This window comes from Anabrus simplex, chromosome 1 (genome assembly GCF_040414725.1).
Source record: "Anabrus simplex isolate iqAnaSimp1 chromosome 1, ASM4041472v1, whole genome shotgun sequence".
In the NCBI taxonomy this organism is placed as follows: Eukaryota; Metazoa; Arthropoda; class Insecta; order Orthoptera; family Tettigoniidae; genus Anabrus; species Anabrus simplex.
Genome location: NC_090265.1, coordinates 1,419,361,666 through 1,419,650,023, shown reverse-complemented (window position 1 = coordinate 1,419,650,023; position 288,358 = coordinate 1,419,361,666). Strand labels below are relative to the sequence as shown.

At 40.0% G+C, this 288,358-nt stretch overlaps 1 protein-coding gene and 1 long non-coding RNA gene across 2 annotated transcripts; both read left to right on the top strand.

The window, feature by feature from the left end:
- Window positions 1-86,205: 86,205 nt before the first annotated feature.
- LOC136879100 (uncharacterized) lies at window positions 86,206-142,239 on the top strand. The gene is made up of 3 exons (XR_010860894.2): window positions 86,206-86,250; window positions 102,653-102,812; window positions 142,112-142,239. It is a non-coding gene; the product is annotated as an uncharacterized lncRNA (long non-coding RNA).
- A 15,363-nt stretch (window positions 142,240-157,602) lies between these two features.
- Window positions 157,603-250,823, top strand: LOC136860000 (peroxidase-like). Its single transcript, XM_068225846.1, has 15 exons — window positions 157,603-157,663; window positions 186,627-186,806; window positions 197,751-197,967; window positions 199,454-199,653; window positions 205,383-205,559; window positions 207,112-207,308; window positions 210,114-210,312; window positions 212,151-212,348; window positions 215,904-216,051; window positions 222,076-222,232; window positions 225,776-225,931; window positions 230,870-230,897; window positions 232,631-232,816; window positions 245,681-245,786; window positions 250,734-250,823. The coding sequence occupies exons 1-15, from the start codon at window positions 157,603-157,605 to the stop codon at window positions 250,801-250,803; spliced, it is 2,280 nt and encodes a 759-aa protein (XP_068081947.1). The 3' UTR covers window positions 250,804-250,823.
- The last annotated feature ends 37,535 nt before the right edge of the window (window positions 250,824-288,358 follow it).

Here is a 288,358-nt window from a genome sequence, read left to right as displayed (position 1 = left end):
GTCGGGCTCACCTAACCCTAACACTAAACTCTATGTACACATACACCTTCCTAACCCTATCGTTGAGCGTGAACTAGGACGTCTCATCATCAGTATACTTCTAGGATAACATGTGACGTCCTAAATCTATTGTCGAGCGGAAATTGGGTTGTATACGCTTCCTCTAGCATATCAGGCGAAATCGTAACTTCAAACACACTCTTAGATATTTTAGCTGTAAATCTGGTCTAAACTAATATCACATAACGAAACAAATCATGCTACAGCATGATCGCAAGTCGGGAATTGCAACTAAGTCCCTATCTTGGGTTACGTGAACGCTGGTGATCCACGAAATATCACTGTAATATTTGTCACAAATGGAAGGTAATCATTGATTTACTGAAATAAAGTCTCAAATCCCAGGTAGATTAAGAAATACCGTGGTTACTAGCAAGAAATATGAGTATGTTACATACGAGCTGTAAACAGGAGTCCATTATGTTGCATTCCGCTGCTTGCGCCGTTTTTTGTTTCTTTCTTGAGGTCCAGGGCTGACACCGATGATTGGGAGTGCTATGTCTGTGATCTTTGTTATCTTTGTCCATATGTCTTGCATTCCGCTGCTCGCGCCGTCATTTGTTTTTTCTTAAGGTCCAGGGCTGGCACCAACGAGCTCTAGCTCTCTTTCTAGCTCGTTGCGTTGGCTGGCACCGATGAATGGGAGTGCGGGTATTTTGTTGAACCAAAAATAGCATGATCCCTGGACCAATAGATATTTATATTAAAAGGAAAATAGCATGATCCCTGGACCAATAAATCGTTTAATGAATCAGTTATAGTGCTCTTGAAGTGACAGCCCATCAAATTACATCGAATGAGAAAAATCAATAAAACGACACCAAAGAACTTCAGTGAGCAAAGACATCACAGACGACAGTGTTGGACAAACAAAACATGGAAGCGCTGCGACGTAGCAAAAATAGTTGTAAGGCAGTAAAGTATGTATTCTCTAAAATAAAATATTTCGTATTATTTCTTAATCAACCTGGGATTTGAGACTTTATTTGAGTAAAAACAAGTACTCTCTTCAATTTGTGACAAATATTACAGTGATATTTCGCGGATCACCAGCGTTCACGTAACCCCTATCTTGTTACTAAAACGTGAAATTGGAAATAAATAACGCGTGGCGAGCAATCAGCAACTCAAACACGATCTCAGCATGCACAATAAAGTTTGGGAAAAATAATAATGACTTCCAACACACGTCTAACACTACTTGACTATCGCCAAACAATAATCATCACCACCGCAAAAATCCACTCTGTAATTTTAGGGTGAAGCCCTCAAATCGCCTACCGTCATTTTTCCAAACATTCATAACCATGACTATCCAGTGAAACGAAATTCAATGAATCTACACAGCCAAACATATCGCTTTAATAACGTCAAATATCTCATCCCACAATGTTTCCGATTTAATGATAAATTACCGTCTCGAAATTTATGAAATTTACTGATTGGAAACTTTTTTTGTTAAAAATGAAGCCATGTTTTCCAGTGTTGACTTAGTTAAATGTAACAATGGCTTTTCAGTCTGTCAAACACACAGCAAATACAATGTAAATTAAAACACTATAAACATATCTGTATGTTAGTATGTTAGTGTGTGTTTTACAGATATGTTTATAGTGTTTTAATTTACATTGCATTTGCTGTGTGTTTGACAGACTGAAAAGACATTGTTACATTTGATTGGAAACTTGTCATTACAGTTAAATAACACCAACCGTGTATTCAGAATGCTCTTCTATCCTTGAGGTCATATTACTATAATATTCATTATACTGACATTACGTAACTAGTCATTTGATTTTTACTATCAAGAGTTACAATCTTCACCAGAAATCGTTTTTCACTTGGGATCTTAACTTGAAATTTTAATGTGCCTCTCACAATAATCATCTCGAACCAACCTTCTCCTGGTCTAAGTTTTCGGATTGTTAGCGGAATATACTACAGCCTGCCACATAAATATCACATTTAATATACAGCCTGCGCCTGATTAACTGGATATCATTCTGCTGTTGGTCTGACTCCGTAATACATTTCTTCAAAATTCTGTGTAACTTCTGGTACTGGGCGACATGGTCCATTCCATGAATCTATACAAGAAATTTCCGGCTCTCTTTGCTTAAGCCTACGAAAAGATTGACCGTGAGCGTACTCTTCCGGACTTCTAGTAGTTCTCTCATCTTCTTCTTCTTGCTCCGGTATCTCATCTTGTACGTCTTCTTCTTATTCTTCCTTAGTCTCGTCTTGCTCTTCTGAATCATGTGTGCGTTTGACACGTTTTTCTTCGGTGCGTCATGAGTCATGCGTACAAAGTTATAGATTGGCATCGAACTAACGTTCTGCGGAGTCGAACTGCATTCTGGCGGAAGGAGAGTTGGAGTTGCTTCATTTATGTGTGACGAATCTCCCATTACTTCTGGCTCGATGGTATTCCCTTGGATTTCCTGTTCATTTTTCTCTTGTTTGTTCAGGATAGACTTCAATACATCTCTTCGGGACTCTTGTATATTACGGTCCTCAACCTCCTCTTGAAGTTCCATAATTAGCTTTTCACGCGAATCGATCTTAATGCACGCTTTGTGAGCCTTAAACTCGAACTTGTCAACCTTTCCCTTAGGATCTTGTATATTGCTTTGGGTTTCCCGTTGTCTTCCCTCGGCTACCGCACTTAATTCATTCTTTACTTTCTCTATCCGCTAGTCGAGATAATCCTTACATTTTATTTTAGTGCTTTCTGCAACCTGCGTCAATTCTCCCTCAATGTCTTGGATTTTCAACGACAGCTCCTCAAATTGAGTCCGTAAATTTACAACATCCTCCGCTTCGGTATTCACTTTCGCTTCCAAGCCCTTAGTTTTACGTTATTGGGTGATCATCTTCGTATTCACTTCCCTTATACGTTCATCTAAACGAATGTTCGTTGGCTCTAATTTGTCCGTCACGGAGTCTATGTGATTTGTTACGCCATTCATACGTGAAGAAAATGATCCTCTAAATTCTGCGGCCTGGGCCTTCTATGACGTTTCATACCTCTCTAAACGCCCGTATCCCTGGGCGGGGGTTTAATGCATTTTATTGGCATTTCCTCCACTAGGTATCCACAATCCTTCCTTCCTTCCTTATTCACTTACTTGTGCCAGGCTCCTCACTTTCATCTATCCTATCCGACCTGCCCTGGTCAATTCTTGTTCTTTTCCCAGGCCTCTTCTTGTTCTTTCTTCTTTTCTAGCTTAATTCAAGCCACTGCTGGATATAGGCCTCTTCCATATGCTTCCATCGTCTTCGGTCTTGAGCCACGTGGAACGAGCTCGTTCCAGCCGACAGCTTTATGTCATTAAGCCATCCCTTCTGGGGTCTTTAAATGCCTCTCTTGTGTTCGCATGGTCTCCAGTGAACAATTCTAGAGGTCCACCTGTTGTACTCTTGTCGAGCTACGTGTCATACCCATTGCCATTGTAGTCTTGCTACTCTCTCTAGGATGTCTGTTACATTTATTATTCTCCTGATGTCCTCTGAATGGATCTTATCCTAAGGCTGATCCCTAGCATCTGTCGTTCCATAGCTCGTTGTGTTCTCTGAAGCTTGCGAGCACTTTCCTTCGTCACAGTCATCGTTTCCAGACCGTAAGTAGTAACTGGCAGCACGCACGTACTGTATTATAGACCTTGGTCTTCAGGTTAATTGGAACATCCTTGTTGGTCAGGATGCATCTTAGTTTTTTGGAATGCTGTACAACTCATACCTATTCTGCGAGGAATTTCTGCACGTTGGTTGTCTTTTCCAAGTTTTGTCTTGTGTCCAAGATAGATGTACTCATCGACAGCTTTTATATATTGGTTTCCCATTTTAAGTGGTTGACTGTCTGGGCTTAGTATTTTCGTTTTACTTATGTTCATTTCCAAACCAATCTTAGCAGAGGCAGTTTTTAATTCTTGGATCATGCTTTCTAGCTCGTCTAGATTTTCACTTAATAGCACAATGTTATCGGCAAAACGCAGGGGGTTCAAATATAACCCGCTGAATTTTATTCCTTAATTATCCCAATGAAGGGGTTTGAATACATCTTCCAAGGCAAGGGTAAATAGCTTTGGCGAGATCGTGTCACTTTGTCGAACTCCTTGGTCAACTGAGATTTTATTGTTGATGAGGTCTTCGTCCACTCTGACTACCAATGTTGCTTGATCATAAACGTTTTCCAGGAGCTTTATATACTTTGAGTTTATCATGGCATTTTGAAGTGCCTTCACGATTGCCCAATTCTCCACTGAGTCAAAATATTTTTTATAATCAATGAAGGCCAGATGAATCTTGATGTACTCAGTGGTTTTTTCAAGAAGACGAATAGTCTGGATGTGTTGAACAGTTGAGAAACCTTTACGAAATTCCGCTTGCTCAGCGGGTTGATAAAAATCCAGTTCTCTTGTGAGGCGGTTGGTTACAATTTTAGTCAGGAGCTTGTAAATGTGTGATAACAAACAGGACGATAGTTCTCTAAATTTTCCTTATCACCTTTCTTGAATAGTAGTGTCACTTTTGCATTTTTCCAATTTTCTGGTATTCTTCCAGAGTTAATAGACTTGTTGAGGAGTATTCTCACGGCTTCTAGCAGATTTCTTCCTCCTAATTTCAGCATTTCATTCGTTATTTTATCCTCCCCAGGGGATTTTTTATTCCTTACTTGTTTAAGTGCATTTACAATCTCAGCAGTGGTTACTTCCGGTTTACTTCATGTGTATAATTCAGGGCTAGTTGTTCATCACTGGGTGGTTAATAATGGTTGATGTATACACCTTGTAGTAGAAATCTCTAATGACTTCAGTAATGTTTTGTCTATCTGTGACTATTTCTTCACTTTGGTTCTTAACTTTTGTAATTTTTGGTCTTCCTGTAGACATGTTCTTTAAAATCTACATGTTTTTATTTTCTTCGCTTGTATGCATGATCATGTTATTATTAAATTTCCTTAGATCTTTTCTTATTTCCTTGCGAATAGTCTTGTTAAGATTTGTATATTCTGCTGTATCCCTGTCCATTGTCTTCCTGTGCTTAATGAGTTGTATGGTATTAAGTGAAAGTTTGCTCCTCTTATTAGTTTTCTTTAATGGGATCTTCCTGCTGCATTTTGAATACTGACTGTAATTTTCTCATTGAGTTCGTTCACGTTCAAGTATTCCAAATCTTCTATTGGGTTAAATTTTTTGGTAAGAGCTTGTTGAAATGATGATTGATGTTTTCTAAGTCCTCTACTCTTTGGAAAAGTGTGCTCCCTTGTCATTTTGGACCGCTCAAGTTTGACGTCAAATTTGAAGGTTGCTCGAACTTGCCTATGGTCACTTCCTATATCAAATCTGTTGAGAACAGTAACATCGGTACAATATTTCTTCTTGTTGGACAGGATAAATCTATCTCATTTTTGGTTTGTCCATCAGGGCTCTTCCATATCCATTTACGTTGGATGTTTTTTTGAAGAAAGTATTCATTCAATAGAGATTTTCGGCTGTGAGATATTCTAGCAATCTTTCATCTCTTTCGTTTCGGTTGCCTAGTCCATATGTACCAATGTTCTCTGGGTCTCCGATTTCCTTCTGACCCACTTTTGCATTGAAGTCTCCAATGATGATACAGAGTTGTGTCTTTTCTGAATTTTTCGTTTTGGTGATATATTCATACAGCTGTTCCTCTTCTTCTTCGTCAGAAGTACTGGTTGGAGCATAAAAGTGCATGTCCTGTGTGGAGAATTTACTATTCAGTTTGAGGACTATGTATATTACTCTGAGAGAGACACAAATCATCTTGTGTATGCATTCTTTGATATTTTTATTGACAAGAATAGCAACCCCATGTGTAGATGCATCCCCGTTATTACGTAAGATGACATGACCTGATGGAAGGGTCTCAGCTTTTTCTCCTTGAAGACGAGTCTAACGAATACCCAGAATATCCCATTTTATGTCATGCAGTTCTTGTTCTAGTCATTCCAGGTCTTCAGCTAGTCTCATAGTTCTTATGTTGTATGTGGCTATTCCTACTTTTTTAGTCGTTCTTTTCGAATTTTTGCCTCCCCCAGAATGCTTGAGGCAGACTGACGTATTGTCAGTGTGAGATTTGGAGTCTTTCACTGTATTCACCAGGGGTAGTTTCGTTTGAAATTTCGAAGTCATAGGAATTTATCGAAGGTGTTCGGCAATAAAACACCACGCTTGCCAGATGTGTTGGTGAGTTGTGACTCAGCCGCCCCTAACATAGGAAACAGACGCTGTCGGGATACCTCCACTAACATGTGGAGCCGTCGTGACCTTTGTGTGTTGTACTCGTATTAATCCCCAAGTAGAGGGCTGCCTCTTCCGTCGTCTCCGCCATACGGAATGTCACCCTCTCCGCCGCTGATGTCGTTGAGGTCTTCACTCGTAACCCTGAGCTGAGACCCTTACCAGATACCACACACCGGGTCATTGTGCTCTGGGACTCACATAGGCAAGGGCGGCACTCCCTGGATAGAGCTGCCTCCAAAGAGAGTCATTTTCATGCCCTTCGTGGCCCTTGTCTTTCTTTGGGCGATAGCTTCAATTTTGAATAGGCGGGCCCCTTCCATTTTAATAGAGGATGGTTGCCCAGCTGTACTTCGTCCCAAAACAATAACCATCACCACTACCATCCTAGAGAAGCTTTTAGTTTTCTTCAATGGGGTCTTCTTGCTGTATTTTGAATACTGACTGTAATTTTCTATTGAGTTCGTTCACGTCCAAGTAGCTGAATGAACAGTCTATTCCATTACCGCAGCAGAATTATTCCTGACCAAACGTACGAAGTTGACATTTCTCATGATGGCAGTAGATGCTCTGGTTTCTGGGCCCAAGTTGTCGACTTCAATTCTGACCTAGTTCGGTGGTATCTGAAATTGTACAAACACGCCCGTCTCGTTTCGGTACATTAAAGAACACGCAAAATTACTTAACCGGGACAACATTCCGGTACCTCGGCTTCTCCGAAAACCATAAAAATAGTTAGTGGGACTTGCAACCAAAATATTATTATTATTATTCTCATGACGGTGAGCTGAAAAAGAATGAGAAATTGTATCCCTTAGGGTATTAAATAGGTTTACAGTTTGACAATCATAATTACTCGCTCCACTGAAACCATTTGACACACAGAGTGAACATTTCACATCATAGTTCCTTTCCTTTACTGATGATTTAATACAATGATTTAAAAATTCCAAATATTAAAGTTAATAACAGTCAAATTGAATTAAATTTTGAAACTACAGTCTAATGCACTGATAAATTAGAAAGACTGTTTACATCGGATTTCTAATAAATGAGTTAATTATGAAATTATTCAAGTTAAGACCCTACTAAAGAATCTAAGCCATCCAAAACTTCTGTGTTTCTAGACGATTACGATGGACAACCCACGCAATTTCCGCGCAGCTGACTTCGACAGATACTCCCAGAGGTCCAGGATTTCGAGCCGAATGAGCATGCTTAGCAAGGGAAGCCGCAGAAGTCGTCTGAGCATGAACAGCAAATCTAGCCGGATGAGTAGACTAACTTTTAGCTCAGGTAAGGCGCTGCAATATTTCCGTCCTACAATCAGTAATGTCCAGTCTGTTTCCATACCCGTATAAACCGATACGATCGCCATACGCGGAGCAGCGATGCGGATCGTATAGCTTTTAGTGCCGGGAGTGTCCGAGGATGTGCTCGGCTCGTCTGGTGCAGGTCTTACTTTTTGACGCCCATGGACGACCTGTTCGTATGGATGTGAAATGATGGTGAAAATGATATTGAAACCCGGCGCCATCAATTCCGATCTTCCCATCCCCCCACAAGGCCCTTGTTCAGCATAGCAGGTGAGGCAGCTTGGTCGAGGTACTGATCCTCCTCCCCACTTGTATCACCGACCAAAAAGTCTCACGTTCCAGGATACTGCCCTTGGGGTGGTAGAGGTGGGATCCATCTCTGAGTCCGAGGCAAAAACCAACTCTGGAAGGTAAACGGATAAATAAATAAATAAATAAATAAATAAATAAATAAATAAATAAATAAATAAATAAATAAATAAATAAATAAATAAATAAATAAATAAATAAATAAATAAATAAATAAATAAATATATAAAATTCCCTTCTGGAGTGAAAGACTACAAGCTGTGCGCCCAGACGCGCAGGTGACTCATGGGAGTCAAATGAAAAGACCGGAACCAGGTGAATTGAAAATTTCCTGGCTCTGTTTTACGGCCGGATACCATCCTGACGCCAACCTTATGTGGAGGGATGTAACCACTATTGCATGTTTCTGTGGTAGTTGGCACTGTGGAGTGTTCTCAGAATATGAAGAGAAGTGTTGGGACAAAAGAAACCAGCCAGTCCCCAAGCTAGAAGAATTAATCAGATGCGATTAAAATCCCAACCCGGCCAGGAACCGAACCCAGGACCCTCTGACCCGAAGGCCTCGACGCTGCTCATTTAGGCGAGGAGTCGGATAAATAAATAAATAGAAAATAAATAAATAAATAAATAAATAAATAAATAAATAAATAAATAAATAAATAAATAAATAAATAAATAAATAAATAAATAAATAAATAAATAAATAAATAAATAAATAATAACCATTTACAGTGCTAATTTCTGTGTTACTTGTATGATCATTGAATCTGCTTAGTAATTAAAATATTGGTACTCATCAGAAAAATAAATAGTATCTGCTTTAGTTGATATCAGTGTGCAAACAAATAACTTGTAAAGAGAAAATGCCGCGCTGAGTGGCTCAGACGGTTAAGGCGCTGGCTTTCTGAGCCCAAGTTGGCAGGTTCAATCCTGGTTCAGTCTGGTGGTGAATGAAGGTGCTCAAATACGTCAGATCAGCGTCTGTAGAATTGCCGGCTCATAAAAGAACTAGAGAGGGACAACATTCCGGTACCCCGGAGTGTCCGAAAACCGTAGAAGTAGTTAGAGGGATGTGAAACCAATAACGTTATTATTTTAAAGAGAAAACGTGAATAAAAGGATGGATAAGTGAACTAAAATTTGCAAAACAATAAATACAAATCTTACTTAAAGACATGTCTTGGAGTCGGAACTGTAAACAACGTGCTCATTACACAAACGCAACGAAAAAAGCACTTTACCCCTGAACTAATACAGCAACGCACTGATTGCTGTCTTCCGATCGTAGTAAGTGTACCACGCTTCCGATGCGATGTTGTTAGATGCTTCAGTTAATCAGTCAATCATGATCTGCATTTAGGGCAGTCGCCCAGGTGGCAGATTCCCTATGTGTTGTTTCCTAGCCCTTTCTTAAACGATTTCAAAGGAAATTGGAAATTTATTGAACGTCTCCCTTGGAAAATCTCTAACTCCTCTTCCTATAAATGAATATTTGCCACAAATTGCCTCTTGAATTCCAACTTTATCTTCATATTGTGATCTTTCCTACTTTTAAAGACACCACTCAAAATTATTCGTCTACTAATATCATTCCACGCCATATTTCCGCTGACAGATCAGAACATACCACTTAGTTGAGCAGCTCGTCTTATTTCTCCCAAGTCTTCCCAGCCCAAACTTTGCAACATTCTTATAACGCTACTCTGTTGTCGGAAGTCACCCAGAGCAAATCGAACTGCTTTTCTTTGGATTTTTCCAGTTCATGAATCAAGTAATTCTGGTGAGGGTCCCATACATTGGAACCATACTATACTTAGGATTTTACCAGAGACATATATGCCCTCTCCTTTACATCCTTACTACAACCCCTAAACAGCCGATTCTGATGCATCGAAACTACTTTATAAAATATTAACCGAGAAAAAGTAACTTTAAATATACTACAAAGTCACGTACTGGTCTTATACTACTGTTTCTGGAAACCTTGTTTAAATTATATGAACCACTCATTGAAGATTGCTGTTCTTTCTATTGCAGCGAAGGAGCCCGTAGACACATTTGACTCTGCGCTGGAACTAGCAGGTGAGTTAATTAATAGCTCTACTATATGTTGTCTAATGGAACATTTCTGAAAGAAGAATATTAGAATTGATGAAGGAGTAATGTTTTGTGGAGCTGATGACCTAGCCTTAATGCACCTTGATACATCACCATCATTGACTTCTGGAGAGTATGATCAAATACATTTTTCATTCACTGCCTCCCTAAGATGAACTTACCTTTAACAGTCGTGAACCTTGAAGATTTGAATTTATTTGTTTGTATTATGTAATTAATTTGAATCAGTTTGTGAATAAACAGTTTATCATTAGCTCAGATATACGTAGGGAGTTTGTCGCTCCTTCTCGGGTTTAGTTTCGTTTGTTAGACCTTATTTCTTATTGGGTAAATTAGGTGGTATTAAAATTACTCCTTGCGTAAACTTTGTGATTAGCTATTTTCAATTCGGAATAATGACGAGAATAATGGTTTGTATTGAATACGTATGTAAAATATGCACATCAGTTAAGTAGAATTCCACGGCATTATTTAAATTTGAAATTTGACGCGTGTCTTTCAAAGCGTGCCATTTCCACTTTAAGGAAGTTGTGAGGGAAAGCGCAAGAAGTGTAAAATAAAAGGCACATGGAACGTACCCATGATCTAGTTTGATACAGCATTTAAGGAATTACATCTTTCTCGTGTGAATTGCTCATGGCAATTGATAATATTCCTCTACTGTAATGCATGGTGGACGAAATACTGATTTACTTTTTGGAAGTGGAAATAGCACATTTTGAACAAATACTCCTAATTTATATTCGAGCAATACGAGCATTTTTTAAAATAAACCCATACTTTTAGCTTTTATACATAAACAGCATAAATACGCTACGCACTGTAAATCTTTAGCTAACGAAACAATCTATGTGTGAAGTTTTCTATTAATTTGGTATTTAACACATCAATATTTGTCTTACACTTACAGCCAAAATGCCGCCACCAAATTTTGGCGCCCTTGACAAATTTCCGGGTTGCCCGCCCCTAGAGCGGGCGCTGATATAAACTCTTTGACAGACATGATTCGAGAAAAACTTCTACCAGCTTTGATAGGAAAAGGAGAAGGAAACGGGAACACAGCACAGAGAATAGAAGAACAAATAAGCTTTAGAGAGGTTATCAAGTTGAAAGTCCAAGGTTCAGGTGATATGCTTCCACATTATGAGTCTATCTGGGATTTCATGTACAGAGTTTATTCCATCTCTCGAAAACACACACTATTAATAGCTTCTCCCAACTTCCGCCATGGCCCAAGATAAAGAAGTGGAAGCTCTCACCTGATAGTTACGAAGATGAAGGTAATGGAGTAGAGAAACATCTCTCTCCACAAAGGGGTCCTTAGGCTCGAGTATCCAGCTGTGGTCACATTCTAAGTTCAATTGCCCGTTGGAGGAGGTGGCGGATCTCTAGATGCCACGATAGAGAGTTCTAAAAGGTACAGGAGGCAGAAGAAGCAATTTGAAGTTGACGTCATAGTGAGCAAGCGAGAGAGAGAGAGAGAGAGAGAGAGAGTAACAGCTGTTGAATCAAAATGGTGAACAGTATACAAGGGGCGGGAGTATATGGCAGTTCAACAGCGCTGAGAAAGGCTAAATACGTAAATACGTGAACAGGGCTGTCTGAACGTGAGTCATAATATCATGCGGAAAGCATTGATTATACGTCTCAAAGTCACATCAGCTGCTGTTTCAGCTTTCAACTTTTGTATCATTCTGTAGGTATCTTTATTATAAATTTCAATACTCCGCCAGTATTAGTAACCTTCTCTACTTGGTCATTACCCTTACAACATTAGTTTCCGGACCTCACTGTCTGCTTGTAGATATCCCAATATTTGGACGATACAGAAAATGTGTTTTACGAAGATACTGTAACCTCCAACGGATCTTTCAGAGCCCAGCAATGACAGGAAAACCTTTGTTAAGTGCTTAAAGTAGGATCGATAGTGACTGCGTAACAAAAATACTTCATGCCAAACAATTTCATGAAACACACTATGAAGATTAAAATCAGATTCACTCTGGATTGAGACATCAAGATTTACCCTCGTTGCTGCTACATGCTACAAGTGATATGGCACTGCAATGTACACTGACTGACAGAGCAAATGCAACACCAAGAAGGAGTGGTTCGAAAGGGATGAAAGTTGGGGAAAAACAGAGACGGCACGGACGAATAATTGATGTTTATTTCAAACCGATATGCAGGATACACAATGCGCACGGCATCGACTCAGTAGGATGTAGGACCACCGCGAGCGGCGATGCACGCAGAAACACGTCGAGGTACAGAGTCAATAAGAGTGCGGATGGTGTCCGGAGGGATGGTTCTCCATTCTCTGTCAACCATTTGCCACAGTTGGTCGTCCGTACGAGGCTGGGGCAGAGTTTGCAAACGGCGTCCAATGAGATCCCACACGTGTTCGATTGGTGAGAGATCCGGAGAGTACGCTGGCCACGGAAGCATCTGTATACCTCGTAGAGCCTGTTGGGAGATGCGAGCAGTGTGTGGGCGGGCATTATCCTGCTGAAACAGAGCATTGGGCAGCCCCTGAAGGTACGGGAGTGCCACCGGCCGCAGCACATGCTGCATGTAGCGGTGGGCATTTAACGTGCCTTGAATACGCACTAGAGGTGACGTGGAATCATACGCAATAGCGCCCCAAACCATGATGCCGCGTTGTCTAGCGGTAGGGCGCTCCACAGTTACTGCCGGATTTGACCTTTCTCCACGCCGACGCCACACTCGTCTGCGGTGACTATCACTGACAGAACAGAAGCGTGACTCATCGGAGAACACGACGTTCCGCCATTCCCTCATCCAAGTCGCTCTAGCCCGGCACCATGCCAGGCGTGCACGTCTATGCTGTGGAGTCAATGGTAGTCTTCTGAGCGGACGCCGGGAGTGCAGGCCTCCTCCAACCAATCGACGGGAAATTGTTCTGGTCGATATTGGAACAGCCAGGGTGTCTTGCACATGCTGAAGAATGGCGGTTGACGTGGCGTGCGGGGCTGCCACCGTTTGGCGGCGGATGCGCCGATCCTCGCGTGCTGACGTCACTCGGGCTGCGCCTGGACCCCTCGCACGTGCCACATGTCCCTGCGCCAACCATCTTCGCCACAGGCGCTGCACCGTGGACACATCCCTATGGGTATCGGCTGCGATTTGACGAAGCGACCAACCTGCCCTTCTCAGCCCGATCACCATACCCCTCGTAAAGTCGTCTGTCTGCTGGAAATGCCTCCGTTGACGGCGGCCTGGCATTCTTAGCTATACACGTGTCCTGTGGCACACGACAACACGTTCTACAATGACTGTCGGCTGAGAAATCACGGTACGAAGTGGGCCATTCGCCAACGCCGTGTCCCATTTATCGTTCGCTACGTGCGCAGCACAGCGGCGCATTTCACATCATGAGCATACCTCAGTGACGTCAGTCTACCCTGCAATTGGCATAAAGTTCTGACCACTCCTTCTTGGTGTTGCATTTGCTCTGTCAGTCAGTGTATATAAAATAACATATATGACGTAGACAATTTAAATTAAAACACTGACAACAACGTCCTTATCATCAGAGTTAAACTTTCAGGCATATAAATAATAAACTTCTACTAACCCCTATCACAAACCTGTGTGAAGGAATCCATACAGATCATTCAATATCCGTCAGTCATCCTGGTTGACGTTAACAGCCGAAAAACTTCTTCGGTATATAGAAACACCAACACAGATGGCCTCCACAAGGCAGAATGTACTGATGCCAAAGAAAGAGAAAACAAGAATATAACACAGACCTCTGCTTTGTATCTAAAGATATGCAAAAGCATTTGAACTACACTAGGAGAGTATTAAGTAATATTTCTTGAAGCCAGGTAGGCCTGTGTTTATAAGAGTTGGTCTGTTTTAAAATCAATTCCACTGTCACATTGGAATTTTGGAAAAGCTAACTGTTACCACATGATGGCCACTTTAAGTTGACTGTGGAACCGTTCAAACGTGTTGTTAGAACGTAGATGCCAGCTGTTGGTACGGGATCTTAAAGTGCCAGTGAGAACTTCTAGTTTACGGAAGACATGAGATTCGAACTGCCTGCTTTGGTCGGGCGTGATACGGGCTGGTGATCTGAAGCGTGAAATCCAGCAGTCTATACTAGAGCAATGTTATGACATGTAATCTTGCGCGTTGGCAAAACTGGCAGGGTCGCACCAATGTACGATAGTCTCTGGATGAACAGTCGCACGAAGCACTATGATAGTATACTGTAGTATAGGCCTGGTAACTGGATGAATCGGATCGTGAAGTGAGGAGAAAACCTTTCAGCGGTATGGTTTGGTTATGAAAAGTCTTGGTCGGTTTGTCGAGGTATCACATCTATGTCGGTTCCTGGAATTTGAACTTTCTACCTGGTTCTACCAAACCAATTTCGTAGAACTAAACAAATGCACTTGCTTTCTTCAGAAAACTGTATGTGTTTTCTATGATGAGATGATGATGCTTGTTGTTTGAAAGGGCCTAACATCTAAGGTCATCGGCGCTGTGCTTTCTCTAACTTCACGTGTATGCAGTTTAAAAGGGTCAATTATACTGACATCTACTGTATGTCCCCAAGGAAATGCCACTGATAGAGTCCACTTAGATGCACGAAACCAATTTGGTTTATCAATCTACCTATATATACTAATAGAATAAAGATACAGTGGTAATTTTGTGAGTTTGTATGTATACAAATATATTATCACTAAACACAAAACTTCTTCATCCATTTACCCACACACATCATTATTAATTAATATAATATATCATTATGAGTTCCGCGCATTATTACCACGGGCGAAGCTATGACGGGTGTGCTAGTGAACCATAAATTGGTTCAGTTGCATAGGTGGTAGTTGTCACGACGTTGCACACATACATAGGTCAATGATTTGTGATACGTGTAGATAGTGCACTGGAGGGCCTCCAAGAAGTACCAGAAATATTGAACGGTTTCGTAAATTGCAAGCAGTTCATGATAGAATGCTGGCCATTCGGTCTTCTCCAGTGACAGATTCCTGGAAAGGAAGGCCAGGGGTTGCCACGCGTCTTGGACTATTGTTGTAGGCTGGCTTCAATAGCTTTACTCAAAACGCAATACTAATGACACATGAGGTTCATGGTGTAATAGTAGTGTGGTCTTAGCTAAGCTGGCTTCACAGGCACTAAATGCAGTTTCTGGTTCTGGTATCCAGAGTAGCCGCGTAGACTGGCTACAGCTGCATGGAAAGGGGTATAGTGGTTTGATACGGAAGGAAGAAAGCGTGAATAGAAACTATTCATTCACAAGAAGCGTATATGATCACGTGCTGTCTTCGGAAGAGGAAGAGGGAAATTCTGTAGAGTGGCGAACGGTCCGTTACTGGTCGCATGCTCTTCGCAAAATTTCATATTCCAGAAAATTGACCTTGGGGGAGCTAAAATGCCTAAAATGCCTTGCTAGCGTTCACGAAGATGCTATACTAAGATTCGTTGAAAGAGACATCGTAGATGGCGCTAATGATTGTCAGGGTTCTAGGAGGACACGAGTATAATCCACGTAAGCAAAGATAAACTCCAAACCAGCTAGAACTTCATCGATGAATCTCTGGAATGTCTGACCGGCATTCCGTTAACCGAATGTCATGAAAATATCTTATTTAAAAAAATAGTCACTGTAAATACGCGATAGGGAATCTGTCACGTGGATGAAAGCACTAAATGAAGATCAATGGAGATTATTTGAGGAATTCGAATAAGCCGAAAGAAGTAATTATTACTGTATTAGGAACACTTGAATTCACTAGAATTTGGGTGTAGGCTTTGATAACTCCAATGGTGCATCGATTTAGTTGATGATTGAATTCGTTGATATGACCGGGAGGATTTCTATCTGGAATAGTCCGTGAATTCAGGGTGCGATTACCTCCACAAGGACGACAAATTTCAACTTTCTTCGGTGCCAAAACAAAAAGTCACACCTATGGTCCTCCGGAGCGTCGTTCTGTGGCTCCTTGAAGTATTGTATCGAATTCTTTCTTAGCAGTCTGAAGGTGGTCAGGAGCTAGGCAGCATGGAGGGCAGGAGACAGGTAATTATGGAGTGGTGCGAATGAAAGGTACCTTAGAATATCGAATTTATCTCAGAGTTTCGGAGGGGTGAACAAGATCTGGGAAACCGCGTAAGATGTCATGGTATTTGGACTGGGCACTGAGAATTTTAATAGTGGGATGGGAATAGTTCACAGGCTGAGCCGGCAAGGCGAAGTCTGTAATACCATGAGTCAGATGCTTTTGACGATATTAGGGAAGCATGCTATAGTGAGCGAGAAAATCAGAACCGAGTATGGGAAGAGTGGCATCAGCTATAATGAATTGCCATGAACCTCACGACGAAGGCAAAAGTCAAGCCTTAAAATAGTTGCCATATATGTGAATGATGGAATCGTTAGCAGCGACAAGCTTGTATTCGGTTTGACGATGGTGCATATTTAGAAAGGTCCGAGGGATACAATACAACTCTGAGTCAGTATCAATCAGTTATTTATGTTGGTTGTCCTGTCGTGTCAAAGAGGCGGTTTCGACCAGATAGGTAGCCATTCGCCACTATTAGTGGTTGTTATTGTAGTTCAAACTGCCTGGTGTGTTGCATTTCTGGGATATTTCACAGAAATGGCGATGGTAACAGCGTACACCTTTGGTAGAAATTATTGGAGGAGACCTACGGCTGAGTGGGCGGCTTGACAGCCTCCGGTAAGGAGAGTGAGTGTGGAGGGAATTCTGAAGTGCTGTCATCTGTTGCGAAAGTTCGCCGTTTCGCAGCTGGTTGACTTCGCTGGCTACTGGCGTGTGGATAGCGTGGACTTTGTTGTGGAGTAGTGGAAGTAGCGGAGAAACTTCGAGAATTTTGTCTGCAAGAGTAGAAACCTGATCCACTGGAAGCTCACTTTGCGTCTTCGAAATGGACTGCACCTACGGTGACATACGTTGGATCCAGAGTACAGAGTTGCCTCAAGATGTTATCTTGCATTTGCGTAAGGCCTGCTAGAGAACGGAGGTTTCGCAAAAACTGAGGTGGTTTGCGATCACCAAACACCTCCTCTATAAGGAGACGACGGATGCACGGCTCCTCGGACAATGAAAGACGTCGTGTATATTCCGAAAGCAAATGTGTATACGCATTTTAGCTAGTGGATTAGTTATAATGACCTACCTATCAATGGAATATCAACTATCCAACTGCGAGACAAAATGCGCATACTTCGTTGGATGTAATATCAGAAATGTAGCGTTCTGTGTCTGCCTGTGCGAAGCACAATGCGGGTTTATTTGATCAGAATACAGGTAAACTTCTACTAGGATGGCCACCTTTTTAAAACATTAAAAAAGGAACATTTTTCATGGACATATTTTTGAATAACTCATGCCTTCATAATTTTTATCAAATGCCATTTTCGTCCGCCTCTGTGGTGTAGTGGTTAGTGTGATTAGCTGCCATCCCCGGAGGCCCGTGTTCGATTCCCGGCTCTGTCACGAAATTTGAAAAGTGGTACGATGGCCGGCATGGGGTCCACTCAGCCTCTGTAGGTCAACTGAGTAGAGGTTAGTTCGATTCCCACCTCAGCCATCCTGGAAGTGGTTTTCCGTGGTTTCCCGCTTCTCCTCCAGGCAAATGCCGGGATGGTACCCAACTTCAGGCCAGCGTCGGACTCAGCGAAGGATCCCTCCTCTATAGCACTTCAAGAGCAGTGTCCAGGAGCATGTGACTTTGGGTCGGGGATACAACTGGGCAGGAGGCCTTGGCCGGGCGGCCTCACCTACTATGCTGAACAGGGGTCTTACTGGGGTATGGGAATATTGGAAGGGATAGGCAAGGAAGATAGAAGGAAGTGGCCGTGGCCTTAAGTGAGGTAACATCCGGGCATTTACTCGGAGGATAAGTGGAAAAGCACGGAAAACCACTTCGAGGATGGCTGAGGTGGGAATCGACCTATACTCAGTTGACCTCCGGAGGCTGTGTATCACTTTTCAAATTTCATGGCATCTGGGTATGGCAGCTAATCACACTAACCACTACACAACAGAGGCGGACTCGACCGTACTTTCTCCATAAATTAGCAACAATTCAACGTACTCTTCATACGAATACATCATGAAGAAATTAATAAGTGTTGTCATGTGACCTGACAGGTGTGGGTTATTATTTGTGTGCGTTTGATTCAGTAGGTTGTGGTTTCGAATCCCATGCTGACCGTCCTGAAAATGGTTTTCATCTTTTTCCCTTTCTCACCACAAGGCGAATGCTGGTACCGTACCTTCATAAAAGACCAAGGTCAGTTTCCTCCCCAATCATTCCCCTACTCATCCTTAGGGGAAAGACGCCAAATCAGAGCGCATCCCTTAAAACCAGTAGCAAAAGAATATTGAGTATTATTATATCCCCACTAAAATGAAGCAATTCTGTCGTTCAAAATTTTGCCATACGGTGGGTTCGAACCACTACGCTGCCGACACTCATAGATCTTCTGCTTCATCTTTCAGCCACGAAATCAAAATAGATTACTCTTGCTAGAAGTTTGGTACTTGAGTACGCCCGTTCCGCCTCGAAAGTTAACATACGTAACAAAGTCTCCAATGAAGGTTTACAGTGTTTATTTAACTGCCTTACGTTACAGAGCACATGGCATAACCTATTCAATCGTATTAAGGGTACCTGTGTTGTTTCAAGGCGCAATAAATCACATGTTTGCAGAATGGTCCTTAGTATTTGGCGCGGAATTAGGCATAGCATTTTCTCCTTTGCTAGGTCCATGGATCAATTTACAATGATGACATACAGGTAGTCCGCCTCTGTGGTGTAGTGGTTAGCGTGATTAGCTGCCATCCCCTGAGACCCGGGCTCGATCCCCGGTTCTGTCACGAAATTTGAAAAGTACACTCAGCCTCGGGAGGTCAACTGAGTAGAGGTGGGTTCGAGTCCCACCTCACCCATCCTAGAAGTGGTTTTCCGTGGTTTCCCACTTCTCCTCCCGGCAAATGGCGGGATGGTACCTAACTTAAGGTCACGACCACTTCCTTCACTCTTCCTTCCCTGTCCCTTCCAATCTTCCCATCCCTCCACACGACCCCTGCTTCAGCATAGCAGGTGAGGCCGCCTGGCGAAGTTCTGGTCATTCACCCCAGTTGTATCCCCAGATCCAGCGTCTGAAGCTCGAGGACACTACCCTTGAGGCGGTAGAGGTGGGATCCCTCGCTGTCCGAGGGAAAAAACCCACCCTGGAGGGTGAACAGATGATTATGAAGAAGAAGAAGAAGAGGAAAAAGTCGATGGATCTGTTACCGCCGAAAGGAATAACTAAAATTCAGTTTAAATACTGGCGTATTTGTCACATTTATGCGGGGCGGCTTCGAGACGTCTGACATTTTTCTTCTTTTGGACGAAGTTTTTCAATGTTTGGAATCAGGCTCTGTGCACTGTTCCTGAGGCGACTGTCTGGCATGATAGAACAGATGTGACTTTTAACATTATTTCATTCCAGTGAACAGCTATTCACACAGGTACACAGTGCCGAACATTCAAACGATTTTGATAGCAAATTTATGTAAGCGTGAAGAGAAATTTCGAAAAGGCGATATACGATATTTTCCTTGTTTATGCCAGTCACTTTGCTGAGTTGCGGAACTTGCACTCGGTCGGCGGAGAGAGAGAGGAGCTACGACTACTGTGAAGAAGGCAATGACGTAGCCGTAGAGGCAAATATTCAGCGAGAAGGAAATGAGGGCCACGTTGATCAGTATTAGCCAGTTGTGGAAGCCTGCTATTGCGAAGACCTGTGTCCATATATTTAATGACACATAAAGGAACTGAAGAGGGAAGTTCATATCTCAGGTGTTCTTTTTAGCAAGCTTTCATTCCATATCCCTGAATGGGTACAGTGCGCCTCTTAGAGAGGAACGCCTTCTCTCAGGCTAAGGAAATTTATAGAGGTGATATTATGAAATGCGGAGAAGGAGACGGGGTAGCGGCCGTTGCTTATAAAGGCATCTGTCCCGGCATTCGCATTCTCCTTAGTACAGGAGAATGAAGACCACGGAAAACCATTCTCAGGACGGACGACGGTGGGGAGGGGGAGGGGGAAGGCAGGAGTTGGACGACGACGACGATGACACCAACTCCTCCGCCTCCCGAATGTAGACCTGTAAGGCTAGCGAATTCTAGCTGCTGCGGTGTTCCATTGATTCTGATAATGACAGTGGAAGGAAACTTGGGTTTCACATCAAGGAGCAAACTCTACATTCTTTCACTGAATTAAGATGAAATTAATTCAGTAACATTCAAATAATTATTATTTCTGAAATACAGACCATAACTGCTTGGCCAGATGATTAATGTGAATGTTTATTGCTACAGAATTCGGCCGTTTCCATCTCACTCTTCTGATGCTGTGTGGAGTGGCGTATAGTCTGATGTCACTTGTACCCTCAGCCATGCGCTATGATATGTCAGATATAGAGTGCGAATTCCAGCTCTCTATCGAGGACAAAAAGCTTGTGAATGACATAACTTATGCTGGTGAGTATAGTGTATGACTTTGTTCGTAGTAGCTAATGGGATGTTGAATTTTGTTGTGAGTAAACTGAATTGAGATGAAGAAATAAACTTACTAGGTTGTGTTGAGTACATACAATAGTACATGCCAAAGAGATGTTAAGTACGAAAAAAAATGGCCAAGCTGACCCCAGTGAGAACCGAACCTACAATTATTCTATTTCGCGTCCAGTGCTCTTTCGATTCAGCTATGACGGCGTAGACCACATTTGCTCTGTTGGAAAAGAACGGCAAGGTTCATACTGGTGTCCAGTTGGCCGTTTTTATTCTGTACTTAATATCTATGCTATTACGCGCTCAACATAGCCTAAGAAGCTGAAAGGTTACTTCAAGCAGTGGCGGCTGCAACTCCGGGTAACAGAGAATTGTGCTGGAGCTAAATACATCGAGCGGTATTTTGAGAGATGGCCTACATTTGTTCTCAGTATTGTGGAGTGGTAAACACCTTCCATGAACCCTCTGTGATCCATTTGAACCAGCCGCCTGTGATTTAATGTAAAATGCGATCGTGAAAACTAAATATTCACGTTAGTCGAAGTATTATTGAAATGTAGTTGTGTTGGTCTCTCACGGGGTTTAATTTGTCTCATTGTCTTGGTATCTATCTTAAGTAGATGTGAACTGCAGACATTGTTGAAATTTTCTATTACCATGTTCGGACAAACCATGTTAATGACGTCTTGCAACACCACCACCACCACCACCACCACCACCACCACCAACAACAACAACTACTACTACTACTACTACTACTACTACTACTGCACACACACATTTTCCATTTTTACAGGTCTATATGCTGTCCGCCTCTGTGGTGTAGTGGTTAGCGTGATTAGCTGCCACCCCCGGAGGTCCGGGTTCGATTCCCGGCTCTGCCACGAAATTTGAAAAGTGGTACGAGGGCTGGAACGGGGTCAACTCAGCCTCGGGAGGTCAACTGAGTAGAGGTGGGTTCGATTCCCACCTCAGCCATCCTGGAAGTGGTTTTCCGTGGTTTCCCACTTCTCCTCCAGGCAAATGCCGGGATGGTACCTAACTTAAGGCCACGGCCGCTTCCTTCCCTCTTCCTTGCTTGTCCCATCCAATCTTCCCATCCCTCCACAAGGCCCCTGTTCAGCATAGCAGGTGAGGCCGCCTGGGCGAGGTACTGGTCATACTCCCCAGTTGTATCCCCGACCCAAAAGTCTGAATCTCCAGGACACTGCCCTTGAGGCGGTAGAGGTGGGATCCCTCGCTGAGTCCGAGGGAAAAACCGACCCTGGAGGGTAAACAGATTGCGAACGAACTATATGCTACTAATGCCTACAGCATAACGATACGAAAGAAATATTCGGATAACTGATACGGTCGGTAGGCTGCAGTTAACAATAGGTTGCTTAAGTCTGTTGGCTGAAGTTCGATATAGTGTCTTGCGGGTGTCCCTTCCTCTTCCAAACATATTGAGCACAACCTTTCATCTACGGTAAAGCAAGACAGAACGCACAGGGAACGCGCTTGTACCAGGAAATATTTCCACTCAGACAATAACCAAACGCAAATACGTTTAGGAAGGTGGAGCGACGTTTGCGTATAACTTCGTGACTTTCTCGAACAGGTCCTGTGAGAGAGGCACCAGTTACGTCCGGTGAAACTGATGATATAGTTTTGGACACTTTCCAGGAGAATCGTCACAGGGGTACTCGGGCACTAGCACAACAGGCCAACATCAACCAGTCGTCTGTTGTAAGGATGTTGCATTCCAATTTTTTTGTCCATATCACCTGCAACTACATCAAGAACTCCAAGGACGAGATTCCGAAACTCGTGTTGATTTCTGCGGGTGGATACTGATGCAAGTCACAAATGATCCAGCGTTTGTATCTCATATTTTATTTCCGGACGAGGCACGATTTCATAACAATGGCTCTGGGAATCGTCGTATTATGCACTACTGGAGTGTTGAAAATCCCCACTGGATAAGGCAGGTTGCATTTCAGGAACGATGGGGAGTAAATGTCTGGTGTGGTATGCTGGGTTATCACCTAATTGGACCATATTTCTTAGAGGATCATTTGACAGGGGACCTGTACCTATTCTTCAAGAGCGTGTAACCATGTGGTATCAACACGATGGAGCTCCCCCTGATATGTCAGCAGATGTTCGCAACTACCTGAATGTTACACACCCCGGTCGATGGATAGAAAGGGGAGGACCTGTCACCTGGCCTGCTAGATCGCCCGATTGGACGCCGCTGGACTTCTTCTTATGGGGCTATTTGAAGGATGTAGTGTACGCTCAGCAGCCGAAAAACCCTGAAAGGCTTCGAAACCTTATGACGGAAGCCTGTGAATCCTGAACACCTACAATGCTGGAAAGAGCCCGAATGGCAGCTGAACGGCGTGCTGAAACGTGCATTACTGCAGAAGGCCATCTATTTGAACACTTACTGCGCTAACAGGCTTTTGCTCAGTCAAGTGGATTCAAACCCCCTACCATACTATCCTCGTCCAGCCAGCTTATAAAACATCCACATAAACAGCCCTAATGCCCTAGAACAGTACCAAAATAAATAAATAAATAAATAAATAAATAAATAAATAAATAAATAAATTCTTCTTTCTTAATCTGTTCACCCTCCAGGGTTGTTTTTTTCCTCGGACTCAGCGAGGGATTCCGCCTCTACCGCCTCAAGGGCAGTGTCCTGGGGCGTGAGACTTCGGTTCGGGGATACAGCTGGGGAAGAGGTCCAGTACCTCGCCCAGGCAGCCTCACCTGCTCTGCTGAACAGGGGCCTGGTGGGGGATGGGAAGATTGGAAGGGATAGACAAGGAAGAGGCCATGGCCTTAAGTACCATCCCGGCATTTGGCTGGAGGAGAAGTGGGAAACCACGGAAAACAACTTCGGGGATGTCCGAGGTGGGAATCGAACCCTCCTCTACTCAGCTGACCTCCGGAGGCTGAGTGGACCCCGTTTCAGCCCTCTTACCACTTTTTAAAATTTCGTGGCAGAGCCAGGAACCGAACTCGGGCCTCCGCGGGTGGCAGCTAATCACACTAACCACTACACCACAGAGGCGGACTGTAAAGATCTACGTAACAACATTTCTCATGTCTGTTACTGAAAATATTTAACTCGTGTAATTGTACTATCAGTTTGGCTACCAAGTACAGATTAGTCAATGCTATTATATTCCCACTGTTCATGTATGGATGTGAGAGCTGGACGCTGAAGTAGGCAGACAAGAGGAAGATCGACGCTTTTGAGCTCTGGTGTTGGCGAAGACTCTTGTGAATACCATGAACTGCAAAAATCATGAATACAGCAGTTATAGAGCGCATCAAGCCCCGTATGTCATTTGTTGGTATGATTCTGAAGCTGCGACTAGCATATTTTGGCCTCGTTATACGGTCAGATGCACTGGAAAAAGCAATCATGCTAGGAATGATCGGTGGTACTAGAAGACTGGGTCGCCAGACGACTCGTTGCTTAGACACCATTAAAACAGACACCACCCTCACCCTGGAACAACTGAAGTAGGCAGTGTGGAACAAGACAATCTGGAGAGCGCTAAATTCGTTGAATTGCCGATGGTCGGATTCAACTGAACGGATGACATCATCATCAATTTTACTAGTACCTCGTCAGAAGAACGAGGTAAAAGTGGTACTAATTTCCTGAGTTCTCTGTACATTTAGAACGAATACTGTTCATGTTTCTTTGTGAATGTGATTTGCATTTGATTTACAGAGTTCCTTACGAATAATTTTACGTGTTGTTTACTCAGGTCCACTGCAGCTATGCGTTCACAAATATTTCTAATTATTTGATTTTCGATACAATGTTCGCTTTCACTTTCATGCGTATGTTCACCTCTTGTAAACACAACTTCATGAGCATCTGAGTTAGTCTGTAATGTAGCTACACAGTTTTTTTTTGCTAGTTGCTTTACGTCGCACCGACACAGATAGGTCTTATGGCGATGATACACAGTTTTTAACAATGCACCGCCACGATATATTTCCAGTACTCATTACGCGTTGTCTACATATTTAAAAACTATCCCAGACTACGCATTGCAGGCTTTTTGGCTTCTCATCGACACGACGTCTCTCTATATTGTACCAGGAAAAGTTGTGGGCAAAGGGCATGAGTAGGACCTCAGGGAGTGGAACTTGGTTTTGGAGCTGATACAGAGTAGGATAGACTCGCAGAGCGAATAATAGATGGTTAAAAAATCTTTTTCAAACAATTTATTAATTCTTCACCCTGCGATATGATTTTTGATTCAAATCTGGCATTGAAATTAAAAGTTTGAAAGTAATCTTCCTGAATTCTGTTCATGAAAATGGCATAAATACTACTGATTTCAAAGTCTTTCATATGTGAGAATATGAGGTATTGAATTTCCACCTAACGTCTTTCTAAACCTAAGCACACTTATAATTGTAAGTTGATATGAGAAATTAAATCTTGGTTAATAGTTTTCAGTTCTCAGTTCGTCAACCTTGATATATAGCACACATGAAAAGCCTAAAGTCTTTCTACGAGATATAAAACTGAAATTTGAAATTAAATTAATCACTTCTGAGAAATTATGAGAACTCTGAAATATTTGTTCACACGCGGCACTAAAGTTTCCACTGTTCACAAATTAATGAAAAAAAAAATTAGTCAGTTTGTTACTACTCACTTATGGCAAGAAATGTTACTACAACATGTCGAAGGATGGACATCTGGAATGTTCCGTGGAGAATCACGATCGGCGATGTTCCCTTGACACACCATGTTGACGTTCCCGATGAGGTGATGACGGCTGGAACTGGATCATGTAGAATTGCAGCTCGTTAGGGTGATTTTTCGCACACGAAAAATTCACTTAGTGCGAGTAGTTAACACTGACACTGTCATTGACTGTTGAACACTATTTATGGCGTAATTGAAAGAATCACAGTCCTTCCTGTATGAATTACTATTTACAGTCGTTATTGAAACGTTCATAAATGCACAGTTCACACTTGAAAAGGCAAGTCGATAATCACAGTCTTTGAACACAGTCATTAAGAATTATTTTCTGCTTATCCTGTTATTATAATGTTATATTACCTCAGAAAAGTTCTTAATTTTCACTCAAATTACTGTAAGTCGTATACTGACGTGGCATTAGTGAAGGAATACAGTTCGATACTCGAAAAGAAATGAGTTCTGGTGATTCTACACATTAGTTTCTGCAGAAGTTCAAAATCATAAGTCTACACGTAATGACATATTCTGTGAACGTAAAATAGTTAATGTTTGCACTTCAATAAGTTCACTCGTATTACATTCTTAAATGTCTTTAGGATTAGACTGTAGTCGCGACGCGATATACTAAATATAGTGCGACGTCTTTTATAATTCTGTCGGCGATATAATTTCGCGTTCCGGAAATACGACGGAAAGTACTTTCACCGTGACTGCGCGAACATACTGTACGCGGGCCGGTCTCTCCTCTGTCTCACTCACACAGCTGTCTACTCGTCCTTGTACTGACTTGCTGGCTGGCTGGCCTTGGCATATATAGATACCAGCGCTGGGAGGGGTAGCATCTCTCTCGGCCATGTGACCGTGATTACGTAATTTCGTTGAAACTTTAAATTATTATAACTCAACAACCATGGGATGAATTAATTCGAAATTCACAGGGATTAACTTTTATGACGTCCGCTATAATTCAGCGTTTGTCCCGTTGAAATTGGTTAAGGTGTTAAAAAGCTGGTAAAAGAAAAATTCTTTCGAGAAATATCTCTAGGGGAGGTGAGCTCCAAGCGGCAGGTGACGTCACTTGACTCCGCCTAGTGCACTCGTAGGGTCTGGCACATACTGGAACATTCTTTACATAGATGTTCGTACGTCGGTCGGATCTTTTTATGCTGGAATAACGTTTCTTTCAATTAATATGGACCAGGACCTAGGCTTTCCTGGTACAATATACGTGGACTCATCGATATTTCGCTACATCTCCTATTTTTGATCGGACTGGTGACGCCTCAACTATAATTCCGCACCTCGCCGAGCGTAAAATAGCATATAGGCTGGCACCCAGTTGGAGGTCAGCCTTCCCTACCATGAACTCTTGTATCGTACCTGTTGACCATACTATCTTCTAGGAGAACATCTACGTTGACCTTTGTACGACCGGCGTCTATAGCGTCACCAGGCTCTACAACGGCCCAGTCCCAGCACCAGACGTACTGCTGTATTTCTCCTCTAAAGAAGACCTTCTCAAAATTCAACGGTGCTTTCATCAAACGCCGCCTCCACCGAGTGGAATCTACTCCGTCACACATATTAGCCCAGCTCATAGATGACGATGAACCCGTTACGACTACAACAGCCTCTCAGCCTGCTACAAGAATATCAACGTTGTATACATCACCTCCACCATCTTCGTCTTCCTGCTTCACTACCCCTGTCACCACCACCACTACCACCACCACCACCACCACCTCTGCTCACACCTCCCACCATATTCCTATTACTACCACAGTAATGTCCCATCCTTTTCCTCTAACGACGTCTCCTCACTCCCTGCCTTCCACCTCTGATTAAACTAGTCTCCAGAGCCCATGCCTTCCATTTCCTATCGAAGGAACTCCCAACGATCCACTTGCAATCATGGCACGTCCACCATTGACACCACAACCGTTTGATCACAGCAACATCTACAGCTGTGTCGTTCGTGGAGTGGATCCGAGCATAGCAGCTGAAACTATCGCACACGAACTTCGCCAGGCAGGCCTTTCTGTAAGAAGAGCTTCTCGTACCTACAACGCAGACGGACCTTCATCCTCAGTTAGACTACAGCTTTCGACGTCTGAAGACATCCAGCGCCTCCTCGCCCAAGGACTACAACTCTACGGCCGCCAACATCGTGTTGAACCTTCTCGTTCTCTTCCACTACCCTTACATCGTATGGGTATAGTAATTATGAACGATGAGTCGTTAATTGTTTGTTGAGACACTTGAAGGTGTGTGTTCACCTCATTTGTGGATTAGCCTTCGTGGGTCATTATTAGCGATATTACAAAGTAATTTTGAGACCATATAATCTCTCATTCGTTTGGGGAAGAATCCATCTTCTTATAAGTAAAATGGGAAGTGTTTTACTTCGTGAGTGTAGTGTCAACTTACAACTGACAGTATGCAGACCGAAGTTGCTTATTGCTACGAATTTAACGCTCAGACACTTGTCAGAATGTTTTTAAACAAGCGACTGTTCCGTTTCTTATTATCACGGCTCCTTAATATTTGAATACGTGTAGTCAAGTAGATCATCAGCATTAATAAATGTTATGATTTTTTTTGAGATGATGGAGGAATTAAATGCTAATCGTGATCACCCCAACTGTATTAATTTTGTGTAGATTTATTTGTAGTCGGTAATTTTTAGGTTGATGTAATAGATAAGTTCATCTAGACATGATATTTGTCGCTCTTCCAGAATTGTTTATGCAGTGATGATATTTGCATTTGATGATTTTATTTGTGCTAATTGAAAATTCTCCGTGTAGTCAACGTTGTTTGATGAGGTTGCAGCGTAGTTGTTTGATTTTTGGGAGTGAGGGACTATTATTAATATTCAGGAAATTGATTTATTATTCAATTATGCTATGTTAATGTTATTTTATTACTTCGGTCAGCTTATCTCGTAAAGATAAATATAAATGTAATTTCAAAGAGAATTTAGTAAGGAAGCATTTTCTTTGTAATTTCAAGAGCGAAAGTCATGGGACTTAATAAGTGATTTGAAGACGTGTAACATTCATTTAATGTTTATTGGAGATTTATTGATTGATTTTCTTTTAATTTTGAATTTATTGTTTCAGATCCTCAAGGCAAACATTTCAATAAATTATGTAGATTAATTTAACGTCTGTAATGAAATAATGATGATGCTTGTTGTTTTAAGGGCCTAACATCGAAGGTCAACGGCCCTGTAATGAAATAATATTTCATGTACTGGAAGAGGAGGGTTTATAAATCACCCCACTTTATTTGACTGTTCGGAACTATTGTGAATGTATTTCCTAAATTAGCGGTCGTTCTCCATAAACTCATATAGTAGGGATGGCCCAATTTTTCAGTAAATTTATAATAGTAACATATTATTGTTTTATTATTTATTCGTCCTAGTATTGCTTATCTCCTAGATCATTAATAAGCACTAAAATTTAATCGAACCGTTCACACTTAAGAACTCATCGCTCGCCGGCTCTATCTCTGCCACAAAAGGGCATAGTATATACAATACTATAGTTTATCGTCGTTGTGCCTCGAAATTCTGTAATGTGACAATGTTGAGGGGAGAAATACTGACCCGCAGAACATGTATCACTTAGAACGAACATTTGTTGATGTGGTTCATGCAATACTGATCCTTAGATGACAAAACATTTCTGCTCAGAGTTCTAAGCGGGTTTTATAGGCACAATATATATATATATATATATTCTCAATGATGTCCCACAGGTACGGTATCCATTGTGTGGATCTGTGAATGCCACTTGGTTTTGTTCATTGCACCCTTGAGGTCGCAGTGTAATTCTCTCTTATCTGCATTGATGATGTCTTGCTGTCGTAGTTTCAATCTAGTTTTGGCAAAAGATCTCCCTTATATTTTACAGAGTCGAAGTTTGTGCAAGTATCTGAGTATTCGGTTTTCTGAAGATTAAAATAAAGTTCAAAGTGCCCTAGGCGATTATGTCATGCTTCAATTTGACTTTGCAAATCTTCGCTGGTGGTAATAATAACGTCGTCGGCAAGAAGAAGTGTCCACGAAACGCAGATCGCGATTTATGGTATCCATGACCAAGATGAAAAGAAGTGGATAGAGTGCTGATCCCTGGCTGGTGTACCCCAACTATCACAGGAAACTATATACCTACAGAGCAACAAACTCGACTGGTCGTCATACAGGATGTTGACGCAAATTAATGAGACTTTCAGGAATTTTATGGTCACGGACTACACACTAGTTGATGCAGTACACGTTGAAATACGTTTTCAAAGTAAAGGAAGTCCAGGGAAAACCGTTTTTCCTTCTCCCTACGCTTCTCCATTAATTGGCGAGCTGCAAATATGGCATCTGTAGTCAACATCCCTTGACAGATCTACGTTGGTTTGTGGTAAGGTTCACGATATTACGTAAAATCGTCGCCGTTGCAACTTTTAAGTTTCTATGGAGCGCAAGTTCAGTATAAAATTAAGGTCATCAGTTCGATCAAAATTTTTCAGGATACGTGTAAAGAGCTGGTTTGGTCGATAACCAGATCAGTATAACGCTTTGCTCCACGACGTTCGTGAAACGGTAATCTATTGGGTAAAAATTCTGTACGTAAATATTTTATAAAGAGATATATTTTGAAAACTATGTAACATATATACAGGTGTATATACATTTTGCTTAGAAATGTAAATGTGATCAATAAAATATAATCTTAAGTGGTTTCGGAAATACGTGCGTGGGGCTCACCCTTTCACTAGACCTTCCATATATCTTTTGTCAGTATTGTGAAGGGTAAGTAGCCTAATATTGACACTATGACATGTTTATCACTTATAAAGCACTGTATTAAAGCCGAGTGAACATGAGCAGTTAACAAGTTAAATACGTCAAGAGTGAAATATTTAACAATGTTATTTATACGTCTTGTAAGCCAGTTCGGCTTAAGCCTCGAAGGAGAGCGGACGCATTGAGTGGAGGAGCTCGGGAGTGGGAGTAAGGAGTGAGTGCTGAGTGCAGGAAGGTTGTGAGGAGTTTGACGACAATGATTGGAGTGGATCAATACAGGGCGACTATAGGAGCATGGCAGAGGAGAATGAAGAAAGAAGAAGTAAAATCAGGTGGGTGTAAAGTGGATTTGGTGATTAAAGGAGAATTAGTGTTAACAGCGGCGGCGGTTATAATGTTGCTATTGATTGGAGGGGTCGAGCCGAACCCAGGCCCGACATCTAGTGGAAATGAGGGATGGGAAGACATGGAAGAATTCAAAAGACCGGTAAAAGAGGCGGTGGAAGAAGTGTGCCCCTTTGAGCAAATTAAGAATATGATCCAAGAACAAACCAGGGAGTTTGGAAAAATGAAGGTATGGTTACGAGAAAGGACTGACGATATAACATCACAAGTGAGAAAGAACGACGAAGAAGTGGCAATATTAAGAGAAAGAATAGGACGATTGGAAGAGGAGACGTTGAAATTGAAAGCAGAAGTGAATGCCAATACGTTAAATCGCAGGAAGAAGTGCCTATTTATATATGGGGTGCCTGAGGAGTTGAGAGAAGACAAAGTACTTACAACTTATAAAGTAGTGGACTTAATACAGGGGAAATTGAAACTTAACTTTAGCGAAGTGGACATAGACGATGTGCAGAGAGTGGGAAGAACTAGGGGCAACAGGCCTATCAAAGTAGAACTGTTTTCTACGTTGATGGCTGATGCTGTGATAGGCAATGCGAGTAATGTGCAGAGAGAAAAAATATGGATCAAGAGAGACGTGGGATGGGAGGCGATTAGGAATGAGAAAATACTCAGAAAACACAAGATACGTGCGATAAATCAAGGGCTGATAGCAACTATCAAAGGACAAGAACTAGTGGTATCAGGCAGAAATTGGAAGAGAAACTGGTCTGTGAATCGATTGATGGACTTAGAAATGAAGATAAAAAAGACGAAGAAAAAGTGAGTAGTGCAACGAAAGGTGGGGAAGTGAGGCGAGATAACAGTAACAGTGTACTGTGTGAAGAGGGTCAGGGAGAGGTGCCAAGTGAAAATGTGATCATAAACAGTGAAGAAGATCAGAAAGTGGTGTCAAGTGAAAAGGTGACCATAAGCAGTGAAGAAGAAAGGCAGGGGAGTGAAAGCAGTGAAGTAAAGGAAGTGCAGGGTAAAAAGGTGACGTCAGAGGCAACCAGGGGTTGTCTCAATCTGAGCTGGGAAAGAGGCAAGGGCAGAAGCTTAACGGAGATGATGGGAGCTGAAGTTGGAGGCAAAGGAACACAACAGAGTGAAGATAGTAAAGAATTGGCGGCTAAGAGAGGTGGTAGAGAAGCAGGAAGGTATAGAAAACTGACAGACATGTGGGGTACAGGTAGAAATGAGAGGGGTGTAGTCACTAGAAGTAAAAAAAAAACAATAGTGTAGGGAGTAGTGAAGATAAAGTTTGTTAGATGTAAGAATGTAGTGTTGAGAAGTGGTGTTATTTGGTAAATTTTGGTTTTTGTAAATTTTGATTTGGTGGTGTAATGTGGAAGGTATATGAGGTGGAGCTGAAGTGGAAATTGTGGGTAAGAGGTGGTATATATTTTCGAAGATTGTTTGAGAACAGAATGTAGTGTTGAGAAGTGGTGTTATTTTTTGTAAATTTTGGTTTGGTGGCGTAATGTGGAAGATGGCTTGGTACGTAAATCTGACCATTTAATTATGAATACTGGAGATTGTATTTAGAAGGTTTATTTATTGCTGAATTAGTTTGGAGTTGGGAGGTGGTATTATTGCATTTGTGCTTGGTATGAGTAAGTTGATGTAATCTGATCATTGATTACAGAATTCTGGAGATTGAGAGGTGGTATATGAGGTGATGTGTTGGTATTAAATTGTAGTTGTAAAAGCAGTGGTGTTTGGTATGAGATAGAGAGGTGGCATATGAGGTGATGTGTTGGTATTATATTGTGGATGCAATAGTATTTGTGTGTGGTATGAAGTTTATTTATTGTTATAATATGTGAAAGGTGGTGTTGGAGAGGCGATGGTATATGAGTGTTTGGTATTTGTAGGTGAAGATGAAGTGGTATTTTGAAGGATGCGATGGTATATGAGTGTGTGGTATTTGTAGATGAAGATGGCTTGATTGGTGAATTTTGGAGATAGAGAGGTGTTATATGAGATGGGGCGGAAGTGGTATATGGGTGTATTAAGCGTGGATGGTGGATGTTTATTTATTGCTATAATATGTGAGTGCTGAGAGGGAGCAGAATTATGAAGGTGGAGGTTGAAATGTGGTGAAGAAGAAGTGATGGTACGAGAGAGTTTTGGTATTTGTAAGTGAAGATGGTTTGGTTGTTAAATGGATTATTTATTGCTGAATGTTTGGAGTCGGAGATGTGATTTTAATAGGGCTTGGTTTTTGGTGTTGAGAGAGATCTATTGAAATGTGCTGGTGAGAGGGGTTTATGTAATGGCTGAAGGAGAGGTGGCATTTAAGGTATGTGTTGAGAGAGATCAGTGTTGACATCCAAGTGTATTATTTTTCTTTTCCTTTTCTGTATAGTAGGTGGAGTTTGAAAGAGGAATGCAGGTTGGCAAACGTAGTGTTATGGCGGGTTGGTATGCAATTGTGGAATGTTGTTGCTGTACTTTGATCGGGAGTAGGTCAGGGAACAATAAAAATGCTGAGTGCATAAGGTTACGTGATGAGTGGTGGACGTAAGAGCGAAAGCAAGGATAAAGTTGCAACACCAGCGAAATAATGTAAACATAGTCACAGCGGAGGAGGGAAGGTATGCTGGGCTCAGCATAAGGAATAGAGTAAGAAATATTTATATATTAAATTATGTGCTAGGGCTAACGGTTCCTCGAGGGATTTAACCGTGGGCCAGTTGGTTGTTAGGACGTTTATTAATTTTATTATTTATTGATGTTTTTTGTTTTTTTGTTGTTTTATTATTTTGGTTTGTAAATTTCTGTTGGAGGAGTAGGGTGGCTTAAGTGTGAATTTAGAATTAGACAGGGGAGTCGCTGGACGTGGCATGAAGAGACGGGGGATGACTACCGTGGTGCCCTAACTTTTGGGGTCACGTTTCCGAAGTATCCGATGGGCTTCATGGCACGGCCAAGGAGTACATTAAGGGTATGTGCTTTTTTCTCACTATTTATGAAGAGTGAGAGCTGGTAAGGAATGATGGGAGGGGAGAGAATGACATACCCGTAAGAGGATGGAGTGGGTACGGGCCCACTCCAAATAAGCAAAAGAAGGGAGGATGTGAAAGGCGGGACGTGGGATGAGAGCGGCTCCAGTTTTCACGTGGACGGCCGCAATGGAATGGTGAGAAAAAAGCGCATTGTCATCTGATAGGGCCGGTCGTGTCGTCATCGGGAGGGTGGCCTTCTTCTCACCAGGGGTGATGACACGGCCGGACAGTAGCAGTAGTTAGTATTTATTATTATTATTATGAACATGTATTCGGGGCTGAACGCCTGTTATGTTCATTAAATAAACGATAGCACGATAGCACGTCTTCTAAGCAATGAAAATTTAAATAGAAGCTAATTGGGGATATCATTCAACCTTTTATATATCGGTTTCTTCCTTTTGGTGCGAATGTCGAACGTATTAACTAATACCTGTTGTATTCTTCCAAGAAGTAAGTCGTTAAGTGTTTTTTGAGAGATGTACGTATTTTGATGAAAAATAATGAATTCGAACGTCATAAGCTGTGAAAGAGTGAGCTTCATTCAGTTCACACCTCATTGAGGACTAATCTACTGTCTTACAATCTAGCGAGCTATAGTTTATTACATAAATAATGTGGCCCTCATAATTTTCATACAGAAACTATGCATCACCCACATTTTAATGACCTAATATGATCTGCTACAGGTATGCTATCCGGTACTGTGATGTGGGCTCTACTGGGGGACTTCTGCGGTCGCCGGGTCCCCCTAATAGGCGGACTGCTTCTCAACTCAATTGCTACCCTGGGTTTGGCCTTGAGCCGAGGACTCGTCACCTTTTCAACTTTTAAGTTCCTATGCAGCGCAAGGTCAGTATAAAATTATATGAGTACTATGAATATTACCTTTGTCCGAAGAAGACTTATTTTTTGGCTGTGCATGACAAGGAACTACTTCGATTTCACATCAAATCTTTACATATTGTGACAATGCAGGCCGAGAGTGTGCGGAGCCGGCAGATGATGATAATACTGGCGGAGCAGTGATAATGTGGGAGGGCCAACAGCGAGGATATCAACAGCGCCGGCGAAGTGTCGCTCGCGACAAGGAAGCTCCTACCAAGCTCGGTAGCTGCGTTCGCTTATGTGCGGCCAGTATTCAGTATTCGGGAGGTAATAGGTTTGAATCCCACTGCCGGCAGCCTGCTCTCGTGTGCAAAACGCGATTGAGTATGTGTGACCGCTGGGTTACAGGGTTAGGAATGTGACGGTTGGGAAAGTCCACTCCCTCCTTCCTAACAATAAGTGGCGAACCATACGTTTAGAGTAGACTTGCTGTCCCAGCGCCTCTTTCTCCAACTTTAGGAGACGTTTCACTTTCTTTTATTTTGTCTGTATCACTGTACATTAATGTTTTATTCTCAAGTTCGGAATGGTGGAAGCTAAAACAGAAATTGGAAGGCCAAGACCCATTGGTTAGACGACTTCAAAGGCGATACTGGCATGACGATCACCGAGTTAAATCAAGCTGCCTGCAATAGATCTGAATGGAGACACGATCCATTGGATGATCGAGAACCGTATTCGACTGGACAATTGAAGAGAGGGAGAAAGAGAGAATTTTATTCTACTCAGTTTCTACTGCAAAGGACGCAATCGCGTGGATTTGCACAACCTGGTCAATGCAGGCGGAGTCGCGGAGATAAAAGCTAATATTTTATATACTAATTTTGCTTACCGTATTAATTACTATGGCGAGATCATAGCTCTTTTAGTTTCCAATTTATTTTAAGGCACACCATACTTGTTTCCAGTTCGGTTTCCGTGTAGAATACGGCCAATATGTTTAGAAGATTGCAAAAAATGTAGAAGAAATCGTAAAGCAGAAAAAGTGGGTGGTAATAAGTAGCAAAGAAGATGGTATTCGGGGTGGTCTGGACTCAGGAAAAGATCGGATCGCGAGAGTGGCAACATTTAAATACCAGGTATGTCACATTAATGATGACTGGGACCTTGCTCCTGAGATCAGTTGCAAAATTGAGCAGGCCAGAATTTCTTATCAGAAACTTAGAAAACTTTAGACAAGCCGTTGACCTTTCCATTACATTACGAACATGGCTTGTAGGCGTGGACACCAACTGAGACCATGTGCAAGAGGTTGCAAGCGTTTGAAATGTGGACGTACCGCAGGATACAGAAGGTATATTGGACAGCTAATATATAGAAGTTTTGTACGGTATGGACAAAGAACCAAGAATTCTCACTACGATCAAGAGAAGGGAGCTAGAATACTTTGGTCATATGATACAGAAGAGTAAATGCCACCTTCTGAAAGTAATACTCCGAAGGAAAATTAATGGTAAACGTGATTCGGGACGAAGCAGAACATCGTGGCTCGGCAACATGAGCCAGTGGTTTGGGGTAACAAACTTACTCTATTCATAACGGTTATCAACAATTAGACTTCCATGCTACTGACCCCCAACGTTCTGCGAGGATTTGGCACATGCAGAAGAAAAAACGTATAAAATTCTTCTCTCGTCCCAGTACTGACAAGGATCATTATACTGTACAGTTTGTCACGGGAGTGCAGACAAGCACTCTGGCAGCAATTTCGAAATAGGGATAGGCCTACAACTCTTCCACTGTCCGGCTCCATGGCTAAATGGTTAGCATGCTGGCCTTTGGTCACAGGGGTCCCGGGTTCGATTTTCGGCAGGGTCGGGAATTTTAACCATAATTGGTTAATTTCGCTGGCATGGGGGCTGGGTGTATGTGTCGTCTTTATCAACATTTGATCCTCATCACGACGCGCAGTTCACCTACAGGTGTCAAATCAAAAGACCTGCACCCGGCGAGCCGAACATGTTCTCGGACACTCCCAGCAATAAAAGCCATACGCCATTTCATTTTCACCTCTGCCACTTGTTATTCGAAGGTACTAGGTTGTGTGTAATACTGTAAACAGTTATCACTGGGCATTCAATAAAATAACGCTTTTTTGTTTACTACACAGGCCCTCTTGATTATCTGTAACAGTTCTGCTGTTGACGGGTGCAGTCAAATTTTGGGCATATCAGTAGGTGGTTCTTGTCCAATGTCGAATTCCTCTGCATATTGTGCAGGAACAGCTATTAAACGTTTTGATGCGATGGAGATATGCCGCAAGATAATCATGACCAGGATTAGGAAAAGTGTATGCTACTGCTTCTTTCCTTAAATTACTTCTGGTTATTTCCCAAGCGAGTCCTATATTTTGCTATTGTTTTATGGGCAATGGTATCTTGATTAAATTCCTTTCGTGTCCTAAACATGAAAAGTCCCACGATGGTCTTAAAGCTAGGTGGTGATGGTGCAGTCCGAAGTGTCACTCCACTATTTGCCAGCAGCTTAGCTGCGTCATTTCCAATTAGTGCCATAATTGAATGGCACTCAATAGAAAACTATTATTTAGTGTTGTTCATTGAGAAGATTTATCATCTCTCTTGCTTCTCTTTCTGTCTGCGTTACAGGCTGATTGTATGATGAGATAGTTTAAATTGCAGCTTTGCAGTCCACTAGGAAGACAGCCTTGTTGAAAGTCAGTGTTCTGCAGAAAGATGTTCAATTGCCATTGCTATAGCTTTAATCCCAAGAAAAAGCTAATTTTGTTTTTCCAGCTGTAATGGTAATGAGGGAATAGTTCTGAGTGGATTCCTATTCTTACATTTCTATTTCACTGCATTACTGACCATCAGTGTATATTCATAAATATTCGTCCGGAGAGTACGTCTGTTAGCACGAAGGTGTTGTAGTACAACGGAAGGTGTATCTTGCCGTTCTTATTTCGTAAAGAGAGATTGACGTTATATGACTGACACTCAGTAGTGAACATAGTATTTTACACTTGGGTAAGAATCTTTAATCGATTCAGATAATCTTGGGCTGGGAAGACTTGGGAGAAAGGAGACGAATTCCTCGACTAAGTGGTATGTTCCGAACTGTCAGTGGAGAGATGGTGTGGAATGACATCAGTAGACGAATAAGTTTGAGTGGTGTCTTTAAAAGTAGGAGATCACAATATGAAGATGAAGTTGGAATTCAAGAGGAAAAATTGGGGCAAATATAGTAAAAGGGCAAAGTATATTCTAAAACAATTGGTGCTGACTCAGCATTTCCCCACGCTTTTTTGAGTAGTAAGGCTATGTAGGTTCCAGACCATTCACCTAATAGTAAAGCTATGTAGGTTATTACCCGGGTTCAAATGACCCCTTGGTGAGGTTGAAACGCGGAATAACGTCATAACCTTGTGAATGAGAGCAAGACTAGCCTCACAGACTCCACCGGAGGGGCCTAATTGGTCAGGGAATGGTCTGGGGTGCTTTTGACTCCTAGGTGAGGTTAAAAGTCATACCCTTAGGTACGAGGGCAATGCTAAACTCACTGGCAAACCTGGAGTGATTTGACCCCTAGGTGAGGTTATGACGTTGTACCCTTACGTACGAGGGCAATGTTAACCTCACGGGCCACATTGGAGGAGCGAATCGATCGGGCGCCCTTGAAGGAGCAAAAAAGCGATTAGGTGACCTGCAAATGAGGTTAAGACGTCATTATGACGTTTTAACCTAACCTTGCTTACGAACGTTAACCTAACCTCACACAGGCTCTTCATCGGCTCCCCTTGGAGGAGTCCAATCGGTTGGTGATTGGTAGTTGAGGTTATGACGACATGATGACGTGTTAACCTAACCTCGCTATGAGGAACACTAACGTAACCTCAGACAGGCTATTTACGGGCTCCCGTTGGAGGAGCCGATCTGGTGATCTGGCTCCAGGTGTGATTAACACGTATGTTAACGTAACCTTGGGCACGAACGGTAACCAAACCTCACACACAGGCTCATTGCCCGACTCCCCTCGGAGGAGTGACGGGGGTGTGACGTAATAAGCGCGGGCGACCTAAGCAGGCTTATTTTTACATAACCGAATGCACAGGTCTTCTCGTGACAGCTGTGACGTCATGACGTGACAAATAAAATCAGATCCCGTTAGAGACATATCACTCCGATCTCGCCACGACTTCGTGAGTTACTGTAATCAAAAGTCTATCAGATCCCGCTAAAGATATAACAGTGCACTCTTGCCGCTACTTCATGAGTTACGATTGTACTCCTCCAACGGGAGCCGATAAAGAGCCTGTGTGAGGTTAGGTTAGCTTTCGTAGGCAAAATTAGGTCTACAGGTAATAATGACGTCTTATCCTCATCTGCAGGTCACCTAACCGAGTTGTGGCTCCTCTAAGGGCCCCCGCTCTATTCGGCTCCTCCAAAGTTGTCCGTGACCTTTCGGGCTCGGCTCCTCCAAAGGGGCCTGTCCGACTCGGCTCGCTCAAAGTGGCCCGTGAGGTTAGCATTGCCCTCGTACGTAATGGCATGACGTCATACTCTCGCATAGGGCTCAAATCACTCCAGATTGGCCAGTGAGGTTAGCATTGCCTTCGTATATTTGGGTATAACGTCATAACCCCAACTAGGGGTCAAAAACACCCCAGATCATTCCATGATCATTTAGGCCTCTCCAATGGAGTCTGTGAGGTTAAGCTTGACCTCATACGCATGGTTATGACGTTATTCCGCGTTTTAACCTCACCGAGAGGTCATTGAACTCGAGTAAGAACCGACATAGCTTTACTACTAGATCAATGGTCTGGAACATACATAGGCTTACTACTCAAAACGCGTCAGAAAATGCTGAATCAGCACCCATTGTTTTAGAAGATACTTTGCATTTCTACTAAATACTATTCTGTAGGAAGGGGAGTTAGGGATTTTAATAACTTACCTAGGGAAATGTTCAATATATTTCCAATTTCTTTGCTATCATTTAAGGAAAAGCTAGGAAAACAACAGATAGGGTATCTGCTACCCGGTCGACTGCCCTAAATGCAGGTTAGTAGTAACTGATATTTGCAATACGCGATTTTTGAGATGCTACACACCCGAAGTCGTGATTGCCCAAATAGTCTGAGAAATAGCTTTAACTTTGTCAAGGAGGTTACAATTTGTCTTCTTAGATCTTGGAGATGTTTGGTAAATGTCTACGTAATTGTACACATCCACAGTGAAACAAATGATTTGTTTTTTACACAAAACCAAATCAAACCAAACCCCATGGCACTAGAGCCCTTGAAGGCCCTTGGCCTACCAAGCGACCGCTGCTCAGCCAGAAGGCCTGCAGATTACGAGGTGTCGTGTGGTCAGCACGACAAATCCTCTCGGCCGTTATTTTTTGCTTTCTAGACCGGCGCCGCTATCTCACAGTCAGATAGCTCCTCAATTCTAATCACGTAGGCTGAGTGAACCTGGAACCAGCCCTCAGGTCCAGGTGAAAATCCTTGACTTGGCCGGGAGTCGAATCGGGGCCTGCGGGTAAGAGGCAGGCACGCTACCCCTAAACCACGGTTGGTTTTTACACAACCATTTATTAATCCTTGGGCCTTAATTTGAATTAAGGCCTATTTAGGATAGTGCTGTTAACAATGAGGAATATTTCGCTTCAACTTTTAATGAATACTTTAATATATACACATACCTTATATGAAGCGCTCAAGGTACTAGTCTCGGATAATTTATTACGGACACTCAAATTTTGGCGTTGATTGCAAGTGAATCGACAGTCCTATTTCAAAATGAGTTATACGAATAATTTTCTTGTTTAATTCTTCTTTAGAACGCATAAAGAAAATCGTGCTTGAAGTTCATTATTTACTTTTTCTGTGTGGTTGGAATGATTATTGTCAGGGTTTTTTGGCCTCTTCTCTAGGAACCGCTCACTTAAAATTATATGCCCAGGAAATTGCTTGTCTGATGGTAATTTTTTTTATGTATTACAGTCACATGTATTCGTAATGTAATGATCAAGTTACAATTTTTTCAACCATCCCAAAATATGTTCTTATCATTTTTCAACATTAAGTTTTTCTCATACCAGGAACTCAGTCGTGGTTATCAGAAACTACAGCCACTGTAACCATAGTGTGTGATACTGAATTTATGAAGAGTCATATTGAGAGGAAGTTGAGTGCGCGCTGAACTTGCGAATTAACAGCAGGCGCAGTGGCAAAATCGGGTGCAGGGTTGCACTGAGGTGTTTGCTTACCTGTTGTTAAAAAGATATTTTGATATCTTAACTAAGTTTTGTCAGTTGATGTATGAAGATTGGCTTTGACGGAAGCCTGCTTGTTCCTGTAACTGCAAATTGTGGACTTCTAAGAATCAGCTGACCCCAAACAAGATCACAATAGCAGATTTTTGCTGTTGTGTTAACACTACAGGTAAATAGGAGCTTAAGGGACGTGCAGATTTTCCAGGATTCAGAAGGAGAACAATAATGGCTTTCTTCCATCATTACGGATTATCTTTTGCCTTCCAAAAGTGTTGTAGATCTGTGGCATAACCGTCAATGCTTCGGGTCAAAAGTGAATGAATTCCGAGGATATACGGTCCGGTTCGATTTATATCTATGATTTGGTGTTAAGCATTGCCTTACATCTTAGATAGAAACGGTCTTTGAACTGACTGACTTGAAATAATTATTGCACTAGTCCTATTGTAAGAATTGTTTGTTATATAAGATGTTTCGGTAAGGTGTATCAGAAAACAGAACGTTTAAGTGGGTTAGCTAAATTCTAATCATAATTTCTTTATCAGTAATTCAGAATGTTTGCGACTGTGTTTAAAGACGTTTGATGCTGATTTTACAATGTTGAGGAAATATCATGGCAAGATGAAGGTTTGTACAGCTCCACGTGTAGTGTAAGGTTATTTCTTTGTAATCACAGTGTAAAGAATTTATACACGTTGTCTGTTTGGAAATTCTTCAACAGTTTTATCAGTATATTTATAACAGTTATAGCCTCTGTTTGGGAAGAAGCATAAAAGTCGTTAACTACTACAATAGCTATGGCGATGTGAAGGATGCATAGTTGAAAAATTTTGTCACCAGGAGGATTGTACATTTTTATTTCCTTTCCAAATAATAGTTTTCACTATCTTTGGTGTGGCATTAATTCATTTATTTTATGATGAGGAGCTGTGTTTTCAAACTATTATTGACTGTTGCAAATATTCCACTCGAATTTTGTTTGGCTGTAACTAGGTTTCAATATTGTGTTATTCTTTATGTTGCAATACTGAGAATTGTCTGCTGTTATGTTAACGTAACTGTTAATGGCATATACATTGCATGATATGATCAATGTTTCGACATTGTCTCTGCATGTGTGGAGGAATAGCCGGTTAAACTGAGTCAAAAGCTCCAATGAAAAAAAAGCGTTTTGGAGCCTAGAATATGTTCTCTGCTAAAACAACTAATTAACATCATCTCCTAATAAATAATCACCGGATTCTAATTCACTCATTGATTCTTCCAGTATAGTGCGAGCAAATGGAGGCGATGTCCACAACGGGGGAATCACCTTCAACAGAGTCATATACCCTCAATCCATACGAACATTGCGTAGAGGTTTGGAATTTAGTCCAGGCTTTTGGCACCCAATCTAATGAATAGAAATTTTCTACCACTATCCTTCCCGTCAACGTTCTGAAGATAAAAAGAAACTCAACTAACGGGACTCGAACCTGCTAACCACGGAGTTAAAACCACATAGACTGATCACCTTAACGATCACAACGACCAGATGGGTTGCGGTATCTCCTGCATATCGATGGAGATAATAAGTTTTCAAACTCCAGAATGAAAAATAATATTTATTTTATTGAAAGATAGTGTATTTCACTAAACAGTTTATGTATATTGGTCATAATTTCATTGTTGTGAAACCTATATCTGGTACCAGTATAAGTCTATCGAACTTTCCCTGTTTCCTCAATGTATGTCGTGGAAGACAACAGAAGTTAGTATGTGCTTAGTTCGAACTCTTGCCGGTAGATATTGTACCTGCCCCGCACCTCGACAGAGTACTAAGTATAAAATCCTGCTTCACAAATATGTCACGGATGGAAATCTCATGGATGAAGAACTTCGGAAAATCAAACTCGGGCATCGAAGTCTCATCCTCCCTACTTTCATTCGTTGCAACGGCTACGCTCGAGAGCATACGGGTCATAGTCCTGTTCGATAAATAAAATGGGCATGTGATATAAATATCTTGAAAGTACTACTAATTAATAAGAATGGATGTTTACCAAATTCACAACACAATTTTAATCACTGAGAGATATCAAAGGTTAAAACATTTATATACACGAGAGATGACACATAATACACTTAACCTAAATGCATGGGTAATGCCATTGAATGTCTTTGTCACTTCATTACTCACTCTGGTATTTCCAAGCCAAAATAACTGCACACTGCATGTATTACAATTTTACTACAAATTAGTAGGGACCTGTCCCTTTTACCATGATACTGATATCACTTAGATATCCTCTATATTGTGACAAAACAACATACATTACACGAAGACGGTGGCATCCCTTGTGAATTATTTTTACATAGTCTAGGAATTGATGAATCTGATAAGTACGTCCCATCTACTCCAACTCATTACCTAGTCATGAATATCACGTCGTCGCCTATCACTAATAGTTCCTACATTATCACATTTAGCATTACCACACTACCGAATATACGGGTCTCTCTGGAGTGTTATTACTAATATTTACTCCTACAATGTGGACATTACAACGTTGGTTAGGCTGTAACTGCGCAAATGAATTAACATACAATTACACACAGCACAAACAATAACACTTAGTATGGTGAAACATTATCCCTCTACACAAATAATAAATACACTTTAATGCTTTCCAGAATCTGTGACCCCTTAAAAGTCTCCTGGTATCGATCCAAGGACTTCGATACCAGTCGGGTATCAAACCATGACATTTTAGCTTCGAGGTGCTATCTGAAATTCCCTACTATGACTTTATTTAAATACCATAATTGGAGGGAATACATCAACTACCGGCTCAATAAACACACAGCCTTGCGGAAACAAATTACTGAGCACTTGAGTATTTTAAATACATTGTTTGAAATGGGCGATATTATCTCTTCCAGTTGCAGGCGCACAGGCTGCGGACATAGCCCTAACGGGACAGAACAACAGAGAGTCTAGAGTTTCACTTTCTATCACCCTCTACTATGAGGCTATAAATCACGCGCCTCGAAGACATGCTCTAGCTACAACAGCTGAGCGGGTACACACAATTCCATTCGGAATAAACGATTAATTCTTAATTCATCTATCGCATGTTTTCCATGTATATTACCCTCCATGGGCACTATTCACATATCATTCACTTTATTCAACGCCTCAGTAAAATTCGTTACTGGCCTCTCTATTGTTATTATTGTTATCATCATTTCTCCCGTCCTGCTCATCCTCACATATCATTTCTATCGCCTTCAATTTCAAACACATCTACTTAATATTCGTACTATTCAAAAATCTTCTAAAATATGTAGATGACCCTTAACAATAGGGGATTGAAGTGTAACATTTTACACTCTGGCGTATCTATGCAAGTCATTTGTCGCACCTCGAGCCATTGTTCTTCTTTATTCACTTAACAGCATCCTTAAACTAAAGGGGTGTGTCTACAGTCATGCAAAATTTAAATTATGAAGCACCTGAACAAATAAATGTTTGAAAATTAAGAGCATAATACCATTTGAATTAAATTGGAAATATTATGTAAGTTAGCCGAATCATTTAAATCGACCTTATCTACGAGTGCTTCACTAAATAGACATACAACCTATAGGGCGTTATACACTAGTTCATGCGGATTCCCGGAGATAAATGTTATGATTAACCCATGATCACACAGAAGACAAGAAAAATAAAGTTATTAAAACATTCCCCCTTTGAAACTCGTATATCTTGCTATCTACACATTACATATGAAATCAAAATGCATATTACTGAATTTATCTAAAAAGTTAAATTAATATTTCACTACGACATTGACGGATTTTCATGCTAATAAATCATTGGAATATACTTTTCATTTTGTTGTGTAACCTGCTGTCATCTGGCGATACCCATGTGGATCCATGATCGCCATCTCGCTGGTAGAAGGCCATGGGTTCATCTGGCTCCGCGTTGAATCCATGATGTCCTGGAAACTGCTACCTCCAAGCCGTCGAAACTCCCACGTTGCACGATAGAGACGGCAATACCATGTTAGCGATTACTCAAAACTTCTCCCTCTCTGTATGCATAATTAGGGCTCTTGCCTCCGAACTCGCGCAGCGTCGTTCGTATTCCGGACAGGGTGTAAAATGCTGTTGCAACCAAATACTTCATAAACTGATGCGGAAAACGGCACATAATATCTTTAAGGCTTCATGACATGTCTATTAACGTGGTATTGAACGGTATGAATATACTTGCATGCCTACGTCATCATGGCGAATAATGAGACAATAACTTCACTAATAGAAACGTCATTTTCTTTTAAAAAATAAAAAATCGTGGTTATGTAAGGTTCAGTTTATGTTTCCTGTAAAGCAGACATAGCAATCTATGACTGGTTCAAATTTCGGTCGTTGAAAACTTCTCGTGATATCAATACCACTGTGAGTGACAGACAGAATTAGGGATTTTATGTATCTAGATAGATGTGTTTTAGAAATGGAAATATAGATTGTTGAAATCTATAATCACTAGCATAATGCAGAAGTGAGTTTGCCCTAGCTGAACAATCTAACGTGCTGTATTCTACGCATTGCTATATGCAGAGATTACATTTACAGTCCTCATTTCGCTCTTCTCAGTCACTTTGATTGCATATGCAGTGATGGAATCCATATACTACTAGCTTCGTACGGACGTGTCTCAGTACTTCATTTGACTTCTCCTATTCATCCGATTTCTGTGTCAGAGTTTCAAAGAAACCCGGTTCCATGCCTGCTAATTTCGAGAACTGTTCCTCATTACAATATGATTTTATTGTGAACAGTGTATATTCGAACTGAAAACATAGACTCTTGTAAACTTTCTTTTAACACAGTGATGGCTGCTGGTGTTCATCTGAGATTGTGCATAGTCAGGAGATTTGTGATAAGGTAAGTCATATTTCGCCAAAAGGCGCACAAGGCGAGTTGGCGTAAATTTTGACAGGCTTAAAGTTCTCTTTAGGGAAGTAGTTCATAAGCTCTTCAACTGTCTCAGGTTTATGACTTAATTTTTGTTTTAATTCAGTATATTCTTTAGCGCTTAAGCTACTACTGGTATTATTTTGAAGAAAGCATTCCTACTGCCTGTACAAAGCGTGCCAAACAGATTAAAAGGAGTTTTTAAAGATGTTGAGTATGAAGGTGACCACCAAGCAAGTCTGTAAAATATGTACTGGTTTCACCAAGGATGAGTTCAAAATTTTGAAACGAAATGCATATAATCTCATATAGATGTGCGTGATTTGTAGAAATTTGATCATCACTGCTGGATCTATCCAACAAGAAAGTAATGTCGAGAGAGAAATAGCCGAAAGGGACCTGCATCGTGCAAAACAACTGAAAACACCGAAGGAGACGATCTTCAACAGCTTAATAATAATAATATTGTTATTTGCTTTACGTCCCACTAACTATTTTTACGGTTTTCGGAGACGCCGAGGTGCAGGAATTTAGTCCTGCAGGACTTCATTTACGTGCCAGTAAATCTACCTACACGAGACTGACATATTTGAGCACCTTCAAATACCACCGGACTGAGCCAGGATCAAACCTGCCAAGTTGGGGTCAGAAGTCCTTAATTAAGGCCTTCAAGAGCTTCGAGAATATATTAATGTATTAGGAAAAAAGCCAAGGAGGGAGACCTGTAAAGACAGAAATTCTTAATGTTCTCAGAACTCACCAGACCTGCACTGTGAGAAGGGAAAACTTTCGGTCAATTAACATCACTGAAGGGGCACACAAAGCTTAAGGGATAGTATTGCGCGAGGAACTTTAGATTACCTTTCAGAAGTTACAATGTTCTAATTAATATTCTTTCCATTTATTCATCATTACTTTTTTTGCTACTTGTTTAACGTCGCACTAACACATCGAAAGTTATCGGCGACGGAAGGATGGGAAAGGGCTAGAACTGGAAGGTAGCGATCATCGCCTTAATTAAGACACAGCCCCCAGCACTTGACTGGTGTGAAAATGGGAAACCATTGAAAAACATCTTCAGGGCTGCCGACACTGGGATTCGAACCCACTATGTCCCAAATGCAAGCACACAACTGCACGATCCTAACCAAACGGGTAAATTGCTCGGTATATTCGTCATTATGGAATGGCTCTTGACCAAAGTGAGTTTCATCACAGCACCGATTGCGTGACTAAGTAATCGTATGTTCGAAGAAATCTCTGTTTTAGTCATTTCTATCGTGATAATAATCATTGGACAAAATTGAAGGAATTTGTATAAATGTTTGTTGCCTTTAGATTGAGTAGCAATATTTTCTCTGAGTTGTTTTACAGTAGAAGTTTACATTTCTGCTATATCAGTAAAATGTTTGGCGTTAAGTATAGAGATATAGAGGGAAAAATTGACAGTGTGAAATATTCTTCTCTTCGCAGTGTATCTGGAGTTACACTACTGGCGGTAATTTTACTCGCAGAGTATCAGTTGCCTCGGAATCGAGGTGCTGCCATCAGTTGTCTCCAGCTATTCTGGATTTTGGGAACTGTAACTCTACCAGGTAAATGTGCCATTTCTCTTACAGATGTAGACTTGGTTCATCTAGGATTGCTAGTCGATTTATATTTATGAAAATAAAACTAAAAAGTTATCCTTCTTGAATTGGAATAAAATTCGCAAGTCTCGAATATTCTTGAAGACTCCAAGTCACAAGTTTGATTTTTCTTTTTTATATTTTGTTTTATATGGTTAGTAGCGTACCGTTGCCCCCTTTATCAGTTCATTAAAGAGGCGGAACATGGCTGAAACCTGTGCCTCAAATGCATGCCATATTTCCTAATATAGGCTATATACATCTGGAACCCAAGCTCAGAGACGCATACGTATTAATTCTCAGAAATTTATTTTTATATAATTACACATACAACCTGTGTGCTTCGAAACACGTACACATTGCTATACGTTTTAAGAAATAAATTTAACGACAAACACATATTATCAGGATTCGAATAATTATGCACTTAAAAGTGACCAAATATGTATACACATATGCGTAAACATATTTAAATTTTCGTCGAAAGCAAATATAATCCTGATATCAATTAGTACTATACAGTACTTTATATTGTCATAAAATGTATACTTGATATATTGTCAAAATAACAACTGTATTACATACCGTACCACTATGAAACGCTCCGGTTTATGAATAAAATTCGCAAGTCTCGAATATTCTTGAAGACTCCAAGTCACAAGTTTGTTTTTTCTTTCCTATAATTTGTTTTGTGTGGTCAATAGTGTACCGTTGCCCCCTTGTCCAGTTCATTCAAGATGGGGAACATGCTTGAAACCCGAATCCAAAATGCATGCCATATTTCCTGTATCTGCACTCAAGATACAAAGTAATTTTCAGATGTGTCATGACAGGAGAGAAACAAAAATTGTGTACTATTAAGAGATAACTATTCCAAAGTATGCACTGAAATGGAGCCGGTTGGAAACTGCTATTAGGCTACTAAACAGGCGAATAATGTTCAGGCCTTTTTTCAAATTAAAGAACGAAAATACACTAAAACGTTACTGCACTCGCTCACGCCCTGAGTCCCAGACTAGCATTTATCTCAGGGATGATCGCTTCTTCAGTAAATGTCTAAACGAATTCATGTATTCGAATAAGGCAGTCAAGTAACTACAGGGATGAACGGGACATGCAAATTAAAATAGGTAAAAGGGATCATTCGTAGACACTCAGGTGATAGGCTCCACAATTTACTTTCCCGTTCATTTTAAAGAAGAAACTAGTTGAAACCCTCGTTCTTCCAATACTCGATTATTGTGACGTAATTTACAAAGACGAGCTTCGAGATAAACTACAACGTGCACAGAATGGCTGTGTAAGATTTATATGTAATCTGAAATTTTCAGATCATGTTACCCAGTCTAAAGTCGACCTCGGATGGCTACAACTTGAAGACAGACGCAAGCTGCATACCCTGACTTCATTGCACCGAACCCATACTTTACAATCCTCATCTTACCTGTATGAACGATTTCATAGCCTTTCTGAACACCATGATAAAAACACCAGAGCTCCGAGCTCGACGTTGCTCGCTATTCCCAAGAATAAATCCTCAATCTACAACAATTCCTTCACTGTTGTGGCCGGCCGTGAATGGAACTTCCTTCCGCAGGAGGTCAGAGGGATATCAAACCACGGAAGATTTAAAAATAGGTGCTCAAAATTTCTCTATGAAACGAGCACTTAGTGCGACAGTTTTCTTCTTCTACGTCTTCTTCTTCCCTATCTTATCCCGGTCTTTCTTCTTTTTCTTTGCATCTGGGAGATAGTGTGTTCGAATCCCACTATCGGCAGCCCTGACGATGGTTTTCCGTGGTTTCCCATTTTCACACCAGGCAAATGCTGGGGCTGTACCTTAATTAAGGCCACGGCCGCTTCCTTTCAACTCCTAGGCCTTTCCTATCCCATCCTCGCCGGTGCGACGTAAAGCCACTAGCAAATATTCTTCTTCTTTCTCATCCTGGTCTTCTTCTTCTTCTCATCTTCTTCCTTCTTCTCGTCCTGGTCTTTCTTATTCTTCTTCTTCTTCTTCTTCCTCTCAAACTAGTTTCTTATTCTTCTCATCCTAGTCTTCTTCTTCTTCTTATTATTATTATATCATTCATCAATAGTGTTAGAGAGTACTCGGCTGTAGTTCCCTGCATAGTTATCCTTATCGTAATCCCCATTTTGTAATATGTTTCGCCCACAATACAAATACGAATACTGTAACATTCGTCAATGTATATTATAATTTATATTATATATATAAATAAATGTCATTGTATGTATGTATGTATGTATGTATGTATGTATGTATGTATGTATGTATGTATGTATGTATGTATGTATGTATGTATGTATGTATGTATGTATGTATGTATGTATGTATGTATGTATGTATGTATGTATGTATGTATTACATCTCCTCGTAAACCACTGGAGCGATTTACACCAAACTTGGTACACTTACGACTTAGTATCAGGAGACAAACCGGGTGGGGGTAAGACACTCCAAGTACCCTTAGGGGGGGAGGAAAGGGGGTGACATATAAAAATGATTAGAAAATAGTGTGCAGTCCATGCTTTTCGGGGTCAAATTCCAAGATCAGCCCCCTTTGGGGTGGGGGTGGGGGCTGTGATACATCAAAATAATCGAAAATAGTGTCGAATCCATACTTTTCCGGGTCACTGAGATGAATAGTGATACTTCGAATTTTCCTGAAGTCCAAGTTGAGCCCCCTTTGCAGTGGGGGGCGAGGGTGAGGTGATATATAAAATGATATCAAACAGTGTCGAATCCTTAATTTTAGGTGTTACTGAGATGAGTAGTGACACTCCGGATTTTGTTAAATTGCACGTTCAGCCCCCTTTGGGGTGGGGGCGAGGGGGAGTGATAATGGAAAAAATCGAAAATAATGTCGAATCCATAGATTTCAGTGTCGCTAAGACGAATAGTGTCACTACGGAATTTTTTAAAGTCCAACTTCAGCCCTCTTTGGTGTGGCGGTGGGGGGGGGGCGAGGGGTGAGTGATACATAAAAATAATCGCAAATAGTGGCGAGTCCATACTTTTCGGGGTTGCTGAGATGAATACTGACACTCCGGATATTTTAAAAGTACAAGTTCGACCCCCTTTGGGGTGGGGGCATACAAATGTTACCTACTATCTGGGAAAATACTGTGGGGGCAAGACACCCCTAGAATCCCTCGGAAAGGGATGAAATATATCTACATTAATAAACTGAAGTCTGTTTGGAACGATCTATGTAAACTGTACTGTACATAAATAAATTAAGGTAAAATAATGAAAACAGACGTGAATTAATGAGGCACTTCCAGGCATCTTAGAAACTTAAAACTTGGTACCAGAGAAGCTGATGATTTCAGTATCCCTGAAAAAACATTCTCAAAAACCCTGAGGGTGCCACGCTGGGAGTCTCGAATTTGGGGCTCAGCATAAGAACGCAGCCGGATATATTTATCAAAACGATTACCTATGATATATTTTACGGGTGTTAATTGGAAAGCGTGCTTGTTACAAAACTAACAGATCGTGATTTTATTACCTCTCGTAAACATACAATAACCTACAGTCAACTGTCTCGTCATTATCTACATCAACTGTCAACATACAAAACTAAAATTCTCTAATTTGTACATGGTCACAATCTTCAACATCCTCCACACCCTGGTCGGTCGATTTCTCAGGGAACGACCAGCTGCACTGGTCTTGTGACTATGGAGCGATCCGGGAGCTGAAGAATGACTGTTCGGATTCTGTCATCTCGTCCTCGGTGCAGTTCACAAATTCGGCCTCGTTTCCACGCCAGTCTGGGTTTCAAGTCCTCTTGTAAAAGTACTATATCACCTATCCGTAGTTCGGTTTCTTTTTTGATCTGCTCCACTTCGTGGTAACTTCTTAATTGAAGGAGATATTCCCTTTTCCATCTTTGTTCAAAGTGTATAGTTAGCTTTTGTCTCTGTCTGTAACGTTAGTCAAATCTTGATTGATGGAAGTATCGGGTGTACTTGAAAAAGATATCAGCCTTTCTCTTATGAGGAAGTGTGAAGGTGTCAGGATGTCAGAGTTACTGTCATCTGAGGTAATAGGGCGCGAGTTTAGAATGGCCTCGATCCCCACAAAAATAGTATTTAGCCCTTCCTCGTCTACTTGAGCTCGTCCGAGTATCTTCTTGAGGCACATCTTAGTGGACCCTACCATCCTTTGCCAGAAGCCTCTTGGTACTATACATTTCCATGTAACTTGGTGGTGTGACAAGTGAGTTTGTACTCTTGAATCTTCTAATAATTTCTGGAGTTTGGATATTTCTCTGTTGGCGGCGTGAAACGTTCGAGCATTTGCCTGAATACATGGTGTTCGGAAATCTACGTCTTCCTACGAAGCGCTGAAAGGCAAGAAGGAATTTATCAGTTGACAAGTCAGTTGTAATCTCGAGATGAATGGCTCTCGTCGTTGCGCAGGTAAACAACACGATGTAGCATCTCTTCTCTGCAGCTCCAGCCTTCACGAACAATGGACCTGCAAAATCTACACCACAAACGGTGAATGGTTGTTGAAACTTAACACGGTCCATTGGCAAAGGAGCTTCTATCTGTTCACATCTCTTGGCGTGTTTTATCTTGCAGGGAAGGCATGAGTAAATGACCTTCTGGATTACTTGCCTAGACTTCAAAATCCAGAATTCCCGACGCAACTTTGGATCCCGAGCATCAAACAGCTGTAACTTATAAACGTTCCGAGATTGAGTGCGATTGAGTGGGATGTGTAAACAGATGTCAACAGATGTGTTTTGTGACGCTTCTGAGAGAACATATGGAGCCGCATTGTACACTATAACGGTAACAGACGATAATACATCTTCTTCAGCTGTTCGTAAGTATCGGCCGTTACTGATATTCCATCTACCAGATGTTTGTTTATCACCGATACCGCTGAGTTCTTGTCCACCGAAGCCTGAAATTTCTCCCAGAACCGCGTCCATGATTCTATGTCTCCTGAAAAAGTCTCTATTCTAATAGTAGGAAACTTAACTTCGGGAGTAGCTATGGGTGACGTAGTAGTAGCTGAGCAAGCATGTGCGTCTTGTAATTCTTTGTCTTTATAAGTTTATTAGCCTTCTGCATTGCACGTTTAGCACTGTCTATGTAATTTTCACAGCCTTGTATATCCTCGTCATAGTCGTCGTTCTCAATCAGATCGTGTATAGCATCATCTAGAACGATTAAGCATTCAAAAGTGTCTTGAAGGCGTTCCAAGCAGTGTTCTATACCGTCCAGCGCCGCAGTATCGCTGAAATAATTTATCTGTTTGGTGAAACGTGTAATGTTGGAACGCTGAGTAGTGCGCTTCTTTTCTAGCTTGTCAAGCGAGGGCTGAGACATTCTTTTTCGTTAGTCGGTTAGTGTAAAAATGTTCCGTGAATTTCCTCGTGACGTGTCTGACAGAATGTTTTCTTATGTAGTTACAGCAATGCTCAGGAGAAAGCGCTAGTTGTCACCCTGTCGTTGTTAGAGTCTCCTAGAGATTATGACCTCTTTGCAGGTTATATGGCAGCAACATGGCGGCTAAAATATATTGCAATCAAATATAGTATTTCGAGAAGATTAAAAATCAAGGGGCACTCAACATGTATAAAAGCAATTTTTAGTGCTCTAACAACATTCAAAATAGTATTAATGCTGTGTAAGTACTTATCCGTTCCTTGTCGTGGTGAAACGTAGGTTGACGAAGGGGCTGATAGGTACAGTGAACAAGTTTTTCAATCAACACCTTATTACGTATTACACGAGATTAACGATTCTTGTATGTTATTTCCTCCTGTATTCCGTGTTCCCGGGGTTTCGGCACCATGATATATTTTACGGGTGTTAATTGAAAAGCGTGCTTGTTACAAAACCAACAGATCGTGATTTTTATTACCTCTTGAAAACATGCAATAACCTACAGTCAACTGTCTCGTTATTATCTACATCAACTGTCAACATATAAAACTAAAATTCTCTAATTGGTACATGGTCACAATCTTCAACAACCTATAGGTTTCATGAGCTTAAAAGTTTCCTGAAAGTCCTAATTTGTAACCCCTCCCCCAAACCAAGATGTTGTCACAGTCTGCTAAACTAGGTAGAAAATTGAAATTAGGCAAAATTATAGCTTTTAGCCTGTAACTGATGGGAAAAATTATGCGATGTTTAGATTATTCACTTCTACCCACGAACAATATCGAAATATGGAGGCAATTTTAATGACGGTTCAGACCTTCCTTTCGAGGTATTTGGTGGCTAAACGGTAAGTTGTATCACGAAACGGATGGCACATACTCCGTTCAATTTAGAGTGATCTACAACTTTGGTCCTATGATTCTTTGTCGTATATCTCTCTCCCTTATACGTTAGATTTGGCTGTATTTCTCGATTGTACGTAAAGTTTTTCTTCTTCTCACACGTATATTTTATAGTTTGACACATTTATAGGTAAGGTAGGATCATCGAATTTGGTACACAAATTAATACGACTGATGGCCATGTGCGATCCAAATTACATGATTCTAGCTTCAACGTAAGTATGCGAAATATACTGTAATATACTATGTACCCAAATTTCACCCTATTAAAAATTTCTAACTAAGGCTAACCCATAAAAATATGGGATACGAGAAAATATTATAAAACCAAACATGTAAAACGGTGGTGAAATCCGTTTGTCGATATCATGAACCGTTTAGGAGCAGTAAATCTCGAAATTAAGGTCTGCACTTATAAACATGCCCATGCCTATCTGTCATATATCTATCTATCTATCTATCTATCTATCTATCTATCTATCTATCTATCTATCTATCTATCTATCTATCTATGAATGTCATTGTATGTATGTGTGTATTGCATCTCCTCCTAAACCACTGGAGAGATTTACACCAAACTTGGTACAGTTACGACTTAGTATCAGGAGGCAAACCGCTTGGGGTAACACACTCCAAGTACCCTTGCGGGCGGGGCGTGAGGGAGTGATATATAAAAATATTAGAAAATAGTGTCGAACCCATACTTTTCGCGGTCGCTGTGATGAATAATGACACTCCGGATTTTTTTAAAGTCCAAGTTCAACCCCCTTTCGTGTGGGGTGAAGGGGGGGGTGACATATCAAAATAATCAAAAATAGTGTCAAATCCATTCTTTTCAGTGTCGCTGAGATGTATAGTGACACTCCGGAATATTTTAAAGTCCACGTTCACCCCCATTTGGGGTGGGGAGCGAGGGGGAGTGATACATAAAAATAATCCAAAATAGCGTCGAATCCATAGATTTCGGGTTCGCTGAGATGAATAGTGACACTCCGGAATTCTTTAAAGTCCAACTTCGGCCCCCTTTGGGGTGGGGGCTGTTAGGGTCTATTTTATGTTTTTAACGTATACGTTCACGAAAATTGATAATATCTGTAGATAGATAAGATAATACAAGATGCAAAAAATCCAAGTTTTAAGTCTGTGTAGGCCCTATGTCTAGAAGCCAAAGCACTGAGCCCAAGGTCACGCGCAAATGAAAACACCAGCCAAGTCTTTCGCAGCACATACACAGTACTCGCAAGTATTGCAATCAAAATAAATTCCAAGGTGTCAGCAGAATAGCGCAGAGATTATTTTCTGACCTTTACCCAGGAGGTATACCGTGGTAAGTGCATAAAATAAAAAGGTGAGGGGAAGCAGGGATAGCAAAAACAGCCCAAACAACAAGGTTTAAATCACAAGATGTATTACAAGACCACCAGAAGGAAAGATTTTTACACTCAAAAACACCTTTGATACACTGACTGACAGAGCAAATGCAACACCAAGAAGGAGTGGTCAGAACTTTATGCCAATTGCAGGGTAGACTGACGTCACTGAGGTATGCTCATGATGTGAAATGCGCCGCTGTGCTGCGCACGTAGCGAACGATAAATGGGACACGGCGTTGGCGAGTGGCCCACTTCGTACCGTGATTTCTCAGCCGACAGTCATTGTAGAACGTGTTGTCGTGTGCCACAGGACACGTGTATAGCTAAGAATGCCAGGCCGCCGTCAACGGAGGCATTTCCAGCAGACAGACGACTTTACGAGGGGTATGGTGATCGGGCTGAGAAGGGCAGGTTGGTCGCTTCGTCAAATCGCAGCCGATACCCATAGGGATGTGTCCACGGTGCAGCGCCTGTGGCGAAGATGGTTGGCGCAGGGACATGTGGCACGTGCGAGGGGTCCAGGCGCAGCCCGAGTGACGTCAGCACGCGAGGATCGGCGCATCCGCCGGCCGCCAAGCGGTGGCAGCCCCGCACGCCACGTCAACCGCCATTCTTCAGCATGTGCAAGACACCCTGGCTGTTCCAATATCGACCAGAACAATTTCCCGTCGATTGGTTGAAGGAAGCCTGCACTCCCGGCGCCCGCTCAGAAGACTACCAGTGACTCCACAGCATAGACGTGCACGCCTGGCATGGTGCCGGGCTAGAGCGACTTGGATGAGGGAATGGCGGAACGTCGTGTTCTCCGATGAGTCACGCTTCTGTTCTGTCAGTGATAGTCACCGCAGACGAGTGTGGCGTCGGCGTGGAGAAAGGTCAAATCCGGCAGTAACTGTGGAGTGCCCTACCGCTAGACAACGCGGCATCATGGTTTGGGGCGCTATTGCGTATGATTCCACGTCACCTCTAGTGCGTATTCAAGGCACGTTAAATGCCCACCGCTACGTGCAGCATGTGCTGCGGCCGGTGGCACTCCCGTACCTTCAGGGGCTGCCCAATGCTCTGTTTCAGCAGGATAATGCCCGCCCACACACTGCTCGCATCTCCCAACAGGCTCTACGAGGTGTACAGATGCTTTCGTGGCCAGCGTACTCTCCGGATCTCTCACCAATCGAACACGTGTGGGATCTCATTGGACGCCGTTTGCAAACTCTGCCCCAGCCTCGTACGGACGACCAACTGTGGCAAATGGTTGACAGAGAATAGAGAACCATCCCTCAGGACAACATCCGCACTCTTATTGACTCTGTACCTCGACGTGTTTCTGCGTGCATCGCCGCTCGCGGTGGTCCTACATCCTACTGAGTCGATGCCGTGCGCATTGTGTAACCTGCATATCGGTTTGAAATAAACATCAATTATTCGTCCGTGCCGTCTCTGTTTTTTCCCCAACTTTCATCCCTTTCGAACCACTCCTCCTTGGTGTTGCATTGTCACTGTCAGTCAGTGTAAATATGAAACAAAAATGACAGTAATTACAACGTTTAGGTGCGTAAGCAAGAATTGGAAAGTTTATATGGAACTCCACAAGGTAAAGCAGATTTTTAGATTGTAACAAGAATTCTCTAAATTATGTTGGCAATAGAAAAATAATTTAAAAGGTGATGATCAGACTATGAGTAGACCTAATTATAACCCTATTAACAAGACATAATATGTACATCTGGGGAAACACATTACGGAATGACTGGAAATAGCATATCTTATGGACAACACCAAAGGGATCTAACAATAATATTTTTACATTAAAAGAGAAAAAGTACCATAATAATATACCATGTGAGAAAAAGTTAACAAAGAGTATATGCCACTATTACAATTAAGAACAACGTAAAATTTATGAAAATAGAAAGGAAGTCAGTGGAACAGAAAAAAAATACGCAAGGAGGGGGAAAAGAATGCAGGATTAAAGGGAATGGCGAGGGTGAGAGAGGGTAAAAACCAGGCTGCTGTGTCTATTTCCGTATTAATAAAATCACGCACACACAGGGCGTACACAAAGTTCCGTGTCGATGGTAGAGTTCGCCTAAGCACAAGTCCTTTTGCACAAGATTCTGACCAAGTCTGAAGAATTCGTTTAACAAGCGACATGAAGTGCCCAGAATAGGACAAAGTTAAAAAAAAATTGTATGCTAAGGCCTGAAGGGCTAAGGAGTGAATAAAATCGAAAGTATTAAGATATAAATTACAAGTCTGCTCACCCTGCACAAAGATGATGTGATGTGACGTAGAATAGAATATTTAAAATCGCCATGGGCCAGCCGTGCGAATGAGTTCCTGCTCCCACTGCTTTACAGTACATGCGCAATGAATACCTGACCCCCAATGGAATGGTAGCGGCGAGTTATATAGCGGAGCGAAGCGTAATCTGGAATATACGAGAAACAGGTGATGTAATCAAGAGCCGGCGAGGAAGGCGAGACAGCACGCAGTCGCTGGTGAGGCGGGTGAGCAGACGGAGCACAGTTTGTCCAGTAGGAATGTTTACGGCAGCTCGACGGCGAAGTATGCAGAAGGTAAGATGAACATAAAAGCCATGATTTAGGGAGCACGTAACAGGTCGTACAAATTTTAACTTACCATTTGGAAAAACACTTTTGGGGCAAGTCACCCCTAGAACCCCTCGGGAAGGGGGTGAAGTATAATCTATGTTAATAAATGGAAGTCGGTTTGGAAGATCTATGTATACTCTACTGCATATATATAAATTAAGGTATAAAAATGAAAATAAATGTGAATGAATGAGGCACTTGCAGGCATCTTAGAAAAAACTTGGTACCAGAGAAGCTGATGACTTCAGGATCCCCAGAAAAATAGAAAATTCTCAAAATACCCTGAAGGGGCCAAGCTAGGAGACTCAAATTTGAGGCTCAGCATAAGAACGCAGTCGGATATATTTACGCAAAACGATAACCTATAGGATTCATAGGCTTAAAAGTTTCCTGAAAATCCTAATTCTTAACCCCTACCCCAAATCAAGATGGCGGCACAATCTGCCAGACTAGGTAGAAAATTGAAATTTGGCAAAATTATAGCTTTCAGCTTGTAACCGACGGAAAAATTACGCGATGTTGAAATTTTTCATTTTCATCTCGGAAAAATATCGAAATATCGAGGCAATTGTAATGATAGTTCAGACCTTCTTTTCGAGGTATTTGATGGATAAACGGTAAGTCATATCATAAAACCAATGGCATACTCTCGGTTCAATTTGGAGTGCCATACAACTTTGGTCCTACGACATTTTGTCGTATCACTTATAATGAAAGGATCATAAACTTCTGCGCAAACATTGGCCCACTCAGTAGATATATGTGAGCCAAGTTCTGTGTTTGTAGCTGTCACATAAGTATCCGAATCGTAATGCACTGTGGAAAAATTTCATCCATATTTCACCCTATTCAACGTTTCTAACTCAATCTTACCCATAAATAGATGAGGTACGATAAAATATGATAGGACCAGCCATTTAGACCGCTAAACGTGGCGTATTATCGTAAGTCTGGTTGTCGATATGATGTACCGTTTACCAGCAATTACATTTTAAATGGAGTTAAATACGCATTAACTTTCTTATGTCGAATTATATTTATTCATTGAAGTCGATTTGTAGCGATCTACATGGGGTGTATGTGCCATTGCAATTCATACCGCTATTGAAATGAAATGGCGTATGGCTTTTAGCGCTGGGAGCGTCTGAGGACATGTTCGGCTCCCCAGGTGAAGGTCTTTTATTTAACACCCGTAGATGACCTGCGCGTCGTGATGAGGATGAAATGATGATGAATACGATACATGCACCCACACAGTCCCGCTTTTACAGAACTACGCATAAAGTATTTACAATGTGTCTGATTCGCAGCTCTGTTACGAAGTTTGAAAAGTGGTACAAGGCCAGAAACGAAGTCAACTCTGGCACAGGTGCTCAACTAAGTAGAGATGCGTTTTAAGAGTAGGAGGAAGAAGAGTAGGATGAGTATTAACAGTTATTTTTCCGTAGGATTTAGACGTAAAGCCTTGAGCAGACCTATCGATGCTATTCGACAGGAGAAGGCTCTGTGTCACTACCGGATTTTACCCTCTCCCTTCCTACTATCATATATCGTGTCATTCATTTCATCTTATTATCTTCCCTGATGATTTTGACGTCAGGAAGGGCATGCCGCTATAAAAATCCATATTCACAGATTCATCTCAAACAAATTAGAGAAACGGGACACGTTAGGTTATAACGTCATGCACCCTTAGCCAGCAGTCCGCATTTCAATCATCCAGGCTATGACGTCACAGATCTGTCAGGAGAAGGCCTGCGCGTTCGGTTGAGTAGAGAAAAGCATGCATTTTTAAATCGCCCGATAATTGACAAAGTCGTCGCGAGAGCGTACTAATACCTATTTACCGGTATCTGATAGTCATTTGTCACGCTGTGACGTCACAGCTCTGTCACGAGAAGGCCTGTGCGTTTGGTTATATAAATAAAAACATGCATTTTAAATCGCCCGCACTTATTACGTCACAGCTCCGTCACTACTCCATCTACTGTTAAGTGTAAGACAGGGACACGTATCCCTAACTCTGATACTTAAAATAAACCATATCTATCTATCTATCTATCTATCTATCTATCTATCTATCTATCTATCTATCTATCTATCTATCTATCCATCTATCTATATATCTAGGAAATGGCAGAATTGAGACGGCAAAGAGCGTGTGTGTGTTTAGGTTACTGTTCGAGGCAAAGGTTCGGTTAACACACCTGTTAATCACACCGACAAGTCACCTCAGTAGCTCGGCTCGTAGAAGGGTGACCCGTCTGATATTAGGTTGGCATTCCTCGTAGCGAGGTTAGGCGAACACGTCATAATCTCAGCTACCAGTCACCAACCGATTGGATTCCTCCAAGGGGAGCCTGTGTGTGAGGTAAGGTTAGTGTTCGTGAGCAAAATTAGGTTAACACGTCACAATGACATCTTAACCTCATCTTCAGGTCACCTAACTGATTTTTGACTCCTCTATGGGCGCTCGATCGATTCAGTTCCTCCAAGGGGTTCGTGACCTTACTGGTTCGGCTCTTCCAAGGGGTCCTGTCCGATTCGACTCCTGCAAAGTGGTCTGTGAGATTAACATTGCCCTCGTACGTGAGGGTATCGCGTCATAACCTCACCTAGCGGTCAAAAACACTACAGGTTGGCTAGTGCGTTTAGCATTGCCCTCGTACGTATGTGTGTGACGTCGTAACTTCAATTAGGGGTCAAAAGCACTACAGATCATTCCGCTGACCAATTAGTCCCCTCCAATGGAGTCTGTGAGTTTAGGCTGGAGGTCGTACGCAAGGTTATGACGATATTCTGCGTTCAAAGGTTTAGAACCTACATTGCCTTACTACTCAACTAGGCGTCAATGACCTCGCATCAGAATGTAGATTGCCTGCTACTCAACTAGGGGTCAATGACCTCGTGGGAAAATGCTGACTCAGCACCCGTTGTTTTAGAACATACATTGCTCATAACACTGTTAAGTGTAAGACAGGGACGCGTATCCCTAACTTTGATAGTTAAAATAAACCATATCTATCTATCTATCTATCTATCTATCTATCTATCTATCTATCTATCTATCTATCTATCTATCTATCTATCTATCTATCTAGGAAATGGCAGAATTGATTACCGTGGGCATGAGTAAATATCTACAATAAAAATATAATGTAACTGTTTCCTTCTGAAATTTGAAACAGAGGCAATTTATTTAAGTAATTTATTATGACATAATTTCGAATACGGCAGTAAATAAACCTGAAAAAATATAATTTGTGTTTTTACCATGCTACCACTTTGATGGTGGGAATAATATTATATGAGGTAGGACAGCGACCCGTATCCTGAATTGGTCGAACACCCGATCCATAAGGATAGACCCAATGACCCATGTACTTAGACACGTAAACATGAAAACATTTGAGGAGACGCGGGAACGAGCACAACCTGCCCTGAGGTCGCCTCCACGTTCCATTAGACGAGTTACCTCCGGATTATTCAAATATGAGATAGCCCGGAATCCTATCATAGGAATGTTATCGTAACAAAGGGGAAAAATAGACGGATGGACCCTAGTCTAACTCTCCATGGTCACGAGCATGTCAGTAATACCTCGCCAAATGGCACTTCAGTTTAGTATTTATCATTGTCAATGCGACATATAAAGTATCGGAAAGTGACACTAAAAATCTCGATAATCCTGACATTTACCAGCCGTGATCTCACTCACAGAGTTATTAACCTAGTTAACCTAGGCGTCCAAGGGAAGCCTAACTTGTTGGTCAAAACCAATCTGACACACGGCGATCAGAAGTATTATTATTATTATTATTATTATTATTATTATTATTATTATCATTATTATTATTATTCCGGGGTATCTGTGGAACAGCAGAGGTGAAAGAAGGTGCCGGGGTGAATGGGTCTAACTACCAAATCAAAGTTAATATAAAACTTTAACAAGGTTATATTTTCTAAGTTTTAACAAACAAGAATGACAAAACCAAAATATGGCTTCCGATTGAGATAGCTAGAAATAAAATTCAGGAAACTCAATCGTCAAAAGTTACCAGTGTTTCGCCCATGCCGCACTCTGGGCGAAACACTGGTAACGTTTGACGATTGAGTTTCCTGAATTTTATTTCTAAGAATGACAAAACTTTAACAACAATAACAACGGTATGGCAATTTAGAACCAAGACTTATAAGGATCCAAGATTTCAACCTTTAGACTTTCTTGGGGTAGCAAGCCCTAATTTTACAATTCTGAGCTCCTAGTTCAACTTTAACCAAGCAACAATTTGTTCAAAAGGGCAGAAAACCCCTAATACATGGAGCACTTTCTCACAATTAGAATATCAAGCCTCTCTGAGGCACTTTTACAACACATGAAAAGAGCTGACACGCTCTCAGTTTTTCACGCCTATTCAAGGCAACACCAAAAATGTCTTATACTTTCTGGTTCGAGACCTTTCAAGAATAATTAAGCCACACCCTCTCAATTTTATTGGATACCTTACAGATACACACCAATCGAAGAAGAAGCCGGTGATTGGCTGAAAATTAATTACAGAAATTCTGGATTGGCTAAATTCGAAACTGGCGGAAAGAAAGATAAACATTGCCAACCCACAAATGAATGAACGAAATTTAGTAAAGAACAAACTTATAAATACAAAATTTCTTCAAATAAAGTTCCTTCACTTCGCATCAGGGTGCATGATCATAGTTTTTCGGCAGTGACATCTATGAGAGAATGTCCAAACTTCTAGATAAATAGTAAACAAAAACAAGTCGAAATTCACACAGTGACATCTTCAGAGGAAAGGTTTAAGTAGATCCCGATTAAGTTCAGTGTTTCTCCAGTAGAGGAGTTCCAATTGGCGCAAGATTTAAACGTGCGGCGTAGAGGTGTACCTCCTGGTACAATTATTACTATTCTTATTCTTCCGTTTCGGCCAACTAAGGACCACGTCATTTCAACTGTTCCCCTTGAGCTTTAATGTTGGTCCAGTACTCCTTCATTCGTATACGGTGTTGCTCCTTTCGTTCTTCCGTCCATGCCTTTCCAGTTTTCATCTTCGGCGTTGGTAGGAAACTCTGATGTTCTTGGAGTTTTTTCTTAAGTGGGACACGCTCCTGGATATCTTCAAATGAGATCCCAATCTCCTGCAGATCTTTCTGTACCTCACTGAACCATGCCCCCTTTGCCTTTTTCTCTTGGAGGAAAGTGAAAATGCGGTTGGTTAACCGTTTTGAATTCATTCGGGCCATGTGTCCATAAAAAGTAATCCTCCTAATTATTATTATTATTATTATTATTATTATTATTATTATTATTATTATTATTATTATTATTATTATTATTATTATTATTACTTGTGTACATTGTTCCCAGGAATTAACCTGGGAGGAGTCCATGTGGCTTTTGACATCACATGTCTTTGGGCAAATGGGAGTGAAATGCGTCGTTGCTTATCATCTGCAAGTATAACGTACTGGGTTCAGCAAGAGCCTTTTTCACTCCAACTCCAGCAGGTAACCTACAGGAGGTGTCCCTGTTAAACCGAGCAGCCCAGTGGAAGGTTGGGTAACCAATCCCAGCGAGAAACTGGTTCGGTGAGCTGATCAGTGCTGGTAGCTTCAAGGCTTACAACCTTGATAGTTAAGAACCCGTTACCTTTTAGGCAACCACCATTACGACTCTCGTAATACTCGAAACATGGAGACAACGAATATTCAGAAATGTACCCCAGATGGTAAATAATCCACCCCCACACAGTCTGGAGCAAGCAGGTCATCGGATTTTGGGGAAGCTGCACCTTCGTGCTTCCCACTTCTATTTAATTCTGCTAAACGACAACCAAAGAGAAACATCGAGTACTTTTCTACAATAAACATTAATTCCCTACTGAAGGTAGGTAAGCTTAAACAAACGCTTGAAGTGCTGGAAAAGTACAAGCTTATGATAGCAGCGCTACAAGAGACTCGGTTTACCGATGAGGATACAATAGAGTCCGGAGTGTACAAAAGCTACAAGGGGAAACCTGGTGAAAGAGTTATCAATACGCTTCCACAATTTGGTACTGGGTTTGCGGTACACCACAAGATGCTTGACCATATTTTAGATTTAACTACACCTAACGGAAGGACCTCCTCGTTATCCTTCAGGTGTCGTAATAGAGCATACACAATCGTAAATTTCCACTCATCCACGAATGACAAAAACCGTTCAAACCTGGAATATGTAGAACAATGCTGGGCCACCTTAGAAGAAACTCTAGATAAGATCCTTTCCCACCATTCCATCATACTCATGGGAGACTTCAATGCACAAGTCGGTAAGGATTGGAAGTACCGGAAGATAGTAGGCCATTATCCAGCCCATAAGAGAACAAACAGAAATGGAAAACGTCTCATTGCTCTGTGACAAGTACAACTTAGTCCTGAAATCAACAGTCTTCAAACGTCTACCTAGAAAGGCCAAAACCTGGAAGAATCCAAATCCTATGCTTGGTGAATTCCAGTTAGACCATGTTGCTATAGCACGGCAACATCATATGGACATACAGAACGTCAAGGTATTACGAGGAGCCAACATAGACTCTGATCACTACCTCTCACTTGCCAAGATTAATATGCAACCCTTTAGGAAAATACCAAATTTCCAAAGTAGTCATAAGATCCCCAGGTTCAACACTCTGTGACTGCGCGTTGAGGACTGTGATTTTCAGGATACCCTCAGGAAGAATACAGAGAAAGAAGTATGGCCTGCCTTACAAAAGGCCTTGCTGGATATCGCTCAAGAAACTATCCCTGCCTCATTAACCAAAGGCAAACACCCATGGTGGAGTACAAAGTGTCATGAGGTTATAGAAGAAAGGCTTAAAGCCAGGACTAGGTGGAACCAACATAAAATTGAAGCCAATTATGAAGACTTCCTCATGCAAAGAAAAGCTACGGCTAATATCATCCGCAGTGCCAAGAGAAATTAGCTCAGGAGCCTAATGCAACAGGCTGAAAATAATTTTCATAGAAACAACTCAAGAGACCTGTACAAAGGACTTAAGAAGCAAACGACCCAGTACACAGCTCCTACCTTCATCCTCCATGGGCCAGATGGGAAACTTCAACTGAACAATAAAGACTGCACCGAAACTCTTGTTCTTATTTCCAGAAGCTACTAAACCCGGAGGAACCTGAAGAAAAGCTTATTTTCCATGAGCCTTCACATAGGAACCCTGATTCTCAACCACCTACGAGAGAAGAAATAATGGACATCATCGGTGGTCTCAAGAGCAACAAGGCTTCAGGTGAAGACGACATAGTTGCCGAGATGTGGAAACATGCAGATGCCCAGTCTTTGCAGAGCATCCATCAAATCATAAAGGACATGTGGACAACAGAGTCCCTACCCGTAGGATGGACGTCTGCCGTGATTCATCCCCTCCACAAGAAGGGAAGTAAGACAGACCTCAACAATTATAGAGGTATTTCCTTGTTACAAATTACCTACAAGATCCTCTCTGTAGTCCTGCTCAATAGAGTCATTCTCATCACACAGCTAGACTCACAGTTAGGTGAATACCAAGCTGGTTTCCGTAAGACTAGATCTTGTTCAGAACAGATACACAATCTTAAGACAGTTCTCAATTACAAAAGCCGCGGTGGACATAGCTGGGTGGTGGTCCCAGTAGATTTTCAGAAAGCTTATGACTCTGCGGACAGAGGCACCCTTTTCTCCATACTATGGGAACTTTGTCTGGATGGGAAGACCCTACGATTAGTTCAAGCCACTCTGAGGAACACGACGTCCAAGGTCAGATTCAGAGGTGAACTATCCGAAAGCTTTCCAATCAGAACAGGAGTTATACAGGGTGATGGTCTCTCCTACATTCTCTTCAACTGTGTCCTGGAAAAGATCATTAGGGAATGGAGAACGATGCTACCACCGGGAGCTGGACTGAAGCTTGGGTACAAGAGAAACAACCTCATTGTCCCGTGCCTAGCCTTTGCCGATTACATCATTCTACTGGCAAACAATATAGAGGAGGTTACCTACAACTTACAGAGATTTTATAGTGTAACGGTTAAGACTGGTCTGAAGATCAGCGTCCAGAAGACTGAATTTATGACCAATATCAAGGAGGCCCCTTCTACAATTCCTCTCACAGACGCCACCATACGAAAAGTACCTGCAGTTAAGTACTTGGGAGAATGGATCTCTGCGAATCAGTGCGAGAACCTAGCCATAGAAGCCAGATGTACCAAGTTTGAAAGGGCTTATCACTTGTGTCGTAGTATCTATTCATCTAAGTGCCTCTCCAAGAACCTCAAACTCAGACACTACAACTCGGTCGTCAAACCCAGCCCTCGAGCCATTGGAGTTAACCAATTACGGTTAAAATCACCGGCCCGGCTGGACCAAAGGCCAGCACGCCAACCATTTAGCCATGGAGCCGGACATTCATTTTAATTATATCTATGTTCTTAAGGTGGTTATTTCTTGTAGGATTTTATTGGATTTGGAGGACTGGTTTAGTGGAATTTGGTTGCTTGTTGGCAACACTGCGTTGAGTAAACTCAGTTGTAACTCTCTGACCAGGATTATATCTTTGAACGAACTGCAAATCGAATCCTGGGTGGCCGTTTAAGGGGCAGGCATGTTACTTTGCGCCAATTTTAGACTGTAATTATTAGTTACTATCAGAGATCTCACAATAATACAGGTTATGAGACTGTTCCTACACTTGTAAGAACAAAGATATAATTATCCTCTAATGTGAATAGATATTAATTTCTTAGTTATAACAGAGAATCGTTTGTATTAATTACATCTCCTTCCAATATTCACACTGTTTTTACTATTAACTATGATTTCAGTAAACACGATTCTCAGCAAGGCAGAACATTCCAGATCAGGTTCGCTTATAAACCAGCAGTAAAACCTCTGACTCGTCATCTTCAGACCTTACCGGTTAGAGTAGAACTTAGGCCTACTCAAGATTTACAACTTTCTTCAGTAGTGACCCCTGTGGGTGGGAGCAGTATCCCCTGCCTGTCGTAAGAGGATACAAAAAGGTGCACGAGGAGCTCTTAACTAGGAGGCGTCGTTCTGTGACCACGGGGCTCTTAGCTGAGTTCTGGCATTGCTTTCATTCACTTGTGCCAGGTTCCTCACTTTCGTCTATCCTACTCGACCTCCCTTGGTTAACTCTTGTTCTTTTCTTAACCCGACTGTATTGAAGCATTCGAATCCTAGGGAGTCTTTCATTTTCATGCTCTTCGTGGCCCTTGTCTTTCTTTGGCCAACACCTTCATTTTTCGGAGTGTAGGATCAGTTCCATATTTCCCCTCTGATTAATGTTAGTAGAGGATGGTTGCTTAGTTGCATTTCCGCTTAGAAAAATAATCACCACCACCACTCTTACGTAGTTTAATACGGTACTGTTCTCAGCTCTGGGCCTGGGGTGGCGAACGTCGGTGAGTCTTGGCTCCATTCCACCATTGCTGGTCGGCGTAAGACTTATGTTTATGTCGGAGAGTCCTCGCTTTCTAATGTCGACTGGGGACTATCAGGGAACAATCGTCTGCTTCGAGGACATATTCACGACCAATACTGGGATTCATCGAGCAAGATATCCGGTTAGTAACTTCATTTTATTCTTAATCTTCATTTCCTAAAATACAAGATTTAAAAAAATTAGGGGAACATGTTTTGAACGTATGCCATGCTCCACAAAACAACACCTCACACTCAGGTATATTACCAACTAAACCTTTATTATTTACCGTTGAAGTATACAAAAGAGAATCGATGGATTAGCGTTCATTTTCAGAACACAAACGGAAATGTCCAAATAGGGGCGAAAACAAAATGATAACAGTCCCCCAGGGTGGATTTTTATCACAGTTGGAGAGCTTCAGTATGCTGTATGTCCTCCACGAGCATTTATCACAGCTTGGCACCTACGTGGCATGCTCCGTATAAGTCGACGGAACTCACGTTGGTAGTATCAGCTCCAATCTTCAATGAGAGCCTGTTCGAGGTCGTGGAGAGTCTGTGGTAGAACAGGATGCCCACAAACACTACTGTCAAGCCTATACCACACGTGCTGGATGGGTTTAAGGTCGGGACTCACTGCTGGCCATTCCATCTCTTGAGTGTCCAGTTATCGCAAGCCAGCTTTGGTGATGCGCGCTACATGAGCCCTGGCATTGTCGTGCATGAGTACGAATTCAGGGCCAGCACAGTTCGTAGCAACCAACACATGCTGTAGCAGTATCTGCTCGATGTACCTCGCAGCCGTAGCCCTCGTGTGCTCGTTAGAGAACTTTCCAGTCATTAGTAGCCCAATTTATTGCCCCTATAAGACACTGTATTTTAAGTATATTCGCTGACATTTGTTCAGAACCAAGCTCACAAATTAATGGGTGAGAAGCATAACGGTATAAGTTTATACATTTAAAGAAAAAAATACCTTTAAAATGTGCAAAATGTGAAATCATAATTTGTATGAAATAATACGAAATGCTTGGTACATTTTCTACGTATATATACATCATATTGAATGGCCGCACGAACTTGCACATCTTCACGGGTGGTCCAAGAAACACTGTTAACGCTCGGAGATACAGGGATGAGGTACTGAGACCACATTTTCGACTCTTCAGAGGTGCGGTTGGTCCGGACTTTCAATATATATAACATGTCCTGGCTGACTGATTCATCACTGCCGAGCCCAAACTGAAAATGAAAATCCACAACCTGTTTTCCAGTCAATGACCGGGTCAGGGATGGGATGAATGAAGTCCCCAACTTGCGGCGAGGATAGGAATAGTACCGGCTGCCGAGGCCTGTCGCACACCTCTGGGGCAATGATTAATGACTGACAGATGAAATGAAATGATAGTGGAGAGTGTTGCTGGAATGAAATATGACACGGAAAACCGGAGTACCCGGAGAAAAACTGTCCCGTCTCCGCTTTGTCCAGCACAAATCTCACATGGAGTGGCCCTCCAAGACCTTTGCATTGCCCTTTCGGAGGAATGGGATCGACTGCCACAAGATCTCTTGGACCATCTGATAGAGAGCATGCCACGTCGCTGCCAAGCATGTGTGGCAGTTAGGGGTAAACATACACCCTATTAACAGCATATTTTGTTGCGGAAGACATTGGCAAGTTTTGTTAGTTGTTGTCAAAGGTGTACCTTAGCTATCAGAACCTTTCTGACACTGTTGTTTTGGACAAGTTGTGTGATATATGGTGTGTGAGTCAGCTTCCGTTGGTTCAGCAATCCGTCTGACATTCCTATCAGGAGATATGGTCTCGTTTAGTGATTATGCTTAACTTTTGGACACTAGTGTATAAGAAAACATAAAGGTCCAATAATACTGAATTGAGAAATTCCCTCTTAATTATTACAGGAAGAGACAGAGCTTCACCTACTCTAATTATGTGAAGGTGGCGTCAAGATGGCGGCTAGAGGAGACACGCGCAAGCTTAGTGCTGCTGCAGTTTGTGTTGTTTGTGTGGTAATAATCAGAGTTGTTGCGCTTTACGGTTCTCTGCACGGGTCTATTCGAGTTAAGGAATCGGTGTGTGCAAGTGAAAAAGATGAGTTCTCCTTTTGCATGGCTACTAGCAAAGAGAAACTACTACATTCCGTCGTTCTCTCTGACTGGATGCGCCATTTTCCAGACTTACAGGCGCCTCCCTACTAGCTCGGAGCCGAACAAGCCTAGGCCTGGTCGCTCAGCGATTAGGAGCTTGCTTTGCCTCCTACTACTGGCTGGAGATGTCCACTTAAACCCCAGTCCCACCACTTGTGAAATGAAAACAGACATAAACATCTATTATCAGAATGTGCAAAGCCTAAACAATAACTTGTCTGATTGTGAACTATCCCTGCCAGACTTAAGAGAAGTTGACGTGATTGGACTTACTGAAACATGGCTCTCTTGGGCTAGTGACAGTAAACTACCACTCAATGCTAATTACAGCATATTCCGTCGTGATTGCGCTACTCTAGGTGGTGGAGTGATGCTAGCAGTAAACAGTGCGTTACCATGTAAACGAAGGACAGATCTCGAACGGAACTGTGAGTTAGTGTGGGTGGAGCTACTCTTTCCTCGACGTCCTGTACTTGTGGGATGTTACTACAGACCACCAAACAGCCCATTCTGTGACCTTGAACAGTGCCTGGACTCAGTCATTGCAGCGCTCCCTCATGGTGAAGTAATTTTAATGGGCGACTTTAACCTGTCTATAAAGTGGTCTTCTCCAACTACCGTACAGTCAGCTAACAACTGTGACACATACTTTATAGACAGTTTTATTAATGGCCTCGGACTGAAACAGTTTAATATGTACCCAACCCGTGGACCCAACACCCTGGACTTCATACTCTCCTCATTAGAACTTAAAACAATAACCCCAGGCAGAAACCTTTTCCTGTGCGACCACCAGTCCCTCGATGCTACATTCCTCCTTCCCCACCCCTCCTCAAAGCCTCACAGCAGGACATCCTACCGCCCTACCTACATCTGGCGCCGTGCCGACTGGCCTGCAATGTGTCGTGCCCTGGAATGCCTTCCCTGGAGTCTGCTCGAAATAGCTGATATCGAATCGGCTCTTGAACTGCTGTACGACTGGCTGCAAGCTGCAATTAAACACTTCGTACCTGCACAACGGGATTCTACTGGCAAACATTAACACTGGATATCACAAGAGACCAGACTGATACTATTTAATAAGAAGAGAGCTTGGCGCCTGTGGAAAGACTTCCCTAACCCACACACTCACAATACCTTTGTCAAAATCCGCCGCCACGCGAGGTTTATGGTCAGAAAAGACTACAAAACACACATAGACACTGTCACTGAAAACGTCCGCAGCAATCCCAAGCGCTACTGGAGTCTCATCGACACACGGAGAAGGACGGAGCGGATTCCTGTCAGCGTGAACCACAACGATGCAGCAACAGATGGCGCCGATCGCAATGAACTGTTCAACAGGTATTTCTTCTCCAACTTCTCCCCTCCCTTACAAAACCAACCGCTCCCTCCCGTTGGTACAGCTTCAAACAGAACCCTATGAAGCATAACTACCACACCAAGTGAAGTTCATAACCTTCTTCAAACTCTTCGTAGCAACAAAGCTACCGGTGCCGACACTATAGGTCCCCTTTTCCTAAAAAATACTGCCAGAACTCTTTGCGTCCCTCTCTCTAAATTATTTAATAGATGTTTTGCCGCGGGCTATTTTCCTATTACCTGGGTAAAGGCAAATATTGTTCCACTTCTCAAATCAGGCAACAAATTTAATGTTTCATCTTACCGACCAATCTCTATTCTCCCCACACTATCCTTTATCTTTGAAAAAATTATACACCAGCGTCTCCTCGCACTCACTTTGCCGTATATCTCAACCAAGCAGCATGGTTTTCTACCAGGTGGCTCTTGTCTAACAAACCTGGCCACTCTGCATAGCTTTGCATCACACGCCATTGCAGCTAAATCACAGCTGGATATATGCTACGTAGACATTTCGAAAGCTTTCGATTATGTAGACCATACTCTGTTGCTCCATAAACTCTCCGAATGATTTAATATACATGGCAGTCTTCTGACCCTTCTTGCTGGCTTCCTACATAACTGTTGGCAGAGAGTGTTAATATCAGGCACTTCATTCTCATGGTTACCAGTCACCTCCGGTGTCCCACAGGGCAGTACTCTTGGCCCCTTGCTGTTTTCTTTGTTTATGGACGATCTGCAGTCCGAACTCAACGAAACAGCGAATACCCTACTCTTTGCTGACGACTGCAAGATATTTAGGGAGATCAGGAATCCAGACAGTCCTCACTTAATGCCCTCTCGAACTGGTGCCGTACTTGGCAACTTATCCCCAATCCACAAAAATGCAGCCACATGACCATTACACTTCGTAAATCTCCTCTACCGACATCATATTACCTACTCGACAAGCCCATCACTGTGGTTACGTAACAGCGTGACCTAGGTGTAATATTCGATACAAAATTACAATTTAAGACCCATGTAGAAACATATACAACCAAGGCTATGAAATTAATAGGCATTCTCTATCGCTTCACAGAAATTTCTGAATCCATTGCTCTTCGTCACTTCTTCCTCACGATCATTCAATCTCTCTTAAACTACTGATCTCCGATTTGGACAACAGCCGCCCCCTCCAATACTAAGCAGTTAGATAGAGCAGTGTCCTTCTTTGCTGCAATTGTAAGGAACAGAAACCCCAAGCTCAGAAATCTGTCTACGCAGCAGGTATTAATGGCAATTAATGTGTCACCGCTGCACATCAGGCGACAGGTAGCTGACCTGAGTTTCCTCCACGGGATCTTAAATGGACACTACCGCTCGGAACATCTTGTCTCACTCTTCTCTCTCCGCGTTCCTTCCCGCTCCACCAGAACCAAAGATCTTCTCCACATTCCCCATACTCAGCACTCAATACTTCAACGATCTTTCCTAATCCGCCTCCCAACACTCTTTAACAATATTAATAGGAGACAAGAGCTTGATATAGCATCAAATAAAAGTGTATTCGAGAGGTGTGTAAATAGTATCTTAAAAGATAAGTTGATGTGAAGGGATTATACCGCCATCTTGACCCACGACGATTTGGCTATGAACATGGACATTCTCATGGTTTTCGATTTGGACAGTTATTAGTAGGATGTGTTCCTGATCTTGTTATATTTTGTCATGTCTATTATATTTTATTATGAAAGTTTACGTTTGTTAAATAGTCTGTTGACAGTGCAAGTGAAATTTGCTCAGCGTAGCTGTATCTTGTGCTTCATGAATAAATAAATAAATAAATAAATAAATAAATAAATAAATAAATAAATAAATAAATAAATAAATAAATAAATAAATAAATAAATAAATAAATTGTATTAATTTCGCAAACATGTCTGACATAATAAAAATTAATACATTCCCAGAGCTTACATGCAATGCATGTCAAACTGACTGGTCTATAATTTTCAGCCTTATGTCTACCATTCTTTCCTTTATCCACAGGGGATATTTTGGCAACTCTACATTCATTTGGTATAGCTTCTTCATGCAAAAAATAATCAAGTAAGTACTTCAGATATGTACTATATCCCATCCTATTTTCTTTAGTACGTCCCCAAAATCTTATCGATTCCAGCCGCTTTTTTAGTTTTCAAATTTTGTATCTTACTGTAAATGTCTTTTTTATCATAGGTAAATTTCAATACTTCTTTATTATTAGTCACCTCCCCTATCTGGACATTATCCTTGTAACCAACAATCTTTACATACTGCTGTCTGAATACTTCTGCCTTTTGAAGATCCTCGCATACCCACTCCCTTTGTTCATTATTGATTCCTGGAATGTCCTTCTTGTAACCTGTTTCTGCCTTTACGTACCTATACATACTCTTACATTTTTCGCTAGAATTTGTATGACCGCCCATTATGCTTGCCATCATGTTGTCCTTAGCCGACTTCTTCGCCAGATTCAATTTCCTAGTAAGTTCCTTCAATTTCTCCATATTTCTATAGCCATGTCTAACTCTATTTCCTTCCAACCTGCACCTCCTTCTTAGTCTCTGTACTTCTTTGTTATAATATAGTGGAACTTTACCACTCCTTAGCAACTTAAACAAAGCGTACACATTAATCAATGCCCATGCTCCCAAAAAAATCACTGTTGGAAATATCCACATAAAGTAGATGAATTCTGGGAACTGCTGGAGGAAGTTTCAGATAAGACGCCAAAACACCATGTCAAAATACTGTTAGGAGACTTCAACGCACAAATTGGTAAGGAAAAGAAATTTAGGAGCATAGTAGGATTGTATCCAGCACATAACAGAGCAAATAGAAATGGAGAAAGTTTAATAGACTTCTGCAAAATCTTCAAGCTAACACTAATGTTAGCACATTTCTTGGCCCTACCCAGAAAGGAAATGACCTGGAGATCCTCCAATCAATATCTAGGCGAATTTCAAATTGATCATGTAGCACCACCACGCAATACCAAAAAGAAGTCATGAATGTTAAAGTCAAAAAAGGAATTATAGATTCAGATCATTACTAACATGTCCTCAGTAAAAGTGAAGTTTCAGCCTAACAGGTCCAAAATGAGAACACTGAAAACGCCAATAATTGACCCAAAAATTTTCAGATCAATTTCCGATAGCTTCCTTGCAAATTTACTATCGAATGTCCCCTCAGACTGTAATAATCTAGAAAATATAGAATGCAGGGCATCCAAGAAAATTGGCACACTGCCTAGAAAACGGAAACACAGATGGTGGAATTTTATGTGTGACAAAGCAATAGACCTAAGAATTAGAATACGGCAAATATGGAACTCTTATAAATCTTAAATCAAGTGACAAGAACTCCTTAAAGCACAGAATGAAACTTCCAAATTTATTAGAGCACTAAAATGAAAACAAGATCAAACCCGTCTGAAGGAAATAGACCAAGACTTCCAGAAAAACATCTCTGGAAACTACTGTACCCTTATAGGGGTGTCAGCTGCGTCATTCAATTATAATTATTTATTAAGGAATATATTTTGTATTCGCTAAGCAATAACTTCTTACAATATACATTGTAAGTACTGGCCAGTTCGGAAGGTATAGCGAAACCTACCACAGACTTATATCTCCACTAGAGATTATGAAACACAATGTCCAGAAAAATTAGTTTTCCCAGAAATTATTTGCAAATTGGAAGAGAAGGGGATGGTTATTTCCGAGTCAATGAAAATACCCAGCCAGGGGACGAAGTGATATTTAGAACAACGAAATTACGGCGCGCAAGATTCCTAGAAAGGACGTCAGGGAAAGGTCAGGGTGGCAGACGAGTGTGGAGCGAGTAGTTGGCACTTAAGGAAAAAATGTGAACTCTCACACTCCCGTATAGTTATGGACCAATAGTAAAATTCGCCGGGGAGAAGCAGTGAGCCAACCTCATATTGTACGAGGCGCTATCAAATGTAACTTCATTGATTACATTTATAAAGTTAAACTGATTATAGATTCCAAATCAGGAGAAATGTAGAAACATGACCAAATATTAAAAGTTATTAATCAATGAAGATTGACTGTCATAATTCTTAGAAAACAATGAGGCAAGAGATGCCACAAATGGCGCGTATATACCCGCCAAGAATACAGGAGCTAAATTCACAATTATATTAATTACCAGCGATCGAATTAAGTTGACATTTGACATAAAGGCTAGAATCATATAATCACATCAGTGGATCCCAAGTTTAAGCCACTGGCAGGTCTGCATATAGTCAAATAGGGAAATTGGAAATGCTCACTCTAAGGTGACCTCCCGCGAACTCGTATAGGGGATGAGATTCACATAAAAGCCAGGTGATTGCGACGGAGTGGACACTTGGAAAAAGTTGTTCGAGCTGTTACTACGTCAGTTCGCGTAGACACTTTGTAAAAGTTTATTCGAGCCGTTACTACGCTCGTTAGCACAGTGATCCAGTACGTGAAGTAGTACGCGTTACGGACTTGAACATTCGAAAATATCATGAGTTCGAATGCGGGAGAAAGTTACGAATATTTGCCTACCGACAAAGCAATAGAAAAGTATAAACAGTTACGGAACTAATTAAACAAACCTACTGGTAGGAGTGATATAATATATCAAGGGGACAGTGCATATTACGCGAGAACGGTCGCGGTCGTACGGCATAATTTCGCCAGTGAACAGTCGATTACAAGCTGATACCTGGTCAGCCAAGCGAACGTAAGTCGGAAGAAGTGCGAACAATCACGGAAGTGCCGGGTTGGAAAATCGAGTGCGCGCCGGGCCGTTGAAGGTGATACCGATGTATCACGAGTTCCTTAGTGTCGGGGAGGAATGAAGAATGTATGTCTGCATTAAGTGGGCCAGATAAAAGCCCACCGATGTAAAAATTCCCTTGTTAATGTTAGAGTGTAAAATTTTCCAAGTGTTACATTTTATTTGTTTTTCTACAATTTAAAATGTGTCAAATTGAAAAGTGTTGAGGTTTACCTCTACTTACTGACATGTAGACCAGCAGGATGGCGTGCTAAACTGGATGGGCTATGTGCTCCTCGTCCGGTTTAGCAGACTACAGGCTGAGATGAGTACCATATCAATGTAATTTTGTAAACTGCTAACGTTAACGGGAGAATCATATTCTTTAATTATGGTAAATTGATAGCTACACGAGACGCTTTCCGGCTGGTTCAGTTTAAATACAGGTAGACAAAGGGACAAATTAATATGTAAATAATTATATCAAGCACTCATAATATTCCTGATTATTTAGTGGAGTAGAATAGGGTTGATTCTGTTTGTTTAAGTGCATGGAGTGTTCATGATTGTATAGGAGCACTTTTCACGTAAAAATAAATCGGGGTTCATGTTAGAAGTGCTCCAATATGTTTGTCTGACTAAGGTCAGTTTATTCTAAATTTTGTAGATATTATGGCATGTTGTACGATTATCCAGAGGTACAGGGTTGCCAGCGAATTTAAATGTTGTTGGACTGAATTGAAGTCCGATTGTTTTTCTGTAAATATCAATAATTATGTGTGCTGCGAAGTTTCGCCAGTGGACAGCAATAATAATGATCATTAGAAGTATCTGAGTGATAAATGGACACGGGTTATGTCTAAACGAGTGTTTAAATATAATGCTTTGTGAATAATGGCATGGGCCTAGTTTATAGAATGATTGCAAGTTAAAGCAATTGAAAGGTAGAGATAACATATGGCACATGGAAGACTTTAATTCACCGGGTGAGTTGGCCGTGCGGTTAGGAGCGCGTAGCTGTGAGCTCCCTTCCGGCAGATAGTGGGTTCAAACTCCACTGTCGGCAGCCCTAAATATGGTTTTCCGTGGTTTCCCATTTTCACACCAGGCAAATGCTGGGGCTATACCTTCATTAAGGCCACGGCCGCTTCCTTCCCATTCCTAGGCCCTTCCTGTCCCATCGTCACCATAAGACCTATCTGTGTCGGTTCGTCGTAAAACGAATAGCTAAAGAAAAAAGACTTTAATTCGGGCCGTAAATTGGATTTTAACATTAATTGTTAATTTAAGATTTTGGTCTCAATAATAATCATAATAATTTGTTTAGAAGCGATAGAGGCACTTGTGTATGATGGTCACACAATGCTGAAGGCCCAGAGTGGGCTAAGCCCATTTTTGATTTTGGAATTCAAGCGGCACCAAAATCCGGCATGAGATAAAATTGAGTCGTACTGATGTTGATGATAAAATAGATGAATCTCGAGGCCTACGTCGATATTATATGCCGATTCCGGTGTTATGAATGGCGGAAGAGTCCACGCACAGAGGAATAAATATATAAAATATTTGGCCCAGGGAATCGGTTACTTTACTGAGATTGATTATTATTTGATTTTGACCAACTCTAGTTACAAACACAGTGTCCAGTGGAAAGAGCTTGGACCACCACAAAGCAAGGACGAAGACATCTGTATCAGGTGAGTGAATATGAAGCAATGTGGCACCACCACGACAGGCGAATACAGAATGTGAAATTATTTTCGTATCTGCCTCTAACCTGCCGATGATTCGACCTCGCGTAATGCCGTCCAAATGTGTTGTCTGTGCCATCCTACTTCCCTGCCACACGAATACAAACGCAAGCTAGCAAGCAATCCAGTTGTGGTTTTATGCGACTGTCGATATCGTGATCATGGACACGGGGAAATTCTGAAATTTAGGTTACCTCCTATAGAATTTACTTCCGCTCTCCGAACAAACATAGAATTACGAATTTTTTTCATTAGGCCAATATACAATTTAATTTATACATTTAGATGTTGTCTCTTTACACTTATTGCAGAGTGCGCGAATCTCGAAAAAATAAAAGAACTTTATCATAGAACATTCACATTTTTTTTCTACAGCTGTGCACCCTCTGAGGCTAAGATGGATATTGGGTACAATAGAAATCAATATAAATTAATTCTTAAAAAATTAACGTAAGCTGCAGGAATCAGGGTTTGATCGTTTTACAATGAACTCTTAAATATATTCTTTTTAAAGGATTATTCTATTCGTAGTAAGAAAAGTTCAATGAATCACTACCGATCTTCACTTAGGGCAGCCGCCCAGGTGCCAGATACCCTACCTGTTGTTTTCCTAGCATTTTCATGAATGATTCCAAAAGAACTGGACTTTTTTGAACATTTCCGTTGGTAAATTATTCCAATCCCTAACTCCCATTTACATACACGAATAAGTGTACCAATTTGTTCTCTTGAATTCCAAGTTTATCATCATATTGTGATCTTTCCTACTTTTAAAAACACCACTCAAAATTACTCGTCTACTAATGTCATTCCGCGCAATCTCTCCACTGGCAGCTCGGTACATACCACTTAGTTGAGCAGCACGTCTCCTTTCTTCCAAATCTTCCCAGCCCAAACTTCGCAACATTTTTGTAACACTACTCTTTTGTCGGAAATCACCCAGAACAAATCGAGCTGCATTTCTTTGGATTTATTACCAGTTCTTCAATCAAGTAATCCAGGTGAGGGTGCCATATACAGGAACCACACTCCAACTGGGATCTTACCAGGGACTTATATACCCTCTCCTTAACGTCCTTACTACAACCCTTAAATGCCCTCATAACCTTGTGTAGAGATAGGTCACCATTTTGTCTAGTCCAATTGCACTCATTTTTGCCAGTAGTCTCCCATGATCTACCCTATCAAATGCTTGAGACAGGTCAATCACAATGCAGTCCATTTGATCTCCTGAATCCATGATATATGCTACATCTTGCTGAAATCCTACAAGTTGAGCTTCAGTGGAATAACCTTTCTTAAACCCGAACTGCCTTCTATCGAACCAGTTATTCATTTCGCAAAAATGTCTAATATAATCAGAAAGAATGCTTTCTCAAAGCTTACGTGCAATGCATATCAAACTGACTGACCTGTACTTTTCAGTTCGATGTTTATCACCCTTGCCTTTGTACACAGGGGTCCATATCCATTCATTTGGTATAACTCCTTCATGCAAACAATAACGAAATAAGTACTAAAATATGGTATTAGGCCATATCCCAACCCACTGTCTTTAATATATTCCCTGAAATTTATCAATTTCAGCCGCTTTTCTAGATTTCAACTTTCGTATGTTATTGTAAACGTCGTTGTTATAATAGAAAAATGTCAATTCTTCTTTAGTATTAGTCACCTTCGCTATTTGGGCATTATCATTGTAGCCAACAATCTTTACACGCTGGTAACTGAATACTTGTACCTTCTGAAGATCCTCACATGCAGATTCCCCGTGTTCATTACTGATTCCTGGAATGTTCTTCTTGGAACCTGTTTCTGCCTTAAAGTACCTATACATATCTTTCCATATCCACTAAAATTTATATGACTGCCAATTATACTTGCCCTCATGTTATTCTTAGCTGACTTCTTTGTTATATTCAATTTTCTAGTAAGTTCCTTCAATTTCTCCTTACTTCAGCAGCCATTTCTAACTCTATTTCTTTGTAGCCTGCACCTCCTTCTTAGTATCTTTACATCTCTGTTAAAATATAGTGGGTCTTTACCATTTCTTATCACCTTTAAAGGTACGTACCTGTTTTCTTTCTTTAATTTGGCTCTACGTCGCACCGACGCAGATACGTCTTATGGTGACGATGGGACAGGGAAGGGCTAGGAGTGGGAAGAAAGCGGCGTGGCCTTAATTAAGACACACCCCAGCAGTTTTGGTAGGAAAATGGGAAACCATGGAAACCATCTTCAGGGCTACCGACTGTAGGGTTCGAACCCACTATCTCTCGGATATAAGCTCATAGATGCGCGCAACTAACCACATGGCTAACTCGCCCGGTACCTGTTTTCACATTCCTCAACAATTGCTTTAAACCCATTCCAGTCTGCTTACATTTTTATTTACCGTTTTCCACCCATCATAGTTACTTTTTTTACAAATTCCCTCAGGCTTGTTTTGTCAGCCATATGGCACTGCCTAATATTCCTACTTTTAAGATCTTCCTTTCTATCACGTTCATTTTTAACTACGACAAAATCAACTAAAATACTGTATGTTTTACCTATTTTAAAAGCAACCTGGTAGTTATAGACTAACAGCTGTGTTTAATTTTATTCTTGTGGAACATTTCACTGTACACAGTGCAAATAAATACAGAGTATACAAAAATACGGGGCAGAATTTCAGGGATATGTTCCTCATTATGAAGGAAAGAAAAATAAGTCATATCAATATGAGCCCGGAAATGCTTAATGTCTAACTTAAAGGTTCGTCTGGTACAAATGTAGTGTCTTATGTTCGTTCATTGTGTGGAACTCACTCCGAGGTATTACAATGTGTATCTATCGTAGCTGAAATGAATGAAGCTCCATCAACCATCCGGGAGTGAATTCTGAAGCCTGTCAGACTGTAGTAACTCCGTGAGGAATCCGAAGCTTGTTCAGAAATCGGTAAGGCGACGAACCGAGATCTGTGTACAGATAGTTTGAATATTGTATTTAGATTTACATCAAAGTGTACGAAAATAACCATTTTTGAACGCACTAAGATCATACATGAAATTCAGTCAACTTAGAAATTAGGCATTTCCGGATCGAAGTTGATAAAGCCTATTTTAATTCTCTACGCATGAAAAATCCACTATTAAAATTTTGCCTTGTAATTTTGTTACACCCTGAGTAACAGAACGTTTTGGTATAACTTACCAAATGTTATTTGTTTTAGGTGCGCTATCTGAGGGACAATGAGGCGTTATGGGAACTGAGAGACAAGGAATTCCCGGAAACTATCCCCGAGGCATTGACTCCTAAACGCTATTGCATGCTTGTCATTATGATGATAGGCATAGTGCTATTTTTCAGGTAATAAGTTTCTTCTGTCTAAGTAACTTGTGAATTAGCTGCAACTGGACCTACTAAATGGTGGTGATTTTTCCATCAACCACAATCAGATTGAGTTTGTATCACCATCTACATCTACACTTATCTTAGGGTGATTTCTGTACCCACATTCATACCGGAATAGTTGAATCAATTACATAAGAAAACTAGGAAGTGGCACAGTTCGGGGATTCTAGGTTCAAACCCGGACACAGGCAATAGATATTCCGTGCCTGGTTTCTGTTCACACTCTATCCAGGCGAATGCCAGGGTAGTGTCTAATTTCAGAGCTTGGTACACCAATCCCAGTATCCAAACAATTATAAATGAAACAAAACTTTTGAACAGTACATGTTTAGGCGGTCCCTGCAAACACATAGAATGTGCGAAAGTCCCGCTTCCTCGGTATGAATCAACAATACTAACAAGAACTTTTACTAATTTATGTAAACAGGCAGTTCATTTCTCAGAGCCAGAGTCAGATGAAATTGCCTAAAGAGACTGAAGTTTGTACGATATAAAAATAATTAATGGTCTCTCGTCAAATGAGCTCATTAATTACTTTTATCCTTCTTATATAATGGTTATACATCCATACACACACATACGTACTGTACCCGACCGGGCTTCGAATGGAAGACCCATGCATTAAAATGCGTGAGCGTAACCTGGTATAGCTGGGGACAAAACATGACGGCTTCAGTTCCTAGAAGCGAGCTGGAAGCTAGTAGTCAATCACACCCTGCACCGTGCTGAGGTAACGAGTTCTAAGTGATCCTTGTTTGTTTTGTAGAGGCTGCCAAACTACTTTCTTCCTCACTCTCTGTAGTATTTACCCTTCGTGTCGAGTGCAGTAGCCGATTTGGCTAGTAGTAAATTATATAAGTCGCTAATAGACACTGAGCCGCCGCTGGAAAGTAGTTGTGTGAGGCGAGGTCGTCATGATTTGTCCCCAACTATAAACAACTACGGATGAGACTATAGTGAAGAGCGGCCCGAATTGCCAACACGAGCTTCGAACCGATTCCCTTCTACTTTCTGTGCTAGCCTCGGCAACTCGAGCACTTGGGCGGTGGTTACGTTCGAAAGGAGAAAAATAAAAATAAGTGTTCCATACTAGGATATGCATTATTTATAACATTTATTACAAAAGAAAAATCCTATCCTATGACCCCGGATATGCTTCATCGTGCTAAGAAATAAAATGACATCAACTCATCTGTATGGTGGTCGTTTTTCCTTCCACGGGAAACCCATGGTAGAGTTTACTGCTCCATCACCTCGGGGCTGGAGACGAGAGTGTTATCCTTCGATCCTGGTCTACAACAGTCCATTATCCTGGTTGGCTCGTTCACTGCTACAATCTTAAAGTAATCCAAAGGGGTGTCAACTCCAGAACTCGTCACACGTTCCTATTACAATTGAGTCTATAAACACCTGACATGGCGAACTTACTGCTATGATTAATAGAATTGGTATTGTGTAAAATATCTTTGTTTCTGATGCAAGTTTTGAAGGCTATTTTGACGTCATGCTCTTTGAATAGGTTTAGGATTTGGTAGATTTGTTTATTATTAAACGTAAAAGTAAATAAAAAATTGGTGAGGTTTTTCTTTCATTAAGGTGGTTGGAGGTTGGTGTTTATGTTTATTAATGATTTTCTCTATAATGGAGCTGTTGTAGCCTTTAAATTTAGCTATACTGTGAATGGTATTTAATTCGTTTTAAGTTCTCTTTTAGACATCGGGATGCTAAAAGCGCAGTGTACCATATTACAGCATGCTGCACATTTATGGGCATGTGGGTGTATAGAATCATGATGCATGTGTTAGCAGTTTGCGTTGGCTTTCTAAAGATCATGTAGCTCAATTAACCAGGGATATGTTAGTCAATGTGATTAAGATTGGATAGGGTGGCGATGGCATCAGTTGCACATTCGTTCATGATAACAAGGGTGCCATCCACATATCTTGATAAAAATAATATTACCAAAGATGTTGTTATTGTTAAGTGACATTGAGACATCCATACTGAGCAAGGTTCTGGAACACAATTGGCCCTCCTCCAACCTTCTCAATGACGCCATCACCACTACGATGAAGCCGAGTTAGCCATTAGTAAAATGCCGGTAGATAAAAAGAAATGAGATTTGAATCTAAAAAGAAACTGAATAACATCTTCAACTCTATATCAGACACAAACCCATCCATCCCAATAATTAATGCTAATAGTAATAACATATGTCAAACTAAACTGCCAATACAAAAATATTAGATTTTAAGAAAAAACTTATCACAACAAAAGCCGATAAAGGCAACTCCACTGTTGTTATGAATAAGTCACATTGCATAGACAAAATTAAACAATTCTTCAAAAACAGCTCATTTTCTGTAATCAAAAGAGATCCTACACTAAAAATTCAGTTTCAGCTTAAACAAACACAAAAAATGCATCATGTCTATTAACAGACAAAGAAAAAAATAAGTTTATTAATATGAATTCAGGCCTGCCAACTGCCAAAGCACTTCTCAAAATACATAAAACTGATGTTCCTATCAGACCCATCATTAATTACAGACCCAGTCCTTTATTTAAAATTTCACAGTTCAACCAACATTTCTTCAAAATAGATTACCATTTTTATCTGGAAATTCCATTAAGAACACTAATGATTTTTTTGAAAAACTAAATCATATTACTATTCAACTGAGCTATTCTCTCCATTCCTTCGATAATGTTAACATGTCCCCAAACATGGAGCTTTCAAAAATTTGTCCCATTATTCTCAGCAATTTGAATAAACACAGTGGCCTGAGCCCACTAGGAATTCAAGATTTCGTCTGTATTTATTCTTAGAACACTAATGAATTGGTTGAAAGACTAAATCATATTACTATTCAACCGAACTATTCTCTCCATTCCTTCAATAATGTTAATATGTCCTCAAACATAGATATTTCAAAAATTTCCCATTATTCACAACAATTGGAATAAACACAGTGGCCTGAGCCAACTAGGAATTCAAGATTTCATCTCTATTCTAAAAATTGTTATTTCACATTTGAAAATAATATTCATCAGAATGTGTTAGCTATGGGATCGCCGGCATCAGGCATCCTAGCTGAAATCTATCTGGATCGTTTAGAACACACCAAACTTAATAATAACAACATATTTCGTAATACTACGTTTTGAACGAGGTATGTGGATCGAAATTGCAACTGATGCCATCACCACTGTATCCGGTCTTAATCACATTGACACACGTATCAAGTTTACACTAGAGAACGAGAAAGAACTCAATTATTTACATCTAACGATCATCAGACAACCTGGTTAACTGAGCTACACGATTTTTAGAAAACCAACGCAAACCGCTAATACAATCCATCAAAAATCCATACACCCACATGCTCGTAAATGTGCACATTACCATAGTATGGTACACCACGCTTTTAACATCCTGCTGTCTAAAAATAACTTAAAAACGAATTAAACACCATTCAAAGTATAGCTAAATTTAATGGCTACAACAGCTCCTTTATAGAGAAAATCATTAATAAACATAAACGCCAACCTTCAACCAGCTTAACAAAAGAAACAACTCACAACAATTTGTTACGTACTTTTATTTTTAATAATAAACAAGTCTACCAAATCAAAAATATTCAAAAAGCATGACGTCAAAATAGCCTTCAAAACTTGTAACAGAAAAACAGATATTTTACACAATACAAATTCTATTAATCATAAGCGATAAGTTCACAAATCAGGTGTTTATAGACTCAGTTGTAATAATTGTAACGAATGTTATATCAGTCAAACAGGTAGGAGCTTCCATGTAAGATACTTAGAGCATGTTAATGCGCTGAAATATCATATATTTTCGGCCACGGGTCAGCACATGGGTGATACTAACCACAAGTTCACTAATATAAACCAAGACATGAAAATTCTCAAAGGTATACAAAAGGGTCCCCTGCTCAATATTACGGAAAATTGTTTTACCCATCGGGAAGAGTTTTTCAATCCTAACTTCAATGTAAATGAAATTTCAGAGAAATAAAACCTTTTATTTGACCTTTTAATTCCTATCATTAGTAATCATATCTCCAATCAAAATAATTATTTCTTTTATAATCTCTTTAAATTCCCCTTTCAGCAGCAGTCTTTTTTCCACATCCTTCAGCCCCACCTTAGATAACCTTTCTCTCCTTCTCCCCCTCCCCTCCCCTCACCTTCGACCACCCATTACACCCCCTCCCTTATTTACCCCTTCCCCTCCTCTCCTTATCTACTCCTTTGTTTACATTGCCTGTTTCCTACAACAAGTCAGTGCTTGTTCCCTATCCAGTCCTTTGTTTACATGGCCTGCCTGCTCCCTCCAGCATGTCAGTGCTTGTTCTACGGCAGGCATTAGAGGTAAGTCTCATAAATAATATTTCTCACTCTTAATTTATTTTCTGTATGTTTACTCATTCCTAATTGTGGCTATCTTTTCCAGATTTACTTCTTTGCCTGAGGTCCTAAGTCAACTTAATGACATCATATTGTGACAAGAAGATCATATCCATAATTTTTGTTACGTGTGTTTTAAAGTTATAATTTTTCCAGCAACATTGTCTTTGTCTAGTTTACATATGTTTTAGTTGTCACATAATCTGATTAATTTTTATTTCACTGAAGATGGCCACTAGGTGGCTGAATCTAGTCCCAAGACTGATGTAATATCATTTACTTGATATGTTGCATTGTCAATTTATTTCTTTTTTGCTAGGGGCTTTACGTCGCACCGACACAGATAGGTCTTATGGCGACGATGGGATAGGAAAGGCCTAGGAGTTGGAAGGAAGCGGCCGTGGCCTTAATTAAGGTACAGCCCCAGCATTTGCCTGGTGTGAAAATGGGAAACCACGGAAAACCATTTTCAGGATTGCCGATAGTGGGATTCGAACCTACTATCTCCCGGATGCAAGCTCACAGCCGCGCGCCTCTACGCGCACGGCAATTTATTTCTTAAACACCAAGTTAAATGACGTGTCTGCTTATCATATGAGTACATTGCCATATTGTTGTAGTGTCATAAAATTTATTTTATACACGTTTCAAATGGACTAACATTTTGTCTGAAATACGGGTTTCGCTTTTTTGCCGTTGAGTGTATTTTTAAGAGAAATTATAGATCATGTGGCTAATAATCATAAAATTACAAGCATTTTCGCTTAATTGTACCCCAAATTTCCAATTCCTTGAGGAGCTTTTCATTTGTTCCTTTAATTGACGACGCGATCTTCTTGTTAACTAACACACCTATCCTAATTTGTCAGTCTTTAATGCTAAAATTTTCTTATGTTGTAGCTACTACACTCTTGGTCTGTGGTTCACTGACCTGAGCAGCCGGTTTGATTTCCTGCTGCCGGTGGTAAGGTACACCATCCCCACCCCACCTAACTGTGAGCTGGGGGACTATGCTCCGAGTTCTCGCCAAAATCCCTTGCTTGTCCTCCCGGAGCGTGGAGCTACAAACGGCACCAGTGACCGTGACCCTTGCACAGAGGGCACCGAGAGTGGCAGAGAGCACCCATTTATTCGCATGTTGCTCGTGGCCTTCTCATGTCTGCCTGGCACCATATGGCTCATGTTCAACATAGACTCGCTCGGCCGAATATTTTTCCTTTGTGAGTACAATCTACAACAATGCAAAAATAAGTTTAATTAACTGTAAGTTTCTTTTCCTATCTTACACACATACTTCCATAATCTCGGTCACTTTTGGACATTTTCTTCTCACCACCCGCACCGAGAATTATGTAGTTAAACTAGCAGGTACTGCACTAAGCAGGGCTTTAGGAATCTACATAGGATGCAGATTCAATACGTTATGGACAAATAAATATTAACACTACCGACAGGATACTCGCTTAAATCCTTCAGAGACTATGTACGAACAGTATAACCATTAACTAAAGCCATGGTTATAATACCACAAAATAGAGAATGGTAATTTTATTCTAATTTATGTAGGTAAGAACAACCCGATTTTAGAAATTATTTCACCATTAGAAATTTTGTCTTTCAGATTATTATAGACTATACGGACAGGGTTCCCGAAATTGTTGTATATAGGAAGACTAGTACCTGAATTTGTAGGGTATTCTAAATGTACTTATATCGATTAAAATTTTGCCAAGTGCTTTGATGCGTCAGAATTGGCTGTTAAATTTTGCCGATGGGGGCTGAACTTGGAGTTAAACAGCGTCCAGAGTGTCACAATTCATCTCAGCGACCCAGAAAATTATGGATTCGACATTGATATCGGTCGTTTTCGCTTATTTTTGTGTATCAACACCACCTACAGTAATTTTTCAGGTCGTTTTCAACTATTTTTACATTTTACCCCTCCCATCTCCCAGGGGTGCTAGGAGTGTCTTGCTACCACAGCATTTTTTTATTTTTTCTGATAGTAAGTCATAATTTTACATAGTTTGATTTAGAGCTATGCTGGAAGACACACACGTACATCCATAATCTCGGTCAATTTTGGACATTTTCTTCTCAAGACCTATGCTGATAGGGACTGAACATTGACCTTATCTGCATCCAGAGTGTCACTGTTCATCTCAGCGATCCCGAAAAACTATGGATTCGACACTATTTTCAGTTATGTTTATATCCCCCCACTCCTACCCCTATGGGTGTTAGTGATGGCTCATCCCCACAGTAAGACAGCAAGTCATAAGCGTACCAAGTTTGGCAGAAATCGCTCCAGTGGTATAGAAGGAGAAGAGATGTGAAAAGGTACTTCATAAAACATGGCAGCGTGTTCCCACCCTTCTACACAGGGCTGCCGAAAACGACGTGAACCGGGCATATGAGCGTTAAAGGATTGGTAATGCTGATCAATAGTTTGAGAGAAATGCTTCGACATCTCGCACTGTTGTCATTTTATCAGTTGCTCAAGTTAGCCAATCAGATCACTATGTGGGTGAAGAGAAATGGGCCTTGCGCGGCGCTGTTGCTAGATCTGTACGTGACTTAAGAACGGCTTCACAGCCATGCCGATAAATCAGCATCAAACAAAAACCCAGGGTTTGTTTCAGCCAGTGTTCTCGTAGCGTCCTTGTTTTGGCGCGATCCTGTCAGCTTGGAGATCTGTGTTCAAACCTCTCACGGGACGAAGTTTCATTCTTCGATGGTGTTCTCATGCCGGTCTTAAGTCACGTACAGATTTAGCAACACCGCCTCTCAATGTTCATTTGAATTCGCCCGCGAAGTGATCTAATTGGTTAACTCCAGCAGATGATTAAATAAAAACGGTGCGAAATATCGAATTATTTCTTTCAAATTATTTATCAGCATGACCAACTCTCTTACGTTCGTGTACGCGGTTCGCGTTGTTTCCGACCACTCAATATACAGCATTTCTTACCGAACTATCGTGATACAGAGTCATAGCTTTTCATGGTCAATCTTTATTATCTTCTCTTGGGTTGGATTTTTCTTATTTAATGGAAGAGGCATACATTTCATGCGAGTTAAGAAGTGATCCGAGTCAAGGTTTGCTCCTTTCCGTACTTCTACATTCATAATTTCTCTAATATTCCTCTGCGAGATTGTAATATAATCTAACTGAAATTCACCGAGGTCATCCCGAGGAGAGCGCCATGTCTTCTTATTATTATTCTTGGGAAGTCTTTTGAAATATGTAGACATAAGTTTAAGATCAACGGTTTCGCACAATTCTACAAGTCTTTACCATTAGCGTTTGTTCTATTGTGGGCAGCATAATAGCCCACTATCTTCCGAAATTGCCATTCCTTTCCGACTTGAGCACTGAAGTCACCCATCATAATTTTGACATTGTTATATGGAGTTTTATGCAATTCGTTCTCAAGTTGGTCCCAAAACAATTCTACCTTTTAAGGTGTTTTTTTTCGGTTGTCTTCATTTGTGCGAGCATGTGCAGTGAATAACGCGTATGGTTTGTTTGCACACTTCAGTGTTAGTGTGGATAATCTGTCAGTTGGGGAACTGAAATCTGTTACCTAATCAATCATTCCCTTGTTTACACAGAAAGCTGTTGCAAATTTCTTCCGATTCTCCACCCATGTTTTCGTTTGAACATTCTATAATTCCCTGAATCAAAAGTCTGTGACGCGTGTCTTTTGTAGTGCAAGTATCAAAATATTCTGCTTCTCCATTTCATCTAATGTCCCTTTAAGTTTCCCTGTCTGGAGTAATATTTGTATATTGATTGTTCCAAAATAATGACGCTATTTAGTTTGTAGGTTACTTTTGGGTAAATAACACTGTTTTGTGGGTGTGAATCTCATTGTGTGTGAGACTTGTGGATTCCTACGACCCCACCGTGGTACAGGTTCCCGAGAATCCAAAGGCCACTGTACGTCGCCTGTAGCGACGGTGGATTCCCGTTGCCGGATACCACCTGGGGTATTTTTTTCCAAAGGTGTTTCCATCATGCATACTCATTTGGTGGGAGAGATTTCTCAGGCCGTCTTTAGAACTACGACTGTGAGCTGCAAATCTGGTTCTTCGCCACTTCTGCCGTTGGAAGGTTTTCCTCATCCGCCATCGAGGCTGTTGACCACTTTTTCTTTTCCTCAGTTGATCCGCGGGTGCTTATTTGGTTAGGCCCTATTCGCACCTGTCCTTTATATCTATAGGAATTTCTCCCATCAGCCATTGGGACGCGCCGTGTCGGGGTTGAAAGTTTCCCCACCCCAATGTGTCATGAAGGGTACTTACTCATTTCAAAGCCAAACATTCCCGCAAGCTGACTGGGCACGGATTTTTATTATTATTATTATTATTATTATTATTATTATTATTATTATTATTATTTACTTTACATGTTACATTGGGCCATTCTAGTCAATTATACAAAGGAGTTCTTGATTTCCTATCAGTCCAATACTTTTTCATTCTGAGAGATACTGCCTTCCTTTGTTCTGTTGAAAATACCGTCCCATTAGACCTCTTATTTATCTTGGTCTGTAGCCTGGTCTGTGTATCTTAAAGTACCTTAATTTTTCCTGTTTTGTTTTTGAAATCGTCTATTGTTATTTGTAGTTCTTTAATATCCTCCTTAATTTACGTGATCCATCTAATGTTGGTCTTGCTACTAAATAATTTCTCAATTATTCTTCCGCTAATTCTGGTGTCAGGTGTTCTGATACGATGTCCAAAGAATTATATACGTTTTCTCCTAATCGTCTTTAATACTGGTTCAATTTTGTTATAAACTGTTTTATTTGATGCTATTCTCCATTGTCCATTAACTTGACAATGCTGATTTATGCATTTTCTAATTATTCTTCTTTCTATCTTAAGTGTTTTGTCTGTTTCAGCTGTATTAGTAGTTTTAAAAATGGTTTCACTAGCATAAGTTATTTCTAGCTGTGTGGCTGATTTTATATCTTAATTTTGCTGCTATCGATAAGCTTTATTTATTGTATGTAGCCTTGGTAATGTAATTTTCTTTGTTTAATTTACTCGTATTTATTCTGTTATGCCAACCTGGTTTCTCATTATTATTATTATTATTATTATTATTATTATTATTATTATTATTATTATTATTATTATTATTATTATTGTTATTATTATTATTATTAATATAAGTCATCCATAAAATGCGTTTGCAAAAATTCCATAAAATTTAGCCCCCTCAGCCATTGTAACACGTTGTAACATTTCTTAACACCCCTAAATGAACGTCCCCTCCCTTGTCTAGGAAAACGTAAAAAGAAACATTTATATTTTAACACATTTAAAACAAAACTGATCTTTGTTTATAATCAACATATTTAGAATCAACATTTTTATTAACAACATTAAGTATTTCTGCTTAAATAAATTAAACTTGTGAGTTCAAAAATGAGACCCAGCTCCATTACAACAAAGTTTTGAGGGGAGAGAAGAAACGCAGATACTTATAAATCACTAATATTCCCTACATACAATTTATGCATATAATAAAATAGTACCCTGTAAATGCATCTCTAAAGGTAAGATGTTCTATTTATCTATATTTTTGAAATGCATGGCTTAATACAATAAAATATATAGAAATAATATTATTTATTAGTGTCTATTTTCAGCAATCTTGTACAATTTTTCATTCCAAATCATCATTTCTTGGAATATTTGTGTCTTTTTTCATGTTATTGATAAAGGATACTGTATCAGGAGCTACGAACACATATAACTTCTTTAGGCCTCTTAGCTTCTCTGGCTTCACTGGAATTCCCCCATCATAACATTTAACTAGAGAAGTTAGTTTTTTTGCTATTTGCTTTACGTCGCACCGACGACGATGGGATAGGAAAGGCCTAGGAATTGGAAGGAAGCGGTCGCGGCCTTAAGTAAGGTACAGCCCCGGCATTTGACTGGTGTGAAAATGGGAAACCACGGAAAACCATCTTCAGGGCTGCCGACAGTGGGGCTCGAACCCACAATCTCCTGATTACTGGATACTGGCCGCATTTAAGCGACTGCAGCTATCGAGCTCGGTAGAAATTAGTTCGGGAAGAACATTATACATTAGCAAAGAAAACATACCTTCAGTAACTGATACTTCATACTTACGAAAATTTTGAATTATGAACGTTTTATATTCACTCACTTTGAACTTCGGAGTTTTCTAGTTTATAGAGCTTATAAAGAATCTCTGAAGATGATTTTTAAAGTATAAAATAATGTTTGAAATCACCCTAACAACAATACATTTTCTTTATACATGTTACATCCATCCTCCATACATTTCCATCTTTCACAATTCTCATTTCATTTGTTCAATGATTTCAAATTTGTAATCGCACGGGAAAAATCTTTGGCGTGTCACTGGTATCTTGTAAACAACATTAGTGAACCTACCTGTAAATGCTAAAGTAATCAGGAGTCTTATTAGTGTGTTGTTCTGGTTTTCCCTCCTGCAGAATTTGAGAAAACCTTTACCGATTTTACATCCTCGTAAGAGGTGTTTTAGAAGTAGTGAAACAAGCATGACAAAATGTCATTTACAGCCCTCCGTGTTTCAGTTTCATGCCACATATACATAACAGCCTTCTTTGTTTTAGAGCTATATGTACAAAACGTATACAACAACTACTGTCGTTAGTAAACACTTCACCAGCCTCTAAATGGGGAGAGGAATATTTTGTTCGAAGTCAAAACACAATGTCTCTACATCCACATTATTCTGATTTGGAGCTCTGTAGTTATTTCAAAACTGTCCCAAACGTTCTTGAAATATACACAACATCAAATGCGATAATATTGTGCTTTCCACTTGGAGTTGGGATATTATCTACACGTAAAAACATGCGTCCCAAGTTACGCTTTCGATATATGCATTAAAGTAAATCTTGCAAAAATGTGGAGTCGGGACGATCCCTAATTCATAATTTCAATTGTATTACTCTAATACAACCAAACTCTTAATCATTCCATGGCGTCGTGTAATGCTGTTCAATTGAAAAAAAAAAGAGTGGAATGCTCGATCGAAGAATCGGAAATCGGAACTAAAACGTTCGAAGTGTCCACCATGTTTTCTTCCAAACACTCAGCATATTCTTGGTTTCTTCATTCAAAATAAAAGATAAAAACTCACGTTGTCTTTTAGCAGCAACTGAAACTGGTCTGATTTTTGGAACCGAAGTTACGAGGGTACAAATCTACTGATACTTTCAAATACATTTTGGAAGCGTAGTATATTTAGCATTTCTCTCACGTTTTCTTGTCAATGTCCTTTTCTGTTAAATGGCAGGAATAATCATATGGAAATTCTTGAACATCTTTCAATTCACCCTTGAAGCTTGGCATTAATGTTTGAAGAATAATGGCGCAGAATGTCCTGTATTATCAGGAATGCGCAATCCATTGTCTGTTTGGCCTGTCTGCACAAGCAGTGTTAAAAAACGATTCGGTAAAACGAAACGGAGTACAAGACATATAATCTTCACATTTGACTATTCGAAGCAAGTCGTGTCTGATGCAAACGTTATTTTTCTGCGACAACATGTCCTTTTATTGTAGTTCGGTAACATTGGATTATTTTGAATCAATGCAATCTCATACAACTGGAAAACCATCAAAGTCAATTTGAGACCAAATTTCTGCAAGGGTTTGTCCAATATAAGTGAAATTTCAAACTTCTAAATCCTTGTCCATAATCTGAGTCCTATTTTTCGAATGCGTCCCACAATAATTATCGTACGGCTATATAACGGCACTTAATTCTTTGCTCAATGGTACCATTCATTTTTCTACTCTATTGAAAGTTCTTCTGCCTGGTGCATTACAAGCTACAAACAAAGCGTCGAGTTAAAAATAACAAGGTGATGTACCAATGTCTCTAATGTAGCGCGGATTTTCGTCATGACGACCACTGTGAAAATGCACACAGGTTTAATGGCACCTTCAGAATCTTTAGCCGTTTCGTGAAATAGTGGTATCTGAAGAAGCTTTTTAAAATCCTCATAATGAATAAAAGTAGTCGATGAGGCGTGGTTAACAGATCTGATCGCGATGTGTGTGGGACATGAATAACTAATTGCATCTTTGCGATTTATTTGATTGCTCTGGATTTTGATTCCAGCATTTGCGGGTATACGGACGGTATCACTTTGAACGAAGGAGAAACAGCCCAGTCATAGTCTGGTAAGGTGACTCGACACTCCATATGCATTGTTTTTAAGATGCCGTAAGACCAATGGGAATCAGAGTTTTATCGTTCTGACTTAAGAAAAAACACTTCTTAAGGTCCCAGGACAGGTGATATTACTTCCAAATTTTATATTGCCGCTGTAGTAAATTTAGAATCGACATGCTCTTTGTGTGACGAGTTTTAAGCCTTCATCAAATTGACTGGAACAGTATGAAGGTACTTCTTTCCTTCGACTAAATCAATACGACGTGGTATCATTCTCAAGTAAATTCCGCTTCTAATGGTTTCTTTTATACATTATCAATCCTCAGAATATCATTGAATCATCGGGAGTTTTAACTGCGCGAACGAGTTCCGTTCGATGCCTAACATCTACTGTACTAACATAGGTGGCGATATTAACAATTGTTTCTAAGAGACCGGACTGGTTTTCTTCGAGTGTTGGACTCCCTCGTTTATTATCAGGTTTGAGAATCTTTTAAGCACTGGATTGTCTTGCGTTAATTGTTGGATTTTTCTTTTCATCATGAAAATCTCTACTCTTATTTGAACGTTCCAAGCCTTTCTTGCGTAACACGAGTTTCTTACGAGCTTCGTCAAGTTCTTTGGTCTTCTGTTTGTATTCATCGAACTCTTTACTCGTTAAAAGATTTGCATTTCGTTCAAAGCATTTATATTGCACTCCAACAATAAAATTGTTTTCAATATCGCATACTGAGCAGGAGTTCTACGTACTGTTATTTTTTCACTGCCGCTTCCTTCGTCCAACACTTTTGAACTTCATATAATAAAAATCTTCCGGGCTATTATGCCGTGGTCCACTCCTATCACTTCTTCCAGACGTTTCGACTACTGCTGCGGTAGTCATCTTCTGTGGCGTCGTGTAGATACGCTCTCCTGTATCCCGCACGCAGCAGTAGTCGAAACGTCTGGAAGAAGTGAGAGGAGTGGACCACGGCATAATAGCCCGGAAGATTTTTATTATATTGACACTGGCCGTGAAAGCCTTCATACTTTAATGACTTTTGAACTTCGTTTCTTTCTAATGTGCATTAGTCTCAGTAACGCTGACTGCAAATGTTGAACTAGAGTGTTTTGCTTTTACTAGACTTGGTCTGTCAAATAAAACAACGTTTGTCCTGTGTGCAATAAATTAATTGTCAAATTATTTGTATCAATAAAAGTTGATCTTAAAAATAAAAATTGATTATAAAGTTATCAGTTCATAATCACAAATTTATTCTACTTTGCAGAACGTAAAATTGACTGTTAATATATGAAAATTAATTCAATTATTACATCGCTGAATAAAAATATATTGAATATTAAGCATGCTCAATTACCTTGATCCAGAATAACTTAGACGGTTTCTTCATGCATAAAGTATGCAATTCTTTACCTTTGAATTGACACGTTCTTCGAAATCGCTTTCAAGGTTTGCAGAAATCCAAAACGCAACAAATTAATTTTGGACATTTGCTGGCTTTTGTCGGGATTTGTAGATGCATACACTTTAAGAAAATTCTTAGTAAAGTTTATTTAAATCCATGATAATTTTCAAGCCTAACTCCTAAAACAATACAAAATTATAGAAATAATTAAAAACATCTCAACAGTTTTTTTCATTTTTACTTTGATAATACTATATAGCCCGCCTTAAAAATAAAAATTGATTATAAAGTTATCAGTTCATAATCACAAATTTATTCTACTTTGCAGAACGTAAAATTGACTGTTTATGAAAATTAATTCAATTATTACATCGCTGAATAAAAATACATTGAATATTAAGCATGCTCAATTACCTTGATCCAGAATAACTTAGACGGTTTCTTCATGCATAAAGTATGCAATTCTTTACCTTTGAATTGACACGTTCTTCGAAATCGCTTTCAAGGTTTGCAGAAATCTAAAACGCAACAAATTAATTTTGGACATTTGCTGGCTTTTGTCGGGATTTGTAGATGCATACACTTTAAGAAAATTCTTAGTAAAGTTTATTTAAATCCATGATAATTTTCAAGCCTAACTCCTAAAACAATACAAAATTATAGAAATAATTAAAAACATTTCAACAGTTTTTCTCATTTTTACTTTGATAATACTATATAGCCCGCCTGCGGGTTATGATCGTTAAGGCGTTGAAGTCTAAACGGTCTGATACCGTGGTTAGCCGTTTCGAATACCGTTGGTCGAAAATGTTCACCATCAGAATGTTGGCCGGCAGGGTATGAGAGGTGGTGGTTTACAATTTATAATCAGTACATTGCGAGCCAAAAGACTGGATTAAATTCCAAACCTCTCCGCAGTGCTCATATGGCGTGAGGTCATATGATATGATAGTGATTCGTCCGTCGGATGGAGAAGTTAAGCCTTAAGCAGACCCCTTGGTGCTATTCGACAGGAGTAGGCTATGTACCGGCACCGGGTTTCACCCTCTACCTTCTTATTAACCTATACAGAATCCTGCGCGTATATAAAAAATAATATCCGCATCCGTTCCGCATTCGCTTCGCATCCGCAAACGTTTATCCGCATCCGCGAATTGTTATCCGTGGATATTGTTAATATTTAACTACAGTATATTACACCCAAGGTATTGAAACGGATAGATCTGTTAACATAATACAATAGGTCTGACACTTGGCTGCAGAACCCCTACAGTCACAAATTTATGAGAGATTTTCTCTTGCGACAACTACCGACGTATTGACCTTTGCCCCTTCCTTGCACTAATTACGGGCAGGAGACGGTTAGGTTTAGGTCAGATTTACGGCTTTATGGTTTCAAGGCTCTTCATGTATCACCATTCTCGCATACCACTGTCAAGGGTCGCCTAATAACAAGCAAAAATAAGAGTATACATGAGTGAAAATCAATAAACGTCATTATTTAGAAATTATCAGCAAAATAATCCGCACTACCATACAGTTTGTATCCGCCAAGACATTAACTTCGCGGATATCCCCGGATATCCGCATCCGTGCAGGGCTCTAATAATATATCTCGTCATTCATTTCACCTCATTAACTCCTCTGATGAGGTTGATGTCAGGAAGGGCATGCGGTCATAAAAACCCGCCCCGACAGATTCATCTCACCTCATCCGACTCCGTAGAGAAACGGGACAAGGGTTAAACAAACAAACACTTTGATAATAGTTATATGAATTAGCATAATAAAATATATTATACAGATATACTTCATTTCTGACAGGATATCGCCGTTTATGTAAGTAATGTGTAATAACAACGATTAAATCTCTCTCTAAATAAGAGTTTGTCCGTACATTGCTCAGAATTTAAAAAGTATGGCATTTCTGTATCAGTCTGTATCAGTAACAAGGAAATGCACTTTTTACTTTTCCGTAATTTCTGTCTGTCTGTCTGTCTGTGTGTCTGTCTGTCTGTCTGTCTGTCTGTCTGTCTGTCTGTCTGTCTGTCTGTCTGTCTGTCTGTCTGTAGTCTATGTATACGTATCACGAGAAAACGGCTGAAGATAATCGAATGAAAAACGGTATACAAAGTCGGGTAATAAGTAGGTACAATGTAGGCCATACACAATTTTATTCACGCTGACTGAAATGGTAGTTTAGGGGAAGGCCTAAAATTAAATTCTCAAATATTTGTTATTAGTGGTCATATCTTAATGAAAATCGTATACAAAGTCGGGAAATAAGTTGCAATAATCTAGGCCATAAATAATTTTACTCACGCTGAGTGAAATGGTAGTTTAGGGGAAGGCTTAAAATTTAATTCTCAAATATTTGTTATTAATGGTCGTATCTTAATGAAAATCGGTAGGGGAAGTCCAGGAATAAGTCGCTACAATCTAGGCCATAAATAATTGTATTCACGCTGAGAAAAATGGTATAGGGGAAGGCCTACAATGGAATTCTCAAATATTTATGTTATTAGTGGTCCTATCTTAATGAAAATCGGTATGCGAAAATCGGAGAATAAGTCGCTATAATCTAGGCCATAAATGATTTTATTCACGCTGAATGAAATGGTAGTTTAGGGGTGGGCCTAAAATTTAATTCCTAAATAATTATGTTATTTGTGGTCGTATCGATAAATATTACATAACTAAAGTTATATGGTATTATATTTCCGATCATTTATGTCTTATACATTGTTACCTTACCGGCTATGATCAGAGATATTCATGAATTTGGGTTTTTGTTACTAAGTCCTTATCAGTGCCAAGTCACGAGAAAATGGGTAGACAGGATGTAATGAAAATCGGTATGTAAAGTCGGAGAATAAGGAACTACTACAGTATATGCTATAAATAATTGTATACGACGCCTAAGACAAGATAATCGAAATGAAACTAAATGTGAAGGCCTAAATTATAGAAAGCTCAAAACATTGATCAGCAATAACATTACATTGACCAGTGTTTGTTGTGATGTGCTTTGTCTTCTGTTGCCACTCATCTCCGATAGATAGGATTACTGCTGCGTACCGAGTTTTTTTAAAATTTGCCTTACGTCGCACCGACACAGTTAGGTCTTATGGCGACGCTGGGTTAGGAAAAGCGCTATGGGTGTGAAGGAAGCGACCTTGGCTTTAATTAAGGTATAGCGCCAGCCTTTGCCTGGTGTGTAAATGGGAATCCACGGAATAACATCTTCAAGGCTGCCGAACGTGGGGTTCGAATCCACTACCTCCCGGATGCAAGATCACAGCTGCGCGCCCCTAACCACACGGCCAACTCGCTCAGTCGTACGAGTGAAACAGTCTCTCTAAATATTGGCTGGAGAGTTAGGTAACTTTCTTCTTTAGCATGCCATTCCTCTGTTTAATACATTTTCCGATCTACTACTCTTACGTAACACACTGGTTCATCATAGTATTCGAGCTATTCAATCCCTACTCTGGGTCACTGATTGGAATGAGATGTGTACATATTTAACGGAATAATGGCAAAGAAGTGTTCACGGCTGTCTGCGGCCTGGTCATTCCAGCAACTTTGGACTGTTAGACTGGCACCGTAGTACTTTTCGTTAAAAGTGAGAAAATGTGTAGTTTTTAATTTGATCGAGTATTTTATATGGAGACGTTGCTTTTAATCGCTACATTCCTACTGACGTTTTTGTAATGTTAATGGCCTATACTGACTTCAGTTAGGAAAGCCGCAAACTCGGTCCTTCTGAGAATCCCGTAGCGAAGCTCGGGTACATGAGCTAGTATAAATACAGTATAAAAGGTAAACTAACCATGAAATAAGTAATAACATAATACACATATGCACATACAGAGTATACCTTTAGAAACAGTGATTTAACTGAACTCAAGGTGCCTAACATAGTGCTACCACTACCTTAACTGTGTGCCTTCTTCAATAATTTTACATAACAATTGTAACTAACAGCAAAGAATAAATCAAGATCAGGAAATTTATGAACTCTGATATTATATCGTCGTTGCCGGGACAAAACCTCCTATGTGATAATATTTTTGGAGATATACTGACCCGCAGCACATACATTATGAAGAGCGAGAATGCCTTGACCATATTCACACAATATTGCACCTTAGATGACAGAACCTTACCGGCCAATGTTCTAAGTTAAAATATTTCATATAGAAGGTTTTGTCCCCGCAGCGACGGTATGTAGTGCATGTTCTAAACAGTGGTGAGCTTCTATAAAATAATGTTTTAGAAATGGGAAGGAACAAGAGATGTCTGTGTCTGAAAATTCCTTTACGGGTATTGAAACGAGACTTGTAGAAAGTAATTGTTATCTACCACATTATTCATAACTCTATGGAGGTATGTTTGATCATTTATCACACGTCTATTTAACACTGAAGTGAAGTTGAATTCTTTTAGGAGATCTTTGTGGTGAATTATGCCTCTGGGGACAAACCTGTTATATTTTTTAAAGTACAGATAACGTAAGAAACGATTCTGTACTTTCTCCACTTGATTTTGTTAAGATTTACAAAGGTTAAACCAAATTACCGATGCGTACAAAAGTTTGGACCTCACCAGTGTATTGAACAAAAGTTTGAGGGCTTGGATATTATTCAGGACTCTGGTGTGTCGGATTAAGAATCCCAATTTATTGCAGGCACCATTAATTAAGTCATAAATGTGTGAGTTAAACAAGTTGTTTGTGATGCGTACTCCTCGATCATTAATAGAATTAACCTGCGTCACTATTTCATTGTTGATAGAGTACACGTGTTCTGTAGAGGATTTTCCGTATGTAATTTTTAAGAAGCGACATTTCGTTTTTTTGAAATATAAATAAATTTCTATACTCCATTCGTATGATTGATTTACGTCGCTTTGTAGTTTATTTAAGTCTCCATGACATTTTATTTCCTTACAAAGTTTTAAAATGCTTGCATATAAAACATAATTTGAAAACTTAACCTTAGCTGGGAGGCCGTTGATATAAAGGTTAAACATCAACGGTCCCAGGTTTGAACCCTGTGGAACACCAGAATTACAGAAAAATGTCTGAATTAAAATTGCAATATGCTAAATACTATTTTCTGTCGCTAAGGTAAGATGAAATCAGTGTTAGTATTCGGGAAGTAATTCCAAATTGTGTAATTTCTCGAAGTACTGTTTCAGGATTTTACAGTTGCTTGTGTGTTTGTCTTAAATGTTCCAAATTGAATAACATGTCATGATCAATTTTATCAAAGGCTCTCGAAAGAATCCAGGTAAATTGCGTCAACATTTCCTTGCCTATATAGCATATTAAAGAAATACAGCGTAAAATTATTGAAATTGCTTATTGTTGATCTATCAGGCATACTGATATTCACTTTTAGCACTTTTTACACGAGCAAAATTACGAAAATATAAAATCTGTTCCAGAATTTTTAACGGAGCTCATAAAACATATACAGGTCGGTAATTCTCAATCAACTTATTAACTCCAGATTTAAATATTGGACAAACTCTCTACATTTTCCAGGCTTTGGGAAAGGTCTGCTTTTTAAGAATCAAATGGTACACTCTCAGAAGAATCTTGACTTTGGTAGTTAATGATGATGTTTTTCGTTGCGCAGAGTGCTTCTGAAAAAACGACTGTGAGGTAGAGACGAAGTTTGACTTTGATGGAAGGGGATTTTTGTTGTGCATATTCCAGGCGTTTGTGTAGGCCTGACGCAAAAAATTGTGCACGTGTTTTGTTAGCTATTCTTTCTTTGCCAGTGTTTACAATAATTTCGCCTAGAGACTTGAAATGCTTAATTTGTGTGATGTTGCCACACTTGGTTGCAAGTGATACCAAGTTTGGGCTCGTAGAGTCTACGTACTGTGTTTCTTTTCCGTAAGAGATTTGGAGTCCGGTCTTGATGGCGGTCTCATGAAGCTTTTCGATGGCATGGCTGGTTTACTCGGGAGTCCGGGAGATTATTGTTAGGTTGTAAGCAAAAGCAAGGCACTTCATGTAGATTCGTTCGTCTTTTGTTCCCATATTTTCCAGGTATTTTTTTCTCCGATGCTTTGATGATCTTATCGCGTACCAGATTGAATAGGAGTGGTGAAAGTCCATCGCCCTTTCTTACTCCAGTTCTAATTTGGAAAGGTTCACAGATTTCACCCATGAATTTTACTTTACAGAATATGTATGTGAAGGTTTGTTCGGTTAACATAGTTGTTTTGTTATCCATACCGTATTCACGAAGTATATTAAACGGGGTGGGGCGGTCAATCGAGTTGTAGGCTTATTTGAAGTCTACGAAAGTGAAAATTGTGCGGTTCGGCTGGCGGCGGTGCAGTATCATCTTGAGCTTCCATATCACGATCGGCCCGGGCGGAAGCCTGCCTGGTATTCACCGATCAAATGTTCATTCTGTTGTTCCAGTCTGGCAAACGAGGCACGTGAGAATACTTTGTAAGCAATTGGTAGAAGTAAAATACCTCGGTAATTGTTTGGATCCATCTTGTCCGGCTTTTTTGTGAAGTGGGTGGATCAGTGCATGTTAACAATCTGCTTGTATGACGCCTATCCCATATATTTGCAATGATGTATTTTAGTCTGTCAATCAAGAGATAACCTCCGATCTTGAGTATTTCTCCGATTCTATCATCTTTTCTGAGGTGTAAAATTATGTTACGTATTGCCTCATGTGTATGTGGAACAGAGTTGCGGTTTAGTGCGGTTAAATGGAATTGGAATCTATGTGCAGGTGGTTCACAGTGTGTAATTTCTCGAAGTACTGTTTCAGGATTTTACAGTTGGCCTGTGCGTTTGTCTTAAGTGTTCCATCAGGGCGATGGAAACAAACACTGGACATCTTGTAGTTAATCAGCTCTTCCCTATTAATATTATTATTAATTTTTTTGATTTATTTACACTCTATGATCTTCATTAGACAACTTCAGTCGATTTTATAAAATTTGCTTTTCAGTTTGCTCTCAGCCATTTCTTCATTCACTCGGATCTTAATTTGCTTTCTTCGTCTGAAATCAACATTATTTATTATTACAATTGAGGCGCGCGATTCCAAAATTCGCCTTATCGATTTTTATGAAAATTTAGTTCTTAGCTTATCTCTATAACTCATATGATTTAGCATCTTTTTCAACAAGAAAACTGTTCCTAAACCCACTTTGTACCCATGAAAATATAAAACAAATTCAGATGACGTTCCCAAAACCCGCCCTATTCTAAGATGTTGTTTCCAAAGTCCGCCTTATCCATACGTGGGGCACCGTAACTGGAACGCATTTCAAATAATACTCTATGAAGTAAGCATTAGTACGATGTTTATGAAGTTCCAGGTTGACGGTGTGTTCTTTTAAACTGTTGGCAATAGTATTCCCGAATATTTCGCGCCAGTTTATCACACTATGATTGATGTTGGGTTTAATCATTGGCATTCACATCCTTCTATATATAATATGATTAAAATAGTTTTATGATTTCAAAGAGCGTAAATAATAAAAGAATGTCGAATATAATATCAATTAATGAAGAAAAATATCATTATAAAGTTTCAGCTACGTTTGTAAACCCCGCCCTTACCACGATAACAGTTCCAAACCCCTCTTTATTCAATGTTGAGTTCTAAAACACGCCTTATCCAATCTTAATTTGTAAATATCTTCCTTATATGTCAGGAATTGTATGCAGATTTTCAATTATATCAATACATGTAAGTACGTTAATATAATAAACAGGAATAAATACTTTTATTCTACTGAAGATGACCAAGAAACGTATTTTTCGTCTCCTGAAAAATTTTCGAAAATGGATAAAGCGGATTTTGGAACTGTGCGCCTACATGACCAACTCGCCCGGTCATTGGAAAATAAGGTAGCACTTAAATTACATAAAAAGATTCTGCAAATTGTATAATTCTCCTGAAACATATTCTGGCATGAAATAAGGAATACCATTGTTGATATGTGTTTCAGCAATAAGTCACGTGGCTGCAGGTTGCCTGGTATTCTGCAGTTACTTCGTCTATTACACCCCTCAGGACCTGCTGCTCGCAAGTTTGTTCGAGGCGATGTGTTCACTGTCAATAGCCAGCTGCCATTGTCTGGCCCTCGAGCTATCAAGCACGAGATGGCGGTAAGTTCGATTTGAAAATCATTTTACGGTATTAAATAGCATTTTTACCCTCCAAGTTTGTCCCTACCTTGGATAATTTACTTTGTGTATCTAATAAGCGCTTTGTAATTGGCATTTTCTGTCCGAATTACAACTGGGAAATATTTTCAGTCTTATCATCCAGTAAGATTCGATTTGAGAACAGCAGTGAGAGGGAGTAACTCAATTCTACAAATCTCAAACACATTATGATCGTGCGAGTCTTTCACTTGTTGAGAATTTGCAATAGGAATCACACGACTAATTTTCGTATTCGTTGTCCCTTAGTCAACCCGCTCCTCCTGGGGACCTGGAACGTTTCTGGGATAAAAGTGCTATAATGCTATAAAAGTGAATATTTTGCAATAAATAGGGCTCTATTATTCACAATAAATTGAAAGAAAAGGTTTGTTCTCTTAATTTGGCTCATTCCACAAAGACAATTAATTAAAAATTACTTGCATAATCACTAACTTTTCTGAACTGGTTTACACACACACACGCACACACATACACAAACAAGACAAAGACAAGGGGACCTCCATACAGGCCATGAAGGCCCTTGGAGGAGTGGAAGGTAAAGGCTTCCACTATTGTTAACCGCGGCACGTGATGGGGTAGAGTGGTTAGCTCTACGTCCGGCCACCTTTCCCCCAGGAATTAACCTGGTACTCATTTTTGGTGTAGGCTCAGTCAACCTCAGGGCCATATGCACCTCCGGAAGTGGAAATCTCGTTTCTTAAATTTTACGACTTCCTGACGGGGTTTCGAACCCACGTCCTTCCGAGCGAACCGAGCACGCCTTTACCGCCTCGGCCAAGCAACCCCTCCACACACACACACACACACACACACACACACACACACACACACACACACACACACACACACACACACACACACACACACACACAAAGGTAAATTAAAATGCATACCTTTTAGCTAACACATTTGGTAATTATTTAAATAATTTAATAATTAGGAAAGCCTCTTCAATAGCGCAAAAAACTTACCTGGCTGAAAGCTATACAATTTGGCAGCTCCATTTTGTTTGTTTCTCTCTACCATTTTGTGGGAAATAGCTGTGTGATAGTCAAAACTCACTAAGGTAAATATATTTCCCTACAATTGAAACACAAGCGTTCACTCGCTCCTTGTTTCTTGCGGGATTCGAACTTTTAAGTTCTTTTGAAAAGAACGCAAGGCCTCAGGATGTAAAGGCCAAGAAAGTAAGGTTTTCGAGTTCTGAAGAATGCTTTGCTCGTAGTCCCTTTATTTACTAGATATTCTCGCTCTTGCTCTTCCACCTTATTCTAAGTATAGGGGATAGTGTTTTGGTTTACTTTGTAAAATCAAAAATTACCCCTCACTACTTTTGCCAGTTCTGAGACAGATGACTAAGATATTAGGACAACTGGGGAAAGGGAACGAACTCAGCCCACAAATTTCTCGTATTTGTCAATTCCTGAACTTACTCTGCTCTCGACTATCGGTTCGGCTCCTTGGTTGAACTGGGAATTTTAACCACGTCTGGTTAATACCTTTTGTCGAGGGTTGGGTGTTCGTGTTCGTCTTAATACACATCACACTATCAACAAGCACAGAAACACGCAGTAGTGAATACATCCCACCACGTAGGGTTGAAAGGTCCTTACCGAGCTCGATAGCTGGAGTCGCTTAAGTGCGGCCAGTATCCAGTAATCGGGAGATAGTGGGTTCGAGCCCCATTGTCGACAGGTCCGAAGATGGTTTTCCGTGGTTTTCAATTTTAACACCAGGAAAATGCCGGGGCTGTACCTTAATTAAGGCCACGGCCGCTTCCTTCCGCTTCCTAGCCCTTTCCTATCCCATCGTCGCCATAAGATATATCTATGTCGGTGAGACGTTAAGCAAAATAGCAAAAAAGGAAAAAGGAAAAAAGAAAGGTCCTTAAACTGGCCTTAATCCACACACAGTGCCGAATCCAAGTAATCGGAATAAGATCAGGAAGAGGAAGTAGAAGAAGAATAAGAATCCACTGGACTGTCCGGAAAGTTCGTCTACAAGTTCTACCCAGGTTACTTCTACTTCTACTAGACCTATAGTGTAGGGTTAGCATGCCGATCTCTTCCTTGCCGACGCCAGGTTCGCTTCTTAGCCATTCCAAAGATTCATTTCAAATATCCTACTTCAACTGGGATTCAAATCGCGGCCACCTCGATAAAAGGCCATTGATAATGCCATTCGAGTATCCCGTTGCATCGTAAGAACTACTGTGAGTTTTGTAATATCGTAATCTGCCTAGTGTTTTGGGCATCATCACCACTTCTCTAATTCTAGCCGCCATACGTTGAACATTCTGTGCAGATAATATACGTTACGCCACAGGGAAGTAAGTGAGCATTATATAAAATATTGCGTTTCTTTAATGAACCAATTTACTTGTATTTGTAATAATTGCGAGAGTACTGCGCAATATCGAGTAACTTACGGGACCAGCATTGCTCGTCCGCTCGAGCGAAAAGAGCGATAATGTTCTTATTTAACATAAATTAGCATATTTGGAGACAAACTATGCCGGTGATACGAAGTCATCGTCTACATCACCCCAGTGCTTCATAACACTGAGCCACTGGAATAGGAATAGTCAGTTTCAATTCACTTGTTGGAAAGAAATGTGATGTTACAGCAAAATATTCTGTACATATTTTGCTTTGGATACGGGTGTTAACGCAGATAAATTTCTTGCTCAAAGAAATTTATCAACAGCTTTTCCACCACTGCAGAAAGTCTTCGTAATTCTAAGCGCCTTCGAAGGTTAATTAAGCTAATTTCACCCCTGTACTTCTTTGTGAAATTCTTTGATATTACTCTGGGTGAATATTTTTTCTGGATTTACATGCTCCGAGCATTATGAAAACGTTTTTTCCCTTCACACTTTACATAGAATTTAGTAGACTATATGCTTCTAGAGGGGCTGCTTGGCCGAGGCAGTAAAGGCGTGCTCGGTTCACCCGGAAGAACGTGGGTTCGATTCTCCGTCAGGAAGTCGTAACATTTAAGAGAAGAGATTTCCACTTCCGGAGATGCACAAGGTTCTGAAGTTCACTTAGCCTACATCAAAAATGAGTACCAGGTTAATTCCTGGGAGCAAAGGCGGCGGGGCGTAGAGCTAACCACTCTACCTCACCAAGTGCCGAGGCTACAGATTGTGGAAGCCTTTACCTTCCACACCTCCAGGGGCTTTCATGGCCTGTACGGAGATGAATTTGCTTTTTTTAATATGCTTCTAGACAAAATGGAGAAATCTGTGTAATTTGTGGTATTTTGACTATATATACAAACATCATTTATTCGTCTATCATGATATCTTCTGAATATGCACCATGCTTACACATAAGCCCTTCACCTAATTCTAAAATTTTCGCAACCCATTAATCTGAGGGTTGTCTTTAAATACTTCTACTTTATCATGAAAATAATTTTTTTACAACGCCACTCGCCCAATATTTACCTACCCCACAGGTCTACCATGTATGCCCAAACTTTCATAATTTTCAGATCTCGTGAGTGGAATCATATTGTTATTATTTTAGCGTTACACATGGCACAAATACATTTAAAATACAGGTGCGGGCATTCTATACAAAATCTGAGTAAACATACGAATTGATTTTAGACCACAAAGATTTTAATGTAACTTATAAAAAAACACTGACTACATCACGCAATGACTCGTGTTAAATTTTGTGTAAATTCATATACGACTGATTGTAACTATTATGTTACACATGCACTTGTATGTAATTGCCGGGAGATCCTATGGACAGACTGTCGCATCTGCTCATTTATCACCACTCAGCAGGGAAGTATAAGCTTAGGAGAGGGCGTGAAATTTCCGGTCGCTATGAACACTATTGGTGATTTATCAGATACTATCTCTCAACGAATAAAGAAAGCTGACGTCAGGAATTTATTATTGGTTTATATTAGGTACTCCCATGGCCAGCAAGATCCCCAGATCTGTCTCCGAGTAAACATGTGTGGGACTAGCTCGGACATTAACTCCGTCCCAATGTCAGTATCCAGGATATCAAGGACCAGCTACAGCAGTTGTGGGCCAGATTGCGCCAGGAAAGAATACAACGGCTTTACGACACCCTTCCCAACCGAATCAGTGAATGCATCAGGCCAGAGGTGGTGCAACTTCATACTGATACTTGGGCGTGTACTACCAAGTTCTTTGTAAATTTGACTCGATTTTGTGATCAATGAAATAACAGCACATACCCTCTCAAAACGTGAAGTTTCATATAATCAATCAATCAATCAATCAATCAATCAATCAATCAATCAATCAATCAATCAATCAATCAATCAATCAATCAATCAATCAATCAATCAATCAATCAATCAATCAATCAATCAATCAATCAATCAATCAATCAATCAATCAATCAATCAATCAATCAATCAATCAATCAATCAATCAATCAATCAATCAATCATCTGCATTTAGGGATATCGCCCAGATGACAGATTCTCTATAAGTCGTATACCTATCTTTTTCTTAAACATTTCCAAAGAACTTGGAAATTTATCGAAAATTTCCCTTGATAATTTATTTTGATCCCTTACTCCTCGTCCTATAAATGAATATTTGCCACAATTTGTCTTTTTGAATTCCAACTTCATCTTCATATTATGTACTGTATGATATTTCCTACTATTAAAAGCTCTGCTTAAGCTTATTCGTCTACTTATGTCATTCCACGCCAATCTCCACTGACAGCTCGAAACAAACCACATAGTCGAGAATCTCGTCTCCTTACTCCCAAGTCTTCCCAGTCCAAAGTTTGCAATATTTTGGTAACATTATTACTTTGTCGGAAATCACCCAGAACAAATAGTGCTGCTATCCTTTGATTTTTTCCAGCTCTCGTATCAAGCAGTTCTGGTAAAGGTCCCATACACTGAAACCATTCTATAACTGTGGTCCTACTAGAGCCTTTCACGCCCTTTACTTTTATCATTACTACAACCCCTAAATACTCTCATAATCATGTGAAGAGACCTATAACATTTACTAACAATCTCGTTAATATGATTATCCCAATGAAGGTAATTCCTTATTTATATACCCAGGTATTTACATCGTTCCCCATGAGGTACCTTCACGCCATCAACACAATAATTAAAAGAGAGGACTTTTTCTCGAGGTGAAACTTACATCTCGACTTTTCATCCCATTTACATTCATACTATTGTCTGCTGTCCAACTCACAACTTTGTTTAAGTCTCCCTGCAGCCGCTCACAATTCTGCCACTCACTTTCTACTCTATACAGAATAACATAATCCGCAAATAGCCTTATCTGTGATTTCAGTTCTTTACTCATATAATTTATATATACAATACAAGAAGACATGAAGGTCCAAAAATGCTGCCCTGCGGACCCCCGCCCCCTCCCCCGGTCCCTCTTAATAATTACAGGACCGAGCTCGATAGCTGCAGTCGCTTAAGTGCGGCCAGTATCCAGTATTCGGGAGATAGTAGGTTCGAACCCCACTGTCGGCAGCCCTGAAAATGGTTTTCCGTGGTTTCCCATTTTCACACCAGGCAAATGCTGGGGCTGTACCTTAAGTAAGGCCACGGCCGCTTCCTTCCCACTCCTAGCCCTTTCCTGTCCCATCGTCGCCATAAGACCTATCTGTGTCGGTGCGACGTAAAGCAAGTAGCAAAAAAAAAAAAAAAAAAATTAATTACAGGATCACTTACTCTAATTCTCTGAGTTCTATTTTCTAGAAATGCAGCCATCCATTCAACCACTCTTTTGTCTACTACAACAGCTCTTATTTTCATCAGCAATCTCCCATAATCTACCCTGTCAAAAGCCTTGGATAGGTCAATCGCGATAGAGTCCATTTGACCTCGTGAATCTAAAGTAGCTGCTATATCTTGCTGGAAGCCTACAAGTTGAGCTTCACTGGAATAATATTTCTTAAACCCGAACTGTCTTCTATCAGACCAGTTAGTAATTTCGCAAACGTGTCTAATATAAGTAGAAAGAATGCTTTCCCAGACCTCACATACATCACGTGTCAAGCTGACTGGCCTGTAAGTATCCGCTATTTGCTTGTTATTCTTTCCCTTGTACACTAGAGCTTCTATTACAACGGTCCATTCATTTGGTATTGCTCCTTCATGTAAACAATAATCAAATAAGTACTTCAGATATGGCACTATATTCCAACCCATGGCCTTTAATATGTCCTCAGAAATCTTATCAAACCCAGCTGCCTTTCCAGCTTTCAAATTGAGTATCCTTTTTATAAATGTATTTAATATGATAGGCAAATTTCAGTATTTTGCCTGTCTTACGCCTTCTCTATCTGGACATAATATTTTAAATCAACTACCTTTACATATTGGTGGCTGAATACTTCTGCCTTCTGTAAGTTCTCGCATATACACTCCCCTTGTTCATTAATGATCCCTGGAATGTCCTTCCTGGAACCTGTTTGAAGTATCTAATCATATCCTTCCGTTGCTCTCTAAGATTCATGTAGCTGCCATTTATAGATACCATCATGTTATCCTTAGCTGTTTTATTCGCTGAATTCAATCTCGTAGTGAGCTCCTTCAATCTCTCCCTACTCCCGCAACCACTCCTAACTCTTATTTCTTTCTAATCTGCACTTCTTTCTCTTATAATATAATGTGTCCTTACTATTCCTTACTACCTTTAAAGGTACACACCTGTTTTCACACTCCTCTGCAATTGCTTTAAACCCATCCCATAAGCTGTTTACATTTTTATTTACAATTTTCCATTGAAAAGAATTGCTTTTTAAAATTCACCCATCCCCCTCTTATCAACCATATGGTGTCGCCTAATAGTCCTTATTTTACGACATTCCTTACTGACACATTTATTTTTTAACTACGACAAAGACAGATTCATGATCGCTTAAACCATTTATCACTCACTTTCCCTATAGACCTCATTTGGTTTTATCAGCACCACGCCTAGAATGCTTTCCATCGAGTTTGTTCCGTTATTTTCTGATTCAGCTATCCTTCCCGTAACAACTTATTCACCATTTCTTGGTCATGCTTTCTGTCGTTCACATTCCCTTCTCAGCTAACATTTTGCAAGTTTAGATCACCCGCTACAATAACATCCCTTTTTGTGTCGTTCCCCACATAGCTGATTATCTTATCAAATATATCTACATCAGCGTCAGCGCCATTCTTGCCAGGTCTGTACAACACAAAAACATCAAGTTGCCAATTTTATTTAGAGGTGTGTCTTAACCTAGAATTTCATGTTCCTCATCCTTAACCTTTTCGTAGCTTACAAATTCGTCTTTCACCAGTATAAATACGCCCCCTCCTATTGTTCCTAACATGTCTCTAAGATAAACACTCCAGTTCCGTGAGAAGATTTCCGCATGCATAATATCACTTCTCAGCCATTACTTAATTCCTATTACAATACCTGGTATATATATCAAATTAATTCTGTTCCTTTCTTTCCAATACTTCTACAGTTTCCAATTTTTACAATTTTACAATTTACAATTGTACAATTTTATGTCATCCTTACTTGACTTCGTGTTTCCTATAACGTCATCACCGCTCCCTGGTCCACACCTTTCCTTGAATGTATCTCCCTATAACTCTTCTAAACAAACCTCCTTGGTTCCCTTTCCTCCACATACTTTTCCCACTTGCCTGAAAATTGGTTACCCATGACCAGAGCCTCAACCCCACCCTCATTAGACTCCCTCCACTAATGTCTTCCTTAACTTTCCTGATGCCAGTAAAACTCACTTCCTCTTCTCTTTTCTTCCTCTTACTACCCTGTCCCTCTTCCTATCCTCTACTCTATGTTTCCCTATCCTACTGGTCCCTTTCGTCTTGCCCCACTCCTCCTCTCTAACACTTCCCTGATCTCCATATTCCCTCTGCTGATCTACCTTCAGTGATTCATACCGATTCCTTACCGACACCTCCTCTGGGCTCACTCCCTGAGGAAGACATTTATCCTTCGCTTTCCTTGACCTTAAGACATTAGCCCACCTGTCTTTCACAGCATATCTCCTTCCTTCTCTTCCTCCTTGCCTACCTGCCTTATCCTGCACATTGATTGAGAGAGATTTATTCCCTCCTCCCCTTTTGGGTGCTTATTTCTGCCAGGCAGTGTATTTGGGTGAAGTTATCTCTCAGCACTTTTCACAAGTTTTTACATAGACCGACTTTACATTCTCTGTCTTCACAAAAATGTCTTCACATCTTCACAGAACTGATCAGACAGTTGACGAAATAAATACCAGCAGTTAATCTCACCTTGCCTTAACATAACTTGATAAGAATAGATTTAAGGGACAGATATTATCTTTAGAGGATCTTTCGTTCTCTGTCAAATCTCGCTTATCACATTCCTTCCATACCAGCAACACAGAGTGTAGTGGCCCCATGGAAATCTTGTGGATCCAGCGTGGCTTCTAGTCATCTTTAGCTCCTTCACCTACCGGCAACCAGTGGTTTGGAATGCACAATCGTAGGATCTCACAGACTGAAGAGAATGTTCAAAGTTTGCATGTGTCTCTTTTGGTAGAGAAATTTGAAATTCTGATGAATGAACCGTGGGCTCCAATTAATTTTGCCTTAGGAAAAGGAAAATCCTTCTGATTCCTGCTTACATTTGACATCTACTGTACTTTGAGGTGCTGAATGTAATCGATGAGAGGGCTATATGCTAATGAACTTCGCTGCTTTTCACCATGGTAGTGGATTTGATTCTACTTCAGCTTGATGGTATGGGAAGAAATGTCGCTCGTGGAAAGCTGGAAATCTGCAAAGCTGGTGTCCTAGATCTACCTGTACATAAGTGAACTCTTGCGAGACAAAGTATCTGGCTCTTCGGCGACTTCGGAGACATTGGAACGTAAAACGACGTCAGTATTAGCATCCCCAGACGCCTTAGATTTACAATGACATTTTCTCTCCGAGCTGAACTTAGCCTCCTATCAGCATTACTCTTCAAATCTCTTCGTAAATTTGAAATACAAACAGTCTCACGTTCAGAAACATTCTCAGACGCTCTAGATTAAGCCATGGCCATGTGGTTAGGGTTGCACAGCTGTGAGCTTGCGATCGGGAGACAGTGGGTTCGAACCCCACTGTCCGAAGCCCTGAAGATGTTTTTCCGTGGTTTCCAACTTTTACACCAGGAAAATGCTGGGGCTGTATCTTAATTAAGGCCACGGTCACTTCCTTCCTACTCCTAGCCCTTACCTATCTCATCGTCGCCGTAAGATCTATCTGTGTCGGTCCGACGTAAAACAAATTGAAAAAAAAAAGACTTCCGAGACGTCGACTGGTGTTTCTAAGCTTTGAACGACGATTTTCCAATAACAGGTTCATTTTTAATGGCCTTAGTACAAGGCACCGACTCTCAAAAGTGTCACATTCTACCTACTGACTCTAAATAAGTTTCAGTTAACGGTTCGTTATGCGAATTAATCAGCGAATTCATAGACTGCGGAGGAAAAATGCACGAAATAAATAGTGCGTAATATCACTCAAAGATAGAAGAGTCCAGGTTTCGGGATGGCACTCCCATACATACGGAGAAATTAAGACAGTTAAGAAAGTGACAATAATTGTAGGGTCATATCTGAGGACAGCCAGACAGGACAAGTATGTAAGTCCCATGTGAATATATTGAAAAGAAAAGTAATGTCCTTCACTAAATTCTGATCACGGATTTTTGAAAGCGATAACAGAGGAGAAATGTAGGCGCAGGGCATGCTAAGTATTTTAAGTATTCAGAAAAGAAGATGACTAATGGTGTTATTAATCATAAAAAGGTAAAGGAGAGGAAATAGATTAAAGCAGCTAACGGAAGTTGAGGACAGATACAGTAACAATTTTAGCAAATACCAGGAAACAGCGCACAGTGTGAAATAATGGGCTGTACTTTGTGGTATTGTTTAAATATTAACTACCACGCTTAACACTATTCCAATACGACTTTAACCTCCGTCGATATTCAGCAAATATACCTCAGAATGGCAGCATGACACCCCTATTGTCTTCTATCCAACACAACCAAGAGTTTATACGAATAATGACGAAAATGGCATTACCGTAACTTATTACCTTGATGACAAGCAGACTGAGATGTTGCCACGGCAACCGTTAGACTTGCTGTCAGTCTGCGAGAGTGTTCGTATTTCTCGCCAGAACACTCGTACAAAACAGGAATTTTCTCCGTCATTTGAAGAGTAAGCGAAATTATGTACAATACGGTACACAAATGATTTAAAAGGAAGAGCCGTTTCACACATAGTCTTACAGATTTCACAGTAAATCAATAGTGTATGAGAAAACATTAAATACCCTAACTCGCTTGGTCTTCCTATAAATCTCCAGTATATTAAGTGATTTTTAAATCATATGCATATCCAAATCTGTTCGTGGAAGAGTAGACTCTAAATATGAATTTGTCGAGATCTATCCAGCCGTTTCCTCGTGGTGGTGAAACAAACGGTCAAACAGAGAGACAATGAAACAGACATGAAAGCTAAAAACCGCTGAACGGTCTCGAGGTCACCTAAACAGATAAATATCTCAAAAAAACCGCAATATAAAACGAAATTTCAGACAACGGACCCACTAAAACTTTATTTATATAGATTACAGAGAACGGACTCCAATACATTTATTTATATAAATACTTAAAGCCCGTTATTTACTATAATGCCTTTTCGTTCACCACATCAGTCATTCTGTTACTGTGAGCACAAACAAAGAGTGATTTACTGTTACTAACACGGGAGTAAGCGAGGTACAAATAGCCGGGTGAGAAGCAGCTCGACCTGAGGTCATCTCCTGCAACTCTCAGAGTCTGACTATGCGAATTGTTGATAGATCGTCAAGCACGGACTGATGGGTAATTACAAGAGGAAACAGGTGGGCAAGCTATGTTATTGTCGTATATGTACAACTGTGTACTGCTGTTATTAAGTGTAGGGAAAGGAAATATGCTTTGATACTTGAAAGGAAATGAGATGGCGTAAGGCTTTTAGTGCTGGGAGTGTCCGAAGACAAGTACGGCTCGCCAGATGCTGGTCTTTTGATTTGACTCCCGTAGGCGACCTGCGCCGTCATGATGAGAATGAAATGATGGTGAAGGCGACATATACACCCAGCTCCGTGTCAGCGAAATTAACCAATTATGGTTAAAATTCCCGCCCCATCCCGGGAATCGAACTCGGAACTCCTGTGACCAAAGGACGGCACGCAAACCATTTAGCCATGTAGCCGGACTTGGTAAATGAAATGAAGTACTACTTAATCATTTCCCTGTAATTTGGGGGAACCGCATGGATTTACCAAAGAAGAAAGAAAATGCTCATTAGTTTCACAGTTACAACAAAAACAGCACTAAGAGCACCCAAGAACTTAAACTGTAAACCATTCTGTTAATCTTAAGACGTACACTTTCACGACCACCAAATGGCAATATAATACTTAATTTTGGGAATATTAGGTCATGTAATGCTTATAATATGTTGACGCGTTTCGAATCTGCGATCAGGATCGTCTTCAGAGCAATAACAAAGATTTCATTGGCAACTGTTACTCCATACTAATCAGGCTCAAGACAGAAAGAGACCCTGTTAGAAATGTAGTTCATTCCAGGGCCTCGAGAGTCAAGGAGAAAGATATTGATGAGTTTGGAGAGAAGCCATGATATACTCAGTATATAGCCGTCACCTTTGTTAAAATGATTCAGGTGTTTAGCAATTTCTATCGCCTCATGAATGATTCTAGTTATAAAATGTTCCTCTTTATAAGTGACAGAAGTTGCATCAAAAATGATTTGATGGTCATCATGTATGGCATGTTCTGCTACAGCAGACTTCTCTGGCTGCTTCCTTCCCACTCCTAGCCCTTTCCTTTTCCATCTTCTCCATAAGACCTATCTGTGTGCCTGCGACGTAAAGCATCTTGTAAACAAATGTAAAGAGCCTGTATAACATGAACCCCTAGTCTGTGAACGGCAATATGACAATTATCGGCTCTATTTATCTTATAACCATGTTGTATTTTCTTTACGTTTGGCGACGGTGGGTTTCAGCGTGGTGGTATAACGTTATGCCGCATGATTCATTGTACGGGATTGATTTAACTTCTTGTTCTGGACATCGAATCCAATCAACCTCTGGGGGCTTATGGAATGGCACTATTCACTGCGCTAATTACAAGGTCTCGATCAGATCGATTGCAACGAAACTTGATAGGATGATCAGTACATTATGCATCGTTATACACTCGCCGTTGTTACGTAAGCTGTCCTCAGCATAACAAATGATTCTAAACAAATATATGCCAGTCTCCCCTTTTGTGGTAAAATAAATAGTAATAGCATACACGTTTATATATAGATGACCAAGATTTCATACTACAGTCCGACAGAGAATCAGTAATCGCCACTGCCACATCCATAATCCGACCTTCAGTAGTCCTACACGTCCAATAATCTTGTTTTTCTTTTCGTCTTGTGTACTATGTTCAAACATCTTATTTGAATTGACAATGTAGTGTGGCCTATAAAACCAACCACTATCGTCTTTGTTACAATTCACTTCGCTTATTGCTACGACATGTCTCGTTAATGGCGGATAGTGTATAGTCACGAAATACGAGGCTCGTGGTTTGTGCGGCATTAGGAGGTGAATTTTAGCAGTTTGACAGTCGCAAGTGTGATACATTACTCTAACTTGTACAATTATTCACGACAGAGTGTTCGTGAAGTGTTCAGTGAAACCTGAAGGGAAATATCTACAAAAACAACCATGCCCCCAAAAGTTGAAGAGGTGCCAATGGAAGCCATTGTGAAGCAAGCAGTGCAGGAAGCGCTGAGCAGTAAGGAAACTCTCAACACGCTTGCCAACCTCATCCAAGATCAGGTGACGAAGACAGTTGTAGAGCAACTGAAAGAAACCATAAATTTCAATACGAGTGTGATCGAGGAACTAAAGCGTACGCTGGAAGAAAGAGACACGACCATAAGGGAATTAAAAAGGGAGCTGCAAATTAAAACAGACAGTTTAGAGCAGTACCAAAGAAGACAGTGCTTGCGTGTGTTTGGTGTGGAAGAAACTGCAGGAGGGAACACGGACAATATTGTCATTGATATTGCTCGTGAAATTGGGGTGGAACTCTCAGTGGACGAAATAGACAGATTGCATAGGGTTGGGAAAAGTCAAACTGGTCGTCCAAGATCCATAATTGTGAAGTTTGTTTCGTACCGGAAAAGAAATGCGATGCTTATAAACAAAAAGAAACTCAAGGGTACAAGTAAAACAATTAGAGAGGACCTAACCCCAGAGAGACTGAGGCTTCTGCAGGACGTTATAAGTAAGTTCAGTGTGCGGAACGTGTGGTCGAAGGATGGCATAATTTATGTTAAGCAAGGAACTCGTAAAATACCTGTGTCAAACCGCGAAGATCTCGATCGTAATCGCTAACCATGAGCCGACACTCTGTAAACTATATACCGCTGTATAGAACTTTAATCAGAATTTCAACTGTAACTATAGCCTACATTTTTATCATTAATTTCAATTTTTAGTTTCTTAATTTTATCTAGTTTAGTTTTTCCTTTTATATTGCACCCGTCCACCTCCCGGGTCCCAGACTAGCATTTATCTCAGGGGTGTCGGTTCATTATTTAAGTCATCAAATATATAAATATAGAGGCATCAGTGAACACGGGAATGAACGGGGCAACAAAAAAATAAAATGGGGAAAGCTCAATTGTAAACATGAATTTAAGGACTCCATGATAGGACTAGGAAGTGACATTTAACTTTAAAAGGGGCATAACGTCTAACTACAATAAAAAGATTATGAGAATGGTTTCCTTTGAAATAATGGCCAGAAGGAGCAATTTATTGCGCCATCCGGCGCACGGAATTTTGATACAATTGGCAACAACAATTAATTTTACAACACGTTACATAAAACAAATCACTTGCTTTACCGCAAGTGGTAACAATATGCTGATGATGTTCATCCTGGAAAAGAATGACAGTTGTGGGGTATATTTCACTTATCAACTTCTCGATCTGAAATATTTATTATTATTATTACTACGGTATCATGATTATCATCACTCATCATTTTAACTATCACAACATACGATCATTTATGTGGAACCTGAACCTCTCATTATCTCTAGGTCCGTAGTATTTCAACGAATAGCTGCGCAGTCTATTAATTTCGTACATGCTGTCACGGGTTCGAATCCTGCCCGCTACGTAATTCAGTATTTCTCTGTTACATTGCCCGTATATTTTACACTCATTTCTCTGTGTTCATCATTAATTTCATACATTTCCTCGTATCATATTATTTCAACACAGTTTCGTCAATATGCTAAATGTTTCCCATACGGAATTTATATCTCTTTCTATCTCAACATTATTTTATTCATTTATTTCTCACAGAGTTATCACCTGACTTATATTTTTCATCTATGACATCGTACGACATTTTTATATCCTGACTGCGTGATCTTTATAATATCTCTCTTCCCGTTATTTATTTCTGAGGCCATTCTCCACAAAACCATCGCAACAACCTGGAATTATATTGCCAACATTTGACAATCATGATCACGTTATTCATTACCCTACGTGTTCCGGTTAGTACTTGCAAATGAAATATCTGACATTTATTTATAAAATATTTTGGACCGTAATTTAAGCAATACGTCTGTTAGCATATAAGGATTATTAGCACCGATATCATTACTCATAATTATTAATTCACAAAATTAGATTATCATTCATATTAAGTCCGAGTTAGAAAAATATACCGTCATTAACGACTCCCGATAATTTCAACATATCATCACACAGAAACTTACTCTTAATCTCTCTTTACATCGAAATACGATATCTCAAGAATTATTATTATATTTATGATTATTATTAGTGGCATTCCCTTCAACTTTTGACAACGTCAAACGGAGACTATTAACATAACAATACAAACACAGCTGGCCTGACACAAGGCTGGATTTTCCATAAAGATTATTATACGACTTGTCGTCAAATGAAATAACATAATTGCAAACTCCGGGTCGAATTGAACACTACATAAAATCAAAACTTGTCGAAAAATCTCGACTGTAAAATACTGGTAAATACATGCATGACTTAACTACTATCCTATATCTGCAGAAATTATATGTACAACAAATGAATACATACTTTGACCCGACATTTACGTTAACATTATTTAATCCCGTTCGTTACACAAATTTAGAATAGGATCGAGAAGCGACCCATTTTGTTACATAAGGTAACCAAGTCAAAATCAAATTATTACCCTTCCCTGGATCATAATGACATCCCCAAATAAGTTTACATTTTGGTACTCATCTTTGTCGTTGTCATCTTTGGCGGCACAGCAGATGAGACACCTACCTGGCCCTCTCTGCTGTTTATCCCTCCATAATGGCTGGTTGTATGTCACAAGTGATTTCCTGGCATTCCGCCATACTTATTAAATTATTACACATTTATCACTTCAAATATAAACACTGTTGGTATTCACTGAAATACTATCATAACACTTAATCATCCTAGACCCAAATTAATTTATATACACTGTTATCTCTTCGTCCTCCTTCCGCACAAAGGGCTTAACACAACGGCGGAGTGTTAATATACACGCCCGACGCTCTTCGCCTTGTCTGGACAGTCCGACTCACGTCGTACTCTTGAAGAGTTTATCAAGATGACGGTTCGATTCCTGTCATACAAGTTCCATTAATTTAATGTTATTTCCTTGTACTGCTCGTCACACAGTAGCGTAACTCTGCATTTACCGCTTTTCGTAAAAAAAAAAGTATGTTTCCTTGGAAACACTATCTACTATTTAAACTTCACACAATATAAATCTCAAAATCTCAAATCGTAGCATGATTTGGAATGTTTAAAGTTACTCTACTGACTGGAACAAGACGTAAATAATACAAGTCACTTCCCCCACACACTAGCACATCATGTAAGTACATGCGGTCGTTCGTACAAGTTGCAAGTTAATTCAGCGTCAATGTAAAATTTCAGAGTAAGCTCCACGACGAGTTAGCGCCAACTTGAATTCAGAAGTAACTAAGTACACGAGTTAGCGTCAACATGCATTCACAAGTAACTAAGTACTGAGCGTTCATTGTGCTCATTATTATCGGTGAATGTCTTCCTCGTGGCCCCACTGACGTCATGTCCGAGATAGAGGGGGTGGATTTCTCAAATCGGCACTTGCACTCCGAACTGGAAATTATTTATATCAAATTAATCCCCTCATTTGGAATATATACTGAATCGAATATGATCTCCTGGCGATCATAGATTTCGGAGATATGGATGGATTTCGCTCCTGTCTTTTGGCGGGTCCGAAAGCGTCTATCTCAACGTGGTCGCCTTCCAGCCAATGGCAATCGAGGAGCTCAAATTCCAGGAAAGTCCGTCTTCAATTAATTTAATTTGCAATCTAATATTGATCATCCTTCCACGTATGACATCTAAAAAGTTCCTTAAGTTGATCCATATAATTGCAATAATTTATTTATGATTATTTTCGTAGCTATCTTTATTATTTCACCCAGATCTTTCAAGCTGGTATTCCTAAATCGCCAACTAAATTTTCGTGATTGGTCTACAAGTGCGCGGTCGGTTTTAAGTTTCACCTGCAACAACCTAGGCTAACGATTACCGTGGAAACACTGTAATTTTCCACTCTCTGATTCCGAGAATCCGTGATGTAGCAGAAAGTTTGCGTTCGCCCGAAATATCCCAGCGCAGCGCTCGTGTTGTAACATTCCATTGTCTCAGGCTTGCCTTTCTCTTACTGTACGAAACATATTTGTGGACATACGTATCTTCTGGTCGCTAAATTAATAGGCCCCCTGCCGTGAGGCAGCTCTATGCTGTTGTGGCAAGCTAATCCTTCAGGCTCCAGTCTGTCGCGTACTTAGCTCGAATTTCAACACTACACAGATGAAATATCGTCAACTAAATTCTGCATTTCAATAAATGTACCATATATTCTTTCATATCACAAATCATGATTAAATTATGACCCCGATCATGCGGGTTCAATATGTACAGTAAAATTTTAAGTTGGCAGCAACATGCAACCAGGAAACAAATGCCTCTAGTTTCAGCCTCTCCAACCCACAGTCCCAAGCAGGTCACTACCTGTATCTCCCAGCCCCCACCCTAAGTACCGCTAATCACCTTCAAGACATTCTTTCGCCTTACCCTACCTCCTTACAAATAGCTCATGTAAACACTCAGAGCATTCTCCCACATTTCCCGGAATTCTCTGAGATATTCTCAACCTGCAACCTGCATGCCATACTATTCTCCGAGTCGTGGTTGCGTCAATCTATCCCTTCATCTCTTCTTAGTATGAATGGTTATTCATTAGTTAGGAATGACAGGAGCGGTAAGCTCGGTGGAGGAGTCGGTATGTATATACGGGATGATGTGAAGTATAAGGTGATATTAAAATCCCCCAGTGAGTTCTCCAATAGCCCTGAATTCTTGTTCGTTGAGCTTATAGTTCGCGGTACGAAGTGCTCGCTTGGTGTGGTGTATCGTGCACCGAAGACTGGTAACATCACAAATCTAGAGGAAGCCCTACATGATCTAACACCCAGGTATGAGCATTTGAATTTTAATGGGAGACTTTAACACAGACTTGACAAACAAATCTACCGAAACAAACGATTGACTGAGATGTTTTCATCCATTAATTTGACAATACTACCCCTAAACCCTACACACCATGTTGCCAACTCACGTACGCTCCTCGATCTAATAATTACTAATAATACCAACCGAATCCTAACTCATGGACAAATGCCCGTTCCCGGTCTCTCCCTACATGACATGGTTTACGCTGCATATTCCTTGAAGTGCCCTAAATTCAAGCCGAAATTAATTACATATAGAGATTTTAAACACTTTAATGAAGACGCTTTCTTTGAAGATGCTGTAACTGTTCCATCTCGTCAAAACACTTGAGGAGATGAAAGTTATTATCTTGGGACACATGAATATTAAATAAACTATTTGTGGCTTGCCCGCAAATTGCCACGCAAATAGAAACAATTAACATTCCATGGTTCCCCATTTCTCTATGTAATGTTTGGGCGCCATGGTTACAGTTAAAAAAACTGTAAACCAAAATTTATATTTACTAGCATAGAGACTTATACTTAAATCACAGGGGTAGGATTTTAAATAATTAACCATTAAGTATCGCTTAAGAAAGAAAATTAGCGCAATATAAAATACAAATAAATTTATTATACAAAAAAAATGAGATGAATCGGAAAAGCTTCCTTAAAGCGTGGAGGAATTTATAATTTACTGAATTTACTATTGCTTGCTTTATCTAATTGAAGCTCACCAATTGCAGCTTTCGTTGACGTTATCTTGTTTCCGTGGTTACTCGTTCTCTTCTTCTCGATGTTGAATTTGCTCCATGGGCATCATTCCTTCCTTCTCTGATATGGTACGGGCTATCTGGACTAGCACTCCCTGCTTGCCTAGTCTTTAAATTAGACATTGGCCCTATACTTGTAATAACTGATCAGCGTTGACCGTATGAGGAGAAAATTCAGAGATATGAATTTTTCCATATTAGTAGAAATCTCAAACCAACTGAGCTATACTATTTATACGGTACCGACTTGTACCAAAATTCCGTAGACTTGAACTAAACATAGTTCTTCGTCCACAATATTTACTGAATATAACACAAGCCGTAAGCTTGTTTCGTGTCACGCAGATCCGATAACATTACCGCAGCTGAGTACTGTATCGAAGCGATAACACATTGTACAAAAATAACTCTGTCGCGGAGCGACCACACACTGTTTCAAATACCAAATTATGTCGTACAAAGTAGATGTTCACAGTAGAAGTACTCGTGATGGAGTTTCCCTAAGCATCTCGCTGTAAGGTCCCGTTCTCGTGTAGAGAAACAGTATATATCCGGGCTCACCCCCACTCTTGGTAACAGTTCAATCTCAAAACTCATATACAACGAAGTATCTGATTCGATAGATCGAAGCATCAACTCCCCTTCCCTCCTTCCTCGACAAGTCCAGAAGGCGTGGCGAAGATATAGCTGACCCTCTTGCAAGCCTCGCGCACGGGTAGCTGTTTACTAGCCTTGGTCATAAAATAAACCCATGACTAACGCAAAATCCCAAGCTTCAAGAATAACCCTCCGTGTACACAAACATGAGATGAAATGAAAACAACTATGTCTCAACATATTGACCGTATTTACAACATAATGAATTCTTATCCTACATAATATAATAATTTAAATAATAAAACGATGTTATCATATATACAATATGATTCCAAAAAGCTTTGATTACAAATGATTGACGTTGAATAAATATGTTATTACAAATAATTGCCGATGGCGGATAAACTTGATATCAAATGATATCGCGTAAAATGATATTATTTTAAATTAGTAGGGCTGGAGAAGCCTGGACGGTTACATACGCCCTCCTGTTATTTACAGATATAACATATATGAAAATAACACACTACAACGAAATGGCTGATATATACATCATTACATCTGACAAACACTTAATAAAAAACATACCTAATCAAATCTTGTATCTCACTGTAGAGTGTCTGTTTCAATGATACCAGATAACATTAGTAATAATTCCTGCCGATTTTCTTGCGAAAGTTTGTCAGCGACACTCATAATATTTACAACAACAGGTAAATAACTCTATCTTTGCACTTCACCATCAAAGTGTTCGGCAGTTCCAGGTTATCATAATATATACACCACACACACACACGTAATCACACGTGGATTACCTCTCTTAGATGGCCGCGAGCAATTTCTTGTTTTCATTGCAAAAAATATTACTACTTAGAAAATTATTGCATTAATTTCCTTCTGCAGTTTCAAAACAAAAATCCCAAGTTACTCATGGCTTCTACAATGGTGTCAGGTCTAGGTTCACAACCTATACATGAATTCACGTTTTCCAACTCAAGTACATTTAATGTTATCAAAACAACATCGGGGAGACATTACACTTAATTCGCAGAAATATATCGTCTCAGAGAACGAATATTATAAGTGCCCAACATGACACGATTACCATCTTTCAATCTGTATGCACAAGGACCAACCCGACAATGAATCTGGAATGGACCCTGATACAACAAAAAGAATTTCTTCGTCACCTTCTCTTCACTGGACGAGAGCATGGGGACACGTAACAGAACAGAATCTCCTACCTGAAATTCGTCTAACATCTGACGTTTCTGCTGTCTGCTACGCTTCTCAGCCGCTTTAATCAAATTCTCTCTCGCTAATCTGACATATATCTGAGAGTCCCGCTGAGGTTCCTGTGTAATACCTAGTACTTTTGTCAGCTCATTCCTTAGATTGCTGCCAAAATGAACCTCTAATGGGGTGAATTTCGTACTATCATGCTGAACCATGTTAATCCATTTCTCAATCAACGCTAAAGAACCAACCCACGCAGTGTGCTTGTCATGAACTAAAGATCTAAACATCCTATCTAATTCCTTCATCGTGCGTTCACACATATTCCCTTGCGGATTCCTAATTGAGGAAAAAACATGTGTGATACCTAACTCTGTCATCACAGCCTTCCACTTCTTCGATGTAAATTGAGATCCGCTATCAGATAATAACCTACTAGGCGTGCCTAATTCCTGAATATACTTGTCACTAATAATCTTACTGCAACTAAGACCTGTCGCTTTTCTCAATAAAAGATTGACACACAGACTACTCGAAACTTCAATAATACCATCCTCTAACATAGCTTCAATTTGATTGTCTACCGCTTTAGCATATTTATGTGGTATCGGATATCTCGGTCCAGCGAATATACTTTTATCCAGCACTGAAAATGAATGTTCACACACATGTGTTTTGTCAGGTTTCGATGAAAATACTTCCTTGTGTTCTCTCAACACATACAACAATCGGTCCCTCTGACCTTCTTCCAAATTGCTACTCTCTACCGCTTCTCTCATAGCATCATCGTGGTTCTCCTCTAACCACACTTCACACAACTTAAAATCCGCTCTCTCTTCATCTTTTGAAACCTCATCAACACACCACATGTTACAAACCTCCACTTTCGTCTGAACTTCGGCATCCCACGTGACTTTAACATCCTCATTGCCTGTCTGTCTGTTAGGTCATCAGCCCACAGGCTGGTTGGAACCTCAAATAGCACCACCAAAGGTTATGCGGTTATAAGGAAACCCCAAAAACCAATGGCAGCACCAAAATGAGGCGTACTAGGCAAAATGAGGAGTGAGGTAGTTTGCCATTGCTTTCCTCACTGGGTCAGAAAGTACTATTGCAGCACTACTGAACCTATGAGCAGCACCTTTCATAACACTCAGATGCACTAGTCATGCTCCGGATGTCATTACGCAGCACTACCCATACCCCAGCAACTGCCATATCGTCACAGCCAAGGATGTTGACTGGGACTTTGGTGGAAGCTACACTTTACTCTGGCCTGTGCCAAGAGATGGATGCAAAAGTACTGTATCCATCAAGAAATGACAGCAGGCAGACATCCTCATTATCCCACCTTAAATATACTATCGCCTCATTGTAATCTAGCCGAGCTGAGTATAAACTTAGCCAGTCAGATCCCAAGATAACATCAAATATAAGATTCGAAATAACAAGACAGATCTGAATTTTCGACTTCCCGTTAATACAAATAGGTATGGCAACTTGTTTACATATTTGCTTGGATCGTTTACCTACAGCAGTGACGATATATGTGGATTTCACAGGCATTTCCTCAATCTCAATATTCTCCTTCTTTCTGTCCTCATACCACTTCGAACTTACACATGATCTTTGACTGCCTGAATCCAATAAAGCCTGATACTGCGCCCTCCATACAACGATCGTAACAACGGGGTTCTCACTTTTACTACCAACATCTACTTGATTCACTTCCACCTCCCGTAATAACTCATCTCTGACATCGAGATCATAATTCATGTGCGTCATTACACAATTTCTCGCAACATGTTCTGAAGACTGATAATCTGATCTCTCATTACCGTCTACTATCAGTTTAAATTACTGTGTCTCCTTGTATCCTGATTTCGGCTTGTACTTTCCTCTACATTTCAATTCCCTCTGAACATTCCTATTTTGCTGTTGTGACTGATTACCTACAGGTTGTTGTCTCGGTTGAAACTGACCACGGTGATTGTGTTCTTGTCTTCTGGGTGGTGACTGATAGTTTGTGTGCTCACGTGTACTATTACTACTTCCTAACGCATCGAAACTTGCTAGCAATCTTTCCATTCCCTGAATAGACTCTATCTGTTGCATACAGCTAGCTTCGCGGATTTTGTTGGGAAAATGCCTGAGTAATAACTTCACAATATCTCTCTCCGCTGACATCCCATCTAGGTTTTAACAAATCATAACGTGGGCTAAAAAATATTCGGTCATAGAAACTCCCTCGTGTGGCCTAAATTTCCCAAAGACAATGCGTTCTCTTTCCCTGCTTTGTATAGCTTCACTCCAAAATTTTTCCGTGAAATATTTCTGGAATTCCACCATACTGGTCATGCTGCTCTTATACACCGCAAACCATGATTTCGTTTCCCCAATAAAAGCTTTACCAATTATCTCTAACGCTTCTTCCCTTTCAATGATTCCTTCCTCGATTCGCTTTTCAAACCGTTTCTTAACAGTGTTTAAAAAATCTAAAGGGTTTGTCTGCCTCCCATTAAATTTAGGTAGTTCAGTTTCATTTATGAAATTTGTACCATGGCACTGACTTCCTATATTACATTGCTTTTCTCTGATTTCTTTACGTATTAGTGCCTCCGACCTCTCAATACGTTCATTAATTCTTTTCACGTCATTCGCAATGTGTTCTTGTCTTTCCTTGTTGGCTTTAATTTCAACCGCATATTCTTCTGCTTTCTTAAACTTTTCATTACATATTTTAGCATTAATCTCTACCTTACCAAACAGATCATCGTTTTGTTGTTGTACTTCTTCTCTAACTTTACTAACTTCTCCTACTTGTTCCTGCATTTTACAATTAATTGCTGTGATCTGCTGGTCTACTTCGCTCCTATGTTCAGTTAACTTACTTTCTACCTCTTTCTCATGTTGGCTACGTCTCATCTCCTGTTCCGCTAACTGATTCTCAAAAAGTTTCTGCTGCTCTAGTGCTTCATCTAATCTATGACCTAAAGCATCCATCCTAGCATTCACTTCTCTGCTAATTTCCGTTTTCGTCTGTTCTATCTCCTTTCTATTTTCTTTAATCTCTGTCTGTGTTTTCTCTATTTCTTTGCTAATTTCGGTTTTAGTCTGTTCTATTTCTCTGCTAATTTCGGTTTTCGTTCTCTCTACTTCCTTCTTAATTTCATCTATCCCTTTCGTTTGCTCTAATATCCCTTGCATCATTAAAAACAGTTGTTGAATATTCATATCACTATTCGTATTACTTTCTTTCTCGCCCTCCATCCTAGCTACATCATATTCTGTGCTATTTTCCATGCTCCCACCACTCTCTACCGTTTTATCTACTTCTACACTTTCATCCACAACATTCCCAGAATTCAGCGTCTCGCCTCCCTGTACTAAGTTTCCGCTACGTAATTTCATGTCCTTTTCACCTTGTGCAGCCATGATTCACCCAAAATCACACATACAAATTATATGGACACTCACTTAAACCCCACAAACACAGACTCTACTTTACTGCTTTATTTCCACGAATACTTAATGGTTTTCGAGCTCCACGTTGGTGCGACAAATGTAACTGTTCCATCTCGTCAAAACACTTGAGGAGATGAATGTTATTATCTTGGGACACATGAATATTAAATAAACTATTTGTGGCTTGCCCGCAAATTGCCACGCAAATAGAAACAATTAACATTCCATGGTTCCCCACTTCTCTATGTATTGTTCGGGCGCCATGGTTACAGTTAAAAAAACTGTAAACCAAAATTTATATTTACTAGCATAGAGACTTATACTTAAATCACAGGGGTAGAATTTTAAATAATTAACCATTAAGTATCGCTTAAGAAAGAAAATTAACGCAATATAAAATACAAATGAATTTATTATACAAAAAATGAGATGAATCGGAAAAGTTTCCTTAAAGCGTGGAGGAATTTATAATTTACTGAATTTACTATTGCTTGCTTTATCTAATTGAAGCTCACCAATTGTAGCTTTCGTTGACGTTATCTTGTTTCCGTGGTTACTCGTTCTCTTCTTCTCGATGTTGAATTTGCTCCATGGACATCATTCCTTCCTTCTCTGATATGGTACGGGCTATCTGGACTAGCACTCCCTGCTTGCCTAGTCTTTAAATTAGACATTAGCCCTATACTTGTAATAACTGATCAGCGTTGATCGTATGAGGAGAAAATTCAGAGATATGAATTTTTCCATATTAGTAGAAATCTCAAACCAACTGAGCTATACTATTTATACGATACCGACTTGTACCAAAATTCCGTAGACTTGAACTAAACATAGTTCTTCGTCCACAATATTTACTGAATATAACACAAGCCGTAAGCTTGTTTCGTGTCACGCAGATCCGATAACATTACCGCAGCTGAGTACTGTATCGAAGCGATAACACATTGTACAAAAATAACTCTGTCGTGGAGCGACCACACACTGTTTCAAATACCAAATCATGTCGTGCAAAGTAGATGTTCACAGTAGAAGTACTCGTGATGGAGTTTCCCTAAATATCTCGCTGTAAGGTCCCGTTCTCGTGTAGAGAAACAGTATATATCCGGGCTCACCCCCACTCTTGGTAACAGTTCAATCTCAATACTCATATACAACGAAGTATCTGATTCGATAGATCGAAGCATCAACTCCCCTTCCCTCCTTCCTTGACAAGTCCAGAAGGCGTGGCGAAGATATAGCTGACCCTCTTGCAAGCCTCGCGCACGGGTAGCTGTTTACTAGCCTTGGTCATAAAATAAACCCATGACTAACGCAAAATCCCAAGCTTCCAGAATAACATTCCGTATACACAAACATGAGATGAAATGAAAACAACTATGTTTCAACATATTGACCGTATTTACAACATAATGAATTCTTATCCTACATAATATAATAATTTAAATAATAAAACGATGTTATCATATATACAATATGATTCCAAAAAGCCTTGTTTACAAATGATTGACGTTGAATAAATATGTTATTACAAATAATTGCCGATGGCGGATAAACTTGATATCAAATGATGTCGCGTAAAATGATATTATTTTAAATTAGTAGGGCTGGAGAAGCCTCGACGGTTACAATGCTCTTAACACACCATGGCACAACATTCAGTTCATAAATGACATTGACGGAAAAGTAAATCATTTTAATGAACTACTTCTGATTCTGTATGACAGACATGCACCACTACGCAATGTTAGGGTAAAGAGACCTTCAAACCCATGGCTGTCGCAAGAAATACGCGAGCAGATGAAAATAAGAGACGCAGCCTATAATTATTACGTGAAATGGCCTACATCTGACAATTTCGCAAAGTATAAAAACACTCCAAAACAGAACAACACAGCTAATTAGAAATGCTAAAATTCGTCACTCTTATGATATTTTTAACACTCAAAATTCTAGTCAGATTTGGAAATCTCTTCGCGAAATGGGATTATGCAAAAACAAGACAAATGACAACAACTGTAATGTACCACTAGCTGACCTAAACTCATACTTTAGCTCACGATCCTCTCAGATTGACGAACAGACCAAAGCAGCAGTAATTAACAGAATATCCTCAAAAACAAGACATAATGGCGAGCAGTTCTACATTTCTCATGTGACCCCCAGTGACGTTAGGGAAGTCTTCAGTGAAATAAAGTCAGGGTCCACTGGCCATGATGGAATCAACCTGTCTCTTTAAATCATAGACTTCATACTTCCAACGGTCACGCATATCATTAATAACTCACTCATGACTGGAGTCTTTCCTTCGAATTGGAAACATGCAATCATCCGACCTTTCCCTAAAAACAACAACCCCAACAGTCCCGAAGATTATGGTCCTATCAGTATCCTTCCTATATTAGGAAAATTGCTGGAGAAAATAGTACATAAGCCAATGACTGAATATCTTATACAGTACAACTTACTTGACAAATATCAATCGGGATTCAGACAAAACCACAGTACTGCTACTGCATTAGTTAAAGTGACAAATGACATGCAACTAGCGATAGCTAAAGGACAAATGGCTATACTTTTTCTCTTGGACTGAAGCAAAGCCTTCGACTGTGTAGATAGAGACATATTACTCGCTAAACGTAAGGCGCTGAAATTTTCTTACAGCACTCTAACCTGGGTACAATCCTATCTTAGTGATCGTCAACAGCGTGTATCAGTGGGAAACGATACATCTTCGTGGCAAACCACTGAGATGGGCATGGCTCAGGGAGGAGTATTGTTACCACTTCTGTTCTCATTGATGCATTGATGCAGATGATATTCAATTATATATTCACACAAAGCCTAATGACTTAAACAATTCAATCACTAAGTTAAACGAAGACCTAGCAAATGTTAATGACTAGACTAGCAGACATGGCCTGAAAGTGAACCCATCAAAATCACAGGCCATCTTAATTGGCACGCATAAATCTCATGCTAAAATACAAAACACATCTATACCCAGTGTTATGCTCAGTGGAATACCAGTAACATTTAGCGATCATGTAAAGAACCTTGGAGTAGTATTCGATAAATATTTAAGTTTGTCGGAACATGTCACAAAAATTTGTCAAAGAGTATTCTACTCATTACGTTCTGCAAAAAGGATGAGGTACTTCCTTCCAAGAAACACAAGAAAATTATTAGTACAGAGTCTAATATTTCCAATATTTGACTACAGAGATGTAGTGTATAATAGCATGGGCAATACACTTTCATGTCGACTACAGCGAGCCTACAATGCTTGTGCTCGATTCGTATTAAATATCCCAATCCAAACTCATATTAGCCCTTTCCTCTCTCAGCTGTATAAACGGCCGTAGCCGTGTTGAAACACCGGATCCCGTGAGATCTTCGAAGTTAAGCAACATTGGGCGTGGTCAGAAGTTGGATGGGTTGCAATGCACTGTTGGTGGGGGTAAGGGAATGGAGGAGGGGAAAGGAACTGGACACTCTACCGCACGTAAACTCCGGCTCAGGAACACCTCTGCGGAGGTTCGGACCTGCCTTCGGGCAGAATAACCCTTACTACTCTCTCCGCTGTCATGGCTAAGATTGACTGAACGACGTAAATACCACGCTGTTTTCCCTTCTCCACAGTATTCTGCAAACAAGCAAACCAAACTATCTTAGAACAGACTTTAAATACCTCTCCCCTTCCGAAAGAGTTCCCTCAAGGTCATCCACACGTTCCCTCTTATCCATTCCCATTCGCCACAGTAACTCGTACAACAACTCATTCGTACCTGCTACCATACGTTCCTGGAACTCAATCCCAGCTGAAATTAAAGGCATATGCAATCCAAGGCTATTTAAAAGGAAATGTTTAATGTGGTACTCAAATATGTAAAAGGTAGATTTCAATAAAGTAAAAATTTAATAATTAGCTCTTAATTATCAATAAGTATACAAAATTGTAGAGGTTAAGTAAATTAATTTTAGTGATTTTTAGAAATAGATGTAAAAATGGTTTTATGTACATTGTTCTGTAAATTGTATAAAGGTGTTGTATAATATGGTTGGCATAATAGCAGGCTCCATAGCCTGAGCCCCGCCATATAAGAAAGGCAATAAACTAAACTAAACTAAACTAAACTAAACTAAGCTAAACTAAACTAAACTAAACTAAACTAAACTAAACTAAACTAAACTAAACTAAACTAAACTAAACATATACTGCTACCTACTGTTCTGTGTTCCTCATGCAACTGAATATTTGATTGGAATGCGTATTTTTGAGTTATTACCCTAAATAATATCAATATGTAAATACAGTACGTAGAATATTAAATGAAAAGAGCATACATTTACAACTTCGAATATGAGCAGTGTGTTTTTTCTGTAAAACTAGAAGTAATAGCCTGTAATTCTCACTTCACATGTATAGCAACCCGTGATCACGAATATATTGCACTGTACTTCAATTCATCGTACACTAGCACTGCATGTATTGCCGATACTCAATACCGAAGTAGTAATCATCCTCCGTTGGAGCTATAGTCATAAAGTTTGCTGTTGGGATATGCGATATGCAGCGGTCTTTGTCTTGACTTCACTTGTGGAGTTCTAGCTCACTTCGACTTTACGACAGCAATCTTGCTAGTTATTTATTTCAAGTCTGTGACCGTTCGTCAGTTTGGCTGCAGTAGATATGTCTAAAACACAGATCTTCACGAAATAAACCATCTATTCATCGGAGCAACACACTCAGGTCGAGCACTTCAGGCGGCCATCTTCATTGCTACAAAAATATGTAGCTAAATTTAATACCATGTCATTATAGTGTCTGTACAAATACAATTATGTATACTTTATTTACGTCCGTCTACTTAACATTATGCGGCCATGGGCTGAACCCAAAAAGGAAGACTAGCCTCGAACGATGAAATATTCTGCAAAGGTTTACCGTTGGAAAGAAGATCATGTACAGATATTTAGGAATTACCATACAGACGACTGCAAAATCTTTCTTAGTATACATCAGGGAAAGACTGATCGTATCAGTTAAAGCAATTAGCGAAATTAAAAATGTACAGCTTCTCTCCCTGGAAACTGCCTTGAAGTTGTTCGATACCAAAACACTACCCTTGTTAACATACGGAATAAAGATAATCTGGGAACACCTGACTGTAAAACAACTGGAAGATATCGAGGCTCTAAAAGCCAGATTATTGAAAAAGAGCTATGGGCTTATCAAAACACACGCCGTCTTGACTAGTTTATGTTACGGCAAAAGAAACATTTTTGTTGGAAGATCTAACTATAAGCCACTTGTTACCAAAGACACCTGCTCTGTGGAACAGACGGGAGAAGGAAGTTCAAATATGTGAAGACTTCTATACAACAGGAGCAGTGAAGACTACCAAATGGAGACAAGCAAATCATAAATTACGACGTGTGTAGACCAGGAAGGCGGTGCATTCATACCAAATTGTACATAAATAAGAAGTATCACATCCCCAGCAGTGATTGTGTGAGTGAACTTTGTAATGAACGCTGTGAACGCTACCACGTTCTAAGTTGTAAAGTACGATCGAAAAATATCTGTGAATATTCGAGTTTGTAATTCAAAATTTTTGCTCACTTAATAAAATATATCGCCTGTAATTCCCATAATCCAGCATATGAAGTAAGCAGGCTTCCCCCGCCTCTACTGTACATAATATTTTAACTTCTATTATAAGTGGCACAAAAGTATTAAAACCTTATTATTTTGATATATTCCTGAAGTGTGTGTTAGTAAATAGGTTTGTAGAAAGTGACATAATGTTTGTGTTGCCAAAATCTCATATAAAGTGTTTGACGAAACTTTAAAACAGAACTATCGGTATATTTCTACAGCTCATACGCAAAGTTTCATCACTTAACGGCTCCGAGACACCCAGCTGTTTTCCAGCTATAAATTATAATATTACCGTTCATTATTTCCACCAAACGCTTATTACTATTAAATGCAGGGATGTTTGTGGATTTTTATTAGTTTTATTACTGATTAAGAGAACCAATTTGATGTCACACAATAAAAAACATAAACTTTTATTGTCGTTCGACAAGAATTTACTTTGAACTGGCCTCTTCTCTAGCCAAGTCTCTCGAATTCCTTCAATTGTCTTTTTCAAAGAATCCCTCAAAGACATCTGCGCTGCGGTCGTAGAAGACGATGCTCTTGCACCCAAGTTTCATTGAAATCTGCCTGGTCTTACATAAAGAGTTCCCTTGTCAACCGGGCATTGACAGGAAATGCACCCGAGTGTGATTCGCTCTAGTTTTTCTTGGTTTCGCTTGAATTTACATACTTACCTTGTTTGTGCTCTTAATAATAATGACGATAGTCATTCGATTCGGATTTTTGCAATTTTAGAGGAACATGCCTGCAAATATACAGATGTGGATACTTCACATTGATGTAGTAGTTTCAATTATACCATATCACTTTCACATCTCACGTCGATGTTCATTTAGACCAAATAACATTCCAATTAAACATTTCATTGAGAAGATGTATCATAGTCTCAATTTCAATCATATTTTAAAATTAATAAGAAATTATGCGTCGAGATATGCATTATAATTACTGTGTATATTTTACGGTGTTTCTTGCTTTGGTCTTCAATATGTTACTAATGCACTTCCCGAATTAGTTTTTCTTATAGTGTTCTAAAAATGTTGTAGGTCATAATTTTGTTTCTAAATAAATATGTTTTGGATTATAATGCAAAGCAGTCGAACTATACATAAATGTATTCTGTAAATTATAATCCTCAATTTGTGAAACTCAAGACTAACCATCAATTGATTATGATAATTGGTGATTTAAGGCGGGTACAGACATGCGCGCCTAACTCCGTAACGTAACCACGTCGCGCGCCAAGGTTAAACGGGGCAATGTTACGCACCGCGGTTGCTAGGTAAACTTTTCTACCCCGCGCCGCAGGTCGTAACGCGTAACCTACCAGCGTTCCGCCAGTTGAGACAGTGCAGCTTTGAAAGATGGATTTAGCTGCAGCAGCCTTTATTTATTTGCATTATGCAAGTAAACGGAAACATAGGCGATGTTGGCAAACTCGGCTATATTCATGTAGAACTACACATGGTGGTTCAAATTTGCTGGCTGACATGAAGTTTCAGACAGTTAGTGGGCATTATAAACATTTTACTTGCTAAACCTGACCAAGGCGTCGTTTCCGTTTCCAACGCTTTGTGTTGATTTTTGTTTTCGAGTTCCGCGCAAGGGTATTCTTGCTTAGGCAATCAAGTCGGAGGTTTAAATGTTTCAATATGGGTAGGTTTTTTTTACAGATAGGCCTTATGGCGACGATGGTATAGGAAAAGCCTAGGAGTGGGAAGGAAGCGGCCGTGGCCTTAATTAAGGTACAGCCCCAGCATTTGTCTGGTGTGAAAATGGGAAACCACAGAAAACTATCTTCAGGGCTGCCGAGAGTGGGGTTCGAACTCACTATCTTCCGGATGCAAGCTCACAGCTGCACGCCCTTACCGCACGGCTAACTCGCTCGGTAATATGGGTAGTGAAAGCATAGTAAAACAATTATTAAACACGTTTTTCATCAAGTGAAAATAAACAAGTGATTGACTGTAGCCGACCCTGCTCAGCGATTTTCAGGCCTGACGACGGTTTTCTGTACTTTAGTTTTACAATATTATATTATTACAGTATATAAACCAACGGCCGTAGCCGTGTTGAAACACCGGATTCCGTAAGATCTCAGAAGTTAAGCAACATTGGGCGTGGTCAGGAGGTGGATGGGTCGCCACGCGCTGTTGGCAGGGGGTAAGGGAATGGAGGAGCGGAAAGGAACTGGCCCACCCTACCGCACGTAAACTCCGGCTCAGGAACACCTCTGCGGAGGTTCGGACCTGCCTTCGGGCAGAATAACCCTTACCTACAGTATATAAGATTTTTAGAACGGTGAAGTGACTGAACTGACCGAAATACACATTTCGTCTTTGAAAGAAAGTCGTAATTCTCTGCAGACTTTTCTTTTTCTTTTCCTCTCCATGCCTTTCTATTACATTCACGAATGTGCAAACTTATATGTAATTCATAAATTTAATCTATAACAACGCCTGAACTTCTGGGGCAGGAAATACCACTGTCTTATGCGTGTTGTACACCATTACATTTTCCTGTCAGTTCAACATTTCACAAGAAATTTGTCAAATTTTGTCAAAGACTGTTCAACATTGCTGAAGGTTTGATAAGATTTGAATTGATTTGGCAAGGTTTGATAGCATTTCGTTTTAACATAAAGGAAAGGGAAACAGCTGTTGTAGTTGTTGGACTAGCAGCGGGGTACAGTCTTAAAACGAAGAGAAACGCGCAATAAATCACAATTTACATGGGAAAAATATTAATGTAGTTATCTTCAACATAATTTTTGCAATGTATTTACTGCCATAACATCATCTGTAGAGGTTAAGTTATACTTCATAGCTATACTCACATTAATTGAATAAAAATAACAGCAATGAAACGGAAATACGTATCTTATTACATGAAAACATATTAGAAATTCAATAATAATAATAATAATAATAATAATAATAATAATAATAATACATGTTTTTCCTTCTTTCTTAATCCGTTTACCCTCCAGAGTTGGCTTTTCCCTCAGACTCAGCGAGAGATCCCACCTCATCAATTTGATAGGGCCTAAAGTTGCTAAGAAGGATACCACATTCAGAGAGGCTATCTCGGTGCAAGAGAGACTGGCAGTGACAGTACGATTTCTAGCAACCGGTGATTCAAATACTAGTCTGCAGTATCTTTTCAAAATATCCAAACAGTCGATTAGTGTTATCGTACCGGAATGTGTCAAGCTCTGATTGAAGCACTAAACGGAAATATAAACGTTAGTAAGGAATTTATTGCTGGGATATTCTATGTTTCATACATCAAACATTATCTATTTTAATTGCTTATTCAACACAGAAACACTACTTTGTAAGTCTAACCAAGTCCTGAAAATCCATATCCACATCGTGGGAATTGCTTACTGTATTTCACTCAGTGGACAGACTGGAGTTGGAGTGAGGAGAATTGGGTGTAGTAGTAGTATTCGGCGAGGATAAGAAAGCTGAAGGAGTGGGTGTTGAAACGGTGTAACCTTGAAAATGTGATGGGTTCGGCAGCTGATGAACATTATGTTGTGCAGCATGATGGGGATATTGGGAATATGTAGAGTGAACCGGAGAATGGAGTGGATGGGGAAAGTGGTCATTCCTTAAAATTTTGTTGAAATGCCTGGGATGGCCAGTTAGCCACAACATTTCCTTAGCTCTGTATATTTCAATAAAATGCAGTGTGTTTTGCTCGGTCCACAACATTTTTACTGATCAAGCAGACAGAGGCGAATGTGTGTTACGCGCCGAGGTCCTGTGTACGTCCAAGCTTGCTGTAACTTCCGCGCGCGCAGCTCTTTGATGTGACGCGGGAAAACCGACAAGCAGTGGAACGCAGCGAACCTCGTTCCGTATCGTTCATGTTGCGGGCTAAGGTTGCGCGACGAGGTTACGCAGTACCGTCCAGACAGGAGCGCGACGCGGTTACGTTACGATGTTCTGTTACAAGTCTGGACGCGCCTTAAGGGAAGGACAAATAGTTTGTTAATCTCTGGACGTCAATTGCGTAATCTTTAGGTGCATAGAGAAACGTTAGTGTATTGCGAGTAATGATAACAAATTAAGACATTTGTTTCAATTTGATAATGTAGATTGAGTTCTAGAAGTATGTCGCAGAATGCAGACTATCTTTCCGTAACCCATGTCGGTTTAGTCTGATCACCGGATGCGTAAGATACAGACCAATAATGCACAATCTTCTATGTTTGAAATATTATGCCATGCTGTGTTTGCCGTGATTAGTGGCCTGTTGCGAAAATTTTCCTTTGTTCCAGGACTTTTCTTCAAATCTTGCACATATCTCATCGGCTTTTACTGGGCTGCCTGTCTTGGTTTATTATGATACTAGCAAGATACCCGTGCTTCGCTACGGTATTATACTGAAATTTATAATTGAATGCTTATTGTTTTAGATATATAATCCGCCGAAATTCGCGATCTGACTCGTTTTCTGCGAGAATCCACCAAAATTCCCGATCTGGCTCGTTTTCTATTAGATTACGGCACGTTTCCTCCCATTTTTCAATCTTCCTTTCCAGGAATCGATTTCGTACTTCCCGGGCTAGGCTCAGGTATTCCTCCCGGTCAGTTGGGTCCGTAAATCTTTGCCATCTTTCCTATAATCATTTTAATATGTATAAAATCCTTCAGAAGATCCGGCGTGGTGTCATATTGGGTGCTTTGGCGGCACTGAACCCGCGGCCGGACTGCATTCTTAGTCATTACCCGTCCAGGAGCCGTTTCCAGCGCGGTCCGCACATTTGACGACGGTCCGGAACATTATTATTATTATTATTATTATTATTATTATTATTATTATTATTATTATTATTGTTATTACTATTATGTGTTGCTGGAATGGCTGATGACAGGGAAAACCGGAGTATCCGGAGAAAAACCTGTCCCGCCTCCGTTTTTTCCAGCACGAATGTCACATGGAGTGACCGGGATTTTAACCACGGAACCCAGCTGTGAGAGGCCGGCGCGCTGCCGCCTGAGCAACGGAGGATACTTATAAGTACATTAATAACAGTAAAATCAATAGGTCTCACCTCCTTCTACACCCCACCGCCGTTAAGTTTATTTACCGCCACCTCCCCCCCCCCCCAAAAAAATGAAAAGAAGGCTTGTTTCTTTATGTTTAAAGGTGATTCCAAACACCAATGTTCACGTCTATTGCCTTCAGTTTTGAGATATAAGTATCCCCATAAAAATAATTAAATTTTTTCACTTCATTTCACACTACTCCCCCCCCCCCCCACAAGTGAATTTTCCCGCAAAAAAATACTTGTTTCTTTAATAGTAAAAGATCTTCTAAATACAAATTATCACGACTCTAACTTCTTCACTTTTTGATTTATGTGTCCTCATGAAAGGAATTCAACTCCTTAAAACTCCCACCCTCCAAGATGGTTTCCCCACCAAAACGCGTTTTTCTTTGTTTTTAAAGGAGATCGAAATACGAATTTTCACGTCTGTAACAACTTTAGTTTTTATTAGATGTATGCATTCTCATACAATTAAGTCAATTAAATTTTCAATTCTTTCACCCCCCCCCCCTCTCTTTGGATTTTCCGAGAATACGTCTTTCTTTACTTTTAAAGCAGATTGCAAATATTAAATTTCACGTCTGTAATATCTTCATTTTTGAGATATCAGTAGCCTAATTAAAAGAACTCAACACCATTTTCAGTCACTTTTACCCACCCCCACCACCCAAGTGGTATTTCCGAAAACTAAAAATACACGATTCGTTATGTTTAATAGAGATAAAAAATACCATTTTTCACTTCTGTAACATGTTAAGTTTTTTTAGATATACTGTAAAAGTTCTCATTTTAAAATTTCACCCCTTTTGAGTTCCCCTTAAGTGGAGTTTCCAAAAACAAATCACCTATGTTTCCTTACATTTACAGGAGATTCCAAACACCCACTTTTTACGTCTGTAACATTTTACGTTTCCAGGATATTCTGTAGATATAGTCTTTCAAAAAATTCACCCAAAATTGTCACTCCTGTTTAACAGCCATTAATTGGATTTTCCAAAATCTAAAAAATACGTGTTTCTTTATTTTTAAAGGAGGTCCCATATACAAATTTTCAGTTCTGTAATAACTTCAGGTTCTGAAATATAAGTATCCTCATTAAAGGCATTCAACCCATTTTTCACCCTTTTACACCCCTCCTATTAGGATTTACAGGAAACAAAAAATACGTGTTCCTTAATTTTTAGAGGAGATTCTAACTACCAATTTTTACATCTGTAAATTTTAAAGTTTTAAGATGTAGACACACTCATTTTAAAAAATTCACCCCCCTTTTCATCCCCCAGTATTTGGATTTTACAAAAACGAAAAAATACGTGTTTCTTTACTTATAAAGTAGATACAAAATACCAATTTACAGGTCTGTAATATCTTCAGGTTCTGAAATATAAGTGGCCTCATTAAAGCCATTCAACCCATTATTCACCCTTTTACACCCTTCCTATTGGGATTTTCCGAAAACGAAAGAATACGTGTTTCTTTATTTTTAAAAGAGATCCCAAACACCAATTTTTAGGTCTGTAATATCTTCAGGTTCTGAGATATAAGTAGCTTCATTAAAGGCATTCAACCCTTTTTTCACCCCTTTTCACGATTCATATTGCGTTTTTCCGAAAACAAAAAAAATACGTGTTTCTTTATTTTTAATGAAGATTCTAAATACCAATTTTTACATCTGCAAACTTTAAAAGTTTGGAGATATAGATTCACTCATTTTAAAAATTCACCCCTTTTTCACCCTCCCATTAATTGGATTTTCCAAAAACAAAAATATACGTGTTTTTTTATTTTTAAAAGAGATCCAAAGTACAAATTTTCAGGTCTGTAATATCTTCAGTTTCTGAGATATAAGTACCGGTATCCTGATTAAAGGCATTCAACCCATTTTTCCCCATTTTCACCCTTTTTCACCCCTCCTATTGGCATTTTCTGAAAACAAAAAATACGTGTTTCCTTATTTTTAAAGATTCTAAATACCAATTTTTACATCTGTAAACGTTTAAAGTTTTGAGATATAGATACACTCATTTTAAAATTTCACCCCCCTTTTCACCCCCTTAGCGAAGGAATATCCAAAAATCCTCTCTTAGCGAGCACCTACATCTTAATATGAATATATCACCAAAATTGCATTTCTTTATGTCGAGTAGTTTTGGCTCGTCGATGATGAATCAGTCAGTCAGTTAGTCAGTCAGTCAGGACAAGTTATTTTATATATATAAATTCTTTTAGAAGTACCCTTCCGAATAGTATTAGTGGAAAAAGTGAGTTTTCGATGTTCATTAATATTTAATATTTTCTATTGTAAGTAGTAGGTACTTCAGCGTTATGAATGTAAACCAATAACATGTACTATTAAATAATAATGGTGTTTACATCGCACTGACTACTTTTACGGTCTTCGGAGACACCGAACTACCGAAATTGTTTCCCGAAGGGGTTATTTAACGGCAAGTTTACCAACACGAGGCTAGCGTATTTAAGCACCTAAAAATGCCACTACTGAGCCGTGATTGAACCCATCAACTTGAATTCAAATGGCCAGCGTTCCACCGTCTGAGCCACTCAGCCCCGTCATGCACTATTAGTTAGTATCTAAGTATTTCATAAATTTGTGTTTTATCCACTATGCAAGTGCACATACATTAAAGGAGTGTAGAAAGAATTGTATGAAAGTCAAACAAATGAATATTATGTCCTCAGGGAAAGGACTTATGAAGATCGATTTCTAAATGACAGACACGAAAATGGAGTAGGTAGAGTATACCAAGTACTTCGGATGAATCTTCTCTCAGGAACGTAATATATCACTGACATATGTGCGGGTATCTAAAATGCAGTATAAAATGGATGTATCAAAATTCAGATCCCAAACTTCTAGGGATGAGAAGAGCAGGAAGTAGTTTTTCCATAGGTTTGAAATCAATAGCCTAAGTACATTTAGAGGTGGTTGAGAATAAAATTGTATGTCCAACCGTCGTCCATTTTCTCTACGGGGTCCGACATGAAATGAGATGAGTCTTCCTAGCGAGTTTCCACGACTGGATTTCCTTCTTCACGTCATCCTCATTAGGAGAGTTAATGAGATGAAATGAATGCCATGATGTATGATAGTAGGAAGGGACAGGATGAAACCAAGTGTCGGAACATAGCCTACTCCTACCGCTTAGCACCAAGGGGGAGTGTTAAAGGCTTAACGTCATCGTCCGACGGACGAATTAGCATCAACAACGTCGTACTCTATGCCCTCACTCCATGTGAACATTACGTGAGATTTAAAATTAAATGCAGGCTTTTAACACGCAATCTAGTAATTAGAAATTGTATACCACCACAGCTCCTACCCTACTGGCCAACATTCCGATGGTTTGAAACGTTTGTTCCGGTCACTTTTATCATCTCTAGAAGTTAGAGTATTAGATCTTGATACACGTTGTATATGTAAGAAATAAAAGTTAAAGCCGAAGAAAGTTAAGTTCCGTATGTAACTCAGGTATTACAAAAATAATGTTTCTGTGTTTTTCGACTGCATTTTGTAAAGGATAAGTCTGCAGTCCAAATTATCAATGCATTTTTATTAATTGAGATCGATTACAATATATAAGAGATATGGATTAAGAACATGTTACTCGTAAACCGGAGGGATGTGGTCATAAAATACACATGGGTAAAGGGATACTAAGATTGTACTGAAGAGAGGAAGACCTAGTCGATGAATTTTGTATGATAAAATTTCAAAAAAGTATACATCGGAAGCACTTTAACTTAACAAAATAATTACCGGGACACTTCGCTCAAAATCACTTGCAGATCGAACGTTTAAGGATACAAGTCTGCAAAAAACAAATATAACATTTCCAATAACAGGCGGAGATTACTGTTTTAAAGAACCCTATAAACATTTTATTGACTAGTGATATCAACATATTGGTGTCCTAGTATTGTAAAATATAAGAGAGCGTATTAGAACATGTGTTACGAGCACTAAGTGTTTGAGAGTCGTGGACTAATAACTTCACCATTGTGATATGTACTTAGTTTATCAGGAATTTTCCTCAGCATACTTATTATTGCAACTCCTTTCTTTGAAATATAATGTTGCTGGGGATGAAGTGAAAGTAATATTCTTCATCTCACTTACTAGCGATTGAACTCGAGTATTTGAAGACATACTCCAAGACCAAACATGCTTTCGATTATTTTGTTTATAAGGTTCTTGACTGCGTTGTGGAAATCTGACCACTAATAAGATGTTTGCCACACTTAAATAGTTTCAAAATAATAGCAGTGATACCAGATAACAGATTTCAGAAAATCACCGTTAATTAACCTTCATTCTAGTTTTCATATGCCGCCTGATGTACCGGTATTCAAGAACTATCAGGCTCATACATCGTAGTATAAACATTGACGTGTTTTCGTTCCGGAATCTCAGTTTCCGTACCTCTGTGCATCCACTTTGAAATAACACTCAAATAAGTTCTGGGTAAGGCCAAAGTAGCTAGAATTCTCCAATACATCGAAGTACATACTTTTACTTTCAATGATAGACTAGTACTTGGATCTGATACTTTTAAGAAAACAATTTTGCTTTGCAATATTTGCTTTCTTGTAGTTTTTAAATCATTTCTCATTTTATAACGGGTATTTTATTTGAACACTGTAATTGATATGCTCCTCAGAACACAGATCTACGACTGTTCGGAACTTACTAATTCATTTTCTACTTCTGATCAGGTGTGTGGCTTTGGCTCTGGTGATTGGTGTAAGTCAACTGGGTGCTGTCTTCGGCAACATGGGAATGGCCGTCAGAATCACCGGAACTTGCGTTTTCCTTGTATCAACACTTGCTATCTGTATTGCGGCCACGGGACTACTGAGTATTGCACTCCCTGATACAGTGGGAATGTCCTTACGGTGAAACCTGTATCGTTGGCAAAATATATTTTCTTTCTTAATAAAGATGATTTTATTATAGACGTTCATCACAGGAAAATACAAATATACACTAAGATATATTTGAGGATAATCTCATCATTAATAACGCTTTAGTCATTTCTACGAAAAGCATTTAAATATAGCTACAACACTGATAAAAGAAAATAGGTAATTTGATAAATAGATTATACCCTTCCGAACTTTTACTCAGATTAAAAGGTGATAATGGATGTTTTCTATTTTAGATTATAAAATGTTACGAATTTATATTCTCCAGGAATATATTTATGATAAACACCATTATAACCTCGGAAATCCATATTTTTATTTTGAGTTTTTCCTACATTGTACGGTAGGATGCTGTAGAGACAAAGAATAATGTAAAAATATATAATTTTGGTTAATATATTAGCTTATACCTTCCATTGTCTTGTAAAAAGACGTCCCATAATTCGAATGAATTCTGTCAAAAGATTAACATCATTTCTTGGCTTTTAATGTAAATGAAATTCCCACGTATCTTGCCGTGAATATTAACAATATAACGAAATTATTTCTGTTAATATTGATAAGTATTACACTCATCCGACAGATGCACTTTTCCATAAAGATTTAGTTAATTATTCTCTCCTGGTTTACGTGTTCAGTCCTCCTTTAGAGATCACATGATTACATTCATGTCTTACGTTTATATAAGTCACGGTTCTGAAGCCAATGCGTTTAATATCCGTTCCCTTTGATAAGATGTAACAGAAACATTGCTTAATTCCAACCTAATAAAAAGCGAATAGTTAATTTCGTAGTGATCACTCTGGAAGTCTATAGGTATACGTGCCATGATTTTCGTGATAGCCCATTGCACATTTTGGTCGCGAAGGATGAGGACGCATAGTTTTATAACGGTACCTTATGTAAAGGTGGAAGTATTTCCTTCGCGGACAAGTGGAGTACGGTACTTTTACGTATGCAATGCGGGTGAACGTTCAGGGGGCTACTCAAGGGTGTCTATAGGGTATGTACTATGCACAATAATACCCTTAAATGTGGACTTCAAATAGAACAGTGTTACTTGTTTTACGTTACATTTGCTGCTTATACGGTTTTCGAAGACGCCGAGGTGGCAACATTTCTTTCCTCAGGAATTCTTTTACTTGGCGGTAAATCTACCCACACGAGACTGGTGTATTTGAGCACTTACAAATATCACCAGACTGAGCCATTGCATACGTTGTCAACATAGGCTCTGAAGCCAGCACTCTATGCTCAGCCACTCACCCTGGCCCAAGAAGGAATATTGGAGGTATTCATTTATGAAATATACAGTTGTCGTCGTCATCATCGTAATCTTTCACCAACTTCAGTTTCCCTGGTGTGATTCACAAGCATACGCGATTTTGCCCGGCCCTTTTATAGTTTCTGCTCTTCCATATCCTTCAATTTTGCTCCCCAATTTTTACAGTCTCCATCTATCCCTTCATTGTCCTTCCCACTGGCATCTTTCCTTTTACTTCTCTGTGGAAGTATTGCCTTGTTGTTCTAGGGGTGTCCATTCTCATCAGTTGTTCGTACCACTGAAGTCTGCACCTTCCTATGATATCAATCAATCAATCAATCAATCAATCAATCAATCAATCAATCAATCAATCAATCAATCAATCAATCAATCAATCAATCAATCAATCAATCAATCAATCAATCAATCAATCAATCAATCAATCAATCAATCAATCAATCAATCAATCAATCAATCAATCAATCAATCAATCAATCAATCAATCAATCAATCAATCAATCAATCAATCAATCAATCAATCAATCAATCAATCAATCAATCAATCAATCAATCAATCAATCAATCAATCAATCAATCAATCAATCAATCAATCAATCTATATATCAATCAATCAATCAATCAATCAATCAATCAATCAATCAATCAATCAATCAATCAATCAATCAATCAATCAATCAATCAATCAATCAATCATATACATTTAAGGCTGTTGCCCTGGTGGTAGACCCCTATCAGATGTTTACTTAGTCTTTTCTGAAATGATTTCAAAGCATTTGGAAATTTATCGAACATTTCCCTTCATAAATTCTTCTAATCCTTAATTCTTCTTTCTATTAATAAATATTTGCCCCAATTTGTCCTCGTGAATTCCAACTTTATCTTCATGTTAATCTTTCCTACCTTTAAAAGCTCCGGTCAAGCTAATTCCTCCACTTATTGTCATTCCACTCCATCTCTCCATTGACTTTCGGAACATACCGCTTAGTCGAACAGCTCGTCTCCTTACACCCAAGTCTTCCCAGACCAAAATGTGCAATATTTTCATAACACTACTTTTTTGTCGGAAAGACACTTGAAGATGACGAAATCGTCGCAGTGTTATTGATAAACCTACGAAAGTCGTATTCCGCGTTAGTCACAGCGATCGAAGGCCGTGACGAAGGAGATTTGACAGTGGAATATGTGACTGAGAAAATTCTGGACAAATATCACAGACGAACCGATGCTGCAGTCTGAACCAGCGATAACTCGGAATTGCGCTTCGTTCAACGGTGGCAGACACATATCTTCAGGGCAATAAAATTGGCTACAATAAAGTAATGAAGTCAAAAAATTGATAAAGAAACTTGCGAGTGCTACTTTTTACGTAACCCAAGGCATTTAAAGCAGTATTGTAGATGGTAAATGGATACAGGACAAAAAATAATCCCGTTCCTGGAGATGATGTATAGATTCTAGAGCAACAGATCACATGACTAATTTCATAAGTTGCTTTTATCTCTCTGCGATCTGAACGATGCAGTTTATCTTCTTTGGCTCAAGAGTGATGGCTGTTGGGGCTGGTAAAAATTATTGCACTGCAAGATGCCTGACAAGAATATTAATAAAATACATTTCAAGGATGTCGTCTATGTTTCACAATTAGACTGTAGTCTAATTCAGTAAAGCGGATAGCCGAGAAAGGCCACGTTGAAGTTGATAAAATACTTAAAATAAGAACTAGGAAATTATTTCAGCAACAGAAATTTACGGAAATTAACTTAGATTCAAGTTAGTGACCATAAAATGTTCAGCGAGTATCACGAGAGAAGCAGTTTATTTACATCCGTGTCATCGAAGATTCATACACTGAGACCCAGGAGCACTTAAACGCTTGGCCAGAGAAAATATAGCCACAGGAGCTTAAAGTTCTTCATGTTCTGAGAAGGTAATATGTTCGAACTGTAGAAAAGGAGAATTAATATCAGCAAAATTTTCAAATAATCAGTGTAGTTTCACGGACTTACTCTCTGCAATTCTTATGCATATCGTTTGTGGATATGTTTAGCAATTTAGGCAGCGTAAAGCGAGAGAGCGCTCGATTGTTAACGCCGCCGAGCTTCATTCAATGGTCCCACATACCAAGAGCAGGGATTCTGCTGTTAAAGTATAAGAATTGTTATTGTATGCGACCTTTTATAGACTGTTATCTGGTCCCGGAGACTTACTATACAGAACATTTCATGTTCTGCATATCTTACACATGTAAGTTAGTTAGTGGATATACATATTTAGCAGTTTAGGTGGCGTTAGCTGGTCAAGTGTTCAATATGTCACGACTTTCTTCGAGGTTTTTCGTAGAAACCGTTACTGCTCGGAATCCTTTCGTCACAGTCCAATATTTAACAGTTGGAAATCTTCCTCGGGAGATTCTCTTGGCTAGTCAGCGGACCGTGGACCGTCTGCCAGGCGCTGGAACTTACTACAAATCACTGTGCGGAGCGCCCAGCTTATCTTCCTTATCTCAAATACGTTTACGTTGTAATATAATTTTTTCACACGAAAACCACTAAGATATTGCAAAAACTATTATTTTTACTATTTTGTTTGTGTGCTTTAGTAAATATTGCAGACCTACTTTAAAACCCAGAATAGTTTAAAAATCATTTTTAAATGCCTCGTTACACCGGAAATGTTAGTATTTACAGTTCCCAATTACTTGAAAGAATGTAACGTATCTACGCTATACACGTACAGATAAAATAAACCAAAGCTCAACAATCAGGAAATGATTTTAACCATAAAAGTCTGAATAAAATACACAAGACTAAATACTGCATGTTGTTACTTTTCCTGAAAATAGTAAGTACTGCACTAACGTTATTGCTTTTTTATTACTAACAAAAGTCAATAATAATAATAATAATAATAATAATAATAATAATAATAATAATAATGGAGCCCTCTTTCACAAAAGTATTTTAAGGCTGTAGTTTATTATCACAAAATATTTCAAAACAAAAGATTAAGAGTTCAATTTCTTAAAGATAATAATAATAATAATAATAATAATAATAATAATAATAATAATAATAATAATAATAATAATAATAATAATAATAATAATAATAAATCTACATAACAAAAATAACATTACTACTAATTTAGGCTTACCTTTCAGGGCTTAATTTTGTTCATTTTCTTCGATTTTTTCCGTGGAGCGTCAGCATGCTCATCCTTAGTCCAGCTTTCAATCACTGACCTCTTGAGTCCTCTCTTTTTATTCAGTTCATTCATTCGAATAAATGAACGAGTTCTCACAAAACACGTAACAGCCAAGTCGTCGACTTCAACTATACTTAGGTCTGATGATGTTTATCAGTTCCTTCATCACTCTTGGGCACTTCCTTAGACCATTTCCGAGAAACCTTTGAAAATCCTTTTCTAGTTCGCAAACAGTGTCGAACCACTGGGGAGATGGATTCATTAGGCCTCCTCTAGACAAAGCCGAGATCCTGTCAGGGTTCCTAATATTAATGCATTTTCCAGTTTTTCCTCCGTAGATGAAGCTAGCGGTGATTCCCTTTCTCGTAACTCGGTATGCAATATACCCCGCCAACATTTTCAATACTTCCTTATTTTCATTATGTAAGCAATCTTCGAGATTGTTCTGCTCAGTAAACTGATCTATTAATGAGTCAACTATACAATTAAAGTCTTCATACTCTGAATCATAAATTTCCAAGTTAGTTTCGATTGATTCTATGGTGTCATTAGTAACAGCACAGTCTGCTCCGTTGAGGACATCTACAGTTAATGTTTCACACTCTTCCCTGTTGCAGTTTGCAGTTTTAATTATGTCATATGCACTTTTGCTCAGTAATAGGGACTTTATTCTCTGGGTAACTGTTGTGGGCAGGAGGTGGCCATACAAAATATACGATATAGCCTTAGCCACAGTGCCAGAGAGAAGTTCGGCAGCTTTTCTTACGTTTTGTTGTTTACTACCAGTTACTAGTAAATGTTGTTCGATTATTTTATGAGTGAATTTTAAGTCCCCAATTTTCTGATACTGTACTAAGTCTACAAAGATGTCTTGCTTGATTGCTTGAGTGAAATCACTGACACCAAAGATATTATAGACTGATATTTACGCGCCAAACAATGCGTAGTGTAATCGGAGGGACGGGCCAGTGACGTCACGACCACGGCAGTCCACTGCGCATCCGTCTCGTGACACCTACCGTCTCTCTTCTAGCTACCGTGAGTCAGAGTGACGTGGTTACGTCAGAGGCCGTGAGGGTCAATGCCAGTCAGTTTCAATTACTGCACTGACACCCGAGTTCGAAAAGGAGGCGGAAATTATTTTTAAAAAGGGGCCCTCAAGGAATTTGACTGCAGAGAGCCAGTGCAAGCAAGTGGTCGTGCAAAGTACCTACAATGAAGGCTATGTTATATCGAAAAGGTATGAAGTAGAACGCCACTACGAAACGAATCATGCTCATTCGCATCAGACTGTTGAAGAGGATGACTGAATAAAAACGGCTGAAAAGTTTTAAATATTACTTTCAGAAACTCAATGAACAGCGAAAGTCACAAAACACTACAACATCGCGCAAATCAAGCATAAAAGTAGATGTTGAATCACGTATTAACGTTTCACTGAATGAATAACGGGAATTTTACTTTTCTTAGTGAAAATTCTGTTGTTCCAAGAAATAGTTAATAGTAGCTTAAACGCTTAAATCCCGCACCTGTGTACGGTCGATCAAAGAAATAATGAGCCCATGGTCTCCCCTACCAAGAGCAGGGATTCTGCTGTTAAAGTATAAGAACTGTTATTGTATGCGACCTTTTATAGACTTTGATTTGGTCCCGAAGACTTACTATACAGAACATTTCATTTCCTCACTGGTACATTTTTCAGAACAAATGAATACATAGATATAGTCTACTCTAATGTTTGTCATGGTAATCCACAGAGACATTTTATCTACATGGGAGGTGAACTATATTTTAATAATAATTAAAAGTAAGTCTGAAAATATTAAATGCGAGGAAAATTTAATTGTTTTTTCTTTGAGCAACTGCACATTGTAACACAAAAAATGTAACGTATCAGTTTTCCTTGAATGTGTAAACATAGGACAATTCAACCATGCCTGTTAATATTGAACGCAGTATAAATGAAACAGGAAAACTTGATGAATAGTTGTTGTTGCTATTATACTGTTTATGAACACTGTACTTCAATCAACATTTTATTGAAAATGGTGCAAGGAAAGCTTCATAGTCGCTTGACTGTGACGTACGCTTGGCATGTAAGTTGTTCGCATTTCACTCAACGGTCACACTGAGGTGGATTCAACGGGTCCCCAGTTCGGCAACTCTGCTCTAGGCAAATGTGAATACCACATAAAAATTTGTCCAGCGGTTATCGAGTTATAATGGTTTAGGCAGCGTTAAGCTGAGCTTCACGAATGCTCATTCCTTACCAAGCACAGGATTTCTACAAAATACGTAAAGACAAGTATTGTGGATTAAATTTTAAAGATAGATATACGGTCCTGAGGAATTTTTGCAGAACTTTATATGCTTTTAACTATTATGCATATATCGTAAGCAGCGCAGGCCGAAAAAGTTTTCGCCTGGCGTCATTTTATTTGAGTTGTTTCGCATAAATCGTTACTGCTCGATCTATCCCATCCGACCTCCCTTGGTCAACTCTTGCTTTTTCCGACTATGACGGTATTAGAGCACTGGAGGCCTAGGGAGTTTTTCATTTTCACGCCCTTCGTGGCCGTTGTCTTTCTTTGACCGATACCTTCATTTCTCGAAGTGTCGGATCCCTTCCATTTTTATCTCTGATTAGTGTTATATAGAGGATGGTTGCCTAGATGTAATTCCTCTTAAAACAAAAATAACCACCACCACCATCACCTTCCTTTGATCACAGTTCAATAATTAATACATGGAAACCTTCCTCGGGAGGTTATTTATGACAACACAAAAACGGCATAACATCCGTTCAGCAATTCCCCAGTTATAACCGGGCGCCAATACATATATACAGCCAGAGGGACACTCAGAAATTCGGCGATTAAAAGACAAGTTAGCCAGAAAAGCCTCAGCTTATATACCCGAGGGGACGGTTCGAGAGGGTTCTGGACTAAATCCTGACACACCCTCTCATTTTTATTGGGTAAACCAAAACTCTAAATGTTTGAAAAAATCATTACCTACAAGAAGCCAGTGATTGGCTAAAAAATATTTACAGAAAATTAGTGATTGGCCAGATTCAAAAAGAGAAAGAAGAGTTGCAAACCTTGAAAAACATAATGACACAAAACTTCTTTAAATCATTAATTCTTTTACCTTGCACCAGAGTGCATTACCTCAGTTTTTGTAACGACATACATGGAAAAAGGTTCCAACTTCTTGACGTAAACCACAACAAAACCAATAAATACAGACAGTATAACTCTATAATTTAATGGTGACATCTTCTGGTCAATGTCCCAACTTCATGGCGTAGCTGTTTCAAGATTTGTATGAGAGAGAGCGTTCTTTAAGGCGCTTCTTTTAAATGTGCGGGGTTGAGGTGTACCACCCGGTACAATAATAATAATAATAATAATAATAATAATAATAATAATAATAATAATAATAATAATAATAATAATAATAATAATAATAATAATATTAATAATAATAATAATATTCTTTGTTGACTTCAAAAAAGTTTATGATTTAATAGCCCGACAGACTCTATTCAACATACTTGAGGAATTTCAAGTCGACGGAAAAACAAGGGAATTGATCAAGCAAACTCTAACAGGCACAACACCGATAGTTAAATTTTTAGGAGAAATTTCAGATCCATTCGAAATTACAACAGGAGTCAGAGAAGGCGATGGATTATCACCACTACTATTCAATCTACTTCTGGAAACAGTGGATCGAGAATGGAAAAATGAAACTAAAGGGATCAATATTGGTAGACTTCTCAAAAACAACAGTCGCCTTGATTGCCTCGTCTTTGCAGATTACTTGGCAATTCTCTCCAACAACAAACATGAAGCACTCCAGTCAGTAGATAAACTTCATGAAATAGCGGCAAGAACAGGTCTGCAAATTTCGTATGAAAAGACAAAGTATATGGAAGGTACAAAATCGGGATTTAACAAGCATCCACTAATCACTAGATATGGGAAAATCTCCCAAGTAGATAAATTCATATACCTAGGCGAAATTATACAAACAAACGGGATAAATCAGCAAGCAAACAAAGAAAGAATTACAAAAAAACATACAAAATTGTCTGAGGCAGATACAACAAAAAATCTATATCCCAAAACGCAAAATTACGACACTACAACACAGTTGTAAAACCAGAAGCCCTTTATGCATCAGAAACGCTGATAATTGGTGGCAGATCACAAATAAAAAACACCGAAAAACAAGAGAGGAAAATTCTCAGGAAAATTCTAGGACCTAAATGCGAAAATGGCATTTTGATGAAAAGGACATCACAGAAAATCTATCAAGTAACAGAAAAAATAGCAGATACCATTAGAAAAAGAAGATTAAAATTCTATGGTCACCTGATCAAGATGGATAACAATAGGCTAACATAAAGACAAATCTCGCAGTATCTTTAAAAATTCACAACAGCTGGCTTACGGAAATAAACAAAGATCTTCAGGGAATAAGAATAAATGAAGATATCATAAAAGAAAGAAAAAATTCAGAATTCTCATAAACAAACACGCACTTGCTGATCAACCTAAACTACAAGCTACAGGATGGACGGAAGAATGCAAAAAGAAGCACATCGAAAGGATGAAGAGATTTTGGAAAGACAAGAAGAAACGTTGTGCTAAATAAGTTCACAAGCGCTCCTTAGTTGGGCATAACGGATCAAAAAAATAATAACATGATAATACATCATTACTATAGACCGAACGCCCTTCAGCGTTCATTTTGCAAGCTTCTGTGAATTTACTAAAAGTCATCACAATCCTCTGTTTGCAACTAGTGCTGTGGCCTCATGTAGTTCTATACTTCTTATCTTTAAATAGGTAGAAACTATAAGTCTAGCCGTCGTCCTCTTGGTACCTCTCCACTTCTCTTACCCTCCATAACAGAGTCCATTGTTCTTTTAGGAAACCTATCCTCCTCCATTCGCCTCACATGGCTCCAACACCAAGCCGGTTTATGCGTACAGCTTCATCCATCGAGTTCATTCCCAACTTAGCCTTTATCCTTTCATTCCGAGTACCCTCCTGCCATTGTTCCTAACTGTTTGTACCAGCAATTACTTTCGCTACTTTCATGCCTGTTACTCCTAACCTATGAATAAGATATCCTGAGTCCACCCGGCTTTCGCTCCCGTAAAGCAAAGTTGCTCTGAAAACAAGCCGATGTAAAGATAGTTTTGTCCGGGAGCTGACTTCCTTCTTACATAATACTGCTGATCGCAACTGCGAGCTCATTACCTTTACTGCACCTTGATTCAATCTCACTTACTATATTTCTATCTTGGAAGAACCCACACATCCTAAATACTTGAAATCATCTACCTCTTCCAGCTTTATATCACCAATCTGACATTCGTTTCTCTTGGATTTCTTACCTACTGACATCAATTTTGTCTTCGGAAGGCTAATTTTCAAACCATACTCATCGCACCTATTTTCAAGTACAAGATATTAGATGCAGGCTTTCGGCACAATTTGCTATCAAGACCAAGTAGTCAGCAAAGGCCAGACTCCTTACTACATTTCCACCTAACTGAATCCCTCCCTGCCACTTTATACCTTTCAGCAGATGATCCAAGTAAACTACGAACAACAAAGGTGAAAGATTACAGCCTTGTCTAACCCCTGTAAGTACCCTGAACCAAGAATTCATTCTACCATCAATTCTCAGTGCAGCCCAATTGTCAACATAAATGCCTTTGATTGAGTTTAATAATCTATCCTTAACCCCGTAGTCCCCCAGTATGGCGAACACATTTTTCCTCGGTACTCTGTCATATGCTTTCTCTAGACCTACGAAACATAAAAATAACTGTCGATTCCTCTCGTAGCATTGTTCAGTTACCTGGCGCATACTGAAAATCTGATTCTGACAGCCCCTCTGTGGTCTGAAACCACACTGGTTTTCATTCAACTTCCTCTCAACCACTGATCACACCCTCCCCTCCAAGATAACAGAGAATACTTTCCCTGGTATACTAATCAATGAGATACCTAGTTAGTTGTTGCAATCCTTCCTATTCCCTTGCTTATAGATGGTGCAATTACCGCTTTTGTCCAATCTGAAGGTACCTTACCAACACTCCATGCTAATCTTATTACTTTATGAAGCCATTTCATTGCCTTCCCCCTATACTTCACCATTCCAGGTATAATTTCATCTATTCCTGCTGCTTTATGACAGTGGAGTTTATTTACCATTCTTTCCACTTCCTCAACCGTAATTTCACCAATATCAACCTCCTTACCATAAGCTCGGTTGTTCGCGACACCAACAAGAAGATTTCCTTTTACTTGAGAAGATTTTCAAAATATTCCCTCCACCTGTCCAGTGATTCCCTAGGATCTATTATGAGTTCATCTGAATTACCCACAGCACTGTTCATTTCCTTTTTCCCTCCCTTCCTAAGATTCTTTATAACCATCTAGAAAGGTTTACCTGCTGCTTGACCCAGCCTTTCCAGGTTGTTACCAAACTTCTCCCACGACTTCGTTTTGGATTCAACAACTATTTGTTTTGCTCTGTTTGCTTCATCTACGTACAATTCCCTGTCTGCATCAGCCCTTGTTCGGAGCCATTTCTGAAAAGCCTTGTTTTTACGTTTACAGGCTGCTCTCACTTCATCATTCCACCAAGATGTTCGCTTTTCCCCATCTTTACACACAATTTTTCCTAGGCATTCCCTTGCTGTTTCTACTACAGCATCCCTGTATGCCACCCATTCTCTTTCTATATCCTGAATCTGCTTACTGTCTACTTTTCGAAACTTCACACTAATCTTATCACGTACTTCTAATTCCCTCGTCCTGGAGATTTTCTATCCTTAACCGTTTGCAGAATGATTTCACTTCCTCTATTCTAGGCCTAGAGATCCTTAGTTCCCTACAGATCAGATAATGGTCTGTGTCATCAAAAAATCACCGGAAAACCCGTACATTCGTAATAGATTTCCTGAATTTCAAGTCGGTTAAGATATACTGTAGTCTATTATGGATCTGGTACCCCTACCCTCCCATGTGTAGCGGTGAATAGCCTTTTGCTTGAAGAATATATTCGTAACTGCCAAACCCATACTAACACAGAAGTCCAGCAAACGCTTCCCATTCATATTATCTTCCATACCTTCCCTACATTTACCAACCACCCTTTCGTATCCTTCAGTTCTATTTCCAGCTCTCGCATTGAAATCGCTCATTAGCACTATCCTATCCTTGCTGTTGACCCTGACTACGATGTTACTCAATGCTTCATAAAACTTATCAACTTCATCCTCATCTGCACCCTCACATGGTGAATACACTGAGACAATTCTCGTCCTAATTCCTCCAACTGCCAAATCTACCCACATCATTCGCTCATTTACGTGCCTAACATAAACTATGTTGCTTGCAATAATAATCCTGATGAACAGCGCTACCCCATCCTCAGCCCTTCCCTTTTTAACACCCGTCGAGTACACTTTATAATCTGCTATCTCTTCCTCGTTATCTCCCTTTACCCGAATATCATTTACTCCTAGCACATCCATATGCATCATCTTTCCTGACTCAGGCAGTCCTTTCTTCCATGAGCCCCTTTAATATTGATAGCTCCCCATCGAATTCCATTTGGCTCGCGAAGTTGTTTCCAAAGAATCACTCGCCTGTCAAATGGGAGTGAGACTCCGTTACTTCCATAGGTCCGAGGCTTGCTTAAAAATGTTCTGAGCTCGGTAAATTCAGGAATCAGGATGCTACTCTACTTACACATAGTTCAAGTGAGGATCTCTGCTCTAACGGGTTAAGGACCACCGGTGGATTGCATTGTCCTAGCCGCCTAAGCACAAGGAGGGCCATGACTCAGAATATGTACGAGATGCCCACTCGCATTCCGTAGCAAGCTGGTATCCCGACTCTCCGGTCACTTACTAGGCCACTCAGCCGTAGCTCATGGTTTGCGAACTAGGACGTGACTACACACCATGAACCATTAATAATAATAATACTAATAATAATAATAATAATACTAATAATAATAATAATAATAATAATAATAATAATAATAATAATAGATAGATTGATTGATTGGATTGATTGACCGCATGTGGCATCGGGAAGGGCCAGGTGCAGGTTTCTCTTTGACGCCGATGAGTGACCCGTCCACCTGGGCGTATTATGCTAATAATAATGAGGTAGGTCAAACCCGGTGATGGCACGTAGCCTAGTCCTGTCGAACAACACCAAGGTGTTTGCTCAAGACTTAACACCTTCCTCCGATGGACGGATCATCATCAACAGCGCCATATGCCCTCACTCCATATAAACACTGTGGAGAGGTTCGGAATTGAACACAGAATTTTGGCATGCTATCTACAGATCAGAAATTGTATACCATTGCCTCTCCTATCCAGCCAGCCAACATTCTGGTAGTCAAATTTTCTTTCCACCAACGGGACTTGAACCAGCTAACTGTGGAGTCAAACTATATAGAAACTTGATGTCTGAACGGTCACGACCACCAGGTGGGAATAATAATAATAATAGTAATAATAATGTTATGTATTTACGTCTCACTAACGTATTTTTAGCTCAGATATATCTCCGGTGAGGTATAGCGTTGTCAGTGCTGAATACCTCCTTACATGGGCTAGAGCAAGTCCGTTGCTTTCATAGATCTGTCTCAGTCTCATCCTTGGCTTTGGCAATACGAAAGTGACTGAGGTATGAGCAACGCTGTGATGAATGGTGAGATAGTGTTGCTTATAGGGTCGGTTAGCGCATGCACTTCAGTGGGCATAGCAGACTAGTATGTAACAGCACCATCTGTCTCGGCGAGGGAAACTACTCGAAACTGCTACACGCCTCATTTCCCCGCCACACGTTTTCAGTGACAGCTCATGGTGGACCTGCTGGGGGATACAACCAGCCTTCGACATTCAACTTTTACGGTTTTCAGGGGCAAAAATGTGCCAGAATTTTGCCCTGTGCCGGTAAATCTACCTACACGGAACTGGTGAACTTGAGCATTTTCAAACACCATTGGACTGGACCGGAATCGAACCTGCCAACTTGCGCTTTGAACACCAGTGTCAACCGTCTGAGCCACTCAGCCCATGCTGTTATAGGCCTGCTGTTGATTAACATACTAGTTTGCCCGGTATATAGGCTATCATCAACGCTGAGTACCGGTTCCCCTTTCTGGCCGAGGTAGAACTCCGCCTGGTGTAGGTCAGTCAACACATAATTAGCGGTATGTTGCAACTATTATCTGCTGAGAGCCCCTATGACACCGCGTAGCAGCGCGCTCGTCAGCTGAACTAAATAAAGAGTACTGACCTCGTCAAGGCCATCATCTGTCACCATGTGCTGAGCTTTACCACTCTACAACCTGATGTGTCGTCTAGAGCGAGACTAGGGAACAGAGGTTCCGAGTTATCGTGACTTTCCTGAAAAGCGGTTACATTTCTATACTACAGGCAAATTTTGAAAAGTTAACCCTCTCCTGCCCAATGTGACTTTGAAGTCACACATCATTCTGTACACATTTTCTACTGTTAGAATGCAATTGAGCCACTACTTCACAGTGTAACTTTCAAGTTACAGTATGGCTGTGTGATTTTCAACTGTTTATAGTTTAATAGTTATATGCATAAGCCACCAGGAAGCGCCAAATGTATGGTTGGGAGCATTTCCCAGGCACATGGCGGATAGCTAGTTTTACAATTATGTTTTGTGTTATTACTAACAAATTATATGCATAAAAAATATAGAAACCAAAGGTAAGCATCTTGAATATTTTATGAGACTGTTATTTTATAAATTAGTCAATTTTCACATATCAGAACATTACTGCCCAGTGTGACCTGGAAGTCACAAACCTAATTTTTGAAAATCAAAAATGAAAATTCAATAAAAACTGCATTTATGTGTAGTTTACAACATATTTACTTAGTATGTGGCAGAGAAAATTTTTTAAAACACAACAAAATAATTTGGGCAGTAGAGGGTTAAGTTAGTATCTTTGTTTGTCAAAATAGTCAGCATGAAGATATCTAGAATTCACTTATATGACTTGAGAATCTAAGTAAGCTGGACTATGATGTTGTTTTATTTAGATACTGTAATTGATTTAAGGGAATAAATGCTCTTAATATACATTAAATGTCAATATCTCCATCCACACCCATTTCCTCTCTGATGGCCTTTTACCAAATGGCAATGTGAAGAACTATCCTAGACAGAAGTAGTCACACCTTTAGCCTTTGTCAGTTATCGCCTATGTTCTGAACATTACGACCTACCACTGGATGCGCCAGAATAGTGAAGATTCATTCACTCAAAGAAGGCTTAACAGATCATAAATGATGAACATCACCGCATTGTTCTTTTAATTTATATTTGGTGCCAATATCAGCTTCCCAGACTTTCTCGTTTCCTCAGTATCGCTGTGGAAGGTGACGGAAGTCAAGGATGAATGTAGTTCGAACACATGCTGGTAGTTCAACATTGCAAATACGACACTATCACTTCGCTGAAATAAAAGTTTCTTTAATAAATACAAAATGTGGTCATGAGACGTTAATTTATTTTTCTTGTAAAGGGGAGAACACAGCCTACATTCTGAAATAATATCCTACTTCTGCTTTTCCGTCAATTCCTTAGTACCATTATTGTTAGTATTAGGCGACTCTTGACCACACGATACCTCGTAATCTGCAGGCCTTCGGGCTGAACAGCGGTCGCTTGGCAGGCCAAGGCCCTTCAAGGGCTGTAGTACCATGGGGTTTGATTTTGGTTTGGTTCCCCAACCTCAGACTCATCTGGTGTCACTTCCAGCAGGTAAAAAGTTCATGTTTTCTCACCATCGCTGTGAAATTTAGACGTACATAGGGATTATAGAATATATTAATGGCAACGTTTTTCATTTCACAACATGAGGGTGCACTTAATATTGAAATTAATATTACGAAATACATACCCAAGGAGCTTCGTCAGGATGCTTGACGTTAAGAATTGACAGTATTGGGCCATGAAATATAGGAGAGGATGGTTACCTAGTTGTACTTCCTCTTAATACCACCACCACTACTTGAATTATAGCGAAACGCTCCTTTTAAAACGAATTCAATCGTAAAGGTATAGCTAGTTACTAACATGGTTCCGAACTCTTATGAAGGTTTAATTAAAATGTGACTGGAAAACAGCCATGTTCTCACATGCTGGCGAAGCGAGGACAGCAAACCTTCAAAACCTCTTCACTCTCGAAGTAGTGATATATTACTACAAGTGTGATTTCTGGCTTAATTTCAAAGTAACATGGTAGTAATGACATAAGAAGTATTCGTAATAATCTGTGTTTTGTTAATCAATTTTTGTTTATTTATCCTATACGTATTAATTAAGTGGGCGTCGTTGTTAAAATATATTGAAACTATTAAAGTACGATTATTTCAATATCAATTCATTCTGTTCTCAAGTAGTGTTAACTACTGGCTCTAAATAAGTGTAAATGTTAGAGATTCAAATTTTAGCTAACTGCACTTACAAAGAAAACATATTACAATTTCTTTCAAGTATCAAGACACCTATTACAGTTCTTAATTATGATTAATAATAAAACATAAAACAGGCATGGTGGCATAATATGGCCATGACCGAGCGAGTTGGCCGTGCGGTTAGGGGTGTGCAGCTGTGAGCTCGCATTAGGGAGATAGTGGGTTCGAACTCCAGTGTCGACAGTCCCGAAGATGGTTTTCCGTGGTTTCGCACATCACATCATCCAAATTCTGGTACTGTTCCTTAATTAAGGCCACGGCCGTTTCCTTCCTCTCCAACGTCGCCATAAGACCTATCTGTGTCGATACGACGTAAAGTAATTTGTAAAAATTAAAAAAATAAAAATATGGCGGTGAGTCAATCTGCCAAAATAAAATGTAAACTCCTCCTTATTAAAACCAATGACTTCGTCGAAAAGACAGTAATGTAAAAATGTACCCACTGTACCAGAAGTAAGAGAGATAGGAACGTTTTGAGTAGTTTGTAAACGGTAATTATTTCTAAGCAAACCATAAAACTATACATCAAGAAGCTACTTTTAGAATAATTTATGAAAGGCCTAATATAACATGCATTGACAGTTCTTCGTGATACTGGTTACAAGGTCTGAGTGGCAGAAGACTTCAGTAGCTGAAGGTCTCTCACTTGATCTACACTTCCCTACATTATAGGTTCGTAAATAGATATTCGTTTCTGAAATGCGTCCGACATATTGGACTACCGAAGAAGCTTATAACTTATATAGAGGAACATGGTTTACTATAACACGATCGGTCGCTTGGTACGCCATGGCCCTTCAGGGCTGTTGCGCCATGGGATTGTTTCGGTTTGGCTGTAATGTAACACCATTTTAATATTTATACAGAAATATGGACGGGTAAGTGAGTTAATTCCAACTACAGAATCGCATGTATAACAACCTACGGGAGCCCCTGAAATTTTAGAGGTACCTTCCTAACATAGACTCCATGGCTTCACCTGCAATTTCAATTACCTTTTCAACCAGACCTAAACGCTTTCTCTAACTCCGTCCCCATACTGTTTTAATATCTATGTTGTGTAATTGGTTAGTTAGTTTTTCTTACAATGAATGTTGCAGTAAAGAATTCCGGCAGAGTCAGTTGGCTGTTATATTACGTCCATTGTTTGAAGATTTACTGGAAAGTTAAAGATTACCTTTCAGTTAAATTTTAGTAGTCCAAGGTATTTTTAGACATCAGCGGTTCAAGGTACGTTTTAATAATTATAAACTTTCTGCGATTCATCTCAGTTATTTATGGGGTTTCTTCTAGCTCAATTTAGATTTTGATCGGGAATTTATGACCGAATGGTCTTCCTGACATTAGCTTACGTCAGTTTTATGGAAAAGTTTCAATGTAGAATTTACTGGGATTTGAACCTGGTGGAAAACCAGGCAGTAAGTAACTATAGCATTAATAGTTTACAATTTTAATAATAATAATAATAATAATAATAATAATAATAATAATAATAATAATAATAATAATAATAATCTGAGCCTTACAGGACGCGTCCCCAGGTGGCGAATACAGAGAACTTGTGTATTGCTGGTTTCATAACCAATAGGACCTGCGATCAACTGGTAGCACTACTTCTGTGGCCTCCATAATGCTGGGACATTCTCGGTCCAGGGGACTTAAATATGGAAGTCCCAAACTCAGGGTAAAGAGCGAAGACCTTAATGACGTCTACGGTGGAGAAGAGGGACTTTGGTACAGTGTAGGTGGCAGAAGAGGCCGCCCAGTATTCGTGGGCAGACATCAGTTTTTATCAGCAGTCTGATACGAAGCGGATGGCCGCCAACGACGTCTGTACCCAATGTTATGGGCGGGTGATTTCTCGCCCGATGTCGGGCTAGAGTAACAGGTCGATCGGTTATTTTTTGTCGCAGACAAACGCCACCAGCTGCCCGGATGGAATAACAACACTTACGTAGAGAGCGAATCAACAATAATCAAGTGATCCACCACTCACCTCGGGTTCGTACCCGCCAGCTAAAATCAACCACGAGCTTAGCATGACGGAAACAAGCGATAGAACAACTACCTTAGGCCCCAGCCGATAAGAGCGAAGGAAAACCTGGTCATTCGGATTCTGGGGGCTCAGATCATCAAGCAGTTAAGAGTCGGTCGGAGCTCCCCAAAACTCGTCAAAACGAAAAGAACACTATTGAGACACTCAACATACAGGCGCTGACCAAAATATGGAAACTCAAGAAAAACCTAATGACCTACGATCGAATCGGAATCCAGTTCGAACCCCACTGTCAGCATCCCTGAAGATGTTCGTGGTTTCCCATTTTAACACTAGGAAAATGCTGGGGTTGTATCTTAACTGAGGACCCTTTCTGCAAAACTAGCTTCATGTAAAAACGTTTTTCCCAGAAAACAGTCTTTTATTTTACAGACAAATGAAACCTTTTTTTTTTAAGCAGCAAAGTCTATGCAGGTTTTAACATGTTTTAAGCCGGCTCTACGGTTTAGGGGTAGCGTGCCTGCCTCTTATCCGGATTCCACGTCAGGGAATTTTACCTGGGTCTGAGGGCTGGTTCGAGATCTACTCTTACCGAGCTCGATAGCTGCAGTCGCTTAAGTGCGGCTAGTATCCAGTATTCGGGAGATAGTGGGTTCATTTTTTTTTGCTAGGGGTTTTACGTCGCACCGACACAGATAGGTCCTATGGCGACGATGGAATAGGAAAGGCCTAGGAGTTGGAAGGAAGCGGCCGTGGCCTTAATTAGGGTACAGCCCCAGCATTTGCCTGGTGTGAAAATGGGAAACCACGGAAAACCATCTTCAGGGCTGCCGATAGTGGGATTCGAACCTACTATCTCCCGGATGCAAGCTCACAGCCACGCGCCTCTACTCGCACGGCCAACTCGTCCGGTAATAGAGGGTTCAAAGCCCCTGTCGGCAGCCCTGGAGATGGTCTTCCGTGGTTTCCCATTTTCACACCAGGCAAATGCTGGGGCTGTACCTTAATTAAGGCCACGGCCGCATCCTTCCCACTCCTAGACCTTTCCTGTCCCATCGTCGCCATAAGACCTATCTGTGTCGATGCGACGTAAAGCCAACAGCAAAAAAAAAAAAAAAAAAAAAGGTAGTAGCGAGATTTACTCAGCTTACCTGATTACAACACAGAAGCTATCTGACGTGAGATAGCGGCCCCGGTCTAGAGACCCAAGAAGAACGGCTGAGGGGATTCGTCATGCTGACCACATGACAATTCGTAATCTGAAGGCCATCGGGCTGAACATTGGGCGCTTGGTAAGGACTTGAGTTTGATGGGAGTGAATGCCATTAGAATGACAGCATGAGAATGCGAGGATGTGTGATGCAGTGACTTGACAGCATATGCATGAGTATGAATGTGTGGAAATAGCACAACTTTACATTGTGAAGTCAAGCTTTGCTATTATCATATACAGTATATAATCTGTAATTATCATATTTTATCGTGCATTGTATGTGAGCATGAATGAGTGAATGGTAGGTTATATCAGGGTCTTGTCACCTAGGGTTTAGATCAGTTCAGGCCGACTGCCCAGTGCTCTGGAAGGGTCCAATCAATTTACAGTATATTCTGTTACTTATTGTTGTTGCTATTTTGCTTTAAGTCGCACCGACACAGATAGGTCTTATGGCGACGTTGGGAGAGGAAAGGCCTAGGAATGGGAAGGAAGCGGCCGCGGCCTTAATTAAGATACAGCCCCAGCATTTGCCTGGTGTGAAAATGGGAAACCACGGAAAACCATCTTCAGGACTGCCGACAGTGGGGTTCGAACCCACTATCTCCCGGATGCGAGCTCACAGCTGCGCGCTCCAAACAACAACGGCAACTCGCCCGGTTTCTGTTAGTTAAACCAGTGGGCGGGATACCTCCACCCAACCTGCAGTCAATTATTATTATTATTATTATTATTATTATTATTATTATTATTATTATTAGGCTTTCATTCTCCACCCCGATGAGATGGGGTGGGCAATCTAAAGGGCAACACCCTTTCTCTGGCCAAGAGATGCGGGCGGGTTAAGGAGTTGTGGTCGAGAAGGGAGACGGGTAAAAGGATATGAAGAAATGAACGAGATGGAGAAGGGATTGGGCATCTTTGCTACTTTCATTTATTTACTAGCAAATGTACCCCTGCTTCGCCACGGTATTCTACATCGTATATGGTTTTCTCCGTAAATTACTGTAAAGGCAGTGAGTAAGGTTACAGTAAATTGCATGTCACTTAGCGCTATCCAAGAAACAAAACAGGGAGGACACCATACGTTGTTTCCGATGTAAAGTAGGCTTTAGGGAAGTTTTGTTGATAATGGCAGGCCACTTTTCCTACTGCCAATCACAATCGAGTTCCGGAGTTTCTACTATGACGTCAGGCTCACTTGGCAACTGCCATTCGCAGTAGAGATGGAGAGTTTTCATTATAAAGTGAGGCAACATTTCCTAAAGCCAGTCACAATCGAGCTGGAGAGATTTTATTATAATCGAGAAATGCACCGCTATTTAACGTATCAACAATCCAGACACGAATATACGTCATATGACAAAAGTTGTAGTTCTCTCCAACTTGAACGGCGATTGTGCTACCTGTTTTGTGATATGATCTACCGTTTAGCCACAAACTACCCCGAAACGAAGGTCTACACAGTCATTAAAAAGCAACCATATTACAATAATTTTCGGGGTCAAAAGTTATTCATTTGAACATCTTGGAATTTTTCCTAAACAAAACCGTGTCTACGTTTCGGCATTAGCACTCGCATACATACGGAGTAATTAGGGAAGAAAGTACTGTAGTACCGTTAACGAAGTTGAAATTAATAGAAACTATGGTTATAACTGGAGCCAGCCATATAGGACAAATACGGAAATACCAAGTGGATGTATTGGAAAATAAAATGTCCCTCACTAAATTGTGATGGTATGAGTTACGGTAAAAGAAAGCGGTAACAAAGAATAAATTTAGACGGAGGGATTCTTAGGTAAACATAAAAGAAAACGACATATGGTGCTATTACTTAAGCATGGAGAGGCAAGGCAGAGGCAAGAAATCAAAGCGGAAAAACAGAAGTTGAATACAAATACAGTAAAAGTAATATCAAATGCCAGAGAACACCTTACGGTGTGAAATAATGGGCTACACTCCGCGGTACTGCTCAAATATTCACAACGCCCCATAGTGTTATTCGAGGACGATTGTAATCTTCAACGGTACTTCACCAATATGCCGCAGGATGGCCGATTGACGTCTCTCGCGCTTTCTACCCAAGGAACAACCGCAAGTTTACAGGAATGATGACGAAAATGGCAATACGGTACTTCCCTGCTGGCAGGCAGAGACGCTGCCATGGTAACCTGTAGGTACGTTGTCAGTCTATTGGTCACTCAATGCAGAGCATGAGACCCGCAGAAAATAGTAATTTTCTCCGACTTTTGAAGAGTAAGCGAATTTATGTATCGTACATAACAAAAGTTGTTTACGATGATGGAATGTTTCTCACACAGTACACGGATTTTGCAGAAAATCAACAGTATCAGAGAAAATGAATAAAAACCTGTTCTGGCTTTCCTATAAATCCCCGTCTATTCGGAGATTTTAAAATCATATGCATATCAAAACCTTCTCCGGGATGAGTATATACCAGGCAAGTGGGCCGTGCGGTTAGGAGTGCGCAGCTGTGAACTTGCATCCGGGAGATATTGGGTTCAAACCCCATTGTCGGCAGCCGTAAGATGGTTTTCCGTGGTTTCCCATTTTCGCACCAGGGAAATGCCAAGGCTGTACGTTAATTAAGGCCACGGCCGATTCCTTCCCACTATTAGGCCCTTCCTATCCCATCGTCGCCATAAGATCTGCCTGTGGTGGTGCGACGTAAAGCAAATTGTTGGAATGTGTATACCCTAAATATGAAGTTTGCTCGAGAGCTATCCAGCCGTGAGGCAGGAACAAACAGACAGACATGAAAAATAAAAACCACTGATACGGTGTTGAGTTGACCTAAGACGGATAAATATCTGATAAATTGGCAAAACACACGAAATTACAGACAGCGGAACCCTACAATAGATAAACATGGACACCCTTATAGGCTAAAAGCAGACCTTTCTTTCGAGAGTTACTGTCTTGAAATTGTAGGATATATAGACAAATGCATTTCTTTTTTTTTTTGCTAGGGGCTTTACGTCGCACCGACACAGATAGGTCTTATGGCGACGATGTGATAGGAAAGGCCTAGGAGTTGGAAGGAAGCGGCCGTGGCCTTAATTAAGGTACAGACCCAGCATTTGCCTGGTGTGAACATGGGAAACCACGGAAAACCATCCTCAGGGCTGCCGATAGTGGGATTCGAACCTACTATCTCCCGGATGCAAGCTCACAGCCGCGCGCCTCTACGCGCACGGCCAACTCGCCCGGTCAAATGCATTTCACCATTAGACATCTCTTTTAGTGTTCTACATATCTGGTCCTATGACATTTTCTCGTATCTCCTGTATTTATAGGTTAAATTGAGTTAGAAGCATTGAATATGGTGAAATTTGGTACACTTTTCACATATTTCCTTATTTGTTTTTGATACTCGTGTGACAGCTGGAATCATAAAGTTTGGCTAACATATGGCCACTGATCGTGTGAATTTGCGTGCCTAATGTGATCATTCTATCTTTCTATCTTTCAAACGATAACATATAGTATAAAAAGTACAAAATTAACTTGAAATCGAGAAATACAGCTATATTTAACGTATAATGGGTAGAGATACGACACAAAGTCATAGAACCAAAGTTGTAGATCTCTGCAAATTGAATTGCGATTGTGCTATAAGTTTTGTAATACGACTTACGGTTTAGCCACCAACTAGCCAAAACGAAGGTCCGCACCGTCATTAAAATGCATCCATATTTCGATATTTTCCGGGGCTAAAAGTTATACATTTGAACACCTTGGAATTTCTCACCAAAACAAAACGGCGTTCATGTTTCGGGATTAGCGCTCGCATGCATACGGAGTAATTAAGAAAGAAAGTAGTACCGTTAACGAAATTGAAATTAATATAAAATAGGATTATAACTGAGGGCAGCCGTATAGGACAAATAAGTAAATACGAAGTAGATGTATTGAAAATTAAAATGTCCCTCAGTAATCTGTGGTGATATGAGTTACGGATATAAGAAGGCGGTAACAGAGGAGGAAATTAGGTGCCGGGATTCTTAGGTAAAGAGATAAGAAGACGACTTATGATGTTATTACTTAAGCCTAAAGAAGCAAGGCAGAGGCAAGAAATTAAAGCGGAAACAAAAGTATTATAGAAATACAGTAAAAATTATAGCAAATGCCAGAAAATACCTTACCGTGTGAAATAATGGACTACGGACCACTGTACCGTTCAAATATTAACAGCGCCCCTGAGTGCCATACGAGGATGAGTGTAACCTCGAACGATATTCCGCCAATACCCAGCAGAATGTCCGATTGACGTCTCTCTTGCTTTCTACCCAAGGAGCAACCACGAGTTTACAGGAATTATGACGAAAATGGCAACACGTTACATTCCTGATATCAAGAGTGCCATGGTAACCTGTAGGTTTGTTGTCCGTCTGTCGGTCACTCAATGCAGAGCATGAGACCCCCAGAAAATATTAATTTTTTCCGTCATTTGAAGAGTAAGCTAAATTATGCACATAACAAAAATTGTTTATAATGATGGGACGTTTCGCATATAGTCCTCGGATTTTACAGGAAACCAATAGTATAAGAGAAAATGGAAGAAGACTCTTCTGGTTTTCTCAAACAACTCCCTTTTATTCAGGGAAAGTTTTAAATCATAAGCATATCAGAACCTCCCCCGGGATGAGTATACTCTAAATATAAATTTTGGTCGAGATAACCATTTCACCATGATGGTGGAACAAACGGACACGAAAAACGAAAACCACTGATACGGTCTTGAGTTGACCTAAAACGGATAAATATCTGAAACATTGGAAAAACAAACGAAATAACAGACAGCGGACCCTTACAACTTTATTTATATAGAATTTTTATTTTTACATTTTAGGACATAATACAAGACTTGCATTTGGAATTTGAGTACACATGAAACACAGAACTGAATAGGAAAGATGAAAAATACAACAAAATAGATGAGCTGAAGTAATATAAAGGCAGATGTGAAAAACTGTTGCCTACTAACTACTGTTGAAACGTCTAAAGTGCATATTATACATGATTGATAGATGGCGAGATTAAGAATTACATTAGATATTGAATACTTGAAAAGAATATTGCATGGCAAGACTGAGTGACTAATGGTGAGGTGAACCATCTAGGTTGCCTAGGCACAATAACTGATTCCACGGACGATGACCACATTAGAGTGGGGTAGGGAATGTACTTTGTGTGGTTGGATTAAGGAGGAGAGTTTACCTCAGTGAAGTCTTTTCCTATAGCGGCGGCCGATCTGTGAGGTGAGTGGGAATACGATGAGAGTGAAGTGATGATAGGGTGTTTAGGGGGATCCTAGAGTGATCTGTACGAATTGGAATGAGACAGGGTTGTTGGGATCGAGGGCCTTGTCGAGGAATATCTGGAAGAAAAGGGAGACGTGTATGTCAAGTTTGGTGAAAGGAAAAATGTCATAGAGGTCCTTAGTATGGAATAGGGGACTATTTGGACTATTAGGCGTTCCATAGACAGGAAGGGACTGTATAGGTTAGGTTTGGTGTGGGCCACCATAGGTGAAGGCAAAGGGTATAAAGGATGTGTGGGTGAGGAGGAGGAGTTGGGTGATAAAACCCCAGCTGGTACCGGACAGGCGAAGTATCAGATGAGATCGTTTAGAGGACTTGGACTTCAGCTTTAGGAAGTGGGGGTGGAAGGTGATGTGCTAGACTATTGTAAAGTCGAGGTAGTTGAGGGATGGCTGATGATGGATCGGAGTCCCGTCGATGGTGAGTCGTAGATTGGCAGGATTGCGGGTGATGGAAAAGCGCCTTCTGGGAGGCCGGATTAGGATAAATTGGGTTTTGGAAGGATTGGGGTCGCACCAGGAGGAACAAATGTTCAGGAAGTGTTGCAGGGTTTTGTTGATGGTCTGGCTCGATGGGAGTGAGGCGAGGATGGCGGTGTCGTCGGTGAATTTCAGATTTGGGAAGATGATGGTGGTTGGGGGATGTCGGCGACGAAGAGGAGAAATTGTAGTGGGCATAACGGAGAACCTTGGGTACTCCTACTGAAATGGGGTAAGGTTGGGATAGATGGTCGTTGAGTGATATACAGGTGGTGCGGTTGGTGAGATAGGCAGCAAAGAACCGGATGTAGGAGGCTGAGAAGGTAAAGAAGTGGAGCTTGAAAATCAGGGTGGGGCTGCAGTCAATATCAGGTTGTGTAATTTTGAGCACCGTGATGTCTCCGGTCGGGAGGTTTTCGCTTCTTTCTCCTTTCTTCTTTTACGTCCTTCATGTGCTTCCCACAGGAATATTATATTCACCTTCACCTTCCATGTTTAACTATATCCCATACGCCATTTCATTTCACTGCTTCCGTTGGTTAACTTCTATTGTTTGCGGGTAATGAGCACTGACTCACATAGCAGTTTCAGCGCCAAGGGATTGAAAATAATACACGCTCTGCCATATGTTGACAAGCAATACAACTGCATAAGAACCATAAACATCTGTCGTGGAACAAGGGTTGGAAAATAATGCTCATCCAGCCATCAAATTTCAAGTACGCTAGTAGTATGGCATTTTAAAGCGGAATAGCATTAAGCGAGTTTTGAAAAACTCAAGTCCACGGTTCACTAACACACTAGTGAGCGCCTTAATGCGGTGAGCTGCTATGGTCTTATGAATAGGAGAACATAACGTAAAATCACTTCTTCGAAATAGTTTACATTCTGGAATAACCATTCTTAAAATTAAATGGCTCCATTTCTTTACGCATTGCCATAAGGAACACGGTAGTAAATGCCTTGAAAATTATTCATTTTTCTCTTCCAGCGGTTTTGCAGATATAAGTTTTCAGCGCCGCTACAGTGAGATGGGAAAAGGCTAGGACTGGGAACGAAGCCGGCGCCTTAATTAAGGTACAATCCTAATATTTGTCTGGTGTGGAAATGGAAAAAAGACGGTCAGGGCTCAAGCCCACCATCCTTCGAATGCAAACTTACAGCTACTTGACCCATATCGCGTACCCAACTCACTCGGTGAAGGGTATTCTACTAACCGTCTCTACACTGCCTAAGGCTTTTTGATTTATTAACGAAGATTCCATACTCATTATGGGTGGGGTTAATGACAGATTACGATCAAGGACATTAAGCGAAGCTGGGCATACAAATAATCTCAACTGGCAAGGTAATAATAATAATAATAATAATAATAATAATAATAATAATAATAATAATAATAATAATAATAATAATAATAATAATAAATTCCCTTTTCTAAAATTACGTCTTTAGGAAGCATCAGAACACTGGTACCTTAAATGGTTTTGTTTACAGTGTTAGTGCATCTTATTCACTTAAGAATCTATATTGGCAATTCATATAGTCCATTAAGGTTCTTGGCCTTCCAGGACGACTGTTGCCTGTACTCCACCAGCGTGGAATGGTGACCATAGGGCTACCATTTGAGCTTGGCTACTAACTTTTATCATTCCTGTTCGACCTCTTACAGTAGACGAGGCAGGGCCTCTGATAAGTTACAGACACACCAGTCGTACACCACAGGTCCTGCCTCTCAGATTTAAGTACCCTCAAACGTCAAATGTCTATATTGGGATATGATCTTGTAGAAAAGTAAAGAGGTTTCACTGCCTACATCACACAGTCGACCGATTCCTGATGCAACAGACTCTTGGAGTCCATGGAGTCAAGGAAGGTTATATTATTTTCAGTTATTAAGCAGATGTAGTGTTAAGAGGGGAGGTATACCTTTCGCTAACTGAAATTTAGCAGATTTAAAATTTTCAAAACTTGGTCATTACAAAAGCTATTTAAACATTTGCACGCTTCAAATGAATTCTTTACAATTCATGAAATAATGCTCACATTAAAAAAAAAAGCCTAGTAATTACCTGTCCGGTCAAGGAAGCCAAGAATAATGGCCGAGAGGATTCGTTTTGCTGACCTCACGACACCTCATAACCTGCAGGCCTTCGGGCTGAACAGCGGTAGCTTGGTATGCCATGGCCCTTCGTGGCTGTTGCGCCATGGGGTAGTAATTACCTGTAATTTCAAAAAATAAAATTTGCAGTCAAATTCTTGCAGCTAAATTTTTACAAACTAATTCACAAATTGACACACATTTGTATTGAAGTGGTGAAGTGGACTAAAATGGTATCACCAGATTAAAGAGAAAATTGGCGGGCTGAGTGGCTCAGACGGTTGAGGCGCTGGTCTTCTGACCCCAACTTGGCAGGTTCGATCCTGGCGCAGTCCGGTGGTTTTTGAAAGTGCTCAAATACGTCAGTCTCGTGTCGGTAGATTTACTGGCACGTAAAAGAACTCCTGTGGGACTAAATTCCGGCACCTCAGCGTCTCCGAAAACCGTAAAAGTAGTTAGTGGGATGTAAAGAAATTACCATTATTAAAGAAAAAATTGCATTTTATATAGGAAAATACATTGAAAAATGCAATCTTACGATCCATAATGGGGCAGGCCTACTTCTCCCCTCAAAGGGCAGGAATTCTACAGTTCATTGACTATTTACGTGATTTTGTTGCTAAAATGTTTTAAAGAGTTATATCAATAAACTATTGTATAATATCTACGATATTTCTTCAGAAAATATTTTACAAATTTTTGCAATAATAATTTCTTAATCTGCCTACCCTCCAGGGTCGGTTTTTCCCTCGGACTCAGCGAGTGATCCCACCTCTACCGCCTCAAGGGCAGTGTCCTGGAGCTTAAGACGTTGGGTCGTGGAATACAACTGGGGAGGATGACCAGTACCTCGCCCAGGCGGCCTCACCTGCTATGCTGAACAGGGGCCTTGGTGAGGGATGGGAAGATGGGAAGGGATAGACAAAGAAGAGGTAAGGAAGCGGCCGTGGCCTTAAGTTAGGTGCCATCCTGGCATTTGCCTGGAGGAGAAGTGGGAAACCACGGAAAACCACTTCTAGGATGGCTGAGGTGGGAATCGAACCAACCTCTACTCAGTTGACCTCCCGAGGCTGAGTGGACCCCGTTCCAGCCCTCGTACCACTTTTCAAATTTCGTGGCAGAGCCGGGAATCGAACCCGGGCCTCCGGAGGTGGCAGCTAATCACACTAACCACTACACCACAGAGGCGGAAAATAATAATTTTAAAAGTGAAATTGCTTGTGTGAAGGAAAAGAGCCCAGAGCATATTTTTATAAGTACAGTACCCCATGGCGCAACACCCCCAAAGGGCCCGGCCCGCAGACTACGAGGTGTCGTGTGGTCGGCTCGACAAAGCAATCTTCTTTACGTCGCACCGACAGAGATTAGTGTTATGGCGACGATGGGATAGGAAAGGGCTAGGAGTGGGAAGGAAGGGGCCGTGGCCTTAATTAAGCCCCAAAATTTGCCCAGTGTGAAAATGGGGAAACTACGGAAAATGCTGCCGATGGTGGGGTTCGAACCCACCATCTCCGGAATGCAAGCTCACGGCTGCGCGTTCCTAACCGCACGACCAACTCGTTCGGTGTTCGACAAAGCCTCTCGGCAGTTGATCTTGGCTTTCTGGATCGGGGCGGCTATCTCACTGTCTGATAGCTCCTCAATTGTAATCACGTACGCTGAGTGGATCTAGAACCAGCCGTCAGATCCAGGTAAAAATCCCTGACCTGGCTGGGAATCGAATTCATGGCCTCCGGTTAAGAGGAATGTACTCCCCCCCCCCCCTTACACCGTGGGGCCGACAGGTGATGTACACTACCACGCAAACTTCCATGTGAGTATTTTCAATAGCCTTTTTAATTATAATGAAAACCACGTGTAAAGTTAAAGGTATGGAAAATGAGAAACAAGCATATGACGGGGCAGGAAGTAGCAAGAGACGTCTGTGGACATTGACAAACATTCCTGTAGAAGTGATGGTGTGAACTTAAAATGTTATCACAGGATTAAATAAGAAATTGTATTTTATAAAGAAAAACAGATTGAAAAATAAATCTTATTACCCATAATAATGTACCTCTCCCCTTAATGGGCAGGAAATATAAAAACAGACACAATATCTGTTAACGTGGAAGTCAGAGAGATTTCTAGTAGTTCTGTAGAGATGCTTTCTGATGGAATAGCGGAATACGTAGCAGTTCATTTAATGAAAATATATGCTCACCTAAAATATACTATCATTATTATTTTAAAATTTTCAACTTCGTCTGAATTAGTCTGTACCATTAGGGTTAAGCAGTTATTAGCCTATCGTTGGGTTGAGGCAGATGTTGAGGAAAGTAGAAGAGAGGGAGGAGGGGAAGGAGAAGGTGGTAGTGTTTCACGTTGGTACCAACAACGTAAGGCAAGCTGATATAAGTACCAACATACTTGGAGATGTGTGGGATCTGGTAAATGCAGCACGGGTGAAGTTTAAGAAAGCGGAGATTGTTGTTAGTGGAATACTGTGTAGCAGGGATACTGACAGTAGGGTGATTGGGGATTTAAATGAGACTATGGAGTGGGTATGTGGGAAACTGGGAGTGAAATTTATAGATCCTAATGGGTGGGTAGGAGATAGGGATCTGCGCTCGGATGGCCTTCATTTAAACCGCAGTGGTACGTATAAGTTAGGAAATTATTTGAAATGGTAATAGGGAGGTACATTCAGGGAAACGGGATGGCCTAGGGAGCGGTGATTAGGGAACAGGGAACTGGAAATCAAGTAGGGATGACATAAAATTGTTAGTGTTGAACTGTAGAAGTATTGTAAAGAAAGGAATAGAATTAAGTAATTTAATAGATATATATTTACCAGATATTGTAATAGGAGTTGAATCATGGCTGAGAAATGATATAATGGATGCAGAAATTTTCTCAAGGCACTGGAGTGTGTATCGTAGAGATAGGATAGGAATGGTGGGAGGGGGAGTGTTCAATCTGGTGAAAGAAGAATTTGTAAGCTACGAAAAAGTTAAAGATGAGACACATGAAATGCTAGGTGTAAGGCTCATTTCTAAAGATAATAGGCAACTAGATATATTTGGAGTGTACAGATCGGGGAAGGGTGGCATTGACGCGGATTCGGAATTATTTGATAGGATAGTCAGCTATGTGGGAAACAACATGGAAAGAAATGTGATTGTAGCGGGGGATCTGAATTTGCCAGATGTCAATTGGGAAGGAAATGCGAACGACAGCAAGCATGACCAACAAATGGCAAATAAGTTAATATGGGAAGGACAGCTGATTCAGAAAGTGATGGAACCAACCAGAGGGAAAAATATCCTGGATGTGGTGCTGATAAAACAAGATGAGCTCTATAGGGAAACAGAAGTAATAGATGGTATTAGTGATCATGAAGCTGTTTTTGTCGTAGTTCAAAATAAATGTGATAGAAAGGAAGGTCTTAAAAGTAGGACTGTTAGGCAGTACCATATGGTTGATAAAGCAGGCATGAGGCAGTTTCTAAAAAGTAACTATGATCGGTGGAAAACGGTAAATAAAAATGTAAACAGACTCTGGGATGGGTTTAAAGAAATTGTTGAGGAATGCGAAAACAGGTTTGTACCTTTAAGGGTGGTAAGGAATGGTAAAGACCCACCTTATTATAATAGACAAATAAAGAGACTAAGAAGGAGTTGCAGACTGGAAAGAAATAGAGTTAGAAATGGCTGTGGAAGTAAGGAGAAATTGAAGGAACTTACTAGAAAATTGAATCTAGCAAAGAAGGCAGCTAAGGATAACATGATGGCAAGCATAATTGCCAGTCATACAAATTTTAGTGAAAAATGGAAGGGTATGTATAGGTATTTTAAGGCAGAAACAGGTTCCAAGAAGGACATTCCAGGAATAATTAATGAACAAGGGGAGTGTGTATGTGAGGATCTTCAAAAGGCAGAAGTATTCAGTCAGCAGTATGTAAAGATTGTTGGTTACAAGAATGATGTCGAGATAGAGGAGGAGACTAAGGCCAAAGAAGAAATAAAATTTACATATGATAACAATGACATTTACAATAAGATACAACAGTTCAAAACTAGAAAAGCGGCTGGAATTGATCAGATTTCTGGGGATATACTAAAGACAATGGGTTGGGATATAGTACCGTATCTGAAGTACTTATTTGATTATTGTTTGGTCGGAGGAGCTATACCAGATGAATGGAGAGTTGTTATAGTAGCCCCTGTGTATAAAGGAAAGGGTGATAGACATAAAGCTGAAAATTAGAAGCCAGTAAGTTTGACATGCATTGTATGTAAGATTTGGGAAGGCATTCTTTCTGATTATATTAGACATGTTTGTGAAATGAATAACTGGTTCGATAGAAGGCAATTCGGTTTTAGGAAAGGTTATTCCACTGAAGCTCAACTTGTAGGATTCCAGCAAGATATAGCAGATATCTTGGATTCTGGAGGTCAAATGGACTGTATCGCGATTGACCTGTCTAAAGCATTTGATAGGGTGGATCATGGGAGACTACTGGAAAAAATGAGTGCAATTGGACTAGACAAAAGAGTGACTGAATGGGTTGCTATATTTCTAGAAAATAGATCTCAGAGAATTAGAGTAGGTGAAGCTTTATCTGATCCTGTAATAATTAAGAGGGGAATTCTTCAAGGCAGTATTATCGGACCTTTATGTTTTCTTATATATATAAATGATATGAATAAAGGAGTGGAATCGGAGGTAAGGCTTTTTGCGGATGATATTATTCTCTATAGAGTGATAAATAAGTTACAAGATTGTGAGAAGCTGCAACGTGACCTCGAAAATATTGTGAGATGGACAGCAGGCAATGGTATGTTGATAAACGGGGTTAAAAGTCAGGTTGTGAGTTTCACAAATAGGAACAGTCCTCTCAGTTTTAATTACTGCGTTGATGGGGTGAAAGTTCCTTTTGGGGATCATTGTAAGTATCTAGGTGTTAATATAAGGAAAGATCTTCATTGGGGTAATCACATAAATGGGATTGTAAATAAAGGGTACAGATCAATCAATCAATCCTGATCTGCATTTAGGGCAGTCGCCCATGTGGCAGATTCCCTATCTGTTGTTTTCCTAGCCTTTTCTTAAAAGATTTCAAAGAAATTGGAAATTTATTGAACATCTCCCTTGGTAAGTTATTCCAATCCCTAACTCCCCTTCCTATAAATGAATATTTGCCCCAGTTTGTCCTCTTAAATTCCAAATTTTTCTTCATATTGTGATCTTTCCTACTTTTAAAGACACCAGTCAAACTTATTCGTCCACTAATGTCATTCCACGCCATCTCTCCGCTGACAGGTCGGAACATACCATTTAGTCGAGCAACTTGTCTTCTTTCTCTCAATTCTTCCCATCCCAAACATTGCAACATTTTTGTAACGCTACTCTTTTGTCGGAAATCACCCAGAACAAATCGAGCTGCTTTTCATTGGATTTTTTCCAGTTCTTGAATCAGGTAATCCTGGTGAGGGTCCCATACACTGGAACCATACTCTAGTTGGGCTCTTACCAGAGATTTATGTGCCTTCTCCTTTACATCCTTACTACAACCCCTAAACACCCTCATAACCATGTGCAGAGATCTGTACCCTTTATTTACAATCCCATTTATGTGATTACCCCAATGAAGATCTTTCGTTATATTAACACCTAGATACTTACAATGATCCCCAAACGGAACTTTCACCCCATCAACGCAGTAATTAAAACTGAGAGGAACTTTCCTATTTGTGAAATTCACAACCTGACTTTTAACACCATTTATCTACATACCATTGCCTACTGTACATCTCACAACATTATCGAGGTTTTTATTGTTTTTTTGCTAGGGTCTTTACGTCGCACCGACACAGATAGGTCTTATGGCGACGATGGGATAGGAAAGGCCTAGGAGTTGGAAGGAAGCGGCCGTGGCCTTAATTAAGGTACAGCCCCAGCATTTGCCTGGTGTGAAAATGGGAAACCACGGAAAACCATCTTCAGGGCTGCCGATAGTGGGATTAGAACCTACTATCTCCCGGATGCAAGCTCACAGCCGCGCGCCTCTACGCGCACGGCCAAATCGAGGTTTAATGTCGCACTAACAGTTGGAAGGTTTTCGACGATGCAAGGATGGGAAAGGGATAGGATTGGCAAGGTTGCGGCCGTAGCATTTATTAAGGTACAGCCCCAGTCTTTGCGTGGTGTGAAAAATGGGAATCACTAAGAACCATCTTCAGGGCCGCCGATGATGCGATTCGAATCCGCTATCTCCTGAATGTAAGTTCGCAGCTGCGTGACCCTAACCGCATGGCCAAATCCTCAGTCATTGGCTGTGCAATTATATAATTATTAGATGAGACAAACGTAACGACTCCTCCTCGTAACACTATTAAATGACAACTAGAACATTTAAGCGATCTATATTTGATCTAAAGTATTAGTTTGGAGTATTATTTTTTACGATTTACAGTAGTAGCTCGAAGACTAGTGCTTGAAATATCAGCTTTATGGTCAGTCAGATGATTTCGAACTCTTTGAAATACATTTTTCTTTTCGTAACTGATAACGTCGCACTTGGTTTACATCGACTCCAGAATAGAAAAAGGATAGGACTGGGAAGATACAGACCATGGATTTTATTACTGTTTGCCTTTTGTGAACATGGTAAAATGCGGAAAATCATTTTGAGGAGTAGCGAAGCCTTATCTACCATCCTGCGAATACAGTTTTACAGTTCCAAGACATGTACCACGTAAAAGCCTCACTCTGTTCTTTAAAATACATCCTTCTAACATATGTTGAAACACATAATAATATTAATCAATATTTTGCAGTAATCATTTTTCATTGTAAGGAGTCATGAACTCGTAAGAAACCAACCGATTGCAATCCCTTCAAAATGCCAAAATACATATTCGTTTAGAAACACCTTCAGAAACAAATCATGTACACTGAACATCTAATAGAGAATTTCAGAAAGAATAATGAATGTCTTAAGACTGAGATTCCAGAGTCATTGCTTGCCACGGAAATCCACACACACAAAAAGAAAAGGTCAACTAAACAGAAAATTTCCCATTCCTTTTGTTTGTTTTTCCTTTTACGTCGCACCGACACAGACATGTCTTATGGTGACGATGGGATAGGAAAGGCTCAGGAGTGGGGAGGAAACAGCTGTGGCCTTAATTATGGTAAGCCCCGGCATTTACCTGGTGTGAAAATGGGAAACCACGGAAAACCATCTTCAGACTTGCTGACAGTGGGGCTCGAACCCACTATCACCCGCATGCAAAACTATTGCTTTAATACCGTAAAGTTATAAATTGATTTTTAAATTTTCAAACTAAGCCTTATTATGTATTCACCCAGCCATAGCGATGGGTTGTTACAGTGGATACAGAAAGTATTGATATTTATCAGTAGGCCTACAAATTGATACATGAACTAGAGAACAGCTAGACACATTTCAGATAAGAAATGCAGCTGTTGGTACCGGTAGTAGAGGTTGTTTATAATGCTGTGTCTTTGAGTATGTTTATGTCAACTGCTATTGGACAGAGCTATGAAATGGGGAAACAACTTCGTCATATGCTTGTACACATTTCTATTTGCCTGTAAACTGAACATGGAGCGTTTTACGACAGATGAACTGGTGGACATGCATCTTGTATATGGAACCAGCAACGGAAACGACAATAAATACTTAGACGCTGTAAGGCATACATTGATGTTGATTGTTGAATCATCGAACACCTTCCGTAATAAATAAATAAACTAACTACGTCGCAGCTCCCATCTTCTTAAAATCACCCTCATCAACGACTTCGAAAACATCCTCTAGCACAATTTGCTGACTTCAGCGGGCATACATTCTTATATGAAATAAGTGTGTCTTTGTGTATTCTACCTCCTGTACCAATTTGTTCACATAGTTTTGCAACACCGAACCCCTTAATATATACTGTTACTTGTAGGCTTATGTTTTACTGTGTCGGTGGTGAAGATCTTAGAAAATTATTTCAAGTTATTGTAAATGCTGATCTTCAATTGATGGCAAATAGCGAACAAAGCCCTGTGAGAAATACTTTAACATTCCTCGTCGAACATGCTGTGTAATAGAGAGCGATATAGCAGTGTTATTCTTTTTCTTCCGCTTTCTGCACACCCTTGCGGGGGTTCCTGGTGTGCAGATAAATACAAATACTCAGTCTCTGAGCTAGAGGTATAACCAAAAATCGCTAATACTCCCAGCCCGGTCGTGAATCGAATCCAGGCCCTTTGAACCAAAGTGCATTACGGACTAAAATGAAGGAAGAGCACAGAGTGGATATTATGATGGGACATTGATTCAAGGTAAGTATTAATCAGCAAGCTATTTTCCAGAACATGTCGTTCTGTGTGAGCTTATTAAGTTTCAATAACAAACGGTAACAATAATTCTACGTTTGCAAGCTGAACGACACCCGGATACGGACGTCCTCGTTCAATATGCGGGATCAATTAGTGGTATATATAGAGCGGTGGTACGTGATCAGAGAGTTAATTAGCATCGACCCACGTGTAGCTTTCTATCTGCAGCAACAATTTTTCGCAAGGTGGGTCAGTGTTCACAATGCAGCTAACTTACTCAAAACCAAGTTTAACTCGTCAGTGTTCTAAGTGTAATTGCCTTCCTATTATTATTATATGATTTCTATACTTTAAAATAATCTATGGTCTGTAATTTTCTGCAAGAGCAATGATATGTAGCCTATGGGTGTGTTTGCGTTCGAGTGTAAATGTAAATATTTTCAATTCGTATACGTCCCAGATCTTCCTGCTTCGACGAATTATTAAAATACTTAAAAACCCTCAATTTATATTTTAGAAAATATTCTGAAACATCTTTCTTTGGAAATATGTAAAGTATTTTCCTATATTCTTATATCCACTTATCAATTTCGAAATTAAATGTATTATAATTACTTCCACTGTATGTTCTACAAACAGAACATCAGATGTAAAATATATCAACTGTTCGTTTCCAAAAGCACTTTTATTTTTCTGAACATATTTTCACTCAGTATTCTTACTTACTGAAACCATAATTGGTGTAGAACCAATCGATTAAATATTATAACAAAATATTTACGATTGATTTGGGCAGTAATGGTTTAAAGTGACTTTCTGACTGTTTATTTCCAAGATGTTTGGAAGGGAATATCTCACGGAATTTTTCGTTCTAGGAAATGAACAGATCTGTTATTTGTACGTATTTTTGGAAAACTTCATACGATACAGGTTTTTTGATTGCTTAATTTCACTTTACGAACTCGTTCTGGTGTCGAATGCGGTTAGGTAAATCATTTTTATTCTGTTGTCGGTCTATAGGTGTTTAATAGGCCAGGTCTTTCTTTAAATTTATTAGTTCAATGCACGTTGTTCAGGAACTGTGTGTTTACTCTAATGATATTTATCAGTAAAATGTTCACTAGGACTTGTCTAGAATAGCAAAATCTGAAACTTACCGGTGACCCATTGGTCTGTAAAAGTTTACAGCCCCAGAGGAGTTACATAATGTCATCTCACTGTGTTTTTTTTTTTTCGATGTTTGTTTATGTAGTAAAGTTTATAGTTTTCTGAAATTCGAAATATAGGAAAGTGAATGCTTAGACCGATAATATCTGTCATATTTTGTAATCTGCAAATCATAACGATGAATTATCAGGACGTATGTGCTTTTATTATTATTATTATTATTATTATTATTATTATTATTATTATTATTATTATTATTATTATTATTATGTTATTATTATTATGTGCCTGGAAGATGACTGTAGCACTTGTTATTTGCATATCTGTAATATAGATGTGCTACGTTATGTTCACTGACAACGACTTGACTTAACTGTGCGTCCGTATTTAAAATGACAAAAGTAGATAACACAGGACTAGTGCACGTGCAGGTTTGGCTCGTGTTTATGACCTCGTATTGCGTATAGATTTTTCTTTTTACAATTCGTTTTACGTCGCACCGACACAGATACGTCTTAGGGTGGCGACAGGAAGGGGCCAGGAGTGGGAAGAAAACAGCCGTTACCTTAAGGTACACCCCCCAGCATTTATCTGGTGTGAAGGTGGGAAACTATGGAGAACCATCCTGAGGGCTGTCGACAGTAAGGTTCGAATGTCCCGAATGCAAACTCACAACTGCACGAGCCTAACCGTGCGGTCAACATGCTCGAGAGTGTATGATTCATGTAGCACTTGTCATGTCTCTCTCAATGAATCCTTTGCTTCTAAGTGGAGACACAAAATTCATGCAGAAAAGTTTTCTTTAAATTTTAATATCTTTCGGGTTGGTGGTGCAGTACAAATTGGTTAGGCACTGGTCTCCAGTGCTATCGGTTGGCAGTTTAGAGAGCTTAATTGTGACATAATGACTGATTAAAATAACCTTCTACAGGTCAGAATACCTGCATTTAGTTTATCACAACTCTTGATATCGTGGTAATAGCTACGGGCTACATTTAAAAATAATATCAGGTCCATAATAATAATAATAATAATAATAATAATAATAATAATAATAATAATAATAATAATAATAAATACAGAAGAAAACAATTTGAAGAGTATTTTACTTCTAATATTTGTAGCAGTCGTAATCGCGAAACACATGTCGCTGCCCGGGCTGTGTAACTCAGACGGAGGAGAACTGGGCTTCTGAACTCAAGTTGGCATGTTCGAATGCGATTCAGTCCGGTGGTATTTGAAGGTGCTCAAATATGCCAGCCTTGTATTTCGGACATTACAATAGTGCACAGAATTGTTTCACCTCCTTCAAGTAATATATGGTCCATTTTGTCTAACGATAGTGTAAGAAATCCCCTTCGCATCACAAGAAGTAGACCACTGATATATTCCCAAATTTTTAACAGTTTCATATGAATTCTATTTATAGTTATTTTATAAGAAGATATTTTAAGGTTCAAGACTGTTTGAAGAATACAAGCAACGTGTATAAGTGCAATTTGTATTACCAACGTGTTACTCAAAAGAACAGGAGATGCAACACATCTGAAGGAAAATATATCAAATTATAAGACTCATTAGACTTTTATCCATTTATTTTGACAAGGATAACATGTTTTAATTATGTGTTTGTTAAATGTATAGAGCTTTTTAGGACTTATTCTTCGTATTAATTTTAATATGTACTAAGGGAATTCGGCTGATGATGTCCATATAGAACAAAATATGTTATTTATAAAGAAACGCAATATTCGTGAAAATATCAGAATAAAATAATCAAAGGATTATTTGTTGTGGTGAAAAGGTAGATCTTTAATATATATTTAAAAATTCCGACTCTTTGCGTCTCCGAAAATTGTAAAAGTAGTTAGTGAGACTTACAATTATTATTATTATTATTATTATTATTATTATTATTATTATTATTATTATTATTATTACATAGGTTATTGAATATATACTTCTAAATTTTGAAAATATCTTGAAACTTCATTTGGAAATAACATTATTGCTGATTAATATTTCTTTCCTTCCTGGCCTTTTCCCAACCATCTGGGTCGGGAATAATGTGGATTAACGGTTTTACGGCCAGATGCCCTTACTGACGCGAGCCCTATGCGGAGGGATGTATTCACTATTGCGTGTTTCTATGGTAGTTTGTAGTGTGACGTGTTGTAAGTTGATGAAGACGTATATTAAGACGATCACAGACACCCAGTGTCCAGATCAGAGGAATTAACTATACGAAATTCAAATACCCGGCCTAGCCGGGAATCGAATCCAGAGCCAATAATAATAATAATAATAATAATAATAATAATAATTTCGTGTTGCTATTGCTAACCTGGTGCAGCTCTTTTATTTATATTTTGCTATGGGCTTTACGTCGCACCGACACAGATAGGTCTTATGGCGACGATGGGATAGGAAAGGCCTAGGAGTTGGAAGGAAGCGGCCGTGGCCTTAATTAAGGTACAGCCCCAGCATTTGCCTGGTGTGAAAATGGGAAACCACGGAAAACCATTTTCAGGGCTGCCGATAGTGGGATTCGAACCTACTATCTCCCGGATGCAAGCTCACAGCCGCGCGCCTCTACGCGCACGGCCAACTCGCCCGGTACAAGCAGCTCTTTTAAGGCAAACTGTCCGACTGTCTTGAGCGGTGTCTGCCGTTAATAAAATATTACGTGTTATTGTGGTGGAGGATAGTGCCGTTTGTGCTTTGTGACTTACAGGAAAGTTGAGGACAGGACAAACATGCAGTTCTCAAGCCAAGGTAATTCATCGGTTAACATTAAGATATCTCTACCTTGCCGAAAATCGAACACGGTGCCCCGAGGACCGAAGGCCAGGATGCTGACCTTCCAGCCATGGAACCAGTGCGGTGACATGCGATTAATGTATAGCTGGGTGGGAAGTTTAAGATGATTATATGGGTGAAGACGCTTAAGGTGTGTCAAACTTCGTCAAACATTTCTAATTATGAGCTAGTTGACACACAAAATTAAATAATATGTTATCTTTGTCAGTCATATTTTAGGACGAATTCTATGTTACTACATCCTACATCTAATCTGTTTGTCATATTCATATGTACCTTGGTCTACCCTGGCCGTACTCACCACCTACACTTCACTCAAAAAACAAATGAACAAGTCCTGCGTGTCTTAAGATGTGTCTTATTATTCTGTTTCTTCTTCTGGTAAAATTTCTCCAAATTGTTCTCCTCTAGCCAATTCGATTTAGTATCTCTTCATTCATGATTCGCTCTACCCATCTACTTTCAAAATTCTTCTGTAACACCACATTTCAAAAGCTTCTATTCTCTTCTTTTCTGAGCTAGTTATCGTCCATGTTTCACTTCCACACAATGCCTCGCTCCAGATGAAAGTCTTCAAAAACATTTTTCTATCAATGTTCAAAGCGAGCAATTTTCTTTTCTTAAGAAATACCTTTCTTGCTTGTGTAAGTCTGCATTTCATGTCCTCTTTACTTCTGCCATCATTAGAAATTTTATTACCTAAGTAACAGTATTTATCTACTTCCTTTAAGACTCCACTTTCTAATCTAATATTTCCTGTATCACCTGACTTCGACTGCACTCCATTACATCGGTTTTGGATTTATTTATTTATTTTCATTTTTTACTCTTTCTCCAAAACGGTGTCCATACCATTCAGCTATTTCTCCAGTTATTTTGCAGACATAGATAATAGTTTCTCTCTTTGGATTGTGATCCCCTTTCCAAGTACCTCTTCGATGTCCTTTACCACCTGTTCTATATAAACACACACACAAAAAAAGAGAAGTCAAATTGCAGCCTTACCTCACTCCTTTATGGATTGCTGCTTCTTTCCCATAGCCTTCGATACTTATCACTGCAGACTGATTTTTATACAGACTGTACATAATTGAGGACTAGAGATGGGGAAAAGGGTGAAAGCTCCAGAAATATGTTTTCGAGAGAACGCCAATAATAATGAGGTTCACGGCCTTTGAAGTGCAACTATACTACATCCAATATATTTTATACTACCTATTACCCACGACTTCGCTCGCGAGGATTTCGTAAGTTGATAAAAATTAATTGTTCCTCGGTACTGTACTATGACATTATCTAAAAATCCCTAAAGAATAAAAACTCGCCTAAAAATTGCATTTCATTTACGCCAGAACCTCTTTGTAAACCACGTTTGTGGCATTGGCTTTTGGGGCTAAGGTGACCAAGCTACTGGCAGAGCTAAATCTAAAACAAGCGACATAGAGCTCTACATGTGAGAAACAGTCAAGAAAGGGGTTTCTTTATTTGCAAAGGAGATTATAAATACCAATTTTCACGCCTGTAACATGCTAAGTTTATGAGAATACTGTAGATATACTCATTTTAAAAGCTGTCCCACTCCTTGGCTGAGAGTTCATCGTTGAGGCCTTCGGTTCACAGAGTTCCGCTTTCGATTCCGGACTGGGTCGGATATTTTAATCACGTGTGATTAATTCTTCTGGCTCGAGGACAGATTGTTTGTGTTTGTCCCAACACTCTCCTCTTTATATTCACTCAACACACCACATTACCAACCACAACAGGAATACGCAAGTAATTACATCCCTACACATAGGGTTGCGTCAGGAAGAGCATCCAGTCGTAAAATAGCGTCAAATCCACATGTGTGACACAGTTCGCACCCGCGACCCCACAGGTGTGGGAAAATCGGTAGAAGAGAAGAAAATAACATACTCATTTTAAAATATCACTCGCTTTCAAAATTTTTTTACCTCTTAAGTGGATTTTCTAGGAAAAGTGCGTTCATTTTAAAAGAGATTCCAAGTACGGCCTACCAATTTTCACGTCTGTAACATCTTCCGTTTCTGAGATATATGTATCCTCATTTAAGGAATTAAACTCCTTCCTCACTTCTTTTCAATCCTCACCCCTTAAGTGGATTTTCTAAAAACAAAAATTTGTGTTCTTTTGTTTTAAATGAGATTCCAAATACCAAATTTTATATCTGTAACATGTTAGGTTTATGTGATCTATTGTAGATAATCTCGCTGCTGTAAGCATACTGGAGCTGATGTTGCCATGGTTACGGCAGTTCATTTCTTTATCTGATTCCTAGAGTAGGGGTAGTGTGGTGCCAGTATCTCAATAATGGTTGGTTTTAGGGCCCGTAGGGCTTACCGAGTTTTGTTCTTTGCGCCAAGGGTCGTAAAATGAGCTTTGTCTCGTCCTTGTACGACAAATTCGGTATTTCGCCAATATTAGCCTACTATTTTTATATCTCCCCATCTCCCCACGTTGCCTTCCCCCCCCCTAGAATTGTTTTTAAAATAAGATATAGACTATATCACTCAGGGATAATGTATGTTTCTATTAGTGAAATAATTTTTAGACTCGGCCCAGTAGTTCGTGAGATTAGCCATTACATACCAACAAACTTTACCTCTTTATATATTAGTATAGATAATTATATAACAATATTTAGCTTCTATAAATTTCATGTCTTTAAGTGGCCCAAAAATTATAAAATATATGAATGATAGCATACTGACACAAGGGACAACACAGAAGAATTGCAGCGCCAGACTCTGGCACATTTATCCTTCCCCACCAAACTCAGCTGGGCACATTGGACTGTGGCTCTACCTTTTGAGCCAACTAAACTAATGACCTCAGGCGCAGGTACAAATTATCACCATATTCCGCATGGGTAATACTTCCCCTTATTACAAACCCCCGCCCCCCACACACACACATTTTTCGGATTTCGGCACTTTCACCCTTTTGCATCTTTGGTGTTCAGTTCTTCTTTCTCGGTATCTGCTCCCGATCATCTCCATAATCTCAAATAGCTTGGTCCAAGCAATATTATTAAATGCCTTTTCTAGACCTACGAATGCCATGTACGTGGGATAGTCCTTCTTAATTCGATCCATTAGCATCAGACGAAAAGTCAGGATTGTTTCAAGTGTTCCTACATTTCCTCTGAAGCCAAACTGATCTTTTCCCAACTCAGTTTCAACTTGTCTTTCCATGCTGCTGCAAAATGATACGGGTAAAAAAATTTGCAAGCGTGAATACTTAACTAAAGGTGAGGTAGTTTTCACACTTATCATCCCCTGCGTTCTTAGAAATAGGTATAACAACATTCTGTCTAAAATTGGATGTCACTTCTCCAGCATCATATATCTAAATGGAATAACCTCGCCATGCTGGTTTCTCGTAAGGCAGTCAGCAATTCTGAGGGTAGGCCTATGTCATCAATTCCAGGTGTCTTGTTCCTGTCGAATTCTGACCTCATAATTGGGTCTTCCATTTCATCAGCATCACTAGCCTCTTCTTGTTCCAGAACCTTATCATCTATTCCTGTCCCTCAATACAGTTGTTGGATATGTTCCTGCCATCTTTCCACCTTGTCTTCTTTGCCTACAAGTGGTGTTCCACCTGAGCTCTTACTTAATATTCACACACCTAATTTTCCTTTCTCCACATTCCTTGATTTTTCTGTAAGCAGCATCCACCTTTCCTACAAACTAAACTAATGACCTCAGACACGTGCACAAGTTACACCGTATGCGGCATAGCTAATGCACCCCCTTATTACAAATAAGAAGCAAATCATGAACTTAGCACTCCGTTTTCCGGATGTATTTACGAGTGGTGGGGGTATTTACTGTTCTAAGAGGAAGTAAGACTGGACAACCGTCCTCTTTTAACTCTAATCAGAGGAAAAAGTAGAAGAGGTCCGAACTTTCAAAGAATGACGATATGAGCAAAATAAAGGGAAGGGTAAGAAGGGATTGGAAATGAAAGACTCCCTAGGACTCACAAAACTAACACCGTTGGGGTCGGGAGACAAAATGAGTTGACCAAGAGAGGCCAGATGGGAAGGATGAAATTGAGGAGCATGACGCAAGTAAGTTGGGAGCTATGTCAGACGCAGCTGGGGCCTATGGTCACCAGCCCCTGGGGTTCCCCTTTCAGTCCCCCTTGTGAATAGTAGAGGATACTGTTGATGTATTCTGCCACCTCCCATATATTTTGGATTTCAATAATTTGATTAAAAGTGAATTTATACGGCAAATGGACAAACCTACTACGGCTCCTTAGCTGCGCCGAAGATTTTAGGCGAATGGGTTTAATTCCTCTGGATCACGGATTCTTCATTTACACACAACATGCCACACTATTAACCCTTACAGAAACCACATTAATCTGATAAATACCAGGAAAGGAAGAAAGAATGAAAGAAAGAAAGAAAACATTTAAACCTATTAATAATGCAATTTCCTCTCATGTTCAAGGATTTTGAAAGTTCTATATCGAGTGGTTTCTGAATGAGGAAATTAATTTATATTGTTGATTATATCCTCCAGGTATGTTCTCCATAACACTGTAGTAGGTTGTAGGTCAAATATTTAATATTCGTGTACATTAAATGTATAAATCTATGAACAAAAATTCTTCGCTGAGGTTTTAAGTCTCTTGATAAATCTCATTTATCCGGCTAGCCCTAACTTCACAGTCAAGTATGATTGTGAAGGGGTTACTTTGATATTAGACACCTAATGATTGCAAATAACTATTTTAATGTATTCGAAATCCTTAGCACTGAAGTTCACTGTTTCAGGAGTTCCCATGTCCTCTGCGCTCGTGTGGGTGCTGGCTGTGGTGGAGATACTGGCCGTAGCTCCGGCAGAATCAGAGGTTGTCACATGCGGCTCCAACGTTGTGCCAATGGCCACCAAGAATGATGCATCATTCGGCTGCCGATTTAGATTTGATCCTGGTACGTACTGAATTTCATCAGAAATAATAATTTATGACTTTAAGTGAACAGATTCATTTGCTACACACTAGAACATTTTGCAAATATGACTGAAAACGTGAGAGAAATACGTCATTGTTAAGAAAATTAAAATTTTAGTGTCTACTGACATGTACGAAATATTTAGTTTGAACTGCAGAATCATCAACCGCATGAGGGAGAAATGGGAAGGCCTTTAATATTTCTATAATGAGAATGTTGGGTTAAACATGGTAGGAAATTCCCATACATCTGTCCTCATGTACGAACGCACTAATCTTAGGTATCACTCAACGGATTTTGATGCGATTTACACCATTTGCTAGTGAGTTTTACGAACTAGGTTTACGGGTACAAAATATCTCGCAACAAAAACAACAACAGGGACCTAGAAGTAATGTCAAGCAATTTGCTAGGAAAACCAATATGTGCCAGGATATGGTAGGTGTACAAGAGAGGAGAGGGGGAGTTGTAAAAGGCAGGTAGTCCAATGTTTTAAGGAGAAGGAACGTGCAGGATGAGAGCTCTATTCAGGAGCAGATTTCAGGACATGTATAGGTGAGAAATTGGTATGAGTAACGGCAGGAAGAATATCAAAGATAAGATGAAGAGCAGGGGACTGTTGCAGAGGAGTGCGGAGGTAGGAGAAAAGGGAAATGTAGAGCAGAGGATGGGAAAAGAAAGGTGGAACAGTGTCATGTTCGGGAGAAAAGGGGGGAGGAAGTAGCTTCTGTACCCAGAAATATGTAAATAAAATCGAACTTTGTAACTGTATTCGGATTTCGCATACAGATTCTTAGGAAATAATGGAAGCTAGGTATTTTTCTTGCAGGGCAAAATTTGCAAGAGAGAAAGACATACGAACGCTATTTAGGAGTTATCCGAGGAGAATAGGAAGGCAGGTAAGGTCTCCCTCAAACAATGTACGTGATATGGTAGGAGTACAAGAGAAGAGGGGAGGAAAGGCGGAAGTTGTAGAAGGCAGGTAGTCCAATGATTTAAGGAGAAGGAAATTTCAGGATTGCTCTACTCAGGAGCAGATTTCAGGACAGTTATCGGTGAGATATCGGTATGAGTCATTGCGGGTAAAACAGCAGAGGGAAGATCAGAAACAGGGAACTATTGAAAAGGAGTGCGGAGGTAGGAGGAAAAGGAAATGTAAAGTAGAAGATGGGAAAAGAAAGGTGGACCAGTGTCATGGTAGAGAGAAAAGTGGGGAGGAAGTAGCTTCTGCAACCGTCAGGAAAGATGGGGGAGACCAGGAAGGGAGGGGATCAAATGAGGGTTGAGGCTCTGGTCATGGGGGATCACATGGTTAGACATGTGAGGAAAGTGTGTGGAGGAAAAGGAACCAGGGTTGAGTGTTATCCAGGAATTAGTTAGGGCAGATGTTGGAGAAAGTAGAAGGAGGAGGGACAGGAGAAGGTGGTAGTCCTTCACGTAAGGCAAGAAAGTATAAGTACCAACAAAGCTGGGGATGCCTGGGATCTGGATAATGCAGCACGAGTGAAGTTCAAGAAAGCGGAGATTGTTATCGGTGGAATACTGTGTGGGAGGGATACTGAATAGAAGGTGATCGGCGATTTAAATGAGACTATGGAACTGGGTATGTGGGAAACTAGGAGTGAGATTTCTAGATCGTAATGGGTGGGTACGAGATATAGATCTGCGCTTAGATGGCCTTCACTTGAACCGCTGCGATACGTTTAAGTTAGGAAGTTAGTTTAGAAGGATTATAAGAAGGTATATTCAGGGAAACTGGGTGGATTAGGCAGCGATGATAAGAGTACAGGGATCTAGAAGTCAAGTAGGGATGACATAAAAATATTAATGTTGAACTGTAAAAATTTTGTAAAGAAAGGAATACAACCTAACCCCATGGCAGTAAAGCCCTTGGAGGGCCTTGGCCTATCAAGCGACTGATGCTCAGCCCGAAGGCCTGCAGATTATGAGGTGACTTGTGGTCAGCACGACGAATGCTCTCGGTCTTTATTCTTGTATTTCTAGACTGGAAGGAGAGGAATATAATCAAATAATTTAATAGATATAACTTATACTTACCAGATATTGTAATATGAGTTAAATCATGGCTGAGAAATGATATAATGGATGCAGAACTTTTTTCACAGAACTGGAGTGTTTATCATAGAGGCAGGATAAAAACGGCATGAGAGAGGATGAGAAGCTCATCTCTAAAGATAATAAGAAACATGATGTATTTGCAGTGTACAGAACTGGGAAGGGTGGAACAGACGCTGATTCAGTATTATTTGATAAGATAATCAGGTAAGTCAGAACCGAAACGGAAAGGAGCGTTATTGTAGCGCGTGATCTCATTTTACCAATGTCTATAGGAAAGACAATGCAAACGAAAGGAAGCATGACCAACAAATGGAAAATAAGTTAATATGGGAAGGATAGCAGATTCAGAAAGTGATGGAACCAACTAGAGGGAAGAATATTCTGGATGTGGTGCTGGTAAAACCAGATGAGCTCTATAGAGAAACGGAAGTAACAGATGGCATTAGTGATCATGAAGCTGTTTTCGTCGTAGTTAAAAATGAATATAATAGAAAGGAAGGTTGGAAAAGTAGGACTACTAGGCAGTACCATATGGCAGATAAGACAGGCATGAGGGAGTTTAAAACTTTTTAATATGATGGTGGAAAACGGCAAACAAAAATTTTAACGGACTGTGAGATATGTTTAAAGCTATTGTTGAGGAATGTTAAAACAGGTATGAACCTTTAAAACGGTACGGAATGGCGAAGACCCACTTATTATAGCAGTGATAAAGAGTCTAAGAAGGAGGTGTAGGTTGGAAATAAATAGAGTTAGAAATGGTTGTTGAGGTAAGGAGAAATTGAATTAAATTACTAGGGAATTGAATCTATCCAAGAAGTTATCTATGATGGCAAGCATAATTGGCAGTCATACGAATTTAAGTGAAAAATGGAAGGGGATGAATAGGTACTTTAGAGAAGATCAGGTTCCAAGAAGAAGAAGGCAAGAATCATTAATGAACAAGGAGTGGTGTGTATGTGAGCAGGTATCTACACAAGGCAGAAGCATTCAGTCAACGGTATGTAAAGATTGTTGGTTGCAAGCATAATATCCGGATAGAGGAGGTGAATAATACTAACGAAGTAGTGAAATATACCTACGATAACAAAGATATTTAAAAGTTGAAAACTATAAAATAAGCTGGAATTAATAAGATTTCTGGGGATATACTAAAGACAATGAAGTACTCATTTGATTACTGTTTGTATGAAGGAGCTATCTCAAACGAATGTGGAATTATTATAGTATCCTCTGTGTATAAAATAAAGGGTTATAAAAATAAAGCCCAATGTTATAGGCCAGTCAGTTTGAGATGTGTTGCATGTATGCTTTGGGAAAGCATTCTTTCTGATTATATTCGACATATTTGCGAAATAATAACTCGTTCGATAGAAGTCAGTTCTGGATTAGGGAAGGTTTTTCCACTGAATCTCTACTTATAGGATTCTAGCAAGATATAACAGATATCTTAGATTCAAGAGGCCAAATGGACTGTGTCGTGATTGACCAATCTCAGACGTATGGTAGGGTAGATCACGGGAGACTACTGGCAAACTACTCGACAAAAGGTTGACTGAATAGCTAGCTATATTTCTAGAAAACTGAACTCGAGAATTAGAGTAGTAATCGTTAAGAGGGTAATTCCTCAAGACAGTATTACTGGACCTATATATTTTATAATATTAAAATGATATGAGTAAAGGACTGGTATCAGAGATAAGGACTTTTGCGGATGATGTTATACTGTAAAGAGTAATAAATAAGTTACAGGATTGTGAGCAACTGCAACATGACCTCGATAATGTTGTGCAGGTCAGTGGTAGCTGATTGATTATTGAATCATTGATTGATTGATTGACTGATTGATTAAATGCCCCGATTTAACCATAAAGCCTAAAGCGAACTTGGTTCACCTATCCGTATTTTTATTCTCTGACTAGCAAGATACCCGTGCTTCGCTACGGTATTATACTGAAATTTATAATTGAATGCTTATTGTTTTAGATATATAATCCGCCGAAATTCGCGATCTGACTCGTTCTCTGCGAGAATACACCAAAATTCCCGATCTATTATTTTACGGCACGTTTCCTCCCATTTTTAAATCTTCCTTTCCAGCAATCGATTTCGTACTTCCCGGGTTAGGCTCAGGTATTCCTCCAGGTCAGTTGGGTCCGTAAATCTTTGCCATCTTTTCCTATAATATTTTTAATACGGATATAATCCTTCAGGAGATCCGGCGTGCTGTCATACTGGGTGCCTTGGCGGCACTGAACCCGCGACCGGACTGCATTCTTAGTCATTACCCCTCCAGGAGCCGTTTCCATCGCGGTCCGCAATTTGACGACGGTCCGGAATATTATTATTATTATTATTATTATTATTATTATTATTATTATTATTATTACTATTATGTGTTGCTGGAATGGCTGATGACAGGGAAAACCGGAGTATCCGGAGAAAAACCTGTCCCGCCTCCGTTTTGTCCAGCACGAATGCCACATGGAGTGACCGGGATTTGAACCACGGAACCCAGCTGTGAGAGGCCGGCGCGCTGCCGCCTGAGCAACGGAGGATCCTTATAAGTACATTAATAACAGTAAAATCAATTGGTCGCACCTCCTTCTACACCCCACCGCCGTTAAGTTTATTTACAGCCACCCCCCCCCCTCGAAAAAGAATTAAAAGGATGCTTGTTTCTTTATGTTTAAGGGAGATTCTAAACACCAATGTTCACGTCTATTACCTTCAGTTTTGAAATATAAGTATCCACATAAAAATAATTTACTTTTTTTCACTTCATTTCACAATAATCTCTCCTCCCCCTAAATGAATTTTCCAGCAAAAAAATACTTGTTTCTTTAATAGTAAAGGATCTTCTAAATACCAATTATCATGACTCTAACTTCTTCAGTTTTTGATTTATGTGTCCTCATGAAAGGAATTCAACTCTTTTACACTCCCGCCCTCCAAGATGGTTTCCCCACCAAAACGCCTTTTTCTTTGTTTTTAAAGGAGATCCAAATACGAATTTTCACGTCTGTAACAACTTTAGTATTAGATGTATGTATTCTCATACAATTAAGTCAACTAATGTTTCAATTCTTTCACCCCCCCCCCCCCCCTTCATTGGATTTTCCGAGAATACGTGTTTCTTTACTTTTAAAGCAGATTGCAAATATCAAATTTCACATCTGTAACATCTTCATTTTTGAGATATCAGTAGCCTAATTAAAAGAATTCATCACCATTTTCAGTCACTTTTACCCCCCCCCCCCCGCCCTCCACCCAAGTGGTATTTCCGAAGACTAAAAATACACTTTTCTTTATGTTTAATAGAGATAAAAAAATACCATTTTTCACTTCTGTAACATGTTAAGTTTTTTAGATATCCGAAAAAATTCTCATTTTAAAATTTCACCCCTTTTGGGTTCCCCTTAAGTAGAGTTTCCAAAACAAATAACCTATATTTCTTTACATTTACAGGAGATTTACACCCACTTTTTACGTCTGTAACATTTTACGATTCCAAGATATTCTGTAGATATAGTCTTTCAAAAAATTCACCCCAATTTGTCACTCCTGTTTAACCGCCATTAATTGGCTTTTCCAAAAACTAAAAAATACGTGTTTCTTTATTTTTAAAGGAGATCCCAGATGCGAATTATCAGTTCTATAATATCTTTCATTTCTGAGATATGTGTATCCTCATTAAAGGCATTCAACACATTTTTCACCCTTTTACACCCCTCCTATTAGGACTTACTGGAAACAAAAAAATACGTGTTCCTTTATTTTTAGAGGAGATTCTAACCACCAATTTTTACATCTGTAAATTTTAAAGTTTTAAGATGTAGACACACTCATTTTAAAAAATTCACCCCCGTTTTCACCCCCCAATATTTGGTTTTTCCAAAAACGAAAAAAATACCTGTTTCTTTACTTTTAAAGTAGATCCAAAATACCAATTTTCAGGTTTGTAATATCTTCAGGTTCTGAAATTTAAGTATCCTCATGAAAGGCATTCAACCCATTATTCACCCTTTTACACCCTTCCTATTGGGATTTTCCGAAAACAAAAGAATACGTGTGTCTTTATTTTTAAAGGAGATTCTAAATACCAATTTTTACATCTATAAACTTAAAAAGTTTTGAGATATAGATACACTCATTTTAAAAAATCACCCCCTTTTCACCCCCCCCATTAATTGTATTTTGCACAAACAAAAAATACGTATTTATTTATTTTTAAAGGAGATCCCAAACACCAATTTTCAGGTCTGTAATATCTTCAGGTTCTGAAATATAAGTAGACTCATGAAATGCATTCGACCCCTTTTTCAACCTTTTCCACCCTTCCTATTAGGATTTTCCGAAAACAAAATATACGTGTTTCTTTATCTTTAATGGAGATTCTAAATACCTATTTTTACACCTATAACCTTTAAAAGTTTTGAGATATAGATACACTCATTTTAAAATATTACCCCTTTTTTACCCCCCTTAATTGGGTTTTCCAAAAACAAAAAATACGTGTTTCTTTATTTTTAAAGGAGATCCCAAACACCAATTTTCAGGTCTATAATACCCTCATTTTCTGAGATATAAGTAGCCTCATTAAAGGCATTCAACCCCTTTTTCACCCCTTTTCATACCTCCTATTGCGATTTTCCGAAAACAAAAAAATACGTGTTTCTTTATTTTTAATGAAGATTCTAAATACCAATTTTTACATCTGCAAACTTTAAAAGTTTGGAGATATAGATTCACTAATTTTAAAAATTCACCCCCTTTTCACCCTCCCATTAATTAGATTTTCCAAAAACAAAAAAATACGTGTTTCTTTATTTTTAAAAGAGATCAAAAGTACCAATTTTCAGGTCTGTAATATCTTCAGTTTCTGAGATATAAGTACCGGTATCCTGATTAAAGGCATTCAACACATTTTCCCCCATTTTCACCCTTTTTCACCCCTCCTATTGGGATTTTCTGAAAACAAAAAAATACGTGTTTCCTTATTTTCAAAGAAGATTCTAAATACCATTTTTTTACATTTGTAAACTTTTAAAGTTTTAAGATATAGGTGCACTCATTTTAAAAATTCACCCCCCCTTTTCACCCCCTTAGCAACGGAATATCCAAAAATCCTCTCTTAGCGAGCACCTACATCTTAATATGAATGCATCCCCAAAATTTCATTTCATTATGTCCAGTAGTTTTGGCTCGGCGATGATGAATCAGTCAGTCAGTCAGGACAAGCTATTTTATATATATATAGATAGATTGCTAGTTCCCAAGAGCAACGAACATACCGCTGCTAATACCTTTCGGTTAACTACTCTCAATACTCGTAACGCAGCATTTTCTGTTTAGGAACGTGTTTGAGTCTCACTAGTCGACTGTAATCTGCTCAAGTCACTAGTCAGTGAATTGTTTCGCTAATTGTTTTACGTCGCACCGACACAGATAGGTCTTATGGCGACGGTGGGACAGAGAAGGGCTAGGAGTGGGAAGGAAGTAGCTGTGGCCTTAATTAAGGTACAGCCCCAGCATTTGCCTGGTGTGAAAATAGGAAACCACGGAAAACCATCTTAAGGGCTGCCGATAGTGGGGTTCGAACATACTATCTCCCGAATACTGGATACTGGCCGCACTTAAGCGACTGCAGCTATCGAGCTCGGTATGTGAATTGTTTCCATCAGTCATCCAGAAATTTGTAAATAAAATCGCACGTTCTAACAGTATTAGTTTTTCACATACAGATCCTTAGGAATTAAAAGTAATTGGGTATTTTTATTGTAGGGATAAATTTGTAAGAGACATTGCTTCACGCTGACCTAAAGTTCATGGTTTTGCACGCCTCAGTCTGTCCTTCGATATTGTACCCTATCCAGGCGGTATTCCCTAGTAAAATTCCGAATAAAACCATTAAAGAGAGCGACAACATAATTAGATGCACACTTTAAGAAATTCTCCAATTTATATCAAGTATTCCTGATAGTATATTATACAGCCATAATATGTACAGTACAACGGTCTTGGACTTCTCCGTGCGCAGTGACAAGCAGCTCTCCAGTCAATCAACGCCCTACGAATCCTGCAATCGGACCGTGTAATTACTGGAAACCTAAAACCTCATTGAGAAACGCAATAAATGCATACTGATACTGTTGATGACTGGATCAGTCTCAAGGATAGATTCCTGGATCCTAGGAAAATAAGTAATAAACTGAGAGATGTAGAGTAAGAACAGTGGTGTCAGCTTCCACAGAAAGGCAAACGCGTTGCCCTCTTATGTGAGTTTCCTCCAGCAAACCACTGGACTGTCTACCATGAGGGTCTATCATGCAGTGAAAATGACAGCAAGTGTGGCTGCAGTTCGTGCCATACCAGGCAGAATCCCAGACAACAAGCGTTGCCGACATTGTCGCAGCGAGGTAGAAACCTTTTCTCATGTCTTACACTCTTCCTCACATGGTGATCTACTGCAGAATGCGAGGCAACCCAATGTTACTCATTCAAGACATCTGCTTGGACCTCATTTCATTTCCTTTCGTTTTTGATAATAAGTTGTCATATTCGATATTCGTCATTCTTAAAAGCATGCTATTTCCTTCTTTAGAAATAGGTACAAGTAAAATCAAGTTCTCGACCTATTTTAGTACATTTTGGTTCGATAGATGTTTTATCAAAGAGGTTTTCAGCATTGAGGGAACACTCGCATTTCGAAAGCTTCAATTTTCCTCACTGTGATAAGCCTTAAGATTTATATGTCAATATCATAAAGCAAAACTGAGTAAATATTACACAATGACCCATATAGCCTGTTTATTATTTAATTTTATTTAAGAAAAATGGTTTCATGCGAAAGGTGTTCCGAGCATACTATATTTTCAATTGCTACGTCTAGGTCCAAATTTTATTAATTCAACGCCTTAGATGTTTATTCGCTCTACTGTATTATTTATCGTCATACCAAAAGAATTACGTTATTAACCTTTTGGTAAGTAATACCGACTCATCCATTTGTGACATTGAAATGGAATGTTACGTCCGTGTAGTTCAGATTTCAACCGCACCATATCATTTTATGGTACGTTTGCCTTTTCTGAAGTCTTCCTAGCGAACTCTTGTATCTATTGTGAACTGTTAATCTTTCCCATCATGTGTTGTTACCACTACGTAATTTTTCCTTATTACGGTAGATGGCAACTCACGCGTTAGCATAGTTCAAAGTATTTATTTCTGCCCCGTCTTGTTGGGTTACCTTTCTGGTTGGTTGTGTGGGGAGTTTTGACTTGATAAGGTGGAAGGACTATATTTCCAAGTCGCCTTTGTGGCATATGAAAGATATTTTAACAGATTCAAGATGTCTTTGTACATATCTCGGCCTTTCGAGAATTTTATTTGCTTATGTAATTGAGGTATTTAATTTTCTTTACTCTTCTCTTGGTTTTATTTTTGCTTTTCTCTGTGCTCACGATGGTTGGGCTAGAAAGGTTCCCTCATTACATGTGTTTCGAATTTATTTGTGTGTTAACTGTACTTTTATGCGCTTCTTTCGGTATTTTCATTTACCGATCCACTATGTTTGTTCTGGGAACACAAGGTGACACGGATTTATGTGTGTGTGTGTGTGTGTGTGTATGAGATTGTTTGCTGTGTGCCGGCCGAGACTTTTCACTCATGTTGCTTCATTAACATACCGCTTGAGCTCATGTTATATTATTTTATCGCGTGTTCTCTATATTTCATGTCCACTAAAAAGGTGTGTTATGAATACAAGCTAACAACGCGATTGGCCTGTTTCTGTGTGTTTTGTTGTTGGAGACACTCCGTCTCTTTAAGATGGATCACTTTCTGGTTCATATTGTCTGAGCTCGAGAGCGGTTGTTTATTTTGTTATGTGCTGTGCGTTGAGGTTCTTATACGCCCCTTTATTCGGCGACCTAACCCCTTGGTCTCTGTGTGAGCGTGGGTGGTTCTGACGCTTGGATCCGTGATACCTTTTGTGTCTAATATATTTATTGTTCGTTTCACATTGCCGTCATTGGCTTTGTTTATCTATTTTCTAGTTTAATTTTTTTATTGTTTGCGGGGCGCCTTTCTATTTTATCTTAGTTGTTTGGCGTGAAACCATGGTAACCGCCCCTTTTCTCCTTTCTCTTCGCTTTATTTTATGAGCTCGGTGCACCCTTTCCTCTTCTCCCGTTTTAAGCTGTTTTACTTCTTGTATCCTCGGGGGACGTGGATTTGGATTGTTGAGAGACCTTATGAACTGCATGGGAGAATGTTATGATAAGGTGCTGTTACTCCCTCAACTTATGGTTGTTTAGACATAATGTGCACAAAACAAATGCTTTGTATCCACCTGAATTTATGTTCTTCATTTAATGATGATAAATGCCAAGCCCTTCTATCTAACTTTTCATCACGTCTTTTATCAAGGTAAGCGAGTATGAAGGTGTTATAAACAGTGTTTGTGTATTTTGATTATGGGCCACGTATGATTAATATAATCTATTTGATGTTTGGCCTATGCGACCTTTCTTTTTGATTTTCTCTTCAAAATAAATTTATGTTCCTGCCCCTATTCCTGTTATATTTTTATTTCTTTGCGTCTCTTATATGTGTGTTATCTGTAAGAGGCCCGGGTCCAGTTCCTGGCAGTCTTTGCTAGTTTTGACCAAATCCACCGCACTTGGTCTTCTTCGTGTTCTTAGTATTAGTTCAGATTCTAGGTAAAACTGGAGGTCGCGTGGCTAGGACCACGGTATCAATAGTTACATAAAACTACAAGCTTACTTACCTTATCCTTTTTGTAGTAATTGACTTTACATTTTTCTACATGCTTTGCACTAGCTCTCGTGCAGGGCCGTGAAGAGGAACTGCGGGACCTTGTTAGCGCCAAAAACCGCCAGTTGGAGGAGGAGCAACAGCAGAGCAGTCGAACTGACCATCCACAGCAGTATTTCCATCAACTAAACAACAAAGCGAGCCCGAAGGCCAGAGAAATGTCCCGCTTGACTGTCCAGCCTCTCCGGAAAGCCAAGAATTTAGCCGCCACACTTTCTCAAAGGTAAGGTCTGCTGCACGATGAGTCTAGCTTTCTTCAGGAAAGCCAGTTTGAAACTCAGTCGTACATGAGACACAAATACCGGCTGAATGGGGAGCTACGCCACTCAGAGACAGGAAATTTGAATTTTTGACAGTGATAATCCTGAACATGGATTTCCTCCTACTTCCTTCACATTCTCTTGAGTCAAACCCTAAGATAGGGTATTATTCAGACATCGCCATCTAGTCCATTTTTACAACCCGATCTTGTACACTTTCGAACGCTAAATTCACCAATGACATTTCTTAGCTATGTAATGCACTGAAGGTTATCTACACGTTGCAAAAGTGTGTACTTTCACTCTTTTAGAACAGATTTATATGGTAACATTATATGAAAATTGCCCTAAACAACGGCTGTCATCCTTCTAACGTATTAGAATTACACTAATTGTCAAAGCGTGTCTTGGGGAAATGTTTGTTAAAGAGTAAGTATACATATTGAATGGTTGTATTAAAAATGTGATATTTACTCATTATGGTAAGATTCAGATTAAGTTTTTATCACTAATTACCTCAACCCAGGAACTTAAGTTTAGAACCCCCTCCCCCTATGGCACTACAGCCCTTGAAGGGCCTTGGTCTACCAAGCAACCGCTGCTCAGCCTGAAGGCCTGCAGGTCAGCACGACGAATCCTCTCGGCCGTTATTCTTGGCTTTATAGACCTGAGCCGCTATCTCACCGTCAGATAGCTCCTCAATTCTAATCATGTAGACTGAGTGGACCTCGAACCAGCCCTCAGGTCCAGGTAAAAATCCCTGACCTGGCCGGGTATCGAACCCGGGGCCTCCGGGTAAGAGGCAGGTATGCTACCCCTACACCACGGGGCCGGTTAGCATGTACGTAACAGAAAGACAAAATAATGATGAGATACCACCTACAAATCACTCACTACCTAGCTTCTGAAATAAAACTAATAAAACTAAAACAATAATATGGATGACCTTTTATACGATATTCGATCGTTGGTTTTCCACTAGAACAATAATCATCATGGGTAGTTAATACTTTAAAGAAACGATGTCTTTACTTATATTCTTATCTACATATTCACGAGAGCCGGAACGCCGATAAAGTGAAACTTAACAAAAGTAATGAATTTCGAATGGTCTAAGAAAAGTGTCGTGCGATAAGCGGAGAGATGAAGTTGTTCCGTCACCGGCAGATGTGATTTTAGTGATTACATTAGTGTGATTTTTACTTCAGCCCTTTCTATGAGCTTTAAAATGAGTGGTACCATATCTGAATTTCCAGTTCAATGCAATCATGATTACAAGTATTTAACTGCTGCACAGTTATAGACAGCAGAACAACTTTGGCAAACAAATATTGTGTCCACGAGGAGACAGGATTGATAACCAAGGTGCTCCTAGCTTCTAAATGAATCAATTACTAGTAAAATCCATTTAGAAAGGGATGAAACTTGAGAATTTTGTCTTATTTTTAGCTTAGGTCTTCAGACTGCTATGGGTGGAGACGTCCTCGTCTGGCTGAATATCACCTCGCCAGATTGTCCAGCCACCCCTAAGTGTGACCACACAAGCCTTTATCGTACTATAGATGGATCTTGCAACAACCTGCTACATCCTGCTGTTGGGATGGCCAACACGGCATTCCAACGTTTACTGAGGCCCAGTTATGGTGATGGTAAGTACTCTGACGTTAAAATTTAAAATACGGTAAATACTGACAGGTGTGTGGCAGTGTATCGGTGTTTTAAACATACTTTTTACTAAGAAGATGGTACAAAGATCAGCATAGTTGAAGTAGGAATCGCTAACTTCACAGTTATCATGAGAGTTAGTTACCACCTAGGATTAGCGTGGTAGAGGTATGGGTGTATACTAGAGTTCTGTGTTAAAAATGGTGTAAACTTTTCCTTCGTGAATATCTAATGATCATAAATATATCTTTCAAAAAATGAAACTCAAATTGATAACGCTTAGTTTATTTGTATCTAATGAATCGTTTTTGAGAGATCTGTGTGAAATTTGGAGTCAACACTTGTAGTAATGGCCATCCATTAATACTTCACATCACAGCCTGAAATATCACATCGACCATCCGTACTCTAACACCCCTCTTTGATAATATGTCTCTCAGGCATGGATATCCATCAATACTTCACAGCATTGCCTGTGTCGGCTTCCGGATCCCAACATAGCGGGTTCAAACCCGGCAGAGGTAGTCGGATTTTTGAAAGGCGGAGGAAAGTCAATTCATAACTCCATGTCGTACGATGTCGGCTTGTGATAGATCTCTGATGACACATTTGGTGTTTGCCCGACAAAATTCATTAAATCTCAGCCATAGACGCCCAAGAGAGTTTCGGTTTACTCGGACTGCCATCTAGTAGGCCTAGAGTAAAACAGAACATCGAAATTGACGAGCAGACAGTCAGATGGCGTCAAATCGAAATGTCTACATTCGGTAGCTAAGGCCATACGATTATTATTATTATTATTATTTTTATTATTATTACTATTATTATTATTAGCACTTCCTGCACGGTTGCTAGGTAACATCGCGTGACACATTTTGTATCGCCAACTTCGTGACGCAAATTTTCAGACGACCCCCAGTCTTAAGACATATTTATATAAAAAACAAATTGCTGATTAATTAATTTAATTTCATGTGGCTATTTCTAGCCGCGTGCAGGCCCACCGATGAGGGTGGGCGGCATCTGCCATGTGTACGTAACTGCATGTTATTGTGGTGGAGGATAGTGTTGTGTGTGGTGTGTGAGTTGCAGGGATGTTGAGGACAGCACAAACACCCAGCCCCCGAGCCACTGGAATTAACCATTAAAGGTTAAAATACCCGACCCGTTCGGGAATCTAACCCGGGACCCTCTGAACCGAAGGCCATTACGCTTACCATTCAGCCAACGAGTCGGACATAATGCTGATGTAACTCAGGGACTGTTTATATTATATCTTAAAAATACAAGAACATAGTCTTGAAATGAAATTCCACAGCCTGTTTCCTGTCATTCGACCGGGTCAGGAATGGAATGAATGAAGCCCCCATCTAGCGGCGAGGATAGGAATTGTGCCGCTTGCCGAAGCCTGTCACACTCCTCTGGCGCAATGACTAATGAATGTCAAACCAAACCCCATGGCCCAATATCCCCGAAGGACCTTGGCCTACCAAGCGACCGCTGCTCAGCCCGAAGGCCTGCAGATTACGAGGTGTTGTGTGGTCAGCACGACGGATCCTCTCGGCCGTTATTCTTGACTTTCTAGGCCGGGGCCGCTATCTCACCGTCAGATAGCTCCTCAATTGTAACCACGTAGGCTGAGTGGACCTCGCACCAGATCTCAGATGGAGGTAAAAATCCCTGACCTGTCCGGGAATCGAACCCGGGGCCTGCGGGTAAGAGGCAGGCACGCTACCCCTACACCGCAGGGCCGGCGACTAATGAATGACAGATGAAATGAAATGATATTGGAGAGTGTTGCTGGAATGAATTATGGCAGGGAAAACTGGAGTACCCGGAGAACAACCTGTCCCGCCTCCGTTTTGTCCAGCACAAATCTCACAGAGGGTGACCGAGATTTGAACCACGGAATCCAGTGGTGACGGGCCGGCGCGCTGCCGCCTGAGCCACGGAGGCTACCAGAACATAGTGTTGTGAATTAACATGCGCGCAAAACAAGTAAGCAAAAAATAAGCGATGGTCGATTTGCTATATCAGATAAGAAGCACGGTTCAGCGTTGGACGTGCAATTTTAATATACGGGGTATGTTATAAAACAATAGTCTTAGTCATAGTTACCATAAACCATTTTTAAGCATAAATTCAGAGTGTGAATATGTCCGAACATACGAGTATCTACTATATGTTTCGTTTGCCCGTTTGTGAATTATAAACACTGTCAGAACAAATTGGAATGAGATATTAATAGTGGTAGTATTTATGAACACATTGTAAATACAGAAATTATGTAATATTAATCTAACACTAACGTCCGAGCATAGCTCCTTGGTAGCAGATACTCGGGATAAGTGAAAGTTCCTTTAAAAAGAGTGAGAAAAGTCGGATAGCGAAATATTATGAGCATAAATGTTCATTTATATTTTTGTGTCGTTTCATTATCATAATAAACATATTCTATGCAAGGAGCTTACATTAATATTGTTTAAATGTATTTGGAGAACAACATTTCAACAAGCTAGTGACCGTTGATAAATCAACAGAACTATTCTAGCAGAAATTTATGAGTTACAGTCAGAAATGCTTGATGAAGTAATGAAAAATATTCTGAGAAGAGGCACTCGTAGTGAGGGAGCGAATGATGGTTATTTGATGGACATAATTTTTCACAAGTAGGCCTAGTGTACGCAGTTTTACAAAGCATGTATGTTATGGTTGCGTCACAAACGTGGGCATTAATTTTAAAACAAACAAAGCGTAAATGATTCAAACCCATGCGTGACTTTTGTACATGTGACTAAGGACGAAACAAAGTGTCATGTGCCACATTTCGTTGTAAGACATAATAAATATATCTGTCATGTTTACAACTACATGTGAATGAGGATGAAACAGTGTTGCTGTGCTATACTTAAACGTCGTAAGACATCAACGGCGTATCAATTATGTTTGCTATATTTTTAAATAGTCAGGAGAAAGATGTATCAGGTGATTCCACCATTATGTACATTTAAAAAAGGTATTTTATTACGGAATTATTCAGTAACCTGTATCGTCTGTAATTTAATATCCAGGGCCAATCAAGAGAGCAAAGAATCTCTACCCTAACAATTTGGTCGCAGTAACTCATGTGTTACTTCGTAAACATTTCTGACCGTATTCACTATTCTCCAGTAAACAAGTATGTTTTACATTTCCTTTTGTTTTCTTATTTTGATTAAATAACCGCATGACTTGTTTCTAGTTTCTTTGCGTAAGACTTGCATTTATAAACGCAATTTGTCGTCTCATTTTTCAATAAATATCTTCATGCTCTCCGTGAATTGTATCATTGAAATACTGAAATTTTCATAGTCAGAGATCTATTTAGGAGGCTTGGATTTCATACTCTTTTCTCTTATTTGGTTTATTCAGAGTTTGTACATATTATCGATATATCCATTACGGAAATTAGTAGTCCTTGTTTTAAGAAGTGAAGGGACTCACGAAGAGATACTGCTTTCTTGGCTATCAATTATGCAGGACTTTCTTCTGTTAGTGACAAATGATATGGCGTGTGGCTTTTATTGCCGGGAGTGTCCGAGGGCATGTTCGGCTCGCCAGGTGTAGGTCTTTGGATTTGACACCCTTAGGCGACCTGCGCATCGTGATGAGGATGACATGATGATGAAGACGACACATTCATCCAGCCCCTGTGCCAGCGGTTTTAACCGACCCTGCCGGGAATCTAACGCGGGACCTCTGTGACCAAAGGCCAGCACGCTAACCATTTTGCCATGGAGCCACTTGCAATGTCCGAACATAACCAGAGTCACTATCAGTTTTCATCTTGCCAGTAACGTTTGCTTCCAAATGTTTTCAGAAACTTCTTTCTCCTCTTCCTGGGCTTTTTCTCAATTTATTGGAGTCAGCAATGCATGTTGATTTGGCCCAGTGTTACAGCCGAATTTCCTTCCTGACGCCAATCCTAAGTGGAGAGATGTAGTCACCATTGCGATTGTTGGTAGTGCGATGTGCTGTATTTAGATAAACATGTGCATTTAGACGATCACAAACACCCAGTCCCCGAGCTAGAGGAATTATTAAACGTGGTTAAAATACCCGGTCTGACCGGGAATATAACCTGGGGGCCTCTGAGCTGAAGGCCAATATGCTGACCGTGCAGTCAAAGAGCCGGACAGTAACAATATACTTCTACTACTACTACTACTACTACTACTACTACTACTACTACTACTACTACTACTACTACTACTACTACTACTACTACTACTACTACAGCCGGGCTGAGGAACTCTGACGGTAAAGTGTTGGCTTTCTAAGAGCAGGATTGTGGGTTTGATCGCGGATCAGGCTGAGGGTATTTGAAGTTGCTCAAATACGCAGTCATGTCAGTATAATTATTGGTACATGGAAGAAATCCCGTAGAACAAAATTCCGGCACCTCGACTTCTCCGAAGATCGTAGCAGTAATTAGAGGGATGCTAAACTAATGATATTATTGTTTTATGTATTCATTGTATTGACCTTAAAATAATACCGAGCGAGTTGGCCGTGCGGTTAGAGGCGCGCGGCTGCGAGCTTGCATCCGGGAGATAGTGGGTTCGAACCCCACTGTCGGCAGCCCTGAAGATGGTTTTCCGTGGTTTCCCATTTTCACACCAGGCAAATGCTGGGGCTGTACCTTAATTAAGGCCACGGCCGCTTCCTTCCCATTCCTGGGCTCTTCCTATCCCATCGTCGCGTCGCCGTAAAACCTATCTGAGTTGGTGCGACGTAAACCAAAAAAAAAAAAAAAAGTAGAAGGCACAGCATTCCATGTAGGTAGTATGTTTACTATTGCAGTGCACAGCGATGCATATGCGAAAACTGTGTGCGTTTAGTTCAAGGTTCCTTCGTTAAAGAGATTCTGAGAGACGCCGGAGTTTCTATAGCCTATATATTGCCATGTAAAGGGGTTCATTAACATGCTAGTAAATCTACAGGTAGGCCTATCAATCTACTACACCTAAGTACTGGCCGTCACTTGTCCACAGTGAGGAGTTGCGTGTGAGTTTTTAAAAAGTCGCCATATTTGAGAGAGACATACAACTAAACAGTAAACATTGCCCTTTTCCCTTCAGGACAATAACAAAAAGTTAACAGGTTGTGATATACTGTAAGAAATACACTTCTCATCAAGCCCTTATGTTTTCGGGACAACTTTCCCTTACTCTGTACACAGATGCTGTTATGTATGAAATATAAATACTGTGATACGTTATGGCAGCCACAACGTGTAGGGATAGCGTGCCTGTCCCTTATCCGGAGGCCTCGGATTCGATTCTCGGCCAAGTCAGGGATATTTCTCTGGCTGTGAGGCCTAGTTCGAGGTCCACTCAACCTACGTGATTACAATTAAGAAGCTATCTGACAGTGAGGTAGCGGTCCCGGTCTTGACAACCAAGAATACTGGCCGAGAGGATTCGTCGTACCGATCATACGACACCTCGTAATCTGCAGACCTTCGGGCTAAGCAGTGGTCGTTTGGTAGGCTATGGACCTTCGGGGTTTGGTTTGGTTTTATAGTAGATTATGCAGATAATATAGACAGATACAGAATATTAGGTTATTACAATATTGTGATATGTTAGCTTTGGATTACTTGTGCACCAATTATTCTTTGGAATTGTTAATTATGTTGCAATCTACTAAAAATACTTCCTTCTGTTTTCAGGGATCCACGAGCCGCGGAGGGCAGTTGATGGCCACCCTCTCCCGAACGCCCGTTCCCTCAGTCTGGCATTGTTCCCTGACAAGGATGTCCCAGATGAACGGCGTCCTCTTGTGGTCATGTACTGGGGACAGCTTGTTGCGCACGACACCTCTTTGTCCGCCTTTCATCTCATCGACGGTAAGTGGAACTCATTTCACATTTGTCCAGATTGCTGTCCTTGGCAGAAAGTTATGTTGTCGCAGACATCGGCTTGTAACACATAAACTCATTAATTTAAACCGAGTAATTATACAGTATGTATGCATATATATTCTATACTATGTTCCATTTCATATGTTTATTTATGCCTACTTTAAAACAAAATGCTGTTGTTACTGACGGCACACAACTTCACGTAACGTGCAGAACTGCACGGAAGAGCAGTTTAATTCACATCTACTAGTTCACATAACTTAATACAATTCTACAGGTATGCCTTTGCTGGCGAGACCTAGTGTTTAAAGTGCACTATGTCTTCTGGTATGGGCTAGAGCAATTTTGTTACTTTCATCGATCTGTCTCAGTATTATCCTTCGCTTTGATAATATGAAAATAACCAAGGTATGAGTGATGTTAATAATGCCATTCCTTATGCCAGTCCCTGCTATGAATGGTGGGAAAATATTGCTCATGAGGTTGGTTGGCGCATGCATTTCAGTCGGCTGGAAGACTGATATATAGCAGCACGTTCTAGATCAGTGAGGAAAGCAACGGGAAACTACTTCACTCCTCATTTACCTAGTACGCCTCTTCAGTGATGCCTGAGCCATCTATGACAGCTGATGGTGGACCTGTTAAGGATCCAACCAGCCTTCGGGCTGAGGGCTGTACATGCATACACACTATTCTAGAATTAGACATCATGTTTTGAGAATGGTTACCTGTTCGTACTTCCCTCTCAAAAATAACCACGTTTTCTATGAGTTTGTGCAAAAGTATTGTACGTTTTTCGGTTTTTGCATATACTTGACACACCGCACTCAGCCTAGGAAATATGTGATCGATAGCGTGGGAAGGTCGAGTTTGTGTTAGACAACACTGTTATCCAAAATCTACCCTTAAAATAAATGAAGAATGGAGTAGGGTTCACATTGTGAAATTCTACCATTAAACTGCAGTACTTCAGTACCCACTGGGAGTAATTTTCGAAAAGTATAATTAATGTTAAATGACATATTCAAGTGCCAAAAGGTTCTAGGTTCCATTCCAGGTTCGTCCAAGTATATTTAACCTGAATTCAGAGCAGGAAAAGGATTCACTCAGTCTCGTGAGTTACAACTGAAATACTGTCTGATATGAGAGGCAATGAACCAGTTCAATAAAACCGAGCAATACGGGTGACGTAATCATCACATTGACCATGTTATTACGTCTCTCTGACTATAACTACGATTTTCGAAGAAGGCGAAGTACCGGAAATTGTGACATGCAGTTCGTACGCACTCGTACATCTGTCGACACGATGTTGGCATGTTTGAGCACCAACTACTGGATAGAGCTGGGATCAAACCCACCAACCTGGGTTCAGGAACCACTGATGATCACAGGGATATTTCACATAGAGTATCCGTGATTATTTCAGTTATTGATATATCTGACCGGATAGAACATGGGTGCACCGTATAGTACGGAACAGAGTAGTAGAATGACAACAAAAGTTTATTAACAATTATTTCATATTTTCCCACAGAGGATGGAGCAGAGATATTGTGCTGCTCAAGGGATGGCAGCTATGTCATTGAGACACCTGAACGTCGCGGTGCCTGCTATGCAATACCCTTACCAGAGGATGATCCTTTCTTCCCAGCTCATGGAGTACGCTGCTTCACCATGATTCGTACTCTCAGTGCTCCATCACTTGATTGCAAATTAGGACCAGCTGATAAGGTAAGTTCTCGATTATATTCGTAGACAATTCAACTTTTATCGCAGAATATACTATGTAGTGGAACTTATATCGCGGATCTACAGTAAGTTCCGACTGAAATTACAAATTCTTCTAGTCTATTTGCTCGGGATATACAAGATAGAAGGGGTCTATCCACATCACTTGGAGAGACACCGAGAGCTTCATATCATTTTAATACAGTCAAGTCACCGCATTTTTAGACCAACTGCGGGGCCTGCGTCTATCTGGATTCAGGTGCATGACTCTCTTGGTCACGAAGTACTCCTCGCTACACATAACATGGCATTACCATTTCAGATGACTTCCGCGCCTTTCCTCCTATGGGTGCAACTCCCATGACCGCACGTATAATGGTCATTTCTAATATGACTGAGTCGAGTGAAGCCTATGGACACCGGACAATGTGCATGTCCGTTGCATGAAGAATTTGTTCATACTTTATGAAGGTTGACCAGTACTCACTGGTCGTACAACATTCCTGTAGACTCTTTCCATGAAGTGAAGAGGTTGCAGAGGGTGCCAGTGGCCTACCTCCACTTCATCCAGGTCGTATTGCCACGAGCACGGACATCGCAACACTACTGGAATGGTGGTACAAAAGCTGTGTCCAACGGATATACGCTCCAGATAGCCATGAAATCGAAGTGCGTGTCAGATTACCTCGTGAGGAACCCTACCAAAAGCTTCTCTTGATCGAGGAATATAATGTAAACCAGCAAATCTTTTTTAACGCTATCTCTGGTAGCGTCAATGGCGTCTATTATCCTTCTATCTTTGTCCTATCGTTGACTAAGACACATTGATTGGAGCTTTGACAACACAGCACAGGCGGTTATTGATAGCGCGCTCAAACAATGTCATTGCGTGACAAACAAGGCAGGTTTGTTGGTAGTTGTAACGCTTGCTGTTGTCCCTCTTGCTCTTTCAGATGGCCATTGTGCGGGTGGTTCACACTCGAGAAGCAGTGTCTTCCTTCGCAATCCGATTAAGGTGAACTACAATAAATTCAGCACCACGTTGACCAGGTAGTTTCCAGACCTTAGTTGCAATGTCGTCAGAATCAGTTGCCTTTCCGTTCTTCACCTTATAAATGGCCTGTATGTTTCTGCCATTGAACCCCGATGGGACGTGAACTCAGATTAGGAAAAGAAAATTGGTGGACGATACTGGATATTTTGTAGAAATAATTGCTCCAACGATTCAAAACGGCTATAGGGTCGAAAAACTTGATTTTTGTCATTTTTCATATTCCTGATGTACACTATAAACCGCAATTCTCTGCATTAAATTGAAACTAAATTAGGTCTAGTATCATCAACAAATCCCTCGCAACGTTTCTTTTGTGAAGTACCGGTATGTCATCTTTATAGAATAAAAATATGTTGAATGTTTTACTATGAATATTTCAGTATTACGTTATAAATTCCTTCCATTGAATGCAGATTGATAGTTTATATGTACAAAAAATCCATTTGAATAATCGTTTCGTGTAATAAACAATTTAACTACGACTTACCATTTATAATTCTATAAATTTGCAGAATAAAAGCTTGATTTTCACTTGGCAACGCAGATATCTCTTGTCCCTAAACAACCAGAGTACTTGAGAGAAAGTGCAAATGCAATGTCAAGGCTGAGGAGGCGAGCGAGTACGTGCTGTGGTAAAGAGATGAAATGCAAATGCTTAATCATCATATTTGCTAGGAACTGAGATAGTTACATTTTTGCGGTTAGTTTAGTCATTAACCACTCATTTAAAAAAATGTGAACTATTTTCACTGTACTTATCACTTCCACCCCTGCGGGATACGAGTAGCGACCCCGCCTCTTACCGGAAGGTCTCGGCTTTGATTCCTGGCAGGTCAGATATTTTTTCTCTATATAAATGAAGCGGCCCTTGGCTCATTTAGAGAGCATATTGTGGAAACTCAGTCTCTGAATGGTTATTTATATATAGATATATAGGATTACATTTCCTTCGGGTTAATGAGCTTAGTACGGAAGCGGACCATCCCGGGCTGTGCTTTGGTACGAAACCATTTGTTGATGTTAGCTAAGCAACAAACGTGCAGTGACGACCTGATTAAACATATTTTTCCGAGTTTTTAAAAGAAATATAATATTTAAGTATGTTCTTTAATATTGTGTAAAGACGGAATAATAATGCAAGGCACAGGAAGTATAAGGAGGCCGTCTCCCTCTGCACGAATCTTCGGTAAGCATTTTTTTGAATGTTGTCATCCATTATGATTCTAATAATTTTATTTGCTTTACGTCCCACTAACTACTTTTTAAGGTTTCGGAGACGCCGAGGTGCCGGAATTTACTCCCGCAGAAGTTCTTTTTCGCGCCAGCAAATCTACCGACATGAGGCTGACGTATTTGAGCACCTTCAAATACCACCGAACTGAGCCAGGATCGAACCTGGCCAAGTTGGGGGCAGAAGGCCAGCGCCTCAACCGTCCGAGCCATTCAGCCCGGCATTATGATTCTAAAGCACATGCAGTCATTTAAATACTATAAATATATACGTAGAAATCGGCTTAATTTCAATTCACGTTAATTTAGGGAGTGTACATCCTATGATATTTTAAAAAGCATATTTTAAGACGTTCTATGTTCCTAGAGTTACTTCCAGACAGTGTTCGGGGTTTGCAAACTATACAGTTCTTGTTTTTCCTCCATTTTGTGAACATCCTTATGTATCCTAGGAAATTACCTTTGTGGGGCTATAGTAATCTGGTATGTAGACAACTTCAAGCTTTCTACCATTTGTTTTCTAGATGAATGGTGTCACTCACTTTTTGGATCTGTCGATGGTGTATGGTTCAGAACCAAGTCGTACCCTGGAGCTGCGTGAGATGTCTGGTGGACGCCTGAAGTCTCAGCTGTCAAAGGACGGCCGCATCTTTCTACCCAGTGTAAGAGACCCGCCGGCAGAATGCGACGTAGCTTCGTCCACAGACACATGTTACCAGGCAGGTATGGTCCAACACTAGAGTAAATGTTCCGCTACGAAATTACTAATAAGTTTAGGTCGAGTTGTACGATCAGATAACAACGTATCTCAGAATGCAAAATGGTCTATTATTGTTGCTATTGTTGTTGCTATTCCTATCTCCAATTAAGATGAGATCGGCTGCAGATCAATGACTGCCATTCGTTTCTATCTTTCCACTACTCCTGTTCAAATATTTCTTCTACAGCTTTCAAGCTTCTTCCCGGATCTACCTTAACCCACTCCAGCCATATTGTTCTGGGGCTTTTCTCGGGTCTTGTACCTTTTATTTTAATTTCAAATACTTGTAAAGGTGTTCTTCTATCCTTCATTATCTGCAGGTACCCGAACCATCTCAAACGTGACAGTTCTATTTTTCACTGTGACAGTTTGTTCTGAGCCTCTCTCTTACATCTGCTTCCTTTAAATGAACCCGTTGTTTTTCCCTGCATACAGTAATTCGAACGAACATAATTTGGTTTGCCTCTGTTTTGCTTGGGCCTTGATGGTCACTTCAGTTTCCACTTTATACCTCAGGAATGGTACGAAGCTTTTGTAAAGAGTTTCTTCGGACTCCAGCGGCACACCATTATTCCCACCAGTCCTCTTACGCTCTGCAGAAACCTTCCTGCTAACTGCATTCCCCTACTGATCTTAGAGATTATCATGTGATTTCTCACGTCCAAAGTATTTAAACTTATTTACTATGTCCAATGGATGGCCATTCACTTTCACACACCCTCTCCCTTTCCTCTCCTTTCTTGTTAATACAACAGTCTTCCTTTTCTATTTACTAATTTTCATTTCCCAGTTCTCAATTCTCTTACTCTTCACATTAATTTCGTCTTGAATTTGTTCCTCATTGTCTTCCACCTATTTTATATCATTAACTACCAAAACTGATCTTTTTTCCTCCATAATATTTGTTCTAATCTCCATGGCACTTATAAACAAAAGGGTTTTTTACTTCGAAATAATTTGAATCGCCTACTAGTGTCTTTACTCTACCTTTACAATAATTACTGTATATAGCTTTCATCAGTTTGATTAATTCACTAGATAATACCTTCTTTCTGAGTGCACACGGTATCCTTCCCTATTTACTGTAGAGAACGATTTGCTTTCCTTTCATTTTAGAGGTTTATAATGTTATGGATACCTACTTCCTGTATTTTTGATTTCTTCGAATTACTTGTGTTAATGGTACGTGTATGGCTGAAGAGAAAGCAGCTATAGGTTTTGCGAGAAGTGTATCCCCAGTATTTTCCTAAAATTATACAAGAGAAACTAAAATAATTTCCAGCTTGATCGACGATAGGATTCGTGCTCACCGTCCTCCTTAGACAACAGATTCAGCCCCATGGTTCTGAATGTAGTAACAGATGATGTTACAGGTGTCTTCTATATGAACCAGCTCTTCTCGTACGAGCGCTGTAATCCGTCTGTAGTCGATCACTTTATCGATAGCCATATATGGTTACGGGTGAATTTCATGTGAACCAGAACTGTCAGTTAACAGCGTTTATTTGCATCCGGGAGATAGTAGGTTCGAATCCCACTATCGGCAGCCCTGAAAATGGTTTTCCGTGGTTTCCCATTTTCACACCAGGCAAATGCTGGGGCTGTACCTTAATTAAGGCCACGGCCGCTTCCTTCCAACTCCTAGGCCTTTCCTATCCCATCGTCGCCATAAGACCTATCTGTGTCGGTGCGACGTAAACCCCTAGCAAAAAAAAAACAACAAAAAAACCTGCGTTTATCATATGAACGCCAGGGAAGTGCTTACCTGAATCACTGTATCGATGTTCATGTATTGTTCCAGGTGACTTCCGAGTGAATCAGAACTATCAGCTAGCAGCACTCCAGGTGGTACTACTTCGAGAGCACAACCGTCTCGCTAAAGAACTATCCACCCTCAACCCCACTTGGAACGATAATAGACTGTATGAAGAAGCTCGTCGTCTGTTAATCGCCCAATACCAGCACATTACTTACACGAACTACTTGCCATCACTTATCGGTAAGATCTTATTTTTAAAACTCTCCCTAAATACATTCGTCATCCTGTAAGTAGTGATAATGTGTTGCTATCTTGAATGCTCATGTGCAGATCGGGAAGTCGGCCATTAAATTGTTTATAGACATAACTACTCCTGTTTATAGTTAAATTCAGATGGTTGGTAGCATTTCAGCAGTAGCATTTGGTAGCAGTTGCAGCACCAATAAAGAAGCATCACAGTCGTGTTTGGACAGTGTACCAAAAGTCCATGATCATAAGAAGGATAATTTTCACTTTTGATCGTGTAAGAAGAACTTACTTTACGTCAAGATTGTTAACAAGGGAAGCCACTCGATGAAAAAAAATGAAATGGCATATGGCTTTTAGTGCCAGGAGTGTCCAAGGACAAGTTCGGCTTGCCAGATGCAAGTCTTTTGATTTGACGTCCGTAGACGACCTGAACGTCGTGATGAGGATGGAATGATGATGAAGACGACACATACACCCAGCCTCCGTACCAGAGAAATTAACCAATTATGGTTAAAATTCCCGACCCTGTCTGGAATCGAACAGCCACTCGATTTGTATGAGTGAATCAAATAACGTGGTTCGGACAACGAAACATTTAAGAAAAACATGTAGTGTTGACGATAGCCTGCACGGCTTTCTACATTCTGGTCATGTATCTATCTATCTCTCTATCTATCTATCTATCTATCTATCTATCTATCTATCTATCTATGCAAAAGCAAAGCAAAGTCATCTCCGTACAGGCCATGAAGGCCCTTGGAGGGGTGGAAGGTAAAGGCTTCCACTATCCTTAACCTCGGTACTTGATGGGGTAGAGTGGTTAGCTCTACGCCCGGCCGCCTTTGCCCCCAGGAATTAACCTGGTACTCATTTTTGGTGTAGGCTGAGTGAACCTCAGGACCATGTACACCTCCGGAAGTGGAAATCTCGTTTCTTAAATTTTACGACTTCCTGACGGGGATTCGTATCTATCTATACATCTATCTATTTTCACTACTGATGTTTCCTACTTTTAAAAACTTTACTCAAGCTTCTTCGTCGACTAATATCATTCCAAGCCATCTCTCCATTGACATCTCGGAACTCTTCGTCTCCTTCAAAGCCCAAAATGCACAACATTTTCGTAACACTACTTTTTTTTTTGTCGGAAATCACCCAGAGCAAGTCATGCTGCTTTCCTTCAGATCGTTTCCCATTTTCGAATCAAGCAATCTTGGCGAGCGTCCCGTACACTGGAACCATACTCTAACTGGGGTCTTATCAGTGACTTAAACACCCTCACCATTACATACTTACCATAACCCCTAAATATTCTCATAACCATATAAATAGATCTGTAATCTTTATTTACAACCTCGTTCATGTGATCACCACAATGAAGATATTTGTTTATATTAATACCTAGGTACTTCATGAGTTACTGTCACCCCATGAAGTCAGCATTAAAAGTGAGGGGACTGCAGTCGATAACCGCTGTCTCCGACTGTTGACTTAGAGGAACTCCCAGCTAGATGCTACAAAATTAAATTCCGCGTTCGTGGTGTTATTATTGTTTAGATGGAAGTACACATGGTGAACCATTCTCTATTAACATTAACCAAAAGAGAAAAAGGAAGAGGTCCGATCCTTCGAAGGACGAAGGTATCAGCAAAAGGAAGGCTGGGGATGTATGGCGTGAAAATGAAAGATGCCTTAAGTCTCGCTATCCTAAAACTGTCGGAATTTGTTGTCGCACGTAGGTCTGGATTCCTTGCGACCATGGCGACGTTCTGCTCTTTCACATCTGTATCACGCAGCCCGTTAAAATTCACAGGGAATTAGACTGAGTGGACTCGCCGAAATTGGTTTTAAGGTGCTGTTTAGCGATGAATGTCGCATATATAATTTTATGAAGAAAAGTCTGTTCATATTTTAGACTGAGACGTGTGTGTACTTGCAATACAGATACAAATAAGATGCCACTAAGTAAATGAATAAAGGAATTATTACACGAGTACTTTTAAAATTTTCAAACAATTTACAAACCCGTTACATCCCAGTACGATAAGGACCTCCTACCATCCGGTAGGTGTAGCTCAGCTGAACTCGCAAGGTGAACTAGTATCTGTGAGTCTATTTCTCCTTCTGTGGTAGGTTCCAAGCAATGAATACATATCAATAATAAATAATTATCCTTTATCATTATTCCGATAATATTAACCCGAAGAAAATTTTGATTACATGTTTTATGTTCAAAAATTTTCATTCGTTCCTATTCCAATTGCTTCAAAAATTAGAGTGACTTTTTCCACTTCACTTTGTCTCTTGCTGTCCTTGATCAGTGAATACCAGCCACTTTCCTGAATTCTTGAGACCTTCTCTGTAGAGGACGTCTTCTGTTTCTTTTTCCCATCCAGGGATCCCTTATTGTTGGGGTGTAAATCCACCTCTCCTGATGCATCCCGGCCACGTGTTCGCCTCAAGCCCATTTAAGAAACCTCACTTTGAAGTATGCATCCTCCGTACCTCTTCTTCTTCGTCATTCTTCACTCCGCACTTTGTCTGTGAGGTAAATTCCCAAAATTATTCTCTCTATTTTCCGTTGACACGCTTATATCATCTCCATCTGTCTCTTTGTGAGAGTCCAAGTCTGGTTGCCATATAGAAGAACTGGAATGACGCAGCTTTCCACGAATTCAAACCTCTTCTGAATGTTAATACATTTATCCAGGAGAATTAATTTTAGATCCAATAATTTTCCACAGGAAATTCACATTCTGCTTTGAAGTTCCTTGTCCATTTTCCCTTCCCTATTTAGCCCAGATAAATATATTCTCTGCAGTACTTTATTGGAGTGCCATGCACTGCAACTAGTGACTCAGTGGTGTTGGTCTTCGAAGGGTTCAATTGTAAACCAATTTCCTTACTTCTTTCGGACAACTCAAGTACCATTTGTTGAAGTTCTCTTGCATATTTAGCAAATAACGCGATATCGTCTGCGAATCTTAGATTGAACAACTTTCTCCCGTTAATATTGATTCCCGATCCTTTCCTGTTCCAATTTAATTTCCTGAATACCATGTGCATGTGAAGAGTTTCGGGAAAATGGGGTCTCCTTATCGGACTCCTCTCTTTGTTCTGAAGATTTATCCTTTAATTTATGTTGACTCCAGATTTTCGTACTGCAGTTCATATACATTTTGCCAATCAATCTTACACACTTCGGGTGTATGGCAATAGCTTTCAATGAATCCAAGAAACTAATGTGTTCTACAGAGTTAAAGGCTTTCTTGTAATCTATAAATGGCATGTAAAAATTCAAGTAGAATTCCTGAGATTTTTCAGTTACTTGGTTGATTGATTGTAAGTGGTCTACTGTGCTGAATTGTGTGTGGAAGTCTTCTTGTTTTGGTGGTTGGTTTTCATACATTATTTTGACCGGCCTACTGGTCAGAATTTTCATGAACAGCTTGCACAGGGGTAATAGTAAACTTATTGGCTATAATTGTCCACGTCATTTCAGTTTCCTTTCTTACACGAGTACTAACTGATCTAAATTATTTTCAGGAGACCATTTCATGGATTTATACCAATTACGGCCGAACCCTTATGACTACAACTACCACTATGATGCAACACTGAATCCTTCCACAATAAACAGTTTCAACACGGCCGCGTTCCGGATCTTTCACAGTACCATTCAAGGAGAGATCAGGTACTGTATCTTGATTTCTGACTATCAGGATAATAATGAGTAAAAAATAAATCTGAATATTTAGATCGTCTCGATTTTGATTAAATTGGGTTGCACGACAGTTCTACTGCTACTGAAAACAACCATTTTAAGACAGGCTTTTGTAAACTTTAACCCTTACAGTAGGGGATGAAATGTTCAACATCTCCTGGTCTGCTGGTTAAGGAACCATAGTAAGGTTCTTTTATATCTGGTACGGCAAAAGTGTCAGCAATGCCCTTCCACAGGTCATTATCCCAGAGGTAATGGTAAAATTCTCCCATAATGCTTTCAGTAAGATTTAATCAACGAAGAACCACGGGAAGGCGGTTTTAATTTCTCTTCGTTATCACTATGGAGTGTCGAATCTACTACTGGCCTCCTTGGTTCTGGTGTCTGTTAAGTGTTCATCTTTGTCACTAGTCTAGTACAGTTACTTCCATTCCATCTCGAGTTCGATTTCCGTTTCTTCACTAAATATAATATTAAAGTACGAGGTAAGTGGTTGGACTGGAGTCCATTTAGTCTTAGATAAGAAAATTAAAAGAAATGTAAGTTAAATAGCATTATCGTTCATGCAAGATATGAAGGAAATGAAGAAAAAATGCTAGTGTGAGACATCGCACGGACCACAACATTTTCTTTTCCAATTACAGTCTCATAATTTCAAATAGAAACATGACAATCATAACTGAAGCAGTAGGAGTTGAGTGTAAAAAGTAGGCAGCACCCTACTTATGTTTGGGCATCAAATGAAGAATATGAGACAGTTCGTAGATCTTCCTGAAAATCACCGATCCTCTTGCTGTTAGCCAAGAAGCATGGAGATGTCAAATCTGGTCATAGCAGGTACTCAGGTCACCACTGGAGCTCAGAGAAGACCTAGCACCTGGTTGACAACTTCCTTACAAAAACTGAAGGACACTCTATTGGCTCCAACAAGAATATTAAGGTGCAAGTGCAATCCCGCTAAGTGGAGATACTTCGAGATATACGCAGACTGTGAATGTGAGTTGATACTAAAAGCAACTTCTGGTCAGAAGACACCCTGAGTAGTCGTGTACAGTCCTTAACCTGTTGTTAGCAAATGATACCGCTGTTAAAATAGCGGAATACTAGAAGACCAAAATCTAACAGTGATTTCGGACATGGAAGTAAGCACCACAATCATACAGGTTATGATTTCGCGTTCACTATGTGTCTGGTGTTAATGATCAAGATGTCCAACAAAAGTAGTTAAATTCCTCTCATATGAATCAATTGAACATAGAGACCAATTAATTTTAGAACAACTTCACAAATTACGCAATGGCCAAACTATAAGGTTTATTTGTTTACATACGAAGGGCGTACTATATTGTTTTACACTATTTTTTTTCTACCCAAATGAAGTACATTACACATCAGTAGTTACGTCCACCTTCTCAACATAATATACTTATAACTGTATGCACTTTTGCCATCTATGTGTCAGTCTCTCCAGAACTTCCTGAAACCATTCTTTCGGAATGCTGCGTACCCATGCCTCGACAGCTGTGCCCAGTTCTACAAAATCCGCAAAACTATGACCACGCAGAGGTTTCTTCATTTTCCGGAAAAGGTGATGATCACTTGGTGCCAAGTCGGGAATGTATGGTGGGTGTAGCAGCACCGTGAATCCCATTTGATAATGGCAGCGGTGGTCTCTCGGCTAGTGTGGGGCTGGGCATTGTCATGCTGCAGAGGCACACCTTTAGCCCATTTTCCTGGCCGCTTGGTTTAAATGGCACGACGTAAGCGCTTAAGGTTTGTCACATATTCTGCACTGTTAATCGTGGCCCCAAATTCCAGTCAGTCAATGAGGATGATGCCCTTTGTGTCCCAATCGCTGTCACCATTCTCTGGCCAACTGATGGCACTGTTCGACATTTCTTTGGCGGTGGACTGCCGCTATGCTTCCATTGATCTTGATCATGGCGTTGAAAACGTTCCCTACACACGTCCACACGCCTCTGATTTTCGTCTGCAGACAAGAGTCTAGGCACCCACGTGGATGACACCTTCCCCAACTGTAAGTGGCCGTGCACGATCCGCTGCAGGGTGTTTCGGCTAATTCCCGTGGCTGTCTCAATTTCCGTGAATATGATGCATTTGTTTCCTTGGATGGCCTGTTCGACCCGGGCAATGTTGGCTGGTGTTGACACTGTCACATTCTTTCCAGAACTGGTTTCCTTTTCCACCGATGTGCGCCCTGTTTTCCAACCTTCCACCCAGTTGTAAACTTTTCCGTGACGGTGCATGTTCTCCACAGACTGCCACCAAGCGCTGATGAATTTCTGCAGTGGTCACGCCTTCTTTCCATAGGAACCAAGTCATAAAGCGCTGTCCCTGACGGTTGCTTTCCATGTTGTCTGCTCCTACGCTGACAGTGTTGTTATGAAAAGGCTCTGACGAGTGCATTCATTGGCCCCTGTGTGTGTGTGATGCTACCAAACGGTGGAAGAAGTCACTAGTTACACGTCACCACCTTCAAAAGTGAAATGTGAACCATAACCGGACGTACAAAAAATAAACTGTAAAACAATATAGTACGCACCTCGTACTTTTAGTGACACTCAAAGTAGACTACATTTTAATATCAACACGTATTACTATAAGGGATAATCAGCTAATAATGTAATTGAATTGGCATATACATGCAAACATATAAGTTTAAATGGTCTGAATAATGTGCTTAAACAGAAAAGGAATTAAATCAGTGGAGAAATGGCATGGAATGACATTAGTAGTTGAATAATTTTTACGGTGCTTTTAAAGGTAGAAAATATCATGATATGAACACAAAGTTGGAATTTAAGAGGACAAATTGGGGTAATATTCATTTATGGGAAGAAATTAGAAACTGGAATTGTTTATCAAACGAAATGTTCGATAAATTTCCAATTTTCTTGGAATCATTTAAAAATGTAGATAAACAAATTTCCACCTGTGCGACAGACCTAAATGCAGATCAGAGATGACTGATTGATTGTTGGCACTCAGGAAAATGAAATGAGTTATTCTAAAATATAAAATAATATTAAAGTGTGTTATGACATTAAAGAACATTTTAATTAGAATATCAAAATAGCTCGATTAATAATGCTGTCAAGCTCCCACCTTTCATATCTTGTTTCTTCAAAGACTTGGTAAAAAACATTTTGAGAATTAAGAGTTTCTACTATATATAGTCACAAACGGGAGTTAGACAAGGTGATGGAATTTCTTGCATTCTCTTCAATTGTGTTCCAGAGAAGATTATCAGGGAATGGACTGCCACATTACCTCCAGGGAGTGGACTGAAAATTGGCTATAAGGAAGATAATCTCAGTGCACCTTGCCTGACCTTTGCCGACGACCTTAACTTATGAGCCAACAACATAGAAGAAGCTACTCACCAGCTACAGAGTCTCTATACCATAGCAGCTAAAACCGGCTTGAGGGTCAATATAAAGAAAACTGAGTTCATGACTAACATAAAGGGAGTCCCACCTACGATGCCATTGGAAAGCACCACCATTCGTAAGGTTTCTGCAGCGAAGTACCTAGGGGAGTGGATTTCAGCAACCGAGAATGAGACATTAGCAATAGACACCAGTTGCACCAAGTTGGAAAGGATCTACCATACTTGTAAGAGCATCTATACATCCAAGTACCTCTCTAAGAACCTTAAACCCCAACATTACAATTCAGTAGTAAGACCGTCCGTACTGTACGCCTCTGAGTGTCTTCTGATGAACAGAAACAGTTCCACTGAAGAAGCTAGAGCTCAAGGAACGAAAAATACTAAGGATGATTTTAGGACCAATAAGAGAAGAGAATTGTACTTACAGCATAAGGCACAACGATGAGATCTATGACCATCAGGAAGACATAGGCCCTAGTTACATCCATGAGGAAGAGGCGATTGACTTTCTATGGACATTTGACTTGTATGAGTACTTAGACTTACCAGCAAGATCTTTACCACTACAGGCAGAGGGAAAGCGTCCAAAAATAAATGGATCACCACAGTGAAGTCCGACTTAGAACAGCTGGGGATTTCAGAACAAACCATACAGGATCGTGTATTATTCCGGCAGTTGACGTTGCAAGGTGTCTTTCCAGAGTCTCTCATCAGCAGACAGAGTACAGGCACCACCCGACCGAAGTGGACCGAGGAAAGGAAACAAGCACACAGCCAGAAGATGAAAGCTTTACGACCCCGTGGTCCTCAGTAGGCACAAACGACAACAAGAAGAAGAAGTCACCTGATGCCATTTCTTGAAGGGTACAGTATTTTAGAATATGACTCTAGGCTAAGGTCAGAGCAAAATGTATCTTTCATTGAATTCTCAGGCTCATTTGTGGCTGTGGTAGTAAGGAAGCTGCTGAGATATGAGTGGTTCTGTGTAATGATATCCAGAGCACGACTAGTACGTCTGAGTGTTATGAAAGCTGTTACGGACAGGGCAGTCATTCTAAAACAGTACTTCCTGTCTCTGTGAGGAAAGCAATGGCAAACTACCTCACTCTTCATGTTGCCTTGTGCGCCTCATATTGGCGCCGCCATCCGTTTTTGCGGTTTCCCTATAACCCCATAATCTCTGTTGGTGCTATATGAAGATTCTACTAGCCTTTTGACTGATGACCTAACAAATTATGTATGTAACTCTTGTTTCCTTCAGTATATACTTCATAGCAATATGAATATTTAATTACTTTTTAATAGCTCAGTCTGAACTGTAATTTTTACTTAGGGAAGCTAGATAGCAGGAACTTAGATTTCCTTTGAAACGTTCTGAGTTCCCATCTGCTGTCCAACATCAACTCAGTGTAAATAAAATTACATAGATGCGGATATTTAAAATAATAATAATTTATTTATTTATTTATTTAAACATCGAACATTACAGGCGGATGTGGGAGCACATTTTCGTGCCTGTATAACTTATATGACGCTTAGATTGCCATTTTTAAATTTTTTACGTCACCAGCCATGATGGACGTATATTATACTTTTACACGCATGAAGACACCTTCTTTTACAAGCAAACACTATGAGAATTTAAACTTGAGCTAAAAATAAACACACGATGAAGTAGGTGTAGGTTACACAAAATTAAATTATTTAGTTAACAAAGAATTTTTTTTTAATATCACCTCACATGTTCGCAACTTGCTTTGTGAAAATTATCCGTAGTCCAGTATCAAACGGATTGTATTTTCATTGTAATTCCCGAACATTGCTGGAAAACTGTCGACACAATCCATCATACCTTCAGGGAGGAGGCTTACTTACCACGAAAGCAACTGTTTCTCCTCGTTCAGGCGAAGTAGTAGAAATAGACTCGCACTCAGGTTGACACTCTAACAGGTAATACAGATTTTTTTAAAAGTTGCTTTACGTCGCACCGACACAGATAGGTCTTTTGGCGACGATGAGATAGGAAAGGACTAGGAGTGGGCTGCCGACAGTGGGGATCGCACCCCACTATCTCCCGAATGCAAGCTTAGAGCTGCGCGCCCCTAACCGCGCGGCCAACTCGCTCAGTATTCAACAATTTAACAGTAGCGTTACGTGTTTGAAATTAATCAAATGAAGGCGCAAGATGACACCTTGCTTTAGATAAGTTCATCACAATATCAATTGGGACTGGGAATAATATTCCTATAGATTATGATGTACAAGTTCTGAAGGCTTTGTTAGCAAAGTCCCAAAAATTAAATCATATTTGCTAGTCATGCTACAGAAAAGGCAGTCAAATTGTTTCTAACAATACATCAATTGCTAAAGCTGATGCTCGATGAAAAAAGCACATCTGTTATTAATTAAGTATTGGTTAATAAATCACTGTTCATTTCTGTGAAGAAAAGAAAGAGACATAAGGGAGGTCGTGTCAGGGGAGGTGAGTGCTATATGTAAAGATATAAAGAAAAATATTATGCGGAAGATAATGTTACGTAGCACAAAAGAACATAATTTATTTGTCATCTCAAATGTCGTAGGTTTATGGACCAGGAGTACTGCCCCATGAGTAAAGAGCGCTTCAGTGATGGATTCTTCAAGCCCGCCAAGGTGCAGGATCCCGGACTGTTGGATGGTATGTTACGAGGTCTAGCACATCAGCCCAGTCAGACTCTGGACACCTTTTTCACAGAGGAGGTAAGTTACTGATAATGATAAACAAGGAGATTATACTGTATTGTCTAAAGAGAGGGAGGGGGTGAGTTTCAAATTTACAAAGAATTGAATCGATAAAGATAAAGGAGAGGCCGTGTATGATGTGATTCCTAGGTCATCCAATAATGATACCATCGAAGTATAAAAGAAAAGAAAAGCAATCGAACGGAGTGACTGCCGGAAAATATGTTCTGCGTGATAGGTATTCTCAAAATAAAGTATATAGTCAGTAGGCCTATGGATGTGAAATGTTATTACTGACATTAAATTGGTTGATTCTAAACAAACGGACACATCTTCTGGACAAAGTCAGCATACACGAGGTCGACGAGAATATTACGGGTGAAACTGAAATCTATAGCTGTAATACGCAGAGTCTTGGGAGCTTCGGTGTGCACCGGAGCCTCTTAATCATCACGAGGGTGGTCACGTTCATAGTCACGAGTTCCAAGTTATTTTCCACCACTGACGCAGTAGGTGTGATCGACGCTGAACTTTCCTCACGACGCTTGACCACCTTAATTTCGAGACTCTCCCGATAAGTAATTTGACTCTCGACTTTGGTGATTTTGGACATTCTAGAATTCTAACAAGCCACTATATTCTCTTGAATGGATTTTTGGAAATTATGAAGCTATTTATTGTTTATATGTCTCGACAATCGAGGGTAGAAATTTTTCGCTCTTCATTACGCCATAGTTTTCTGAAATGGTTCCTATTTTGATTAATTTTTCAGTGTACGTGTAGAACGCGGCGATACAATTCAACAGACACCTCACAAGACGTGCTATCACTCTGGAGGCCAGAGCTGCGCTGCACAGCGACTTTTTTTTAGCGTTGGCTTTACGTCACACCGGCACAGATAGGTCACGCGGCGACGATTGGGCACGAAAAGGCTAGGAGTGGCAAGGAAAAGGCCGCAGACTTGATTAAGGTACCTCCCTAGCATTTGCCTAGTGTGAAAATGGGAAACCACGGAAAGCCATCTTCAGGGCTGCGACAGTGGGGTCAAACTCTCCCGAATGTAAGCTCACAGCTGTGCACCACTAACCGCATGACTAACTCGCTCGGTGCGGTGATTCTAATACCTCAAGATAGTGGCACTAGTATATCACCCTATGATGACATACCGGAATCAAACTCTTGTTGTTAGATACAATGATGATTTCTCTTTAAAATGAAATATTGAACACTGTCGTTGTACGTGTTGTCTGGGAAGTATTTCGATTAGGAAACTTCCATGTCTTTGTGACGTTCACTGGCCTAAGCACGTTTCCGAAACTATAGACGTTTTCACACCAGGCAAATGCTAGGGCTGTACCTTAATTAAGGCCATGGCCGCTTTCTTCCAACTCCTAGGCCTTTCCTATCCCATCGTCTGTGTCGGTGCGATGTAAAGCCCCTAGCAAAAAGAAAAGAAACTATAGACGTGTTCTACTACAAAAATGTATTCATTAGGTACGTACCCTGATGGGGTACGGCGAGCCTCCTGAAGGGTGACGCCCACTCTTAGCCCAGGAGATGTATTGCGGTGAGTTGAGATACAGAGAGGGAGACAACGGAGCGGCCCTGGGCTATAACATGAACTGTCCTGGCATTCGGCTTAGTGAGGAAAATGGGGAACAACGGACAACTATTTTCAGGACAGCCGACGGTGGGAACAGCCTACCGTCTTCCGAATGCAGAGCTGTAAAGCCACGGTAAAAGCATGACCATTGGTAGCCGAAGCCCCTCTGCTCGATCACATATTCTACGTAATAAAGGAAGGTAGCTCGAACTGGCAATGTGAATGTGTGGAGTAGGGTAAAAGAAACATACCATATGATTAAGTTAAGCCTCTGAGGAGTGATGAGAGACTAGGTTAATGTGAGATAGAATAACAAACATGATATTAGTGAACGTTCTTCTAATTCGATAACAACTCCCTTATTCGTATCATTACATTTGTGCGCAATCAGAACAGATACTCTTGAAGTGTATTTGCAGTACTTTAAATATTATCTTGTATCCAGCTTCATAAGTTGATTTCCATGAGTAGCAATTCGCTGGTGAAAATCTACAGCTAAAGACGTTTGGCTATACAGAGAAATCAGATGATGGAGCAAAAGCAGGTTGATCTATCTTTATATAAGGGAATCTTTAGTGATTTTTCAATTACATGAAACTGTTATGTAACACATAGATTTCAACTCTTGATTTTTTGTGACTTCAGTGTAAAAGATTGTCTTCTAAAAGTAGGGTACAAGGCAGTGTTTTCATTTTCTGTATTCCTGAAAACCGTAGCAATAGCATGTTGCAATATAAGAGGAGGATAATGTTGGGTGTAGTGTATGAGTTGCCGGGATCAATCAATCAATCAATCAATCAATCAATCAATCAATCAATCAATCAATCAATCAATCAATCAATCAATCAATCAATCAATCAATCAATCAATCAATCAATCAATCAATCAATCAATCAATCAATCAATCAATCAATCACTACTGATCTGCATTTATGGCAGTCGCCCAGTTGGCAGATTCCCCATCCGCTGCCTTCCCAGCCCCTTCTTAAATGATCGCAAAGAAATTGGAAAATTATTGAACATTTCCCTCGGTAAGTTATTCCAATCCCTGACTCCCCTTCCTACAAACGAATATTTGCCCCAATTTGTCCTCTTGAATTCCAACTTTATCTTCATATTGTGATCTTTCCTACTTTTAAAGACACCACTCAAACTTATTCGTCTACTGATGTCCTCCCACGCCATCTCTCCTCTGACAGCTCGGAACATACCATTTAATCGAGCAGCTCGTCTCCTTTCTCCCAAATCTTCCCAGCCCAAACTTTGCAACATTTTTGTAACGCTACTCTTTTGTCGGAGGGATATTCGGAACAGCAAACCAACCAGTCCCCGAGCCAAGGATATTAACCATTCATGATTTAAATCTTCGACCCGGCCGGGTCTCTCTGAACCGAATTGCACTACGTTGACCATCAGCCATGGAGCCGGACATTGTCATGGTGAATTTAATCTAGTCTACGCGACCCCCGGCTCTCGTCTCTCAGCAAAGTAGCGGTCTGATTTTAAAATATAGCTATCTTACTCAAACTACGCTATAGCAACGATGAAGCCCGATGCAGTACAATAGGCTTAGGTACATACATACATACATACATACATACATACATACATACATACATACATACATACATCTTCATTATAGACTGTTATGCCATTCAGCATTCACTCTGCAAGCCTCTGTGAACTTACTAAACTCCGCCACAATCCTCTATTTGTAACTAGCCCTGTGGTCTCATTAATTCCATACCTCTTGAAATCATTAGAAAATGAGTCTATCCAGCCTCGTCTTGGTCTTCCTGTAGGCCTACCTCTCTTACCCACTATGTTACTAATGAGTAATGACTGATGAGGCTCATTTTACTGATTCATAAAAATTATTCCATAAAATGTGCTGACGTTAATAATCAAATCAAGTAGATTTAAACTACAGTGTTTGTAATGTTGCTTGTGTATTTCAGATCACCCGCTATTTATTCCGAACAAACACCAGTGTTGGACTGGACCTGGAAACTTTCGACATAGAGAGAGGCCGAGACCATGGCTTGCCTTGCTACAACAGTTTTCGATATCTTTGTAACTTGCCTGTGGCCCACAGCTTTGATACCTTTCTGGACGTCATGAGTAAAAAGGTAATAATTAGAATTTAATTTACATTTGAGTGCTTATATATATGTATATACCATGTTAAGTCCACAGCCCGAAGGCTGGTTGGATCCCCAACAGCTTCACCATCAACTGTCATACTGTACAGTACTTTAGGGCACGCTTAATTAACAGATATCGCTGTGATGTAATACAATACGTCTGCCTTTTCTTTACAATTCTGCTTTACGTCGCACCGACACAGATAGGCATTCTGGCGACGATGGGATGGGAAATGGTAGGAGCGGGGAGAAATGGACCGTGGCCTTATGCAAGGTACAGCCCCAGCGTTTGACTGGTGTTAAAATGGGAAACCACGGAAAACCATCTTCAGGGCTGCCGACAGTAGAGTTCGAACCCACTATCTCTCGAATGCAAGTTTCCATGTTTTCAACGCTCGATTCCAATGCCATAGGGCAGCAGAAAGATAACGAGTGGGGGGGGGGGGGGCAATTTATCTAGTGTTGCGTAGTGCATTTCGTGCATATCTAGGACGTGCTTTATTTTATCATAGCTTTTTGATAATTAGAATTTAATTTTCATTCGAGTGCTTATATATACATATAGGCCTAAATCAAACCAAAGCCCATGGCGCAACGGCCCCGAAGGACCATGGCCTACCAAGCGACCGCTGCTCAGCTGGAAGGCCTGCAGAGCTCGTGAAGCAGAGCACATTAACGTGATGTGAAGTTTAATTTACGACTCCCGAATATGACAATGAGACACCCTTGTCTTCTGACTCTGAGCTACAATTAAATCGGCAATGTACGTCTAATTTCTACCCTATTTCGCTCTGTTAATGCCATACACACATGTATGCGTACGTCATCATTACAGGCCGTTATGCCTTTCAGTGTTCAGTCTGCAAGCCCCTGTGAAATTACTAAACTTCTCCACAATCCTCTATCTGCAACTAGTGCTGAGGCCTCATTTACTTCTATATCTCTTGTCTTGAAATCGTTAGAAACTGAATCTAACCATCGTCGTCTTGGTCTCCTTCTACTTCGCTTACCCACCATAACAGAATCTATTATTCTCCTAAGTAAACTATCCTCCTCCATTCGCCTTACATGACACCATCACCGAAGCCAGGTTATGAGTACAGCTTCATCCATCGAGTTCATTTCTAACTTAGCCTTTATCTCATCATTCCAAATACCCTCCTGTCATTGTTCCCACCTGTTTGCACCAGCAATCATTTTCGCTACTTTATTATTATTATTATTAAAGCGTCTTTATTGTGGCGAAGTTAGGGCTCCCGGCCCTTTCTTACACTTAACCACTTCATGTATATACAATGTATATTTTACATAAAATTTAAACATATGAAATCTTTACAACCTAAAGTATAATTAAAGCAACTAAAGTATCACTAACTAAACTGAGTAAAGTATAACTAAATTATATACAGGAACACATTGCAATAAACAACCATATTCACTCTCATTCATGCATCCCATTCACACTCAAGAAAGACTGGAAGTGCTTAAAAGATGACGCTGGCAAAGGATTTTAAATTTTGTCTTAGATTTAGCTTCCCTGATGTCATTGGGGAGTTCATTCCACCAGCTCGTGGCGGAGATTGTGAACGATCTGTTGTAGGTTGCGGTTCGATGCACAGGAATTTCTAGCGTACAGCCTGACCGGGTATTGAACAGGTGCAGGGAACTAAGGTAGCGAAATCTGGTGGATAGGTAAGGAGGAGTGTTTTCAGAAAGCACTTGATACACCAAAGTAGTTGCATGGAGTCTACGTCTGTCATTCAGTCGTAACCAAGATAATTGTGTATAGAATGGGGATACATGGGCGTATGGTTGTATGTCGAATGCATACCTGATGCATGCATTTTGGGCACGTTGCAGTCTCATGCTTTGCTCGTTATTGATATCAATAAAAACTGTATCACAGTATTCGAGAATTGGAAACAAGAGTGATTGAATGAGCTTTATTTTCAAGGACCGAGGAAATATATTTTTAAACCGCTTCAGAGGATGCAGGCTTTGATATACCTTTTGGCACACTTTCATCACATGTTGCGACCAGTTCAATGTTTCGCTTATAGCCACACCAAGATTCATAACTGTTTCACAAAATGGAATAATGGTATTGTTTAGTGCTACAGGAGGAATTTCGTATTGTTTTAAGACGTGTAAGTTTTTTGAAGTACCAATGATTATTGCTTGTGTTTTAAGAGGATTAATTTTGAGATTGTTACTCAATGCAAAATTACTTATGAGACTTAAATCAGCATTAACTTTTTCTACAGCACTCTGAATTTTATCAGTTCTTGAGTGGTAGTAGATCTGCAGATCATCAGCATAAAGATGATACTTGCAATGTGTAATCGATTTGGCAACATCGTGTAAGTAAATTGCAAACAGCAATGGTCCAAGTACAGACCCTTGGGGGACACCGAGGGGTTTGTTAAGCCACTCAGATCTGCTATTATTTACTTTGACACACTGACGGCGATTTTTGAGGTACGAACTGAAAAAGGTTATTGCCGTCTTGCTGAAATTTAATGAATCCAATTTTGAAAGTAGCAGTTGAGGAACAACAGTATCAAAAGCACTAGAAAAATCAAGAAGAACCAGTACAGTCACTTGTCGAGTGTCCATTGCCTGTCGGATATCATCAGTTACTTTCAGTAGGGCAGTCGTTGTGCTGTGTCCTTTCTTGAAACCAGATTGGTAAGGGTCAAGCAATGAGAAGTTAGTCAAGTAAGTGAGGACTTGTTCGTGTACCAAGCGTTCTAGTACTTTGGAAAGGGGTGGGAGAATGGATATAGGGCGATAATCTGATGGTAAACTAGGACAATTCTTCTTAGGAATAGGAATGACGATACCGTGCTTCCACACAGTTGGGAATACTCCCTGTACAAGGCAATGATTAAATATATGCGTCAGAATAGGTAATATGGCACCAATAATATTTTTTATGAAAGATAATGGTATGTCGTCATTACCCGGAGCATCAGACTTGAGGGAGTAAATTACACGCTTCACATCGTTCGCCCCAACTTTTTTGAAAGTGAATTTTACTTGATTTACTCGGGAATGAGCATTTATGGCGTTAATATCATCAGTTAGGTCATCAACTGGTTGATGATGATGATTATTATTATTATTATTATTATTATTATCATTATTAGGATAGTTAGCATCATAGTCATTATTGTCAGTAATATCATTATTAGTGTATGCTGCTTTCGTAAAATGAGAATTTAGATCATCAAGTGGTATACTGGGTGTCTGCATGGTCAGGCTGCGACCTATACCCATCTGATGCAAATGTTTCCATATTAGTGCTGAATTTCGTCTGTTTGTTATCTCTTGAATATATTTATACTTGCTGTTACGAATTAATTTCTTAACTTGATTTCGGAGAATACGGTAATTTTCGAAATCACTAGTGCTTTCAGTTCGCCTAAATCGCCTATACCAAGCATCACGATTTGCCATGACCGACTTTATTTCATTTGTTAGCCAAGGAGACGAAGGGTGAGAAACTCGAATTTGCTTCATCGGAGCGTGTTTGTCATACAGTCCTAATATTAAAGAGTTCAGTCTGTCAACCTTATCATCAATGTCATTAGTCAGTAGAATGTCATTCCACGGCAGTTGATATGCTTCATTTCGTATTATCTCAGTATTAAAATGCTTGAAGTCTCTTCGCATTATGTACCTGGTTTTGTACTTTGGTGCCTTGAGAGAGTAACATAAGTATATGAGATCGTGGGTCGAAATACCTGGTACAGCAAGCTGTCCATGTTTTACCACTTTCTGCGGATTGTTTGTTATAATAAGGTCAATCAGTGTGTGAGACGTGTGGTTTATTCTGTGAACATGGTTAGTCGCGTCTAGTGTTAGTATATTGTAATCCATGCCATGGAATAGGTTTTGTAAGTATGTTGATTCGTTACTTGTAACTAGGAGATTAGTATTGAAGTCACCAAGAATGATTATGTTTTCGTACAGCGGAGTTAACTTCGATAATGCCACTTCTAGGTCAGATATATGTTGTATGTCCGGCGCCTTGTATACCACTCCGATCAGTAGTTTTTGATTATTAACCAAGAGTTCAACAAACATGAATTCAGGTAGAAATGGAGTCTTAGGATCTGAGGTCATAATTATTTTACTTTTTAAGTCGCTACGGCAATATATAGCGCAACCGCCCCCTACACGATTTAAACGATCTAGGCGATGTAATGTCATGTTATTCAGCTTTACGAGATCAGATTTGAGTGACTGCTGTAACCATGTCTCTGTTACACAAATACAATGCAAGTTACTGTTACTAAATAGAGCCTGTATTTCGTCAAAGTGACAAAGAAGCGATTGTGCATTGATATGGCAACACTGAAAATATTGTTGGTGGGGAGCTAACATTTCCTTAAGAATGTCTCCTGCCACAGCTGGTGAAGGGGAAGGTAAGGGTGAAGGCGGACGACAATGAAGAGGGATAGGGTCAATTCACGTCTGTTACTTCTAACTTATGAATAAGATTATCCTGAGTCCACCCAGCCAAAGTTGGTCTGAAAATAGACCGATGTAAAGATAGTTTCGTCTGGGAGCCGATTTCTTTTTTACAGAATTCTGTTGATAGTAACTGCGAACTCACTGCATTAGATTTGTAATGTCAATGTAGCATTAAAAAATGACTTTGGGTAAAATTTGTGGCAAAGGTTAGGCTCAAAATTCTAACCACTCACGCTCTTTACGCACTCGTGTGTCGCAGCACTGTGTCTTCGTTGTGAACGTTGTTAGTGTACACCTTTATTTCATTTCTATGTAAAACTTGTGAACTGTGGAGTGCATCAGATATGTTGCAGTACCAATGCTCAGGGATAATTTTACACGCATAAAATATATGGGCATAGTAGCAAATATAGAAAAAGAACATGACAGACGCTGGGACATGATGGAAGACAGAGAAATAATCAGGGTATAAGATACTATTCCTGGCAGAAAGAAAAGTGTAAGTTAATATAACCAAGATGGAGTTCGTTGGAATCGAGGAATGGAAATCGAAACAGTTGAAAGTGGAGAGATGGTGAAGGGAAGAAGGAAAATTGTCTTTATATCTGTACTTTTCCAATATTAACTTGATGATTGGCTTTTATACCGAACAGGACAACTGACCTTAAAATTATTCAGGAAGAGAAAAGTTTAAAAAAAAGGGCTTAAAAAGTAAAACTCGATGCATCTCTCTTTCCGCTGGTTTTACTGGAAAATTGCTCGTCAAAAATATTATTAAGAATTTTAATTGCACAATATTTCGTTGTGTATCTTCTTCCTATACAGTAAAAAGTAAGGGTAATATCAGTGGCGGTCGCGTGAAAGCTTAGGTCCAAGAGCTGTTAACAAACTGTACCATATGTAGAGTTACGGCACCCAGTATGACAACGAGGCACCCTTATAAGAACTGACAAAGTTAGTCTCCTGATTCTGAGCTGCGATTAAATCGGCAATGTACGTCCATTTTGACCCTATTTGGCTCTTGTACTGTTAATGTAGAAATAACAGTACCTAGGTAAAATGTGTTGCACAGGTTGAATGAGTGCATATCTCCCTTTATATTTCTGAACAACCTGGTTCCTTCAAAGTTCCATCACTACATTGCACCACAAATTTAGCTTTTTTTGTAACACCATTTCCATAGGTGTGTTGCTCTAAAGGACTATACCACTCCCGTGGAATGTATCTGTTGAAGTACGTTGGTACTTCTGCACTGTATTTGTACCACAGTATGAGTATTGAGGATTTAACCAAATAATCTATAAACAATTTAGTTAGTGACCTTATTTTTCCTGTGCACACATAATAATAACACGTAACACATAATAATAATAATAATAATAATAATAATAATAATAATAATAATAATAATAATAATAATAATAATAATAATAATAATAATAATAATAATAATTCGAAAATGGGTGACCAGCACGTATGCGAGGAGAATGAAATTAACATTGAAGATGGCAAACACTCCCAGCCCTGTGTCTGAGGAATTAACTAATGAAGGTTAAAATCTCCGATCTGGCCGGAAATCGAATCCATGACCCCTAGGACCAAAGGCTAGCATACTAACCAGTTAGCAACAACAAAACAATAAAATGCTTTTTACAATTTAGTTTATGTTGCACGGACACAGATAGGTCTTATGGCCACGATGAGACGGGAAAGAGCTAGGAGTGGGAGGGAAGCTGATGTGAAAATGGGAAATCGCGGAAAACCATCAGGGTTGCCTACAGTGGGTTTCTTCCAAATGCAAGCTGACAGCTACGTGACGCAAACCACGCAGCGGTTCGCTCGGAAAAATTTTGAAACGGACTGTATGAACCATCACTTTCTCTTATTGTCCTATTAGGTGAAACAAATAATTGAAAAATTCGTCAGCTATAAACAATATCATTGTGACGACTATTTAAAATTTACATTTTTCTCTTGAATAATTCAGTACTCCTAGATAATGCATGGACAGCACTCAAACGAGGAGTACCCGTACATGCTTTAGGCTGTAATAATTGAAAGTGGGTGTGGACTTCCCGATTATTATTACTATGTGAAGTTAGTAATTTTAAAATATTTTACTCCTATTGGATTCCTTAAAATAGACATTTCTTAAAAACTGTTACTTAATTTTTCAGGACGTGGTGAAACTCGCCAGTTTATATCATCATCCTGACGATGTGGACCTTTTCGTTGGTGGAATTTTGGAACGACCACTGCCAGGCACAATGCTGGGACCCACCTTTCACTGTCTTGTCGGGGAGCAGTTCTATCGATGGAAGTATGGAGATAGATTCTTCTATGATAATGGTGGTTTTCCGCACTCCTTTACACCAGGTGAGGGAGAAAATAGAATACTGTAAAATCAAGCACAGCCGTAAGGAAGTGATGGTAACATGTTTTAACAAGGTTACTTTGACAAACTTCTTAACCATTTAAAGTTAAAAATTTCATTGTTCCGTATTGAAGAATATTATAGTTAAAATTGAAATAATTGATAAAGAGATTCAACCTATTCAATACAAAAGAATAAGAAATGTAGTGAATTACATTTCCATTTAATAATTGGTAGAAATGGTACCTGTTTCGACCCTAGTCCATGTCATCATCAGCCGATTAAGACGAAAAACAATGCATAGGATCAGTAGAAGAGGCGATATAAAAATTAAACGGGGGTAGACACTGTAAAACTTAGAAGAAGTAAAATGCAAATCACTCAAAAGAAAACAGTGCGCAGTTCTCTGAGCGGTAGCATAGCACACGCAGGACTAGGCAAAGTCCCACAATGTTTACGATTAGCGGAGAACGGTTGAATGAGCCAGTTTTTAAATACTGTCAGGCATAAAGTCACATGAAGATCCATAATCGTGCAGGAGTTGAAGATGAGTAGATCCATTGAAGCAGCTTGCCAGCTTCCGGTGATCAGCGTGATGCATTCAATATCAGGCACTGTGGTTTCAAATGCCCAAAGTAAAATGGAGAATAGCTTGGCGGTCCAGTAATTTTCCTCGGTCGCGGGAAAGTAAGTATATAGATAAATATAATACAATTCAATATAATTGAATAAGTAATTGTGCTCCTATAGAATTCTTAGAACAGTTGATGTGTTTGATTGTGATGTGACTTTATGCCTGACAGTATTTAAAAACTGGCTCATTCAACCGTTCTCCGCTAATCGTAAACATTGTGGGACGTTGCCTAGTGCTGCGTGTGCTATGCTACCGCTCAGAGAATTGCGCACTGTTTTCTTTTGAGTGATTTGCATTTTACTTCTTCTAAGTTTTACAGTGTCTACCTCCATTTCATTTTTATATCCCCTCTTCTACTGATCCTATGCATTGTTTTTCGTCTTAATCGGCTGAAGATGACCTGGACTAGGGTTGAAACCGGTACCATTTCTACCAATTATTAAATGGGAATGTAATTCACTACATTTCTTATTCTTTTGTATTGAATAGGTTGAATCCCTTTATCAATTACTAGCAAGATACCCGTGCTTCGCTACGGTATTGTACTGAAATTTATAATTGAATGCTTATTGTTTTAGATATATAATCCGTCTAAATTCGCGATATGACTCGTTTTCTGTGAGAATCCACCAAAATTCCCGATCTGACTCGTTTTCTATTAGATTACGGCACGTTTTCTCCCATTTTCAATCTTCCTTTCCAGCAATCGATTTCGTACTTCCCGGGCTAGGCTCAGGTATTCCTCCCGGTCAGTTGGCTCCGTAAATCTTTGCCATCTTTTCCTATAATCATTTTAATATGTATAAAATCCTTCAGGAGATCCGGCGTGGTGTCATATTGGGTGCTTTGGCGGCACTGAACCCGCGGCCGGACTGCATTCTTAGTCATTACCCGTCCAGGAGCCGTTCCCAGCGTGATCCGCACATTTGACGACGGTCCGGAACATTATTATTATTATTATTATTATTATTATTATTATTATTATTATTATTATTATTACTATTATGTGTTGCTCGAAAGGCTGATGACAGGGAAAACCGGAGTATCCGGAGAAAAACCTGTCCCACCTCCGTTTTTTCCAGCACGAATGTCACATGGAGTGACCGGGATTTGAACCACGGAACCCAGCTGTGAGAGAGGCCCGCGCGCTGCCGCCTGAGCAACGGAGGATACTTATAAGTACATTAAGAACAGTAAAATCAATGGGTTCACCTCCTTCTACACCCCACCGCCGTTAAGTTTATTTACCGCCAACCCCCCCCCCCCCCCACAAAAAATGAAAAGAAGGCTTGTTTCTTTATGTTTAAAGGAGATTCCAAACACCAATGTTCACGTCTATTGCCATCAGTTTTGAGATATAAGTATCCCCATAAAAATAATTTGTTTTTTTCACTTCATCTCACACTATCCCCCCCCCCCTACGTGAATTTTCTCGCAAAAAATACTTGCTTCTTTAATAGTAAAAGATCTTCTAAATACCAATTATCACGACTCTAACTTCTTCAGCATTTGATTTATGTGTCGTCATGAAAGGGATTCAACTCCTTTACACTCCCACCCCCCAAGATGGTTTCCCCACCAAAACGCGTTTTTCTTTGTTTTTAAAGGAGATCTAAATACGAATTTTCAGGTCTGTAACAACTTTAGTTTTTATTAGATGTATGCATTCTCATACAATTAAGTCAATTAAATTTTCAATACTTTCACCCCCCCTCCCCCTCATTGGATTTTCCGAGAATACGTGTTTCTTTACTTTTAAAGCAGATTGCAAATATCAAATTTCACGTCTGTAACATCTTCATTTTTGAGATATCAGTAGCCTAATTAAAAGAATTCAACACAATTTTCAGTCACTTTTACCCACCCCTCACCACCCAAGTGGTATTTCCGAAAACTAAAAATACACGATTCGTTATGTTTAATAGAGATAAAAAATACCATTTTTCACTTCTGTAACATGTTAAGTTTTTTTAGATATACTGTAAAAATTCTCATTTTAAAATTTCACCCCTTTTGAGTTCTCCTTAGGTGGAGTTTCCAAAAACAAATCACCTATGTTTCTTTACATTTACAGGAGATTCCAAACACCCACTTTTTACGTCTGTAACATTTTACGTTTCCAAGATATTCTGTAGATATAGTCTTACAAAAAATTCACCCCAATTTGTCACTCTTGTTTAACCGCCATTACTTGGATTTTCCAAAAACTAAAAAATACGTGTTTCGTTATTTTTAAAGGAGGTCCCATATACAAATTTTCAGTTCTGTAATATCTTCAGGTTCTGAAATATAAGTATCCTCATTAAAGGCATTCAACCCATTTTTCACCCTTTTACACCCCTCCTATTGGGATTTACAGGAAACAAAAAAATACGTGTTCCTTTATTTTTAGAGGAGATTCTAACTACCAATTTTTACATCTGTAAATTTTAAAGTTTTAAGATGTAAACACACTCATTTTTAAAAATTCACCCCCCCCCCCCACTTTCACCCCCCAATATTTGGATCTTCAAAAAACGAAAAAATACGTGTTTCTTTACTTTTAAAGTAGATCCCACATACCAATTTTCAGGTCTGTAATATCTTCAGGTTCTGAAATATAAGTAGCCTCATTAAAGGCATTCAACCCATTATTCACCCTTTTACACCCTTCCTATTGGGATTTTCCGAAAACAAAAGAATACGCGTTTCTTTATTTTTAAAGGAGATTCTAAATACCAATTTTTACATCCATACACTTTGAAGGTTTTGAGATATAGATAAACTCATTTTAAAAAATCACCCCCTTTTCACCCCCCATAATTGGATTTTCCAAAAACAAAAAAAAATACGTGTTTCTTTATTTTTAAAAGAGATCCCAAACATCAATTTTCAGGTCTGTAATATCTTCAGGTTCTGAGATATAAGTAGCCTCATTAAAGGCATTCAACCCCTTTTTCACCCCTTTTCACGATTCCTATTGCGATTTTCCGAAAACAAAAAAATACGTGTTTCTTTATTTTTAATGAAGATTCTAAATATCAATTTTTACATCTGCAAACTTTAAAAGTTTGGAGATATAGATTCACTCATTTAAAAAATTCACCCCCTTTTCACCCTCCCATTAATTGGATTTTCCAAAAACAAAAAAATACGTGTTTCTTTATTTTTAAAAGAGATCAAAAGTACCAATTTTCAGGTCTGTAACATCTTCAGTTTCTGAGATATAAGTACCGGTATCCTGATTAAAGGCATTCAACCCCTTTTTTTCCCCGTTTTCACCCTTTTTCACCCCTCCTATTGGGATTTTCTGAAAACAAAAAAATATGTGTTTCCTTATTTTTAAAGGAGATTCTAAATACCAATTTTTACATCTCTAAACTTTTAAAGTTTTCAGATATAGATACACTCATTTTAAAATTTCACCCCCCTTTTCACCCCCTTAGCGAAGGAATATCCAAAAATCCTCTCTTAGCGAGCACCTACATCTTAATATGAATCTATCCCCAAAATTTCATTTCTTTATGTCCAGTAGTTTTGGCTCGGCGATGATGAATCAGTCAGTCAGTCAGTCAGTCAGTCAGTCAGGACAAGTTATTTTATATATATAGACTAGCAAGATACCCGTGCTTCGCTACGGTATTATACCAAAATTCGTGATCTGACTCGTTTTCTAATAGATTAAGGCAAGTTTCCTCCCATTTTTCAATCTTTATTTCCAGCAATCGATTTCGTACTTCCCGGGCTAGGTCCAGGTATTCCACCCGGTCACTTGGGTCCCTAAATCTTTGACATCTTTTCCTATAAGCATTTTCAATATGGATCAAATCCTTCAGGAGATCCAGCGTGGTGTCGTCTTGGGAGCCTTGGCGATACTGAACCCGCGGCCGGACTGCATTCTTAGTCATTACCCGTCCAGGACCCGTTTCCAGCGCGGTCCGCACATTTGACGACGGTCCAGAACATTATTATTATTATTATTATTATTATTATTATTATTATTATTATTATTATTATTATTATTATTATTATTATTAGAGATGTTCTGGACCCCACAGCAAGATGCAAGACCGCTACTTGGCTGTTAATTACATCTGCTGCCGTTGTCATTGTTGAGAATGTGACCAGTGCCATTGTCGCGCGTAGGCAAGTGTGCGGGATTTCTGGCCATACGGATGACGTACTTCCGTGCATTATTGAACTTATTATAGAGGTGAAAAATTCGACGGCCAATCTCATTCCTATCGTTTATTTCAAATTTGTTTAAATTTTTATTTATATGACAGGAGAATCTACTGTAATCTAAGAACGTTCTCCGAAGAAAAATATGGCTCGTGAAAACGAACCCAGGAAAGGTTAAAAATGATCGGTTTATGATCAGAATAAGTACATCGAAAATCTACAGCCTGTTTCCAGTCATTCGACAGGGTCAGGAATGGAATGAATAAAGCCCCATCTAGCGGCGACAATAGGAATTGTGCCGGCAGCCGAAACCTGTCGCACTCCGCTGGGGCAATGATTAATGGATGACAAATGAAATGAAATTATATTGGACAGTGTTACTGGAATGAATGATGACAGGGAAAACCGGAGTATCAGGAGAAAAACATGTCCCGCCTCCATTTTGTCCAGCACGAATGTCACATGGAGAGACCGGGATTTGAACCACGGAACCCAGCTGTAAGAGGCCGGTGCGCTGTCGCCTGAGCAACGGAGGCTCCTTATAAATACATTATGAACAGTAAAATCAATTGGTCTCACCTCCTTTTACACCCCACCGCCGTTAAGTTTATTTATCCCCCTCCCGAAAAACTAAAAGAAGGCGTGTTTCTTTATGTTTAGAGGAGATTCCAAACACCATTGTTCACGTCTATTACCTTCAGTTTTGAAATTAAAATAATTCACTTTTTTTCACTTTCACCCCCCCCCCCCCTCCCAAGTGAATTTTCGGCAAAAAATACTTGTTTCTTTAATGGTAAAGGATCTTCTAAATACCAATTATCACGACTGTGACTTCTTCAGTTTTTGATTTATGTGTCCTCATGAAAGGAATTCAAATCCTTTTCAATCCCGCCCCCAAGATATACCCCCCTCCAAACGGGCTTTTCTTTGTTTTTAAAGGAGATCCAAATACCAATTTTCACGTCTTTAGGCCCTAACAACTTTAGTTTTTATTAGATGTAAGTATTCTCAGACAATTAAGTCAATTAATGTTTCATTTCTTTCACCTCCCCCCCCCCCATTCATTGGATTTTCCGAGAATACGTGTTTCGTTACTTTTAAAGCAGATTCCAAATATCAAATTTCACGTCTGTAACATCTTCATTTTTGAGATAATAGTAGCCTAATTAAAATAAATCAACACCATTTTCAGTCACTTTTAACACACCCCCCCCCCCCGCTCCAGCCAAGTGGTATTTCTGAAAACTAAAAATACACGTTTCCTTACTTTTAATAGAGATAAAAAAAAAACATTTTTCACGTCTGTAACATGTTAAGTTTCTTGAGATATACTGTATACATTCTCAATTTAAAATTTCACCCCCTTTTTAGTTCCCCTTAAGAGGAGTTTCCAAGAACAAATCACCTATGTTTCTTTACATTTACAGAAGATTCAAAATACCACTTTTTACGTCTGTAACATTCTACGCTTCTCAGATATTCTCTAGATATAGTCTTTCAAAAAATTCACCCCAATATGCCAATCCTGTTTAACTGCCATTAATTGGTTTTTCCAAAGAAAGTTAAAAATACGTGGTCCTTTATTTTTAAAGGAGATTCTAAATATCAATTTTTACATGTGCAAACTTTTAAAGTTTTGAGATATAGATACACTCATTTTAAAAATCCCCCCTTTTTCACCCCCCCCCCACTATTTGGACTTTCCAAAAGCAAAAAAGTAATGTTTCTTTATTTTTAAAGGAGGTCCCAAATACACATTTTCAGTTCTGTAATATCTTCAGTTTCTGAGATTTAAGTATCCTCGTTAAAGGCATTCAACCCCTTTATCACCCCTCCTATTGGGATTTTCCGAAAACAAAAAATACATGTTTCTTTATTTTAAAGGAATTTCAAAATACCAATTTTTACATCTGTATACTTTTAAAATTTTAAGATGTAGATATACTCATTTTAAAAATTCACCCCCCTTTTCACCCCCATTTTTTGGATTTTCTAAAAACGAAACAATACCTTTTCCTTATTTTTAAAGTAGATCCCAAATACCAATTTTCAGTTCTGTAATGTCTTCAGGCTCTGAAATATAATTAGCCTCATTAAAGGCATTCAACATATTTTCACCCTTTTCCACCCTTCCTATTGGCATTTTCTGAAAACAAAAATATACGTGTTTCTTTATTTTTAAAGGAGATTCTAAATACCAATTTTTACATCTATAAACTTTAAAAGTTTTGTGATATAGACACAATCAATTTAAAAAATCACCCCCTTTTCACCCCCCAGTTAACTGGATTTTCCAAAAACAAAAAAATACGTGTTTCTTAATTTTTAACGGAGATCCAAAACACCAATTTGCAGGTCTATAATATCTTCAGTTTCTGAGATATAAGTGTCCTCATTAAATGCATTCAACTCCTTTTTCACCCCTTTCCACCCCTCCTATTGGGATTTTCCGAAAACAAAAAAATACGTGTTTCTTAATTTTTAATGAATATTGTAAATATCAATTTTTACATCTGTAAACTTTCAAAGTTTTGAGATATAGATACACTCATTTTAAAAATTTACCCCCCTTTTCACCCTCCCATTAATTGGATTTTCCAAAAACCAAAAAATACGTGTTTCTTTATTTTTAAAATAGATCAAAAGTACCAATTTTCAGGTCTGTAATGTCTTCAGTTTCTGAGATATAAGTACCGGTATCCTCATTAAAGTTATTGAACCCCTTTTTCACCCTTTTTCACCCGTCCCATTGGGATTTTCTGAAAACAAAAACATACTTGTTCCCTTATTTTTAAAGAAGATTCTATATACCAATTTTTACATTTGCAAACTTTTAAAGTTCTCAGATATAGATACACTCATTTTAAAATTTCACCCCCCTTTTCACCCCCTTAGCGATGGAATATCGAAAAATCCTCTCTTAGCGAGCACCTACATTTCAATATGAATGTATCTCCAAAATTTCATTTCATTATGTCCAGTAGTTTTGGCTCGGCGATGATGAATCAGTCAGTCAGTCAGTCAGTCAGGACAAGCTATTTTATATATATAGATTTCAATTTTAACTAAAACGTCTTAACCCCCATGAACTGGTACTGATTGGTAAGTTAGCTGATCTCTTCACTGTTGTTTATATTATAGTTTCAATTTTGAAATTTGTGGTACGCGAAATGAATCCAGGAGGCGAGTACACTGGGAGAGGAGATGGAGGTAAAGCTACCAGAAAACAAAAAAAAATATGATAGTGCATAGGCGAAACCAACTTGTTGAAAAATAATAAATAAATGGAGGACTAGAAAAACTGTCCGAATATACATGCCTGGGATCAATAGTCACCAGCAATAGAAACTGCCCTGAAGAGATCAGGCATAGCACTATTACAATAGCACAAAAGGCAATATCGCAAATTATTGTACTTCCATAAGGAAATACCGCTTCCTGTTCATCTCATTGAAGACGCAACTAGTCTGACTACTCTTTTCCATCTTCTTTTACGGAGGTGAAGTGCGAACTGACAAAACATGTGAATAAATGTTGCATTTGCAATGTGGTGCTGGAGAAGAATGCTACGACTTTCGTGGACAAAACATAAAACTATTGCTTCTGCTTTACAGCGGCTAAAGCCTGTTGTACCATCAAAATTTGTCAAATACACTACAAGGCTTCACAAGAATTGTCATTACCTGACAAGTTTACTTGTCAAATTGCTTGTAGCCTAATACATGAGAAGACTTCAAAACCTTGAAAGTGAATTAAATTGACATAATTAACCAATGGGATTAGAGTATCAACGGTGCACTCTGGGCCGCTAGGCATGCTGGGATTGCTGGAAATTTAAACCACAAAAATGGCTTCGTTTTCATGGCCGAGGAATATTATGTGTGTATTATTTACTAAGTACGGGAGTCATTCCTGCCTATTTTCAATGGGCTCCTTATAGTACCACAATAAAATGAAGAAAACGGCAGCGTATGAAGAACTTGCAAAATAAATATCTCAACGAAGTGGACAGCTTTTATGTTTATTACGGTCCGGTAATCTACAAGTGAACACTGTCAGCAATGTTCGATTTATGACGATATTATAATCGGTGAAAGAATTGCCGAAAGAAAAAAATGACGCTTAGCACAACATTTTATATCGTTATCACCTAAGGTGCTCAAGAAGCCTTGCTTCTCGCGAATATCAGGACAAGGGCAGTCTATTTTTGTACATTATGGTTTGCACTTTCATCTGAGACCTAACGTCGTGGAAGATTTCCTTGCGAATGAAATGAAGCCATCTCCGTACTGTAAACGTGTCATGAAAATCATTAGAAAGTCGGTATTATCTCGCAGAATTTCGGAGAACGATCCAGTGCGTTCTCACATTTGATCACGCTCGAACACATGGTCCTCAACCGGGATCTAACCCGCTATTTTAGGAACAGAAGTAAAAAGGAATGCTTATCTGAGTTCAGCGTAAGCCGAGAACAGTCTGTTCAACACATGTCTTCAACACTAAGTGCAGCTCTTTGGTCACGTCGCCCGTAGGGACGGAGAAAATATGGAGAAACCATATTCCAGAAATTAAAGTGTTCACGGCTCACGACTTTCTGCGGTCTGGTCATTCCAGCCCTGAAACTTTATGGACTGTTAGATCGGCAGCGTAGCATTGTTCGTTAAAAGTGAGAAAACGTGTGGTTTTTAATTTGATCCAGTATTTCGTATGATAGCATTGCTTTTAATCGCAACATTTCCACTAGCTCGTTGTAATGACTTATGCTGATTTCAGTTGGGAAAACCACTAAGACAGTCTTTCTGAAGATTTAAAAAGGCAGGTGGAGAGTGAGTGTCTGCAATTATAGCGAGAACTTGATTGTGACTGATGCTATAAAAGAGGGTCGATCATTACAATGAAAATTCCCCAACCCAATCTTCACATAAGGCAAGACGTTTGGTGACTTCCCCGTCGCGTTCCTCGGTTAACGTTAAGAGCTATGAAATTTAATACAGTCTTACTCACAACGTGTACATTATTTAACCTAGAATTCTGTATACAATGTAGAATTCCGCAGCGAAGTACGGGTACATCAGCTAGTATCAAATAAAGTAACACACAGGATGGTCGAATGTCGTAATTGAAAATGCCACATCATAGCATGGATGAAATATCTGAGAGTGTAAATAATTTGACTCAGGCGGAAGAAGCATTAGATAATGACATCGGGTGGATAAGCCTACGATTGAAATATTGTTATTGTTACCTTTTTGAAACAATACTTTTATGCCTCTTTCAGTATTATTGTTTTGTTGAAAGAGTCAATAATACTAAAATTAAAGCGGAAGGAAAAGGAAGGGAAAAAAATCACCTTAACGTAAGATAACATCACTTTATTAGAATGTACTGTCTGTTCACTTGTTTTCTGCCACGGATTTGAGAGGGTTGTTAGTATACGAGAACAAAATGCAAAGACGATAACCATCATTTATGAAAGTTTTCATGTCTCCCTGTCTTCTGTTTGAATGAATTAACTGCAAAAACTGCTAAGTTTCGTATATAACTTAAAGTCTTTAAACATAAACACCCAGAATTTCCCTGCATTTGGTCTTGCCCAAACTTTTCATCTTGAATTTCTGCTTTATCTTCATATTATTATCGTTCCTACCTTTGAAAACTCCATTCAAGCTTAGCAATATTTCCGTAACGTTATTTTGTCGGAAATCACCCAAAACAAATCACACTGCTTTCCTTTGGATCTTTCCCAGTTTCCGAATCAAGCAATCCTGATGCGGGTTCCTTACACTGGAACCATACTATAGTTGGCGTATTAGTTTTTTGTTTTTTTACAATTTGCTTTACGTCGCATCAACACAGTAGATCTTGTGGCGACGATGGGATGGAAAAGGGATAGAAGCGGAAAGACGCGGCCGTAGCCTTAATTAAGGTACAGCCCCAGTATTTGCCTGGTGTGAAAATTGGAAAACACTGAAACCATCTTCAGAGTTACCGACAGTGGGGCTCGAACCCAGTACCTCCTGAATGCAAATTCACAGCTGCGCGACCCTAACAGCACGGCCATCCTGCTCGATGGCGTGTCAGCAGTGACTTATGCGTCCTCTACTCCATATCCTTACTACATCCCCTAAATACACTCATTGCCACATGAAAAGATCTGTAACCATCATTTACAAACTCGTTAATGCAATAACCCCAATGAATATCTTTCTTACATTAACATTTAAGTACGTACAGCAACCCCCGTAAGGCACTTTCACCTCATCACTACGGTAATTAAAACTGTGAGGACTTTAACTTGGTGAATCTTACAACCTGGTTTTTCACTATGCCTTTGCTGGCGAGATGTAGTGTTTACAGTGCACTATGTCTTCTGGTATGGGCTATATCAAATTTGTTACTTTCATTGACCTGTCCCAGTCTCATCCTTGGCTTTGACAATATGAAAGTGACTGAGGTATGAATGATGCTAGTAATACCATTGTTTATGCAGCCAGTCCCTGTTATGAATGGTGTGAAATTATCGCTCATAGGGTCGGTTGGTGTATGCATTTCAGTGGGCTTGGCAGACTGATATGTAATAGCAACGGCTGGCTCGGTGAGAAAAGCAACGGGAAACCAACTCACTCCCCATTTCCCTAGCACGCCTCTTCAGTGACGCCTAGGCTATTTATGACAGCTGTTGGCGGAGCTGCAGAGGATCAAACCAGCCTTCGGGCTGAATACCCAGAATACATACATACCATCATACTATCTCACAACATTGTCCAGGTCTTTTTGTAATCGCTCACAATACTGTCACTTATATACTGCTCTTTGCAGTATGAAAAAAGTCTTATCTGTCATTCCAGTACTTTACTCATATCATTTTTATACATGAGAAAACATTAAGGTCCAATAATACTGCCCTAAGTGATCCCTCCCTTAATCGTTTCAGGGTAAGGCAATATTTAATTTCACCTACTCTAATTCTCTGAGTTCTGTTTTATAGAAATTTAGCCACCCATTCAACCAATCGTTTCTCTAGTCGAATAGCCCTCATTTCGATTAGCAATCTCCCACGATCTACCTTTTAAGCCTAGGATAGGTCAATGGCGATACAGACCATTTGACCTCCTGAATTTAAAATATCTGCTAGGCCTATATCTTCCCAGAATACTGCAAATTGAACCTCATTGGAATACCCGTTCCTAAACCCGAACTTTCTTCTACAAAACTAGTTACTAATGTCGCAAATGTATCTATAGTAATATCATCAGAGAGAATGCTTTCCCAGAGCGAGCTTACAGAAAATACCGTCTCACAGCCTGAGAGAATCGAACAAAACGTTCAGCGACTTCCCCCGGCGGCCACCGATACTACGATCAGATCCACTTTCTTGCGGTTAGGGCCGTACATCTGTGCGCTTGCATTCGGGATATGGTGGGATGGAAACCCACCGTCGGCAAACCTGAAGATGGTTTTCCATGGTTTCCCATTTTCCTACCGGCTATACCTTAATTAATGCGACGGCCAATACCTTCCCAATCCTCGTCCTTTCTCATACTTCTGTCGCCGAAAACTTTCGGTGTGTTCGTGTGACGTTAAACCAGCAAAAATATGTAAAACATAATATAAGTCTTGCCTTCTGCTTGCTGTGTTAAATTCAAAGCCATTCGAACTACTTTGAACATTTGATTAATACAACTTTCGGTTTTATTCAGTTTAATAAACGAGCACAAAATCAGTTTCCATGTGTGGGAATCTGCAGGCTAAAGCTAGTCATTTATAGTAATGTGTCTTTCTTTCCATATTACGTGTGTATCATTTTTTTAATTTATTTAGTATTATTTTTGTTTTTCATTTCTTTCCATGTTTTCACTCTGTATCAATGATGTGATTACTTTTACATTTTACTCTTTCCTAACACTGTATATATATTTAACAAATAACCACCCACCCAATTCATTTGAAAAATTTTCATGTGTAGATCTAGTGAAAATTTCAAGTTATATTAAGAATATATTCTAATCGATTGATGATTAGATCAATTAATCAACAAATGTTTGACCATGAAATATTTTTCATGTTATAGCTCAGCTAACAGAAATACGGAAGAGTTCACTGTCTCGATGGCTGTGTGACAGTGGGGACAACATCACTCAAATACAACCTAATATTTTCAAATCTATTTCTAAAAGGTAAGTACAGTAATATACTTTCCAATATCAGTGACTAAATATTAATTTTTGAAAAGTATCGTTCCTGTGGTCGATTTATGGTAGCGTATTAAATGAACTCGAATCACTTTATATCAAATATAATGCAGTAAAATCACAGTTACGATTGACGGTATTCTCTAAGAAAGGAGTGAGCCCCCGGACGAAGCAATCGTTTCATGTCATTGGTCTGTTTTCAGACTGACTCTGCTGTATGAGAGTGAAATTTGGGTGGACTCAAGATATCTTATTCATAAGTTAGGAGTAACAGACATGAAAGTAGTACGAACTATGGTAAGAGGATAGTCATAATGAGGATATACAGGCCTTAGGAATGAACTGGACGGATTAAACTGTGCGTAAACATGAATTTTGGTGGTGGTGTCATGTGAGGCGAATGGAGGAGGGTAAGATAGACCATGAGAATAAGAGAAAACCAAGGCATCAATGATTTAACGACAAGGGGTGAGGAACTAAAAGAGGCCACATATCTAACTGCAAATAGCCAAAGGAACCTCAGGTCTTATTTGTAATTAACTCGAAATAAATGAATTTATAATTTCTTATTCTAAATAGAGAATTGCCGTGGTGTTTAGTTAATTCACAGAGGCTTGCAGAATGAGTGGTCAAGTGCATAGCGGTCTAATAGAGTCTATAACAGAAGATCTATGTTTTGAATGTGGCCGTATCCTGAAACATCATCTTCGTCCTGTACCCCATTTCCGTTGTCACAATACTAATCATCTAAGGGAGCTGTTGCCATGGTGGATGTGGCAGATCCACGAGCATCCACACTACCCACAAGGCACGAGCCGCTGTGATTTAAATCTATTCCCCAGACAAAAGCAAAGCCGTACCATCCCGGCATTTGACTAGAGGAGAAGTGGGAAACCACGGAAAACCACTTCCAGGATGGCTAAGGTGGGAATCGAACCCCTCTCTACTCAGTTGACCTCTCGAGGCTGAGTGGACCCCGTTGCAGCCCTCGTACCACATTTCAAATTTCGTGGCAGAGCCGGGAATCGAATCCGGGCCTCCGTAGGTGGCAGCTAATCATTTTAACCACTACACTACAAAGGCGAGCATGATTATTATTGTTATTATTATACTGGCAGAAAAAAATATCTAAACACCAAGAAGATGTTGCGCTAGATTAACGAACGTTGGTAGGCGTGTTTATACATCTGAAAGATGACGTTGATTTAAATTCCCCGCAAATCGCATTAGCGTGGCGCTAGTAGCGGCCCCATGACGTTGCACATCAGTTTTGCTTTAAATACGGGCTGTACTCTGCGAGCGCGTTAGTTACCTGTGAGATTGGACGGACTGATTGTGAGTAGGTCAAAAATGCCTTTACGACGACGAAGAGGCCAGTATCAATAGCTCATTCCGGGCGAACGAGTCCATATAGTAGGGCTACATGAAGGTGGATTTTCCTTCCGCGCTATTGCAGAATGACTTGGCAATAATGTCTCTACTGTGCAAGTGTGCTGGCTGCAGTGGTCACGAGAAGGTATGCTCGCAAGAAGACCGGACGCCGGACGTCCCTGCGGCACTTCAGTGGTGTCAAGCGAGAACTCACTGGAGGACGGAGAGAAGGTCCGTTGCGTTTTCCGATGAAAGCCGGTTCTGCCTTGGTGCCAGTGATGACTGTGTGTTGGCTAGAAGGAGGCCGGGTGAGCGCCTGCATTCCACCTGTCTGCGGCGTCGACACACTGGACCTATACCGGGAGTTCTGGTCTGGGGAGCAATTTCCCATGACAGTAGGAGAACTCTCGAAGTTATCCCACGCACCCTGACTGCAGATGTGTACGTCCGTCTGCTGATTCGACCTGTTGTGCTGCCATTCGTGAACAGCATTCCCGGGGGTGTTTTCCAGCAGGATATTGCACTCCCTCATGCCGCCGTTGTAACCCAACGTGCTCTACAGTGTCGAGATGTTGCCTTGGCCTGCACGATCCCTCGATCCGTCCTCGATTAAGCATGTATGGCACATCGATGGACGACAACTCCAGCGTCATCCATAACCGGCATTAAGCATCCCTGTTTTGACCGACCGAGTGCAACAGGCATGGAAGTCATCCCGCAAGCTGACATCGGGCACCTGTATGACAAAATGCATGCACGTTTGCATTGCCTGCATTCAATAATCAGGAGATTAAAACGGTAATTAATGGACCAGCACAGCACATTTGCGATGGTTTTTTAACCTGTAGTCTTGTATCTTTAATCAACTAAATATGTTTTCTCGACAAATATATTGCCAACATTTCCGTATTCTACATTCCTTATTTCATGCTGTTTGGATAATTTTCCGCCGGTTTATTATTATTATTATTATTATTATTATTATTATTATTATTATTATTATTATTATTATTATTATCGTTATTACTCAGTATCTTTACGTAAGCAAGTCTGTTTGATAACATGTGCAGCTGTGGTGCGTTTGCAGGATGTCTGAGGAGGACTGGAAAAGACACGGTCCGGACCTATATATACTCTTTACAGTCTCAATATTCAACTGTAGCCGACGTTGCAAAGTACAGTACATTACCCCGTATCTAAGATCGCCAAGAGTGAGATTATAAACGTTCTTCTTTTATTGGTTTAGTTTCCAATACGATGGGCAGTTCTTTTTAGTCCCAACAAGGAGTCAGTAAATGAAGGTTACAAAAATATTCATATGGTTTATGAGGGTATTTAGGGATTGTAGTACAAATGTAAATGAGAAGACGTATTAGTCTATGATAATAATCCAATGAGAGAACGGTTCGATTGTACGGAACCCACACCAGGATTAGATGATACAAGAATTGGCATAGATCTAAAGGAAATCAGCATGATTTGTTCTTGGTGATTTGTAACAAAGAAGTAGTGTTACGGAAATATTGCAAACTGAGGGCTGGGAGGACTTAGAAGTAAGGAGACGTGCTGCTCGACTAAGCGGTAGATTCCACGTTGTCAGTGGAGATATGATGTAGAATGCCTTAGTGGACGAATAAGGTTGAGTATAATTATGAATATAAAGTCGGAATTCAAGAGGAAAAATCTGTGTAAATATTCGATTATAGCAAGATAATTTAGGGATTAGAATAATTTACCACGGCAAACATTCGAAAAATTTCCAACTCTGAAATTATTTACGAAAAGACCAGATAAACAACTGATAGGGAATCTGCCATCCAGATGTTTGCCATAAATGTAGTTCAGTGGTGACTGACTGATGAATTAAACCCAATCCAGCTGAGTAGGTCCTGCGACTTGACTCCCGTAGGCGACCTGCGCGTCATGATGAGGATGAAATGATGATGAAGACAATACAAACACCCAGATCCCGTGCCAGGGAAATTAGCCAATTATGGTTGAAATTCCCGACCCCACCGGGAATCGAACCCGAGTCCCTTGTGACCAAAGGCCAGCACGCTAACCATTTAGCCATGGAGCCGGATATAAGAGAGTTGAAAATTGAAAAGCTAATCGAGCTGTATAGTCTGCGGTTAGTTGTTTGGCACATAGAGTTTCACTAGTAAGAGATTAGTGTAAGAGGAAGCAGGTTCGTTGCTTTCATTTACAGTTGACATCTAGGTCATGAACAAAGGATCTTCAGTTTTTCATGGAATTCGAACTATACGGACGTGACTTTTCATTTCAAAAATATCACTTGCTTTACACGAGGTCCAAGCCATGGTCGCCTTTCAAGAAGGCATTGTCAACGTGTCACCACCGATATGATCCATTGTCAATATACATACATGCAGGCCATGGCGAGAAATTTCAATGGTTCAAATTGCTAGGCACAACTTTCACCCATATCCGAGAAAATGGAATTTACATATTTTGGGAGTAATTCACAAGACCAGCACGCGGCACATTCCCACGAGTGCACATCGCAAAAGAATAAGCTCTCCCAGACATATTTACGAACCCATGTGAAAAGGATTTTGTGAATGCTTTGGTGCCAATCCCTTAACCAAACGTAAATAAGGCTCAAATATTGGGTATTTCATTGTGGTACCAAAACCCGTAATTATTTACTGTACAGTGCCTTGTACGTAGTTCTCGAAATGACCAACGTTAACAACCAGGCAGTCTATCCATATTTTCTGTACATTACATCCGATTTGCACAGAGAAGCAGACGACAATACGCACACTAGTGAACCAATATTTATATATATGCTACTGCTGTCGCCGAAAAAGTGTTGATGCGACGTTAAAAAGAAAGAAAAAGCACTGCTGCCCATATCTCTAATATACTTGTAATGCAATGCATTAAAATATTCTCACAAAAACACTAAGATGGCGAGATTCGATCCGTGAATCATGAGCTTGTGAAGCGGAGAGCTTGTCGATTCATTGTGCGAATACAAGAAGTGTAAGTAAGGCAGCTCGTCTTCACGTTCTCCATAGTTAAGGTATAGCCCCAGCATTTGCCTGGTGTGAAAATGGGTACCACAGAAAATCATCCTCAGGGCTGCCGACAATGGTGTTCGAACCCACTATCTCCCGAATGTAAGCTGAGCCAAGCCGCACAGACACTTGCTCAGTAGATGGGTAGCCCACGCGCTGTTAGCTAGAGAAGGAGCGAAAAGAAGGAGCCACACTATTACAAGTTAACTCCTGCCTTAACAGTTGTCGTTGGCTTGACTGGAGGCAATGACTAAGTCATCAAAGTCCAAGTTTGGATAAAGCTCATGTTTCTTTCTAATTGTTAATACATTGTCATTGATCCGGAGGAGGGAAAAAAGTCTTGATAGTCTTCATCACCTGGTCCAACACTTGTCTGGAATTAGGCTAAGCGATTTGTTTGCTGTACACGTGGTAGGCCTAATTCTTTTACAGCTATTTGCGGACGGCATGGTGTTCCTTATCTCCAGAGACGTAATTTATTAAGTTGTTACATAATACATTCTTTTTTCTTTTACAGGAATCCCTTGACGTCGTGCGATGACGCCAGAATTCCTAGACTTGATTTACGGGCCTGGAAGGAGATATGATGTGCACTGCCACACTCAAGGAACGGATGTGATTCTTTTAAACTGTAGTATAAGTGACTTTAAGAACAGAATAATTTAATATAAACGACAGTTTGTATAGTTGCATTTTAGAATGTACAATGATGACTTGAACAGTAATTATTTCTTGTATCTACAAAGGATCAAGTTTATATCCACTTTAAGAGGCTCATTATCAAAGAAAATATCGTTATGTGCATTAATTTAAATAAACATAGATTATTATTATTATTTTTGTTATGGTTATTATTTTTTCTCCCAACATCTGTTTTGTACATACACGTCCATAGCACCCGTTGTTGTGTATCTTAAGACTATTTAATATCTATCAAGTAGGAACTGGATTTATTTATTCCCTGTGTATCTGAATTTTCTAAATAAAATATAATATTCTTGTTCTTTTGGAAAAGGGTGATAAATACGAATACTAACTAAAGGGGAATTTATAGACTCTCCGAAGTATTACATATGGGGAATTTCTAGAAGGACAATACTTCAGTAGGTATTTGAAGTGATAAAATCAGATTGGAAACGATTAAGTGCTGAGCAAAATGCAACATGCCCATTTTAATAAGAAATAACAACTGATACAGTATATGATTGCAAAGGTAGGGATTTTCATGTTTTCAATATAAATGTTTCCAGAAAGTAACATGTCCAATCTTATTACTGATCAAATAGGAGCGAACAATGCAAAAGGTAACATATTTATAGTTATCTTAACCAAAGGGCAACGTGTTCCTACCCCCAATGAAGAACAGTTTAGAGCATTATGTGAAGAGAAAGAAATTTTGAATCATCGGAAGTTTCAGTAAAATCAACTGAGCATTCCTATTTTGAGTATGACACGGTAACTTTCATGCAACTTCAAAATAAAGGATGAAGATCAAAATAGTACTTCATTCCTGTTACAAGGATTTATCTTCGCCGTGCTATTTCTAATGATAAAACGACCGATGTTGTATCGCTGCTCTCTACCACGAGCCTTGGAGACTGGAAACACAATCCGATTTTTGCCTAGTATAAGGAAATTTTACTCATCACTTCTCCAGAGGAGACTATAGCTGAGTAGAATTAAGACTGTTGACTGCATAGAAGATGGAGTAAGGTGCATATATATTTCTAATCTTGAGTTATTTACTAGCACACCAGAACATCACTGATATTCCAACTTTTTTTTTTTTTTTTACCTGTCTTGGCAAGAAGTAATTTGTACTTGTGTGGATGAAAGGGAGCTGTGTTCACTTTTCTTTTTATTTGTATGCCTAAAAATAGTGAAAGTAAAATAAGCCTTTTTCTCCGAGAAATATTGCTCATGTTATAACTCGACAAATAAAATATTAGACGCATATTACCTCTATTATACAAGAGGGAAGGCTGGCCATCAAACTTAATGCAAGGGGAAAACTTACTTATAAGGCGTGGTTGTTTATGTCATCGTAACCACGGAATGGAGACTGCTATAGCAGTCTTCGATACACAATAATAATAATAATAATAATAATAATAATAATAATAATAATAATAATAATAATAATAATAATAATAATAATAATAATTGTACCGGGCGGTACACCTCCACGCCGCTAATTTAAAATGTGCGCCAGTTGAAACTCCTCTGCTGGAGGAAGTCTGAACTTTATCGACGGTATTAATTTTCAAGTTTCTCAGAAGATGTCACCACGTGGAAAGTTTGGAGTTTTTGAACTGTGCCACTTTTGATGTATTTTTGTTTTACCGGTAGTAAGAAGTGTGAACTTTCTCTTCTAGAGGACACTACTGAAAAACTACAATGGTGCACCCTAGTGCGATGTGAAAGAACTGTTTTTTGAAGAAATTTTTATTTCAAACGTTTGTTTCTTGTTAAATTTTTTTCTGTTATTGTTTAAGTTGGCTGTATACCCCTCTCTTTCCCCTTGTTTTGTATTTAGCCAATCCCGAATTTCTTTAATTAATTTTCCACCAATCATGTGTTTCTTCTTCATATTGTGTAGGGGTTTTCTTTATCCACCAATAAAATGATCGTGGGCGGGTGTTTTCCTTCCTGAAACGCCTCGAACTTTCCACGAGAGTATATAAACTGCTGATTTTAGGGTCTCTGCGCCACTTCTGTTCCATCTTTTAGTGTGTAAAGTACATAGCAGGGGGCGGGAAGCGCCTCTTTCTTCGGCAGCGGTCAACAACAAGGTAATGGCCGATTAATAACTTCTTTCTTTGCTAGCTCAGCAGTTTAACTCTCGGGGCGGGTCCGAAGTTTTTCCATAATGTAACCTTCCTTAAAATGTAAGGACCCTTGGTATCTATTCTATCTTTAAACTGCATATCGGGATAGAGAGTGCTTAACACTCTCGAGCTCCCACTCATAGTGTTTTGAGGTGAACTTATTTTTTTCTCAACCTATTCTTCTTTAACGTAATGTAAATTGTTCCTTTCTAAAGTCACCTCTTTAGTATGGGATTAGCCCCTGCATTGATGGCCTAGTGCAAGTAGGTTTTAAACAAATGTATTAGGAGTGCAGGTCGCCTCCTCTCAAGTGGTTATTTTTGAGGTCATGTAATTAACCTTTTTTTTACTTAATAGACCTCAGTAGGTTGGGTATTTTACCCCTGTATCTATGTCCTTAGAGGACAACTTGGAGGTGGAGTTTGGTATGGCCTTTAATAGGCTTAATGTTGAGAGCGAGTGGCTCTTTCTCGAAAATTGAGTGTTGTATGCCTCGGTGAGGCTTTTCTGTGTAATTTGGAGCAAGTGCTCCTGAGCATGAATGGGGTTTTCTGCCCCTCTGTTAAAACTTATTTTGGAGTAAGGTTGGGCTGATTGCCCAAGAATTGTGAAGTCGGGGCGCGAAGCCCAAATCCGGTAAATATTGTAACTACATTTTGTTGCCTTGCTACTCTGTACCTGCCATGCTTGTTATTTCTTTATTTTGAAAAGAAAATATAACCTTGTTAATTTTACATGAACTCTAATTTCGTAGCTTGAGACCCGTTCACATCCGCACCTTCTTTCACCTCTAACTACCGCAAAAACACGGTAACAAGTGGTAGCAGAGCGTGGTTGAATGGGTCTCAATTTAGCCCCTTTTGACGGCTAAACATTGTTTGGTCCGAACTCTAACAATTTTCTCAGTTGCTGGAATTTTTGATCTTTCCTGTTTCAAAATTGTTCTGTCATCATGCCCGGCCCTCGCGATGTTCTCCATCTTAACTATTTGCGCAAGGAGGAGTTGATCTATGAGTTAACTATCAGAAATGTGCAATCTGGAGGCATGGTTGCGATAGACACCAACAAGCTTAGAGAGTCCCTTGATTTGCCCATTTCCATCCCCAATTTGGGAGAGAAAGAAATTGACGACTCTCTTTCCACGATCACCGAGAATACTACTGGGCTAGCATCGGTAGTTAGTTTTTTTGATGAAAATGATCCTTCTCCTAATCAAATTAAGCGTGTGCAAGCCAGGCTATATCATTTTTCGAATAGAGTTAACGATCTGTTGTCTCTGAAGTTGAATGACGTTCAGAGGAAGGAAGCTAGTATGTTGCTTGAAAATATTTCTGAATTATCCAGTAAGGTTACCCAATTGTTAACTGGGGAAGTTCCTCCCAAAATCGATCAACCCACCACGATGAATGCAGGTAGCGAGGAAGAGTCTCCTAAGGGAGAAGTCAATAGGATAACCGTTGCTGCTCAAACTATCTCTGCCCCATTGGACAACGAGTCTGAACGCCGTGCATCGTTGAATAATATACGTTCTGAATTAACTTCCTTGCCACTGAAACCTTTACCTACTATGTCACCCGGGTTTAGCAGCTTGCCTCATCCATTGGCAATGTTGCTCAGAGGTATCTCTAAGTTTTCCGTTAATACCACCAGTGACGTAATTTCATTTTTAAGATTTTTAGTTGAATTTCAGGATCATGCCCTGGTTTTTTCTCTTTCTCCATGTCAAATTTTGCAAATCATCTATCCTTATGCAATTGGTATTCTCTCTGACAAAATAGTAAGAGCCATAGCTGAACAGTCATCTATTGAAGATTTCCACGCCCACTTGCTAGCTAACTTCATCCCGGCTAGGGCCAGGTCCTCCCTTATTCAGAAGTACTATTATCGTGTACAGCGTTTGGATGAAAACTTAGCAGACTTCATCCAAGATATTAAATTCTATACTAGGGTGTTTGCCCTTCATTTTCCTGAAGATCAGATTGTACAGGCAATTGTAGAAGGAATTTCACCATCCTATAGGTCATATTTGTGTTTCGCGGCGTGCCCGCAAACCTTCTCTGAACTTGAAGCATTGGCCGTCTCAGCGGAAGGAGTTAGATACGCCGATTCTTTGCGTGTCGCGAAAGAACCCCCTCCTTCTTTTGGTAATCCTCGGCCTCCTCCTCCTCGCCGACCAGTCACACCTCGTAAATGCTATGCTTGCGGGTCACCCGACCATCTTCGGAACAAGTGCCCATTGCTCAAGTCTAGTGGGACAAGGAATGGAACTGGTTCATCACAAGGCTGTTTTAAATGTGGGGCTTTCTCACATATCGCCAAGAATTGTCCCAATTCGAATAGCACCCCCTCCTGCTCAACTTCAGGTGCAATTTCCAGCAACAATCAAAAGTGACTAGTGGCTTCGGCTGAGTCGACTAATCCATCTTCCCGAGGCTCAGCCCCTGGCAAACAGGTCGTAAATTCAGGGAATGTTCAATCTGCAAATCTATCTTTTGAATGCCCCAAAGAGTGTCTTAGGATTGCGGCGGATACCCCCGCACCGGTCCCTTTTCTCAAACTTGAGTTAAATAATGAACCTGTAACAGCTCTTTTAGATTCAGGCAGTGTTTGTTCGATTATTTCGGATCAATGGTATTCAAAATTGAAATCTGTTTGTAAACTTCCTGACTATTGTTCCTCTTCGATCCAATATGTTTCGGCTAATTCATCTCCCTTAGAAATTCTAGGTTCTTTACATGTCAAAATTCGTATTTTTAAATTTACATGGAAAATCAAATTGTTTGTGGCTAAGCACCTGTCTTGCCCCATCATATTGGGAGCTGACTTCATTTCTCACACTGGTCTTGTGCTCGATCTTCAGAGTAAGTCGTGCACATTCAAATTTGCGTCCAATTGTAAAATTCCCTTGTTAAAGTGTAATTCTGTATCATGTTCATCTATTTCGCCTACCCAGGGTGAGATGTTGTTAGACCTTAGACATCTACCTGAGGAGCAGGCTGATAGTATTCGTAAATTATGTCAGTCATTTCCAGAGGTGTTCTCTGATACTCTTGGTGTTACTGACCTTATTGAATACAAAATTGAGGTCACGGATTCAATTCCTGTCCGTTTTCCACCTTATAGGCTATCTCCACCTAAAATGAAGGCTCTGAAAGAAATCATCGATCAGATGTTGAAGGATGGTATTATTAGGCCCTCTAAGTCGGCTTATTCGTCACCTATTTTTCTAGTCCCGAAACCCCAAGGGGGCTTCAGGCCTGTCATTGATTATAGGGCTCTCAATCGGAAGGTGGTGTTACAATCTGTGCCCCTTCCCGACCTTCATTCTTGTTTTTCATGGTTCCGTAAGGCCAAGTTCTTCACCATCTTGGATTTGAATCAAGCCTACAATCAAATTCCCCTTGCGGAAGAGTCTAAACATCTTACAGCGTTTGCCACGGACTGGAATTTATACGAATACAACCGCGTGCCTTTCGGGCTCCCCACGGGAGCAGCTGTACTCACTAGGCTGCTAGATAGGGTCTTCTCCGACATCAAATTTGAGTATTTGTATCACTACTTGGATGATGTCGTCGAATTTTCGGAGACCTTTGAAGAACATCTAGATCATCTGCGAGAAGTTCTCAATCGCCTTCGTAAGGCTGGGTTAACTGTCAAGTTGTCCAAGGTTGCCTTTGCTAAGCCCTCTATGTCATTTCTAGGGCATATTGTGTCACCTGATGGTGTTGCAGTCGATCATTCTAGAACACAGGCCATCCGTGATTTTAAACCTCCCAAGGACATCAAAGGTATCGCCAGGTTCATTGGTATGGTGAATTTCTTCAGGAAGTTCATTCCTAACTTCGCTAATAGAGCGGCGCCCTTGAACCTTCTTCGTAGGAAAGGCATCAAATTCGAGTGGGGACCTTCTCAACAAGCCGCTTTTGAAGATCTTAAATTAGCTCTCTGTAATGCCCCTGTACTTGCTATGCCTGATTTCTCGAAGAAATTTATCGTCCAAACCGACGCGTCGTCGTCAGCAGTAGCTGCAGTCCTTCTTCAAGAGACTGAACTAGGGAGGCGACCCATCGCCTATGCATCTAGGACCTTGTCGGCTCAAGAAGCCAAGTATTCCATCTATGAGCTCGAAGGTTTGGCAGTCTTATTCGCCTTAGAAAAGTTCCGTCTCTATCTGGAACATGTCAAATTCGACCTGGAGACAGATAATCAAGCCTTAAGCTGGGTCTTAGGTAGGCCGCGTCGTACTGGTCGTATAGCCCGTTGGGCCATCCGAATTTCTGCCTTCCAATTCGATGTCAGGCATATCAGAGGTACCGAAAATGTTGTTGCTGATGGACTCAGCCGTATGTTTTCCAACGACGTCGAGACCCACGAACCGGTCGACAGTTCATCACCTCCCGAGTCCATACTATCTGGTGTTAATGCCATCTTAACAGATGCTCCCATGCTCTTTAGGGATATCGAGAAATACCAACGTGAAGATCCGACGCTGGCTCCGATAATGGAAACCCTTTCTTCTGGGGAACATGTTGTCCCTTATGTTCTGAGGAATGGTGTTCTATGTTGCCCTTCGAGGCATGATCAGATGATGAAGGTTGTCGTTCCAGCTGTTCTTGTGCCTATGATCTTCAAGTACTATCATGAGACCCCATTAGGGGGGCAACTTGGAATCTTTAAAACTCGTGAAAAGATTCGTGAAAGGTTCATCTGGAAGGGTATGGACGGTGAAATCCGTGAACTAGTAAAAGCTTGTAAATCTTGTTTGCTCAGTAAACCCACCATGTCCACCAAGGTAGGCCTTTTGTCTTCGCATCAAGCGTCGCGCCCCATGGAACGCCTGTATATTGATTATGTAGGACCCTTCCCCCAGTCAAAGGGAAATGCCAACAAGTTCATCTTTGTATGCGTAGATGGTTTTACAAGATTTGCCTGGTTATTTCCGACTAAGCTGGCTACCGCTCAGTCCACCATTACTTGCTTAAATTCTATTTTTGCCTCTTTTGGTCCGTGCCAATATATTGTGTCTGATAATGCTAAGGCGTTTACATCAAATATTTTTCGTAAATTCTGCTTTGACCTGTCCATCTCTCATGTGACTACTTCTGCTTATTACCCTCAACCATCTCTGGCTGAACGGGTTAACCGTAATCTCAGGTCCGCGCTTATTGCCTATTAGCTGTGCTAACTTGCCTCATATTATCTTGAAAGGAATATGAAGGTTATATTTTTTTTGAGTTTCACTTTTAAGGCTTTCTGCCCCTTCTATAATATTTTGTTTTATATGTAAGCATTTTTGTAAAACCTGCCCCGAACAGTTAAACTGCCATCCTGTCCTTCCCACGGCCATTACCACGCTCCCGTCTCCTGCTCCACTCTACACAGTGGCTTATTTAATGCCATGGATATCTGCACGCCGCTGGCCCCTCAACCTCTCAACAAGCCTGTGCCCTCAAAAAAAAAAAAAGATGATGGTCCAACAAATTCTGCCGCCTAGCATTAATGTTTCAGTGCCCCCGCAGCCACGCGGCGCCGTGCCGCGACTGGGATAGAGGAAGGGCCCCCTCGACCCCAGCGAGGACGACATGTGCACGGCGAGCCGGAGCTCTCCTCCCGGCCAAGGCTGATGTGCGGCGCACGACCTGCTACTGGCCCGCAGCCTGTATATGTTCACCGCGGGCGCGGCGTGCTTCTACACCTCTGCTCCCCTCATAGTGTGGGCGAGCGGTATCTCAGGGTACTTGAGGGGCCCAGGCGGCCTCCTCTGAACGCAAGCAGTGGCGGCTGGTCTGGCCGTTAAAATCATCAACGTTTGAAATATTTGGTGGACTTAGAAAATTTTCCTCAACTTTAAAAACTAAAGTTTTCCTTCTGAATTCAACTTCTACAAACATAAAGACTTTACTTCACCAGTTACAACACAAATTTTGAAACTGAATCAAACCAAATTAAGAAAATCTTATAAATACTTCTGCAATTAATCTCCATATCAACATCAAAACTTGGACCTTGTTTCCAAACAAATTGCATGTGTCACCCCTGGAGGAACTTTTGGGGGGAGGGGAGGGCTGTACCGGGCGGTACACCTCCACGCCGCTAAATTAAAATGTGTGCCAGTTGAAACTCCTCTGCTGGAGGAAGTCTGAACTTTATCGGCGGTATTAATTTTCAAGTTTCTCAGAAGATGTCACCACGTGGAAAGTTTGGAGTTTTTGAACTGTGCCACTTTTGATGTATTTTTGTTTTACCGGTAGTAAGAAGTGTGAACTTTCTCTTCTAGAGGACACTACTGAAAAACTACAATGGTGCACCCTAGTGCGATGTGAAAGAACTGTTTTTTGAAGAAATTTTTATTTCAAAAGTTTGTTTCTTGTTAAATTTTTTTCTGTTATTGTTTAAGTTGGCTGTATACCCCTCTCTTTCCCCTTGTTTTGTATTTAGCCAATCCCGAATTTCTTTAATTAATTTTCCACCAATCATGTGTTTCTTCTTCATATTGTGTAGGGGTTTTCTTTATCCACCAATAAAATGATCGTGGGCGGGTGTTTTCCTTCCTGAAACGCCTCGAACTTTCCGCGAGAGTATATAAACTGCTGATTTTAGGGTCTCTGCGCCACTTCTGTTCCATCTTTTAGTGTGTAAAGTACATAGCAGGGGGCGGGAAGCGCCTCTTTCTTCGGCAGCGGTCAACAACAAGGTAATGGCCGATTAATAACTTCTTTCTTTGCTAGCTCAGCAGTTTAACTCTCGGGGCGGGTCCGAAGTTTTTCCATAACCTTCCTTAAAATGTAAAGACCCTTGGTATCTATTCTATCTTTAAACTGCATATCGGGATAGAGAGTGCTTAACACTCTCGTGCTCCCACTCATAGTGTTTTGAGGTGAACTTATTTTTTTTCTGAACCTATTCTTCTTTAACGTAATGTAAATTGTTCCTTTCTAAAGTCACCTCTTTAGTATGGGATTAGCCCCTGCATTGATGGCCTAGTGCCAAGTAGGTTTTAAACAAATGTATTAGGAGTGCAGGTCGCCTCCTCTCAAGTGGTTATTTTTGAGGTCATGTAATTAACCTTTTTTTTTTTACTTAATAGACCTCAGTAGGTTGGGTATTTTACCCCTGTATCTATGTCCTTAGAGGACAACTTGGAGGTGGAGTTTGGTATGGCCTTTAATAGGCTTAATGTTGAGAGCGAGTGGCTCTTTCTCGAAAATTGAGTGTTGTATGCCTCGCGGAGGCTTTTCTGTGTAATTTGGAGCAAGTGCTCCTGAGCATGAATGGGGTTTTCTGCCCCTCTGTTAAAACTTATTTTGGAGTAAGGTTGGGCTGATTGCCCAAGAATTGTGAAGTCGGGGCGCGAAGCCCAAATCCGGTAAATATTGTAACTACATTTTGTTGCCTTGCTACTCTGTACCTGCCATGCTTGTTATTTCTTTATTTTGAAAAGAAAATATAACCTTGTTAATTTTACATGAACTCTAATTTCGTAGCTTGAGACCCGTTCACACCCGCACCTTCTTTCACCTCTAACTACCGCAAAAACACGTTAACAATAATAATAATAATAATAATAATAATAATAATAATAATAATAATAATAATAATAATAATAATAATAATAATAATAATAATAGTTTTACGTCCTACAGACTAATTGTACGGTTTTCCGAGACTCTACGGTGCTGGCATTTTGTCCCGCAGAATTCCTTTTACGAGCTGATAAATATACCGACGTGAGACTGGCGTATTTGAGAACCCTCTTATACCACTGGACTGAACTGTGAACGAATTTGCCAACTTGGGTTCAGAAAACCGGCTCCTCTACCGTCTGAGTTATCGGTCCTCCATCTCCTCTATTCTGGAAAAATCGCCGGTACAGATGTTCAAGCTGAAACCCCTATCATGATGAAATCCTTTCGTGTTTCTCTGGACAGCCCACCGCCTCCATTTCCTCACTGGTAATGATTTCGTTGCTTGACATCATCTTTTAAGTCATCCTTTTACTGCCAATCAGGCTAATTCCTAAACTAATTCACGTTTGCTACCATCATAAACACTATTTTGAACTGATGGTCTCGGTTCCTCGCAGATAGACATTTCACCTAATTTTGTAAAATTACTTTCGACCTCAGGTGGAAGAAAAGTACCTCGATACTGCCAGTCACTGCATACATCCGCAGAGTGTAATGGACAATTTCCTAGGAGACGTGTTTATATTTTCATATGCCTCAACCGGTAACAAATTATGTGCTAACGTAGCACGCATTTCAGATGAAGGTTAATTTTTCTTTTTTACGTTTAATGTTAACGCGTTACACACCACAGTGCGCCTTTTGCTTCCATAGGAAGCCATATAGCATTTTTAAAACTATTTTACGTCGCACCGACACATATAGGTCTTACGGCGACGATGGAGTAGGAAAGGACTGAGAGTGGGAGGGAAGGCGGCCGTAGCCTTATTTAAGACATACCCCAGCGTTTGCCTTGTGTGAAAATGGGAAACCACGGAAAACCAACTTCAGAGTTGCCGACAGTGAGGTTCGAACCCACTATCTCTCGGATGCAAGCTCACAGCTTCGTGCCTCTAACTGCACGGCCAACTCTCCCGGTCATATAGCCTTTGACTGACTGTATGTGGCTCAGGCAAGCGTGAAATAGTGTGTTAGAGTACTTTGTATTCCAGTATTACTTAAGAGCGCCTCGAGGGATTTGACAATTTGATGTTAAAGAAATAAGTCATTGCTAGACGAAATGCAACATAATATCACGATTTATTAATTGTAATTTTTTCATATTTAAATGTGTCTTCCTTTGACATTACATGGCTCGTTCTCTTCACAAATGACGAGTTTTCAAATACTGCTGAGTGGTAGCATACTTCCCTGGAATAATCGTAGTCATACGCGATATGATGTATTAAACGTACCTACACTTCAGTAACTAAAGATTATTTGCACGAATGAATACGGCTGTGAAGAAGTCGGTCAGATATTTGCTCGTTAGCTTGGACATATATGCTCATGTCATGACACGGAGAATAGACGCTAATGTGACAAGAGTAAACATTTTAGTTGAATAACACTTACAAGATAAGATGCTACAATATCCCAAGTGAGGAATTGAAGCTCTAGTCGAACACCTCTGTAGATCACACATATCACCTCTTAACGTATACGGAATCACATGATTATTAGAAGACATGAAACTGTAAGTAATAGGCGTTTTATTGTTACATTCTAGTGAATAAGGATGAACGCGCCTAATAAGTTAAGTTACATCATTTCTAAACACGCCTTGTCCATATAAAATCAAAATTCGGTTTATGATTGCAATTTATTCCTTGAGTACAGTAGAATCTGAGTATGTAGGCCTACATGTAACACAACAATACTCACTGAGTCCTATAAGAAAACATCCTTAACCTACAATCGATTTTTCAAAACTTGCCTCGTCCTCGTCTAATGACCCAGCAGAAATGGAGGCCTAATGATTTGTGACGTTCATCATGCATGTTGGTGAACACCGGGCAGTAAATGTTTCCTTACGATGATGGACATGCCTAACTGAAAGAGATTTAATGTGCTGGTTCTTTTGTTTAAATGCTAGCTTTGTTATTTCTAATATTTTTATAATAGGCTAGGCTTTGGATATCGTTAAACCATTCTAATGGAGAAAGAAATGACTGCAAATACATGTCTAGTTTGAAAGTAGACTGTATGTTGTAAAACTCCCCTTATCAGTTTTAACAAAATATATTTTACTGCACTGTAACCCAAAAATTCTTATTCAGTTATTATACAGATATATGTAATGCTTGGAATTAGTTAGAAACCAACAGTAAAAATAATTGGTTAATTTCTAGAAACGCCAAAATGAAAGTCGTAAAATATTTTTCACAGCTCCTGGAAAAAATTAAAGAAGGATAGGGTAAGTTTTGAAATGGCGTGACCCTTCATGAAACATAATTATCCTCAGATTATTCTGAAAGAAACCTTATTTTTGACAAGGTATAACCACCCGTATTGACGTGTTACTTATAATGAAGGTACAGTCACACTAAACGGAATATTCGAAAAGGGAAGGTTAGTTTTACGATGCCAAGGCAACACGGGGCCCATACATTATTCTCTTCCCTTTACTGCCCGAAATAATGTAACATAAGATACTGATACACAGAAATGATCTGTAACTTCTTTGCTGCTGACATACTGAATGTAGATGCATATATTATGCAAGGCCTGTTCTATATTAGAGATACTTGAAACCTGGCATTTAATCTAATGCTTCTTTGTACACCACATTCGTCGTTCTGTTAACGTTAGCACAAACGAAAAGTGACTTACTGTTACTAACGCGGGAGTATGCTACGTACATTAGCCGGGTGAGAAACTGTTCAACCTGAGGTCATGTCCTGCAACTCTCAGTGTCTGATCTGTGACTTGTGGATAGTCATCGCGAAGCACGGACTGAAGGAGAACATTGCAAACACACTGGCAGGCAATCTATGTTGTTATTTTGTATGTAGAAGTGTGTACTACTGTTATTACTTGAGTGAAGGGATAGGACAGGTGCTTTGGTATTCGAAATGAGGTACTGCCTAAGCATTTCTCTGGAATATGGACAGAACCAAATAGTATTTCCACACTGACAACGGCCGGTGTAGGTTTCCCGATTCGAATTCCAGGCCTCCAACCAGTATGGTGAATAAAAGCCTCAACAGAAGAGAAACAAAAATGCCCAGTCGTTTTCCAGATATAACAAATCAGCACTACGCTTACCCATTGATGCGCTATGTCCGCTAGGACTAAGACTGTAAAATATTACATTAATAATATATTCCTTTTTACTCCTATCAAAAATGTGTAAAAGAGAAGAAGAATTGGAAATATATTTCCATTAAAGTTCGTAGATTTTTATTGAAGTTTATCACAGATACTTCGTGGAAAAGTAATATCACTGTTTTGGTCTTCCTATAAACCCCCAGTCCATTCGGGGATTTTTAAACAGTGTCGATCGTGAAACTTAACTTTTGATAGGTGGATTCTAAATGTGAAACTTAGTAAGATAATTATGGGCAATAGTTTTCCATTTATAAGAAATCAGCTCTATGAGCACCCGCTTTTTGGGTTATTTCTGCAAGTACTTAAACTGTAAAACATTCCGTTAATAATATTTCCCTTATTAATCCTCCTATCGAAAAAGCGTACATGAGAAAAAAGGTTTAGAAACAGATTTCCATTAAGGTTCTTAGATTTACAATAAGTTTTGTCATGGATATTTTATGGGAGAGTACGATCACTGTTTCGGTCCCTCTATAAAGACCCACTTCATTCAGGGATTTTGAAATGATATGGACCCTAAAACCTATTCAATGATAGGTGAATTCTAAATAGGAAGCTTGGTTGAAATATATCCAGTCGTTTTTTTAGTTATAAGCATTCAGGCAGGCAGGCAGGCAGGCAGGCAGACAGACAGACAGACAGACAGACAGACAGACAGACAGACAGACAGACAGACAGACAGACAGACAGACAGACAGACACCAAAGCTAAAAAACATGCAGATGGTCAGTATTATACCTGAAATAGATAACTATAGGAATATTTTGTCAAAATAATAAATATACAGACACACGGTCGTTACGTTTTATTTATATACGTACGTAACAAATAGTGAAAATTGTCCCAGAATTATATCTCCTTTTAAAATAGCTATTAGGTATATTCAACATAATCGTTTTTAGAACAGAATGATAAAAATGACGCAGCACATTGTTATATAATACCAAAAGGTATGCTTAGCTTTGAAACACCGTATTCATGTACAAAAATATGTTATCTTCATTTTAATTATAACTGTATTTATAAGTTAGTGTTATAAACAACTCATCGCGATATTAAGGAAAACCAATATTCTAACTCATATTGAACATTGGCAGCAACTAGCTTCGGCCATTTCTTAATGAAAATGTGGCCGTTGAATGTAACAGTAGCGCTTATGTCAAGATGGTGCTCGTAGTAAATTTAGTATTTAAGTCATGAACAGAGACTGGTAACCATTCAATTGGAGAAATTAAACCAAATTATTTTAATAGAAGAAGATAGAGCTAGCGAATAGGGAGGGAGGGGGGGGGGGGGGTGCTGTGTTTCTCAAAGAACTGCGAGTCCTCAACTCTCTTTCGTACCACTCGGCAGAAATTCACACGGGAGTGATCAGGATTTTTAACTTTACACACACTATCTATCTGCAATTGCTATTTCGATCTGTGCAGTAGCGCAATATCATTTGGATATTTCTACTTTGTCTAGAAAATTTATTCGCCTTTACACTTTATAGTTCTATGCGGATGGAAATTTAAATTTGTTGGGAGATATACTCAAGTTATGGAGAATAAGTAAAACATATAATGAATGGATATTTCATAAATGAAGAAAAAAATTCAAACGGAGAGAATAATGAGAATGTTCCGGAAATTCAACTGAGAGAATTCGCTTCCCGTCCCGCAGTCGTCCACTGACTTGTTTGCTTCCATAAGTCAAAGCCTAATCACGTCTGATTAAGTATTATCTGCGTACTTTTTAGAGTTTTTAGCGATAGATTTGTGTACGGGTTTGAGGAGTAAGGAGGGAGCTCTCCCGGTTCCGGTAGTACTGCCAACTGAATGGAAATGAACTCTGAATTGAATCGATAATATGATCGATCGATATGAATTTTCTAAACCTTTGTTTTCTTAAGCCAACAATATTGTGTCACATACACATTACATAACATTATATAACATTTCTCGGTGCAAATCTTATTTCTAGAGTGAATTCTATAGTTTGGCTTTGCTGTGTAAATAACAACAGTACTAGTACATAAAGTGTACGCCAGATGTCGCACAGCGATGCATAAGCGATTCACAGTTTGTGTTTCAAAGGTTGCCAATACGAATCTCGAAGATTGCCGAGGTCGACCGATTCAGCACTAGGGTGTAAATCTATCGCTATAAAGTGCGCAGATAATAGGAGCATCTCCTTCGGAACTACACCCTTTAAAACATCTATAAATGTTATTAATGTGGTTCTAGAAGAGGGTTCAGTATGCCTTAGTATTCCAAACAGTAGTTTCCTTAAATGAAAGAATAATGGAGTAATTTTAATTAGGTATAATGTTTCCATGTTCCAGTACTTTGGCGGCGGACAGCATCAGTACATCTCTGACACCTGTTATTGTCTGGTCGAAGCTGGTCGGAGCGCTGCCTCTGTCTCGTGGAGGAGTCGTGCTCACTGCCATCTGTCTGCTGATCAATGTAGCTCAGTTTGCGTACATTCCGTGCGTGCTGGTACACTCTGACTGGTGGCGTTCACAGGTACGATCGTGTACTAACTGCAGGCGTTGGGTTTAATTGGTCAGAAAATTGTAATACTGATTGCATTAGTGAAAAGAAATCGATATTTCTGGGGATTTACCGTAGTTTGTTGAAAGATAAAGATAATAATAATAATAATAATAATAATAATAATAATAATAATAATATTAATAATAATAATAATAATAATAATATTAATAATAATAATAATAATAATAATAATAATAATAATAATAATAATAATAATAATAATAATAATAATAATAATTGGTGGCAAATCTCGAGAAAAGATGATTGAAAAACAAGAAAGGCCCGCCTCTGTGTAGTGGTTAGTGTGATTAGCTGCCACCCCCGGAGGCCCGGGTTCGATTCCAGGCTCTGCCACGAAATTTGAAAAGTGCTATGCGGGCTGGAACGGGGTCCACTCAACGTCGGGAGGTCTGAGTAGAGGTGGGTTCGATTCCTACCTCAACCATCCTGAAAGTGGTTTTCCGAGGTTTCCCACTTCTCTTCCATTCAAATGCCGGGATGGTGCCTAACGTAAGGCCACGGCCGCTTCCTTCCCTCTTCCTTGTCTATCCCTTCCAATCTTTCTATCTCCCCGCAAGGCCCCTGTTCAGCATAACAGATGAGGCCGCCTGGGCGAGGTACTGGTCATCATCCCCAGTTGTATGCCCCGACCCAGAGCCTCACGCTCCAGGACACTGCCCTTGCGGCGGTAAAGGTGGGATCCCTCGCTGAGTCCGAGGGAAAAACCGAACCTGGAGGATCAGCAGATTAAGAAAGAAAGAAAGAAAGAAAGAAAGAAGAAAAGAAGAAAAGTGCTAGTAAGTTCAAACGCGCTCTTAATTGGGCATAACGAATCAAGAAGAATAAGAGTTAGGATTTTTTAGATATAATATTTACATATCTTGCTAATTTTGACACATTTTGTATATCAATACATATTTTCCTCATGCACAGTATATACTTTTTAATTATTCAACCTTCGCACATTCATTTCATGTCGTCTATCCTCATTAATTGGTAAGTGATACTGAATGAAATTACCAACCAACCTGGACCTCTGTTGAGGAAGCCAGGCTCTGCCTGTCACAAGTCAGGACCAATGGCGAGTGATAGAGGAGTAACACCTCTTTAAAGAAACCTTGGGTCGCCTGCCCCTTGTAAGGGGCCCTAACCAGGGTTACGGTAAAGACCTCAACGGCAGTGAAGGGGGAAATAAAATTTATTGGTACGGTGGAACTGGCGGAAGGAGCACCTGGCAACTGAGGTTAACAGTAGAAACCTACTGCCTTGTAGGAAGAGGAGGGATCCTCAAACACTAAGGGAACATCCCCGACAAAAAAGGCAGCCACCCAACAGGCTGTGAAGGGGCAGACCACCTGTTGGTTGTGCGCAGGGGTGACGTCCAGCTATGTACAAAATAAGTAGTCACGAAAATGTCGAGCACATGTAGAAACCGGCCAGTCTCAGTGGCGGAGAGACGACTGGAGGAGACAAGTGATCGACAAGGCCCAGGTCCTTCAAGGACTGTAGCGCCGGATAAGTAAGTAACTGAATAAAATTAGTTTCTTGTAGACTATGGTAAGTAATATTATCTCCCTCTGTTGAAGTGTCGGTCACCGGATCCAATGAACGCAGGTTCAGACCTGACAGAACTATTCGGATTTTTGAAGAGTGAAGGAAAGAGAAGATAGCACACCCAAGTGTTTTATTCCACGGTTCTGTTTTGAGCGGTCAGGTTATGGGCGAGTGAGGTGAAATGAAAATGAAAAGTGGGATTCCGTTATCGTATAGTTTTAACAGGCGGGAGAACTAACAAACGTAAGGTATTACATTCACATCAGTGTTTCAGAGAAATGTTGGTTTTCTACAAATATTGCGTAGTGTGATGGGTGGCGAATTGGCGTAGTCATGACGCCGAAGTCGTTCTCATGAAGCCGAGTAAGTGGTGTTCTATTGCACATCCATAACGAAGTCGCCTATGAGTATAATGAGCACGTGTGAGTCTAGCACTAGGCTCTGAGGGCCTATTGTAGCAACGATGACTAGGTTTAAGCCTTAGACAACATCCACCTAAACAACGTCTAAACAGAGCACGGTCTTTCATTGCACAAACAATGTTCAGACGGTGTTTAACTAGACATCGTTTAAAGTTTCAATATTGGTTTGAAAATGGAGATAGAAGTATCTTTCGTTCAACTCTTTGCTTGTCGCAACCAATGCGCGCCGAATGCCAGTCAGCTGTTTGTCTTTCTACACATTACTGAAATATGGCTAAGCATGAGCATGACTTGCCCACAGATAAGAATATCGCTTCCGATGGAAATTAAATCTCATAATATTATCGACACTAAAGCGTCACGTCAACGTACGGGGAAGTGTAGCTTTGATTATAACGTTGTTATGGTGAGTGTAATCTAGTCGTAAATAGCTTCGACGAAGGGAAGACGAAACATTATTAATGTGTAACCGAATGTGTTGTACAGGCCATATAGTTGGAGATCGTAGGTTCGAAACGCATCATCGGCAGTCCTAAAGATTGTTTTCCGTAGTTTCCCTATTTTTACACCAGGCAAATACTAGGGCTGTTATTATGGCCACGGCTGTTTTTCCTCAGTCCTCCTCTTTAAACAATAATCACCACCACTTGCCTTTTCCTATCTCATAGTTGCTGAAAACATATCTGAATTAGCGCGACGATTATATATATATATCTAAACCGCATACAACCTACTTTATAGTTTTCACTACTGTGTGTACTTACTTGGCAGTAAATATAAGTGAATCATTCCCGGTTGATGTATGTGACAGCCCTCGGACGATTGGGGCAAGTCATTCTGACATGTATGTAGTCGAAGTGTCTTGTAATTCCATGGAAATTACCCCATGTATAATTAAATATATCGGTTGCCAAGAATTGTATTCCGGTTGGCAGTTACCGAACTGTCCCTTTGTCAGTCTCAAGAAACAAGTCTCTTGAAAAGCGAAATCTTATTTTAAGCTCTAGGCCTACCTCCCCGTACATTTCAAATGAATTGCTGCGATTTCGCAGCGGGCGACCCACAGACAGGCGGTCGGACTAACTTTTCTTCCCGGAATCGTCTCAACATGATAATATAAATTACATGTTTCATGGTACATAACCTCTGATTGTGGTTCACTCCTCTCATTTGAGGTTAAACAGTGTTTTCGTTAGTGTTTAAACATGGCTGGTTGAACATCGGTTTTAGACAGTGTCTAAGTAATAAATAACGTCTCTGCGATGCGGTAGCCATACTTAGGTATTATTTAACCGTATACATCGTCTAAACACCGTTTCTGCAATCGGCCCTGAGTAATTAGACATTATTCGAAACACGAAGGAAGACACCTAGTGACATCTGAGAAACTTTGGGCTGTTTCTAGAGTATTTCATCATTACAACTTTGAATGCGATAATGGATTCATTTTAATCCAATGTCTCCATTCACACTAGATTCCAAACCTCCGTCTTTCTCCAGGGTTGATCCTGGTTATTTAAACCTCGTTGTTGCTTGCAACATTACCCCTTGAAGTCTTACAGATATGTCATCCATCAGGTCCTTGGTCGCTATAGATTCGGTCTTTGTTATTTTACTGTAGCTAAAGATAAGACGGAAGAACTAGAGGACCTGTATAGAGAAGCGTTTGTCTATTGTGATGGCCTTCTGGGAATACACAGCAGCACATTATATCCTGAATTGAATTATTCCCAGGAATGGCTTGGACCTAAGTTAAACAGAACAATGTAAACTGAGTGAACAGTTTAGTTAGAGTGCATTAATTTTTCATCTAAGAGTGTATTTAATTTGAGTGCCGGCTGTTGATTGCTTCACGCCAACTGAAGTGAATACAAGAGAAGCAAACCGTAACTAATTTAATATAGCGGATGTTTTTAATTTAGGTTTCCCTTCAGGATATATTGCTCCAATAAAGTGGTCAATAACCACAATTCCACTGTAGCGCAATTATTTCAAATATAATTATGTTAAAAATAGAATTCTAGTTAACTCACAACTCATATGGAAGTGAATGTAATGATCCTCTCATAAGCAGGTTGGGTATTTCATTTGTAAAGTAGCTCGACGGCAGACTTTGTTGATGTTTGAATTAATTTATGTCCATTTAATATCCACAACTTAGCGCCTGAAATGTGTTGCAAGCGTGTGCACCATTAATCATTACAAAACTTGAGTTCTACATGCTGAGGATTATATCTCTTACAGCGGCTACCAATAACAAAATGTTGTAACTGTTTAATTGTGTGGAAATACAGGAATGGAGAATACTAATACCTAGCCCAGCGAATGACATAAGATCACGTAATTCTTAGAAGAATATATTCTTGTTTATCCCGTATTCATACATATCTCAGTGAATTATGACTTATATTTGCAGATAGTATTGTAGTGGTCATCAGTACTGCGCACTTATCTGTGTACATGTACTGACGGAAAAAATATCTAAACACCAAAAAGGAGTTGTGTTAGATTAATGAACGTTGGTAGGCGTGTTTATACATCTGAAAGATGACGTTGATTCAAATTTCCCGCAAATCGCATTAGCGTGGCGATTACACCGGTCATTAATGGATGGCACGTTTGCGATGGCTTTCCTCGCGCGGATATTAACGTGTAGTCGTGAACCTTTAAAATAAATTAAATATGTTACCTCGACAAATATATTGTCAACATTTCCGTATTCTACATTCCTTATTTCATGGTGTTTTGAAAATATTTTCTGCCAGTGGCTGACAACGAAAGGTTCACAATCCATTATTTTTCAGGAGAAGAGTTTAAAGATTTTAACAGTTTACACGATTGCATCTCAAAAATATACTTGTTACATTTTTTTTGAAAATTGGTATTGTACGTAGTTCTTACATCATTTACGATAATCTGGAAGAGAGTTATAACTCAGAATGGCCCTTTCGAATTAAGCACAGCGATTAATGTCAGAACAACGATAACTGTTTTTCTCCTGGCATGAATACATTATATTTTGTTGTTGAGTTATCGGAGGTTGTAGAGGTCAAAATAAGCTGTACATTGATGGTAACATCTCAAAAGGGTATTTTTCAACTGAAACCCTTTGGGTCTCAGCCATCGAGATAACAGATTATGGAGTAACTTAAGAATATCTACTTCTTTCTTTGAAATTTTGTTATAACCTCACGGTATTGTTATTATAACCAAACAAAGACAAAGACACCTCCGGACAGGCCATGAAGGCCCTTGGAGGAGTGGAAGGTAAAGGCTTCCACCATTGTTAACCGCGGCACGTGATGGGGTAGAGTGGTTAGCTCCACGCCCGGCCGCCTTTGCCCCCAGGAATTAACCTGGTACTCATTTTTGGTGTAGGCTGAGTGAACCTCAGGGCCATATCCACCTCCGGAAGTGGAAATCTCGTTTCTTAAATTTTACGACTTCCTGACAGGGACTCGAACCCACGTCCTTCCGGGCGAACCGAGCACGCCTTTACCGCCTCGGCCAGGCAGCCCCTTATTATAACTATGCATACTAATGATTTCACAGATCTTGCAGATAGGAAATGTGATAGTCCGATCACTTTTCAATTATTGCTGTGCACACTTTCAGATTATTCAATTGTTACAAAATGTGAACTTTGAAACGTCTAATCCAGGGGTTTCCAATGTGTAAGGGCTCGAGGGCCATATTGGAAACCTTAGTCATGTTCGCGGGCCGCACTTGAACAATAGGAGAGTTTTCGTAAAATTCTGCATATAGTAGGCCTACAGAAGTACCATTAAGAAAATATAATATGCATAATTCAATTGAAATAAAGGTTTGATAATTTTAATTACTTAGGTAAAAGGTTATTTTACAATTGCATAAAAGAGTGAAATTTGAAGCCGGGTTGAGTGGCTCAGATGGTTGAGGCACTGGCCTTCTGAAGTTGGTAGGTTCGATGTTATATCATTCCGAATGTGCTCAAATACGTCAGCCTCGTGTCGATTGATTTACTGGCACGTAAAAGAATTCCTGCGCGACAAAATTCCGGCACCTCGGCGCCTCCGAAAAAACATCAAAAGTAGTTAGTGGGACGTAAAAACAAATCATTATGATCTGAAATTTGGATTTTAATTTTTTTTAATGAAAAATAATCCATTCAGATCAAGTGAATTTTTAAAAAGAGGAAATAATATTAATGAACTAGTTCGGACTTGGGTCTATAATTAATATAAAAATTAATACATTTTGAACGACTTATACAATATAATCTTGTAACTATTCTTCACATTATTTATTAAAATGCTCTCGCGGGCCGCCATTTGGAAACCCCTGGTCTAACCCATGTCATGATTCTGAAACAGAACTTATGTCGAACATCTTTAAAAAGTGAATATTTATTGTAGCAACATTTTTAAGAATCGTGTTTTCAGGAAGTGTAGACACTGGAACATCTATATATTGAACGCTTAGACATGCATATGCAGCGTAAATACTTTACCTCGGCTTAGTCGTTGGCATCTTCATTATTAGACTGTTCGTTACAGGGTCACTTAAGGGCTCTTCTTCATCACTTACTGATATATCCCATAAGTGTTTAGGAATAATCTTACTACTTGGAATTAAAGGCTGAAATTGACATTAAATTATTTATTTGCCGGAAAGAAACAAATTTATGAAGAGAAACATGTAACGAAGCCGCCTCTGTGGTGTAGTGGTTAGCGTGATTAGCTGCCACCCCCGGAGGTCCGGGTTCGATTCCCGGCTCTGCCACGAAATTTGAAAAGTGGTACGACGGCTGGAACGGGGTCCACTCAGCCTCGGGAGGTCAACTGAGTAGAGGTGGGTTCGATTCCCACCTCAGCCATCCTGGAAGTGGTTTTCCGTGGTTTCCCCACTTCTCCTCCAGGCGAATGCCGGGATGGTACCTAACTTAAGGCCACGGGCGCTTCCTTCCCTCTTCCTTGCCTATCCCTTCCAATCTTCCCATCCCTCCACAAGGCCCCTGTTCAGCATAGCAGGTGAGGCCGCCTGGGCGAGGTACTGGTCATACTCCCCAGTTGTATCCCCCGACCAAGAGTCTGAAGCTCCAGGACACTGCCCTTGAGGCGGTAGAGGTGGGATCCCTCGCTCAGTCCGAGGGAAAAACCGAACCTGGAGGGTAAACAGATGATGATGATGATGATGAACATGTAACGAAATTTGAAAATGAACTTGATGGCTTCATGAACAAAGTTAACAATTAACAATTTGTAGACATGGTATGGGCTTTTGGGTTTATCCGTGTCTGAAAAACAAGGTAAAACTCTTTACTTTTCGCAGAGAACTTGGCTCTGAGTCTTCAGAAGAAAATCTCGACTGTTTGCGAGGAAGTTACTGAGACTGATGGCCATCATGACCCCTAACTTGGAGCATGATGGTTGAAGGTTACTTAACAAATCTCCGCACTTCTCGGGAACAGTGAAGATTTTCTTCTGAAGACATGGAGCAAAGATTTCGATGATGATGCTTGTTGTTTTAAGGGGCCTAACATCGCAGGTCATCAGCCCCGCAAAGATCTCTGGGAAAAGAGAAGTGTTTTCTTGACACGGCATAAGCCCAAAAGTATTGGCCGTGAAAGCATCAATCGCACGATTTCCGGAGGTAGTTTGTTTTACTGCCTAAAGGGCCATTTAAATTGAAAACCATTCATTTCTGTTAAGGTGATCAACATAATCTCTTGAAGTCCCTCTCATTCGGTTTCCATGTGAGATCACATGTTACACTATCTTGACTCGTGATAACTTGGGATTCTTGATATAATTAATACCGTCCATTCAGCGTGATATCGCGCAGGATACTGGTTACGCGGTATTGACCCTAAAGTAAGTCGGAGTGACTGGACCGAGACTGATGGCCAGCATGACCCCTAACTTGGAGCATGATGATTGAAGATTACTTAACAAGTCTCCGCACTTCTGCTGATAACAAATTAAATATAAAAAATGAAACCAATATCCAACATAACACTTTACAAACTACGTTCATTCAAACCGAACAATCCCATTTACTTCAAATTGCTGAATATAATTCCTAATATAACTAACCACACGGCACTACAGCCCTGAAGGGTTTTAGCCTATCAAGAGACAGCTGCTCAGCCCGACGGCCTGCAAATTACGAGGTGTCGTCTGGTCAGCGCGGTGAATCCTCTCGGCCGTTATCCTTGGTTTTCTAGACAGGGGACGCTATCTCACTCTCAGATAGCTCCCCAATTCTAATGACGTAGGCTGAGTGGACTTCAAACCAGCCCTCAGATCCAGGTAAAAATCCCTGACCAGGCCAGGAATCGAACCCGGGGCCTCCAGGTAAGAGAGAGGCACGCTACCCCTACACCACGGGGCCGGCTATGAATTTAATTCCCCACAATAGCAAATCTAAAACTTTCAGTTAACACTCAAGATCTAATTTATTACTCAAATCGCGATTTATCTAATTACTGAACGATTAATTTATTTGAGTCTATCACATGTAGATTAAAAAAAACTATCGCACAGCAGAGATATGGATTTCGTGAATCTAGTTAATCTTATCCTTGACTGACTTTAAAATATTTATTACAGCATTTCTTATTAAATTGGTTTCACCATAATAACGTTTATAGTGCTCCTGAAGTGCCTGTAAGGAAACAACTTCTGGGCATGACTACCAGTTTACCATGTTTGCTACGTCACTGTTCCCATATCATATCTTAGAAACAACACTAGTCCGCCTTTGTGGTGTAGTGGTTAGTGTGATTAGCTGCCACCCCCAGAGTCTCGGGTTCGATTCCCGGCTCTACCACGGAATTTGAAAAGTGGAATAGGGTCTGTTCAGCCTCGGGAGGTCAACTGAGTAGAGGGGGGTTCGATTCCCACCTCAGCCATCCTCGAAGTGGTTTTCGGTGGTTTTCCACTTCACCTCCAGGCAAATGCCGGGATGGTACCTAACTTAAGGCCACGGCCGCTTCCTTCCCTCTTCCTTGTCTATCCCTTCCAAACTTCCCATCCCCCAACAAGGCTCCTGTTCACCATAGCAGGTGAGGCCACCTGGGCGAGGTACTCGTCATACTCCTCAGTTGTATCCCCCAACCCAATGTCTCACGCTCCAGGACACTGCCCTTGAGGCGGTAGAGGTTGGATTCCTCGCTAAGTCCGAGGTAAAAACCAACCCTGGAGGGTAAACAGATTAAGAAGAAACAACACTAAAGAAATAATACAGAATGAAGTATCGTAGTGGGTAACCTCTAACCCAAATTCCCATGAAATTACGAACAATATTAAATGAAACCCATAATAAGCTGACTCCACACTAAAATATATACACCCTTGGAATACGGGGCGAGTTGGCCGTGTGGTTAGGGAGATAGTTGGTTCGGACCCCATTGACGGCAGCCCTGAAGGCGGTTTTCCTTGGTTTCCCATTTTCACACGGCTGATATTTCCCACTTCTAGACCTTTCCGAACCCATCGTCACCGTAAGACCTATCTGTGTCGGTGCGACGTAAAGAAAAATTTGCAAAAAAAAACCAAAAACAAATAAAAAACACTGTTTGACTTACGTATGTCACCCTCAATTCATGTGGACTCATGAGGTACAAATTATTTGAGCACGCCAGGTGACCGTACCTGTTGCAACATTTACTTGACCTGCCCTGACCTATCTGCTACCTGAACCAAACATTCGGGCCACTATCTGACAACTACTCAACGGCCAAAACAACTGAGAAGCATCTCCAACAACACACATGACACGATGCAAAATAACCCTGTTTTCTGAGGCATTTCACAAATACTTACTTATGAAATGGCTCTACACAAATAAAGTATCAAATAGCACAAATTTAATTTTAGAAACAAACTCTCCTGGAAAAAACAATTGACTTTAGATTTTCTAACTGGTCCCCATATGAGCTTCCACTGGAAATTCGGGCATGAAAAATTAACACAAAGAATACTCCACCGTCTTGACATGGATATAACCGTCATACTTCTCTCCACGAACGCAGTAATAATAATAATAATGGCGTATGGCCTCCGGAGAGGCCTGGTGCAGGTCTTTTCCTAGCGGACGGCCTATTAGGTGACCTGCATGTCTATGAAGATAAGGGCCCTACCTAGGATGATTTCTAATGTTGAATACGCCACACATACACACACACACACACCCCGCCCCCGAGCCACTGGAATTAACCATTTAAGGTTAAAATCCCCGACCCGGCCGGGAATCGAACCCTCTGAACCGAAGGCCCGTACGCTGATCATTCAGACAACGAGTCGGACCACGAACGCAGTGATACTATTTGAACGCAAACGTCACTGAATATGCGCTAGTTTGAAACATCGAAATTATGCCCATTTGCAACGCTGACAGGAATTGTGGTAAAATGCAACACACAAACCTCTTGGAACAGTGACCTAGCAAAGAAAAGCACATACTGCATATTGATGGTAAGTTACAGATCATCTGATGTCCTCTTATATTTTAGACTGTAATCCTGACAATCGTGCAATCATGCATATGTATTAGCTTATCCGTTCGAGCTTTCATCTTCGGCAATATTTCTTGCTTTGACACATTTTTAGCAGCCTAAAAATAGTGACATATTAAAAAAAGAACATTTGCAGGGGATACGCTTCTGTCTCGAAGTATGCACTCGTGACACTGTAACCTGATTAAACCCGCACACGGACTCGCTCTTTCCATACAGGTAGTCTCATGAGTACTGCATGGCCTACTATACAAGCACCTGCTTTAGTTATCCACTACAGTATTAAAGCGTTAAATGAAATAACGCAGTCTTCATGAGCGACAACGAAATATTTCAACAGTCCTATCTATTGAAAATGATGCGTTGGGTCGAGAGAAATGGACTTTAAAATGTATTTATCCCAGTATTTATCCTCCGTCTCATGCTCCAGGACAGTGCCCTTGAGGCGGTAGAGGTGGGATCCTTCGCTGAGTCCGTGGGAAAAGCCAACCCTGGAGGGTAAACCGATTAAGAAAGAAAGAAAGAAAGAAAGAAAGAAAGAATATGTATTTAACTTATTATTAGATGTAGCTACTCCCTGAGTAGAAATGTTCGTAAATGAACTACTTTTACAACTATTTTAGGTAAAAGTTGGAAATCATTACATAATACGAAGGCTGTTTTTCAAACTCCGATTGGCTGTAAAAATGGACACATTAACATAACAAAATGATTTTATTCCTAAAGCTTCAGTAGTTTGATACTTATTTTTCCACATAATCGCCAAAACAATTTAGGCATTCGTTGTTCGCGACACGACCTTTTCGATGCCTTCTGCAAAGAAGTCTGCCGCCAGTGAGGCAATGTGCGTCTGTACAGCCTCCTGAAGTTCTTCGTTTGACCACCACAAATGGAGATTTACGATCAGTGAACTTTCTACAGCAATCCCAGATATTTCAGTCTCCTCTGTATACAACTGTAACTCAACACATAGGATACTGGCAACTTTGTTCACGTTGGGTCCCAACAATGTTGACTGATGATCACAAATCACAGCGAAAGGTGTCAGCCGTAATGTTTCTCTCACTTGCGTCAGGCTGCTTACTTTCACCTGTCCTATCCGACCTCTCTTGGTCAACTCTTGTTCTTTTCCGACCCCGACGCTATTAGGTTTGCCAGGGTTAGGGAGTTTTTCATGTTCACGCCTTCCGTGGCCCTTGTCTTCCTTTGGCCGATATCTTCATTTTTCGAAGTGTCAGATCCCTTCCATTTTTTCCCTCTGATTAGTGTAGGCCTAATATAGAGGATGGTTGCCTAGTTGTACTTCCTCTTAGAACAATAATCACCACCACGTAATGTTTCTCACACGTTATCATGGTGACGGGGAAGTGTTTTTAATTAAAATTTGTCGTTACTGGCGATGAAACTTGGGTCCTGTATGACGCTCCAGAAACCAAAGAACAGTCTAAGCAAACAAGCCAAGAAAGTTTGAACTGACACTGAGGAACAGGAAAACATTGACTGACGTTTTTTGGGACAATAAAGGTGGACTTTATGGAGCAGGAGGCTGTCCAGACGAGCACTACATCACTGGCGGCAGATTTCTTTGCAGAGGGTATCGGCAAACTGGTAATGAAATGAAATGGTGTATGGCTCTTAGTGCCGGGAGTGTCCGAGGACATGTTCGGCTAGCCAGGTGCAGGTCTTTTGATTTGACTCCCGTAGGCGACCTGCGCGTCGTGATGAGGATGAAATGATGATGAAGACGACATACACACCCAGCTCCCGTGCCAGCGAAATTAACCATTGATGATTAAAATTCCCGACCCTGCCGGGAATCGAACTCGGGACCCCTGTGACCAAAGGCCAGCACTCTAACCATTTAGCCATGGAGCCGGACCGGCAAGCTGGTGTCACGATACGACAAATGCCTAAATAGTTCTGGTGATTATGTGGAAAAACAAATATGAAACTACTAAAATTAAAACTACTAAAACTACCTACTAAAAATAAGTGATAAAATAATTTTGTTATGTCAATGTGTCTTTTTGTTACAGCCCATCGGAGCTTAAAAAAACAGCCCTCGTACACGTTTCTTTTTACTATCCATTCATTTAAGTGCAATTTATTGCAAATAGAAAGGAATTTCCAAAATAATTGAGAGAGTGTATTATTTACAGCATGGGTCGTTTTCGACCCCAGCATTCCATTTGACTTCTACCGACATAACTACACGTTGAATATCATTTCCAACGCACTGAAACGTACCTTTTTTGATGATTCGTCGCTATTAAAAATGAATAATGAAAGTGATATGTTAGAATTTGTTTGTGACCAACGTGGATTTTATGGCGCGGAACTATTTCCACAGTAGTTAAGCCCTTACGAAAACTAGAAGTAGAAAATTTTTGGGATTGAAGAGGATGCTGTTACAAGCTCACTAGTGAGCTGGCGGCAGATTTCTTTGCAGAGGGTATCGCCAAACTCGTAATGAAATGAAATGGTGTATGGCTTTTAGTGCCGGGAGTGTCCGAGGACATGTTCGGCTTGCCAGGTGCAGGTCTTTTGATTTGACACCCGTAGGCGACCTGCGCGTTTCAAACTCTGTCTTCCAGTAACCTCAAAACAGGTTTTATACAGCACTTTCCAAAGCCTACATGCTTAGGACCATTTCTTGAAAATATTTATATCCATTCCGGAATGTCTCTTTTGCTTTACTGAGTGATTATTAACGTGGAAGAATGGCATAATACGAGAGAAATTAAACCCAAGCACTGTGGGTCGTATATGACCCATTGGCCTAATTTTTTTAAAGATACAACTTTAAGATCACTGACAACACTGCGGAATTAGAGTCCTACGTTATCTCGACAGTCTAAGACTAGTTTCAAAGCTATGTCCCTTTTACCGTCTACCTCCCTCAAAATCTATGTCCCTTAATTGGACTCTGCCTGAAAAATCGTCCTTTTTCTCCGTGTTCTTGAGATGAATGGTTTCGCTCCGAATTTGTTTAGAACACTCCTCGAATCAAATAATGCCTCCCTGGTTTTATGAGTTCGACTACCCCTTACAGGCTTTCCTGCCGATGTAACAATGGCAAAGGGACAGTTTCCTCACTCGAAAATTTTCACTCAAAGATGATATCCAACTGGCGTAGTAAATACTGACCATTACGAATCTATTAATGAAATAATTCTGGTTGCCTGATTTTAGCATGTAAAATGCGCTGTGTTAATGGCACTATTTTTTGTCCTTTCGTGGCGATATAATGGAGTCGTTTCGATTTGGCGCGCATCTCCAAAAATCCTTCTTCTTCTGAAAATTTAGACATGAAATTTCACTAGTGAGCTTGTAACAGCATCCTCTTCAATCCCAAAAATTTCCTACTTCTAGTTTTCGTAAGGGCTTAACTGCTGTGGAAATAGTTCCGCGCCATAAAATCCACGTTGGTCACTTCCAGTCGACACGTGGCAATGATATTATCACGTATCCCTTGGGAATAGACTTGAGAAGCCACCTGGTCCCTGCAGTCTCACAGTTAAGAAGCATAATCAAAATGGTGCTTCGTCTCTCAGTTTGCATAAAAAAACATTTAAGTGTTTGTTTTAGTTCAATCTTCATTGGTACCGAGCGAGTTGGCTGTGCGGTTAGGGTCGCGCAGCTGTGAGCTTGCATCCGGGAGATAGTGGGTTCGAGCCCTACTGTCGGCAGCCCTGAAGACAGTTTTCCGTGGTTTCCCATTTTCACATCATTTTCTTAATTAAGGCAACGGCTGAATCCTTGCCACTCCTAGGCCTTTCTTATCCCGTCGTCACCATAAGACCTGTCTGTGTCGGTGCGACGTAAAGCAAGGAGCAAAAGAAAAATCTTCATTGAAAATATAAGATTTTACTCTAGTTCAGTCTGTGCCGAAGGTTATGTGTTCAATATATACCATATATATTGGAAAAAGCTGTGGCTATAAATATACTCGCCCAGCAGCTCCCTCTGGGGATCAGTGATAGAGAATTTAACTTCGAATGGCAGGATCCAGGGTTCAAACCCGTTGGAGGCAGTCGGATTATTGTAAGTCAGAAAAGTTCATTCGACGTTCCATGTCATCGATGTCGGCATATAAAATGTTTCTGGTGAAACATTCGTTGTTTTTCCGACAAAGTAAATTAGTTAATTATAAAACTCAGCGATAGAATGCTCAACAGAGGTCCAGTTTACTCTGTCAGAGAGTAAAACGGAACTCCAAAATTGATGAGCAGGCAGCCAACATGACGTCAAATTAAGGAAAGCCTGAAAATTGTAGCCGAGGATATAGAATTATTATTATTATTATTATTATTATTATTATTATTATTATTATTATTATTATTATTTATCTGGTTCAAAACCACTTTCGATGCTTTCCATGAAGTGTAGAAGGGTTGATGAATACGAAACAGAACGGAATCACAGATATTTCAGCGGTAGCGAAGCATGCCTACGAAACAAAGCACTGAATATCATTTGACAAGACCAAGATCCTAGCAGCAATCCCTTGGAATCTGGAAAGGAAAATCCGCGAGGCTATCGAAATCAAGAAACATCCGAACAATATGAATTTAGAAGAAGGATATGAAAATGAAAACCTACAACCTGTTTTCCAGTCATTGACCGGGTCAGGGAGGTAATGAATGAAGCAGACGTAGGCTATTAGTACGATGAGGTTGCCACTCCCAAAGTGGTTTATTAATAACTGATAGATGCTATGAAATGAGAATGGAGAGTGTTGCTGGAATTAAAGACGACAGGGAAAACCAGAGTCCCGGAGGAAAACCTGTCCTGCCTCCGCTTTGTCCAGCACAAATCTCACACGGAGTGACCGGGATTTGAACCACGGTATCCAGCGGTGAGGGGCCGATGCGCTGCCGTCCGAGCATCGGAGGCTCAAGAAGGATATAAAATCAGTAATTCTTGGATGCATATCATAAGACAGATAGACCACAACATAAACACGTAGGTCGAACCTCCTATTACATAACGGTGCGAGCAAGCCCCCCTACCTGGCTGTGACACATACTTTCCAGAATTCTCACGAGACAGCTAGGGGTCTTACGTCAGCCAGAAAGGCTAGGATACATACACCTAGGTCAGGAACCACTCTTGTAGTGTGATTGCAGCGTAGGAGACTGATTACCTCGGATCGAGTAGGGGTATTTCAGTCGCCTTGACAAAGAATACTGCAATATATTCGAAACGTCAGCAAACTGTACATAATGTACAGAAAACAACAACACGGTTTAACCCGAAAAATACACTAAATAATAATGAGAATCATTGGAACTATCGCTCGCTTTAACTCAGTGGTAAAACGTTCATGCAAAGTATTTCGATGTCGGATTCAATACATCATACTGTATTTTCAACTTAAAATTGAGACTTCTAACCGTAATTTTATGTTTAGTAGGGTGGATAGTAGAGCTACTACTAGTCAATTTTTGATATTTGATATTTGATATGTAACTACAAAAATCGTCAATTTTATGGCCACCATCATGTGGGCATGACTGTTTCAATCAACATACTAGCACTAATAACACACACTCACTCACTCACGCACACAGACTTCTATTCGGGATATCGGACTGACTTAACTTTCACCAACTACACTAGACAGCTGACTATGGTATTCCAAACTCCATACATGCAACAACAGCAGCAGCAACAACAACGACAATAACAACACCATACTTTCGGTGGATTAATCGAATGTAGAATGTTGAACTATTTTGAAGGAAAGGAGTGTATTGGAACTCCTACTGCGGTAATTCAAATGGACTAATTTGAATCCATCACTTGACATTTTCAATATTAATGATAAATGTCTAGCGATAAGACGATAGAAAATTACTTCATTGAGGTGCTCCGCAAGCTCTGAAGGGGAAAACTCTAAATATTATTTTTACTATTCGCTACCGAGTCTCTCTAAAATACGCAACGAAAATCTGTCTTCTTTCCATGGAACTGGCTGCTCCTCAACGTGCTTCACAGTTCATATTCTCGTACATAGTATATTAAAAAAATAAAGTACTAAGAGATCGAAGAGAGAAAATATTATTTTACAGTTAGACATAAGGATACACAGTAATAGGGCACTATTCAACATAGTCACCATTATTGTAGAAGCACTTGTTGCAGTAGCACACTAGAGCATCAGTGGCCTGGTAGCTCCCACTGGAAGGGCCTTAACAATTCACACATGCTACTTACTGGCTGCGAGAAGTCTGGCGTTGTCGTGCAGCGTTACGATGTCTGCTGAGAGAAGTCCAGGTCATTTCCTGCAAATTGCTGCAGGTAAACTTTCCAGTGTTTCACAGTAACTGGTAACCTCACTTTCGCTCCTCTGGTGAAGAAATGAACTATCTGGACCATCCTTCCTATAGCCCCAACCTGGCACCCAGCGTAAACAATTACAGGCATCTCTTCGGACCGTTCAAGAAGCAACTGGGTGGTAAGCCATTCAACCACGATACGGCCGTTCAGCAGGTCGTTATGATTTCAGGACTGGACGCCGGTTTCGATGCCTTGTTTTACCGTTGGAACAAGTGCTCGGACAAGAATGGTGACTATGTTGATTAGTAACGCGTATCAGTGCTCTTCTACTGTGTATCCTTATTTTCTCCGTGCAAGATCTTGTTAACTTCATTTTTGAAGCGTCTTTGTATTTAAGGGCACATCGGGCTCACCGGTACAGTCGGTTAGTCATCGCCTCCGGATCCCAAGATCATGGAATCAAACCCAGGAGTGGTGGCTGGCCTTTTGAAGGACAGAGGAAGGTCCCATACGGCACTCCATGCTGTACGATGTCGACATGAAAAAGATCTCTAGTGACTTGGCTGTCATAAGGTAAAGTAAAAGATGATGGTGATGATGCTTGTTGTTTAAAGGGGTCTAATATCGAAGGACATCGGCCCGTAGAGTAAAAGAGAACGTCAAAATTGATAGCGGGCAGCCTAAATTGTGCCATCATTAAAGTTCCAGTACAATATAGCCAAGGTGGTGGTAGTGGTGGTGGTGGTGGTGGTGACGGTGGTGGTGATTATTGTTAGACTATAAGAGGAAGTACAATTGAGCAACCATCCTCTATTAAAACTAATCAGAGGGGAAAAAGGAACGGATCCGACACTTCGTTAAATGAAGGTATCCTCTAAAGACGGGGCGTGAAAATAGAAGACTTCCCTAGGATTCGCAAACCTAATACTGTAGGGGTCGTAAAACAGCAAGTGTTAACCCAGGAAGAATAGAGCTAAGGCTATACAATTATTACAGCTATTATTCCCGAGTAAGAGGTTACGATCCAACTGAGTTCGTTGGCATCTGAGGGTGTTTAAATGCAAAAGTTATGTGTCGTCTCTGTGGGACGAGATCCTGAGACTGTTGTGTCTCTTAAAATTTATAGCAAACAGAGAAATGTTTATTATTATAATTATCATTACTATTATTGCTATTGGGGTTGTTATTAAAACAAATAGAAGGCTGTATTGGGCCAAATGAAACGTACCACTCAGCGTTGAGCAAAATGTTTCGACGATACATACAATGGTGCTATGCGCACCGAGCTATCTATTTTAAGAGGGAGGTAAACTCACTTCGGTTCGATAGAGTTGGAATATTCGACTGTCACATTTCTCTACCGATAACCTTTACTCAGTTTTATTGTAATTACATTCATACTGCCACAATTGTCGAGTGCCGACGACTGGGCAGTAAAATAGACTTAAATCTTTACCGCACTGGAAACGTGAGCGAGATTTTTAGGTACACAATTTGACAGATATGGGCTGAACGACTGAAGCAGTCCAGCAAAACGGTATTAACGATATTGCGTAGTTTTATGTCAAGCACAATGGACAGTACTCTAACACGGAACACAGATGTCGTTAATCAGCAGGCACTTAATGACACATTATTTTGGAAGAGTTCTGATCTCAAACACGGTTAAATATGGACATATGTCAATTTGAAATTTTCATTCATGACTTTCATATTCATCTGACGTACCAGACCTGTACCAACAGTTTCATATGAGGATCTATTGAACTCACGAACGTGGAATGGTGGAGGTCTAGTCCTAGAGATCTAGAGGTCTAATAGTCTAGTCTTATTTTCCCTTTATTTCTAACGCTCTTCCGTACGCCCTGGTGGGTTGGCCGTGCGGTTAGGAGCACGCAATGTGAGCTCGCATCTGGGAGGTAGTGGGTTCGAACCCCACTCTCAGCAGCCCTGAAGATGGTTTTTCGTGGTTTCCCATTTTCACACCAGGCAAATGCTGGGTCTGTACCTTAATTAAGGCCACGGCCGCTTCCTTCCCAATCCTATGCCTTTCCTCTCCCATCACCGCCATAAGACCTATCGGTGTAGGTGCGACGTAAAGCAAATAGAAAAAAAAAGAGAAAAAAGAAACCTACGCCCTGGTGGGATATCAGGTGGGATTTGTTACATAAGGGGACTTGTCCATGTTTTACGGCCAGTTCCCCTTTCTGACTTCAACCCTATGTGAAAGAATGTATTCACTACTGCGTGTTTGTGCTAGTTGGAAGTGTGGTGTGTATAAACACAAGCACCCAGTCTCTATGGCAGAAGAATTAGCCGACGTGGATAATCCCCGATCCTACCGCTAATCGAACCAAGAATCCTATGAACAGAAGCACGACGCTGATAAACACCCAATCAGCCAGACTCCGTTCCATTAATGTGTATGGTGGTTTATTATCTGGAGAAGTTATTAGTTTGTGAAATAGTTTAACAAGACTGGACCAAGTCACGGCTTTCTTTCTCTCTATAGTTCAGTTACGAGTTTCGACTTGACATTTGAGCGCTGCCTTTTGGCGGAGGCTGAGTGAATTAATAAACAGCCAATCATAGGCAGCTGATTGCTCCGATAGAGAGCGTTAGACTTTAGTTCCGGTTAACAGTGCTGTCTATCTGTTGTTTACTGTAACCACGTGCTATCAGCTGTGTATTGTGTTGTGCTCAGTTCTTTTTGCGGTCTTTGTCACTTCACTCGGTCATTCTTGACAAAGCACCAGTAATGACGGCTAGAAGTAATGAGTAGATTCAGTGGTTGAAGGAACACAATATTTCGGTTCGCGTTGACATGAGGAAGATGGGATCTCATACATCTTGTGAGATAAAACAAGCCCTAGTACCCAGTTTGCGTGGTGGATGAAATAGTCAGGTGGCATGGGCATAAAGTTGTTCGCCTTCAGCCATACCATTGCCATTTTAACGCCATAGAACTGATTTGGGCCCAAGTGAAGGATTACGTACCTGCGAATAACCGACTCTTCGCAGTTTCGGAAGTTGAATGACTTCTTTTGGAAGCCGTAGGCCATATAAGTGCGGAAGAGTGGAGCCAGGTTGTGAGACACACTTCGAGACAAGTGAAGCTTGGGAAAATATCACAGACGATTATGTTGAAGACGTTATTATCTCGTTAGGGTCATTCGAGAGTGAAACCTTAACAGACGATGACAATGCCGATAATGACTCAGTTTATTGCTAGGAGGATCATGATCGTGCAAATAAAGATGGTTGACAGTATGGGTAGGCTCTGTGATCTAGGCAACGTCATGAATAGAAAGTAAAGTGCACATCTTCTTTGTGCTTCCATGGTAGTGCTGACAAAATGAAAATTTGGGTACAATTGATAGATCTACTAGTGGAGCACTAATTAAAAACTGTTAAAGGGTACGTAATTTATTTGTACGTAGATTGTAAACTGTGCTCTATTACTTTTAAATATATATAATTAACAGTATTATTGATTTCCTTGGAGTTGATGTTGCTTCCTCCAAGAAGATAATCATGTCTCCAAAATGCGTACCAATTGGTAGGTCTACCAACGGAGCACTAAAGAAAAAGCGATTTCTAGTTTCTCATACATGTGAGGAACGACAAACAATCAACGAAGCAGATCGTTTACGAGTTTCTCAATCTCATACGTCAAAGCAACGAATAGTAAGAGTCGAAACACAACGTTTACGAGCTACTCAATGGCATGCATTGGAATCAGAAGAGCAACGAACAGTAAGAGCCTAAGCAGAACGTTTACGCGCTCCTCGATCTCGACGAACCATGCATGTTGACTTGAATCTTGGTGCATTCCAGTATAATGAAAATTACGACTAAAGTCTGCAAACAAGTGCAGAAATCAGCAAAATGGATGTGTATGGGCATTGCGGTGCATGGACGTTCACCAACGAAACACCGGGGATGTGCTGCGTGAATGACAAAGTTAGACATTGGACTTTGCATCCACCACGTGAACCTCTGTTGTCATTGCTTTCGGTCAACTCAGCCGATTCGAAGCACTTTTTACAAAACATTCATAAATACAATTCAGCGTTCCAAATACTGTCCTTTGGAGCCGACAAAACAAGAGTCGGAAAGAATGCCAGACGCTACAGCGCACCTACCACCAATGAAGTGGCGATTGCTGTAGTTGGAGAAGAACGTGATACGTGTGATATAATTCTTCAGAGTCCGAATAACACTGCTGTACGTGTCGCTGAAATACATCGATCTTACGATGCATTGCAGTATCCCATAATATTTTGGGAGGGTGAGTACGTATATCAGTTCAAAATTAATCAAACCAATCCAGCTACAGTTAATTATATTTATTCTTAATTCCACACATTGTATCACATATAAATCACCCTTCATACATTCGCAAATCACTTTTACATTTACCTTATTGCTTCTTTCATTTTATTTCCTCTTACAGGTGATCAACTCAATAAAAAGGTATCAGCAATGAATTATTATTCAAAACATAACAAATCATATTCTGCAATGCTGTCAACTGTTTCACCAATATGTGGTAGATACGTATGCAAAATTGAATCTGAACGTCTGCTCTTCATTCGATTAAATCAAAAATCGTTGCGCTCAGAGGAATACCTTTATTTACGAGATGCGATTGCGAGCGATTGAAACATCACCCACATTGGACAAATGCTCATACTTCCAGCAATGTTCACTGGTAGACCGCGAGATATACATGAATACCCAGAAGACGCCATGACATATGTCCATTCATACGGCAGTCCCGACAATTTTTTTATCACATTAACATGCAACTCAGTATGAGACGAGATAAAAGGAGCTTCCATCACTCGGTCAAGCTCTATCTGATCGACACGATTTGACTGCCGTTTTCAACCAAAAACTCACGAATTTGATGGATTTCATTGTGAAGCATCACATTTATGGTGGAACTCGATGCTGAACGTGTTCCAGTGAATGGAAAAAGAGAGGCGTTCCTCATGCACACATTCTCATTTGGCTCAAAACAAAAATACACTAGGCTCAAATTGATGATGTCATTTGTGCAGAAATACAGATTCTGAAGAAGATCGATTGTTGCTGGATTTTGTCACCAGAAATATAGTGCATGGACCTTGCAGTGTTATGAACCCACAACCACCATGCATGGCAGACGTTCTTCATCAA

Excerpts from the sequence above, each read along its gene's own strand:
- LOC136860000 (XM_068225846.1), top strand. The coding sequence starts at position 157,603 with ATGGGGTTTGATTTTGGTTTGGTTCCCCAACCTCAGACTCATCTGGTG. Across the intron at positions 225,932-230,869 it reads GCTTTGATACCTTTCTGGAC|ACGCTGGGACATGATGGAAG; the intron begins GTCATGAGTAAA and ends AGAACATGACAG. Across the intron at positions 245,787-250,733 it reads TTCAAATCTATTTCTAAAAG|GAATCCCTTGACGTCGTGCG; the intron begins GTAAGTACAGTA and ends TTTCTTTTACAG.